General features: G+C 37.1%; 6 protein-coding genes and 1 pseudogene across 12 annotated transcripts; 5 read left to right on the forward strand and 2 right to left on the reverse strand.

Moving 5' to 3' along the window:
- Positions 1-27,938: 27,938 nt before the first annotated feature.
- LOC126710239 (7-deoxyloganetin glucosyltransferase-like) lies at positions 27,939-119,805 on the forward strand. 3 transcript variants are annotated; one of them, XM_050410618.1, is made up of 3 exons: positions 27,942-28,318; positions 117,941-118,142; positions 118,836-119,805. In XM_050410618.1, exons 1-3 carry the CDS (start codon positions 28,004-28,006, stop codon positions 119,762-119,764), a joined length of 1,446 nt encoding a protein of 481 aa, XP_050266575.1. In that variant the 5' UTR covers positions 27,942-28,003; the 3' UTR covers positions 119,765-119,805. The 3 variants fall into 3 exon arrangements, with proteins under 3 accessions (XP_050266576.1, XP_050266575.1, XP_050266574.1); XM_050410619.1 differs by lacking the exon at positions 117,941-118,142 and having other exon boundaries at positions 27,939-28,520; XM_050410617.1 differs by lacking the exons at positions 117,941-118,142; positions 118,836-119,805 and adding an exon at positions 29,243-30,299 and having other exon boundaries at positions 27,945-28,520.
- Positions 89,404-94,336, forward strand: LOC126710237 (uncharacterized). Its single transcript, XM_050410613.1, has 3 exons — positions 89,404-89,576; positions 92,454-93,400; positions 93,473-94,336. The coding sequence occupies exons 1-3, from the start codon at positions 89,486-89,488 to the stop codon at positions 94,151-94,153; spliced, it is 1,719 nt and encodes a 572-aa protein (XP_050266570.1). The 5' UTR covers positions 89,404-89,485; the 3' UTR covers positions 94,154-94,336.
- A 4,066-nt stretch (positions 119,806-123,871) lies between the features above and the next one.
- Positions 123,872-128,879, forward strand: LOC126710238 (uncharacterized). Of its 3 annotated transcripts, none has more exons than XM_050410614.1 (2): positions 123,872-125,752; positions 128,297-128,879. In XM_050410614.1, the coding sequence occupies exons 1-2, from the start codon at positions 124,297-124,299 to the stop codon at positions 128,383-128,385; spliced, it is 1,545 nt and encodes a 514-aa protein (XP_050266571.1). In that variant the 5' UTR covers positions 123,872-124,296; the 3' UTR covers positions 128,386-128,879. The 3 variants fall into 3 exon arrangements, with proteins under 3 accessions (XP_050266571.1, XP_050266572.1, XP_050266573.1); XM_050410615.1 differs by lacking the exon at positions 128,297-128,879 and adding an exon at positions 126,109-126,481; XM_050410616.1 differs by lacking the exon at positions 128,297-128,879 and having other exon boundaries at positions 124,149-124,842; positions 125,470-126,481.
- An 11,212-nt stretch (positions 128,880-140,091) lies between these two features.
- LOC126708363 (7-deoxyloganetin glucosyltransferase-like) lies at positions 140,092-143,910 on the reverse strand (annotated as a pseudogene).
- A 37,292-nt stretch (positions 143,911-181,202) lies between these two features.
- On the forward strand, positions 181,203-182,868 carry LOC126709780 (7-deoxyloganetin glucosyltransferase-like). 2 transcript variants are annotated; one of them, XM_050410119.1, is made up of 3 exons: positions 181,203-181,779; positions 181,880-181,933; positions 182,024-182,868. In XM_050410119.1, the coding sequence occupies exons 1-3, from the start codon at positions 181,227-181,229 to the stop codon at positions 182,818-182,820; spliced, it is 1,404 nt and encodes a 467-aa protein (XP_050266076.1). In that variant the 5' UTR covers positions 181,203-181,226; the 3' UTR covers positions 182,821-182,868. The 2 variants fall into 2 exon arrangements, with proteins under 2 accessions (XP_050266076.1, XP_050266075.1); XM_050410118.1 differs by having other exon boundaries at positions 181,204-181,779; positions 181,880-182,868.
- Positions 182,869-254,407: 71,539 nt separating this feature from the next.
- Positions 254,408-257,645, forward strand: LOC126709486 (uncharacterized). 2 transcript variants are annotated; one of them, XR_007649404.1, is made up of 5 exons: positions 254,408-254,904; positions 255,479-255,557; positions 256,154-256,222; positions 257,026-257,183; positions 257,305-257,645. XR_007649404.1 is itself a non-coding variant. In XM_050409744.1 (4 exons), the coding sequence occupies exons 1-4, from the start codon at positions 254,570-254,572 to the stop codon at positions 257,131-257,133; spliced, it is 591 nt and encodes a 196-aa protein (XP_050265701.1). In that variant the 5' UTR covers positions 254,410-254,569; the 3' UTR covers positions 257,134-257,645. The 2 variants fall into 2 exon arrangements, 1 of the variants encoding a protein (XP_050265701.1); XM_050409744.1 differs by having other exon boundaries at positions 254,410-254,904; positions 257,026-257,645.
- Positions 257,646-258,786: 1,141 nt separating this feature from the next.
- Positions 258,787-259,762, reverse strand: LOC126709488 (protein LITTLE ZIPPER 2-like). Its single transcript, XM_050409745.1, has 2 exons — positions 259,306-259,762; positions 258,787-259,169 (listed from the first exon to the last, which is right to left on the reverse strand). Exons 1-2 carry the CDS (start codon positions 259,410-259,412, stop codon positions 258,938-258,940), a joined length of 339 nt encoding a protein of 112 aa, XP_050265702.1. The 5' UTR covers positions 259,413-259,762; the 3' UTR covers positions 258,787-258,937.
- Positions 259,763-288,358: the final 28,596 nt, after the last annotated feature.

Consider the following 288,358-nt stretch of genomic DNA (forward strand, 5'->3'; position numbering starts at 1 on the left):
AGTTGGAATCGAGTGTAAAGCAGAAAGCACTGTGGCTTTCGGCCTGGCTCGATCGATCGAAGCTTAGGCTCGACCGATCGAAGCTCAGGCAGATCGCTTTTATGCAGAATTTTCCAACTCAGCCCTATTTGTTTTAAAACATTTTTAGGGTTTCTTATTTGTCCTAAGTATAAAAGGCAAACCCTAGCCACGTTTTAGTGTTGCTCATATTGCGGTTTGTGTAAATCTCTTGTGAGATCTAGGTGAGCTTTTCTTTACACAAACTTAGGGTTTTCAAGGAGGATATATTTTCTACACCTTGATGATCAAAACAGTTGCTGCCATTAAAGCTTAAAGAATACACAAGCGGGGGTGCTTCTAGCTGGTGGGAATCTAAGAAAGAAGGAGTCCGTGGATTCGGAGCTTGCACGTGGTCGTGTCAGTAAGTTCTACTGGTTGGTAGCATTAGGAAGTCGAGTGGGGGTGCTTGTAAATCCTTTTGTATGAACTTCGATTCTTTCAAGATAGTGGATTCAAGTTTACCTTGAGGATAGCTAGGTCAAATCCTCCCCAGGTTTTTACCGGTTTGGTTTCCTGGGTGATCATATCGTGTGTTATTTATTTTCCGCTGCTTTGCATGATTTGATCTTTATTATTGTGATAACCTAGACTTGTTTAATTGGACTAAGTAACAACTTGGCTAATTACCTAGGTTTAATCAATTGTTTAAGAGGTCTAAAAACTGTCAACTTGTGTTAACCTAATTTTGAATAATTTACCTAAGTAATCACTTGGTTAAATATCTAGGTTAATCATCTTGTGTTTTAAGGGGGTCTAAAATCGTATAAAAACAAAGTCCCACTCACATACTAATAATAAAAGCTAAGCTGCATAGAACCCATACAAATCCTTGCGCCACTCATCCAAGAGAGCTAAGAACCAAACCAAATACTAATGGCCGCACTATATGTCTCTCCTGAATACACAATACATTGTGATTGGTGTAACTTTAAGTGAAACAAAAAAAAATACAAAAAATAGAACAAAGAATTTGCATTCCCACAATAACTGATTTGTGGCACACCGTTACTAAGCAATAATAATTAATTAAAAGGAAAAACTTTACAAACACCTTAAAAACGATGAGGTACATCTAGACTAAAATTCAAACCATACACAGTAAAACGATATGACCGAGCCTGTGGCATTATTCCAAGTGGCGTTATTTCAAGCCACATGTCTTCGAGTGGCCCATTCTTTGAAGAAGCAGCCGCTGGGTACATGCACTTGGCCTATGAAAGAGATATAGACATATGATGTGCCTTGAATAATGTTTGGGCTAAATATATCAAAAAGTGTCCGTTCAACTAGTCTAATATTTGGGCTAAATATATCTGCCGCTGTGTATGGTTTGAATTAGTTTAGATGTCCCTCATTGTTTTTAAGGTTTTTGTAATGTTTTGCCTTTTAATTAATTAATTATTATTGCTTAATGTGTGTTTGGCAAAAATTAAAAAATCAGTTTATTTTACTATTTAGCTTATTTTTGCTACTATTTATGAGTTTTACTGTACTTTTTGGTACTACTTATGAGTCACACTGTACTATTTCAGTTAACTTTTACTTTTATCTACAGTACTTTTAATAAAAAGTTTTCAGTTTTAGTAAAATAAGTGGATTCCAAATAGACCCTTAATAAGGGTGTGCCGCAAATTAGTTAGTGCGAGATGGGAATGCAAATTCTTTATTCTATTTTTTGTATTCCACTTAATGTTCTACCAAACACAATGATGTCACCATTAGTATTTGGTATGGTTCTTAGCTCTCTTGGATGTGTGGTTTCTATGCAGAGCTTGGCTTTTATCATTAGTCTGTGGGCCAAAATGGGCAAATGCCCTTTTTGTGCAAAAAAAACCAGCATTCTGCCTCATTTCCCAAACTAATTAGGGAAATTCCCATTTTTTGTAACTCAACAATATGAGGGTCGAGTTTTTATGAAAAACTCGATATCCCTATGATCGAGTTAGTTTGACCGTTGTGCCACATTGGCGTAGTAGACGTGGCTTTTTCCCAATAAAAAAATGCTCGTGTAGTTATTCATAACTCGGCAAGTGTAAAATCAAGTTTTCTTCAGTGAATTGAATCCCTAAGACCCTAACGTCTCACAACGCCTATTCACTCACTCTCTCCCCTGTACACTCTCCCTTGCTCTCTACCATCACTCTCCCTCTACACTCTCCCTCGCTCGCTCTATGATCAGGCTTCCCCACTCTCCCCCACTCTCCATTAGGCTCACTCTCCCTATCCAGTCTCCATCAATCTCACTCTCCATCAGTCGTCGTTGCTTCCCACCTCTGTTGATTGCAGGTACGTTGCTCTCCTCTAATATCTTTTTTGACTTTGGTTAATATTAGGTTGTGTTTTATGTGAGATTTTGATTATTTTGTTGAAACATATTAAAAGTGGTAAATTTACTAATCAAGATGAGAATTTTGTTGTCTTTTATATGCTACAATGATGATGATTTAAAGTATTTCTTGCTCTATGGTTATGTCTGTGTTATTTTCTCATTAATGAGAATTTTGTTGCCTTTTACATGTTGCAATGATTATTTTCTCATTAATGAGTTTAAATGTGCTTGGGGTTTTGATGGGGGGTTTTGGCAAATCGAGTGGTGGTGTTTCAGTGATGTCTCTGGGTTTGTGTAAAATGTGTCTTTTCCTATAGTAGGCATGATTTTTTATAGTTGTTGTAAATGGTGTCAAACTAATTACGTTTGAGTCTAAATAGTTGTTGTAAATGGTGTAAAATGTGTCTCATGCCTCTAGCAGCAATTGTTAGCTCTGAAGTAGAACCCATCTCGTAAATATGCCTTATTGTGTTGGACAAAGATTGGTTCTATTGGGTACATAGGTTAAGAAAAAAATGATGAAAACTTTGAGACTCTGGTTGTTTGAAGCAGTCTTCAATAAATCCAAGATGTTCTGCCCATAATGACATCCTATATCCATAAATCTATGAAATACACATTCACATGAAACAGAAAGTCAATTACTGTAAGTCCAGTTAAAAACTAGTAAGAGTGATGAAATAGTAGCATTTAGTACAGCAACAAACAAATTAAGTTCTTTCATATCCCTTAAAAAAGTTTTACTACTCATTGTTTTTGGTATATCTAGGTTTTTATAAATTTCATTATTTTTTGTGGCAGTACCACATTTCTTGGAATTGACACTACTTTTGTTTTGCATATTAGTCCAATCTAGAAAATTTTAAGTAATTTTACTGAAAAAAAAAAAAAAAAATCATTCCCTGGTACCCTCAGCTTTGGAGAAAATTCTTGGCTAGGAATTTCCTTATTGAAAGATGTATTATTTCATGGATTGGTCTTATATGTGCAAATGTATGGCTGGAGAAGTTGATATAGCAAGCATAGAAGTTCTTTTGCTTGCAATACAACTCCTCTTTGTTTAAAATTGACCATATGGAGGGAGAGGAATAATTGAACATTCAATGGTGTGGAGCTCTTTGTTATTGGGTTGAAGTCGGTGAATTTGAGATTGTTGTTCGAGTTGTCCTACATCCTTTGGTGAAAATGACACGCATTATGCTGCAAATTTTATTGATTTTCTCTCTTTACAATTATAATCTTTAGATTATGTAATTTTTTTTAGGAGAATCCTCTGTAATTTTTTACCCTCTGGTTAAACAAGAAATGATATTCATTGGAACATCAAACTGCTCAAGTAACTTCAAGAAAAAGATGAATGCATTTACTCTCGGATTCAGTATTCACTCCATCATTGTGGTTTAATAAGTTTGGTACATTTTGATTGAAATCACAATGTCACAACTGAAACTTTTTCAAGGTGTGCCAGTGTAGGTTCTCTAAAAGAGAAATTTTTTAAGAAATGTCTATGGTTAAATAAACCATTGATTATGTATCTAATTGGAAAATCATAACACACTGTTTAAAGATTGAAGCCTGATTAAATTTTTTGGATGTAGGCCTTCTTGCTTCCCCTAGATCTTATGTCCATGTGATCATGTGACTTAATAGTAACTGAACTACTAAATTATTTTTTTGATATTTTTACATTTTAAACAGCAAAAAATTATCTTTTACTTTCAAGAAATCTAAAATTTTAAGCTGTTCCCGGTTAATTCCAAAATATTTCCAGTTCCATGCAATTGAAAATGAAGAGACAAAAGGTTTCCAATTATTATTATTTTTTTTGAAGAGCCAAAATTATATCAGCTTAGGATACGACAATAAAATAAACGATTCTGTTGAGTGCTCAATTACGCTTAAAGATGGTCCTAAAGTTTGAGATCCCATGCTGACATGAAATTGTTGTATTTCAATGTTTCTGTTACCATGAATACTTTTCTGGTATTGCAATTTTTGTAGAAAGTTAATAAAGGGTTTAAAAGTTATTCATAACATCTAGGAACTACGTAAACTACTACATGTAAAAGAAGCAGTTCTTTTTATCAACACGAATAGCAAATCAGAAGCTGCTGAATAAGCTTGTCTCCGATATCTTTCTATTTCAACCAAACAACATTCCAGTGGAAAACATAATCAGTTTATATCTATATCTAAACTTTCAGACAAAAAGATATACCCTTCCCCTGCAAAACCTTGGAAATGAATCTTCCTAACCTTTTTATGGCAAAGAGGAAAGATTTTATTTGCTTTTCCCAGAATTTGTTTAAAGTGAAATGCTCTTTCTTTTTTATTTTCCTTTTTTATTTTATTTTTTTTCTTTTGAGAAAGGGAGGGGGGGTGGCGACCCCATTTTTGTATTTTGAGAGGGAGAGTAAGGGGAGAGAGAGAGAGAGAGAGAGAGAGAGAGAGCTTCTCTTTTGCTGTCTTTTGTTAGGCAAAGCAAAAGGAGGGGTGTGAAAGAGCTCAAGGAAGAGGAGAGAATTTAAAGGGGAGGATTTGGGCGGTATAGTCAAACGCGTATAGTGTGTAGTGTTTGTGTGTGTGTGAGCGTGGGGGTGTGTGTTGGATTTTCTTTTTGGCTCACCTTTTTGTGTTCCAAAGTTGATCAAATAAAAGTCACAAGAAAGTGAAAGATTTTACATATGGAGCTATGTTATTGCTATTTCAAGCTATTGTAGGACCAAAGGACTGTCTTCTTTGTCATGAAGATGACTGTATATATTGTATGAATGCACTCTTGTCAGAGTTTCTACGGTAGGTTCCATTTTTTGATCATAGAGTGAACATCGGGCTGGCCCCTAGTAAGTTTCTTTACTGTTAGAATGGGGTTCTTGGGAAGGGTATGTTTTGTGGTTTAGGTTTCTCTCTTGGAGCTACACTTCAATAATTTCAAGTGAACACTCAAAGCTTATTATGTTATAATTAAGCATATTAAAATAAGAAGAAAAGACTTACTATTTGAAGGCAGTTTCTTAGTTGATGAAGTAGATTAATCATGATTGCAACCCTTTAATAATGTCAAATTCTTTGGTAAGTTGGCAAAATAAGAAGTCAAACTTCCTAACAACAATACCATAATGGATGAGCATTTTATCAACCTAGATTAGTTTGGAAATGCTAAGGAAACAAAATCAGTTTCTCACCATTACCACTTCCTTTTTCCTTTTTCCTTGTCTTTCTTCCTAATATCAAAAAACACGACCTGGCTCTATTTTTAGATTTGGTGAAAGCTTGACATAGCTGTTAAGGACATATTTTGTGTAATTGGCTAATTTTTTGACAAAACGCACTTTACTTGTAATTAGGTAGTTCTAGGATGTGTTCAAATACTTCAAGAAACAAGGTTTCAAGATCAAGTGTTGAAGTCATCAAGTCTGTCTAAGAAACAAGCGAAGAAGTACTGAGTTTTTAAAGCTCGATAGCTGCTCGACACCTCTCGACAGCTAGGCTATCTATCGAGTCTCTTAAGGTGTTTCTTATCGCAATCTCGACACCTTCTTGATAGCTGGTCGATTGATCGAGAAAGTTCCTGTCCCCTCGATAGCTTCTCGACACTTGGTGGATTGATCGAGCCTCATCTCTTGTGTCTGATGTTTTAATCCTCGACACCTGGCTCGACACTTGCTCGACACCTTATTTGTCGAGCTTTACGAATTTCAGATTTTCAGATAAGATTTTCAGCTCATGTAGACATATAAGTGTAGGGTTTCTTTTCTCACAACCCTAGACCTATATAAGGCTTATTTTAGAGGCCGTCACATAAGAGAATATAAGGAGAACATATGCAAAAGGTGACCGATGCCTTATTCTCTCTGAAAGAAGCTACTGCATCTTTGCGTCGTAGGGTTTTGTAACTAAGTGCTTATTGATCTTCATTATTGATGAAGTGAAGAACTTTGCAGCCAACGTCTTCTTCTAGTTGGTGATTTAAGTCGCGTACTAGGATCCGGACAATTGGTTAGTCACGTACTGGGATTCGTGCATCAAAGGGTGGCGTTCATATATTGAAGAGTTCAGAGGTTCTGAAGTGGTAGAAGATTTCTGCTGTAAGTTCATCTACGGGGATTGTAGAGTCTAGGGACAAAGGTTTTGTACTAGATCTGAAACTTCTCTTTACTATAGTGGATTACTTTTCGGGAAGGTTTCCCCCTAGGTTTTTTACTGTGAAACTGGTTGGTTTCAATGGTTTTCGTGGGTCATCATATCTTGTCTTATTTATTTTTCTGCTACATGATTTTGACATGATATTGATGTTTGTTTGTTTGTTTTAACAAGTTTTATTGATAATCAATCTAATTAACAACTTGAATTTAAAGCTTGTAAATTCTATCAACCAAGGTCTAAATTTCCCAACAATAGCATTAAACCCTTTATTTATTTATTTATTTATTTTTTTATAGATGATACAGCATCAAACTTGCACATAGTGTTTACTTCCATATGATAACTGCCTTAATTCACTCAATGATAAAAAAAAAAAATTAAAAAAAAAAAAACATAGACTACAATAAATTTTTACCTTTGGCAGGAGCTTATGTATTAGTCCCATGGCCACCTCAGAAATTTGGCACAAATCTTCATTTATTACCCATGGAGTTATGGTTATCTTCATATCATACAAACTTAGGAAATAAAAATATACCATTTTTATAAGATTAAGTAGTTCCTAGAGTCAATAGCACATGGTGTTCAAAACAAGGTTACAAAATTACAATAGAAGAAACTCCTGAACTGCTAAAAATTATAAAACAAATAAAAATAGTTCAGCTCCTAGAGATGAAAATGCAAGTTTTCCTGATGTGCTAGCAGAACTGCCAATATGTTGAAAGGTGTGAGAGTGTCTTTTTCGGGATACTCAGGCCCAAGGATCCCGAGCCTGAATGAAAAAGAAAGGATTTGGTGGACCGGGCCTTGACTCACCGCAGCTAACAAGCTGTTTAAGAATCAAGTAAATGCAGAGAATACTCCTGACAACATACAGAAAAAATGACAAACAAGGATATCGAAGAGTGCCAAAAATTAACAACGTAAGTTCAGAAGGAAAGAAAAACAGGATTAGCAAGACGATAAAAGAGTGCTGTGGGGATCCTGGGAATTATGAAACAGTATTTCATTAAGACATTATCTGTTTGATTACAGAAAGCTCACTAGGACGTGATACAAGGTCCAATCAAGCTCAAAAATTGCAGCCTTGAATGGCTATTTCAGCCTTGAATGGCTATTTCAGCCTTCAAAACTTGCGAAGTTTGATTCTCGTTGAATCCGAGTATGTACCATAGTGGCCTTTACAGGATATCGGGAAGCAGTATTTGTTTTCCCTTAGTATTTTCTTTCTGCACAGATTTTTCTGATAGTTTTTCCTAGAGAATTTCTTCTTTCTTGTGTTTCTTTCTTTTTTTCTCAATGCCTTCTTCACAACCCATCCCCTCCTTTTATAATGGAGTTTTCTGGGCGTCCCGGGGAACCATTGGTTCCTCTGTTTTGCTTTCTCACGAACAGAGCACGTCTTGTCCCTGTTGTCTTGGTAAGTCCCTTTTCCATTTCTTCTTATTCTTTCCTTCTCTCAGTTCTGATCCTTTTGAAAGCTTCTGGTTGGCTATCTTCTTTGGGAGTGCTGAGGTATGCCCTTCTCGGCATCCCCACTTCTGGCGCCTTCTGCTTTTCCTTTTCTTTCCTATTTGGGCGGAATCCCGTCTTGCCTTTTTAAAGATCGTTTGTTGTCATCCTTCTTCCCTGTCTTGATTCCCCGAGGACTCTTCTGTCTGTGCCGTGAGAAGTCGCTCGCGCTTTTTTTTTTTTTTTTTTTTTTTTTTTTTTTTTTTTTCTGTCTTCTTTCTATCGAGCTGTCCCAATCTTCCTTCTTCTTTGTGCCTAAAAGGATCCGCGCCTATTGATGGTGCCGGAGGATCCTTGCTTCTTTATATTTTGCCGTGATCTTTTTTTCTGGATGCTTTTCTTTTCTGGGCTTCGGGATCCTCTGGGCCTTTCGTATAATCCCTTTGGTCTTGGCTTGGGTTTTCCTTCTGGGCTTAACTCATTCTTTTTGGGCTTAGCTTATTCTTTCTTGGGCTTATTTTATTCTTTCTTGGGCTTATTTTACTATGATCTTTTTTTTTTAGACCTCAACATTTAGCCCCCCGAGCTCGTGGGTTGCCTGAAGCCCACGCGTGAGTGATTTAGGTTTCCTAAGATTTTGTGGTATCCTCCTTTTTTCCAACTTCTACTGGGTTCCCTTCCTCTTTACTTGGGATCCCGGCTCTTTTTTGCTGCTTTTAGTCACCTCCTTTTTGCGTGTTGTATTCCCTTACTTTTTTGCAGCTTCCTCTTTATACGGGACGTGGCAGTTGGGTATTTGAGGTAAAACTTCTCTACCCACTTTTCTCGTTTCCCGTTATTTCTCATTAATAACTGCTGCTTAATCCCTTCTTCAAATTAAATTTCTTGGCAACTGGCGCGTCTTTCCATAAACTGTTTTCCCCAACTGCTATTTGCGCCTTTATTGTAGCCGTTTCATCTTATCACTTTGCTTCTCTGAGTTTTTCACTCTTTGTGTTTCTCTTTCTTTTTTTCTTCTTCTCTGTTACTCTGGTCTTCCTCCTTTTCGCACTTTCAATCTCTTTTCTTCTCATAGTGTGTGTTGTTTCCATGGCTTCTTCTTCTTCTCGAAAGAGGAGAGAGCGTACTCCCAGTCCTTCTGAAGGTGAAGGTTCTTCTGGTTCTGCTCCGAGCGATTCTCACGAGGTTGCTGAACGTCCGGCCTTCCCTTTACGGGATCCTTGGTATTCTTTCAGTTTATTTTTTCCTCATATATCTCATGGTGAGGCTCCTCCATCTCCCCACGTTTGGCTATTTTCTGGCCAAGCGGGTTTCGCTGGTTCCGCCCAGGTTCCTGACCCTAGAGAGATTTTCGATCTCCAGATCAGACAAGGAATCCGAGAGGCGGTTCCTATTTTCTTTGATTTTGTTCCGGGAAAGATTCAGGGTTGGCCCATATGGGTAGACAAGGAACTGTCTGATGCTGAGTTTGTGAGTCGTTTGGAGCGCGCCGGCATCCTAAAGGCAGTGGCTATTTCCAGAAACCTCGAGGGTTTCAGAGACGCCAAAGGGCTCAGGCATCTGGTGCGTCGTTGGTGTCCTTCCCTTCATACTTTTTTCTTTTCTACTGGTGAATTGACGATCACCTTGGAGGATGTGGTTAATAACTTCCTCCTCGGGGTATTTGGTGAAGAGAATCCCTTTGATATTAACCTTTCTGGTGAGGATCTCATGGTAGAAGAGAAATTATTTGGTCATTTTGGTGGTCGCTCTGCCTCTCCTAGTGGTAAGCCGGCTAGGATGGGGAGATGGGTGATGACCCTCTCTCGTGAAAAGGATAAGGAAGTGAGGTGGGCCGGTTTCCTGGCCTTTTGGCTTAGTAAGTTTTTGTTTAGTGAGTTCCCTGGGTAAGGAGTTAAGTCTTCGTTTTTTCCGTTGGCAATCAAGTTGGCTCGAGGTACCCAGTATCCTTTGGCCCCTCTGTTTTTGGGTCATGTTTATTCTCAACTGGACCAGCTTCATGGAGATGAGGCTGAGGGTGATTCTTGTTATGTGATCACTTCATCTCTTCACTGTGCCATTCTTCAGATTTTCATGTGGGACCGTTCTGCAGCTACATTGGCTAAGTGCAGGAATTTGAAATTTGTGAAGGACAAGTTCCAAGGATCCCCCGACATAGTGAAGGGTCTTTGTGGCAATTCTACTGATGCCTTTCCCATTATTTTTCGTTGGATTAGCTTGAAAGGTAGTGGCCTCAATCTTGTGGAGTTGTTTGACCAAGCAGGGAGCTTATATTGGAGATCCCCTCGTGAGTTTGGTCCTGGCTTTGCATGTGACTCTGTGTTGTCTTCTTTTTTATCTTCTACAGGTAATACCTTTGACTTGTGCCGTGGTGATGAGGGCAGTCTGGCTTATCTTGCCTGCATTAGTCCCTCCTAGCTTCCTGTGCCTTCTTCAAGTGGCCCAAAATATACTCATTATTCAGCACACCTGGTGCTCCAACAGTTTGGTTTTGATCAGGACATTCCGCCAGTTTTTAAGGATGTGGTGCCATCCCTTCCTTCCTTGGATCCTTTCTTGAGGCTGCAGGCCTTTTCTTATTGGTCACGGAGGAGCCCCCAATTTGTAGTGCCTAACTCCCAGAGAGGAGTCTTTGCTTCTAGTGGCTATACCAGTTATTGGAAAAGAGTACAAAAATCTTTTGTTGACTATGTTGGCACTGGTACAGTTCGGGAAGTCCCGAATTCTAGCATTGTTTCTGCTCCGACAGCCAATAGACGTTTATCCCTTCCTACTGCTGGGATTGTTTCTGCTGCTGCAAGTAGCAAGACTGGGTTTGCAGAGTGGCATGCCTCCAGGGGAGGTTGGGTGGCTTATGGACAGGATTTTCCTGAGGCCTGGTTGGGTGATAGTCTCATCATTGGTGCTTCCTCTGGGGTGCCCATAAAAAAGGGTGCAACAGAGACAATAAGTGCTGCCACTGCTAAAGGTAAGGATGTCAAGTCGAAGAAAATGAAAGCTGCTGATGTTGGTGAAAGTACAGGGGGTGTGGAGATAGGCTCTGAGGCGAAAAGAAGGAAAACGGGGAAATCTCAAGCACACTTGGCATCTCAGGAAGGCAAGGATGTCAGGGAACCTTTAGTTTCAAGGACCCGGAAGAAGACCAAGGTAGAGTCTTCTTTTCCCCAGGTTCCTGTGACTGCTTGTGCATATGCTTTGGTCATTCTTTGCTGGTATCTTTGGCTCCTTTTCTTGGCCAGTTCTCTTTCTTCTTCTACTCCTTCCAGATCTACTAGCCTCTTTTCATTGCTTGCGTCCTCACTTTCTCCCTGATTTTCCTCGAGAACTACCCTTGGTGTAGGAATGATTAACTCCACAGGGCTGATGGCTTCTGTTCCATAAACCAGGGAGAATGGGGAGAATCCTGTGGCTGTCTTTACAGAGCTCCTACATGCCCAAGGCACATCTGCCAGATGGTCACTCCATTTTCTTCCATACTCATGCTTCATTTTCTTAAGGATTTTTAATATTACCCTATTAGTAGCTTCAGCTTGGCCGTTTCCTTGTGGGTAGTATGGGGTAGATCTTCCATGCTTGATGTGGTATGCTTCAGTTAATCCCTTCACATTTTTGTTTATGAATGGGGTTCCATTGTCGCTGATCAATTTTCTGGGGATCCCGAACCTTGTAATGATGTGGTCTCGAATGAAATTTGCTACAGCTGCTCCAGTAGCTTTCTTCAAAGGGATGGCCTCTACCCATTTTGTAAAGTACTCCGTGGCTGCCAGGATCCATATATAACCATTGGATGGAGGATTTATGGGCCCTATGAGATTAAGCCCCCAAGTATGAAAAGGCCATGGCATCGTCATATCCTGTAAGACATTTGGGTGAGTGTGAATTGCATCTCCTAGGACTTGGCAAGCATGACATGTTTTGATCAGCTCCTCAGAGTCTCTTTTCATCGTTGGCCAGTAATATCCCAACAACAGTAACTGCTTGTACAGCCTTCTCTTCCCTGGGTGACTTCCGCAATCTCCAGAGTGCACCTCTCTGACTACTTCTCTAGTTTCTTTTGGTCCCAGGCACCTGAGGGGATCCCCATGGTATCTTTTTTTGAACAAAATGTCGTTCTGCAGGAAATACCTGCACGCTAGTTTTTTGAGCTTGTGGGCCAGTTCCTTGTCGGTTGGCAGGATTCCCCGAGCCAGGTATCCTATGAAAGGAACCCGCCAATCTTCTGCAATAAACACCGCGTAGCTTTCTTCTTTATCGTTTGCCAAGTGACATTCCTTGCATTTCCCTTGTATGATGGCTGCTTCCTTGTCCATATCTGGCCAGTAATACCCCATGCGTTGCATCTTTCTGTATAGGCTGACTTTTTCTGCAACTCCACATGCTTGGGCGTGTAATTCTTCTAGTTTCAACTTTCCTTCCTTCTCGGTGATACATCTGGACAGTATCCCCCCTGGCAGTCTTCTATACAATTCTCCTTCTATCTGAGTGTAATCCATTAGTTTTTTGATGTTCCCTCTAGGGTTCGCCTCTTTCATCCTTTCTTTGACTTCGTCCCTCCAGTCCCACTGTTTGGATTCCCCGGGGTACATCCCTTGGAGGATCCTTACAATAGAATGTTCCTGCCTTCCTATTTTTATCAGCGTATCCCTCCCATTAAATGGTATTTGGGATCCCAGGGTGGCGAGAGCATCTGCAAACCTGTTTTCACTTCTTTGAGTGTATTCTATGCTGAAGGTTTGAAATTCCATCTCCAGCCTTTGTGCCCAAGTCCTGTAGGCTGCTAAGTTTTGTTCCCGTAATGCAAAGTCACCTTTCACTTGGGAGACTACAAGATTAGAATCTCCCAGCACTCTCATATGTTTTACTCCTATGCTGAGTGCTATAGTCAATCCAGTTAAGTATGCCTCATACTCAGCTGCATTATTAGAGCATGAGAAACCAAGCTTGAAAGACAGGGGCATGATATCCCCATTTTCACAGCTTAGTACAATTCCTACCCCATTTGAAGTTGCTGTAGCTGACCCGTCAAACCTCATGGTCCATTTCTTCCCTGGGATCTCCATCACTGCTACCTCACTAGGGATTTCTTCGCTCAGTGGGCCTTCTTCCTTTCCTGGGAATTGAGCTAGCAAATCTGCTATGGCCTGGCTCTTGACAGTCTTGGGAGTTCTTATACCTATATCATATTGTGAGAGCAACACTAGCCATTGTGCTATTCTTCCCGTGAGAAGGGGCTGGTGCAGGAGTGCTTTTATGGGATGGGACTTGGTTACCAAGAGGATTTGGTGAGCTGAGAAGTACCTCTTCAACCTTTGGGATGCATAAACGATTACTAGGCAGGCTTTCTCTATTCTGGGGTACCTGATCTCGGTATCCTTGAGTGTTCTGCTTACATAATATATGGGCTGCTCATTTCCTTGGTCATTTTCTTGTGCCAGCAAAGCTCCTATTGCCTGAGAGTTTGATGCTAAGTATAGCAACAGGGGTCGCCCACGTACTGGTGCCTGGAGGGTGGGCAGATGGTTCATAATGCCCTGAATTCTTCGAAAAGCTTCCTGCTGCTCTGTTCCCCAGGTAAATTCATTTCCCTTTTTCAATAGTTTGGATAGGCCTGCTGTAGCTGAGGCTAAACTAGGCACAAACCTCCTGATATAGGAGACCCTTCCCAGGAAGCTTTTGAACTCCCTAACAGTAGTTGGTCTTCTCATCGTGGCAATAGCTGTGGCCTTGGCTGGGTCCACGCTTATGCCTTTGTGATGTACTAGGAACCCAAGGAACTTTCCAGCAGACACTCCAAAGGCGCACTTCATGGGGTTCATACATAACTTGTATTTCCTACATCTTTCAAAGACTTGCTCAAGTACTTGGAAATGTCCTGTTCTGGTTTTTGACTTGACCACAATATCGTCTACATAATCTTCCATTTCCTCATGCATCATGTCATGGAAAATGGCTGTCATGGTCAGTTGATACGTAGCCCCCGCATTTTTGAGGCCAAAGGGCATTACAGTGTAGTAAAAGTTCCCAATCAGAGTTCTGAATGCCGTCTTCTCTGCATCTTTGGCTGCCATGCGGATTTGGTTGTATCCACTGTACCCATCCATAAACGAGAACATTGAGTTTCCTACAGCTGAATCTACAAGGAGGTCGATATTGGGCAAGGGGAACTCATCTTTAGGACATGCATTGTTCAGGTTGCGAAAGTCTACACAGCAACGGATTTGACCATTTTTCTTCTTCACAGGTACAATGTTGGAAAGCCATTTTGGGTGTTGGATGGGTTTGATAAAACCAGCTGTTAGTAATTTCTTGACCTCTTGGACTATTTGAGCTTCTACCTCAGTGTGGAAGACCCTAGCTGGTTGGACTACTGGCCTCATCCCCGGGTCCACATTAAGAGAATGGACTACCAGCTCTAGGTCTAGACCAGGCATCTCATCATAGGTCCATGCAAACACATCTCTGTATTTTTGAAGTAAAGTTACCAGTTGTTCTCTTTCTTGAACCACCAATTGACTGCTAATGAAAACAGGTTTTCGGGATCCTGGTTTTGTTCCCAAGTCTACTTCCTTTAGTTCTTTCTCAGGCTGAATCTGGGCCTCCTTAACTGGTTCTTCTGGGATTTCTTCTTGGGCCATCATGCAGCTTGGTGGTCTGGGACCTTTCTGCACAATGCATTCGGGTCCCGCGCACCTTCACAAACGATAAATTAGCCTTCTCCCAGGTTCCCGCACCACCACACATTCTCGGGATCCTGAAGAGCTGGGCTCCCTCTTTTGTCTTTTTCTTTCTAAAAGGTTTCTCAGGTCACGAGTGCCTATTCCTCCTCCTTCTTCTTCTAGGATAGGTGCCCCCGGGGTCCCCGGGGTGGGGTTCTCATCATCTGGCTCCAACTCATCATAAAACATCGTTTCTGCAAAGTTCACTTCTCCCTGGCTGAAAGGATTATGATTGGCAGGGATCCTTATGGGCCTCCCATTCAGTCTCCCTTTAATGCATTGATGGAATGTGGATGGAATAAGGCGATGTTTATGAAGCCACGGGCGTCCCAGCAACACGTGATAAGAAACTTCTGCATTGATCACATGAAACCTTGTCAAAGCTACTATTGGCCCTACCCTTAAGGCTAGCTGCACGTATCCTTCTGTTGATTCCACTGATCCTCCAAATCCTGTTATTTCCATGGGGGTCCCCAGGATCCTTCTGTCAGCTAAGCCAACAACTTCCAGGGTACTTAAGGCAATGAGGTTGAGTGATGCCCCCGTATCCACCAGTGCTCTTCTGACTTGAACACCATTTATGGTGGCCATGAGATAAAGGGGTCTACGGTGGTCTGGGTGCTCAATCTCCATGTCTTCATCAGTGAAGGTTATTGCATTGGTTGTTTCCAGGAAAGCTCGACTAGCATGTGACTCAGCTGTAAAGCATTCCATCCCTGAATCTGCTGCTATGCTCATGAGAGACTCTGTGGCCACCCTTCTTGCTTCTGGTCCGAATCCTAATTGATTGAATAGTGACCTGAACTTAGGATTCTTCTGGAGGGTTCTGATTGTGCTCGGGTGGAAGGATCCTTTAGATTCTCCTGCTTCTGCCGGGTTCCCGTGTATTACTACTGCTACCACCCCTTTTCCTTTGTGGTTAGGCAAGGGGTTCCTCTGCACTTCTGGCTCCTTCTGAGTGAGTTCCAAGGTTCCTTCTTTCAACTTTTTGTGGAAGAGCCTGCGAAGGGTCCAGCAGTCCTTAGTGGAGTGCTTCACATAATTATGGATTCTGCAAAATAAAGGATTCTTCCTTTCTTCTTCGGTTGGTGGCCTGGACATAGTGAATGGCCTGACAACCCCATCTCCAATCCATTTATCTAGGACATGGCTTAACTCCTCAGCTGTGCATGGGATTACCGGTGGTTCCTCGAACACCTTCCCATCTGGCCTCTTCCTTTTCTCTCCTGCTGATGCTGTCATAGCTTGGGACACGGGTAGCCTTTTTGTTTTCATGGTTTGCGCCATCCTTTTGGTTCTCTGTAGCAGGTCAGCAAACTGTGTGATACATAAATTTTCAAGGTTGAGCCTGTAATCAAAAAGCATGTTGGCTATACAGGTTTCCACGAGCTCCTTTTCTTCATGGTCTCCATAGCAGTCTAGGGACACATCTTCGAATCTTTTAATAAATTGAACAGGATCTTCTCCAGGTCTCTTCCTCACCATTTGCAGGTTCTGGAAAGTGATTTTGTCTTCACCAGGGTAATATTTGGCGCAGAATTTTTCCATCATCTCATCCCAGGTCTTGATGGATCCGGGTCTCAGCGTGGTGTACCAAGTGTATGCCCTATCCACTAAGGATTTGGCAAATTCCCTTAGACATAATTCTTTGTCTCCTACATAGGGGCCCATAGTGTGGACAAACCTGTTCACATGTTCCACGACACTTCCATTCCTCCCATCGAAAGGATGGAAATTTGGGGGTTCGTATCCCTTAGGATATGGTTTGCCAAGGAGTTCTGGAGGGAACGGGGGATCCCAAGAGAATTGCTTGGGGATCCCTAAGAGTTTTTCCCTTTCTTGCTCCAGGAGGGCATTGACGTCTGCCAGTGTCAAGTACTGAGGGTTGGCTATTCCTCCCACTGCTGACCTTCCTTCCGGCTGTGTCCCCATCTTGGTGGCCAATAGGGGGAATATTGTCTCTGATTTCCTGTGTCCTGCCTTCTTTGAGAAGATAAACTTCTTGCTCCAGATCCTTTAGCATTGCTGTCATCCTGGCCATTAGGTCTGGTTCCTGTCTTGCGTGTCTTTGTTCCGACACAACCTCCTGTTCCACCAAGGGTATCCCACCTCCTTGCCTGGAGACTTCCTCGTTTTCTCCTACAGGCTCAGAGGCCGTAGGTGGCACATTAGTTCCTTTGCTGTTTCTTTGTCTTGGAGGCATTCTCTGTGAAGGGATTGTTTCTTCCTTCTTCTTTGCCCAGTCCCCAGTGAAGTCGCCAAAATGTGAGAGTGTCTTTTTCGGGATACTCAGGCCCAAGGATCCCGAGCCTGAATGAAAAAGAAAGGATTTGGTGGACCGGGCCTTGACTCACCGCAGCTAACAAGCTGTTTAAGAATCAAGTAAATGCAGAGAATACTCCTGACAACATACAGAAAAAATGACAAACAAGGATATCGAAGAGTGCCAAAAATTAACAACGTAAGTTCAGAAGGAAAGAAAAACAGGATTAGCAAGACGATAAAAGAGTGCTGTGGGGATCCTGGGAATTATGAAACAGTATTTCATTAAGACATTATCTGTTTGATTACAGAAAGCTCACTAGGACGTGATACAAGGTCCAATCAAGCTCAAAAATTGCAGCCTTGAATGGCTATTTCAGCCTTCAAAACTTGCGAAGTTTGATTCTCGTTGAATCCGAGTATGTACCATAGTGGCCTTTACAGGATATCGGGAAGCAGTATTTGTTTTCCCTTAGTATTTTCTTTCTGCACAGATTTTTCTGATAGTTTTTCCTAGAGAATTTCTTCTTTCTTGTGTTTCTTTCTTTTTTTCTCGATGCCTTCTTCACAACCCATCCCCTCCTTTTATAATGGAGTTTTCTGGGCGTCCCGGGGAACCATTGGTTCCCCTGTTTTGCTTTCTCACGAACAGAGCACGTCTTGTCCCTGTTGTCTTGGTAAGTCCCTTTTCCGTTTCTTCTTATTCTTTCCTTCTCTCAGTTCTGATCCTTTTGAAAGCTTCTGGTTGGCTATCTTCTTTGGGAGTGCTGAGGTATGCCCTTCTCGGCATCCCTACTTCTGGCGCCTTTTGCTTTTCCTTTTCTTTCCTATTTGGGCGGAATCCCGTCCTGCCTTTTTAAAGATCGTTTGTTGTCATCCTTCTTCCCTGTCTTGATTCCCCGAGGACTCTTCTGTCTGTGCCGTGAGAAGTCGCTCGCGCTTTTTGTTTTTGTTTTTGTTTTGTTTTTTTTTTTTTTTTTCCTGTCTTCTTTCTATCGAGCTGTCCCAATCTTCCTTCTTCTTTGTGCCTGAAAGGATCCGCGCCTATTGATGGTGCCTGAGGATCCTTGCTTCTTTATATTTTGCCGTGATCTTTTTTTCTGGATGCTTTTCTTTTCTGGGCTTCGGGATCCTCTGGGCCTTTCGTATAATCCCTTTGGTCTTGGCTTGGGTTTTCCTTCTGGGCTTAACTCATTCTTTTTGGGCTTAGCTTATTCTTTCTTGGGCTTATTTTGTTCTTTCTTGGGCTTATTTTACTATGATCTTTTTTTTTTTAGACCTCAACAAAGGGTAGCTCATCTCTTGCTTAAGGGAGTAATTTCATGAACTAGTGTTAATGCTATACGTCTCTTAAAATTGAATTTTACATTGGGAACTAAGAATAGGCTTCAACATAGATTTAAAATGGACAAAACTTAGGTACAGTTCCTTAAGTGACGCACCTTACATTCCCTAATTAAAGTCAACTATGTGATTGCATTGGTCATAAGCCATAGAGTTGAATTTAAATGTCCTTGGGGGGGAAGATCACATATTGTGTGTTGCAGGGTTAAATTTAATTGGAAACCTACTATATAGCTCCTAATAATTGTAATCGATATTTTCCCTGTTAAAATCACTCTCAAAGATATCATAAACCAAAAGTACTATCACATTTAACTATTGCTCAGATGTTGAACATCTAGGTATCAATCAAGTTTCTAGCACATTAATTACTCATTTAGCTCATAGAATCCCATAACTTTTCATGAATTTATCTCTATATGTTTTGACTGTGACTTGGTCAATGCTATCCTGATGGATTTTTTGTTTGTTTTTTTACTTCAATTATAGATAATAGAAAAAAAAGTGTTTTTATTAAAATTATGACAAGTTCTTATTTACTTAAGCTTTAATTTGATTGCTTTTAGGTTGCATGTTAAGTGGGGGTAAGAAGTGATGTTGACAATCTTGTTGGGATCATAATATGTTTTACTGTATCCATGCTTTTATTTTATATTAATTGTGGTTTATTTGTCATAGAGTGAATCCTTAATAATTGCGAACAATCTATTTGCTTCCATGTCAGATATGCAGACACTAAATAGAGTGGAGCCTGGACTCGTCGATGGTACCCAGTTGACCCGACAGTCGGATCATCGATCAACTCCGCTTTGGATGCGCGCCGCAGCCAAGGTATGTAGTTTTATTATTAATATATCTTCGTTTTATAATTACCTCGTGTGCACTACCTAACACAATGCTCGTTCGTTTGCAGGAGGTGCTTGGTATTGTAAAGGTTCGACACCGTAAATGTGTACTGCCATAGGGTGGGCTAGACCCATGTATCATGCAATAAATAGATGTGGCAGGTTTGATCGGATTATTCAAGGTTCTTGATATGGAGGTCGACCATGTCTTGATCACAGCCTTGGTCAAGCGGTGGCGTCTGGAGACTCATACGTTCCACTTACTCCATGGAAAAATGGGTATCACCTTGCAAGATATAGAGGTGATGCTGGGGATTCCGGTGGATGGGTTGCCTGTCACTGGGAAGATAGACCTGAAATGGAATGTGATGTGCCGAGATTTGTTGGGTCATGAACCTCTGCCCATGATACTGAACTTAAACAGGTCTATCCTTGCTGGGGCGAGGATAAGATACAAGTGGCTAAATGCATGGTTTGCTACTCCCCCAACTGCGGACACCGGTGACGAAGTCGTGTAGCAACATGCCCACTACCACCTACTTGTTTAGATGGGGGCCCTATTGTTCATGGACAAGCTGGCGGACCGGGTCTTACTATTGTCTCTGCAGTTCCTCAACCCAATTAGCAATGCGAGACAGTATAGCTAGGGTAGTGTAGCATTGGCCTGGCTCTATAGGCATCTTTGTAGTGCATCAAAGAAGGATGAGATGCAGATTGGAGGTGCATTGTTGTTGGTGTAGCTGTGGGTCTATTCAAGGTTCCCACGAATATGCCTAATTGCGAGGCCGCCTTTACTGCTAGTGCACTCAGGGCCCCTTGCCATTAGGTACGTTCATTGAGTTCTCGTTATTCAAGCCAAGTGTTTGTTAGGAATAATTATTTATGTGTACCGTTATTATATTTTATTTTTGTCTTTAATATAATGAAAAATATGCCAAACTAACAAACAAACAAAACTTATCAACGCTTAGATACTGAAGTATATGGATGTGAAGTACACTTGTATCTTTTGATTATTTTCCATTAAATTTAGCCAAAAAAATTATATTGGCACAAATTAACTGCATTTGCAAAGCATAATATCATGATATTCCAAAACGGTGGATTTTTTTTTTTAAAAGTAATACAGTTGAATTCAAAAATCTTGTTTGCAAGTCAAACTCTCTTTATTGGGTACTTAACTTTAAAATCCATGGTCAAAGTGCGAAACCAAAAACTAGTCTTTATCAAGACTTTTGGGTCACTTGAAACCCAAATAATGGAAAAACCTTCACCCCAATTCTTAACTTAAATTTATTCTCCAATTCCCACATTGTACTTTCTTCTCTTTTATGTGTGTGTATATTTGTTAATAAGCTATAAATGAATCTAAATGGTCCAAAGCAGTTTGGTAGTTCTATTTCATTGCAGGATTATCCTACATTGTTGACAATTCATCACATGAAAGTTCACTAACCTGCATTTGTCGAAATCCCATGTTTGCTAGGTGGAGCGGGCTAAAGAGCACTGTTGAGCATGCCATACACGTCCTTATTGCGTACTAGACGTCGCTGTCTACACTACAGGAAGAGTAGGTATTTGGTTGATTTACGTCCTCAATTGCATGCCCACATTCTATTACATGACCACATTTATTTCGCCATAATTTGAGGTTTTTATTTTTGTTTCCCTCAATTGCATGACCACGTTTTTATTTTTATTTTTGTTTCAATTCTTGGATTGTCGTAGGAATGAAGGCAAGAGGTTTAAATTTTTAGCAGATGATGTAAGTATAGTCTTTAGTGGATGAAAAAGACCAAACTATATGCAGTGTTTAGAGTGTTTGAAATATGTCTAGAATTTCTAAACATAGAGCAATAGATGAAATAATTATAAACAAAAGGTTTAGCAGCACCTTATACCAGTTTATCTACTATTTTTGCTAGTATTAGTATATTGTAATAATTCTAATAATTCTATGCTTTTGTCAATGGTCTCCAAGAAAAAGGACTACTAATTATTTTTTGTATCTTATATATCACATTTATAATTTCCTAATATTGAGGTCTCCTTAGTGATTGGTTCTGCATAACTTCATCTCTGATATGTCTACTTGCTATGCTTGAAAAGCATGTATTGAGTGTGCAAATTTATATGCAACTTGAACATGACTCGGTTAACTAGTTGCATGGTAGTATTTTTCTAGTGTACTTAGCTGGGGGGAAGGTTGGAGTTGTCATAAACCTGCTTGTGTTTAAATATTCTTAACTCCCATGGCAAATGACAACCATCCATCTTCACATAATCACTAAACTAACAATCCACTTATGCAGATTGTATGGGAGTCGTACACGCATGTGCTGGGCTCTTTGCTTGGGTATTGCACCGCTGGGCAGCATATTTGGAGGGCTGAGGTGCCATTGATCTACTTTTGGATAGTGGAGGGGCATCATCCCGAGCGGGTCTTCCGTCAGTTTGGGATGAAGCAACCGGTTCCACTTGTCGTGGATACGTCGATTGACCTTCACAGGATATCCCTCCACGGTAAATGGGAAAGGGGTTGGCCGGTAGAACATGTTGCCCATATTCAACAATGGGCCAACCGAGGGCAACTGGTTTGCGCTGCCCCTCTCCTGGATGGTGATATGACGTACCTCGTTGACTACATGAGGTGGTATGATCGTAGCATAAGGCGGTACATAACATTAAAGTTTGCATATTGGGAAATCATGGTGAGGCAACAATTCCTTCCCCTTTGTTGAAACCATTGTTTGATTAAATATCTTTAGCAGGTTTGTCATGCATGCAAAACTTCACAATAATTTGTAACATCATAATTTCTATGAGTTTATCTTTCATTATTTTTTAAAGTAAACAAATACTATGATTTAAGGTTTGGGAAAATAAGCGAATGTGTAGTATCCAAATTCCAAATCACCTTGATATCTGTAGTATCTGAAAATTACATTATGGGAAAAAGCTGTCAAGTACTATAATTTTCTAACAATTACCGTAAATGTATCTTGGATGATAGGCCAAAAACTAATTGACCCCTTGTAATGAATTAATTGATTAATTAGCTAAGTTTATTAATTAATCAAATTAACATGCAAATGCGTGGTAGCACAAACAAATCACCAATAATCTAAGCATGCAGCAGCAAATAAATTTGACACGGTGATTTGTTTACGAATGGGAAAAACCTAATGGCAAAAACCCCACCGGGTGATTTTCAGGTCACTACTCCCGAAATTCCACTATTATCAAAACAAGCAGTTATAAGTAAAAGAATCCCAGTACCTTATACCAACCTACAGTTGAATCCTTATCCCAATACTCAATTGGACTTGTTCTGTAGTGACAATTTCCCCTTTTGATGCACGGCTCCCAAGTACGTGACTAACCAATACGCGGATCCCAGTATGCGACTTCAATCACCAACTAGAGAAGGTTGCTGGCTGCAAAGTTCTTCAGTTCATCCCAATGATGAAGATCAAGAAAATGCTTAGTCACAAAACCCTACGGTACACAAACACAGCAACTTCTTCACAAGAATGATGAACTAGGGCAAACTCTGTCTCCGGTTACAAATTGCTTGAACAAACTTTGCTCAACACTTGTGCAACTTGTGTACACTTTGACGACCCTTAAAATTATCCTTTTATATGTCTAGGGTTAGAAGAAAAGAAAGCCCAAATATATAATCATGGATTAGAGTCAAAACAGAACTGGAATTTTATTTTTTATAAAGCTCGACAGATACCTGTCTGTTGAGATGCTGTCGAGTAGCTGTCGAGCCACGGGGCTGGAACAGCTTCTTAAGCTCGATGGATAGCTAGCTGTCGAGCTAGCTATCGAACTAGCTATCAAGCTTTAATGAACAACACTTCTTCAGCTTGAATCTTGGACAGACTTGTATGTCTTCAACATTTCATTTTGAAACACAGTTTCTTGAAGTATTAAACACATTCTAGATCTACCCAAATATAAGTAAAGTGCGTTTTGTCAAAGGATTAGCCAATTACATAAAATAGTGACATATGTTCCTAACAAGTGAATCACATATGTCCTAACATTGGATGTAATTCCTATCAAATATTTGTCTTGCCTTATATTAAAAAGTTGTAAGGATACATCCTTGCTTAGGATTTGAGGAAGACATTGGAAAGGATTTGGAATTACTTGACTCTTGAGAAAGCATATGAATTGTAAGGTTTAGCTATTTTGTTGCTCACTTGTATGTTTCGAATGTTGTTAACCATGATGCTTATACTCACCTGCAGTTTGATGTATTTATGGGTCTAAGGAGAGAATTAGATTGGGTAACTACAGTACTTTTGACATTATAAGTTTAGAGTTATTTCATTTTGGACCTTCTAATTTATTTTGGCTTAAACAAGTAGTTTTGTTATTTGTAACATCATCTGTGGAACCCATAATAGCTTAAAGTTGCGTCTAAGTAGCATTTACAATAAAGACAATTGCCATATGTTACAAAAGGCTGCAGTTGTAAGATTTTATTTTTTGAAAAATATTGTAAGATTTTATTTTTTGAAAAATATTGTTTCACATTCACTCACATTCATTATTTCCGGCACACATCCATAAGTGATATGAAAATATGCACATTTTCAAACATAAGGGGATATGTGAGTTTATGACACCCTTGTTTTGCAGGTTCAGACAATGCTTAGGTCTCTACAGAGGTGTGACGAAGGTTCTGACATGCACAATGACCTTAAGCTAACACTAGAGCTTATGGAGGACCTGGGTTGACTTAAATTGGAGGATGCGCTCGCGGAAGCATCCGACATTGGTACACAGGCCCAGAGTCGTGGTGGGCAATAGGTTCGTTGTTTTTTTTTTTTGAATCCTATATTCGTTATTTAAATGAGATTTACAACAAACCAAAAGCCAGCCACCACATCTCACCTGTAGCTTAATTTCCACATATAATCTTCAATCATTTTAATACCTCACTTGGTTATGAGCTCTAGAAGTTACAAGGTTCGTTTTCATTAATAATTTCAATAGTTCTTATTATAGGTAACTTTAATAGTTTTATTGCTTATATCAATTATTAACCAAAAAGCATCCACTGCTCTGGGCAGGGAATATCACACTGAATGATAGCTCTCAAATAATTAATTAATAGATAATTTGTGAACTTGTATACATTGACACAACAAACTCTATCGTATGTACTTAAGGATAATGCACAAAGTGTAGCCATCCCATAATGCAAGTGGATCTTTTTTTTAATGAAACTTTACGGAAAGTCGTTAGGGCATTTCCTCTATATCAATCATAGTCCTAGAGTTGGTGATCTACTTGTTTGTCGAATTCGGAAAAAAAAATTATGTAGTTATTAAAAACCTAAAACGTCAAATCTTGTATCATTGAGTGTTTTTTCTTGCTATTATTTTATATTTCCCTTACTAATTGAAATTGGAATGATAATCCTAGATGGCGATGGTTTTGTTATTTTGGCCACAGTCAAACATGGCACACAGTCATCTAACCTTTATTTATGTCCAAAAACAACTATTGTTTGTTTATTATTATAAGAACAGAACCGGGCAGGTTCAACCTGCAAGCAATATGGCGAGGAATCTAACATGGGGGAAAAAATACTGGTGTTTGGTAAATCATAGCTTTGTATGTGTTTGACACAAGAATATAAAAGTGGAGATAAAAATAAAACATATTGTATTTCTTATGATATTAATTCTTCTGTTGGATTAAATGTTTATCTTTCTTGCGAGGATTAATTCGCTCACATCTTCATGACTCCATTGATTTTTTTTTTTTTTTAATCGATTTCAGTTTCTACTCAACAAATTGGACTAGATGATAATAATAAACTTCAAACAAGAGCAAACCAAATCAAGATATCATAAAAATAATCAAGTGTATCTAGATACAAAAAATGATGAAACTCAACAATGCAACTTCAAACGTTCCTCCAGTGACTTGTATTATCTCAGACGGTTTCATGCAAGTCACCATCAACGCTGCTCAGGAACTCGGAATCCCAATTCTAATGTTTTTCACTATCTTTGCTTGTAGCTTAATGGGTTACGTGCAGATTCCTCCTTTCAAGGATAAAGGCATCATTCCACTTAAAGGTGTGTAACAAAAAATGCGAACTCCATTGAAATCTTGCATTAATTTATTAGAGCAATTACACTTTTGGATTATTAATTATTATTATTTTTTTGGAGAAGAATTATGAATTATGAATTATTATTATTATTATTATTATTGTTATTATTATAGTTACAAACTTACAATATCCATCTTTACTTCTTTAGTTTAAAATGTAGCAATATCGTATTTTATTTTATTGTACTGATTCTACCGAACAATTTACTCCTCTATTATCATTTTATATTAAAAACTCAATTTTTTTGTTAGTATAAAATGGGTCTGAACCAACATATTAATGACTTTTATACCCTCTTATAACAAACATATCACATGCGCGCAGTAATACCCAAAGGCACATAAAGGCAATGTTAAAGTTTTCAGAGCGTCTCCACCTTAAAGGTTTTCACATAACAAAGCCCACTCACAAACTAATAATAAAAGCTAAGCTTCATAGAACCCACACAAATCCTTACGCCACACATCCAAGAGAGCTAAGAACCAAACCAAATACTAATGGCCGCACCATATCTCTTCTGAATTCATAATACATTGTGATTGGTGTAACATTAAGTGGAGCACAAAAAATAGAATAAGAATTTGCATTCCCGTCTCGCACTAACTGATTTGCGGCACACCCTTACTAAGCAATAATAGTTAATTAAAAGGCGAAACATTACGAAAACCTTAAAAACGATGAGGGACATCTAGATTAATTATTCAAACCAATAACCATACACAGTAAAACGATATAACCGAGCCTGTGGCATTGTTTCAAGCGGCGTTATTTCAAGCCACATGTCTTCAAGTGGGCCTATTCTTTGAAGAAGCAGCCGCTGGGTACATGCACTTGGCCTATATATAAGAGATATATATAGACATATGAGGTGGCTTGAATAATGCCACAGGCTCGGTTATATCGTTTTACTGTGTATGGTTTGAATAATTAGTCTAGATGTCCCTCATCGTTCTTAAGGTTTTTGTAATGTTTCGCCTTTTAATTAACTATTATTGCTTAGTAAGGGTGTGCCGCAAATCAGTTAGTGCAACACAGGAATGCAAATTCTTTGTCCTATTTTTTGTGTTCCACTTAATGTTGCATCAAACACAATGTGCTATATGTGTTCAGGAGGAGAGACAAGTGGTGCGGCCATTAATATTTGGTTTGGTTCTTACTCTTGGATGTGTGGCGTAAGGGTTTGTGTGGGTTCTATGCAGCTTGGCTTTTATCATTAGTTTGTGAGTAGGGCTCTAGAGCCATGCGTTCACCGTCAATCTTTTTAATTTGACGGTGCATTTAAGATACAATGAAAGTGCATTTAATTAATTAATTACCTACACCCAAATTAAGGTCACAAGTTATGTAGCAATATTGGTTTTCACCTCTTAATGTTTTTGACATTAGGCAAAGCCATCTAGCAGGTTATATTTGGTAACAGTTTTTGTTTTTTATTTTCAAAAACTTGTTTTTGGGAATATAAAGAAAAACAATTTTCTTGTATATTTGAAATCAAAAACATGTTTGGTTAGTTGAAATTAAAAAAAAAAATAGTTTTTTGAAAAAAAAATGGAAAATACTAAAACATGTTATTACAAGGATTTGAACTCTAATACTAACTCATTAAATGAGACAGAATTCATTAAATTAAATTAAATGCGTGTTTTCATTAACTTTTGAAAATTAGAAACTGAAAACAGTCTTTTGTATGTTTTCAGTTTCCTTTACAAATTAAGTTTTGAGAACAGTTTTTGTTTTCTGTTCATTTTGAGTTGCCAAACAAGTTTTTTAGTCTCAAAAATAAAAATTGTTTTTGGAAACAGAAAATGTGGAGGAAAAATTAGCAGTTACCAAACATACCCCCTGGTGTTTGAACTCCTCTTCAACTATTGAATTATTAGAAATATTTTATACACCTTGCTTTGTAGTTTTAGTAAAAATAGAATGCCATTTCCAAGTGAAAAACTACGTACAAATGGATATTGCTACTGAAAGTATATCAGACAGTTTTGCTCTAAATTAGTTTAGCAAAATCTCTTCCAATTTACTATGTGATAATTTAAGAAACCATTAACACGTTGTTTTAGTCATTTAAGCTATTTAACTATTGAAGGGAATGTTTTTCACAAAAAATGGTGATGTTATATATACTAGAATTTCCAAGTGAAAAAAAGTAGCATTCACAGTCTAGGGATGATTCATTAACATCGGATATATAGATGCTATTTGGAGTGGGCGTCTGCATTTTCAGTTTTTTTTTTTCCTGCACGTGAACAGTAACATTACATGAGTTTACTGCGCAAGGGACAAAAATTACTGTTCATGCACTGTTTATCACTGTTCATAATACTGTTTACGTACTAAAAAATATTAAAAATGGGTCCCACGGTACTATTTACACATTTAAAAATTATTTTACTATAGTATTTTCCGTTTTTAATTTTTAATTTTAACAAAAATAAGTTCAATCCAAACAAACTCATGAAAGCAAAACAAGAAGGAATTAATGGTCTCTTTCTTACAGGCAACCGTACGTCTCTTTCACGCTTTTGTCATGTGCCTACAATCTCGGGGAAGATAACTAAATTCCAGAGGCACAGTCTGTGGCCAAAATTGACGCGAAATTGCTAGACAAAAACAGTGGGTCATTAATCATTTTATAAGATACATTGAAACTTGGAAAGTGCACATGTGCACACACAAAACATAATAGAAAGAAGTAAAAATGGGTTCCAAGACGCTAAAGGCTGATAAGCCTCATGCAGTTTGTATTCCATTTCCAGTTCAAAGCCACATAAAAGCAATGCTCAAGTTTTCAAAGCTTCTCCACCATAAAGGCTTTCACATAACCTTTGTTAACACTGAGTTCAACCACCAGCGTTTTCTGAAACTTAGAGGTCCCAACTCCTTAGATGGTTTGTCTGACTTTCGATTCGAAACCATTCCAGATAACCTCCCTCCATCGGATCCAAATGCCAGTCAAGACGTCCGTTCTCTTTGCAATTCCATTATGAAAAACTTCTTGGCCTCATTTTCTAACCTTCTTGTGAAACTCAACAGTGCACCTTCAAACGTTCCTCCAGTGACTTGTATTATCTCAGATGGTTTCATGCAATTCACCATCAACGCTGCACAGGAACTCGGAATCCCAATTCTAATGTTCTTCACTGTCTCCGCTTGTAGCTTAATGGGTTACATGCAGATTCCTCCTCTCAAGGATAAAGGCATCATTCCACTTAAAGGTGTGTAACAAAAAAAGCGAAACTCCATTGAAATCTTGCATTAATTTATTAGAGCAATTGCATGTTTGGATTATTAATTATTATTATTTTTTTTGGAGAAGAATTATGAATTATGAATTATTATTATTATTAATATTAATATTATTATTGTTATTATTATAGTTACAAACTCACAATATCCATCTTTACTTCTTTAATTTAAAATGTAGCAATATCGTATTTTATTTTATTGTACTGATTCTACTGAACAATTTACTCCTCTATTATCATTTTATATTAAAAACTCAATTCTTTTGTTAGTTGAAAATGGGTTTGAATCAACATGTTAATGACTTTTATACCCTCTTATAACAAACATATCACATGCGCGCAGTTATACACAATTGACAATTTGAAGGATTATAGTTGTGCATATGTGACGTGTTTGTTATGGGAGTGTATTAAGACCATCATCGTGTTTGTTATTGGATGGTAAATATTAATACCATTAAAGTGTGGGTTTGGCCATGTATTTTTTTAAAAATTGAATTATTTTTTTTATTTGACAAAAACACTAACCTATGGAAAAAAAAAAATGTTCATTACAACATTGCTATGTTTAAACTAAAATGAGAACATTGCAATTTTCTTATAGTATTAAGGGGATAAAGTGTAATTTTTCTTTTTTATTTTGGTTAAAAATAAATTTAATTTTAAGCTGAAAATATTCAGTCTTTTTGCAGAGAAGAGCTATTTAACCAATGGGTATTTGGATATAGTTATAGATTGGATTCCAGGTATGAGAGGCATTCGTCTCAAGGATCTCCCAAGTGAGGTTCGAACTATAGATCCAAATGATGCTGCCTTTAAATTGGTGATCGAAACAGCAGAGAGAACTCATATGGCTTCAGGAATTGTTATTCAAACATTTGATGCATTAGAACAAGAAGTTTTGGATGCTCTCTTGACCATGTTTCCTCATGTATATGCCATTGGCCCTCTCCAACCATTGCTCAATCACTTACCCAATGACCCTTTAAAATCAATTCGATATAGTTTATTGGAGGAAGAAACTGAGTGCCTCCAATGGCTTAACTCTAAGGCGCCCAACTCTGTAATATATGTGAATTTTGGCAGCATAGTTGTCATGACACCAACACAGTTGGTTGAGTTTGGTTGGGGACTTGCAAATAGTAAATATTTATTTTTGTGGATAATTAGACCTGATTTAGTTGTTGGTGAATCAGCAATATTGCCACCTGAGTTCAAGTTAGAAATTAAAGAAAGGGGTTTGATAGCTAGTTGGTGCCCTCAAGAAGAAGTGTTGAACCACCCCTCAATTGGAGGGTTCTTAACACATTGTGGGTGGAATTCAACTATTGAAAGTGTGTGTGCAGGAATACCAATGCTTTGTTGGCCATTCTTGGCAGATCAACAAACAAATTGTAAGTATACTTGCAATGAATGGGGCATTGGCATGGAGATTGATAATGATGTCAAGAGAGAGGAAGTGGAAAAGATTGTGAAAGAGTTGATGGAAGGAGAAAAGGGTAAGAAAATGAAGAAAAAGGCCATGGAGTGGAAAAAGTTAGCTGAAGAGGCCACTGAGCCACTTGGTTCTTCATCCATTAACTTGAACAATTTGGTGAATGAAGTGCTTTTATCGAAATGATAGATATTATAGAAATAAAAGTGATAAAAAATTTGTTATAATTCGTGAAGATTTATTATAATAGCATGAATGTACCAATAACGCATTAATTATGTTAAGTGAATTTTACTAATCATGTTTCAAATTTATTATAGCCTTTTGTAAATCCAATTAAAATTAATGCCACTTCAGATTCTAATTACTATTATACTCTCTTATATAAAATGTATATATTCATTCCTGCTATTCATCAATCTCTTATTTTAGGCTTAAAAAAATCTCTTAATTTTATATTCAATTTAGAAACTAATATTTGATTATTGTATTTTGATTAATCTATACTTTATTTATGTTTTTTTTTTAAAAAAAAAAACCATTTTTTTTAATTTGCATCAAATATCTCAAATTTATTTGCTTATTGTGATAAATATATTGAGATCCTATCAATCATGCTTTGTCCAAACTTTTTCTTTTAATAAATCTTCCTCTTTGATAAATATATTGAGGTCCTACCATCACGGGGAAAAAATATTTCGATGGTCCAGAGTTCTAGCCCAAATTTTGACGAAACAGCTAGATTGAAAAAAATGGTTCATTTATAAGATACAATAAAGTGCATTTATAGGTCGGCTTCACAGCCCAAATTGTCCCCAATTAAATAGCTAGATTGAAACAGTGGGTCATTATAAAAATAATAATTTATAAAAAAAAAAAACAAAAAAAATAATGGGTCATTTTAGGCCAAAATGGCCCATTAGCATTAATTTTTGAAATATTTAGCAACAGAGCACTGTTTCGGAAATAATTAGGGAAATACCACTTTTTGTGGTACTCGAGCATGGTGAGCTCGAGTACCATCTTTTCATTAGTCAAACATCTTCTCAAAAAAAAAAAAACGCCGCTATAGGGCCCGAAAACGTCACTATAGGGCTTAAAAACGCCACTATAGGGCCCCTTGAACCTGTTATGGGGACTTATAAAAAAATTTTGCAGGAAAACGCCGCTATAGGGCCCAAAAACGTCACTATAGGGCTTAAAAACGCCACTATAGGGCCCCTTGAACCTGTTATGGGGACTTATAAAAAAATTTTTGCAGGAAAACGCCGCTATAGGGCCCGAAAACGTCACTATAGGGCTTTAAAACGCCACTATAGGGCTCCTTGAATATGGGGCGACGGTGGATTAAAAAAACATGGTACTCGAGCTCACCAAGCTCGAGTACCAGAAAAAGTGGTATTTCCCTAATTATTTCCGAAACTGTGCTCTGTTGCTAAATATTTCAAAAATTAATGCTAATGGGCCATTTTGGCCGGTCATTTTATATATAAGATAAATTGAGGGTGCGTATACCCTCGCAAACATAAATGAAAAAACCATTTTCACACAAAACACTAACTCTACATACCATAGGTTACTTCCTACTTGCGTATGCGGTATGCCTAATTATGTTTACATATATAGGTTGGTCCATGTGTGCGCATGAGGCCGCTAGAAGAACAATTTGTGGAAGTATTTTTCAAAAGAAAAGATGCAAAACCTAATCCTGACATTATTGAAGGACTGTTTTTGCACCTCAATTTTAAACTATAAAAAGGGCCTTCTAGACTATTGCAAAGCATTAACAAACACTTGGAGAAAAACACTCTAAAAGAGTGCTTAAAAGCACTCAAAGAGAGTCTTCAAAAGAAAGAAAAGAAATGGATTCCAGCACGTTAGTATCTGATAAGCCTCATGCAGTTTGTATTCATTCCCAATTCAAAGCCACATAAAGGCAATGCTAAAGTTTTCAAAGCTTCTCCACCATATGCATAAAGGTTTTCACATAACCTTTGTCAACATTTGTAGACATTGCATTTTGTATCCGTTAATAAATTTTGGTCCCCAGCCCCAATGATGAGCTTGACATGTCAACCAAGAGTAATTAAAGAGTTCACAATAGTTTGGAAGTAATCACAATTTAAAAGTGCTCAAATTGCTTTGAAATCGATATTGAAAAATAACCTTTGCTCTCTTTTTGACCATAACTTTTGATCCACAAAGAATTTTTTAGTGAAGTTTGTTTCATTGAAAAGTAGACATCTTGGGCTTCAATTTAAATATAACTTTTGCCTAATTGGGACTTACATCAAGTAAGTTATGACCATTTGAAATTGGGCCAACTAGGGAGTTCATTTTTCTGGGTTTTAAAACTTCGTTTTAAGAGCTCAAAACATCATGCTTTGATGTGGGTCAGCCCATAGACCCTTGGAACGTCCAAAGACAATTAAAAAGCTCCCGAAACCCTAATTTTAACTTATAAATACTCATCTTATGTCTCCAATCAAAACCTTAGCTAGGGTGAGTTATTTTTTAGCCTCCATCTTCTCTAAAACCCTAATTCTCTTTTCTAAAACACACACACAACCCTTTAGCATTTTTTTTTTTTTTTTTACAAATTAAAAACCACTCTTTAGTTAGTTCTATGGCAGAAACTATTTTCCAAAATTGATTTCTCAAAAACTTTTTTCAATTAATGTTTGTTCTTGAGTTGTGATTATCCAAACTATTGTGTTCTTTTGATTATTTTTTTCCTCAATCTAATCTTTGTGTTGTAGCCACTAAGGGGTTGGTTAAACAACTTCAAATCTGTGATTCTAAAGCGAGGTGAGCTTCTTTTCCATGGTTTCCCACTTTGTTTAATATGATTCACATGATTTTCTTGATATAGTTTCTCCATTCATTATATTTGTTTGTTTGATGTTTTTAATTATGTTTGATATGTTTTAATATGCATTTTTAGTTTAGGTTTATGTTGTTTTCCTTTTTTAAAGCATGTTAGGTTGTTTGTTTCCTTAGTTTTTGTTTTTGCTTTGTTTTTGTGTTTCTGAGTTTCTTCTGGGTTAGGGTTTCTGGGGGCATGCCTATGCACGCATAATTCTGTATGCGCACGTAGGCTTGAAGTATGCATACGCATACAACTAGCCCGTGTATGCAGGCTCATGTATGCGCATGCATACTTCTGGCTAGAAACCCTAATTTGAGTTTTTCTACCTCTTTTTCTTTATTTCCCTGTGCCATATACCTCTGTTTTGGCTCCCTTTTATGTTTTTGAGTATCTGTTCCTTTGTTTAATTATTTGTTTTCCTTTAACATTGTAGATTGGCGTTTTCTTTTCTTGCTTTAATACCATGAACATGCATTCATATGTCAATTCATTGATGCATAGGTGCTAAGATGTAGTAAGGTAAGTCATGCATCCACATGAACATGCATTGGATATACTTAATGATGAGTTGAACATGCTTGGTTGGATGATGTGTTCTTGATGTCTAGAATGCAATCACACGTTTCTTTGATGTTGCCATGTTTATGTTTCTGCCCTTGTGATATCTTGTTGTTTGTTGCCTTGGATGAGATGATATGATATGCATGATAGATGTATTTAAGGCTTGATGTGAGTTTCCATGATAGATGTATGTTAGGGTTTTGGGATGATTGATTGCTAGATGTATGCTAGTGTGTGTGTGAGTGTAGATAAAAATATTGAACGAGCCTTTAATGAGTTTTAGACATAAGACACAATGACTGGAAGTCAACCCACGGGTCGGGTGGGATTGGGTGCCTAACACCTTCCCATCCCCACATCTAAACTCCGAACCCATACGCTGGTAGTAAGTTCAGTCATTTCATGTAAGGGCGCTATATTTATGGTTTCTAAACCTAATCTAGGTGGCGAATCCGTCTTTTCTCCGCCCCGGTCCACTTAAACAAGGCGTTCTCCCCTTTCCTTAAGGAGAAAACCGCTGCGCCCACAACACTGAGTTCAATCACTAACGTTTTCTGGAATCTAGAGGTCCAAACTCCTTGGATGGCTTGCCTAACTTCCAATTCGAAACCATTCCAAATAGCCTCCCTCCATCGGATTGCAACACCACCCAAGACGTCGCTTCTCTTTGTGCTTCCATTATGAAAAACTTCTCGGCTCCTTTTTATGAACTCCTTTTAAAACTCAACAGTGCAACTTCAAACATTCCTATAGTGACTTGCATTATCTTAGATATTTTAATGCAATTCACCATTATTGCTGCTCAAGAACTCGGAACCCTAATTATAATGTTCTCCTTTATCTCTGGGTCTAACTGGCCATTTACCACTTTTTGCGGAAATTATTAGCAACATACCATTGTTTGCAAAATAAGTAGCGATATAACACTTTTTTGAAACTCGAGTTTGTTGTGTAAGAAGAGTTTTAAAATCTCGAGTTTCATAAAAAACTTGTGCTGACGTGGATTTTTTTATTGAAAAAATGCCACATGGAACTTGAGTTCCATGCAACACAATACTCGAGCTTACCAAGCTCGAGTTCTTTGTAAATACAAAAGTCGAGCGTAATGCTCTTTTTTTTCTTTCTTCTATGGTACTTGAGCTTACCAAGCTTGAGTTCCTTATACTTTTTTTTTTTTCGATAATCAACAAATAAACATAAACATAAAAATAAGTATTTTTTTTTTCATTTGAACGCACAAACATATGTTTTTATTTATTTAAATAGAAGAATTGTAAAATATAGAAATTTTAATTTCAAAATATTAATTTTTAGGCCACTCATACCCCTTGTTCATTCATTTTTAACACACTCATCAATTTCTAACTTCTCGGAAGTGTTATGGTCAAATTGGTTAAAATATTGGGGGTTAGAATGAGAAATTAAAACAACATGTAAAAGAAAAAAATCTCACTCCATTTTTAGCCATGGGCACACCGAAAGAAGTTTAAGCTACATATTATTACTTTATCAATCATCTTCTAAATTACTCTATGGTCAAATGATTGATAAGTAACCCCCAATATTTTAACCAATTTGACCATAACGCTTCTGAGAAGTTAGAAATTGACGAGTGTATTAAAAATGAATGAACAAGGGGTATGAGTGGCCTAAAAATTAAAATTTTGAAATTAAAATTTCTATATTTTATAATGCTTCTATTTAAATAAATAAAAACATATGTTTGTGTGTTCAAATGAAAAAAATTACTTATTTTTATGTTTATGTTTATGTTTATGTTTATTTATTGATTATCAAAAAAAAAAAAAAAAAGGTATAAGGAATTCAAGCTTACCAAACTTGAGTTCCATATTACAAGGAACTTGAGCTTGGTAAGCTTAAGTACCATAGAAGGGAAAAAAAAAAAAAAGAGCATTACACTTGAGTTTTGTATTTACAAATAAATCAAGCTTGGTAAGCTAGAGTATTGTGTTGCATGGAACTTGAGTTTACCAAGCTCGAGTTCCATGTGGCATTTTTTCAATGCAAAAATCCACGTTAGCACAAGTTTTTTTTTTTTATTTTTATTTTTATTTTTTTTTATATATATATATATATATATATATATGAAACTCGAGTGTTTAAAACTTGATTTACATAGCAAACTTGAGTTTCATGAACTCGAGTTTCAAAAAAGTTGTACATTACTACTTATTTTGTAAATAATGGTATGTTGCTAATAATTTCTGCAAAAAGTGGTAAATGGCCAATTTGGCCTCTGTAGAGCCTATAGGTTATTGGTTATCATGAATTTTCCTTCTCTTACGGATAAAGGCCTTATACAACTTAAAGGTATAACAAAAAATGCAAAAGCCCTGAAATCTATTGTCATTTATGATTAAAACAAGTCTTTAAGTTAATAACACTATTTTTTGTTTTTTGGTTTTGTAGATGAAAACTATTTAACTAATGGGTATTTGGACACATTTATAGATTGGATTCCAGGTATAAGAGGCATTCATTTGAAAGATCTCCCAAGCTTTATTTGAATTATAAATCCAAATAATATTTTCTATAAATATTTGATTGAAATGGCAAATAGAGCTCCTATGGCCTCAGGAATTGTTATTCACACATTTGGCTCGTTAGAGCAAGAGGTTTTGGATGCTCTTTCCACCATATTTCCTCATGTGTATGCCATTGGCCCTCTCCAACAACTACTCAATCGCTTACCCAATGATCCTTTGAAATCAATTGGGTATAGTTTATGGGAGGAAGAAATTGAGTGCCTTCATTGACTTAACTTTAAGGCACCCAACTCAATGATTTATGTGAATTTTGGCAGCATAGCTATCATGACACCACCGCAGTTGGTTGAGTTTGGTTGGGGACTTGCAAATAGTAAGCACATGTTTTTGTGGATTTTTAGGCCTGATTTAGTTGTCAGTGAATCAATGATATTGCCACTTGAGTTCAAGTTAGAAACTAAAGAAAGAGGTCTGATAGTTAGTTGGTGCCCTCAAGAGGAAGTGCTGAACCACCCCTTGATTGGATGCTTCTTAACACGTTGTGGGTGGAATTCAACCATTGAAAGTGTGTGTGCAGGAGTGCCTATGCTTTGTAGGCCATTCTTTGGGGATCAACAAACAAATTGCAAGTATACTCGCAACAAATGCGGCATTGGCATGGAGATTTATTACGATTTCAAGAGAGAGGAAGTAGAGAAGATTGTGAAATAGTTGATGGAAGGAGATATGGGAAAGAAAATGAAGAAAAAGGTTATGGAGTGGAAAAAATTAGCTGAAGTGGCCACTAGCCCATTTGGTTCTTCATCCATTAACTTGAATGATTTGGTTACTGAAGTGCTCTTGAAGAATAAATGTTAAAAAAAAAAAGTGACTTCAAAATTGAATCTTGCTTAATTTGACAGGTAGGATAAAATATATAAAAGGTGGAAAAGTAAAAAAATTGAAAAGTTATCAGTTGTTTATCAAGCGTATTTAGTAGAACGGATATAAAAACTATAACATAGGAAATGTTTTTACTATTTATTTATTTTTTGTTAAGAATAAAAATGAGATGATAGAAATTATAATTTTTGTCAATTTATATTATGACCTTGTTAAATAATTTTTTTTTTATCTTAGTTTTATATTTGTTGAAGATTTATGATTGTTAAATTACCAATTCTTCCAAAGGGATTCAATTTAACTCCCCACCCCACACCCCCCCACCACCCCCCCCCCCCCCCCCTTCACTCATGGCCATTCTAGGTTGACCATTCTAGGTTCTACATGTTATTATTCCTTTGTATTGGGGTAACCATTCTAGGTTCTACATGTTATTATTCCTTTGTATTGGGGTAACCATGCGAGGTAAGTAAGACTTTGTGGGAATTAAAATCCTTAAAAAAAAAAAAAAATTGGTAACTCAGTGGTGGAATTCTTAAAATTTTCAACAATAATTGATAATTAATGAATGGTTGATATTCTATCATATCATCAACATTTTAAATAAAAATTGATGAATTTATTAAAATCAGAACCATATTCATTGAAGCAGAAATGGTTAAGATTTTAAAAAAGTCAAGCTAAAGTTATCCTAAATTTCTAATGAGTCCCTAGTTATCCTAAAGTTACCCTAATTAACTAACTCCCCCATGTATATCAATTTATTGTGGATTAGACTATATGTTTAGAATGGGATAACTTTTGGATTACAAATTAATCATGATGTTTTGCGGTATGCAAATCCAACGGCTAGGATAAGAGTTTAAGCTACGACAAACAAAGACAGGTCGTTCTTGAGAAGGCCACGTATACTAGGACAATGAAATTATGAAAATTCACAATTAATTGCAATCTAGAAAGAAACAAATACTAATAGTCAAACTGTTGAAATAGAGGACCAACTCTCTTAATTCTAAAACGAACTATGAAGAGACACTTAGCCAATAAATTCAACCACAATGATAAAATCATTTTCAATACCACATTACGCTAAAATGATATCTTTAAAAAATTTTCAAAAAATCAAACACTAAATAATGACACATACACAAACAAAATCGAGGTACATAATTTGGAAAAAAAAAAAAAAATTATAGCTTAAAGAAATCAAATCCTTACTTCAATCTAACTCAATTGAACAGTACGTAGTAACCATCATCAGAAAGCAAGTAAAAAATTTGAATCAGTACGGTAATTTTTTCTGCAATAATGTAGTGTTATTCAATTGTAGTACGTAGTAACCATCATCATAAAGAAAGTAAAAAATTTGAAGCAATATAGTAAATGAAAGTAGTGAGATTTAAGACTTTTCAATTAAATGTACTATAGCTTTCAATGGCTCACTACAACAAACTTGAGTTTTTTCAACATTTTTTTATCTACGGTCACTAAAAAATGTTAATAAAAACCTTAAACTTCTACAGTTATACACAACTGTTGATTAAAGCAAAGAAATTCATATATTTATTTCTACAGTTGGTATAACTGTTGAAACATGTGTTAAAAAAAAATCCATAGTTACCATAACTGTTGAAATAGGTGTTAAAAAAAAAAAAAATAGAGAAAAGTTATATCAACAACCATATAAATGTGGAAATAAATTAAATATTTTATCAAAAATATCAACAATCATATAAATGTGGAAAAAAATAAATTAAATATTTTATCAAAAATATCAACAGTCATATAAATGTGGAAAAAAATTAAATATTTTATCAACTGTTATAAAACGTTGAAAATAAAAACACAGATCTTATATAGAGATTCTACAGTGTTTTTTACGATTAAATTTTTTTTCTCTTCTCTCTCACTCTATCGCTCTCTCACTCTCTCTCATTCATTGTGTGTGAAATCTTAGGGTTTCTAATCAACTCGCAAATCAGACTCGTTAGCTTGATCGGTACGCTTTTTTTTTTCCTTTTGATTTTCTTTTCTATTACGCTCTTTTTGGATCCCGAGAAATATAGGGAATCAGATAGAAAAGTTGATAGTTTTTAATTTCATATATTCTCTTCTTAGCTTTTTTGCAATTGAAATTTTAAATAATTATGTCGAAGCGTTGATAAGAGGATATTAAATTTCCGATAAATTATTTGCAAAGGTTAATTTCATGGTTTTTTTTAATATATTTTTTTGGAAATTTCTTAGGAACCAAACAGTATAATTTTTACAATTTAATTTCAAAACCTTTATATTTTTCTATTATTTTCTAGGGAACCAAACAGAGTTCTTGACTAGGTATTTTTTTTTTCCTGTTTTTTATGATTTTCGTTTTGATTTCCTCATCAAGATCATCACCACTGAATTGATTTCACCAAGCCGATACTATTACATTCAGATATTCACACTTTTCCCTATCCAAACCCTTCGCTTAGGTATTTTTTCTATTTCTCTCGATTTTGTAGTTTTAAAAACTTATTTCTGATCAGTTTGTTTTTGCTTGGATTTGAATTTCTTCCATATTCTGTTATTCGCTTTGAGTATTTTGAACTTTTGTGGTTTTTGTTCTTGAATTTGAAATGCTATGTCAAAATTGAATTTGTGGTTTTGCGTATTGCGTGCTTTCAATGTGATTGCAGGTGCATTTGCATTGGTATTTCAGTTCAGTGAATGGTCAAGGAGAGTTCAAATTTCACTATTTGTGGGATTGAAAGCAAGAACGTCAGTTGGTGAGTAAGTGAGTGAGGGTTTCTGAGAATTATATGATTATATGTAGTTGTAATTGATTAGATGTGCTTAATTGTAAATTTTAGTATGCACATTGTGATAAAGATGGTTGCTAATTTCCAATTTTTTGGTTCTGTTTTGGTTGTAAATTTTAGTATGTGTAGTTGGTCATGCCAGATGTGGGTTTCCAAAACAGGCTCTTTACCTCTATGCTGAAATGCTTCAAGAAGGAATAAGAGAAAGCCCATCCACATTTTCCTCTATTTTGGGTTTTTGTAGTTTTTATGTATTTTTTTATGTGCTTTTAGCAAATGTAGTATAAAATTATAAATGTTCTTGTAATGTAGATGAAATTTAAGAGACTTACTACTGAAGTGGCTGAAGGGTCTTTGTAAATGTCCAGCAATGAAATGTTTGTAGAGGTATTTGGACTTGAACATCATGGTCGTGTTCGTGGTTATGGTGATGGTATTAGTCCTACAGAGTTATGGGGTTCCTCTTCATCTACTATTCATGACCTCCAAATGCAATTGAAAGAATCTGAGGAAAGACGTAAGGAGAATGATGCAAACCTTTTGAGGCAATTGAAAGAATCTGAGGAAAGAAGCAAGGAGAATGATGCTAACCTTCTAAGAAAATTGAAAGAATCTGAGGAACACCGCAAGGAGAGTGACGCTAATGTAAAACTCTTGAAGGCACAAGTTAATCGGGTTGAGAGTTTGCTAGCACAAGTACTCAAAAACATGGTCCCATTTGAGCTAGCTCAATCTGATTATTCTTCTTAACTTTACCAATCAGGTTAGTTTGTTAACTTTACTTGTTCTTTTAAGTAAAGGGTTTGTTACCCTTTTTTTTTTTTTTGTGTAATCTTTGGATGGTTGGGTTTGTTTGACACTTTTCTGTTTACATTTCAAGTTGCCATTTTTTTGTTAAGAAAGGGTAAAGAGAAATGGTTTTGGGGATATGTGATGGTTCTATATCTGTCAGTTTAGTGTATTTTATTGCATTTACTTGTTTATTTTGGTGAATTTGATATACTAATAGTTTATGGAACATAGTAATTAAGCAGAATGTGCTACTTTTGAATCTCCACTTGGCAGTTGAGTACAAGGTTTTAATAGCAAAATTTCTTATGTATTAACTGCCAGGGCTCAAATCCCCCTTTTCCCAATTATCAAATTATAAATATATAAAACTATGTTCTTGTCATGATGTTTAGTTATGTATCAAAAAAAAAAAAAAAACACATTAGAGTTTATGATTAGTGGCAGGGATTAAGTGAGTTGGGTGTTGTATCTTGTTTACATTGTTTGTTCAAATTTCATTTTTAATGTAATTCTATTGACGAAATCTTACAAATTAGAAAATTTTGTTTCCTACATTACTATCTAAGAACCCAAAATTGAATTTCTTTGTGCATGTGAGTGTGATTCAAGCAAATAAGCGCTATATTATTATAAATGGAAAAATGTGATTCATGTGGACATTGTTGTATTCAGGTACTTCAATTGACCAAGGGATTGCATACGTGCTGATGCTTCTGGCACTGGTGCTCACCTACCTCATCCTTCCACTTGATGCCTCTTCCTATGGCTTCTAGGAAGGAAATATAAGATTTTTAGATGATAGGTTAAAACAGGAAATTGCTTTGTGCATAACATAGATATATGATATTGGGGATAATTTTCCTCTCTCTTCAATTGATTGTTGGTGGCGTTCATTAATTTTGGAAAATTAATTGAATGGCATTATTATTTTGGTGAATGATATTTTTGTCATGGGCTTGGCCTTCTTGTTGGGAAGTGGCACTTCTCCATAAATCTGTTACTTGAGGATAATTGATGGAGCACAGTGGTTTTTAATTTTTTTTTTCCTTTTAATTAGCCATTTTGAAAACTTGGAACTATTTGAATGGAGTTTAATTTGGAATTGCACAATGTTTATGTTTATATTTTGAATAGGTTATTAAATTTGAATCAAGTGAAGGACTACATCCAAATTAGGTTTTTTTTTTTAATATATATTTTTTTAAATACTTATTTCGACGGTTACAAACTGTTGAAATTTATCTCAAAACAACATATATTTCAACAGTTTTCAATAATATTTCGACATTTAATAATTGTTGATAAAGGTGAATCACATTTTTCGACGGTCACATAGGATGTAGAAAAAAAAGTTTCGACATATTTTTTAGTGGCGGTTCTCAACGGTCACTTAAACCGTTGAAAATGCTTTTTTCGACGGTTTCTAATACTTTTTTTGACGGTTTCAACCGTTGAAAATAGCAAACTTTCTTGTAGTGGCTTTCTCTGACTTTTGAACAAACAAAACAAAATTTTTACGATAACTTAGAAAAAGACTTAAATTTTTCTATAGTTGATTTGATTGTATATTGGAGTTGGACAACTCACACTGCGTCAAACTAAGGCCAAAATATGTAAATTTGCAAATCCCAAAAGCCCACCTTTTCACGAAATCAAACCCAAATTTCCGATCCATGACCGACAATGTGCCCGGTGAGACCTTCTTAACCACATGCAGGGACAGACCCACGTTGAGCCCAAAGGGGGCCCGGGCCCCCCCTGGGCCCAAAATAAATTTTTTTAAGCAAGTAAAATTTTCAGAAAACAAAAAAAAAGGGCTTGGGCCCCCCTCCCAAAAATCATGAACCCCCCCAGCCCATCATCCGGCCAGTCCAGCAGCTCCCTGGTAAATCTATTAAAAAAATAAAAAATAACAAAACTCAGCTCTAAAAAAAAAGGGCTTGGGCCCCCTCCCAAAATCATGAACCCCCAACCCATCATCCGGCCAGTCCAGCAGCCAATGACCCAGGTAAATCTATTAAAAAAAAAAAAAAAAAAAAAACTCAGCTCTCAGACTCAGTAGTCCAACACCGAACGGAGAAAGCCAAAAAAACCAAGGAAAAAAAAAGAAAAAAAAGAAAAGAAAGGAAAGTAAGAGTGAGAGGTGAGACAGAGGATAGAGAGGCGAGATAGAGAGTGAGAGACCGTGACGATGACGACGCTGCCGCCCACGCCCACACCGTGTCGCCGTGAGTCCGTGACGCTGTGACGCTTGCGAGCCCAGCTTGTGATCCTGATCTTGCTAGTTGCTACCTAGTACCCACGCCGGCGAGAGTGCAAGACCCACTTGCCGCCGCCCACACGAGACCCACTTGCTGTCGCCGTCGCCGCCGATTGCTCGATCTGCCCAGCCCAGCTTCATTGCTCGATTTGCCGCCACCGCCGGTATTTACTCTGATATTTTCCTTCAAAACCTAATAAAATGTTTGTGACTTTGTGATCTGAGAATCATAGAAAGTAGAAACTATGCTTGTGTTGTGTCTTGTGAATTGCTTGTGTTGTGTCTTGTGGTTGTGGACAGCGGACTTGTGTTGTGCCTTGTGAATTGACTGAGAATTTGACTCTGTGCTACTGCTGCTGCCTGGGGTGTTTTTTTTTTTTTTTTTTTTGGCTTTTTGGCTTTGTGACTCTGTCACTCTGTGTTTGTTTATATAGATAAGAGAGATAGAGAGAGACAGAGAGTAGAGTTTGTAAAGATTAATTTTTTTTTTGTTGACTGGTAGTTGGGCATAATGGGGACAAGAGGAGTTGGGCAACGGGCAAGTGACAGAAAAAACAAAGGGTAAAGTTAAAAGAAAAGTTTTTGTTAGCAGTGCAGGGAATAAATTTATAGTGTCGGTAGTGGGATTTATTAGGTTAGTGGGTCAGTGTCAAAAAGATGAGACAATCCAAAGACATAAATAAAGGCAAACCAAACACAAAGACATAAATAAAGGCAGATCAAACACAAAAAGAAAAAAAAAATCATATATTATAGAAAATTGTCACACAAATTTAAGAAAATAACAGTGATTCTTATTTTATTTGTAGATCATGAAAAAATCAACTACAATGCTTGATTTTTTCAAAAGAAAATGTTCAAATTCTTCCGAAGTCAACGTGGGATTGCCAACAACTAATGTTGCTATTCCAATTCTAGAAAATGTGGATGCTCCAATTCTAGAAAATGTGGAGGATGCTCCAAATCTAGAAAATGTGGATGCTCCAATTCTAGAAAATGTGCATTTCCCAATTCCGGAAAATGTTGATGTTCCAATTTCTTAAACACAATTTCAAAGAGTCGATCTTGATTCTTTGGATTATGATCCTGGAACACGCAAACAAATATGGGAATATCATGTTAATCAACGTGATGAAATTCGACGGGCTTATATTAAAAAAGGTCCGCACCAGCTTCCTCTAAAGACATACAAAAAAAGTGGAAAGCACAATCGTAGCTTTCAAGCTTCTTGGTATGGATATCATTCAACATGGCTTGAATATTCTCCTACGACAGATGCAGCTTATTGTCTACCCTGCTTTGTCTTTAATAATCCTGGGGTTGTGGGACAAAATACATTCACTGTTGGTGGATTTAGAAATTGGAAAAAGGTTGGGGGCAAAGATTGTTGTTTTCAAAGTCATATAGGAAAAGATCCTAACTCAACTCATAGAGTTGCTGAGCAAAAGTGTAAGGATTTGATGAACCAATGGCAGCATTTACAAAGGGTAGTTAATCATTTCACTACTGAACAAATTGCAAATAATCGGTTGCAATTGAAGACCATAGTTTTTATTGTTCGATATCTTGCCTTTCAAGCTATAACTTTTAGAGGTCGAGATGAAAGTTGTAGTTCATTAAATCGTGGAAATTTTTTTGAATCATTGGGTATTGTGACTTTGGAATGAGAAGTTTGCTGAAATAATAGAAAAAGCTCCTAAAAATGCAACCTACACATCACCAAGGATTCAAAAGGAAATTCTACATGTTTTCTCAACCAAAGTGAAGAAGGCCATTTGGGAAGAAATTGGTGATGCAAAGTTTTGCATAATGGTTGATGAAGCTCGTGATGAGTCCATGAAAGAGCAAATGGCTGTGGTTTTTAGATATGTTGATGTAGAAGATTTTGTCAAAGAACGGTTTTTTGGGCTTATTCATGTTGCTGACACTGTAGCTTTGACTCTAAAGAAAGGGATATATTCTTTGTTATCTCAACATTGCTTAGATATACAAAATATTCGAGGGCAAGGATATGATGGAGCAAGCAACATGCGAGGTATGTGGAATGTATTACAAGCTTTGATTTTGAATGATTGCCCTTATGCTTACTATATCCATTGTTTTGCACATCGCTTACAATTGGCATTAGTAAAAGCATCAAAACAAGTTAATGCCATTAGTCATTTTTTTCTTGCATTGCTTTTTCTGATCAAAACTGTTAATGCTTCATGCAAGCGCAATGATCAATTGAAAGTTGCCAATGCTAAAGAAATAGCACGTTTGGTTGATCTTGAAGAGCTTGAGACTGGAAGTGGACTTAATCAAATTGGCACTTTACAACGACTTGTAGAAACACGTTGGAGTTCACATTTTAGATCAGTTTCTAGCTTATTAAGGATGTTTAGTTCAACTGTTGAAGTTTTACAAAATATAATTGATGATGCAGTTGATGGAGAACATCGGGCAGAAGCAGAGTCAGCTTATGAGGGTTTAACTTCATTTGAATTTGTCTTCATCTTGCATCTTGAGAAGGAAACTATGGAGATCACTGATAAACTTTGTCAAGCTTTGCAAAGCCAATCTCAAGACATTTTAAATGCCATGCATTTAGTTTCATCTACTAAAACACTTATCCAAAAATTTAGAGATGATGGATGGGAAGATTTACTGACCACTGTGATATCATTTTGTGAGAAGCATTGCATTGATGTCCTGGATATGAATGCTCGTTATGTTCCGAGGTGAGGTCGAGCTCGTAATTAGCAAGATAACGTTACAATTGAGCATCATTATCGAGTAAATATTTTTTATGCTACAATTGATTCTCAACTACAGGAACTAAACTATCGGTTTAATGAAGATGCAATGGAGTTACTTAGGCTTAGCTCAGCTTTAGAACCTCGAGAGGCATTAAAATCTTTCAAAAGTAGTGATCTTTGTTTGTTGGTAGAGAATTTCTATCCACAAGATTTCACAGATTATGACAAACAAGTGTTAAAGAAGGAGCTTTATCATTTTGAGCATAATGTAGTCCAGGATCCAGAGTTCAAAGAATTGAAAAGTTTATCTGAGTTGTCTCAATGGTTAGTGAGAACTAGAAATTCAGAACACTACAAACTTGTTTATAGAATGGTGAGACTTGTGCTTACTCTTCCAGTTTCTACTGCTACTACAGAGCGAGCATTTTCAGCTATGAAAGTTGTCAAAACTAACCTTCGAAACAAAATGGAAAATGAATTTTTGACGGACTCTTTGATGTTATACATTGAAAAGGATATAGCTTCGACATTTAGTTTGGATTCAATTGTAGATGATTTTGAAGATTTGAAAGAGTGTCGAGTTCCCTTTTCATAGATGATTGTATAAAGAAACAATAGTGTTTCATGTCTTTTGTTTTTGTTAGTAGATGATTGTATCTTAATATATTAAGAAACAATGATTTTTGGGTATTTGTCTTGGTTGATAGTTTATTAATACTATATGGATGCGCATTTGAATTTTTTTTTTTCACTTATCTCCGCCCCCCCCCCCCCCCCCCAACTTAAAATCCTGGGTTCGTCCCTGACCACATGAGTACTGAAAACATATCTAAACTTAAGCACTTCTAATCCATATGACATTCTAGTGGGTATCACTTTGTCTTCTATTTAGATATGCATTTTTAGAAACATGAATAAATGCATCGGCCAGCACCATATAACAATACTTTTAATTGCTAACCCAACACTATATATTTCAAAAACAATTGTAACATCTCTAAAAGGCCATGGAGATGCATACAGTTGTTAGAGTCAATTCATAGAAATCTTGACTTCACAGCATTCAGAAAAAGTTAGTAAATCATTTACAGACCACCTTGCAATTGAACATAAAAACTCTAGCAGATTGAAAAGCACACACATTTCAATCTTAGTTATTTTCTATGAAATCTATGGCAAAAAACAACCACTACAAGCCCCAACAACTTAAATCAAATCAAACCCATATTACTACAGTTTCAACCAAATTCACTCTAATCTCAGAATTCTATTCCTTTGTTTTTGAATCAATAATCTCAGAAATCTTAAACTTCGAAGGGGAAAAAAAACTCACGCATCCAATGATTCAATATTAATTATTTTTTTTAACAAACACTAGAAAGTATTAAATAAAACCCAGAAAGAAAAGAACAACTAAACAAGCGTAGATTCATAAAATTATGGAAGTGAAATGAAAGTTCCAATCAGCAATCACTATGAACCAACAAAGTTTCAGACTTTGAAATGACCCCTAAAAAAAACAAAACAAATAACTTTAAGCTATTTTCTTGAGGTTTCTCGGGAACCAAACAGAACAGAGGAGAAAAAGAGAAAGAGAGAGAGAGAGAGTACCTCCGCCATGAGTGGTCCGATCAAAGGAGAGCAATTCTCACCACAACCTATCCAAAAATAGAAATAAATATAAATTTTAAAAATAAAAATAAAAATCAGAAAATTTATTTACAAACACAAACCCTAACTCAGAAAATTTAAAGCTAAGCTCAAAAATCATGTACCTTCACTGGTGGATTTGGAGGAAAGGGACGTTGGGATTGGAGGGCGGAGTGTTCTCAGCGTTGAAGAAGAGAAAGCCTATGAGAAACAAAAAACAGGAGAAATTTAGCAAGTTTAGCAAAAATTGGGTTTAAATTTACCAGTGGGGAGTGAGAGTGACAGATGAATGATCTGCAATGGGTAAGGGCTTGAGATCGGAGAGATGGAGGGTGAGGGTTGAGATCTGATAGGTCAAAAACGAATTGACCCCTTGTGATGAATTAATTGATTAATTAACCAAGTTTATTAATTAATCAAATTAACATGCAATTGTACGTGGCAGCACAAAGAAATCACCAATTAACTAAAGTATGTAGTGGAAAATAAATTGACACGGTAATTTGTTTACGAATGGGGAAAACCTACATGGCAAAAACCCCACCAGATGATTTTAAGGTTACCACTCTCGAGAATCCACTATTATCAAAACAAGCGGTTACAAGTAAAGGAATCCCAGTACCTTATACCAACCTATAGTTGAACCCTTACCCCAATACCCAATTGGACTTGTTCTGTAGTGACAATCTCTCCTTTCAATGCACGGCTCCCAGTACGTGACTAACCAATTGCGCAGATCCCAGTACGCGACTTCAATCACCAACTAGAGAAGGATGTTGGCTGCAAAGTTCTTCAGTTCATCTAGATGATGAAGATCATGAAGTTGCTTGGGCACAAAACCCTATGGTGTACAAACACAGCAGCTTCTTCAAGAACTAGGGCAAACTAGGTTTCTAGTCACACTCTTCTTCACATTATGGAATTGTGCTCTTGTGCAACTTTTGTCACCTTTTACGGCTCTTAAAATAATTCTTATATAGGTTTAGGGTTGTGAGAAAAGAAAACCCAAATATACATTCACAGATTGGATGAAAAACAGTCTTGAAAAACTGAACTTCATAAACCTTGACAGATACCTATTTGTCGAGAAGCTGTCAAACCACAGGATTCAGATAGCTCTCTAAGCCTCGATAGATGCTAGCTGTCGAGCTTTAATGAGCAGCACTTTCACACTTGATTCTTGGATAGACTTGCATGGCTTTAACACTTGAACTTGAAACCTTATTTTTTGAAGGATTAAACACATCCTAGATCTACCTAAATACAAGTAAAGTGCATTTTGTCAAAGAATTAGCCAATTACATAAAATAGTGACATATGTTCCTAACATATGAAACACATATGTCCTAACAAGATCAGAGATGGAGGGTGAGGGCTTGAGAGATGCAGGCTTGGAGGGTGAGGGTTGAGATCGGGCTTGAGAGATAGAGGTTGATGTGCAATGGGAGAGGCTAGGGTTGAAAATGTTTTTAGTATACTTTTATACAAAGCCTAAAGCCACGTTTTTAACCTGCGGCTATAGGCAAATTTGAAGCCGCGTTTAATAAACGCGGCCACTTCCTAAACTAAAGCCGCATTTTAAACACGTAGCTATAGACTAAATTTAAAGCTACGTCTATAAAACGCGGCTTTAGGCAAGCTAGAGCCACTTTTTTTAAACTCGGCCATAGCTAAGATTAAAAAAAAAATGAAATAGGAAGGTCCTATAGCCGCGTGTTTTAAATGCAACAATAGCTCCACCCCTAAAAATGCGGCTATAAACACTAAAAACGTGGCTGTAGACATATTATATGGCCGCATGTTTAAAATGTGGCTTCTTTTGCCTACTTTAAGCCGCGTTTTTGCAAACACGGCTTAAAAAAATACGGACTAAGACCTGTGTGTTTTGTAGTGTGGGCCACTTGAAGTGCCATTAAGTGAGAGCCCAATAAGTGAAAATTTAAATGAGAAGTGAGGTGGTAACATGGATTACTTTGATACAATGTTAAATTATTGATTCTCTTAAAAACTTAAATTGTTAAGAAATGATGAATTTATTCATTTAATCTAACAATTACAATAAAATGAATATGCAAATATTGCATTACATAATTACATTGAGTCTTAATAAGCTAAGATTTATTATGGCTTATTTAATGAATCAAATTGAAGTTTTACTTCTTCCCAATGAAACAAAGAGTGTTGTGTGCAATGATGTTGGACATAAAATTTCCAAATTGATCTTTTCAGGTTGGCGCTGCAGAACCAAAAAGGAGCTGAACTCTTTATCACCTACTGTTGGTTTCTTTGGAATCGGTGAAACAAGATACGAGTTAAAGAAGCAGTAATGCCTTTGGAGAAGATTGCAGATCAAGCTCAACAATACCTCTTGGAATTCCAGCAAACTCGAAGCAAACCTACCAGCAAGAAGTTTCCGAAAAAAAATCATTTGGAAACCACCTGATCCTGGTACACTGAAAACAAATTTTGATGGTGTTGTTTTTGAAGATTTGGGAGCAGTGGGCATTGGCGTTGGTGGTCCGAAATTCCTCTAGTATAGTCATGGCAGCCTTATCTGAGATAATTCCTTGTCCATCATCAGTATTGGCACTGGAAAGTGTTGCAGCTCGAAGGGCAATCCACTTCCTCCTAGAACTCAATCTACGTGGTTCAATTTTGGAAGGTGATTCAGAAATCTTGATCTCGGCAATCAAAAACCAATGTTTCCTTCACCCAAACGTGGGTCACTTGATCAAGGACATTATGTCTTTAATTGGTTCCTTTCAATATTTCTCTTTCTCTCATACACGACGGCAAGGCAATGCTCTAGCCCAGAGAGCGAGACTTTCTTCTCCTATTTCAGTTTGGAAGGAGTCTGTTCCTCCTGACATTTACAAGGTGTATGTTTCGGATTTCCTAGCAATAAAATAACGGTCCTACTTTTTGACCGGTTTCTCAAAAAAAAAAAAAAAATTTCCAAATTGAAAATGTCAAAAGGCCGGCTTCATAGCCAAAAGTGTCACAAAAGAGTTGGATTTTGGAAATGACAGTTTTAGTCAACTCTTCTCAATATTTTAAACGCTTTTTAATATTTCAAATCGCGATGTTTAGGTTTCAATACTCCATTCTTAAAAAAATCTCCCTTCTAATGAAAATGATTGGATTCTGTCACTTTACCTCCAAAAAAAAAGAAAATAATTGGATTAAAAAAATATATTTATAAGATGTAAAGAAAATGAGTAATGATGTGGCATATTAATTTAAGAATGTTACGAAAATTTTATGATTTTTTTTTTGTTTCTAGCATTGCTCAATGAAAATGCATATGCACACATACACAATGTCAGGGGAAGAGAATTTTATGTTGCCTTAAATGTGATATTACCACTACAAAGTTCCATTTGTTTGCCGCCCTCACTGGAAGACTGAATCCAATTATTGGAATCTAATTTTGTGATCCAAAAACTATGCCAAATGCTAAATGGGCTGGCCCTCAATCTTTGTTTCTTACTCGTCTCATTTACCATTTAAACATTGACTTTTTAGCCAAAATTGTCACGACATAGCAAGATTGAAAAACTGGGTCACATTATAAGAAATAATCAAAGTGCAAACGCACATACACACAGTGGCGTGGCGGAGCTAGGAATCTTGAGTTGGGGGAGCCGAACTATATATTTTGTCAAGATAAGCTCAAATAAAAAATAGACACTCCCCTAGAAAATCCACATAATATATGTGTATGTGTGTGTGTAAATATAAAATATATAAATTGTTTGCAAAACTTCATCCATGTTTGACAAATCAATATCATAATTGAAGTATCAAATGAGCTTTTTTATTTCTTGATAAAATCTTGAGAATAGGAAATTTCAACCAAATTGCATATATTATCAATGTTGAATGATTTGAACGTATTAATTGGAATTGAAATTGAGCTAAAAATTAGGGGTTCCATGCTTCCACTATTTACTCACAAAACTTACTACCTAACTATTTCATTTTATTGCAATTGTATATCAACTCTAAACTCTCTCTTTTTTAGGAAAAATTACTAAATTATTTGATCAATGCTTTCTTTTGGGGGGGCCAACTCCTATGTTCTTTCATATAACCTTTAAATATTTATAAAATATACATAAATTGTATAAAAAAATTAAAAATTTTGGAGGGGTCAAGGCCCTCGCAAGGATACATGTGGCTCTGCCACTGCATACACACAGAAGTAGCAGAAAGGAAGAAATGGATTCTGAGAAGTTTGTAGTTGATAAGCCTCATGCCGTTTGTATTCCATATCCAATTCAAAGCCACGTAAAGGCAATGCTAAAGTTTTCAAAACTTCTCCACCATAAAGGTTTTCGCATAACCTTTGTGTTCAAATTGAAGAAGGAAAGAATAGTGGTGATTGTTCAAATAGTGTATAAAACACCTATGAACGTTTAGACCCCCAATTTACAAATTACCAACACAAGCTTATAATCAAACAATGTATGTACGAAATATGATAATAAGCTAGAACAGAATTGGTAAAACAATCTAAATTGAAATTAATCACAACTACAGCAGTAATTAAAAGGCAAAGATTAAGGGAAGAGATATGCAAACACAAAGACAACACAGCGATGTGTTATCGAAGAGGAAACTGAAATCCTCGGCGTAAAACCTCTCTGCCGCCCTCCAAGCGGTTAATAATCCACTAGAGAATAAAGTTGGGATACATGAATAGCAGAAGACCCTCCAAGTCTAATCTATCCAGTGCACCTAAGCCCTCCAAGCTTCTTGCTCCAACAGGGTTATGCTGAACCTTGTCTTCTCTAGCTTACCGGATCTCGCGATAGCCCATTGCATCAACCAAAATGAATTGGTCCCTTCTGAACTGCTTCCCAAGCACCAAAATACTTTCTCACAAATATGGGTATGGTGAGATAAGGATTTGACTAAATGTATCTCTCAAGGATATATCAATGGAGAGGGTGAGAGTAGAGGAATTTGGAAAATCAAAGGCTGAAGATTGTGGATGAGTCAATCTTGTTTTTTTTTAGGGTTTCTCTTTCAAAATTCTCTCTAGAAGCTCTCTATATTTCATGAGTATAAGGGTATTTATAGTAGGGTGTGTATGGAATGCGAAGAGTCAGTTACAACCAAACAGGGTGTTCTGGCGACTCAAGCTTGCGACTTGAACGAGTCGCGAGCTAACTGCCTTGCCAGACTGGAAGTTTTGTCATATAGTGAAACAGCAGGCGTGACCCTTCAGATCCCCCTGTAAGCTTCACACGTGTGCCATTCTGGTGACTTGCTAGTCACGAGATCCAGTCGTGAGGCTTTTCTTGATTGCACACTCTTAAGCTTTTCTTCACACTCTCTCACATATTACCCTTACATAATTCCCACCTTAATACAGAGTTTCTAAATGCTGAATTACAAGCAAATTTGGCACGGAATAAAGCCAACAAAATGATTGAATAAATTCAACCTTACAAGTGGCACGTGCTAGGTAAAGAAGAAAGTAATAGAAAAGGGTCGAGAGTTCATGTAAATAGAAGTCGTGAGATTTATTATTCATTTGACAGTCATTAGGAGAATAATAAATCTCACAGCGGTCTAGTTCAATATGTCTTAACTCTTAAAACATATCAACATATCAACTAGAAGTCTCCATTTCCATGATCAAGACAAATCATCTTAGTTGATATGTTATAGTCATCGTAGATGAAATGCCCAATTTCATCACCAACTACGAACTAAAATTCTAAGTTTATAAAGAACTTGTGATTTATATTTTCTGTGACTAAATTACATAAATCACAGACTATGCATCTCATAGGCTATATAATAATGTCCAAATATTCATGTTACCATTATTTTAGATAATAATAAAACAACTCTATTAATCACAACATTAAGTGATACATAATTTCATTCATAATGTCATATATAGCATCATATAATAGGATATAAGGGCACTAATCCTAACAGTGATACTATCAACAGTAGAGTAGAGACGAGTAGGTGGGCATATAAAGAGAGGAAAGGAGTTGCGTAGATAGATTTGCCTACACCATAAGTGGTAAAGAGTAGAGAAAATGTGGGTATACAATTTTAACATCATGTTCTACCAGCTACTTTGAGAGTGGAGTGTACATTGATGGTAGAGAGTAATTATGGTCTCACACAACTTATTTGAACCTTTCAAATGTGAACAATTATGGCATCTGTCTTTTATATCCAATTTTTATATTTAAATGTGGATATCGTATTTTTGCTCTTTAAAATGTGTAAATTAATGTGTACAATTATAGATATTATGTAAAAAATGGTGTAAAATGAGTACAAGAGAATAACCACCATGACCTTTTTTTTTTTTTTTTTTTAATCTAGAGCACGCTCTTTCCAACACATGCTAAAAGGAGTACTTAACGAAAATAATTTACATATTTTTTTTTTATTATAAAAAAAATGACATCTTTATAAGCGTCCTTTCTCTTTACCCACAATACTCTAAGGAGGAGTAGGGTATAGGGTAATATTTTAAGATTCTCAAGAATGTCGGAAGACTATATCATTCTTATATTTGGTTGCAAATTACACAAGGAAATCAATGTTTGGGGGAATCTAGATTCTCACTTAACCCCATTTTTATAGAAATGTGGATTGCCTTCAAAACATATAGATATTTGCATTCCCATGTAAGGAAAAAAAAAAGTTACATTAATTTTTTCTAAACTGACAATTTTACTCATTTTCCCTTACCCTTTAACCAATAGAAATAAAAGTAAAGAATAATAATTATAAAATTGACAATTTAAATAATTATTTTTGTATTGTACATGCTATTCAAACAATGTTATACTATAGTTTCATTGAATTTGCCATTATTTATAGTGTATATTTTACTTCTCATTATTTATTTGGAGGGAAAAAAAAAAATTTGATATTGTGTTTACAAACCATAGATATTTTGTGAAAAATAAATAATGTTAAGATTCTTAGGAATAAATCAAATATAAAATCTTAGATTTCTAATAAAACCAAACATATATAGAAAAAGTTACATTTCTAAGCATCCCAATTGTGGTATATATCACATTTCGAGAAATCTAGAGACTAAGAATAATATCGATTCCACCAAACCAAATGCACCTTAAGGTTTTTCATTTGCTAAGAGGATAATTTGAAAGGAAAAGAGGGAATGAATGACGCTCGCAAGCATAAGCCTCAAGTTCATTTCAATAGGATTGCTCTAATAACTTCCAAAGTTGCTTGGACACTTGTAATTCAATATCTTTGAGACTCATTCATAGCAGTTGAAGCTTTTATTTTTTTGTTTGTAAATTAATATTTGAGAAGGAGAAAAGGAAAGGATCTTTTTTTTTTTTTTTTTTGGTTTACTTTAACTATGTCCTTATTTTTTAAACCTAGATTCCCCCCCCCCCCTTTTTTTTGAGTAAATACTATCTCTGAGTAGAGAATTTTGAACTCTGATTTACAAAACAAATTATTTTGGTGAGATGATAAATTTGTTCTTAATTTTCTCTTGAAAAATGGACATATATATATATATATATATATTGCTTCCAAAAGGAAAAAAATACAAAATTGGAGATGCAACACACAAATATTGTTTGCAAAGATGTTGTACACATAATTTCCAAGTGAAACGTACAAATAGTCTCAGCTTGTTTCATTACCATCGGAAATATTAAAGCAAAACAAGAAGGGATTGATTCTTTCATTGGCCAAGTGGCCTATTCTTTGCAGAAGCATCTGTTGGTGACATGCATTTGTCTTCTGTCACGCATCAAGGGAAAGAGAAATGAGAATGTTTGAAGGTAAGGTCGGCCTTGTGCAGCCAAAATTGTCAAAAATGGCTAGATTCAAAACACGTTTCATTTTGTAATGAAAGTGCATTTACACATACCCAAATAAAACGTCGGATTTGTAGCCAAATCTAAAGCAATTTACAAGTGAAAAAGGACAGATAATTATTGCTTCCAAAAAGAAAAAAAAATGGGAGTAGGGGGAGGAAGATTTATGACAGATCAATATTGTTTGCAAATTGCAATGATGTGTGGAATGATGATTCACAAAAATGGGATAGTTTAAAAAGACTTCTAATAAGCGGTGAAAGAGGTAGTAGAATATTGGTGACTACATGTGAGGAGAAGATTGCAATGATTTCAAAAACTATTGAACCATGCTTTTTAAGGGGTTTAAATGAAGAGAAGTCGTGGTCTTTATTTAAGAAAAAGGCATTTCAAAAAGGACAAGAACCAGAAAATTTACGAATTAAGGAAATTGGAATGGAAATTGTTAGAAAGTGCAAAGGAATTCCACTCGCCATAAAGATTGTAGTAAGCCTATTGTACTTTAAAGACTCAGAACAAGAATGGTTGTCCTTCAAGAATAAGGATTTTTCAAATGTAAATAAAAAAGAAATAGATATCCTACCAACACTTAAGTTGAGTTAGGATCATCTCCCATCACATTTGAAACAATGCTTTTCTTATTGTAGTTTATTTCCAAAGGATTACCAGATTGAAAAGGAGATGTTGATTAAGCTATGGATGGCACAAGGGTTCATTAAGTTGTCAGGTCAAAATCAATGTTTAGAAGATGTTGGTCATGAGTATTTTATGGAATTACTTTGGAGATCATTCTTTCAAGAAATTGAAGAAAATTGGTGGGATGATGTACCTAAATTCAAAATACATGATCTCATGCATGATTTGGCAATATTAGTAGTTGGACTAGAGAACATCACTTTCGGTATAAATGGGGAAAACATTGGTGAAAAAAACCATCACATCTCATTTGGTTTTAATTTAGGGTCATCATTGAGAATTCCAATCTTGTTGTATAAAGAATTCCAACCCTGTTGTTTAAAGCAAATAGGATGAGAACATTTCTTTTGCCAAGTCAAGCTTGGCATCCACGTCAAGTGGTATGGAACCAATCAACTTGTGATACATTTGTTTCAAGTTTTAAGTTCTTGCGCTTGTTAGATTTGAATGGCATTGGCTTTAATAGTGTGCCACATTCTATTGGAAAGTTGAAGCTTTTAAGATATCTCAATCTTTTAGGGAAAAATTACATAAAAATGCTTCCTAATTCCATTACAAGGTTGCAAAATTTGGAGACATTAAATCTCTCTTGTTGTAGAGGACTAATAGAATTGCCAAGAAATTTTACTAAATTAGTCAATCTTAGGCATCTTAACATTGATGGGCGTTGGAGTTTGACTCATATGCCACGAGGACTGGGGCAATTGACTAATCTCCAGTCACTAGTTGAGTATGTGTTGAGTAGAGACTTTAGGTGTGGTGGTGAATTGAAGGAACTTCATGGATTAAACCATCAGAGAGAAAATCTTAGGATTAAAATTCTGAGACATGATAAAGATACTGAATTAGAATGTAAGGGTGCAAGTTTGAAGAGAAGCAACACCTTGAAGGCTTAGTGTTAGAGTGGATAAAAGGAGATGTCAATGAAGTGGATGTTAGGTACGATGAGAAGTCAATCGAAGCTTTGGAACCACCCCTAATCTTAAACATTTGGAATTAAAAGGCTACATGGGAGTGAGATATCCAAGTTGGCTTTCGTCACTAAAATACCTCATACACCTAATGTCAATTTCAATTAAGAAATGCCAAATTGTTCCGCCATTGCATTGATTTCCTTCTCTTAAAACTCTTGAATTGATCGACTTTCCTTCTCTTGAGTATGTATCACTAATATCTGAGAGTATTAACCTTCCATTCCTAGAGTTCCTTCAAATTAGGTATTGTCCTAATCTAACACTAAAAGAAATTTGTATTATTACGGCGGGTGCAAAAACCGTAGCTATATGTCGCATATTGTGGTGTTTTTTGGGACCGTTGCTGTACATAGGGTCTATTGTGGCGTTTTTTGGGACCGCCACAGTAGCTCTAGTCTTTTGCGGCATCCTACAGCGGTAGGACATAAAACCGCTAGTATATATATGTTTTAGCGGTGTTAACTTAGATATAGCAGCACTCCAAAATCCCACCGCAATAAATATATCCTTTTGTGCAGATACTATAGCGGCGGTATAGAAAACTGCCGCACTATGTAAGTTATAGCGGCGTTGGGATGACCGTCGCAATAGGTACTCCTTTTTGCGGCACTTTTTCTTAGTTATAGTGGTGGGTTGGACCGCTGCAATAGACCTTTAAATTTCCCTCTGTTTTTTTCGACTTCCCACTTATTAGGTTTTCACTTTTCCCACTTATCATTTTTCCTCTCCAAACTCTCATTCTCTCCAAACTCTCACTTCAGCCAAGCTTCCGCGATCAACTTCGTCTCTGCCGCCGTCACCTCGTGTCCTCGCCATCTCATTCTCTCTCCCACCGAAGGTTTTAATCCGAGCTAACCCATTCGTCGGAGACTAACCCACTTGCACGCGGTAAGTTTCATTCCGATCTGTAAGTTTTTTATATTTTATTTTTGTTGATTGATTGTCGGAGACTAACCCAGTCATTGTGCAAGGTTTTAATCCGAGCTAACCCACTTGCCAGAGACTAACCCACTCTGCCAAACAAAACCCTCTTCTCTCTTCTTCTTCTTTGAAGCACACAACTCTACTCTTCTCTTCTCAGGCCTCATGTGTCATTCACGAGACCTCCCTCAGGTAAGTCAAATAGTAATAGTAACTTGCAATTCTTATTCAGTTGTTTCTGCTTTCGAAACTTCTTGGGAATTTAAAAAAAAAAAATTGATTTCTGGGTTTGGATGTGGCGGAAAAATAGAGATGGTAAATTTTCATTTGGCTATTTTGAAGCTAAAAGAAAATTTAGCTAGAGAATGGTAGGCAAACGTTGACTTAGTAATATATATAATGCGTTTATGTACACACAAAGAGACGCACTGCCCGATTTTCTTATAATGTGTGTGTGTTTTATTTATTATTATTATTATTTTGTGTTTAGACTTTAAGATATGGGTCTTATGTTACATGTTTTTTTGTTTATAGTATCTGATTTTTAAATAATAAATCATGAACAATGCAAAATTAAGAATTTTGGCTTCCTGGGATGCTATTGGATTTAAGGTTTGTGAAGTCAGTTGGTGGAAGTTAGTGTGGTTTTTGAGTGCTATTTATTCCTAGATGTGCTTTCGTCTTGCATGGCTAACCATTAGAATAGGTTGGCAATTCGAGATAGGATACTGCCATGGGTCATAAAAGGGGGATATAGCTTGTGTCTTATATACAGAAGTGGTGGGGAAAGTGAGAACCACTTGTTTTTTGGAAGGAGCGCTGCTGCCTTTTAAAAAATCCGAAGGTATATTGGGATGACATTGTTGGCTGGGATGAGAAGAAGCTAAAAGGTTTGTAAATTAGCTTTTGGGACCTCTGTTTAGAGTTCGTATTTGGAACAAAAAAAAGTAACTTCAAGGGAACCAAATGGTGAAGCTGGGATCCAACAGTGCAAAGGAAAATCCGTAATTGATAGGCAGTTCACTTTGTATAGGAATATCATGGACTTGAGTTAGGCTTTTACAACTTGTGTTGAATTTTTGAAAGTTGGAATGTGGAATGTGTATTGAAATATATATATTGAGGAGAGTTAAAGTAGGAACATAATCTAGTATTCTATTTAAAAAGTTTTGTTCCTTCTTCAATAGGATCATCAAAACTACTTATTAATCAGTGTGGAGTTCGTGATAAAGTTCTGTTCATAATGACTATATATGTGCAGAGTAGCAATATAGATACAACTAATTGCTAGCAAAGTAAGTGAAGTTGGTGAAAGAATTAAGGTACTCTCTCTCTCTCTCTCTCTCTCTCTCTCTCTCTCTCTCTGGTTGTGGTGGATTGTTGAATTGGGGCAAGTAGGTGGCTTGCAATAAGGTGGTTTTAGCTGATATTGGGAGTGTTGACTGTTTTGTGTAATATTGGATGATTCTTGTTGAGTTGTTTTTATTTGATTAATTCATTTTAGGCTATTGCTAGTAATGATGTTGAATGCTCGAAAATGTGTTAAAACATAAGAGCTGTTTAGAACCCCAAATTAAAAATTACAGCTCGATAGATTTTACTCTAACTTATACTAAGTGCGGAATAGAGTAAATGCGAGCGGATAAACAAACAAACTACTCTAAGCCATATTTAATATAACACAACAGTAATATGAAAGCTAAAAGAGTAGGGAAGAAGAATGCAAACACAAGATAACACGTCGGTGTGTTATTAAAGAGGAAACTGAAGTACTCGGCGTAAAACCTCTCCGCTACCCTCCAAGCGATAATTGATTCACTAGACAATCAGTTAGGATACATGGGTTAGCAAGAGACCCTCCAAGCCTAATCTACCAGATGCACCTAAGCCCTCCAAGCTCTTACTCCAACAAGGCTTCTCGGAACAGTGTCTTGTGTAGATCTCCGGATCCTGCAATACGCTCGATTGCATCCGCCGAAACCTGGCTTCTTCCAATACTTCCCAGCAGTACCAAAACCTCACTGAACACTCTGAAAGGGTGTCGTAAGTGTTTAGGCTATCAACCTCTCAATGGTATGGAAATGGAGAGGTAGGAGTTGAGGAAAATCCACAAGCAATTGTGTAGAGACTTGTGGGTATAACAATCTCTAACTCTCAAGGTTTGTGGCTAGGGTTTTCCCTCAGAAGCACTCCTCAACATCTGTGGGTAATGTGGGTATAAATAGTGTAGGTACAGAAAGTGTGTATCAGAAATGACAGTCTGGCAAAACAGAATGTTTCGTGGGTGTCTCGCGGGAAGGCCTTACCCGCGAGATACTCGCGAAAACCAGCTGTCTCCATCCTGTCCTGACTCTTCGCATTCCAATCATGTGCAGGGGACATGCATCACTTCGCGGGATGCTTACTCGTGAGCTACTCGCGAAAACACTTCAGTCTTTAATGCCTTGAGTCTTCACACCTCTCTCTCTCACACACAACTTTTACAAATAAATCCCACATGAAATACAGGGTATAAAAGATTGAACATAATTACAATCAAATTTGGCATGGAATAAAAGCCAACAAAACACATAGTTGTAAATTACAACTCTACAATCTCCCCCTTTGTCTATTCCGTGACAAAACCCCTAAAACAGACTCTAGACTTTAACGTGAGTTTGGGAATAGTGGCAAAACTCACTCACACCTAATCTAGAAGTTGTGAAGCACTTGCACATATATACCTGTAACTTGAAACACTCGCACACAAACATAACTTTCATTAAGCTTATGACAAGTTGAATACATGGTATGTACATGAGCAAGTAAAGTGCGATCAAGTTTGTAAACACTATATAACATTTAAACATATCTTGATCAAACAAGGTCAGTCATTAAAGAATGACTACAATGAACATTTAGCAAGTAAATGCTCATCTGGACATGCAATGCAATAAAGACCAATCACAATTATCAATTGCATGTCCAACACACAACCAATGCAAAATACACAAAGTATTTGCATCTAGGATACAAGGTCCTACAAGGGTACAAGTGTGAGGTACTTAAGACATTTTAGCAATATCTTAAAAGTACAAAAAAAAAAAAAAAATGCTACGAAGCATTGAGATAAACACAAGTATTGAATATTAAACTGAAATTAAAAACAGAGTACTTAAGTTTTAAAGAAAAGCAATAAAAAAAAAACTATAAACCAAACAATTATAAACACTAAAACAGTTTAAACCAAATATAAATAATGCTAAACCACCTATAATGAACCAATGTATCTAAGTTTAAACTCTGTCTATGCTCTGCTCCCCCTCAAAATTTTCTCCCCCTTTTTGACCGGAATGGCCAAAGAGGCTAGAATTGATTGGACTCTAAATTTGATCCCTGCTCCACAAACAAATCATCAATCTGTGAGGATAAGGCAGTGATCTGACCTTGGATATAGGCAATCTGGTCCACGGTGTGCCGCACATGGGAGTCTAGCATAGTGTACATCTAGTCTACTCTAGCAAGAAGACGATAAAGTCTATCGGGTCCCCGTGCTGGTGCTGAAGATGATGGCTGAACTCAAATCTCTGGAGTAGTGGTGAATCGCTTAATCTCCTCCTCTGTATCTCCTCCCTCCTTCTCAGCATGATCCCGTGGTATTGAAGACACACCTGTTTTGGAGCCTTTGATGTGAGATGTGCTCCGAGTCACTGTGTGCACACCAATAGGATAGTCTCTTTGTACCGCAGTGAGACCACTCAGAAGTTTGAGCCTTGTCTTTGCAATGAGGCCCATAATAAGAGTAGGGAATGACATGATTGTCCTTGAGTTCCTTTTAGTGATGCTCTTGGTCAGGAGGTGGAAGATGTGTACACATATATCAATCTCCTTGTGAGTAAAGAGATCATACAGGAAGATTGTCCTTGGAGCGAACAATATCGTTAGGTTGGTGACTGGATACAAGTTGTGGATCATCACATAAGCAAGAGCCCTCATCTCCGGACTGAATGGAATTGTGTTTATGGACTTCTTGTTTAGTGTACCACCAAGAAGCCTTACCATTTCCTCAATAGATTCCAAACGATCATCATATTGCACGGTAATCGGCTAAGAAGGAGGACGAACTTCAAGGAAGTCTTGGATTGATTCCCTTGTAATCATGAATTCCTTGTGTCTCACCCAGCAGTTAATATGGTCTCTGTCCACACTAGCATTGGAAAAGAACTCTTTAATGATTTTCGACTACACATTTCCATTCGGAGTTAACAGCTTCGTCCATGTCCTTTCCTTGAACACATCTAGAATGAAAGTGTCTTCAAGAGTATCCAATTTGACAACTTTCCCCATAATTATTGTGGCTCGTTTGTACCAGTCATTGTAAGCCATGTTTGCATCAGTTGATATGAAGTTATCAGAATCTGTGCAAGCACGCTTGGAGGATTTCTTGGACACTGAATGTTTAGTTAGAGACATCTGCACATGTATGCAGAAGATAAAGAAAGGAAACAGGTGCAAAAACACAAGAACAGAACACAAAACTTGATTATATTCAATTTAGTCCAAAGCAAAAGTATAAATACTTAAAACAGAGCATAACAAACTTAAAACACAGTTAAAACAACATGCTAAAAGAGCTAAACAGTGTAAACATTAGCCAAATGTATGAATATAGGAACTATGCAAGTGTTGTGTATGTGCTGTGCATGTGTGTCCATGAGGTGATGCATGGTGTATGCCTAGTGGGTGCCTAGGTGGTGCATGGCATGGCATTGTGGCACAAAATGGGCAAAGTGTGTAAAACACACACCTATTGACCAAAACATGTCAAACATGTTCAATCAAGAGTAAACCCAAACATTGGAACTCATTTGAGTCCAATACAACACAAAATGCCACTTGAGCATTTTGTCAAGCACTTGGCATGCAACACTGCACTACACGAATGAACAATGCATGAACACATAGAAAAATCCTTAATACATGATTAAAATGCCACAAGGGTCCAACACAGATACACACAAACCAAATGGGATACAACCCAATCAAAATTTTGAAACAATTTTAACAAAATCAAGAACTCCAACCCTTTTTCGAAAAAATCCCCAATTTTAGAACCCTAAGAAAATTTCTGCATAATCTAAGTGGAAAAGATGAAAAGAATGTTAAGAGCATACCTTTGAGATTTGAAAGTTCAATTAGTGTATAAAACACTATGAACGTTTAGACCCCCAATAGCAAAATTACCAATTCAAGCTTTATGACAAACAATAAGTGTGCGGAAAATGAACACAAGCTATAAACAGAATTGGTAAACAATCTAAGCCAATTAAAATCACATTCGCAGCAAAAAATAAAAGGCAAAGATTAAGGGAAGAAAGATGCAAACACAAGGACAACACAACGATGTGTTATCGAAGAGGAAATCGAAGCCCTCGGCGTAAAACCTCTCCGCCGCCCTCCAAGCGGTAAGTAATCCACTAGAAAATATAGTTGGGATACATCAACAACAATAGACCCTCCAAGCCTAATCTACCCAGTGTAACTAAGCCTTCCAAGCTTCTTGCTCTAATGAGGTTGCGCCGAACCTATTTCTTTTCTAGCTTCCCGGACTTCGCTACTTGACCATAGTATCAACCAATGTCAAATTGGTTCCTTCCTAACTACTTCCTAAAACACCAAACAGCCCTCTTACAGTAATGGATATGGTGAGAAAAGGTTTTGGTAAAAAGCCTCTCAAGGATTTAACAATGGAGAGGAAGGGAGTAGAGGAATTTGAAGAGTCTCTTATGTGAAGATTGTGGATGAATCAATCTTATTTTTCTCTAGGGTTTCTCTCTTAAAATTCTCTCTAGAAGCTCTTTTTCTTTCATGGGTATAAGGGGTATTTATACTAGGGTGAGAATAGAATATGAAGAGTCAGGTTTTTCAAAACAGGGCTGGCTCGCGGCTTGGCCTCACGGCTTGACTGAGTCGCGAGTTCCAGCTGCGAGGTAACTGAATAGCTAGTTATCCTATTTTGTCCTGTAGTGCTCCAGCTAGTATGACGCTTCAACTTCTGGCATGCCTGGCACGTGTGCAGCTTCTGGCGGCTTGCAGCCGCGAGTCACCTGCGAGATCCAGTCGCGAGTCTTTGTTTTTCTTGCGCACTCTTGAGCATTTCTTCACACTATCTCACTCACTACCCTTACAAGAATCCTACCTAAATACAGGGTTACTAATTGCTGAAATACAAGACAATTTGGCACGGAATAAAGCCAACAAGATGGTTGATTAAATTCAACCTTACAAGATTATGTTGCAGAGATTTGCTTGAAAGTGATGGGGTTTTTAGTGAAAAAAAAATTTGGGTTGAGAGGGGTTTGAGAGAGGCAAGGTGAGGGAAATAGAGAGTGTTTGAAAAACTGTCACATCTGCCTTATAAAACTGAAAACACTCATTTTTCGCGGGTTAGGCAGTCGCGAAATTAGTCACGAAAAACACCACTGAAGCACAGAAGCTTTCGTCAGAAGCTTTTAGTCATGAAACAGTCGCAAGACAGTCATGATAACCTTTGTATGAAACTTGTGTTTTTCCAGTTTTTGCCTAAAAATCATTTCACGAGAAGAGTTAAGTCGTGAAATAGTCGCGAGGTAGTCGCGATACTCTCTATATGAAATTTGAAATTTTTAGAATTCCCTTAAACACTTTTCGTGGGAAGCTCTAAGTTGGAGCTACTCGCGAAACTACCTCTGAACCAGTTTTTGTAAATTAACACAAAAAACATTTTGAACAAAAACTAAAAGCAAGAAAGTATAAAATCACTTTCAAAAACATATAAAATACTCAAAAATATTTTTGGGTTTGATTAACAAGTAATTGAGCATATACATCACATTTGAACATGTACAATCAAGTCATACACAACTGGTACTAAATCAAGTGGTCTATCTCAATTATAGAAATGAAAATATGTGACCTCCCATAAGGAAATGATTACAAATTTTAGAAGCTTTTCATTTGGCTTCTGCACAAATCATAACATTTGATATTTTTGAACAATACATCTCATTTTTGAGATCGGTGCTTGAAATTTTTGATATTTCAACATTGAGAGTTAACCTTTGGCTTTTTGAGTACCATACATTTCAATTTAAAATGTCGCTTTCCCTTTTTCCTAGTCAAATACTAGTGTGTGCAACGGCTTTTGCAGCTCAGAATCTCTTTTTCTTTTTGAGATTTACATTTGGCGAGCTCTATTGCAAAAACATAAAAATAAAGGTGGGAAGATATATAGGCATAAGTCTATGAAAGTATCAAGACTATCAAGACTATTGACCAATCATTCATGACAAGCTTGAAGATCTATTTACAACAATCACACATAGTTTTCAAGATTTCTCCCACACAGAAAAATGTGCATACATAACAAGCTAAGCTCGCGAATGCACTACACCATTAGTACGAAGGTACTAGGCCAAACTCACATGTGATATACACAGCACAAGCGATCAAACTTTTTGGAGATTTTTCAATTTTTATGATTTTTTGAATTTTTGAACACACTAAAAAACAGAACAAGTAAAGTAAGATCAACAAATCAACAAGTACAAAACAAAACTTGTAAAAGAAACATGCTATAAACCGAAAGCAATGTCACAAAATGAATTATGCATGTCATGATGCATGAACCTATGACCCTAAACATTGGAAGTATTGATGCATGGGCATAGAGAGTGATCATGCATAAGTACCCTTCTTCACCCACTCTTTACAAGTATGTTGGGTGAGAGCCTTAGATGGTGAGGTATGACCAACATAACTTTCAAACCTCGGAGTGAAGCTAGCAAGTCATAGTGATATGTTTTTCAACATCTCCATAACGTGTCCTATGAGACATCCCTCACTATCTCCCTTAGCTTGTGCTCCCTTTGGTCTTTTCTTTGAACTTTCTTGACCACACATGTAATCAGCCTTCTTGAGTGCATGAAGCTTGAAACAGTTAGGCCTGGTATACCCTTGTGTGCCATAATGATGACATAGATGCTTTACTTGAGGCCCCCTTTGATTTCTGGGTAATGACTTCCCTTTTTCTGTTGGCTTTGCACCAATGGTTCTCTTTACTACAGTAGGGGTCTCAATCTCAGGCTTCACTTCTTTAAGTTTCTCAATATTCTTGGCTGAAACGAACTTCACTTCCTTCTTGGGTTCGCTGCTCGAACTTCCTTCTCCAATATAGCTCAAACCAGTCTTATCATGTGAAGATTTTTGAAAGGACAACACATTGTCAAGTTTCTTGGTGGAGATGCGCTCGACCTTGACATTAGCTTGGATAATTTCAAGTTCAATGAACTTGATCTTAGAGTAAGCTTCAACCAACTCTCCCTTGAGTCTTTCCACTTCACACTTTGCTTCCTTGTGTTGCATAAGTATACACCTATGCTCTTCTTCAACCTTTTTCATCTTTTTCAGAACATGATTCACAACTTTGGCATATTTGCCACAATCTTCCAGCAGAGAATCATATGCTTCTTGTAGGTTGATTTCCCCTTCATTTTGGCACACATCTTCATCTTTCGATTCTTCAATTTCCTCATCTTCGAAAAGATCACCAAGTTCATCAACCAAATTGCTCAAATCATTCTTAGAATCACCAGAGGCAATTGTCATGAATACTCTATAGTTTCCTTCACTATCATGTTCTCCTTCCATGTTTGAATTTGAGCTGTCAGAATCACTAAGGGTAGTAGCAAACACTTTGCCCTTCCCTCTCAAATAGTTGGGACACTCCTTCTTGAGATGTCCATGGCCATTGCATTCGTAACACACAATTCCTTGAGAGGATTGAAACTCATTCCCATCTATCTTCTTAAACTCCTTTCTATCACCCTTGGAGGATGAAAGCTTTCCTTTGTTGAATGGCTTCCCACTGTTTTTCATCTTCAAAATTTTTCAGAAGTTCTTTGCAAGGAATGCTACCTCCTTCTCCACATCATCTTCTTCGGAGGAGTCATCCATTCTCTTGGTGATGGTTTTGAGAGTAAGAGATTTGCTTGACTTATGAGAAGGTAGTCCCAGCTCATATGTTTGGAGAGATCCAATGAGCTCTTGGATTTTGATCTCATCCATATCTTTACTTTCCTCTATAGTTGTGACTTTTGCTTGGAAGCTCTCTGGTAAGGACCTCAAAATCTTTCTCACCACCTTAGCATCCTCAATCTTCTCTCCAAGATTGAGCTTAGCAATTATGATTTCATTGAGCTTCCTGTAGAATGAATCGAAAGACTCATCGTCACCCATCTTGAGCTCTTCAATTCTGATGGTAAGCATCTAGAGTTTTGTGTCCTTAACTTTCTTGGTACCCTTATAGGTAGTCTCAAGAATCGTCCAAGCTTCCTTGGCAGTCCCTACATGTGATATCCTATGAAATTCATCAATGGACACACCACAAAATATAGTGTTAATAGCTTTACTGTTTGCATTAGCCAAAGCAAGAGCTGCCTTGTCCCATTCGGATTTGGTTGTCGTGGGTTTAACATACCCATTCTCGACAGAATCCCATACGAACTCATCTATGGCACACAAGAAAGCCCTCATACGGACCTTCCAAAAGGAATAATTGCTCCCATTAAAGAATGGTGCGGCATTGAGTGAATGTGACCGGTCTATCACAAAAGGGTCAAGGATCACACTCAGGTAATAAAACCATAGTGAGTGTACCCGCTCTGATACCAATTGAATGCTCGAAAATGTGTTAAAACACAAGAGCTGTTTAGACCCCCAAATTAAAAATTACGGCTCGATAGATTTTACTATACTAAGTGCGGAATAGAGTAAATGTGAGCGGATAAACAAACAAACTACTCTAAGCCATATTCAATATAACACAGCAGTAATATGAAAGCTAAAAGAGTAGGGAAAAAGAATGCAAACACAAGATAACACGCCAATGTGTTATCGAAGAGGAAACTGAAGTACTCGGCATAAAACCTCTCCACCACCCTCTAAGCGGTAATTGATCCACTAGACAATCAGTTGGGATACATGGGTTAGCAAGAGACCCTCCAAGCCTAATCTACCCATTGCACCTAAGCCCTCCAAGCTCCTACTCCAACAAAGCTTCTCAGAATCATGTCTTGTCTAGCTCTCCGAATCCCGCAATATGCCCGATTGCATCCACCAAAGCCTGGCTTCTTCTAATACTTCCCAGTAGCACCAAAACCTCACTAAACACTCTGAAAGGGTGTGGTAAGTGTTTGGGCTATCAACCTCTCAATGGTATGGAAATGAAGAGGTAGGAGTTGAGGAAAATCCACAAGCAATTGTGTAAAGAATTGTGGGTATAACAATCTCTAACTCTTAATGTTTGTGGGTAGGGTTTTCTCTCAGAAGCACTCCTCAACATCTGTGGGTAATGTGGGTATAAATAGTGTAGGTACAGAAATGACAGTTTGACAAAACAGAATGTTTCGCGGGTGTCTCGTGGGAAGGCCATACTCGCAAGATACTCGTGAAAATCAATTGTCTCTATCTTGTCCTGACTCTTCGCATTCCAATTATGTGCAAGGCACATGCATCACTTTGCGGGATGCTTACTTGTGAGCTATCCGCGAAAACACTTCAGTCTTCAATGCCATGAGTCTTTACACCTCTCTCTCTCACACACAACCCTTACAAATAAATCCCACATGAAATACAGGGTATAAAAGATTGAACATAATTACAATCAAATTTGGCATGGAATAAAAGCCAACAAAACACATAATTGTAAATTACAACTTTACAGATGTTATAGTTACCAAATGTATTGATAACTTCTCTATGCGTTTAAATTCATTGATTTCTTAGGAACATAGCTGAAAGTGAATGATTAAAGATGATTTGTTTCTTAAATTAAAGTGAAATTGTATAAATGAAATGTGTGTTAACTCTTGCTTTGTGCTTTCATGAAATCACATTATAAGTATTTCTTGTAAACCACTTTATAGCAATGGATAGGAGTTGGATGAAAATTACGAATAGAAGGTCGCGAGAATATTTAGATGGAGTCCAATAGTTTCTGAATTTTGCATCTAACCATGTATACCCAGATGGAACGATTTCATGTCTGTGTAGAAAATGTGTGCATACAAATTCGTGGCCTATAGATGTCGTATAAACTCACTTAGTGTCAAAAGGAATTTGTAGAGGTTATAACCCTTGGGTTTTTAATGGGGAATCATCATTTACACAGACTTCTTCTGAAATTCCTAATAGTCATGTCCAAGAAAACCCGATAGAGTATGCCAATCTTCGTGACATGTTGCATGACATGTTCCCCATACAAGATATGACATCTAGGCCAATGGAAGAATTCCCTATTGTGCAACAACCCATAAAAGGTCCTACAGAAGGTCCTAATGAAGATGCACTTCGGTTTATGAAATTGCTTGAAGATGCTAATCAACCTTGTTATGAAGGTTGTAAGCATTTTAACAAATTGTTAGCCATTGTGCATTTGTATCACATGAAGTGTCTTAATGGTTGGACCAACAAATCATTTACCATATTGCTGCAATTTTTGCTTGATTTTCTTCCTTCAAATGCTAAGTTTCCAAAAGATTGTTTTAAGGCTAAGAAGATTATTAAGGATTTGGACTTGAGCTATGAGAGGATTCATGCTTTTCCTAAAGATTGTATTTTATATTGGAAGGAGAATGCCAACCTTGAAGCTTGTCCAAATTGTAACCATTCAAGATGGGAAAGTAATGAGTCTAATGGTCAACAAATTACTAATGCTTCCTCAAAGAAAAGAAAGAAGAAAGTTGCAAAGATCCTATGGTGGTTCCCCTTAAAGCCAAGATTGCAACGACTATTTATGTCTCCTGAAACAACCAATCATATGAAGCGGCATGCCAATGGTCGTGTAAGGACGGGTTACTGAGGCATCCTACTGATTCTGAAGCTTGGAAATCATTTGACTCTAAGTACATAGAGTTCTTATCCGAGCCTCGTAATTTGAGGCTTGGATTAGCAGCCGATGGATTCAACCCGTATGGAAATATGAGTAATACTCATAGTAAATGGGCTATCTTTTTTATCCCATACAATCTCCCTCCATGGATGTGCATGAAAAGGTCTTTTTTTCATGCTATCATTATTGATTCCTGGACTAACCTCACCTGGGAACGATATAGACATGTACTTACAACCCCTAGTAGAAGAACTGAAGGAGTTATGTGATGTTGGAGTAGAAACGTTTGATGTGTCTTTCAAAAAATCATTCCAAATGCATGTTGCATTATTGTGGACCATAAATGATTTTCTTGCATATAGTGATATCTTGGGTTAGAGTACCAAAAGTGCTCTTGCATGTCCCCTTTGTAACTATGATAATCAGTCTCATTGGTTAAGAAATGGAAGGAAATTTAGTTACATTGGACATAGGCGATTCTCGGATAGTGATCATAAATTCCGAAAGCAGAAAAATTCATTTGATGAGCATGTTGATACAAGATCAGCTCCTATTACAGTATCCGTAGGAGAAATCATGTTACAAACAGATGTTGTAGCCGATCATGTGTTTGGGAAGAAAACAATTAATTTGCCCAATAAAAGAAAAAGAGGGGAGGAATCCTTAACTGTGTGGAAGAAGAGAAGTATATTTTTCACCTTGCCTTATTGGGAGCACCATGTGTTGCGTCACAATCTTGACGTGATGCATATTGAAAAGAATGTTGTCGATAATATAATCGGCACATTGTTGAACTTGGATTGCAAGACAAAGGATAACTTGAAGGCACGTCAAGACTTAAAGGATATGGGTAAAAGAAGTGAACTTCACTTGGAAAAGGTTGGGAATGATCAAACACGTATGCTACATGCCTGCTACCATATGAATGTTAGTGAAAAGGATGGTTTTCTACAATTTTTGAAGGATGTAAGAGTGCCAGATGGATATTCTTCAAACATCTCACGTTGCGTTAAACTAAAAGAATGCAAGATTAGTGGGATGAAGAGCCATGATAATCACTTCTTAATGCAGCAACTTTTTCCGATAGCAATACGCAGATCTTTGCCCCCTGAAGTGAGTAGGCATTTAATTGACTTATCTTATTTCTTTAGCGAGATATGTTCCAAAGTACTGAATGTAGAGGAACTTGAGGCTCTTAAGAAGAGAATTTCATTGACATTGTGTGACTTGGAAATGATATTCCCCCCCCCCCCTCCCCCCCCCCTCTTTCTTTACAGTAATGGTACATCTAGTCGTGCATTTGACTAGCAAAACCAAAGCTGGTGGCCCAATTCATTATCGTTGGATGTATCCCATAGAGAGGTAACACATATGGTAATTTGGTCTATTTGGTTTTGTTTAACTCATCAATTTCCCGTTGTTGATCTTGGGTTTTCCAATAGGTACTTGTCAAGACTTAAGTCTTATGTGCATAATAAAACTTATCTAGAAGGCTCCATTGTAAAAGGGTATATAGTAGAGGAATGCTTAGCATTCTGCTCATGCTATTTTAAATTTGTTGAAATTGCATTCAATCAGCTTGTAAGGAATGGTGAGGAATCCATGGGTGTAATGGTGAGCATTACATTAGATTCAAATTCATGGATCCAAGTACATCGTTATGTACTATTCAATTGTGAAGAAATCATCCCATTTCATGAGTAAGTAATATGTCATTGTATATCTTTTCATGGCATTCAAGTACAATATTCTAACACAATGTACACATAGCGGAGATTAAGGCTGATTTCCCTTTTCATGTAACTGATGATGTTATTCAAAAACAGCACATGGAGAAATTTTGCAGCTGGTTTAGGAATTATGTAAGTAAAGCATATATATAAAACTTTATTGTTTATATATAAAACTTGGTTGTAACATTTTAGATAGCATACTTATAATAAACGTCATTGTCTATAATAGGTGATGTCAATGGATGCATCTGAGAAAAAGAAACTCTTCGATAAAGACATACGACTTGCTCGATATTCAGATAATGAAGCAAAACAGTTCTAGCATTATGTTATAAATGGTTTGAAGTTTCGCACCAAAGACTTTAAGGCAACTAGGAAAACTCAAAACAGTGGAGTTTGTGTTGTTACTGAAGGTGGTGCTACTTATTCTGATGTACTAATCGATATTATTGAGTTGAGCTACTCTGACAAGTATCGATATATACTATTCAAATGTTAATGGGTTGACGTTATTAGTGGGAGAGGATGCGAAAAAGATGAGTTTGGATTTCCCCTTGTCAATTTTTCATGATTGATACACACGGGTGATCGATTGATTGACAAGCCTTATGCATTAGCATCTCAAGCTTTACAAGTGTTTTATGTGGAAGATGTGTGACATAAAGATTAGGTGGTGGTGGTGGGAAAAACAAAACCTAGGGAGGTGTTTGATGTTGGTATTAATGCTTCACATGATGATGATGATGATGAAGCGGGTACCTATCTTGAGAATGTCCCTTATAATATAACTATTGATGATGCAAATGAAAACCATGCTTGGGCTCGAGTTAATGAAGAAGGAACCATTTATGATACACCATTGATTAGTGAGGATGAATTGCTTGAACAAGACTTTATCAATGATGAAGAGCTTAACAATGATGTTTATAATTCTAATGATGATGAGTCCAATGATGATGAGTCTAGTGATGATGAGTGTAGTTAATACTTTTGTTATCACTCATTATATTTTTCCTTAATGATTAGAGTTTCAAAACCTTTCTCTGGTTAGTTTCTTCTCTTTAAAATTATATTTCAATATTATAATCTAGCTTAAGTTTGTTTATAGAAACTTAAGATTGTTTGGAAGATTTGTTTGCAAGATTTAGTTATGCATATGTACATAGAAACATCTATTAGGCATACAACTTGTCATTACTGTTATAATTTTTTTTTGCTGTTGAGCCAACATGTTCAAGCTTCATGTTTCTTTTCCCTTTTAATTACTGAGCTTTTATTTGGACTATGTAGTTCTGCCAAAGGGTATAATTTTGATTTGCTATCTGGTTGATGGTTTCAGATGCTTATTGATGATATTGGAGATGTGACAATTACTAATGATTGTGCTACAATACTGAAAAGTTGCTATAATTTTCCAAAGACTTTTTGTGTACAAAGAACTACATTTGAACAACCACATTTTTTGGAAATGTTGAAGGATTTGTTTAAATACTTTGGAACTTTGATTGTAGTATTAGCTTGGAACTTTGATGATGGTTATAGACAATGTTATGTATTTGACAATATATTTCTATGTTAATATAATGTTAGTTTGGAGACATTTGTGGTGTTATCTAGTTACATTTATGGTATTGTCTTAGTGGAGCTAAAATTATTACAAATTATATATAATACAAATGTGGTTTAGAACCCAGGAGTGAAAAAAAAAATAAAAAAACCTATAGCAGCGGGCAAAAACCGCCGCTAAAGGACTAAAATTGTGAAATTATTGAAAACCTATAGTGGTGTTTATAGCCCGCTGCTAAAGCCTCACACATATAGTAGTGGGTGTAATCGCTGCTAAAAGGTGCGTAGAGTCTGTTGTTTAATAAGCCTTATAGCAGCGCTTACTGCCTGTCGCTAAAGCTTGTCACCTATAGCGGCGGGCCTATCCCACCGCTAAAAGGTCACTTGACCTAAATGGTAACCTCATATGGTGGCGATTTTCAGCTCGCTACCAAAAGCGTCGCTAAATGACCAATCAATTGCGGCGCTTTTTGTTACCGCCACAATAGATCTATAACGGCACCGCAACAGTGGCGGGTAGAACCGCCGCAACAGCATGCACCACTAAAGGTCAAATTGACCTTTAGCGGCGGTTTTTTGGACTTTTGAGGCAGTTTTGGCCCGCCGCAAAAGTACAATTTTTTTGTAGTGTAAAGGGATAGTGGAAGAGGAGGAGGGACTCCAACGAGGTGGATGATGATAATGATGATGATAATTATGGGGGAATATCAATGATAGCAATCTTGAAGGCAAAGAATTCTCTGCTTTCATTTACTCGTCTTTCTTCTCTAAGTATTTATCATTGCCATAAACTATATTCCATGACTTTATTTCTCTATCTTGAAGAACTATATTTGGGAAACTCTAATTTGAGGCCATTGGAGCAAACAATATCGTAGGGAATGGCAAGTATGGCATCTTCGAAAACCCCAACAACAACAACAAAAACAATAGCAGAGTCAATCTCTTCTGCTCGTAGTTGTTGTTGTTCTTCTTCTTCAACACTTACTGCCTCATTCACCCCTTTCTCCAAATTAAAATATTTGTGTATTAGTCTAATGGAAGGCAATGATGGTCTTCTCCTTCAAACTATAAAATATCTCATTGCACTTGAGGAACTTGTGTTATTTAATTATAATGGGGATAGGATGGAATTTGAATGGCAATGCCTAAGGAAGCTTCAAAATCTAAGATTGTATGATCATCCAAAATTGGCCCCTCTTCCAGTGGGACTTCAACAGGCCACCTCTTTGCGAAATCTCAAGATTTCAAATTGTTCAAGTTTGAAGACTTTGTTGAAGTGGATTTGCAATATCATAACTCTTTAATCACTTGAGATTTGGGATTGCCCCAATTTGACATCATTGTCTGGCATTACGTATTTGAAGACACTAACAATTTGGAATTGTCCCATCTTAGTGGAAAGTTGCAAGAGTGATGATTGGCTTGCCCACATCCAAAACTTGGTTGGTGATCTAGCTCGACCAAAAGAAGAAGATTCAAGTATTGAATTTCATTATGCGGGAAAAAAAAAAAAAAAACTTCTTCTGCACCCACTTTAAATTTATAGCAAATTTTTTCCTTGGTTATTGATTTTCATTTTGCAAAACAAACTAAAAAAAACTTTTTTAAAAAAGAAGAAGAAGGAATATGAACTTAAAAATCAATTCTTTACCAAAATATTTGGGCGTTGAAGTTGTTTAACAAGTCAATAAGTCAATGGTAATTAATTATTGAGCAGTGGTTTCTTGTTTTCTTTGTCAGCAAATAAAACTTTCATTCCTCTCATACTTTCTTCACATATTAGGAGAAAGAATATGGCAAATCATTCATATGTTTCTTCATTCAAATAAATAAATCCTTGTTTCTCAAACCAAGTTGATGTGGTGATGCATTTTGGATGTTTTACCTCTCATCTTGTCAGAGTGAAAATAAAAACTTGGTGGTATTGAGATAATATTTGTAGGAGAAGTATATCTGGTAACAGCACTGCAGAATTAGCTTATGCAGGTATGTTTTTTGTTTGAATTCTCTGTTACACATAAACTCAAATGTGTTTTTATATCCATAAAAGAAAAAAGTTTTTTTTTTTTCCTAATATAAGTGACAAATTTACTTATATTAGGTTGCCTTTTAGGTGATTCAAGATGGATGAATCATTTGTAAGTAACACTAGAAATAAATTGTAACCACATATTACATTATTTACAAAATATCTCGCCTTATATAATAATTGAATGCAAAATACTTTATGCTTCCTTAAAAAAAACTTATAAAATTTAAAACACTTTCAAATAACAAATATAAATAGTTTAATTTAAAAAATCTAATATATTTTATCAACTATAATTTTTCATATTTAAGAAGATCTTGGGGATTGACATTTATAGTCTCATCTATTATTTTTCACTTTCACTTAACAAAAAAAAAAAAAAAAGTCATTAAAGGATTTGCGACTAATGGATGTGAACTTACCACCTTTGATTAAATCATTCACACTTTGTTTTATTATTATTTCTCCTGTATTTTATTAAATCCAATGATTAGTACGTGTTTTATTTATTTATTATTATTATCAAATTGTGACGTGAGGAGTGTTGGGAATAATATCCATGCAATTTTAAATTTGTACCCAGTCAATGTTAACAATATGACTACGAATACGGTAACTTTTGCCTTTTGCGATATTTCTTGGACAGATTATATATACAGTGGGCTTAGGATGAATGGATACATAGAGAGGTTTCAGTATTGTCATGGGCCTTATGGAAGCTTGGGTTTTATAAATGGGCCTTCACGACATAGTTGCAAGCATTTTGAAAATGGTGCTAAGTAGGAAACACCGAAAGTAGGTCAACTTGAATAGGTTATTTGCATATGGTTGTTCAAGGCCTCCAAGCATAAGATTCATATTTCTGCAACACCCGGAAATCATAGGCCATTTTTAAAGCGATGAGTAGTATGAAATTGTAGACCATTTTCCAAGTAACCTAAAAAAGATACAAATAATTAATTGAAGGCTTTTGTCAATGGGTGTACTATTGTACTTATTAAGGAAGAATCGAACAAGTTCAACTATGTTGAAAAGTAATAAAAACTAATCAACAAATACTTTTTTTTGTTGAGATGATTACAATATATGGAATCCCGTAGCTTGAATCTTTTTTCCACTAGACTCTAAGCTCTTTGTGCATGAGAAGTTGCTAATTTAGCAACAAGGCTCATCTTTAACTAAAAGCCAGAACATCCACATAGAGGAGTATCTATATCATTCATGCTTCTCCACCGATCTTTAATTTGCTTAGAAAGAAGACCCTTTCTTTTTTTCTTTTTCTTTTTAATTAAAATGTTGTGCAACTCCTTAGAAAAACAAGTCAATAGCCACCCAAAAAATAAAAATAAAAAATACACTCAACCTTAACCAATACACTAACACTCATTAATTAGACCTTTAATTAAATTGAATGAGTCAAGCATGTACCTACCACCTAGGTTCGGTTTATTTTTATTTAAAAATCCTATATTCATTATTTAAATGAGATTTACACCAAACCAAAAGCCAGCCTCCACATCCCACCTGTAGCTTAATTTCCACATATAATCTTCAATCATTTTAATACCTCACTTGGTTATGAGCTCTAGAAGTTACAAGGTTCGTTTTCATTAATAATTTCAATAGTTCTTATTATAGGTAACTTTAATAGTTTTATTGCTTATATCAATTATTAACCAAAAAGCATCCACTACTCTAGGCAGGGAATATCACACTGAATGATAGTTCTCAAACAATTAATAGATAATTTGTGAACTTATATACCTCATATTGACACAATAAACTCTATCATATGTACTAAAGGATAATGCACAAAGTGTACCCATCCCATAATGCAAGTGGTACTTTTTTTTAATGAAAATTTACGGAAAGTCATTAGGGCATTTCCTCTATATCAATCATATTCCAAGAGTTGGTGATCTACTTGTTTGTCGAATTCGAAAAAAAAAAATGTAGTTATTAAAAATCTAAAATGTCAAATCTTGTATCTTTGAGTGTTTTTTCTTGCTATTATTTTATATTTCCCTTACTAATTGAAATTGAATGATAATCCTAGATAGCGATGCTTTTGTTATTTTGGCCACAGTCATACATGGTACACAGTCATCTAACCTTTAATTATGTCCAAAAAAAACTATTGTTTATTTATTATTATAAGAACAGAATCGGGCAGGTTCAACTTGAAAGCAATATGGCGAGGAGTCTAACATGGGGAAATAGAATACTGGTGTTTGGTAAATCATAGCTTTGTATGTGTTTGACATAAGGATATAAAAGTGGAGATAAAAATAAAACATATTGTATTTCTTATTATATTCTTCTATTGGATTACATATATATCTTTCTTGCAAGGATTAATTCACTCACATCTTCACGACTCCATTGATTTTTTATCGATTTCAGTTTCTACTCAACAAATTGGACCAGATGATAATAATAAACTTCAAACAAGAGCAAACCAAATCAATATATCATAAAAATAATCAAGTGTATCTAGGTACAAAATCAAGCTTATTTCTAGATTATCTTCATTTAACTACAAAATAGGAAGAGATATATAGCAACCCAAATGTTATCTTCATTGTATTCTTCAACTATACAACTTCCCTGTTCAATATTATGAGAGTGAGATCATTCATTAATCAAACACTTTGGCTGGAAACATTTTCTCCCTACTTTCCTCCAATTTTAGGAAGATAAAAGGTAGCAAGTCCAAATAGAATAAACATCCTTCCATTTTTGTTTTCCTTTCTTCCATCTTTTACTCTAGAAAATAAGAGAAAATAGCTATTCATCTTTCATTTTCTTTCCACCATCTTCTATTCTCTTACTTTTTCACCCTACAAAACATACACTAAATTTATTTAGTCTCACTACAAAAAAAACTGGACTATTGCGGCGGTAACAAAAAACGCCGCCATGAATGCACCTTTTAGTGGCGTTTTTGGTTTTTTGCGGCAGGCAGAAAACCGCTGCCATAGGAGGTCAGAATTCGTATCAATTAACTTTTAGTGGTAGGTTATGCCCGTCGCTATTGGTATCCACCTTTAGCAACGGGCAAAAGGCGCTGTTATAGGGAACCAATTATAATGGACTCATTGCACTTTTAGCGGCGGGGAGAAATGCCACTATATGTGCAAACCTTTTAGCAGTAGTTTTTTTTTTTTTTTTTTTTTTTTTTTTCAGCAGGTTTTAAAACCACTATTTTTTTTTAATAGACCTGTTACAAAGAACCTGTAATAGTTTTAGCTCCACTTACACAATACCACAAATGTAACTAATTAATAACACCACAAATGTCTCCAAACTAACATAATATTAACATCGAAATATATTATCAAATACATAACAAAAGAAAAGATGTGGTCCTTTGTACACAGAAAGTCCTTCAACACTTAAATTAAACTAATACCATAATCAAAGTTTCAAAATATTTTTTAACACTTGCAAAAAATGTGTTTGTTCAAATGTGGTTCTTTGTACACAAAATGTCCTCAAACATCAACATAAAATTTATAAGCTGCTTGGTTGATGGGATGCAGTTAATGATTTTTGGAGAGCTGGGGATTGTAGGATTGGAGGAACGTTCTTCATACACAAAAAAAAGAAAAAAAAAAGGCATTTATTAGGACACAACATTGAAACCAATGCCTATTATTATATCTTGAATGCACCTTTGATCCAGCATGCAATCAAAGTGATTACATAAAAAATAAAATAAAAACCAAGACAAAGAACTATGCCTGCACAAACACAAGGGTGCCAATTGTGTTTCTGCCACTCTTTCAATCCGTGTTTGCATGTTTAAGGAATCAAGGTCTATCTTCAAACTAGTATTATTTCCCCTCCCCCCTCCTTCCCAAAAGATAGTAGAATGAAGCAATGGCCATATGAATATGGAGATGAACATTGCCACCAAAATGATTACACAGTTGTGACTTAATCAATTGCTTGGATGCATATGAAACTTTCTGAATAATGATATGAAAGAACATGGTAGCCAAGAACATTGGCATGCTTAGAAGTTTTTTTTAAATGAAAAAAGAAAATATATATATATATATAAATAAATATATATATATATATATATTTATATATAATTTTACTTAAAAAGGCTAACCAGAGGTTGCAAATAATGATTGCAAAATGCATGTGATTGTGCCATTTTTGATGCGGATGTCAAATGCCTGTCAATAAAGATATGACATCAAAACATTACCTAGTCAAAGTAATAACGATTGACACTACTACTTTATGGAAATTTTAGTGAATGTACTAGGAACAAAGCTTGAGACAATTGATAGCGTTAAAAATAGTACCAATGACTTCAAACTTCATTCAATTCAACAAAGCCTAGATCTTAACTACTTAGATGTAACTTAGTATTGAAACATTTTGTATTCTCTACTTGTCAACTACAAATTATGCAGTTATAAAATGTTATAATCACAAGATATAATAAAAGGAGGGTGTCAATGGACACAAGCAATCCAATAAATTTTGACTTTCTAGTCAATACGCAAGATTGTTAGTAGACAAAAAATTCCCAAGCCCAAAGGATATCACATCTCAGATCCCACCAACATGAAACTGAGTGGCCATGCCACTATGAAGTGCCTTACAATCATGTTGACAAGAAAGAATATGCTACTACAAGTTTAAAGATGTGGAACCATAATTACAACATATTTGTTGCTATATCACATACAGACTTATCTTATAGAAATCCACTTTTCTAAAATCAAGGTGAACATTATAGAAACTAAAGTCTTCACTAATATACTATAATTTTAACACCATGACAAAAGCTTTGAGACTTGATTAAACCTTAAAGCGACATGTGTTAGCACATATAAACAACTAGGATTACAACCCATAACATCATATAACAATTGTTAGGAAAAATGTGATTCAATGTTAGGAACATATGTCAATATTTTATGTAATTGGCTAATCCTTTGACAAAACGCACTTTACTTGTAATTGGGTAGATCTAGGATGTGTTTAATACTTCAAGAAACAAGGTTTCAAGTTCAAGTGTAAAGCCATGCAAGTCTGTCCAAGAATCAAGTGACGAAGTGCAGGTTTTTAAAGCTCGACAGCTAGCATCTATCAAGGTTTAAAAAGCTGTGAAGCCCGAAGCTCAACAGCTAGCTCGATATATACCCTATCTGTCGAGATTTATGAAATTCAGTTTTTCAAAACTGATTTCACTCCAATCCGTGAGTATGTGTTTAGGCTTTCTTTTCTCACAACTCTAAACATATATAAGGATTGTTTTAAGGGAAGTCACAGCTGATGCAACTCAATGCAAAAGTTTTTCACAAGCATATTGTGAACCGGAGACATATGCCCTAGTTCATTTTTCTTTTGAAGAAGCTACTGTGTTTTTTTGTGCATCGTATGGTTTTGTGACCAAGCAACTTCATGATCTTCATCGTGTTATGAACTAAAGAACTTTGCAGCCAACATTCTTCTCAATTGGTTAGTCACGTATTGGGAGCCGTGCATTGAAAGGAGAGATTGTCACTGCAGAACAAGTCCAATTGGGTATTAGGGTAGGGGTTCAGCTGTAGGTTAGTATAAGGTATTAGGATTCCTTTACTTGTAACTGCTTGTTTTAATAATAGTGAATTCTTGGGAGTGGTAACCTTAAAATCACCCGATGGGGTTTTTGCCGTATAGGTTTTCCCCATTCGAAAACCAATCACCGTGTCAATTTATTTTCCGCTGCATAATTTAGTTATTTGGTGATTTGTTTTTGCTACCACGCATCTTGCATGTTAATTTGATTAATTAATAAACTTGACTAATTAATTAATTAATTTATCACAAGGGGTCAATACATTCTTGGCCTATCAACAATCATCACAATACAAGTCAAGAAATTCAATCCCATAACTCATATAGGCAATTTATCAAATACTTGGTAAGCAAAAGACACATGCTCACATTACTTGCACAAATTTATAGTTAACACCACAATCACAACCACATATGCCAAAGGCATTTCAAAATGCAAGGAAACCCTCTTTCAAAAATTAAACCCAATCTACCATATAAATCAAAAACCCAAATGATTTCTCAAGAAACCCAACTCATATGGTTGCCAAACAATAAATCACTTATCAAAGAAAGCACATATGAACTGACAAGATAAACCACACAACAAAAGCTTGTAATAAATTCCTTAAAGTCTCAAAATTCTAATCATACTTTCTGATTAAATTTGCAACAGGTAAGCTCTTTTTAAAAATTTGTTTGGTTCACTTAGTCTTATCCAAAAAACTTGAAATTAAATATGGAGGAGCCCTTATATGTCTAGTATGTACCATAAATAATTCAGTTCAAAATAATTTTTCTATAATTTATTAAAATCACGTAGTGCATCTAACTCAAATCTGTCCCAGACAAATTTAAAGTCACAAAAAGAAAAAAAAAAAAGAAAAAGAAAAACAAATACTATAATTTTAACACCATTCCAAAAGTTTTGAGACTTGATTAAACCTTAAAGTTACATGTGTTCGCACATATAAACAACTAGGATTACAACCCATAACCTCATATAACAATCATCACAACACAAGTCAAAAAATTCAATCCCATATAAAAATCAATTACCACAACATCAATTCACTTCAATGTACTATTCGTGAAGGATTCAAAAATCCATCTCAATCTTCATCATAGATTGAAACCCATATGGTTGTGTGTGTGTGTGTGTGTGTGTGTGTGTATTGCATAGTCCAACTTCAACTTTAATAAACAACTACAAGCAATTAAACCTAACCTCTTAACTCATTGAGGTAAAATATCAAACACTTGACATGCAACAAACACAAGCCCACAACTCAAGCAATTTTCGTAGTTAGCACTATTAACTTTTCACATATATCAAAATCATTCCAAAGACATAAAGAAACTCAATTTCAAAAATCCATCTCAATCTTCCTCATGGATTAAAACCCATATGGTTGTCCAAGAAATACAACCCTCAAACCCACTAAGTTATTACCATAAACATCATAAAACAACAAAGCAAACAAATAAAAATACATGATGGAAAAGAAAATAAGAAACAGGAGTAGCAGGTTTTAACCTGAAAAGGTAAGGGAGTCTGTGATATCTTCAGCAATGTGAGTCAAGAAAAGAGTTCCATATCTGAATCAAAAATAAAATAACTATATCAATTTATCAAATATCAGCAACATAGAAAATGGAAAGAAAACACACACAACATATCTTACTTCTTAATTTAATTTTTACTTATAAAAAAATTAATTTTTTCCTTTTTTGTAAACATTCCCATTAAATAAAAAAAAAAAATTATCATTCACTTTTATAGCAATAAAAATAAATACATACATATTCATAAAAAATTATATCCAAAAAATACATACATTCACATGAATATATTAGGGGTGTGCGCAGTTTGATCGGCTCGGTTTTTTTCAAATTTGTTACCGAACCGATAGGGATCGGTTTTGTAATAATTAAAACCGATGCATACCGATTAAGGTCGGTTTTCCAACCTATAGCGGTGCAGTTTGATCGGCTCGGTTTAATCTGTTTGGTCGGTTTGATTTGAAACATTAACAATCTGTTTTTATTTTTGTTTTTTTGTTTTTTTTTAATAAAAAAAATCTATTCAACAGAAATATTTTCGCGCCAAGTTTTCTTCAACCAAGGCAATGCCAAAAACCATTGCATGTATATAAATGGGTAGGTAGACTTAACTTAAAAAAAAAAAAAAAAAAACAAAAAAATGAAGAAGAGAAGGAAGAGACACTGATAAGGATCAATAAATGACATGCATAGATATTAGGTTTAAGAACTACTATGGACATTACATTCCAATAAAATTTTGAAGAATACAACACTTAGCTTAGTTGCAAAATCAGCCTTCATATTTAATCATAGTTGAACCCATGGAAAACGATGCCTGCAAAATTAGCCTTCATATTTAATTAAAGCTGTAACACATAACATATATCATATATGACATTTGTAATGAAATTCTCATATAATGCCAGATAAATATTGTGTAATCCAGTTAGTACACAATCATAGACTTCATAGTTACATAAATTCCAGAATTTTCACACATTACGCAATCATGACCAAATTTTCTTACTTACTAAACCCACACCATCCTTTTCTATTCAAATATTCAACTTGGTTCTTTTGCAAATATTTCACAATATTCCTTAAACTAATCCAACAATGACAAAAACCCATATCTCAAATTTGCAACTTTTTACATAAACATGTCACATTTCACATCATAATCAAAATATTAACCACTAACTGTACATTTCCCATATATCAAAACACCTTCAACAAAATGAGAGCTCAGAGGTGGCTTACCGTTGGCGAGGTGAGAGCGAGAGAGAGAGTTAAAGGGTTATGAGAGACAAAAGAGTGAATTTATACTAGGTAGAATATGAAAACCTAGCCTAAGTAGAACCGTTTTGTTTTGTTTTTTGTTTTAATAACACCCATACGAGTACGACAACGTTTTATAAAAAAAATAAAATAAAAAAATAAAAAAAACTTCAAATGAGATTCTGAGAAGAGAACCTGTCACTTGTACGCTTTCAAAAAAAAAAAAAAAAAAAAAAAAAAGAAAAAAAAAAAAGAGAAGAGAACCTGTACAACAAGTCAACAACACCGTATCTAAACAGAACTGAGAAGTGGAGATGTAGGTATCGGTTCGATTCGATAACTTCTCGGTTTTGGATTTCCAACTCCGGTGACTGCACCGCACCGGCATCAAAACTCCCTTTGCGCTCCGATTGCCGGCATTGACTTTGTCGGTTAGTTGCAATGGCAGTGCGGGACGATCGGCGCCGGTCGGTTGGATCGGTGCCAGTGACTTTCTGCTCACCCCTAGAATATATCCGTACACATATCTACGCACAGTCACAGCCAGAAGTTTGGGTTATACTTGTGTGCAATATAGAGTGAAACATAAAGTATTTGGCAGTGTGGTTTTCAATATATATATATATATATATCTATATCCAATTGAAGACAAACCCATCTTCACTTACATCGTGGTATAGATGGAGTAACAATATACTCCAACCCATCATTAGTGTCTGTCCTTTTAACTTCATTAGTATTCTAAAATAATTGCATTATCTTTCCACAATCTCCTAATTTAGTTTACTGAATGTGAAATGTAATGCACAATATTTTTGAAAGCATCAAATTGATAAAATTGCAATTTGGCTAAAATGTAAGGAACACATACAACTTATTTGGTCATAGTCAATTAGTCATGCTGTACTGAATTGTATGATTTAACAATAAAATTTTATTATTACGCCTAGAAAAAAGGACACATATTGAAACACTTGTAATGACACATCAAAAGGCCTACATTGACGTGGTCCAAGAACATTTTACATAACAAAAGAAGTAATCAATAGAGACAAACAAAACAAATGGAACTATACAAAGTGAGATAATTATCTCAATAAACATTATGGAACAAAGCACACATAATTATTCCCATCAAAGTGAGGAGGAATAACTAGAGAGTGTCCGTGTTCCATGACAACAGGGGTCAAGGATCAGCTCAGTGATCAAAGGATCAACAACAAAAGAGCTACCCGCTCTGATACTACTTGATAGTTTTTAGACCCCTTAAAAAAATTGATTTAACCTAGGTAATTAGCCAAGTTGTTACTTAGTCCAATTCAACAAGTCTAGGTTATCACAATAACAAAGATCAAATCATGCAAAGCAGCGAAAAATAAATAACACAAGATATGATCACCCAGGAAACCAAACCAGTAAAAAACCTGAGGAGGATTTGACCTAGCTATCCTCAAGGTAAACTTGAATCCATTATCTTGAAAGAATCGAAGTTCATACAATAAGACTTACAAGCCCCCATGCTCGACTTCTTATTACTACCAACCAGTAGAACTTACTGACACGACCATGTGCAAACTCTGAATCCACGTACTCCTTCTTTTTTGGATTCACCACCGATACAAGCACACCCGCTTGTGTTTTCTTTAAGCTTCAATGGCAGCAACTGAATTGATCATCAAGGCGTAGATAAATCTCCTCCTTGAAAACCCTAAGTTTGTGTAAAGGAAAGCTCATCTAGATCTCACAAGAGATTTACACAAACCGCAATTATGAGCAACACTAAAACGTGGCTAGGGTTTGTCTTTTATACTTAGGACAAATAAGAAACCCTAAAAACGTTTTAAAACACTTAGGGCTGAGTTGGAAAAATTTGCAGAAAATCATTCTGCCCGAGCTTCGATCGATCGAGCCAGGCCGAAAGGCACAATGCTTTCCTGCTTTAACTCGATTCCAACTTTATATAAAAGTACAACTTTGAGCTAGACTAAAACAAATCGACCTAGATTGAAACCCATATGGTTGTGTGTGTGTGTGTGTCTATATATATATATATATATATTGCATAGTCCCACTTCAACTTTAATAAACAACTACAAGCAATTAAACCTAACCTCATAACTCATTGAGGTAAAATATCAAACACTTGACATGCAACAAACACAAGCCCACAAGCCCACAACTCAAGCAATTTTCATAGTTAGCACTATCAACTTTTCACATATATCAAAATCATTCCAAAGACATAAAGAAACTCAATTTCAAAAATCCATCTCAATCTTCCTCATGAATTAAAACCTATATGATTGTCCAAGAAATACAACCCTCAAACCCACTAAGTTATTACCATAAACATCATAAAACAACAAAGCCCAAAGGATTTCATAGAAGAAAATGATAGAAAACTTAGATTTTTACCTTATCTATTGAATTAACCAAACTTAAAGGGATGGTCTTTCAAATGGGTATGACGAACTAACCACTAGAACTCTCGGTGTCGCCGTTGGAGTAGGCTGAACTTGGTGGCGCTGGGCTAGGTGTTGACGTCGGCGTTAGCAAGTGGCTAGGCTGGGTTGGCCAGTGGGCTGAGAGAGAGAGAGAGAAGGAGAGATAGAAAGGGTTTTGTGTGAGGGAAATGTGAGTGGCTGAAAAATTTTAAGTGGGTGAAGTTTTAACTTTTAAGAGAGTGGGAAAAGTGAAATTTTATGGGGGAAAGGAAAAAAAAAATTGCTGAAATTTGAGCTCTATTGCGGCGGTTATGGAAGCGTCACTAAAGGTTTGGGCTATTGCTATAGAGTTTAAAAACAGCACACTTCAACGTCACTATGCTGAAATTTATTTAAAATTTTTATTAAATTTTTTTTTTTAAGTTTTAACCCGGAAAAAAGGATATATTTTGTTGAAGTGTTTGGGGGGGGGGGGGGGGGGGAAGTGAAAAAAAAGTGTGGGAAGTGAAAATATATGCTAAAATTTATTTAAATTTTTTATTTTTAAAATGATTTTTTTAGTGATGAAAAAAATAATTAATATACCCCTAATATCGCTAAAATTGGCAAAAAAAAAAAAAATGCTCTCAAATCCTTTAGGAAAAAAAAAAAAAAAAAAAAAAAACAACAACAACAACAACAACTTTGAAACCTGCAAAATGACAAAAATACCTCAAAATCAATATAATGATGAAAATACCTTGAAACCTCTTAAATGACCAAAAATACTTAGAAACCTTTAAATTGACAAAAATACCTCGAAATCAATAAAATGACCAAAATACTCTAAAAATCTCTCAAATGACCAAAAATACTCTGAAACCTCTAAAATGACCCAAAAAAAAAAAAAAAAAACCCTAAAACCTCTAGAAAGACAAAAATACTCCCAAAACCTCAAAAATGAGCAAAAGTACCTTGAAACCTCTAAGATGATCAGAAATAGCTCGAAATTGGTAAAATGACCAAAATACCCCCCCCCCCCCCCCAAATCTCTATAATGACTATTTTAGAAGTTAAGGAGAATTTTGGTCATTTTAGATATTTCAAGGGTATTTGGGTCATTTTAGAGGTTTGGAGAACAAAGCCAATCAAAGTTTTTTTCCATGCGGGTACACTCCACATGTCCATCATGCATCATACTTAGATTTGAAATCTAATCGTTAGATTTGAAGAGTGTAATGAAAGGTTAATTTTGGTATATTATGGTCACAATCAAACGGTTGGATTTAGAGAAAGGAGCAGTCAAAGTTTAGTTAAAGTTGGTCAAACCCGGTCAAACTTAATAGATGGTCCTGAGACCACTGGACTTGGTGAAATTCATATTCAAATTTTGATCATTGGAATTGAAGAGTATAGTGACATATTGGTGTTTGTGAAATTTGAGACCAATTGGATGGTCAAATTGAGAGAACATAGCCATAAAGGTACACAACACATGTCCATCACGTGCCATACTTAGATTTGAAATCTAACCGTTGGATTTGAAGAGTGTAATGAAAGGTTAATTCTAGTAAATTATGATCACAATTAAACGGTTGGATTTAGAAAAAGGTGCAGTCAAAGTTTAGTTAAAGTTGTTCAAACCCGGTCAAACTTAATAGGTAGTCCCGAGACCACTAAACTTGGTGAAATTCATATTCAAATCTTGATCATTAGGATTGATGAGTATGGTGAAATATTGGTGTTGGTGAAATTTGAGACCAATTGGATGGTTAGATTGAGAGAACTTAGCCATACAGGTACACAACACATGTCCATCACATGCCATAATTAGATTTGAAATATAACCGTTGGATTTGAAGAATGTAATGAAAGGTTAATTCTAGTAAATTATGGTCACAATCAAACGGTGGGATTTACAGAAAGGTATAGTCAAAGTTTAGTTAAAGTTGATCAAACCCATTCAAACTTAATAGATGGTCTTGAGACCACTGGACTTGGTGAAATTAGGTTCAGTGAGAAGGTTTTCGGTGGATTATTGGGTATTGGAGTAATTGTTAGAAAATGTTAATGAAGAAATAATTTTGAAAGATGATGAGCATCATGTTAACAATGACTTGGATAAAGTTGATTAGGCAAAATGATGAAAAATTTTATTGTTTTGGCTCATATACCATGTATTATCACTTTTGATTTTAATTAATTTGAACATGTATGTTACAAATATATTTTAATTTGATTTATTTACTTACTTTTGGTAAATATTATTACATAATTGATGATTGAATTGGTGAAAAGAGAGAGAGAGAGAGAGAGAGAGAGAGAGTGTGTATGTGTGTTTTTTCTTAGAGGAAGACTAGGGAAAACATAAAGGCGCTAAAAATGAAAAGACAAATGACGCTTAGGAGAGGAAAGGACAAAAAAAAAAAAAAAAAAAAAAAAAAAAAAAAAGAACTAGATTCAAGCAATTAAAAGGTCTATTGCGGCGGTCAAAACCGCCGCTATAGCTAAGAAGCTATGCTGCAAAAAAGTATCTATTGTGGCAGTTTGATAATACTGCCACTATAGCAAAATAGAACGTCTTAAAAAGGTATATATTGCGGCAGTTTTATATACTGCCGCTATAGTATACCGCAAAAGGATATATCTATTGCAGCGGTTTGATGGAGCGTCGCTAAAACATATATATTGCGGCGGTTTTATGTCCCGTCACTAGAAGACGCTGCAAAAAACTATACCTATAGAGGTGGTCCCAAAAAACGCCGCAATAGGTGGCGGCGGTTTTTGCACCCGCCGCAATAGTACAAATTTCTTGTAGTGTCTTTTTTTAAACCAAATGTGTTAAAAATTTTTAAGAAAAACTCAAACATAATTTTTCTTTTTTAGGAAAATTTTGATAGACACTCTTTATAGCACCCTCCATATATTGAAATCTTTATTTTATTTTATTCTTAAACACGATTTTAATTAAAAACGTGAAATTTTGTTTTAAGATAAAACTTTAAAATCATGCTTTTATGGTTGCTCTTTTGTTTTTATATGGTTTGTTTGAACCACAAGAACAATCGTTATTTAGATTTCTATGAAAATATTATATTCTATTTTAATGAACAAAAGTAAAATATGAAGAACAAGTCTTGTATTTTACAAATTTATCAAACTAAGTAATTTTTTTTTTTTTTTTTTTAAGAAAAACTGTAAATTATTTACAGCAGCCTCAAATTTGTCGTAGTCGTTTGTCAAGAGAGAGCATCATGCTTTTATCATTGCTCTTTTATTTTTATATGGTTTGTTTGAACCACAAGAACATTCATTATTTAGATTTCTATGAAAATATTATATACTATTTTAATGAACAAAAATAAAATAGGAAGAACAAGTCTTGTATTTTACAAATTTGTCAAACTAAATAAATTTTTTATTTTAAAAAATACATAAATTATTTACAGCAGCCTCAAATTTGTCGTATTCGTTTGGCAAGAGCTTTCTTTCTCTCTATTATTATTATTATTATTTACGGAGTATTTGGACAAGTTGTCCAGCACTACCTCTTCAAGCAATTGAGCTTTAGTTGAGTAATTGAATATTAAGTAGGAAACACCGAAAGCAGATCAACTTGAATGGGTTATTTGTACATGGTTGTCCATTGCACAAACTTAACATTTTTGCAAGGTCCGGAAATCATAGACAATTTCTAAAGTGATGACTAGTATGAAATTATAGGCCATTTTCCAAGTAACCCCAAAAAAATAACTGATAGGCCAAGAATGTATTGATCCCTTGTGATAAATTAACAAACTGATTTAGCCAAGTTAATTAATCTATATATATATATATATATATATATAACTGAAGTCTCTAAAGTTCTCACAATTTTCCATGTCAGCAAAATATTTAAAAAATAAATCATTATCATTTACTCAAACTCATCATTATCATATATATATATATAAACCAAATGGTGAAAACAAACCCTCAGTCCAAACTCCAAACTGAACGGTGCCACTACAACCCCTCAACTTGCTGCCAAGCCAAGTCTGCCACCATGGGTATGTGTTTCTAATTTATGGCTTCAATTTTTTGGGTCTTTTGTTTAGGGGTTTTGGGAGTTCAGTATGCAGTGTTAACCAAGTGCTGCTCACACTACAGTAAAGAGGTCTAGTAGGAAAGAAGATTCTAGAACATGTCTCTCTAACAGTTAAACTCATGCTTTTGGAATTTCTTGCTTTTAATTTTCAAGCTATTACCCACTTTTGGGCCCACTAAAATTAGGAGCTATTCGTTGATAAATAATATTTAATAGGAAAAGAAACACATGCCATAGCTTTATGGTTGTTTGCAATGTGAGATGGATCTCCCTTACCGAACTGGTCTTCTATTTGATGTAAGAACCATGCTGATATATCTGCAATGTGGAGTTGTGAAGGTTAAGGGATCGTTTGGTCCTAATCAGAAAGCACCGATACATCTGCTACCCAAACTCAACAGAATTGCGATAGTATGAGCAAGCAAGAAGTTTTTTGTCATTAATGCATTGGTGACCAAGTGTTGACCATCCCATATCAACAGCATCATGACAAATTAACGGCTCCCATGAGTAAACCTACAATTTCTAAGCACGTATGTATGTGACATTTAGGTACCATCTTCATACACTTTCATTAAACTACATGACAGTGACATTCCAAATCTTCAAACTATCTTCCAACCAGAAAATAGGGTCCTTCCATAGGGATGAAAGGTGATTGCTTCTTTGATTAATGAATTTTATGTCGAATTTGTTTCTATTGTTATTATTAATGAATTTCAATTCAACATATATGAATATTTGTTTATATTGATATTAATAAATTTTATCTTTTATGTCGAATTTTTTATTTGCTTTCATATATGCCTGAGTTTTTCTTTCTATCTTATTCTTTTGTTATGTTTAGAATTGATTTTCTTTTGAGTATTTGGGTTAATCTCCATAATTATATTGACATTGTTTTCGTGGGTTTGGTTTTTGGGTTGAAATTTCTACAACCTTATTATAATTTGATGGTGGGCATGGTATAAAGGAATTTGTTCCACTTTATTGCTTCTTTAGGTACGATTTATCTATTTTGTCATGTCATTAAACACATTCCATGCCTTTTAGTTTTCATAATGAATAATATTCTAAAGTATTTATTTTATATTGTATATGGCATATGAAGCTGTAGGAACCAAGTACAAGACTTCTGGGCCTTAGATCACTTGGGCTCACAATTTATTTGTAGTGGGCTTAAGGATTTCCTACAATGGGTCGTTCTCGGTAGAGAGACTCAAAGCAACACTCAGTTTATACTCTCTCCTTGACTGTTTTCTCTCAATTTTTCTGAACCCTTTCTTCTCCCAACTTTCTTCTATTTATAGCCAAGGTTAGTGGGGAGATTATGATTACAGCCACCGTTAGTGCTATTGAAGGTCCAATATTATCTGATTAAAGTGGATGTTTAGGTGAGAGGGCAGTGCAGCATTTATGATCTTGGAACTTGGCTCCATCTTGACTGATTATGTTCGGCAACTCAGTTCCCTGTGAATATCACATTTTCCCGGGAACAGTTCATATATTTGACCGGGAACGTTTGACCGATCACCTCTTGGAATTCAATACTCTACGCTTGTTTGTACATTAAGGAAGCTCCAAGAAGGGCGTAGGATAATTGGACCTTTCTGTTGGGCCTGTGCCCAAGGCCGGTATGGGACTGGGCCCAGGGCCTGTGTGGGACTGGGCCCAGGGCCTGTATGGGACTGGGCCCAGGGCCAGTATGGGCCTAGGATCTCGGTGCCGTACAATAGCCCCCTCTTGATTCATACTCGGTCGCCGAGAAGAATCAAGGAGCTGTCTGGGCCTTTTGACCTCGGGAATCTTCTAGCCTGGGACTTATGACTGTTACTTCTTATTAATATTCATCTCAAAAGACGCGCCGTTTCGTGGTGCCAGGCGCAGTCGTCATTATTGCCTGACGGTTCGTGGACCGAAGCGGCGCGCGAATCAGTTACGTTTGGCATTCGCTGGGTCGCTCGTAAATTGTGCCCATTTATTGCTTGATTAAACGTTTCTTCTTCCCCCATTTCTTTTTGGCTTTATAAATAGTCCCTCTCTGAACACCCTTCCATTTTTCCTTCGCCTCTGATCTTTAGTGCTTACTTTCTGCCGACCACATTTCTATGCGCTTGCTTGCTCAGTGTTCTTTTCCTCCTTAGAACCCAAAGTAAGTTTTTCTTCCCCTTCCTGTTCCTTCAGCTTTATTTCTTTGAGTTCACTTTTGTAGTTTTAGGCTTTATAGATGGGTTACTCTTACCTTCTAGAATCCCCGGCTGCTTTGGCCACCTTTAGGAGTAAATTTAATATTCCCGATGACGTGGATGTGGCTTACTGCCATGAGAGTGATATGGAACTCCACCGAGGGCAGGGTACAGTCTTCTTTCCTTTGATGTCCATTTTAGAAGGTGGGGTCAGGTTCCCCGTAGATCCCCTCTTGATAAACACACTCACTTACTATGGGTTGTGCCCTGACCAGCTTCCCCCCAATTTTTACCGGGTAGTTAGTTGTGTCAGTAAGTTGAACCACACCTTTAACTTACAGTTAGACTACCATGACATTAACCAAATGTACAGCCTCTGTGGGAGCAAAGCCACCAATTATTACCTAAAGATAAGGGATGCTCGGGTACGGCTGATATCATGCCTACCTGATTCGAACAGGAACTCTGCCGGAGAGTTCGTCAGGGTGCGCGGTAATTGGTTTGCCGGGGAGATCCCTTGCCCCCTTACACGGCGTGAAGTGGGTTTGTACCATCCCCTTCATATAATTGCTTTCCTCTGCCTCTTCTTTTCTTCTTATTGGAGTAAAATTTTTTTATTGTTAGAGACTAACGTGCCTCCTGTTCTTTTGCAGACGGCAAAGTGTTTGTTCAAGACCTCAGAGCCGTCCACGCCAAGGATTTAAACTTCGTCCTCCGTACCGAGATATACGTGTATTGGGACGGACAACTCCGGGCCTCGCACTTGATCCTCGGAGTGGAGCCGGTTTATTCTACTTGGCAGCCTTTCAAGCAGGCACTGATAGTTGACAGCCCCCTGCTATCATACATAGACGTCCGGTACGTAAACTTTTTGCCGCCGAAGCTTACAACCGGGGAAGCGAGGGAATTTGGTCGGCGGTTTACTTGCGCGGACGAGCTAGCCCCTTTGCGAGACGAATCTGCAGAAAAAGCATCCCGGCGTCTCAGGGAGATAGCCCACGAAGCCATACAGCAAGGAGACCAAGCGCAAGGGCAGCCCATTCCCGAGAATCCAGCCGCCGTGCCTCAACAACAAGTGACAGAAGCGGCTGCCTTGCTAGCTAAAGCTATCCAACCTAGTGGAAGGATGGTATCAAGGAAGGTGATGTCAATAGAACGGTTCGTGCTAGGTGCCCGGCAACCTAATCAGCCCCCGCCTTCCCAGGGCCGGGGTCAAGTGCCTCAGCCCCCACCCTCCTCGCAGGCCGGACATGCCCGAAAGAAACAAAAAGTTACCGATCAACCTTCCACGGGCCCGGGAGATGCTACTGTCCAGACTCCTCCCCGACCAACAGGTGGAATCGTTATCCACGAGTCGCCAACCGAAGCTTGCACGGGGGACGCGTCCTCCTCCCAAGTGGCTCCAGTGTGGAAGCCAAAGTTCCTTTTGGACGGCAAGCCATTGCCCTCAACCGCCTGTGTTCGGATGTGGGAGAAGGGCGAGGGCGGCCGTATTGCCCAAACTTTGGCCGAAGCTCTCCTACTTCCCGAGGACGTGCATGCTTTTGAGGAGGGATCCGAGGAGTCTGTGGGGTGCCGGTTAGAGTGGCACGCCATTGCGGTAATTCTTTTGTCTATCTACTCCTTCATATAGATTTCCTTTTGCTTCTTTTCTAACCTTCGTGCTTGCTAGGCCGCTCAAATGGCTCACATTGTGGCTGCCCGGGCACGGGAGCTTGCCGAGGAAAACGAGCGCGAGAAGGGGGCGCGGGAGTCAGCAGTTAAAACGGCTAAGGAAAAGCTGAAAGCTGCTGAGTCTGCTGAGAAGAAGGCTGCTGCTGCGGAGAAGAACCGGGCATTGGCCGAAAAGAGGTATGCGGAGCTCCTGACCAAGCAGAATGAGACGGAAGTCAAATTAGCCGAAGCCATCAGCCTTAACACTTCCAACGCCGATGAGATAGCCGATCTCAGGGCAGGCTTGTCGGCCGCGGAACAAAAGTGGTATGACGTAGGTTTTGCTGATGCCGAAAATTCCGCAGAGCCGGTGGTGGCTCGGGCTCGGAATATGGGTTTCGAGGCCGGGTGGTTTGCCGCTCTCCAGGCAATGGGAGTTCCTGAAGATTCGCAGCTGAGAGACCCCGGCCAAATTCCATTTCCGAACCCTGTACCTGCCGTCCAGAACGCCCCGGCTGCTATTGACGAGGAGGAGACGGCCAGTATGAGGGAGCTGGTTGAGCAAATCGATTCTCACGCCGAGCCCGAGGAAATGGAGGCCACCAGCATCCCGACTGTGCAGGAGCTTCTCGGTGAGGACCCGCCTTTCCCTCTGACCGTTCAGCAGGAAGTGACTCCGCCGACCCAACCTCCCAGCTGATTTTACTTTTATTTACTAGCTTATTTTTAATTTTTTGGTTTTATTTGCCTATGTCACCGGGATGTGGTGACTGAACAATTGCCTTATTTTGCTGGTTTTATTTGCCTACGTCACCGGGATGTGGTGACTGAACAATTGCCTTTATTTGTTTAATTAGCAGACCGTTTTCTTTTCCCGTTTCAATTTATTGAATGAATTTATATCTATTTGTGTGTTTTGCTTGAATTATGCCAGTGCTATGGCCGCTTAATAGAATGGTACCCCCGAAAACCTGTTGTGCGGCGCTTTGGGTAATTTGAAAGCACTAATGGACTTAGTATTTGCAAAAGAGTTAGGTTTTCTTCAAGCTTTAGTATAACCGAGAATCGTGTTTTCGTCCTTAGAGTATTCGCTTGTAAGGTTTCCACCTGTTCGGAGATATGAGTTTAACCGAGAATCAGGTTTCTGTCCTTAGGGATTTGTTTGTAAGGTTTCCACCTGCTCGGCGATTTTGATTGAGCCGAAGGTCAGGTTTCTGCCCTTAGAGATTTATTTGTAAGGTTTTCACCCGCTCGGCGATTTTGATCGGGCCGAAGGTCAGGTTTCTGTCCTTAGAGATTTATTTGTAAGGTTTCCACCTGCTCGGCGATTTTGATCGAGCCGAGGGTCAGGTTTCTGTCCTTAGAGATTTATTTGTAAGGTTTCCACCTGCTCGGCGATTTTGATCGAGCCGAGGGTCAGGTTTCTGTCCTTAGAGATTTATTTGTAAGGTTTCCACCTGCTCGGCGATTTGGATCGAGCCAAGAGTCAGGTTTCTGTCCTTAGAGATTTATTTGTAAGGTTTCCACTTGCTCGGCAATTTGGATCGAGCCGAGAGTCAGGTTTTTGTCCTTGGAGATTTATTTGTAAGGTTTCCACCTGCTCGGCGATTTTGATCGAGTCGAGAGTCAGGTTTCTATCCTTAGAGATTTGTTTGCAATTCTCTGGGTGTGCGGTTACGGAATCAAAAATAGCATATAAAAAAAAACGTTCATCATGCTCTTAATTTCAATGAAATACAAGTTCTGGCTTACACGGATGATCATGCAAAGAATTTCTTCAAGTTGTTGGCGTTCCATGGTCGGGGGAGCGGCCTCTCGTCAAGGTCCTCCAAGTAGTAGGCCCCTGCACCCGCAATGGCTGTGACTCTGTATGGCCCCTCCCAGGTTTGAGCAAGCTTCCCTGCAGTCACGTCCCGCATGTTCCCCACTACCCTTCTTAACACTAGTTCCCCGGCACTGAATTCCCTCCCCCTTACATTTCGGTTGTATCTTTGGGCCAACTTCTGCTGATACTCGGCTAGCCGTACGGTCGCAGCCTCCCTGCATTCTTCTAGCCAATCCAAATGCTCCATCATCAGGTCGGCGTTCTGGACGGGGTCAAACCCGGCGACCCTTGCACTGCATAAGCTCACCTCGGTTGGTATCACTGCTTCTGCTCCGTATGTCAGAGAAAACGAGGTTTCCCCCGTGGATCTCCTAGGGGTCGTGCGGTAAGCCCACAATACACTGGGTAGCTCCTCCGCCCATCTTCCTTTCGCCCCATCCAACCTTCTCTTGAGCCCGTTCAAAATAGTCTTGTTTACTGCTTCAGCTTGGCCGTTGCTTTGTGGGTATGCCGGGGTTGAATACTTGTTCCTGATGCCGTGCTCGCTGCAGAAGGTCCGAAAAGAGTTGCTGTCGAACTGTAGCCCATTGTCTGTTACAAGCGAATTCGGCACCCCAAACCTTGTAACTATGTTTTTCCATACAAACTTCTTCACGTCCGTATCCCGGATATTAGCCAAGGCTTCGGCTTCAGCCCACTTCGTAAAGTAATCTACAGCTACTAATACAAAACGGCGGTTCCCCGTTGCTCGGGGGAATGGCCCGAGGATGTCAAGCCCCCATTGTGCGAACGGCCATGGGCTGCTGACAGGGTTTAGGTGTCCTGTAGGCTGATGGATCATTGGGGCGTGCTTTTGACACTGTTCGCAGCTCCGAGCGTATTCAGCGGCATCCTTCTGCATCTGTGGCCACCAAAACCCCTGTGTCATCGCTTTGTGCGCTAAAGATTGTCCCCCAGCATGCCCGCCACACATTCCCTCATGTAGCTCGGTCAGAAGCTCTTTTGACTTTTTTGGGATGTAGGCACAAGAGGTAAGGGCCTGTAAAGGATCTTCGGTACAACTTTCGATCCGTAGAGAGCCAGTATTGGGGAGCCATCCGGCGAATCTTGTTGGCCTCGGCCTCATCCTCTGGAACTTTATCTTCGGCAAGGAAGTCTATGATCGGGTTCATCCAACACGGACCAGCCACTGCTACCTGCGCAACTTCTACTCCGGCCTGGTTGGGAACACTCTTCACATAAATGCTTGGCTCCCTTATAAGTTCTATCGTGATAAGCCGCGGCGTGTCCTCGGTGGCCGATGAGGCTAACGTGGCAAGAGAGTCAGCGTGCTTGTTTTGTGACCGAGCCACCTGGGATATCTTTACCGTTCCAAACTGACCGATAATCTGCTTTGCCGTACTTAGGTAAGCTTTCATTCGGGGGTCCCGAGCCTCGAAGTCCCCCGTGATCTGATAAACGACCAGCCGAGAGTCCGAGTAAATCTCAACATCCTTCGCGCCCAGATGCAATACGGCCCTCAATCCGGCCAGTAGGGCCTCATACTCGGCTTCATTGTTCGAGGCTTTGAACCCCAATCTGAAGGAGTGTTCCATTCGTATACCCTCAGGGGTGATTATGACAACGCCAGCCCCGGCCCCCATAGCATTTGATGCGCCGTCCACAAATACCCTCCACGGGCGAATCTCCGCACTACAGATTACCTTGCCTTCGTTCTTGGGAGTGAATTCTGCGATGAAATCAGCGAGAACCTGTCCCTTCACCGAGCTTCTAGGTCGGTATCTTATGTCAAACGATCCCAACCGAGTCCCCCATTTTGCAATCCGACCTGTGAAGTCCGATCTCTTTAACAATGACTGCAAAGGATACTTGGTGAGGACGAACACCGTGTGTGCTTGGAAGTAATGTGGCAACTTCCTCGTGGCGTGCACCAGGGCTAAAACTAACTTCTCAAGGGGCAGGTACCTTGTCTCGGCGTCTACTAAGGTTTTGCTCACGTAATACACTGGCATTTGTACTCCCCGGTCCCTTAGTAACACAGCACTTACGGCATGTTCGGTGACTGCAAGGTACATAAACAGATCCTCCCCAGGCTCCGGGGCCGTCAACCTCGGCGCCTCTGCCATGTATTCCTTTAGCTCTCAAAAAGCCTCATCACAGCTCTCGTCCCATCGAAACCCCTTCCACTTTTTCAGAAGTTGATAAAACGGCCGACAATGATCGGCAAACTTGGAGATAAATTGGTTCAGGGCGACTAACATTCCGGTGAGCACTTGCACCTCTTTAGGATTGCTTGGTGGTTTGAGGCGGTTCACGGCCTTTATTTGGTCGGGGTTAGCTTCTATTCCCCGAGTAGAGATCAGATATCCCAGGAACTTACCAGCCTCTACTCCGAAAGTGCACTTCTCGGCATTCAGGCGCAATTTGTGCTGTCGTAGTATCTCGAATACTCCCCGGAGGTCTTCGGTGTGCTGTGACTCCATTCTGCTTTTTACCACCATGTCGTCGATATAAACTTCAACCGTGCATCCAATCTTTTCTCGGAACATTCTCGTCATCATTCGCTGATACGTGGCCTCGGCGTTCTTCAATCCAAACGGCATGACCTCGTAGTGATAGTTTGCATTCGGGGAGATAAATGCTGTCTTTTCTCGGTCTTCGGGCACCAAGGCAATCTGGTGGTAGCCCTGGAAGGCATCTAGGAAGCTCATCCTCGGGTGCCCGTATGTTGCATCTACTAACTGGTCAATCTTGGGCATCGGGAATGGGTCTTTGGGACATGCCTTGTTCAAGTCTGTGAAGTCCACACAAACTCTCCATTTGCCGTTCTTCTTCTTCACCACGACAGTGTTTGCCAACCACTTCGGGAAGAATATCTCCTTTATGACTCCGGCCTCCCTCAGCCGCTGTACCTCCAGGTTTACTGCATCGACGTGTTCTTTTGACGCTCTTCTTGGCTTCTGCTTCTTCGAGGGGAATAATGGATCCAAATTGAGTCTGTGGACAATGAATTCGGGATCTACGCCGGGCACTTCATACGGGTTCCATGCGAAGACATCTATGTTCTGCAACAGGAACAACAACATCTTTACCCTTTCCCGGTCATTCATGCTTGTGCCTATCTGGAAATATCTATCACTATCTGGAAGAATTCTTACCTTCAGCACATCCTCGGCAACGTCCGCCCCAGTTTCCCGGGGTTTCTGTAATTGCTATGCAGTCTCTTTCTCGGCGTGCTCAGCTTGACCGAGCTGTTCTTTTTCCCACCTGACCGCGGCTACAAGGCATTGCTTTGCCACCTGTTGGTTCCCTCTTACTTCTGCAACTCCATACTCAGTAGGAAATTTTACTTTCACGTGAAGGGTAGACGGAACAGCCCCCATGGCGTGAATCCACGGCCTCCCCAGGATTGCGGTGTAAGGTGCGAATGATCGGACTACTATGAATGTAACTATAACTCCCTTGCCTTTCATGTTCACTGGGAGAGAGATTTGCCCCCTCGGGAATCACAACTCTCCCGTCAAACGAGACCAATGGCGTGTCATACTTCGCCAAATCCTGGGTCTTTAACCCGAGCCCTTTGAAGAGGTCCGGGTACATGACGTCAGCCCCGCTACCTTGATCAATCATCACCCTCTTCACTAAGAATCCGCCTATCCGGGCTGTTACCACCAAAGCGTCGTCGTGAGGTTGGATCGTCCCTTCCAAATCATCTTCTCCGAACGAGATGGCCAGCTGTCCAACTTTCATTTTCTTCTTGGATGATTCTCCCTCCGCGCAAGCCACTGTCATTACCCTTTTTCCCGCTGCTGCTCTTCTTGGTGCGGCATGGATGACGTCGATTACCCCCAGGGGTGGTGGAAGGGGGTTCCTTTTCTGTTGGGCGCCCTGCCCGGATTCTCGGTCAATGGAATCTACTACAAACTCTTTCAGGTGCCCTGCCTTCACTAGCTGTCCGAGATGATCTTTTAATACCCTACACTGCTCGGTGGTGTGCCCCTTTTCTCTGTGATAGGTGCAGTATAGGTTTTGGTTCCTCCGAGATGGGTCACCCTCCATTTTGTTCGGCCATCTGAAGAATGGCTCGTTCCTGATCCGTTCCAAGATTTTGTGCACGGGCTCTTTAAACACCACACTAACCCCTTCGATTTGCACCTCTGGTTCCTGCATTCTAAAGTCTCTTTTCGGTTTTGGCGGCAAAATGCTTTGCCGAGATCTCCCCGCAAAAGGAGCTTTCCCCCTGCTTTGTAGCCGGTCATCCTCCAGGCGTTTGTACTTCTCTATGCGTCTCATCAGTTGCCTCATGTCCTCTGGGGGTCTTCTCGTCAGCGACTCCCGCAATTCAGAATCTTCGGGGAGCCCCATCCTGAAGGTGCTTGCCGCAATTTTCTCGTTTCCTCCACCAATCTCGTTGTAGAGTTCCCAGTATCGGCTGGCATAACTCCGAAGGGTTTCCCCGACCCTCATTTTCATGGAAAGCAATGTGTCGACCGGTTGTTGCACTCGGCTGCATGTCACGAACCTGCTGCCGAATTCCTGAATCAGCTCGGCGAAGCTGTGTATAGAACCTTTCCGCAACCCATTGAACCATCTCAGTGCGGTAGAGCCGAGACTAGAGGGGAATACTTTACACATCAATGCATCGTTGTGCGCATGCAAAGACATCATGTGGATGTAATGGCTGACATGTTCCACGGGGTCCGTCCTCCCCTCATACGAATTGAATGGCGGTCGCGTGAATCTGCTCGGCAGCGGGGCCCGTTCAATTTCATCGGAGAATGGAGACCGGGCCGCCATCCGCAAGGCTCGGCTCATGGCATCCACGGCAGCATTGTGGTGCAGTCGTTCCTCCGGCGATTCTGATCCTTGGTCATCGTAACCATGCGACCGTGAGCGGTTTCGTTGATGACGTAGTCCCCGTGGTTGCAGGTGTGACTCTTGGGAACGCGATCGGTCTCGGGATCGTTGCGTACCAGATCGGCTAGAGCCCTCGCCCTGATTTCTCCTTTGTTGGGGGTTGCGATTCCTTTCATGTCGCCGATCCCTCGCTTCCAGCTCTAAATCCATTACCAGTCTGCGCAACCGCTCCAACTCTCGATCTCTATCATCATGCTGCCGATGCGCCGAGACGCCGGAAACCGTCCGGTGTGTCTGAGCCGACCCTTCTCCCAATCCGGACCTTTCCTCCCCCCTTGGTTGCTCCCTATCTTCCCGCCGTTTCTGCCTTCTCTCCCTCCACGTTGACCCCCGAGAAGATCCTATGGAGCCGCTCGGTGCACGCTTTCCTGAACGTTCCTCAGACATTCCTTTCGTTTGAGTCTCAATCGAACCACGGCTTAGTAGGAGGGCCCCACTGTGGGCGCCAATTGTAGGAACCAAGTACAAGACTTCTGGGCCTTAGATCACTTGGGCTCACAATTTATTTGTAGTGGGCTTAAGGATTTCCTACAATGGGTCATTCTCGGCAGAGAGACTCAAAGCAACATTCAGTTTATACTCTCTCCTTGACTGTTTTCTCTTAATTTTTCTGAACCCTTTCTTCTCCCAACTTTCTTCTATTTATAGCCAAGGTTAGTGGGGAGATTATGATTACAGCCACCGTTAGTGCTATTGAAGGTCCAATATTATCTGATTAAAGTGGATGTTTAGGTGAGAGGGCAGTGCAGCATTTATGATCTTGGAACTTGGCTCCATCTTGACCGATTATGTTCGGCAACTCAGTTTCCTGTGAATATCACATTTTCCCGGGAACAGTTCATATATTTGACCGGGAACGTTTGACCGATCACCTCTTGGAATTCAATACTCTACGCTTGTTTATACATTAAGGAAGCTCCAAGAAGGGCGCAGGATAACTGGACCTTTCTGCTGGGCCTGTGCCCAAGGCCGGTATGGGACTGGGCCCAGGGCCTGTGTGGGACTGGGCCCAGGGCCTGTATGGGACTGGGCCCAGGGCCAGTATGGGCCTAGGATCTCGGTGCCGTACAGAAGCATATCTATTTTTTTGGAGAAAAATAAAAGCTACAACCTATGTCTTCCAGCCCAAGGATAAATTTTTATTTGGTATGTTATATACAATTTTTTTGAATTTGAAGGGTTTTATTTGGTTTTGAAGTAGAATTTGGGGATTCTATAAATTTGGAAGTTTTAAGCCTTGGGATTTTTGGTATTTGCGTCTCAGTAGGTTGATCTTAATTCTTTACCTTAAATGCTTTTTATTTGGGTTAATGTGATATTTTGTTTTCTAAATTAAAGCTATGATTTTTGGTTGATTGATTATTTGTTTCGATTCAACATAAAAGATAATGGAATTAGGTGTTATAATTTTAATATTGTTTCATATTTTGAATTGCCTATTTTGTTATTACTACGACTAAGTAGGATTGAGAAAAGCATAGAAGTTAAATATTTCTTCATTTTTTTTTTTAAATACTAACTAGCAAAATGTCTATAATATGCATATTATTAACCCAATTTTCTATTTCTAAATTTCTTAGATTTTATTATAAATAATTTTTCATGCATAAACAACATTCTCCCACTGCCATGTCAAAATTGTGGCAAAAAGTTGTAAAATAATATGGTCCTAAAACTACTCTTATGACTATGACGAGATAAATTTAAATTCTTTACTCATTGTTGAAGTTTTTTTTTTTCATAGTCAATAGCTTTCCCGTGCATCGCATGGGTTAGCAACTAGTTAATTCAATTAACATGCAAAACTCGTGGTAGAATAAACAAATCACCAATTAACTAAATATGTAGCGGAAAATAAATTGACACGGTGATTTGTTTACGAATGGGGAAAACCTACACGACAAAAACCCCACCGGGTGATTTTAAGGTCACCACTTCCTATAATCCACTATTATCAAAACAAGCGGTTACAAGTAAAGGAATCCCAGTACCTTATACCAACCTATAGTTGAACCTTTACCCCAATACCCAATTGGACTTGTTCTGTAGTGACAATATCTCCTTTTCAATGCACGGCTGCTCCCAATATGTGACTAACTAATAGATGCACGGATCCCAGTACACGACTAATCACCAACTTGAGAAAGATGTTAGCTACAAAGTTCTTCAGTTCATCACACGATGAGGATCACGAAGCTCCTTGGTCACAAAACCCTAAGGTGTACAAACACAGTAGCTTCTTCAAGAGAAAGATGAACTAGGACAAATTTTGTCTACGGTTCACAATTTGCATGAACACAACTTTGTTTCACACTTGCGCAACCTTTGACGGCCCTTAAAATAATCCTTATATATGTTTAGGGTTGTGAGAAAAGAAAGCCCAAACATATACCCATGGATTGAATTAAAATCAGCTCTGAAGAACTGAATTTCATAAACCTCGATAGATAGCTTATCTATCGAGATAACTGTCGAGCATCGGGCTTCAGCAGCTTTTAAACCTTGTAAGGTTGAATTTATTCAACCATCTAATTGGCTTTATTCCGTGTCAAATTTGCTTGTAATTCAGCATTTAGTAACCCTGTATTTAGGTGGGATTGTTGTAAGGGTAGTGAGTGAGATAGTGTGAAGATTGCTCAAGAGTGTGCAAGAAAACAGAGAGTCGCGGCTGGGACTCGCGACTGGACTCGCGGCTTCAACCCGCCAGAATCTGCACACGTGCCAAGCATGCTGGAAGATGAACAGTCATGCTAGCTGGAGCACTACAGGACAAAACAGGACAACTGGCCATACGGTTAACTCGCGACTGGAACTCGCGACTTAGTCAAGCCGCGAGGTCAAGCCGCGAGCCACCCCTGTTTTGGAAAAACCTGACGTTTCGCATTCCACTCCTCTTCAGTATAAATACCCTTTTAACCCACTTTTGAAAGAGAGCTTCCAGAGAGAATTTTGAGAGAGAAACCCTAAAGAAAAACCAGATTGTTTCACCCACAATCTCTACCTTAGAGTCTCATCAAATTCCCTCACTCTCTTCCTCTCCATTGTCAAATCCTTGAGAGGCCTTTATACCAAACCTGGTTCTCACCATTATCATCTCTGTGAGACAGACGTTTGGAGTTCTGGGAAGCAGTTAGGAAGGAGCCAATCTTTATTGGTTGATGTTACGGTGTAGTAGCGGAATCCGGAAAGCTAGAAAAGAAAAAGGTTCGGCGCAACCTCGTTGGAGCAAGAAGCTTGGAGGGCTTAGGTGCATTGGGTAGATTAGGCTTGGAGGGTCTATTGCTGTCTTTGTATCCCAACTGTATTTTCTAGTGGATTGATTACCGCTTGGAGGGCGGCGGAGAGGTTTTTCGCCGAGGTCTTCGGTTTCCTCTTCGATAACATATCTGGTGTTATCTCTGTGTTTGCATCTTCCTTCCTCTCTATCTCTGCCTTTACATTATCTGCTGTGGTTTATTTTGTTGTGGCTTAGATAGTTGTTTAATCAATTCCTTATTATAGCATATGTTAAGTTTCCGCACACTAGTTGTTTAACATATTGCGTGTGTTGATTAAATTGGTTTTTGGGGGTCTAAACGTTCAAAAGTGTTTTTGTACACGTTTTTGAACTTTCAGTTGGTATCAGAGCGGGTACACTTGTTGTGGTTAAAATACCTAAGTGTGATCCTTGACCCCTTGTGTTTATTTGCCATGGATTGTGCTTTGTATGACTCTTTGCATGATTTGGTTGGTGATGAATGTAACATGCCACGTGTTTGTGAAAATGCCTCTATGAGTGTTAATCCTCATAAGTGTGATGACATGTTATTTGAATCTATGGGTGTTGTTGACAAACTCTTCAAGAAAAATGCTAAGAAGTTTCAAAAGAATTTGAGCAAGTTATTTTGTGAAAAGGATGATTTGATTGCTAAGCTCAATGAATCCAACAAATTGGTTGAGAAATATAAAAAACTTGCTGAAATTTCTCTTGAAAAGCTGAAAGAGTTTGAATGTTTGAATATGGACTTGGATGCTAAACTTGTTTTGTCTAACAAACTTGTTGATGATCTTAAATGTGAAAATGAATCTCTTAAGATGCATGCCAAGTATTTGATTGCTGAACCTATTGTTAAAAAGGATGATAATATTTGTTGCAATCATGTTGTGGTACCCGATTTTGTGCCTAGTGTGTGTTCTACCTTAAAGGACAAATCGGTGTACATTCCTCCACATAAAAGAAATCAAAAGGTGGAGAGAAAGGCTGTTAAGTCAAAGTCTTCGTTTAGGTCTCAACCTAAGGCTTTGGATGGATCTAAGTTTGTTCCAACTTGCCACCATTGTGGTGTGATTGGTCATATAAGACCTCAATGTCATAAGTTGAAGAGGGAACAAAACCATGTTGCTAGATCCATTCCCAAAAAGCCTAGTGGACCTAAACACATTGTTTGTCACCATTGTGGTGCCTTTGGTCATCTAAGACCTCATTGCTCTAAGTTTCAAGCTCTTAAGAGAATCAAAAGAAAAGAGAAACTTGAGCTTTTTGGAAGTGCTAAAAAGAGTAAACTGGATTTGAGTGAAAATAGCATGTTGTTAAAGAAAATGTTTAATGCTCTTAACTCCTTGACTATGTGCATCTCCGGTTCTTATTCTTCCAACCCTCGTCTCGCTTCTCTTGGGACACTCATTCCAAACAATCGTTCCGTTTGGATGAGGAAGGGTTCCTATGGTTGAGCTTTTGCTCTTTTGGTCCTTGATCTAATTCTTTCGATCTTTGTAGGACCCTTCATGCATTAAATGTCATATCTTCATGCATTTTGTGCATCATGCATTTATTTGTATGCATTGTTTTGTTTTTGATCTTACTTTTATGTTTCTATTTTGTGTGAGTAAAAATCCAAAACCACATAAAAAGTGAAAAATTCAAAAAGTTTGATCGTATATGTTTGAGCACATATCACATGTGAGTTTGGCCTTGTACCTTTGTACAAATGGCTTTGTGCATTTTCGAGCTTAGCTTGTTATTTTTGCACTTATATCTTTGTGGGAAAAATCTTGACATCTTTGTGTGATTGTTGTAAATCGATCTTCAAACTTGTCATGAATGATTTGTCAATAGTCATGTTGGTTTTGATACATGCGTAGACTTGTGCTTATATCTCTTCCCACTCTTTTATCTTTATTGCTTAAAGAGCTCAATAAATGTAAATCTCAAAATGAAAAGAGATAATGAGCTGCAAAAGCCGTCGCACATACTAGTATTCGACTAGGAAAAAGGGAAAGCGACTTATATGAAAATGTTTGATGCCCAAAAAGCCAAAGGCTTGTTCATCAAATTGAAATATCAAAAATTTCAGGCATCAATCTCAAAAATGAGATGTATTGCTCAAAATGAGTTGTATTGATTCAAAATGATCAAATGTTATGAATTGTAAAGAAGCCAAATGAAAAGCTTCAATCTTATGTAATCATTTTCTTGTGGGAGGTCATATATGTTCATTTCTATAATTGAGATAGACCACTTGACTTAGCACTAGTTGTGTATGACTTGATTGAATTGATCATTGAAACTTCACTCTAGACTAAGGACTATTCCACATTTGATACACACACACAACACACATGCCTAATGTTCAATGAATGTCTCATTCATTTGTTAGATTGTACTTGTCTAAATGTGATGTGTGTATGCTCAATCATATATGGTTCAATCCAAAAAGATTTTTGATCATTTTATATGTTTTTGGAAGTGATTTTTATCACTCTTTGAGTTCTTGTTTAGTGTTTAATTTGTTTTTCATTGTTTAAACATGTTTTGTTTCGAAAAACAGGTGCCAGAGTTTTTCGCGGCTCAGCTGGCGACTCGCCAGTCGCGAAACCCCAGTCGCGAGCTCATCCAGAAGCTTTTGGCGACTCACTCGCGGCTTGCTCGCGGCTCACTCGCGACTCGCGAAGATTTTCGCGGCTGAAACTCGCGGCTCGCGGCTGAAACTCGCGGCTCGCGGCTTGCTCGCGACTGAACCTCGCGACTCGCCCAGTCGCGAAACGCCCAGAAACAGTTTTTTAAAGGGCTTTTTGTGGGAAACTTGTTTTAAACCTCTCCCATCCTCTCTAAAACCCCTCTTTCAATATTTTTACATCAAAATCCAACCAATTTGAATGGTTTTTCATTCCATTAACATTTCTAAGGTAATTATAAATTCTTTTCATTATTTTTGATCCTTAGATTATGTTTTGGAGAGTTTTGTGCTCTTGGTTGGGATTTTTATCATAGGGGTTGGGAAAACTTAATTTTTGTCAAATTTTTTTCATGGGTTTGGTTTATTTTGTTGATTTGCATTGGATGTTGGCTCCTTGTGGCAATTAGAACATGTATTAAGGGTGAATTTCATGATGTTCATGCATTGTTTCACATTATTGTTCATAGTGTGCATGCTAGGTGTTTGATAAAATGTCTCTTAGGCATTTTCTCGCTTGTTTGGACTCCGATGAGTACCAAACTTTGGGGTTTCTCATGTTTCCTCATTAGGAACATGTTTGGTTCATTAGTTGTGTATTTTGCACACTTTGCCCCACATGTGCATTTTTCATGCATTGGTCATGCATTGCACTTAGCCACCTCTTGCACACACCTTTGCTACCCTTGTCATGCATTGGTCTTTACCTTATTTCTTCATCCTAGCATGTCATGCTTACCTTATGCTTTGTAGCATGTTACTTTGTCTTAGGTTTGAGCTTCATTTTCTCATTCATCTTGCACCCCTCATGCATCTTTAGCATTGTTCATACCTTCATCTCTTGCCCTCTTTTCTCCTTGACCCTTTGTCTATTCCTGACAAAAAGGGGGAGAGTATACTCTAGAGAGTATTCCGGAGTATTTTGTCATTTCTATATGACTCTTGTTATGACTCTTGTGCACATCCTTAGGGGGAGAAATTCTATTTCTCGTGCACATTTGTAGGGGGAGAGATATTCCATAGGGGAGATGCATATACCAAGGGGGAGAAGACATTGTGTTAACAATAAAACTTTATTGTGTTTGATCAAGTTGCTCATATGTTTTACATCATGTTTACTTGATCGCAATTTGTCTGTTACATTATACTTGTCCTTTTATTACTTGCTTTACCTTGAGGGTCTAATGTGTTTTGTGCAAGTGTTTCAGGTTACAAGTATATATGTTCCAAGTGCATCACAGCTTCTCATCATTTTGAAGGGGAGAAACTTTAAGCACTTTTAGTTTATATTGTTTAAGTTTTTATTCAATATAATGTGGTTTGTACCCATATGCTTTTGTAAGCTTTGAGGGTTTATGTTTTATGCATAGTTTGTAGGCCTTGTGGTATGTACCATGCTTAAGTGCAGCCTTTATGCTATGTGAAATCAGTATTTTAAATCTAAATGTTCTGCATTGTGGTTTATGTACTGTCACTCTTGTGCCCTTGTAGGATTGTTCCTAGATGCATATGCCATGTGAGCTATGCATTGGTTGAGTGTTGAGCATACAAGTGTCTTGCCTTGTGCATGTTAACTTGTATGTCCTTGTGTTCATTCCAAGTGTGAATGAGCACTGTGATCACTACCTTGTGGTGTTCACTTGGTTGATCAAGCCATGGTTTGTTCATTAACTCCATCTTATGCTTGATCTCTTTTTGCCTGTTTCATATGCATTAATAATTTTCTGCTTACAATGATCATGGTGTATTGTTGTGTTTCAGGAGTTTATGTTCATATGATACAAGTGCTTCACAGCTTCTAGAGTTAGGTGTGAGTGAGTTTTGATCAACTGTTCCCAACTCACATGTTAAGTCTAGAGTCTGTTTTAGGGTTTTGTCACGGAATAGCCAAAGGGGGAGATTGTAAGGTTGAATTTATTCAACCATCTAATTGGCTTTATTCCGTGTCAAATTTGCTTGTAATTCAGCATTTAGTAACCCTGTATTTAGGTGGGATTGTTGTAAGGGTAGTGAGTGAGATAGTGTGAAGATTGCTCAAGAGTGTGCAAGAAAACAGAGAGTCGCGGCTGGGACTCGCGACTGGACTCGCGGCTTCAACCCGCCAGAATCTGCACACGTGCCAAGCATGCTGGAAGATGAACAGTCATGCTAGCTGGAGCACTACAGGACAAAACAGGACAACTGGCCATACGGTTAACTCGCGACTGGAACTCGCGACTTAGTCAAGCCGCGAGGTCAAGCCGCGAGCCACCCCTGTTTTGGAAAAACCTGACGTTTCGCATTCCACTCCTCTTCAGTATAAATACCCTTTTAACCCACGTTTGAAAGAGAGCTTCCAGAGAGAATTTTGAGAGAGAAACCCTAAAGAAAAACCAGATTGTTTCACCCACAATCTCTACCTTAGAGTCTCATCAAATTCCCTCACTCTCTTCCTCTCCATTGTCAAATCCTTGAGAGGCCTTTATACCAAACCTGGTTCTCACCATTATCATCTCTGTGAGACAGACGTTTGGAGTTCTGGGAAGCAGTTAGGAAGGAGCCAATCTTTATTGGTTGATGCTACGGTGTAGTAGCGGAATCCGGAAAGCTAGAAAAGAAAAAGGTTCGGCGCAACCTCGTTGGAGCAAGAAGCTTGGAGGGCTTAGGTGCATTGGGTAGATTAGGCTTGGAGGGTCTATTGCTGTCTTTGTATCCCAACTGTATTTTCTAGTGGATTGATTACCGCTTGGAGGGCGGCGGAGAGGTTTTTCGCCGAGGTCTTCGGTTTCCTCTTCGATAACATATCTGGTGTTATCTCTGTGTTTGCATCTTCCTTCCTCTCTATCTCTGCCTTTACATTATCTGCTGTGGTTTATTTTGTTGTGGCTTAGATAGTTGTTTAATCAATTCCTTATTATAGCATATGTTAAGTTTCCGCACACTAGTTGTTTAACATATTGCGTGTGTTGATTAAATTGGTTTTTGGGGGTCTAAACGTTCAAAAGTGTTTTTGTACACGTTTTTGAACTTTCAAACCTCGATAGATACTAGCTATCAAGCTAGTTGTCGAGCTTTAAAATCCAACACTTCTCCACTTGTTTCTTAGACAGACTTACATGACTTTAACACGAACTTGAAACCTTGTTCCTTGAAGTATTAAACACATCCTAGATCTACACAATTATAAGTAAAGTGCGTTTTGTCAAAGGATTAGCCAATTACATAAAATATTAACATATGTTTCTAACATGATTCACATATGTCCTAACAATCTCCCCCTTTGGCAATCTGTGACAAAACCACAATAAACAAATGAACATATGAGAGAAGTCATAAATCACTCAACTCATACTCACTTGTTGAATACAATAAAATCTATCCTAACACAAACTCCTGAAAAACTTTGCAAGAAGAGAGTTTATGGCAAGAAGACTTTGACAACCTGTATTTCTGAAACACTTTAATCAAAACTCATCAAGGCATCTTAGTGTGAAACAGAAATATAAGATTGCATACATTAAATAAGAAATGTATGTATAAAGAGAGAAAAGAAACAACACATGAAGAGATAGGTGAAATGTGATAACAACATCATCAAATATATATATATATATATATAAGATAAGTACAATGTCTGCTATCACTAAGTGGTCATAAGACCAATGTACAAGATATAATGTATCTAAAAAAAAGGAAGAAAAAAAATACAAAAATTCTCACTACATCCCTCTTATACACTCCCCCTATCACAAAATCTCCTATACTAACTCTCCCCCTATGAGTATGATTACTCTCATCTCAAAACTACTCCCACTTTTTGTCACAAGTGACAAAGGGTAAGTATATCAAGTACACATCTCATCATCATTGGGCGAGCTAGCACCATCGTCCTCATCAGCATCATCATTGCCGGAGCCATTGTCACTCTCGTCCTCAGACGTTGGTGGAGATGGAGAAGAAGCAATAGTGAAACCACCCATGATAGCCTATCGTCGTGCGATACGACCAACACGGGTGTTCACCTGACACAACTCATCACTGAAAGTGTCAAGGCGAGCATCCATGCACACAAGCTATGCCATGATGGCTTCAAGTGTCACTCCACCCATAAAAGACGAAGGAGAGGAGGTGGATGAAGCGGTGGAAGTTGGAGGAGTCATCGTCTCTGTTCGGGGCTACCTCGATCTGAGCTGTGCCTCGCTCCGTCGAATGGTAGCTGCATCTATGGCACACATCACCGGAAAATGAGGAGACTTAAGAAAAGAGACAAAAAGGTGGCGAAGAAGCCACGTGATAGCCGAGGGAAAAATGAGCTTATCACAGGTCGTCGTATCCCTATAGACATCTATAAGGGATAGAATAAGAGAAATGATATGTCTACAACATTTTTACAACAAATCCTAAGTGGCAAGTTGTTACTAGTTGTTATTGTTGGGGCAAAAAAGTAATCTTAGCATTAGTTTGAAATTTGAACCAATAACAACTAACCACCTGTGATTTGTTGTAAAAATGTTGTAGACGTAGCATTTCTCATAGAATAAAGTGAGAAGGGAAGTCGATAGAGATATCCTCTATGAGGGATAGCAAAAATCAAGCATGAGGCTCTGTAATAGTGTTATAATGAGACAAAAGATGAAGAATGAATGTCATCACCATGTTAAGGAATCTCAGACCTTTTGCAAAGGCCGAGCAAGGGGTGTTTTGACGGTTAGCCCAAGAAGAAGGTGTCTCACAGAAGAGAGACGAGAGTTCGTCTTTGGACATAGTCCTCAGACAATCACAACTAGGGTAGTCAGGATGCGCTACCCTAGGGACGTGTAGTACCTCGGAGACGGGACGTGTAGTACCTCGGAGACAATCTCCGGAGTAACTACGTTAAGCATACCTCAAATGTGAAAGAAGAAATGAGGTTCAAAAGTAACAAATCCATGCATATTGGAGTAAAACTCTTGTATGATCATGAAGGGATAAGTGACCGGGGCGCCACACAATGACTCCCAACCCCGACTGTAAATGACAGTGGGAAGGTCAGTATCGGAAAAATTCGATAGGATGACTTGGCATTCCGAATGAATGCCTCATCTACAAAAGTTCTCCGAAAAGTCCTTTCGGGCTTTATCATCACAGAATCGTACATGAGAAGGATTAATGTTAGAAGAAGAAGTAGATGCCCCAGAACGTAGAGGGTTCTGGGATGGAGTGGATTTGCGTTTTAATGCCATAGTGCAGACTAATGCAAGAAAGAGAGAAAGAGGGAGAAAGAGAGAAACAATTAGAAAAGCACCAACAACAAAATATAAGAATATAAATAATTGAAGGTATGTATGCATGAAAATTCATGAACATGTGACATGCAAACTTAAAAACATCATGGGCTCAGCCCAATCCAAACCTAACAACACATAATCATTGCAACAAAGGAAACACACATCTAAAATGCATGAAACATTGTTATAATGCAAATAAGATGCAATGCATGATGATTTAAAACAATTTTCACAAAAACCAACCCAAAAATTTTGTGAAAAAACCTAACAATTTTGAAAAACCCAAAATTTTCAACACAAACCCAAAAGTTATGTCAGAAAACGTGAAATGCATGATGAATGAGTGAAAAAGAGACATACCAGAAGTAGAAAATGCACATAAATGCCGAAGAACACATGGGTTGGAGGTTTGGAGTGAGAGAGAGGTTTTAGGAGGTGAAGAGACAGAATGCATCGAGAGAGATCGAGAAAAGTGAAGCTGAAATCGTGCTGACCCTTTAAATAGAAGTTCATAATTCTCGATGGATCAAGAGCTATCGAGAATTAAAGAGCGTGAAATAGCTATCAAGATAGCTAACTAAGATCTGTCGAGAGGTGTCCACCGCAAGAGGGGCTTGATGGATCGAGGTAGCTATTGAGCATCTAGAAGGTTTCTCGATCGATCGAAGTAGTTATTGAGAGCTATTAAGAATATGATAAAAGGCAGCTGAAGGGTCTTGATAGATAAGAGGTATCCAGAAGCTATCGAGATTGCTTAAAACAAATTTTCAAGAAGAGAAAAACATAAATATGAATGCAATCAAGCATGCTACTCAACCAAAGGTCCAAACAACAATTTAAGCTCTCAAAATAATCTCTCAACAAGAAAATGTCAAGCACAAAGATCCAAAACACACACACTAAACAAGTCTAACCAATTTTATATTTCAAAAACAAGTTAAGATATTTTAGTGAGCATATATTAATACATGTATTCCTTGTGATGGCCAAATCACATTGTACCTACATATGTATCAAAAGTAGCAAAGAATATTGTGTGTTGTGTGTGAAAAACATCCCAAGATTGCTTAAGTGTCTACATGTTATGGCGATTTGAGATATGAGAAAATTGCTTTAACTCACACACAATCATAACTGTTTGATGGGGACTATCATCTTCGAGGTACATCCTATAACTCCCACATCTCCTAGAATACACGCTTGCAATCATGTATAAAGCATTTTGATTCTTTTTTCTTTTTGTTGTTCTTTACATATTTTTATTTTAAGCAAACCATGCATGGGCATATAAGAGATAGAAAAGAAATACCCAATGATGTTAAGCATTTGACATTTCACTTTTACTATGCTGAAGCATACAAATGTCATTTCATGATTGACGGGCAATAGTAGTTAGATGGTTATTTATGCCTTTCTCTTAGGATTTTCTAGTCCTTCCTATCAAAAAGAGTGATACGAGTGTTAAGTACAAGAGATTATTTAATCTTACTCATCACAAACACGAGCCACAATGCTCACTTTCTTAGTTGTGCATAGAGATGCTCATCTAAGCTACAAATGATACAAAGTTTAGAAAACTTTGTTTCAATGGCCATCCAAGGTACACAAGTACCAATGTACACGAACACACACTGTTTTTGTATTTTTCTGATTTTCCAATTTTTTTTTTATTTCATATGAAAAATAAAGCAAAATTGAAAAGTAAACAAACAAAAGCATGTTAAATAAGGCAATGCATAAAACTAGACTGACTCAAAACACGAAAGCAAAACACACAAGTAATGCAAAAACAAAAATAAGAAGGGGAAAGAGAGATAAAAGTGACAGAATCACTTGGAGCCTTTTTTCCTTCCACACCTTGGAAGAACCTTTCCGTTTAGCAAACCCTTGATCCAATGGTGAGGGGAAAGAATTGAAACCGTTCAAGTTCAAAAAGAAAATGAGGGCTTTGAGAAGATCTCTAAGATGGGCAAAAGAGGATGGAGTTGATTCTGGGTTCTTGACGAGATCATGTTGTTGCTCTATTGAGTGGCTAACCACTTATAGTAATTAGGTCGAGTATGTCCAGCTGCTCCACAGTGATGACAGAAATGCTGCTTTTTCTGTTTGGGCTTTTAAGTACTTCCCTTCTTAGTCCTAGGTTCTTGATCTCTTTCTTATCAAGCTTAGGGGTGCTTCTAAGATATATTTACCCTTATCTATGTTCTCACATGATAATTCATTTTTAACATCATTGTTTTCAGTTTTGACATTATTAGTAGAAGGAATAAAAACAGTAGTACTAGAAGTAGCAATACTAGGAGAAGAGAAATCATACCCTAAATCAGTTCGATCGTAAGCAGATTTTTGAAGACTGAGCATCTCATCGAGCTTTACACTTGAAGTCTTTTCCAACCGGGCTCTGACTTGGAATAGTTTTGCCTAAAGCTTTTTGGTCTTCTTAGCCAAGAAATTATTCTCAAATCTCAGTGCTCCAATGGTCTGATTTGTTTCATCAAACTTTATGGAAATTTCTTCTCGTTCAAACTCCACTTCACTAAGCTTCTTGGTGGCCAACCTATAAAACTTCTCATGCTTTTCTAAGACCTTGTATAACTTTGCATAGGTTATGTGGATGTCATCTTGCTCATCCATCTTTTCAAACTTAGACTCCACCAATTCCTTTTCTTTATCCACATCTTCAACAATCCCTTCAGTAGGATTTACAGTGGTAGTGAAGGCATTTAGGATTCCATCATCCTTATTATTAGAATCATCCTTAAGCTCAGTATCGCTCAATGTAGTAGCAAGTGCCTTGCTCTTCCCAATAGTCTTGAGATATGTAGGGCACTCTTGTTTCATGTGACCGAAACCCTGACACCCAAAGCATTTTGGTCCTAAGGGAACAGTGTACTGACCGCCATCCCTAGAATCTTTCTTCCCTTTTTCTTGGCTTTGGAACTGCAAAGAATTGGATTGCTTTCGGTCCTTGTCAAATCCTTTTGCATTGGCATTCTTCATAAACTTCTTGAATAACCTCGAGATATAGGATTTCATCTTAGAATCTTCATCGTCTGAAGACTCATCAGTGTCACTGCTCTTGGCCTTCAATGCCATGCTTTTGCTCTTGCTTGATTTCCTGATCCTCGTCAAACCCAACTCATAGGTCTACAGATTGACAACCAACTTTGTCAAAGGAATTTAATCAATATCCTTTGATTCCTCAATCGCGGTGATCTTGGCATGAAATCTCTCGGGTATAGATCTAAGCACCTTTCTGACAATCTTGGGTTTAGGAATGGTTTTCCCAAGATTAAAGGCTGAGTTCACTATGTCCTTGAGCTTGGCATAGAACTCATCGAATGACTCATCCTCCTCCATCTTAATCTCTTCAAAGCTTGTAGTAAGCCTTTGAAGTTTTGAATCCTTGATAGCTTTGGTTCCTTCATAGGTTGTCTGGATAATGGTCCATGCTTCCTTAGCAGTTTTAGTAGAGGATATCTTCTTGAACTCCTCATTTGTGATTGCACTAAATAGAGCATTCAATGCCCTACTATTGAAGTTTGCTGCCTTGATCTTAGCATCGTCCCAGTCAGTCGATGCTTCCGTAGGCTTGGTCCAGCCCATCTCCACAGCTTGCCACACCTTTTCATCTAATGACTGCAAAAAAGCTCTTATGTGTACTTTCTAGTATGCATAGTTAGTACCATTAAATAAAGGAGGTATGACAAGAGATTGTCCTCTATTCATGACAAGTAGGGGTCAATGGATCACACAGCAAAAATTAAAACCTAATCAGAGTGTGCTTGCTTTGATACCACTTGATAGGCCAAGACTGTATTGACCATTTGTGATAAATTAACCAATTGATTTAGCCAAGTTAATTAATTAATTAAATTAACATGTAAAACGCGTGGTAGCACAAACAAATCACCAATTAACTAAATATGCAGCGGAAAATAAATTGACATGGTGATTTGTTTACGAATGGGGAAAACTTACACGGCAAAAACCCCACCGAGTGATTTTAAGGTCACCACTCCCGAGAATCCACTATTATCAAAACAAGCGGTTACAAGTAAAGGAATCCCAGTACCTTATACCAACCTATAGTTTAGCCCTTACCCCAATACCCAATTGGACTTGTTCTGTAGTGACAATCTCTCATTTTCAATACACAGCTCTTAGTACGTGACTAATCAATAGATGCGCAGATCCCAATATGTGACTTAATCACCAACTTGAGAAAGATGTTGGTTGCAAAGTTCTTCAGTTCATCACACGATGAAGATCACGAAGCTCCATGGTCACAAAACCCTAAGGTGTACAAACACAGTAGCTTCTTTAAGAGAAAGATGAACTAGGGAAAATTTTGTCTCCGATTCACAATTCGCATGAACACAACTTTGCTTTACACTTGCACAACCTTTGACGGCCTTTAAAATAATCCTTATATATATGTTTAGGGTTATGAGAAAAGAAAGCCCAAACATATACCCATGGATTGGATTAAATCAGCTCTGAAAAACGGAATTTCATAAACCTCGACAGATAGTTTATCTATCAAGATAGCTGTCGAGCATCAGATTTTGGCAGCTTTTAAACCTCGATAGATACCAGCTATTAAGCTAACTGTTGAGTTTTAAAATCCAGCACTTCTTCATTTGTTTCTTGGATAGACTTGCATGGTTTTAACACTTGAACTTGAAACCTTGTTCCTTGAAGCATTAAACACATCCTAGATCTACCCAATTACAAGTAAAGTGCGTTTTGTCAAAGGATTAGTCAATTACATAAAATATTGACATATTTTCCTAACATGATTCACATATGTCCTAACAATAACAAATAATTAATTGAAGGCTTTTGATTATAGATGTTTAATTGCACTCCTTAAAGGAAGAATCAAGTGAGTCCAACTATATTGGAAAGCAATAAAAGCTAATAAATAAATACATCCTTTAATTGAAAGCCAAAACATCCGTATAGATCAGAAGTATCTATATCAAACATGCTTCTCCGCATATCTTTAAACTGCTTTGAAAGAAGACCTTCCCTTTTTTTCTTTTTTCTTTTTTTTTTTCTTTATTTTAATGTTGTGCAACATCCTTAAAAAAAATTGATTGCCAAATAAAAATCTCAACTTTAACCACGTTTATTAACTGGACCTCTGATTAAATTGAATGAGTCAAGCATGCACATATCAGTATATACTAGTTCGGTTTTTTTTTTTTTTTTTTTTTGGGGGGTGAGAATCCTATATTCTTTATTTAAATGATATTTACACCAAACAAAGTTGGACAAACAAGCAGCCACCCCACCTCCCACCTGTAGCTTAATTCCCACATATAATCTTCAATCGTTTTAATACCTCACTTGGTTACGAGTTCAAGAAATTAAATAGGTACGTTTTCCTTAATTTCAATAGTTCTTAATTCTTATTATTTGTAACTTAAATAGTCTTTATTGGTTATATAAATTATGAACCAAAAAGTATCCACTGCTCCTGTCCGGCAAGGAATATCACATTGAGTAGCTCTCAAATAGATAATATGCGAACTTCTTATATATCTCATATCTCATATTGAATAAACTCTATCATATATTCATATGTACATAAGGATAATGGACAAAGTGTAACCATCCCATAATGCAAGTGGTCTTTTTTTTTTTTTTGATGAAATCTTACGGAAAGTGGTTAGGGCCTTCCACTTTATTAATCATATCCCTAGAGTTGGTGATCTATTTTTTTGTCGAATTCGGAAAAAAATTAATTAATTATGCTATTATTAAAAATATCTCTGAATAGGCCAAGTGCATGTACCCAGCGGCTGCTTCTTCAAAGAATAGGCCACTTGAAGACATGTGGCTTGAAATAACGTCACTTGGAATAATGCCACAGGCTCGGTTATATCGTTTTACTGTGTTTGGTTTGAATTAGTCTACATGTCCCTCATCGTTTTTAATGTTTTTGTAATGTTTCGCCTTTTAATTAATTAATTATTATTGCTTAGTGTTATATATATATATATACTAGAATTTCCAAGGGAAAAAAAGTAGTATACACAGTCTAGGGATGATTCACTAACATCGGATATATAAAAGCAAAACAAGAATTGTCTCTTTCTTAGACCAAGTGTGCGTTTGTGGCCAAATTTGACTCGAAATTGCTAGACTGAAACAGTGGGTCATTAATCATTTTATAAGATACATTGAAACTTGGAAAGTGCATATTCACACACACACACAACACATAATAGAAAGAAGTAAAAATGGATTCCAAGACACTAAAGGCGGATAAGCCTCATGCAGTTTGTATTCCATTTCCAATTCAAAGCCACATAAAAGCAATGCTCAAGTTTTCAAAGCTTCTCCACCATAAAGGCTTTCACATAACCTTTGTTAACACTGAGTTCAACCACCAGCGTTTTCTGAAATTTAGAGGTCCCAACTCCTTAGATGGTTTGTCTGACTTCCAATTCAAAACCATTCCAGATAACCTCCCTCCATCAGATCTAAATGCCACCCAAGACCTCTCTTCTCATGGCAACTCCATTATGAAAAACTTCTTGGCCTCATTTTCTAACCTTCTTGTGAAACTCAACAGTGCAACTTCAAACGTTCCTCCAGTGACTTGTATTATCTCAGACGGTTTCATGCAATTCACCATCAACGCTGCACAGGAACTCGGAATCCCAATTCTAATGTTCTTCACTGTCTCCGCTTGTAGCTTAATGGGTTACATGCAGATTCCTCCTCTCCAGGATAAAGGCATCATTCCACTTAAAGGTGTGTAACAAAAAAATGCGAAACTCCATTGAAATCTTGCATTAATTGCACTTTTGGATTATTGATTATTATTATCTTTTTGGAGAAGAATTATGAACTATGAATTATGAATTATTATTATTATCATAGTTACAAACTTACAATATCCATCTTTACTTCGTTAGTTTAAAATGTAGCAATATCCTATTTTATTTTATTGTACTGATTCTACTGAACACTTTATTCCTCTATTATCATTTGATATTAAAAACTCAATTTTTTTGTTAGTTGAAAATGGGTCGGAACCAACATATTAATGACTTTTATACCCTCTCATAACAAACATATCGCATGTGCGCACAGTAATACACAATTGACAATTTGAAGGATTATAGTTGTGCATATGTGACGTGTTTGTTATGGGAGCGTACTAAGACCATCATTGTGTTTGTTATTGGATGGTAAATATTAATACCATTAAAGTGTGGGTCTGGCCATGTATTTTTTTTTTTTAAATTGAATTAATTTTTTTATTTGACAAAAACACTAACCTATGGAAAAAAAAAATGTTCATTACAACATTGCTATGTTTAAACTAAAATGAGAACATTGCAATTTTCTTATATTATTAAGGGGATAAAGTGTAATTTTTCTATTTTATTATGGTTAAAAATAAATTTAATTTTAAGCTGAAAATATTCTGTCTCTTTGCAGATAAGAGCTATTTAACCAATGGGTATTTGGACACAGTTATAGATTGGATTCCAGGTATGAGAGGCATTCGACTCAAGGATCTCCCAAGTGAGGTTCGAACCATAGATCCAAATGATGTTGTCTTTAAATTTGTGATAGAAACAGCAGAGAGAGCTCCTACGGCTTCAGGAATTGTTATTCAAACATTTGATGCATTAGAGCAAGAAGTTTTGGATGCTCTCTTGACCATGTTTCCACATGTATATGCCATTGGCCCCCTCCAACCACTACTCAATCACTTAACCAATGACCCTTTAAAATCAATTGGATATAGTTTATGGGAGGAAGAAACTGAGTGCCTCCAATGGCTTAACTCTAAGGCGCCCAACTCTGTAATATATGTGAATTTTGGTAGCATAGTTGTCATGACACCAACACAGTTGGTTGAGTTTGGTTGGGGAATTGCAAATAGTAAATATTTATTTTTGTGGATAATTAGACCTGATTTAGTTGTTGGTGAATCAGCAATATTGCCACCTGAGTTCAAGTTAGTAACTAAAGAAAGGGGTTTGATAGCTAGTTGGTGCCCTCAAGAGGAAGTGTTGAACCACCCCTCAATTGGAGGGTTCATAACACATAGTGGATGGAATTCAACTATTGAAAGTGTGTGTGCAGGAGTACCAATGCTTTGTTGGCCATTCTTGGGAGATCAACAAACAAACTGTAAGTATACTTGCAATGAATGGGGCATTGGCATGGAGATTGATAATGATGTCAAGAGAGAGGAAGTGGAAAAGATTGTGAAAGAGTTGATGGAAGGAGAAAAGGGTAAGAAAATGAAGAAAAAGGCCATGGAGTGGAAAAAGTTAGCTGAAGAGGCCACTGAGCCACTTGGTTCTTCATCCATTAATGTGAAGAATTTGGTGAATGAAGTGCTTTTATCGAAATGATAGATATTTTAGAAATAAAAGTGATAAAAAATTTATTATAATTCGCGAAGATTAATTATAATAGCATGAATGTACCAATAATGCATTACATAATTATGTTAAGTGAATTTTACTAATCATGATTCAAACTTATTATAGCCTTTTGTAAATCCAATTAAAATTAATACCACTTTAGATTCTAATTACTATTATACTCTCTTATATAAAATGTTTATATTCATTCCTGCTATTCAACCATCTCTTATTTTAGGCTTAAAAAAATCTCTTAATTTTATATTCAATTTAGAAACTCATATTTAATTATTGTATTTTGATTAATCTATACTTTATTTGTGTTTTTAAAAAAAAAATCATTTTTTTTATTTGCATCAAATATCTCAAATTTATTTGCTTATTGTGATAAATATATTGAGATCCTATCAATCATGCTTTGTCCAAACTTTTTCTTTTAATAAATCTTCCTCTTTGATAAATATATTGAGGTCCTATCATCACGGGGAAAAAATATTTCGATGGTCCAGAATTCAGCTTTCTGGCCCAAATTTTGACGAAATAGCTAGATTGAAAAAAATGGTTCATTTATAAGATACAATAAAGTGCATATATAGGTCGGCTTCACAGCCCAAATTGTCCCCAAGGGTAAATACAGGTGGTGGTTTGGCACTCTATTGGAAGGACGGACTTAACCTCAAAGTTATAGATTCAACACCAACATTCATTGATGCAGTAGTTAACCCAAGAATGGATGACGCCTGGCGGTTAACGGGTTTTTACGGAAACCCAATAACGGCCAACTGGGAACATTCTTGGGCACTACTAAGACACCTCTGTTTGAAGATGGACTTGCCTTGGCTTTGTGTGGGGGATTTCAACGAAATCACCAAAGTCGAGGAGAAGAAGGGGGGTGCTCCAAGACAGGAACGTCAGATGAGAGAATTTAGGAGTGCTTTGGACTTTTGTGGATTTTGGGATTTGGGTTTTGTTGGGCCACCTTTCACATGGTGTAATAATCATTTTGAAGGAGAGATGATATGGGTTCGGCTGGATAGAGGGGTAGCAACTCCATCTTGGTTTGAATTGTTTCCAATAGTTCGACTCCCACATTGAAGGTACACTATCTGACCATTGTCCATTGTGGTTATGTTCTGACGATGAAAATGTTAGATTTTATAAGTAATCCAGGCCTTTTCGCTTCGAGGCTGTATGGCTGAAAGATGAAAGATGTGAGGGGATCATCAAATCTGCATGGGAGGGAAAAAATGCAGGTGAACCGGTTGGGAGGTTAATGTGCAAGATGGATGCTTGTAGACCGAGTTTGCAAAAATGGAGCAGGCTTTCTTTTGGCAATATTTGCCATCTGTTAGCTCAAAAAAAGAAACAATTAGCACAAGCAGAACTCATGTCCATGGCGGGGATGAATCATGATCAGGTCCAGTTGCTAAGAGGTGAGGTTTATGATCTTATGGTGAATGAAGAATGTTTGTGGCATCAAAGATCAAGGGTAGATTGGCTGAAGAGTGGGGATTTGAACACCAGCTATTTTCACAGCCAAGCTACTCACCAAAACAAAAGAAATTTTATTTCCAAATTAATTTTGGAGGATGGGTCTATGGTGGATGGTGATAGGCAGATTGGAGAGGCATTGGTGGATTATTTCAAGCAAATTTTTACCTCCACTTCCCCTTCAAGTTTTGAACAGATTCTTTGAGGCATTGACACAAAGGTTACCCCAATGATGAATGCTAAATTGGCTCGAGATTACATAGCAGAGGAGGTGGAATGTCCCTTGAAACAAATGAAGCCACTAACAGCACCAAGACCAGATGGTATGTCTCCAATTTTTTTCAAGTCTTGTTGGAACTTTATTGGCAAGGATGTAATTGATGCTTCTCTAAAAATTTTAAATTCGGGGTCCATGCCTAATAGCCTAAATCACACATTCATCTCCCTAATCCCAAAAATTAAATCACTTGAAAAAGCTAAGGACTTTCGACCTATAAGCCTTTGCAACGTCCTATATAAAATTATATCCAAAACCATAGCCAACCGTCTGAAAAAATTACTTCCCAAGCTAGTCTTGGAATCACAAAGTGCCTTCCTATCAAACAAATTGATCTCTGATAACATCCTTGTTGCATTTGAAACCTTTCACCACCTAAAATCTAAGAGAAAAGGAAAAACGGGGCTAATGGCCCTAAAGCTCAACATGAACAAAGCTTATGATAGAGTGGAATGGATCTTCCTTGAAAAAATAATGGAAAATTTGGGTTTTGATAGGAGGCGTATTTCACTTATCAGCTCATGTATCAGATCTGTGTCTTTTTCGGTTTTGGTTAACAGTGAACCACATAGTAATTTTACTCCTAACAGAGGCCTCCGTCAAGGGGACCCCGTTATCTCCCTACCTATTCCTATTGTGTGCAGAAAGGTTACACTCTCTCATACAACAAGCTGAAAATGCAGGTTCAATCAAAGGAGTTTCTCTTTGTAGTGCAGGGCCAAAGGTTTCCCATTTGTTCTTTGCAGATGACAGCTTGCTTTTTTGTTGAGCAAATACCCAAGAGTGTGCCACTATTTTAGAGGTTCTGCAACAATATGAAGAAGCTTCAGGCCAACAAATCAACTCAGACAATACACAACTTTTTTTCAGCCCCAATACAGATCCATACATGCAGGAAAATATCAAAACCCTTCTTGGCGTGGCGATTACTTCCAATTATGAAAAATACCTCGGTCTGCCATCATTTGTGGGGAGAGCTAAAAGGCAAAGCTTCAATTATATTCGGGAAAGGATTTGACACAAAATGCAAGGTTGGAAAGAAAGATTATTGTCGCAAGGTGGTAGAGAAGTTTTGATAAAAGCGGTCCTCCAAGCAATGCCTACTTTCACCATGGGATGTTTCAAAATCTCAAAGAGTTTATGCAAAGATATCGAAGCTCTTATCAGGAAATTTTGGTGGGGGTACAAGGGAGATAAAAGGAAAACTCATTGGGTGGGATGGAAGAAACTATGCCAAATGAAAGACCAAGGGGGGCTAGGATTCAAAGACATTGAAAATTTCAACCTTGCGATGTTAGGCAAACAGGTATGGCAATTGCTCCACAATAAAGACTCCCTTTTCTATAAAGTCTTCATATCAAAATATTTCCCGGATTGCACTATTCTGGATGAGGGGGTAAAGTTGAACGGGTCATATGCTTGGTTAAGTATACTAAAAGCAAGGAGGGTTGTGTGGTTAGGGTCGAAGTGGAGGATAGGAGATGGGAAATGTGTGAGGATCCGTGGGGATAAATGGCTGCCGGATTCACAAGCAAGCAGGGTGGTATCACCCCAAAAAAACTTTCCCAACAACACAAAGGTCTGTGCTCTCATCGATGAGGAAAGGGGCAAGTGGCTAGAAGACAGAGAGAGAGGAATTTCTCCCCCACGAAGCAGAGGCAATAATCAGTTTACCTCTAAGTAACTTGGGCACCGAGGACAAGCTCATCTGGTCTGCCACAAACAATGGCTGTTACTCTACCAAATCTACGTATCACCTTCTCTCAATGGAGGCAGTAGTTTCAGTACCTGGTCCATCTAACCCGAATGCACACAATTAGTTTTGGAGGCAGTTGTGGTCACTGAAGGTGCCGAATAAAATACGGCATTTCCTGTGGCGGGCTTCCAACGATTCTCAGCCTACAAAGAGAAACTTGCAGAAACGGAATATCTTGCCGGAGTCGACTTGTGAGCGCTGTGGTGACAACACTGAGGACACAATACATGCACTATGGGGCTGTCCGATGGTTAAAGGCACTTGGTGGGAGCTGGAACAATGCAGAGCATTCTTGGGGGAGAAATTCAAGTGCTTCCGTGATTTGCTCCAAGGAGTCTTTGCACAAAACAATTCGCGAATGGCAGAGTTATTTGCGTACATTGGATGGAGTATATGGCACAATCAGAATGCAAGGAAGTTTGGGATGGTGACAGTGCCTATGGAAATGATCTATACTGATGCAGTTCTGCTGAAACTGAAGCAAAACATCAGCAGAAGCAATTAAAGAAAACGACATCGTTTTCTGTCAAAGGAAAGAAGCAGCTACAGAGGAAAAGCGACGTCGTATTGTTAAATGAAACTTTAGTTGCTGGCACGTGATTCAGGCAATTAGAAGAACACATATTGTAATTTTATTTGTTTTCCCTTTAAGCTGTTAGATTACTTTCTGTTTTAGTTAGTTAATTTTGCTTAATTCTTGCCTAATTTTCTGGGCTTGTGTAACTGATTGCTATGATGTATAAATAGCAAATCAGTGTGTAAGATTAAGTCAGTTTTTCATTTTCTTCGTGAATACAAGTTTTCCTTTCAGAGAATATCTCTTTCCTTCTAGAAATTTCTTTCTTAATATGGTATCAGAGCAACGAGTTAGCTCAGTGACTCGCTGATTTCCTAACTCACTCTTTTCCTCCATTGTTGTTCTCCTTCAAGCTTTGATTGTTGATCCTTTTTCTTTCATTGTTGATCTTTGATTGAAGTTTTTTTTTTTTTTTTTCGATGTTCTTGGAATTTTCTTACGAAGTATCTTCTTTGATTCTTTGCTCTGAAGCTTCAATCATGGCTTCGACTTCAGATCCTACCACTCTTCCGCAAACTATTCCACAAACAGAATCATTCTCACAGAATATTTCAAGTTCTTCAATGGCAAATGAATCAGCCAATAATCCATATTTTCTCCCTGTTGCAAAGAATCCAGGGATCATTCTTTCTTCGCAACCTCTGATTGGTCCAGAGAACTATGCTGATTGGACCAGATTTGTGTTCTTAGCCTTGAGTGCAAGGAACAAATTTGCTTTTGTTAATGGGACAATTTCCAAACCAGAGGTTACTTCACCTCTGTACAATTCTTGGTGTAGATGTAACACCATGGTTCTTTCATGGCTGGTGAATTCCCTTTGCAAAGACCTTCAGGCAAGTGTGAGGTATATCAACACTGCTCGAGAACTATGGATTGATCTACGAGATCGTTTCTCTCAAGGAAGTTCACCTAGGCTCTATGAGTTGCAAAAGGAAATTTCGCATCTTACACAAGGTCAACTATCGGTGAGTTCTTATTTCACAAAGTTCAAAACACTCTGGGATGAATTTGCTAGTTATCAATCTTATGCTGCTTGCACCTGTGTTTGTACTTGTGGATTCGATAAAACTCAAGTTGAAACTCAACAGAAAGAGCATGTTTTTCGTTTTCTTATGGGATTGAATGATAGTTTTGATCATCTTACTAGTCAAATCTTGATTGCTGAGCCTCTTCCTTCAATCAACAAAGTTTGCTCTTTGATTTTACAAGAAGAAAAACGAAGAAATGTAGGTCATGGAGTTAATGTGATGGCTGAACCTACGGCTTTGTATGCTAATAATAGCTACAACCCTAGCTTTAATCCCAATTTTAGGCCTAATCAAGGTCAAGGCTTTCATGGAGGGAAAGGGGGAAATTCGAAGAAGCAGAGGCCAGTTTGTACCTATTGTGGTCTAACTGGTCATATAGCAGACAAATGCTATAAACTTCATGGTTATCCACCAGGGTACAAATCAAAGGTGAACAGACCTATGGCAAATCAGGTTTCTGTTGGCTTTCAATCAGATGGTTCAATTGTTCAAGGGCGAAATTTCTTTCCCAATGGCAATGCCTATGGTGGTCCACAATATGCTACTAATGCTTCTGGTGTGCAGCTAGATGCAATGAGTTTCTCTCCACAGAACTTTGCTCCACAGAATTTCTCTCCACAAAATTTCACTCCACAAAATTTTTCTCCACAATTCATGGCTCCATCACCACAGGCCTCTCAGTGTCCTATTTCACAGTCTCAGTGTGAACAGCTGCTATCATATCTGTCTGTTCTTAAGGACAATTCTGCTTCAGGTTCTAGAGTACCATCTGCCCATCAAGCTGCAACTGTGATGGCTGCTCCTAGTGATAATCCTTTATCCAGTAACTCTGCACTCAATTTTTCAGGTAATCCCTTTTGGATTCCCCCAAATATGTCTCATTCTATTTTTTCTACTCATCTTGTAGATAGGAAAGCATTCAAATCCAGTGATTGGATCATTGATACAGGAGCCACTAATCACATGGTTCATTCAGTGACTCAATTAACTACCACAAGTTCTATCTCTCAAACCTATGTCTTTTTGCCAAATGGGGAACAAGCTATGGTTACACATATAGGGACAGTCAAAGTTTCCACTACACTCACTCTCACCAATGTGCTTTGTGTGCCATCCTTTAGTTTTAACTTGATTTCAGTTAGTCAACTCACAAAAGCTTATTTTTGTTGCTTGATTTTCCTTGGAAATTGCTGTTTCATCCAGGACCTGGCTCATTGGAGCACGATTGGTCTGGGTAGAGAAAGCAAAGCGTAGTACTTGCTGCAGCAAAACTTTACTCAAACTTCTCCTTTTTCAACCTTTGCTGCAAAATCTGCATCTTCCACCTCTTCAGATTTATGGCACACTCGTTTAGGTCACCCTTCATTTTCAAAAATGTCATTGTTGAATAAGTTTGTACCTTTTGTTTCTACAAATAAATCACAGTGTTGTGATATCTGTCATTTTGCTAAACAAAAGAAACTTTCATTTCCAACTAGTGAACATGTTTCTATTTCACCATTTGATCTTGTACATTGTGACCTTTGGGGACCTTTCTTTAAGGCAACTAATGAAGGTTACAAGTATTTTTTGACTATTGTTGATGATTTTTCTAGATGTACTTAGGTGTTTCTTCTTAAACATAAATCTGAAACTGGATCCTTGATTCCTCAATTTGCTGCTACGGTTGAAACTCAATTTGGTAAGAAATTGAAATGTATAAGGAGTGATAATGGAACTGAATTTTACTTGAAGGATTTTTTCAAAAGCAATGGTATTTTGCATCAGCTATCATGTGTTGATACCCCACAGCAAAATGCCATTGCTGAAAGAAAGCACCAACATATTCTTAATGTTGCTAGAGCCTTGCACCTTCAATCTCAAGTTCCTTTATCCTATTGGGGTGATTGCATTTTGACTGCTGTGTATTTAATTAATAGAACCCCTTCCAAACTTTTACATAACAAAACTCCTTATGAAATGCTTTTTAACAAACCACCTCCTTCTGAACACTTAAGATGTTTTGGTTGTCTATGTTTTGTTTCTACTTTACCCCACAACAGACACAAATTTGCATCTAGAGCTCGAAAGTGTGTTTTCTTAGGTTATCCTCATGGCATTAAAGGCTACAAGGTTTTAGATTTGGATTCTAATTCCATACATATTTCTAGGGACATAGTTTTCTATGAAAACATATACCCTTTTGCTCAAGCTTCTTCCTCTCTTCCTTTAACTCTTAAGAGTTTTGATTTCCCTCACTCTAGTTATGATAATGGACTCCTTTGTTCATCTCCACCTTCTTATGTACCTCCAAATTCCTTTGCTGATATTTCAATTCCTTCAGCACCTTCTTTGCAACCTGTTTTAGAAAATTCAGCTCCTTTACAACTTGTTTTAGATAATTTTCCTCCTCTATCCCCTATTTTAGATCCTATTACTTCTATTGATTCAACCCCATCTGGATCATCTGATCTTGTCCTTGCTCCCACATCATCTCCATCCTTTTGTCCTAGGAGGTCTACTAGACCACATAATCCCCCAGCCTACCTCATAGATTACTCTTGCAAGGCAGTGGTTTCTAAACCTGCTTCAGGGTTACCTTATAACATTTCAGATCATCTTAGCTATGAGAACCTTGGCAGCACCTTTTACTCTTTTGTTATGTCAGTCACTACCACACCTACCGAACCTGCTTTCTTTCATCAAGCAGTGAAGTCTACTGAGTGGAGAGCAGCTATGGACAAAGAAATTACTGCTCTTGAACAAAATAACACTTGGACACTCACTCCATTGCCCCATGGTAAGATTCCAATTGGTTGCAAATGGGTGTATAGGATTAAGTACAATTCTGATGGCACCATTGAAAGATACAAAGCTAGACTAGTTGCCAAGGGGTACACACAAACGGAGGGTTTAGACTACTCAGAAACCTTTTCTCCTGTTGCAAAATCTGTTTCTGTTCGTATGGTTTTGGCCTTGGCTGCTGTGAAAGGCTGGTTTTTGCATCAAATGGATGTAAACAATGCCTTCCTTCATGGTGACTTAGCTGAAGAAGTTTACATGTCCTTACCACCTGGATTTCACAGCAAGGGGGAGAATCTAGTCTGCAAGTTGAATAAAAGCTTGTATGGTTTGAAACAAGCTTTCTAAGAAATGGTTTGAGAAGTTTTCTACAACTATTTTAAGCATTGGTTTTGTGCAATCAAAGGCTGATTATTCCCTTTATTTAATTCAATTATTCCCTTTAACATATCTTCTGGGCTTGTGTAACAGATTGCTATGATGTATAAATAGCAAATCAGTGTGTAAGATTAAGTCAGTTTTTCATTTTCTTCGTGAATACAAGTTTTCCTTTCAGAGAATATCTCTTTCCTTCTAGAAATTTCTTTCTTAATAAGTTCAACGTCTTCAGGAATTCCACTCAGCGCAGGACCCACCACTGACGCAGGAAGCAGCCACTCATCCGACCCATTGGTTGCCACCCCCACCGGGTTTCTATAAAATAAACTATGATGGAGCAACGTTCCAGGATGTGGCAGCGGCGGGGTTGGGTGTAGTGGCACGTGATTCAGATAGTCGAGTTATCGCTGCACTTTCAGAACGTATTTCCCTCCCCCCAACCGTTGAAGCCTTGGAAGCTTTAGCTTGTAGGAAGGCAGTAGTTTTTGCCACTGATCTGGACATTCAGAACGCCGTGTTTGAAGGCGACTCAGAGACTATCTACAAGCATCTCAGCTCTGATCAGCCAAGCATGGCTGCCATTGGCCAATTAGTTGATGAGGCACGCAAGTTAGCAGCGACTTTGAGGAGTTATCAGTTCTCACATGTCAAGCGCAACGGTAATATAGTAGCAGCTGATAAATTAGCGAAGTTAGCTAAGACCCTGTATGAACCAACAATTTGGGTTGAGGATATCCATAGAGATGTAGCTACTCTTGTAGTTTCTGACAGAAGTTTTCTGTCCTATTAATGAAGTTTCACGATTGGTTTCTCAAAAAAAAAAAAAAAAAGCTAGCTAGATTGAAATAGTGGGTCATTATAAAAATAATAATTTATAAAAATAAATAAATAAAAACAAAGAAAATACTGGGTCATTTTACATATAAGATAAATTGGGGGTGCGTATACCCTTGCAAACATAAATGACAAAACTATTTTCATACAAAACCCTAACTCTACTACCATAGGTTACTTCCTACTTGCGTATGCGGTATGCCTAATTATGTTTACATATATAGGTTGGTCCATGAGTGCGCATGAGGCCGCTAGAAGAACAATTTGTGGAAGTATTTTTCAAAAGAAAAGACGCAAAACCTAATCCTACATTATTGAGGGACTGTTTTTGCACCCCAATTTTAAACTATAAAAAGGGCATTCTAGACTGTTGCAAAGCATTGACAAACAATCGGAGAAAAACACTCTAAAAGAGTGCATACAAGCACTCAAAGAGTGTCTTCAAAAGAAAGAAAAGAAATGGATTCCAGCACGTTAGTAGCTGATAAGCCTCATGCAGTTTGTATTCTGTTCCCAATTCAAAGCCACATAAAGGCAATGCTAAAGTTTTCAAAGCTTCTCCACTGTATGCATAAAGGTTTTCACATAACCTTTTTCAACATTTGTAGACACCGTATTTTGTACCCATTAATAAATTTTAGTCCCCGGTCCCAATGATGAGCTTGACATATGTCAACCAAGGGTAATTAAAGAGTTCACAATAGTTTGGAAGTAATCACAACTCAAAAGTACTCAAGTCACTTTGAAATCGATACTAAAAAATGACCTTTGCTCACTCTTTTGACCATAACTTTTGATCCACAAAGAATTTTGTGTGAAGTTTCTTTCATTGGAAATTAAACATCCTAGGCTTCAATTTAAACATAAATTTTGCCTAATTTGAACTTATATCAAGTAAGTTATGACCATTTGAAATTGGACCAACTAGTCAGTCCGATTTTTTGGGTTTTAAAATTTCATTTTAAGAGCCCAAAACATCATGCTTTGATGTGAGCCGGCCCATAGACCCTTAGAACGTCCAAAGACAATTAAAGAGCCTCAAAAACCCTATTTTTAACTTATAAATACTCATTTTATATCTCCAATTAAAACCCTAGCTAGGGAGAGTTTTGTTTTAGCCTCCATCTTCTTTAAAACCCTAATTCTCTTTGGCGTAAATGCACTTTTAGTCCCTACATTTTGACCCGATTTCTATTTTGGTCCCTATATTTTATTTTTACCACTTTTAGTCCCTAAACCAATTAACGCGTGACATTTAAGTCCTTATCGTCACACAACTAACAGAAAATGCTGACGTAGCTGATGGCACAGTAAAATAATAATTAAAAAATCTATTTTGGCATTAAAAAATTTCCACATCAGCTACTAAATTTAATAAAAAAAATTAATTTATTAATTTTAACTAAATGAAATTTTTTTTAAAAAAAAAAAAACTTGGGAAGAACATGATGAAAACAAGAACTCCAACCCAGATCAAAGAACTCAAGAACACAAACCTAAACACATAATTTTCTTTCCTGACCCGTGATTGCCCTCAAATCACAACCACAAATCCACTGTAATCTGCCACAAAACCATCAACTATCCACAACAAATCCAAAACAATAAATCCATCCACTACCCACACAAACCCATCAGAGCAAACTACCCCACCCAAATCTGATTTAAAAAAAAAAAAAAAAAAAAAAAAACTCAACTAGTCTAGGCGCCATTCCTCTTCGATCTGAGAACGAAACCCATCACCAAACTCCAATTTGTGAACGAATCCCACCACCAAAATTCGATCTGTGCCATCACCGAAACCCACCACCAAACTCCAATCTCAATCACTAAAACCCACCACCAAACTTCAATCCAGCCATTGAAACCCACCACCAAACTTCAATCCAACCACCAACCATTACCGATCCAGCCACCGAACAATCATGCAACCCATCACCGACCAACCCAAACTCTGATCTGTGCCATCACCAAAACTCCACCACAAAGGCCGATCACCACAAACCCACACCCTTCACCATGCTGATCCACAAACTCAGACCTCCTCCACGCCAATCCCCACAAACCCACACCCTCCACCTCACCACGGCAAGTCGGCAACACCATATGCACAGAAACCCATAAAAAAAATGCCAAAGAGAGAGACCCATTGATTTGAGAGAGGAGCTTGAGGCATATGGGTTTGGGTTTGGGTTTGTGTTTGAGCAAAATCAAGAGATAAAGAGAGTTCAAGAAGGCTAAGCACCAAGATAGAGGGAGAAAGAAGAAAAAGAAGAAGAAAGAAAGAAGAAAAGGAAAGAATGGAGGCAGAGAAACTGAGAGACCGATCTGGGGAAGAAAAAGAAAAAGAAAGAAGAAAACAAAAAAGGAAAAGAAACCCACAAGCACCATTGAGACAGGAGAGTTTCAGAGAGTTGTGATCTGGGATTGTGGTGTTTTGATCTGTATTGGGCTTGATTTTTTGTTTTTAAATTTTTTCATTTAGTTAAAATTAATAAATTAATTTTTTTAATTTAAATTCTAACGTGGCAATTTTTTAATGCTAAAATAGATTTTTTTTTTAATTATTATTTTACTGTGCCATCAGCCACGTTAGCATTTTCTGTTAGTTGGGTGACGATAAGGACTTAAATGTCACGCGTTAATTGGTTTAGGAACTAAAAGTGGTAAAAATAAAATGTAGGGACCAAAATAGAAATCGGGTCAAAATGTAGGGACTAAAAGTGCATTTACGCCATTCTATTTTCTAAAACACAAATAGAGCCCCTTAGCATGTTTTTTTACAAATTAAAAACCTCTCTTTAATTAGTTCTAAGGCAGAAACTATTTTCCAAAATTGATTTCTCAAAAACCTTTTACAATTAAAGTTTTTTTTTTTTTTAGTTGTGATCATCTAAACAATTGTATTCTTTTGATTATTCTTGTCCGCAATCTAATCTTTGTGTTGTAGCCACTAAGTGGTTAGTTAAACAACTTCAAATCTGTGATTTTAAAGCAAGGTGAACTTCTTTTCCATATTTTCCCACTTTGTTTAATATGATTCACATGTTTTTCTTGATATAGTTTCTCCATTCATTATATTTTTCTGTTTGATGTTTTTAATTATGTTTGATATGTTTTAATATGCTTTTTTAGTTTAGGTTTATGTAGTTTTCACGTTTTAAAGCATGTTAGGTTGTTAGTTTCCTTGGTTTTTGTTTTTGCTTTGTTTTTGTGTTTATGAGTTTCTTCTGGGTTAGGGTTTCTGGGGGCATGTCTACGCACGCATAATTATGTATGCACATGTAGGCTTGAAGTATGTGTACGCATACAACTAGCTTGCGTACGCAGGCTTATGTATGCGCATGCATACTTCAGCTCAGAAACCCTAATCCGAGTTTTTTTGCCTCTTTTTCTTTATTTCCCTATGTCATATGCCTCTGTTTCGGCTCCTTTTTATGTTTTTAGGTCTCTATTCCTCTGTTTAATTGTTTGTTTGCCTTTAACATGCTAGATTAGGGTTTTCTTTTCTTTTCTGGCCTAAATACCATGAACATGCATTTATATGTTCAATTATTGATGCATAGGTGCTAAGATTCAATAAGGTAAGTCATGCATTCACATGAACATGCATTGGATATACTTAATGATGAGTTGAACATGCTTGGTTGGATGTTGTGTTCTTGATGTCGAGAATGCAATCACATGTTTTTTTGATGTTGCCATGTTTATGTTTCTGCCTTTGTGATATCTTGTTATTTGCTGCCTTGGATAAGATAATATGATATGCATGATAGATGTATGCTAGGCTTGATGTGAGTTGCCATGATAGATGTATGTTAGGGTTTTGGGATGATTGATTGCTAGATGTATGCTAATGTGTGTATAAGTATAGATAAAAATATTGAATGAGCCTTTAATTAGATTAAGACATAAGACGCAATGACTGGAAGTCAACCTATGGGTTAGGTGGGGTTGATTGTCTAACACCTTCCCATCCCCATACCTAAACTCCGAACCCATACTCTGGTAGTAAGATCAGTCATTCCACCTATGGGCACTATATTTATGGTTCTTAGACCTAATCTAGGGGGCAAATCCATCTTTTCTTTACCTTGGTCCACTTGGTCGAGGCGTACTCCCCTTTCCTTAAGGAGAAAACCGCTGCGCCCACAACACTGAGTTCAACCACCAATATTTTCTGGAATCTAGAGGTACAAACTCCTTGGATGGCTTACCTGACTTTCGATTTGAAACCATTCCAAATAGCCTCCCTCCATCGAATTCCAATGCCACCCAAGACGTTGCTTCTCTTTGTGCTTCCATTATGAAAAACTTCTTGGCTCCCTTTTTTGAACTCCTTTTAAAACTCAATAGTGTTACTTCAAACATTCCTCTAGTGACTTGCATTATCTCAGATATTTTAATGCAATTCACCATTATTGCTGCTCAAGACCTCGGAACCCTAATTATAATTGATGATACACGAAAATCAGTAGGCTAAATGTTTCGAGCTACAACGACAGTTTGATGAGTTGAAGAGAAAGAAAAAGACTGTCAAGGGTGACCGGGGTGAACCAGCTAAGGGTGTAATCGGTTTGGTTCGGTCGGTGTTGTAGGCAATTTTTGCACTGAACCGAGAATTTCAGTTTTAACATATTCAACACCAAAACTGATTTGTAAGGGATGAACACTGAACCAACCAATTGCAATCGGTTTCGATTTAGCTCAGTCGGGTTTTAATGTTTAGTATGTGAGAAACAAAAGCAAGAAAAGAAGAAGAAGAAGAAGAAGATGGGTGGTTTAGGATAAAAATAGAAGACAAACTCATAGCAAAAATTCCAGAAGATGATAGGGTCGTTTTTCCAGAACTACAAAGACCCATAAAAAAAAAATAAAAAAAAAAAAAAAAAAAACTTCAATAAATGATTAAAAACTAAAACTTGGGAAATAGTTGTGGTGTTGTGATGGAAATTTTTTGACTCACTGTTATTGGTGAAAAGCGTGTTTTCTCATCTTCATGCCCTTTGGGTCCTAAAAATTAAAACAAAAACAAAAACAAAAGAAATCATTATCAGTTACCAACTATAAGAACAAAGCAATTCTTCTTTATGTTTTTGGGATATTGAGACTTACAAGGCCTTGGACTCTAACCATGACAGCGAAATTGCAAGCGAATTCAAAGACGTCTGGCAAAGCCATGTGTTGGGTTGAATTAGCTTTTTTTGAAGCTTAGGATTTGGACTTCAAAGAAAGGAAAAGAAAAGAGTGAGGGTGAGGGCGTGAGGCACTGAGGCGGCTGAAGTGAAATGTAGAGAGTAGGTTTTTATTTTTATTTTTATTTTTTTAAGTTGATGTATAAAACGACGTAGTTTTGTGTTATGAGAGAAAAAATTAAAATGTTTTTAGCAAGGTTCGAACTTGGGCCAAGTATAATCACATGTGTGTCTTACCACTAAACTAGTGGTTCTCACCTTGAAATATTTTGTACATAGTTATATTTAATACATATCAGTTGGTTTTGGTTTGGTTCGAACTTTTATTTTTTGAACCCGAAACCAAAACTGAAAATTTCGGTTTTCATTTCTGCAAATCGAAATTGAATCGCATCGAAACTGAAATGAAATTTTGGACACGGTTAGATCGGTTTCTATCGGTTTTTTCGATTTCTCGATTTTTTGCACACCCCTAGAACCAACTAGGGACCCTCCGACGGTTAAGTCAGTTTTCTCTCTAGAACACAAGGATAGTGAGTAGATGAATAGTGAAAACATACCTTGAGCTGATGGAAGTAGATCCCTTTTATGGAGAGTTTTTAGTGGGTCTACTTGTTCGGATCCACTACCATCATGGGAGATGTGTGGGATTAGTGGAGAGAATGGAGCAGATTTTGGGGAATCCTCCCCACATTCTAGAATGATAGATCGTGGTCCAATTGTTTGGTGTTTGTAGAAAAATCCTCTGAAATTTACTAAGTGTCATTTGGTCGTCCATGCCCTTATGTGACATGGACCACTAGACTACTTTGGAAAGTCATAAAGTTTGTGGACAGATCCAATTCATTATTCGTGGTACTTTTTATTGGACTCCCTTTATTGTGAGTTGGTCTAGGCCCAGTTTGGTCATGGACGACCAAGATGGACAAATTGGACTTAATTTAGCCCACCATCAATAACATATTTCTTTTTTTGGTGGAAGGTTGGTCATTCTTCCATTGGATGTTCTCCATTAGTTTTCACATTGTCACCATATCATATGTCTCTATATATTATGGTTTTTTTTTAGAGAGTTTCAATCTATGGCGTCCGTTCCTAATAATAGCTCTTTATTATCAGGTTAAGACACCAATTGGTTTTTGGTGTAGGCAGAAATTAAACTCCAAATCTCTTATTCAACCATCAGTGACTTTACCAGTTGAGCTAATTGGAACCTACCTATATATTATGGTTGATTGATGTGCAATTGGTGATGCTATATGCATTAAGCCCATATTATTTTAAATGATTAGAAGCTAATTGATAAATTTGATATAATTGGACTTAATCAGTACAAGCCATTTGTATAATACAACAGGAGTCTAAATTATCCAAACATGATGTTAACCATAATGAATGAACACTTAAAGCTAATTTTGGCATTTTGTTAAACATTTGGTGTTCATTATCATAGGTGGGTATGAATGGGTCTGGCTCCTCTCCTGTTAGAAACCCTCCCATTCTCTCTCTTTTTTGTATAGATAAAGGACACATGGTAATTAAATGATCTAATAGTTCAAAAAAAGCCACTTCAAGCTATCCTATTTCTTGCAACCTCCTAGTCTTCTCCTCTTTCTTGTCTTCAGTGGCACAACAATGAGTGGGTAGGAAGGCTTCTGGCGGGATCTCTGTAGTAGCATGATACTTTGTGGAATGGCTTGATAGGATTGAGGGTAAGGGTTCACTTTATCTAGGTTTCTCTACTGAAGATGGCATAAATAAAGATTTTGGATTGAGGAATGGGTAAGTGGTAACTAAGGATGGCAATTGTTACTCAACCCATAGGTACTCGACCCGACCCAATAAACAGAAGGGTCGGGTCTGGGTTTTTAAAATAAAACCAAAAGCGGGTCTGGGTCAGGCTTAGGTTTTCGCAATACCAGCCCCGAACTCAAACCTAAACCCGACTTGTTTAGAATAAAAGTAAAATTACAAAAAAACCTATATATATATATATAAAACTTATAACCCTAACCTCTCACTTTCTCTCAATTCTCTCTCACCTCTCACACTCAGTTGCTGCCTCTCACCTCTCTCACTCTCATTTTCTCTTAGCCGCCCCTTACCTCTCTCACTATCACTCTCAATTTCTCTCAGTCACCTCTCACCCAGTCACCTTCACCCTCACTATCATTCACTCACCAACCCACCCTCACCCTCACTCTCATCATGTGGTGGTTGCTGTTTGTCATAGAGGAGCATGGATCTCGTGGTGGTTGCTGTTTGTCACGGAGGAGCATAGGATTGTTAGAGCGGAGCACGGGATTGTTAGAGCGGAGCACGGGATTGTTAGATTGGAGAGAGATGTGATGATTGGAGGAGCTTTTGGTGGTGTTGACGTAAGGCAAAGCCTAGAGGTGGGATTGATGGCTGAAAGCATCGCCAATGGAGCCTTGGTGGTCTGAGTTCTCCAATTTTTTTTTTTTTTTTTTTTTGGGTTCATTTCCTCTCTCAAAGCTATGAATCTCAAGGTTTTACCTTTTTTTTTTTTTTTCTTTTTTAATTTCATTAATGAATGTTTGTGTTGGTGACTTTTGTGTTTGTGATAGGATATGTGTTGCTATTTGTGTTTGTGTTTGTGTTTGGGTTTTTAATTTTTAAACTTTTTTAAAGATTGGGTTGGATTGGGCCATGGATTTGGGGCTTTAGATTAGGCCCAAAAGTGGCTGGACGAGGCTCTTAGGGCCCGTAGGGCCTGACAGAGTGGGTTTGGGGTTTAAAAAAATTGTTTATTAACCAGGCTGGGTTCGAGCATAAAAAAACCTGCCCTGAATTCGACCCGTTGCCATTTCTAGTAGTAACCTGTGTGTTATGATTTTTCCAATGTGAGTAATTTCTTTGTGGTGCCAATGGTAATAGAAAGGTATGGCAATGGTTATGAAGATGGGATTACAACAGAGAAGTAATTTTTCTGTTGTTGTTTTATGGATTTCTGATGGGTAGAAGTGTTAAGAATATGAATCCTAGTAAATCACCATTTGTTTAAGCTATTGATGATAAAGTTAGGGAAAAAGATAAAGTCGCACGTAACATCAAATAACTAGAGTTTATCCCTTTTTGTTGTAATCTTTTTATTTTTCAAATGCTTGTAATTATCCTTATAAATGAAATCCATACGGAAACCTGGAGATTGATTTGGCTAGCTTTTTTTACACTCTGTTTTTCAAACTAGAAGAACACTATGACAGATTTTATTTTATTTTTTATTTTTTGAACCCAATTTATTGCTGCTTGGGTATTTTTGCTTCTTATTAGGATGAAAAATGGTGAAAAGATTAAAGATTCCATCATTCATTTTCATATTTTGACAATAAAAGTTAGCCAAATGGGTTGAATTTCTGTAAAATTTTCTGGCTGTGATTATAACAAGTAAGTTTTCAGTTTTTTTAAGTGGTATTAAACCTTTATCCCTGCATTCTTATAGTAAAAAAAAAAGGTTCTTTTTGTTGATTCCTTTGAAAAGCTCACGTTCATAAGTGGTGATGAGTTTGTAAAAAAACAAGGAGAGAATGGATCTGGCAGTAATGATGTTTCAGATTGCAGAAACAAAGATGGTTTGAGTTGGCTTTTTTTGAACCATTAGATTATTTTAATTGCCACATGTCCTTTATCTATACAAAAAAAAGGGAGAGGAGCCTGACACAGTTTGAATAGGGCGAGGCTTAGGTCCAGTGCATGTAGTACACTGAACCCATTAAGATGGTGACATGTGTTCAAAAGTGGACACGTGTTATAATCTCAACGGATTCAGTGCAACTAGACATTGGACTCAAACCTCACCCATTTGAATAAATGATGATATCCATCAAATGCAACCCCGTAATCACATACAACACTTTTAAAAAAGAAAAATTTATTGAAAATTTCAAAAACTAAGCCCAATCATGAAAGATTGATGTTAAATTCTAAGACTTTAGGTTTAAATGTATTAGAACTTCAATTTGTATTATGTTGGCAAACCATGATCAAAACATAGAGTCTAGGTTTAGGCTTGCTCAAAGTTTGTTTATTTGTATAATTGAAATCGAGTGATTTCAGAATTTATTGGATTAAATCTGCAAGGCTCGATCAATTGAAAATTAGACTCGATCGATCGAACCACGGGCAAATTTATTTTTTTGCAGAACTCCAGTTCAGCCTAAACTCTACTTAAACGTATTAGGGTTCAAGTAAAACACTTCTATATATAAGGGAAACCCTAAAACGTTTTTGAGTGCCGTTTAGAGAGATTAGAGTGCATATTGTGCATCTTTTATAGATCTAGGGTTTTGTATCCAAGAGTTCTCTAAGGTTGCTCATACTGCTGTTTGTGTAAATCTTTTGTGAGATCTATGAGGAACTTTCCTTTACACAAGCTTAGGATTATCAAGAGGAGATTCGTTCAAGAACTTGATGATCATTCAGTTACTTCCATAAGAACTTAAAGAAACACAAGCGAGTATGCTTGTACTTGCTGAAGAATCCAAGAAAGAAGGAGTCTGTGGTCTCGGATCTTGCACGTGGTCGTGTCAGTAAGTTTCTACTGGTGGGTAGCAATAGGATGTTAGTGGTCTAAGTCCTATTATAAAACTTTGATTCTTTCATAGTGGATTCAGGTTTACCTTGATGATAGCTAGGTTAAATCCTCCCCAGGTTTTTACCGGTTTGGTTTCCTGAGTGATCATATCATTGTGTTATTTATCTTTCCGCTGCTTTGCATGATATGATTGTTTGATTGTGATAACCTAGATTTGGAATTTGGACTAAGTAATAACTTGGCTAATTACCTAGGTTAATCCAATTGTGTTTTTAAGGGGTCTAAAAACCATCAATTGAAAAGATGCCCAAAAATTTGGAACCTTATAATAGGAAAATTGCATAAAACTGGAACAAAGAGAGGAGTTGGATAATGAAAATTCCGCACACGATTTGATGAACTTTTTCTTAGAAATACTCAAATGAGATTAAGAGAGGAGTTGCAAAAAAGAAAGTGCTCGATCGAAGTGAAAATAAATGGTAAAAATAATGAATTTAAAATTACTTATGAGACGTTTGATATATTAAGTGTGCGTTTGGCATGGATGAAATTTGCCAGCTTATTTTACTATTCAGCTTTTTTTACTACTATTTATGGAACCCACTGCACTTTTTGGTACTATTCATGGGTCTCACTATACTATTTCAGCTAACTTTTACTTTTATCTACAGTACTTTCAGCAATTAATTTTTTCAGTTTCAAGAAAATAAGCGGATCCCAAACGGACTTTAAATGAAAATTATGTTAAGAATAATCATCCATATTAATGAGAATAAATGGGATATAATGGAATAACTATTCCTCTTAATACAATTGGTTGTGAAGTAGGAAAACCACAAAATATGTATATTTGGAACATAATAATTATGGACATAGAGATAGTTTGTATTTTTGGAAATATAACAATTTCTAAAATTATTATATGTATTAAGAAATAACTATCACATCCATTTAGAAAACAAAATAGCTATTTTTCAATTTAAGAAATTAAAGAATAGCTATATATTCATAAGGAATAATTAACACTTGCAATAAAAATACAACCAAATGATTAAATAGCTATTCCACATGAATAATCATTCCATTACAGAACCTATTATAGCATACTGAACATATCCAGGACCTATTATTAGTTTTAAAATTGCTCAACTCCATTGAGCGAGACTTGAGTGTAGGTTGTACGAAATCACTGTTAAGAGGTTTCACTTGAGCGACACTCCAGCAAGTGTCTAGCAAACTTCAGTGTTGAAGTCTGCTCAAGTAGTATAAGCAGGGGTCTTCTGAGATGATGTTTGATTTTCACTTGTGCGAGTAACTTGCAACTGTTTGAGCGAACTTTTTATGTGAGGTCTGCTCGGGCAAGTGACTCACTAGGTAACTCTCTCTTGATGCACTCTATTTCCCTAAATGGCATAACCAACCAGGAAGCATAGTGCCAGACTCCTACGCATGTGAATGAGTATATATGATCCACGCCAAAACACAATTTACAAGTATTTCATTAGTTTGAACTTTGACTCTACTTAAAAATCAACTTTGGCTAGACACAGAAAATGGAAAATGGATCCGTCACTAGTGAACAAGATGCAGACATAAAATTATGTGTACCATGTGATCTTTTGTTCATGAGTAATTTAAGGCCTTAAAATTTTTGAGGGGGTAACTTCACATATTAACATATGAGTGAACCACAACCAGACAGGACTGAGATTCTTTTTTATTGGGTAAAAAAAAAAAAATCCCATAGCAGCACCTCAAAATGTAGATATAAACTTTGGGTATAATCCCCCTAACCTGAGGAATTCACATGGAGTTACCACTGAATTTAGCTGTAGAAAAATTTAATAAAACGCTCAAAATCAATTTCTTTTCATTAACAAATATTAAAAATTACATGGAATGTCAAAGAAAATCAAATTATATGGCTCCGATCCTTTTGTAGTGATCCTTGAAGTGACAAAGGATAAAAAATCAATCTTTAAATCTCCACCAAATCGACTAAATTTATTCATTCTAAAAAATATATAAATATATATATATATATATATATAAACATATATATATATATAAAAATATAAATATATATATATATATATATATTTGACTAAATTTATTCATTGTTCTTATTAACAAAAACATCACACCTTTATTTTATTTTTTATAAAATATATCACCATTTGATAAAACCCTTCACTCACTAAATTATTCTAGTTAATGGATGAAGAACCAATAAGATTAGCAGCCTCTTCAGCCAATTTTTTTCCATTCCATAGCCTTTGTCTTCATTTTCTTGCCCTTGCTTCCTTCCATCAACTCTCTCACAAGGTTCTCCACTTTCTCTTTCTAGACATCATTGTCAATCTCTATGCCAATGCTCCATTCATTACAAGTATACTTGTAGTTTATTTGTTGATTTGCAAAGAATGGCCAACAAAGCATTGGCACTTCAGCACACAAACTTTCAAGGGTTGAATTCCACCCACAATGTGTTAAAAAACCTCCAATCGAGGGGTGGTTAAGAACTTCCTCTTGAGGATACCAACTAACTATTAAACCTCTTTCTTTAGTTTCTAACTCGAACTCAGGTGGCAAAATCATTGGTTCACCGAAAACTAAATCAGGCCTAATTACCCACAAAAACCGGTGCTTACTATTTGCAAGTCCCCATGCAAACTCAACCATTTGTGATGGCATCATGACAGTTAGAGCACTAGCATTGGGGGGGTGTTACACCCCCCAGTTGCTATTTTACATCCAAAACCTCAAAAATGCTGCTCCATTCGGGTATGGGTTCTTAAAAAAAAAAAATACTATTATTTTAATTGAGAAAGGTGAAGAGAGAAAAAAGAAATGAAAGAGAAGAGAGAGAAACATGATTTTTTATATTATTTGATGTTGTAATTTATATTATTTTAATGAGTTGTATATAAAAATAGAAACTGGGAGTTGGGTGAGTTGTAATTAAAATGGTAAAATAGATAAAGTAGGTTTTGAGGTTGTAAAATATAACTTTTTTGGAATCCCGAATGGGAATGCTCTTACGCTACCAAAATTCACATATATCACAGAGTTGGGTGCCTTAGAGTTAAGCCAGTGGAGGCGCTCAACTTCTTCTTTCCATAAACTATAGCCACTTGATTTCAAAGGGTCATTGGGTGAGTGATTGACTAGTGGTTAGAGAGGGCCAATGGCATATACCTGAGGAAACATGGTAGAGAAAGCATCCAAAACTTCTTGCTCTAACACGTTGAATGTTTGAATAACAAGTCCTGAAGCTTTAGTAGCTCTTTCGAGTACTTCAAGCAAAAAATTAAAGATAACATCATTTGGATTTGTGGTTTGAAGAAAGGTCGGGAGATCCCTTAGGCGGATGCTTCTCATACCTGGAATCCAATCTATAACAGTGTACAAATACTCATTTGTTAAATAACTCTCATTTGCAAAGATCAAAAAAAAAAAAAAAACTTATAAAATTATGATTAATTAATGAGGAGAATAAAAATAATGCCAAAACTTCCATAGGATTTTGCATGATTTGTTATAGTACGTACCTTTAAGTGGTATGATGCCTTTGTCCTTGAGAATTGGAAGCTGCATAGTGCCCATTAAGCCATGGGCAGAGATAGTGAAGAACGTTACAATTGGGATTCCGAGTTCTTGAGCAGCGGTCACTACAACAAACTTGGCCTACGGTGAAACCATCTAAGATAATGCAAGTCACTGGAGGAATGTTTGAAGTTGCACTACTGTTGAGTTTTAAGAGGAGATCAGAAAATGGAGCCCAAAAGTTTTTCGAAATGGAAACACAAAGAGAAGTGAGGTCTTGAGAGATGTTAAGATTAGATGGAGGCTGTCGGGAATGGTTTCCAATCAAAAGTCAGACAAACCATCTAAAGAGTTGGGACCTCTAGATTTTAGAAAACGTTGGTACGTGGTTAAACTGAGTGTTCACAAAGGTTATGTGAAAACTTTTATGGTGGAGAAGCATTGAAAACTTTAGCATTGCCTTTATGTGGCTTTGAATTGGATATGGAATACAAACGGCATGAGGCTTACAGCTACAAACGTCTCAGAATCCATTTCTTCCTTTCTGCTACAAACTTTTTTTTTTTTTTTTTTTTTTTTTTTTTGGAGAGGAACTCCTTTTTGCTACTTGTTTTTGTATGTGCGTGGGCACTTTGATTGTACCTTATAATGTGACCCACTTCAAGAGAAAGGGACAGATTTAGCAATTTTTAAGCTTATCTAATAATAATTATATTTATATATAGTACTGTGATCCCGGCCAGCTATAATTATAATGTTAACATCAAAAAAATAATTATTATAATATATTATATTTAATTTGTCCAGTTGATGTATACGTTTAAGTTATACATTAATCATCAATTTTTTAAAAGTTTTTATGGGAAGTTGAAAAATCTATCAAAGAAATTAGTCATTTTTTTTTTTTCAGTAAATAGTTTTCTAAAATAGTTTATTGATGTATGCTCTAAGGGCATCTGTTAGTAAAAACCATATTTAATTACCACTAGGGCTTTTCGTATTGTATAAAAACATTGTAAATTTTATTAAACTACTTTAAAGATTGGGCTAATATCAATTAAATTAAAGACATTTCAAAGTTGACCAACTTGATCCCTAAACTCAACTTAGTTTCTAAACTCCATTAGCTTAGGCATTTTTTTGGAGAAAAGCAACCTCATGTTTATGATATGCATGTGCCCATCGTTTTTCCTTTCTTCCCATATAAGTTACAATTCTTGACTATACTTAATGTATCCTTATAACATACATTTGTTGACAAATTTTTTTTTTTTTTCCCATAAAAAATTTCCTAAAATAGTTTACTTAGTAAAACTCATATTTAATTACTAGTAAGAGCATTCACATCAGTGTTGTTATTTTAATATTTAACCAAATATATAGCTAAAAACTAAATAAAATAAATAAAACTCTCGCATAAGTCTCAATATTTTGTCCTACAATTTTAACATTTTGAGAGACACTCACCAAAGCTAGCAATGCCTTGGTCTCACTAGAATCTTTAAAAAAAAAAAAAAAAAAAAAAAAAAAAAAAACCTGACTCTAACTTTTTCTCTTAGTCATTGGTCACTATTTTCTCTTTTATGGAAAATTCTTGGGTACTCTTGGAGTACAAAGAAATGGTGTTCCCTCCTCTTAGATTCTTGGTGAAACTTACCATGAATTTAATGAGTAGACCCCACCATGAATGTGAGAGGAAGAAGCACTGTTCTCCATGCTTCGGGAGTACCTAAGAATTACTCCTCCCTCACGCTCTCTGCTCTCTTTGTCTCTCTCATGGCTTGGACCAACATGGATAAACTTTAAGCCATGCTACTCCTTCCTCAGACCATCGTTCACCATCTCTGGAGTTCAACATTGTGCACCACTGGTTTTATCTCTCTCTCCTTTTTTTTTTTTCTTTTTTTTTTCCCCTCACTGTGAGGCATCCAAGGCTAAAACTATAGCCTCAATTTGTTGTCGTGGGCCACCACCGCCACGAATGGTGTTGAATCTTAGTTTCTCCACTGCCGATTTCGAGTTTGAGAAAGAAATTGGGGTTTGTTATGAGTCTAGTTTATGGGTTTAGGATGGTGGTTTTTTTGTGAAATTTCTTTGTATTTTTGGGTCTTAACTTTATGGGTTTGGCCGGAGGTTGGTGGTGCAAGTGGGTTTGGCCGGTGATTGGTGGGTTCGAAGGTGTGAACGGGTTTGGCTAGTGGGGTTGGTGGTGCAAATGGATTTGGCTGGTGATTGGGTTTGGTGGTTGAAGGGTTTGGCTTTGGCAGTGCAAATGGGTTTCTCTGTGATTGGTGGTGGCCAGTGGGGTTGGTGGTACGAATGGGTTTGGCCAATGATTGAGTTTGGTGGCTGAAAGGTTTGGCTTTGGCGGTGCGAATGGGTTTTGCCTATAATTGGTAGTGATATTTAGTGGTGGCCGGTGGGGTTGGTTGTATGAGTTGCCTAGGATTGTGATTTTGTTTGTTAGGGTCAGTGGTATGGTGTTTATTATGTCTACTTGTTAAAATAGTTAAAAGATGAGCTTTTGAAATTAGTTTAGCTAAAATTCTAGGGAGATTGATGCGAATGCTTTAAGAGTTTTTCATATTTATATAAAAAGGGTAACTTTATTAAACTGCTTGGAAATTTAGGTTAATGTCAATCACGTTAATAACATTCTAAAACTAACCAATATGATTCTTAAACGCAACTTATGGCCTGTTTGGATGGAGGGGAGGAAGAGGGAGAGTGGAGGAGAGTAAAGTAGAGTTGGCTAAAAATAAGCTAATTTTATACTAAATCTACTCTACTCCTCCTCCCTTTCCCTCAATCCAAACGAATCATTAGTCCTTAAACTTAGTTAGCTCCCATTTTTTTCAAAGAAAAGCAACCTCACATGTATGATGTGCATTTGCCCATAGTTTTTCCTTTCTTCCCATATATGTTAAAATTCTTCACTATACTTAGGGCTGTAAATGAGCCAAACTTTGTCGAGTAGTGTGTGTTTGAGCTTGGCTTGTCATTAAAAATAAAAAATGCTCAAGCTTGGCTTAAGCTTGAGACAAGCCTAAAAACAATGTTTGAACTCGAGCATGTGAGAATGCCAAAAAGTTTGAGCTCAGTTTGGCTTGACTTGATTAATTAGTCAAGCCAAGCTCGTGCTTAATACTAAGCTCAAACTTGAGCTCAAGTTAAGCTTTTCAGCTTGGGATCCAAAAAAATTGCATCATCAAATGCTTATATCACCAAAAATCAAGTAAACAAATATATATATATATATATATATATATATATATATATATAATATACTCATTTTATCATGCTTCTAACACCTGTGATTAGAATTTGTTCAAATTACAAATTTAAATAATTAAATCCATCCATCATCATTTATTGTCTATAGCTTGAGTAATTGTTCAAAATACAATTTTTACATCCACATTTGTTATTCGTACAACTATAATCTTCACAAATCTAAATAAATTAACATTCCAAAAAAAAAATTATATATATATATATATATATATGAATAAACAAGCTATAAATTAACATTCCAAAACATGTGTGTAATGTCATAATAATAAGTTTATTTAGTAAATATATATCAAGCTATAAATGAGCTTAATCTCGGCATGTTTTGTATTAAGCCCTATTGATCACGAGCTTGTTCACGAACAATTTTTTTGCTTGAGCTCAGCTTGTTTATCAAACAAGCCTAAAACTAAGGCTCAAGCTTAACTTATTTGAAAACAAACGAACATAAACAAGCTTTTCATCAAGCCGAGCCCAAGTTGTTCATAAACGGCTTGGTTCGTTTACCGCCCTAACTATACTTTTATATACTTGTATCCTTAGTGTCGACAAAAACTTTCTTTTTATTTACACTACTGCTGCCATCTGTCGATCATGCAAACAACTTGGTGTATTTTATTCTTATCTATATATATATATATATATATATATATATAACCGAAGCTTTTGAAGCTCCCACATTTTTCCACCTCAGCATTATTTTTTTTTTCCACATCAGCATTATTTAAAAAATAAAACTATTAAAAAAAATAAAAACCCTAAATACCGTAATTATTTCTATCCCACCAATAACTATTTCTCACTCAAAACAAACCCGGTAAAATTTACTCTCTTCAACCCCTAAACAAAACCCGATACAAAAACTTATTTCTTAGTCTCTGTCTCTCCTTCAAATGCAAACTTAGCCCAACAAACTCTGCTCTCTTCCCCTGCGACGGTAAGTGAATTCAACTAAGCCACAAACGTTTCGCCTCACAACCAACCTAACATCAGACTGCTGGAACGGCTATAGGTAAAATCTTTTATATTAATTTTGGGTGTCTAATAGGATTTAGGTTCGGTTATTTTGTTTGGTTTTGATTTAAGAAATTGGTTCAGATTTTGTTTTGATTTAGAAATTGGTTTTCGAAACCCTAATATAGGTTCTCCCTCAAATTTGGTTCCTTTCAATATATCAAATTTTAGCAAGAGCAAGCCGAAGAAGAGGACCTGTGATTTCTGTGATTCTAGGTTCATGATTTGAGATTTAAGTAGAGATTTTTGAATGACAATGGTGAAAGATGATATCTGTGTATGGGCAAAGTTCATTCTTCGCTTGATTCAGTTATAGTCTAATCTAGTCATGGGTAATTTCTTCAAACTCTTCTTCTGCTTCGTCTTCTTTTTTTATTATAACTAAATATCGATTAATTATCCTACTTATCTCTCAAATTTTTAATGGTACTTATCTCAATTTTTGCTTTATTTGACAAAGTGATAAAAAGAGTCTTTATAATAGTGCCTATGAGGTGTTTGATGCTAGGTCTTAGTGGGATTCTGCATATGGAGAGCAATGATAAATTTGACAGAATTACAACAATTTTTTTTATTTATTTTCTATTATCTGGAACAAAATTGAGCAATTTAGGTTTGAAACAGTGAACCCTGGAGTTGAGGAAGTTTAATTGCTGTTTGTTTCATTATGTGTTGATTTATGCAAAAGGGCTATGCTGATTTTTAGAAAATTGTTTTCTTTTAATGATGTTGAATTCATACCTGCCTTTTTCTATGCACAGCTTAAGCTTCCCCCTTTGATCCTTGATTATGATACAACAATATTGTGGAACAACTTGGTAGCCTTTGAATTGAGTCTTCTGCTTGAGGTAGAGATTGTTATTAAATCTTACATCAATTTCCTAAATGCACTCATTGCCAATCCTGATGATGTCAGAGAGCTGCGCTCAAAGCGTATACTTCTCAATGATGCAGGCAGTGATGAAGAGATTTTTAAATTTTTCAAAGAGATATCCACAGGCTCAATTCAAGATGCCTCAATTTACAGAAAAGTTAGACAAGAGATTGAAGAGCACTGTAGGAGCAACATAAGGACCTGGGTTTCTAAAATATTTACAAATATTTTAGAAACCCATGGTCTGCTCTTGGTTTATTTGCTGCTGTTGTTGTTTTAAGTTTTGTGCAGACTTACTTCACTATCTATCCGGTAAAAGATTAGTGCATGGAATCAATTTGCAGCTACCTCAAAAGACAGCAGATCAAAAATGATTAGCATATACGGCTGCCTCAAAATGGAAAGATGATATCTACCTATGCCTCCAGTTACTTGTGATATTAATAAAAGATGAATTCATTTATTTATTTATTATTTTATTTTATTTGTTGGGCTTCTAAAGATGCTTTGAATTTTATGGGGGAATCTAGGTAACTAATTTAATTTTTCCAACTATCTAGTTAGTAGTTAAGGTTTCAAAACTATATTTTTTACTAGCATCTCGAGTCTAAAAGACTCGATTTAGGGCCTATAAATCAAGTTTTTGGGACTCGATTTTTATGGATTGATCACGTCCGATGTGGTTTTTTTTTTTCATGTGGCACCTACCTGGAAATCGAGTCTCTAAGACTCGATTTCTAACCCAAAAAAAATTTTAAAAATTTTAAGTCTCATGGACAAGCCCAAATGCCCAAAAACAAATTTAAGAAATCTCAAACACATCAATCCCAATCCTAATCCCAATCCCAAACCTAAAGACTCAGATTAGAGGGAGATAAAAAGCTCAGAGGCAAAGAAAGACTCAGATCAAAGGGAGAGAAAGAGCTGGCTCGCGCAGCCTGGTTGCGTGCGGCCTAGGCTCGCGCGACCTGGGCTCACGTGGCCTGGGCTCGCGCGGCCGGGGTCGCGTGCTGCCTGGGCTCGCACGGCCTAGGTCGTCGGGCCTGGGTTGCGCGCGGCCTAGGTCTGCCTGGGTCGCGCACGGTGGTCTGAAGCCGATCTGAAGCCACCCACTTCGATCTCGATCTCAATCTCTCTTTCTGTTTCTGGTTTTTTTTTTTCTCTGCTTTCTTCTCTGATTTTTTGGTGTTCCTCTCTGTTTTTTTATTTATTTATAAAGATTAGAAAGTGAGTCTTAAAGACTCGATTTCCATGTAGTCACCACGTGGAAAAATATGCCACATTGGAAGTAATTAGAGCATAGAAATCGAGGCTTTGATGCTCGATTTATGGGCCAAAATCGAGTCTAAAAGATTTGAGATGCTAGTAAATAATATAGTTTAGTAACTAGAACTACTAACTAAATGGTTGGGAAATTATGGCTAATTACCCATTTCGTCCAATTTTACGCACTACTTCAATTTAAATTGTCATTGGTTTCTCAATTAATTGGGCACATTTACTTTGTGTTGTAATTTGTAATAGTGTATTGGTGTTATTAAGTTGCCAATGCCTAATTTCCCAAGTTGAGAGGCACCAAAATGAGGCCCCTAGGCGCTAAAAGCGAGTTCCTCACTGAAGGTGCTTTGCTCAAAGCCTTATATCAACATCCTAACCACCATCATATCAATTGAAAATAGGGCAGCTGAGTAGGTGAATTTACAGGACAAGTTTGGAACTTTGGTAGAAGAAAGGGTGGTGAAAATGGACAAATATAGCCAAGGCTTTGTGGATGAGTTTCTATTTCCTTTGATAATTTTGAGAAGCTGCCAAGGCTTTGTGAGTATTTGTTACCTATGTAATTGATTTTTAAAAAAGTTTGTTTAATGATTTATATTTGCTTCATAATTGTTCATGTTGACGAAGTACTTGGCAGATACAGCTGCCACGTGCATAGACAATCCATTTGACTTAGAGGAGGCTACAAGGTCCTTTCCTTATCACATGGCCATTGGTCATAAGTTCATTGGTGGACTGATAGATATTCTAAGATCTAATAAGGTTGGTGATTGCTTTCAATCTTCTGTCTATTTTGGTTCAAATGCTTTATGCCCCTCCACTCTAGCATTGTTTTAATGTTGAACAAACATAATCATTGATGTGGTATGCTTTGAATTGTGTTGGCCACCATTTAAGTGTAATAACTTCTGCATAATTTTTTAATTGGGAATAACTTATGTTTAATGTCTACTTAACTTCTAAGAACTATTTCAAGGCAAAGCAAAAGGGTTTAACATGGAGAAGGCTTTAACATGGAGAAGGCTTTATTGGCAGAGTCTGTTCATGATTTTGAAAAAGCTATATCTATGGTATCTTAGCACAAGAGACGTGGTTAGGAATGTGAAGATTCCTGTTCTCTTTATATAGGTCAAACTTATCAAACTTTAATGCCATCAGGGTCATTATTATTTTTGTTCAAGATTAGATTAGTCATGTCCTGCATCTGTTTACTGTTTATAAATCTTCTTGTAAATACTCTGTTTATTTCAACAATTCTTGGCCTTTTTTGGTTAAAAAAAATCAGTTAAAAGAGATGGTTTATTAAAACTTATTTTGGAGTTGTGCTAAAATTTCCCATGATAACACTAATACGCAAGAAACCCCCAAATCAAAAACCATAGCCCCTTCCAAAAAAAAAAAAAAAAAAAAAAAAAAAGAAGAAGAAGAAGAAGAAGAAGAAGAAGAAGGAAAACCATAGCTTCTCATCTGTTTCTCTGTCCAGTCTCTATGCTTCGCCTTTAGTGCACCTTCTCCTTTGTCTCCGCTCCTAATGATGGTAAGCAATTAAAAGTGAATGGAGAGATTTGTTTTCTCTTTTTTTAACCTTCAGTTCAACTGACAACCGATTTCCTATTGGTTTTTTGTGAGCTTTGCAGAATTGGGATTGAAGGAGCAAAATCAAGATGCCGTGGACGTCCTCTTTTGATTCAAATTTGTAAAAGCTTCCTTACTCTCTTTCTCTCTCCATGTGGCGTGAGGTCAAATATTTGTTTTCTCTGTTCTAAATAACAATTTATAGAACTCAAAGTTTTATGTTAAATAAATATATGATGTACTCTTCTATATAATGCAGATTTGTTGTATTATGTTCTTTCTCTACTCTTTTTGAGTCAAAGTAAAAGAATTTGACATTAGTAACTATATTCTATTTATTCATTATGAAAATGAGATTGCGATCATTATTGCAATTTGTTTATTTGTTTATTCACAGAATATATGCAACTGTGAAAATATCTTCATTGCCAATGGACCTATGGTAGTGGTATTAATCTTTTCGGCATGTATGTATTTTTATGGAGTTGATATACATGATTTCTTTTATTGGGCACAAGCATATTGTGTACTAGGTTTGACAATGTTTAATATTTGAATTAGTGAAGATTTTATGTTATGCTTGGGTCTTCTCCATTTAGTTGTATTATTTGATTAGTGAGTCTTGAGACATTCTGATTTAGTCCAGCAAATGATAATTGCAATATTATTTTTTTCTTTTTAAAGAATCCCGTGCATCGCACGGATTAGCGACTAGTATTAAATTATTGTCCTTCCCATCTGACTAGCATGGAAACAATTTGAAATTACTTTTTATATATATTATTATTAAGTACATCAATTCTAATTTTATTAACAATAAATTTAGGCACACACAATAGTATATAAAATTAGTATTGTTTACTATGAGCTGACAATTCGCTCGAAGTTAGCATATCAAATGAGATGTGGACTTATAATTTTATTTATTTATTTTTTTAAATCTATAGGTTTTGACTAATGAAGATATAAATAAATAAATATCTATATCCATATACCTATATATAAAATTATATAAAATTAACTTGTTTCGCTGTAGTATTGACTTCCTTCATGTTCCATATATATATATATATATATATATATATATATATATATGATAGTTTAATGGAAGGATCTAATGGCATTAAGGTTGAGGGGATTTTACTAAAATGACCGTACTTTTATGGAGAACGGAGAAAAGCAACCTCACGTATATGATGTGCGTCGGGCGGACACAGAAAAGAGCAAGGATAAAAAATCTATAAGAATATTACACACATAGAATTAGTGGTGAAGCCCAAAAAATATTTTTCAGGGAAATTTAGATGAATATGTCAATATTTTTAAATCCATATATATATATATATATATGCATTCTCATTGACATACATGAATGTTAAAATATGTTGCATCGTTTATTTTTATTTCTTGTTTAATTTGCTTAATGTTTCATTGATGACTAAATCTCATGTGTCTCTTGTTTATTATTTGTCACGTTTGATTACGAAAATCTAATGTGGGCGGAAAGCCCTTAGGTGTATATACTAGATGGAATGCACTTCACCAGCTCAACCCAGTTCACGAGCTTCCTCTTCTCCCACTAGCAAATATTTAGGATTCTATTGTCAAGGAAGAGCTCCTTTTATTTGGGGCATTTGTTATGGAGCAGCTTTGATTTGCCATAATTAAACCAAGTTATTCATGATGGAAAAGAATTCTATCCGGTCAAATCTCTACAGTTGGTCAGGAATAAATTTCAAAAATATATTTTTTACATCCTCCTCTGTAACTTCCCTCTCCAATAAGCAAAGGCCGTGGCAATTAACTGGGTGGCTTAAGTGGCAACTAGCCATGGTCCTTGAAAGTATATGGCTCGAGTAGAAACAATATATTTTCTTCTCTTTAAGATTGTATTTAGGAACAAAATCTTGTACTTATATAGAGTTTCCTTCTACGTGTTATGAAAGTTCATTTTTCTCAATTGTATAGTAATTTTTAAGATTTCTATAACTTCTTTGCTTTAAATTAATTAAGTGGTGACTCTTTGTAAGCTCATAGATTAGGAGAAACCATCAACCTTGAGATTCACTATTAGGGGGTTCATTCTCTTTACTCATTAAAGAGGAGATACTAGTAGTCTCCTCGGGTAGCTATTCCTACACTTAGCTAGGGATATTAATAGTGTCGGTTTCAAGATTTTTTATAAATAAATAATATACTATGTGCTCTTTTTTATCAAATTAAAATATTAATCGGTTTTTGGTGTAAACAGAAATTGAACCCCAGATCTTTTATTCAATCAAGAAAAATTTTACTAATTGAGCTAACTAGAATCCACGTCTACTTAACCAATTAAAGTACTAACTTTACTTTTTTTTTTTTTTTTTAATCACTAACTAATAAAAAATATTTTATACTGTATATATATATTTTTTTATCAAGTCAGCCTGGGTATATTTGAAACCCTGAAGCATCTCTCAAAAAAAAAAAAACCCTGAAGCCAAAGGCCGCCCCTGGATATTAAGGGATAATAACTAATAAGTTCACTTTGGATGTATACATCTGTTTGTTAGTCTTGATAATTGTCATCTTTGTATTACACGTTTCCTATATGTGGATCACCATAAACACATTAAAATTACTAACACAGTTTATTCTAAGTAAAATTATTATAATTAAAATTGAAATAGCAAAATTTTATAGAAATTTAAACACATTTCAATTATTTATTATAAATTGATATGACGCTATAAGCTTTGTCTCTTCCATAATTTGGCACCTAAAAATTGCTCTATGTGCCAATTGGTTCTTTATTAATCATTTATTTTAGGAAAATTTTCATGAAAGTTAAAAAAAAGTTGTCAAAAAATTCAATCACATTTTCATTTTTCAATTAAAAAATTCTCAAAATGATATATTAACGAATGCCTTAAAAGCATCTGTTAAAAAACTTTATAATAAATAGTACTCTAATAGGTCTTGACTAGCCTTCAATCGTCCTTTGACCTTATGAGTACTAAATTTTAATTTTATAGGTACAACATGTCAGACAATATGTAGCAATTTCGGGATCGTGTACCAGGTAGTTTTGCATAAGGTAATTAAATTGCAAACTACACCCCTTAAGTTTAGTAGTATTTATTTCTCAAAAAAAAAAAAAAAAAAGTTTAGGAGTATTTTGATTTTGCATTCTAAAGTTTCAAAATTTAAATTTCACTTCCTAAAGTTACATATCATTTTGATAGTTAGCCCTTCTATTACTATTTGTATTGATGTGTCTGTTAAATGACAAATCAACTTGCTACATGTGTAGTATTGGTCCAATGAAATAATAGCACGTGTGTTTATAATGTTTAGGAGTATTTTGATTTTGTATTCTAAAGTTTCAAAATTTAAATTTCACTTCCTAAAGTTACATATTATTTTGATAGTTAGCCCTTCTATTACTGTTTGTATTGATGTGTCTGTTAAATGACAAATCAACTTGCTACATGTGTAGTATTGGTCCAATGAAATAATAGCACGTGTGTTTATAATGTCACATCATTAAATAGCTTTAAAAATATTATAAAAATTAAAACAGTTACTAATATTTAATTAATAAAAAAATTTCTGTTCACAAAAATTAATTTAATAATTTTTTTTCTTCCTCACCTTTTTTTCCTTTTGATTAAGAACAGGGAATATAGATTTTTTTTTCCCCGATGAAAAGCCTTTGCAATCTCTCTCTCTCTCTCTCTCTCTCCTCCCAAATTGATCCAACCATGGTCGACTCTCACTAGCTAAACCACCCATTGTTGCTCTCCACTCATTGCCACCACCTCTTGGTGGCGAGTTCTCATCAACCGTCTCAAACCAAATTGGTCTCACTCTCTCTCTAATTCGTTCTCTCTCTAAACCCATGGTAGAACTCCAAATCGCAGCTCCGCCTCTCACCTCTCATTGCCACCGGCCCACCACCACAACCTTCGAACCAAACCCTAACCTCAAAGCCTCTCCCTCTAATCGATTCTCTCTAAAATCCCAAACCCTATGCTCTCATTTTCTCTCTTCGCTCTAAGCTTAACGAGACTCTAAAGGGTGCATGGAAGGTGGATTTATGAAGTGGAGGTCCTAATGGTCATAGATTAGGGATTGTTAGGGTTATATTTTTATGTAGTTGGCATATCCTTTGATAAAATATACTTTACTTGTATTTGGATAGTTCTAAGTGGATTCTTGGATATCATGAAGTATGTCTCTTATCTATAACAAGTAGTATTATTGAAGACATGAAGACTGTACAAAGAAACAAGTAAGAAAAGTTGGAAATCGACACATGCTCGATACAAGACTTCTATCGAGACTTAATGAAGAACCTCGATACAAGCTCGATACCTCTCGATCTATTGAGCTTCGTAAATCTAGAATTTTCATATCTTTTTTGCGGCCCATGATGACTTGGACTTATAGGGTTTCACTCACTAAACTTCTAGGGGATGTAAAAGGTTTATTTTAAAGTCATCATAATATATAGAGACTCAATTAGAGAATCTATACTCTTATTGTGAAGCTAATGCGTTCTTATGTGCCTTAGGGTTTTGTAACCAATTGCTTCCTTCTCTACAAGTGTATTGAAGAACTTTTCATTCAATATTAAGTTTCAATGCTGGGAGTTAGTCACGTATTGGGATCCGTGCAAAGGAAAGAAGTTTCTAGAAAATCAAAACCAATTGAGTATTGGCATAAGGATTTAATTGTAGGTTAATACTTTGGGATAGGCCATGTTTGGGGTAAGATTCCTTGTAATTGTAATCTCTTGACTTTGATTAATGATTCTTGGGATTTTTGTTTTGTGAGAGGTTTTCCGCATTAGTCAACAAATGACTATGTCAATTCACTTTCCATTGCACTTTAGATTATTTGGTGATTTGTTCGTGCCTTCACGATATTGCATGTAATTTGACCTAATTAATTAATTTGGGTAATTGAATTAATTAACTGAGGTCAATCTTTAACCCAACAGGGATGATTGAAATTGTTATAGTAGCACGTGAAAAAGATGGTGGTTAGGTTGTTTGAAGTTTGGGTCTGGGTTTGATGATTGGAACAATGGTTCTTGTGGTTGGCAGGCTTTTTTGCGCGTATGTTTGTTTCTAAAGAAAATTTATGGGTTTGTTAGATTTGGGCATCTATTTAGGTGGCAAGAAAATTTCCAAGAAAGTGTGGAAGAAAAGTTTAAATTAAAATAATTTTTTAATTAGATTTTAGTATCTGTTTTAATTTTTATAAGATGTTTTTAAAAGTTATTTAATGATGTGGCATTATAAATACATGTGTCATTATTTCATTGACCAACAACACATTACTTAATAGACACATCCATACAACATAATAGAGAGGCCAACTAACCCCAAAGAGGTTGGCTAAATGATTTCTAAGTCCTCATGATATCTATGAGATCCTAAATTTAAAACCTTTGGACTCTATACACCCAAGAGAATAGTCAGATATTTGATCAAGTCTAGATACTCTTACTTATATTATTAAAAAAAAAAAAAAAAAAAAAAGGGCGGGGGGTGGGGGGCAACTATCAAAATGATATGTAACTTTAGGAGGTAAAATTCAAATTTTGAAACTTCAGAGTGTAAAATCAAAATACCCCAATTTTCAGGGGTGGTGTTTGCAATTTACCCTTTTGCATAAATATCAATGTTTCATCCCATCTTTTTTTTTATTTTATTCTCTCTAGTACCCTTGGCTCGTATATATGGACAAATAGAAATACTGTCTTAAGTCCCATTAAGGTTATACAACGAGGTTTAAAGCTAAAAGACCTGTTTATTGTAGCAAAGTCATCACAGGTTGGAGACCTCTTCTTAGTTTTGCTAAAATCATAAGATGCTATATTCTAGTTTTTATCTGTGATACAGAGCATGGTAATTGGGTTGATCCCCCATCAAGTTACCCAACTTATACCTTGTATATTCGATGTCTTCATTAACAAAAATCTGTCGCTTTTTTCTAAACCCAAAAAAAAAAAAAAAAAATCAATTTTTTTCCAGTTTTATTTTTTATTTCTTTCTAAATCTTTATTACAACTTAAAAAAATTTTAATTTAAAAAACTTGAAATAGATCTCATAGAGGGAAAATTATTGTATACTCTGGGAGTACACAATAACAACCCCTCGTAGAGATTGGCCGATTAAGCTTTCTCATTTTTTAAATAAGAAAAAAAATCATTTCAATAAACTCATTTATTTATTTATACATATATTAATGTTAGCCATCTTGAATCAAATTAATCAATCTTAATGAGACCAATTCAGATTTTCTTTTTCCTTGAAACCAGTTATTTAAGTTACGGTAAATTTGTTTATTTGAATTTTGAAATCTGCAGTTATAGTAAAGACGATTTCAACACCTCTTTTTTATTTAATTTTATTTTTTTGAGAAACAAACACACACACACAAGGGAGAGGGAAAGGGGTTATAACACAAATGCACACCACAACTCCACTCAAAAGCCAATTTTATTAAATGATCTCCTTTTTTTTTTTTTTTTTTTGAGAAGAAGGTAAGCATAGTATATTATTAAAAACTAGCATGTACCCCGTGTGGAAACATTTGAACATTATTGATAAAAAGGGAAAAAAAAAACATTAAAGAATTTTATCAATTATCTCTATGTCATCATCAACTTCAAAAATTCTTGAAAAAAATGTTCACTGAGTGATTTCATGATAACACATCTTTGTCTTTTTACACATTTATCTCTATATCCTCATCAACTTCAATATGGAAATTTTCACACCTCAGCATAATTGCCTAAATGTACAACTTGCGCTCAATATGAAAGATTTAAATATTAATAAATAAAAAACAACGACAAACAAACAAAAAATAGTGTCAAGGTTTTCTTGAGAGAGAGAGAGAGAGAGAGAGAGAGAGAGAGAGAGAGAGAGAGAGAGAGAGAGATTATGATGGTTTTATTGTTCTAAAATGCTTTGAAACTTGTATGAAATAAAATATATTTGCGATGCAATCCTCCACTCTATTTAGCATTCTAGCTATCGAAAACAATTCCATTAAAATTTTATGAATAGGAATAAAATGGATAGTCCATCAATTAATCCAATTCAAAACGCACGCTAATATCTCACTGACTCAGTGTCCCCTATTTCTGGTAGTTTCAATATTATGACACCAATAATTTGAGTCACCGACCACCCTTTTACCACTGCAGTACCAAATCCCACACAAAAATATTATATTACCTCAATATAAATAAAACTAAAGCATTGAAGTTGCAAAGATCATTAATTGACACAAACCCATCACTATTTCAAATAAGGGAATGAAAACTAAATGAGAAATTGAGAGAGATATGAACCTTAGTGACAAAAATATTGAAAAAAATCCACCCATGCTTTTGAACCTCCAATCGCTGTTGGTGCCTAGAATTTTCATTAGGAAAAAAAAAAAACTAGTTTGTAATTGTATGGCAGGTCAATGGGTAAGATGATGGACCATTTGAGTGAGGAAAAGAAAAAACCTCCTTTTGAGTATGTATTGTATGGCCAATCAACAAACTCTATCTATCTCTATTTTTAAAGTCCCTAATAAGGGTAACAAAGAGTTGAGAGAGGGGAGTTACACTTACATGATGGACTACTAAAGTTTGTCTAAGGATGTATCTCTCTATTCTTTGAATAGAATGTTGTTAGGATGGTTAGTCAAGTCATTCCTAGCGTCTTTGGAAGTGAAATTTGGTGTTTGAGAGACTTGGAATAAACAAATATTGCATAAGAGATTTAGTTTGAAATCAAAATTGAGAGAGAGAGAGAGAGAGAGGAGTACCAGTGGAGTTACTATGGAAGCCATAGAGGCCTAGTGAGATCTTTGTTATCTTCCTTTCACAAATCACATGGTTGAGCCTATAACACCAGAAAATCAACTATCAACAATAAAATACAAATTCAACGAAGCCCACAAAACAAAGAGACAAAGATTGAGATTGTGTGAGAGAACTGATAAAGGGGAGGAAACGTTTAAGAGTGCAAAGAGCATGAGACTCTATTTTGAGTCCACCAATAAAAGTGTGCATAGAAGTGTGCAAGTGAGATGTTCTTGCCTAGGTGAATGAACTTGATTATTGATGTCTTTTTGGCTTTCGTGTTTGGTTTTAATGCATCATTATAACCACTTAGATTTAGACAAATGGAGCAAAATTGGACTCCAATTTTAGATTTGAATTGAACAATTGGAAGGATAATTATGATTTGATCCCCACATAAATCTAGACACATGGCACAAAATTGGAACTCTAATTTGAAACTAATTTGAGTTTCTCTCTACTTCACCTATTATTATATATATATATATTAGGATAAATCAGACTAGAATACATCATCCAAATCCCCAGGCAGATCTTCTACCCATACATCCGTGTCTGTAGATAAAACTGCTCTCCTAGATTCAGAGCTTGTAAAACACGGAGATAGTCACCCTCAAATTTTCCAAATTTTCCAAACATATTTTCCAAATTTTCCAAATATTTTCCAAATTTTCCAAATTTTCTTCCAAGCTAGCCCTAAATCAGCTAGAGAAGAGGAGCTCGGCATGGTAACGTTTTCCTCAACAACTAACATATGATAGGCATTTCAAACACTATGTTCCCCATCTGGAGTTAACAGCCAAATTAGAATATCTTCATCCCAATCTTCACAAACATGAATCTCTCCACCACCTCTGCTTCCTATGGGAGAAAGTAGCTCGTCAGCCTACCTGGGTCCCATATCCTCATGTTGTTGTAGAACAAATCACAAACCCGATTCACTGAGGAGTTGGTTCTTGGAGAAATAAACTTACTATGATTTGGTTCAAGCAGTCACTGGTGTTTCCACACATCTATCAATTGTTTGCTTCTGACCTTCCATATTGCCCCTTATTAATAGTATCTTGAGCTTGCAAATTACTTCTCCATGCATAAGAGCACTTTGGATGGATTGGAGCATCAAGAATGCTATCATTTGGAAAATACTTAGCAATAAAAACTTTAAAAAGCAGTGTATCTCTTTGATGAATAAGGCGTCAAACCTGTTTAGCCAGCAAAGCATTATTGAACTTTTGGAAATCCCGAAATCCTATACCTTCAATTAATTTTGAAGAACAAAGAGAACTCCATTTGACCCAATGGATTTTCTTCAAATCTCCATGACCCCATCGAAATTTTCGAATCATTGCTTCAATATCTTTACAAAGACCAACCGGTAACTTGAATATGCTCATTGAGTAAACTGGGATAGATTGAGCCACTGCCTTAATCATAATCTCCTTCCTAGTTTGTGACAGGAGCTTTTCCTTTCAACCTTGCATATGGGCCTATATCCTCTCTTTGATTTGAGTAAAACACACTGTCTTGTTTCGACCAACAAAAGAAGGCAGCCCCAAGTACTTCTCATAATGCTGAATGGTAGGGACATTGAAGGCCAATTTTATAGCTTCCTGTGTTTGCTCATCTGTATCCCTACTAAAGAAAAGAGTTGTTTTCTCCTTATTTATCATTTGGCCTGAAGTAATCTCATAAAAAGCCAATAACTCTTGAATGTTATTACACTCAGCTAATGTAGATCTAAAAAAGATAAGACAATCATCTACAAAAAGTAGATGAGTTAGTTTAGGCCCATTTCTACAAATAGAGAAACCTTGTATATCTCCCCCTGTTGCAGCGTTTCTCAATAAAGCACTCAAACCCTCTGCACAAAAAAGGAACAAATAAGGGGAAAGAGGGTCCCCTTGTCTTAGTCCTCGTGAAAGGGTAATCATACCCTTTGATTCTTCATTCAATAGTATAGAATACGACACAGTGGTAATACACTCCATAATCAAAGCCACCCATGACTCCCAAAAGCCCAATTTAAGGAGGATTTTTTCAAGAAAACTCCACTCCACCCTGTCATAGGCCTTGCTCATATTCAGTTTCATAGCCATAAATCATTTCTTCCCAGTACAATTAGTCTTCATATGATGCAAAGATTCAAATGTTATTAGAATATTATCAGTAATCAGTCTATCAGCAATGAAAGCGAGATTCTAAAATAATAGAATGAAGCAAAGGCTTGAGGCGATTAGAAATCACTTTGCTAATAATTTTGTAAATCACATTGTAGAGACTTATAGGTCTAAAATCAAATACCCTTTCCAGATTATGAATTTAGGAATCAAAGTAATAAAGGTATGATTATAGATTTTAGAATAGACCCTAAATTTAAACTAGACAAGATAGCCTGGGTAACATCCATACCTACATCAGTCCAATAAGTCTGAAAAAATAAAGGTGGCATACCATTCGAGCCAGGGGCTTTAAGCAGAGCCATCTCCCTAATTGCTTCTCCCACCTCTACAATAGTAAATGGTCTATTAAGTTCCGCTCTTATCTCCTCAGTTACCACAACTTCAACTCCATCTAAAATACGGTCCAAATCCTGTGGGATCGAGGAAATGAAAAGTCAAGAATAAAAATCAATCAATAGGGCCGAAAAAACCTCCTCATTCTCTTGCCATACTCCATTCCCATCACGCAACCCTTGTATAAAATTCTTCCTCTTCCTTTGGGTTGCACAACCATGAAAGAACTTTGTATTTTGATCACCCCTTTTCAACTACTAAACCCTGGACCGCTGCTACCACATCTTCTCTTCCTTGTCATATAAGGCATACAATTTTTTTTTAATTGAGCCACTTCCTCATAATTCCCAAATTTGGCCGAAACTTCCTCTACCCTCCGAAGCCGATCCTTAGTTTTCTTTACATTTTGTTGCACATTACCAAAGTGATCATGGCTCCAAGCTTTCAACCGTTTCTTGCATCGCTTCAATTTCTTAGTAGCAGCAAATATAGGTGTACCCTCAGGAGTACAATCCCAAGCTCTAGTAATAACCTCTTTACATTCAAAATCCAAAATCCACATGGCTTCGAAGCGAAAGGGCTTCCGACGCCATTTTTGCTACTCCCCATTCCCATCTAGTGATAGAAGAATTGGTCGACGATTTGATGTAAAGCAATTAAGATGCTTCACCCTATTAGTAGGGAATCTAGTTAACCATTCATATATAATTTACAGCACCCTTATCCATTCCTTCCCATATCACCTCTTCCCGTCGACTACCATGCCAAGTATTAAATGATCTTTTTATTATTCCGTTTAGTTTTTTAATATGGATAAGCGATCTAAAAGTTATTGAAATTGTATTATTTCCCCAAAATGCTTGGCTTTGTCATTCGTTTTGTTTGTCATTGTGCAATACTTTGTTTCTTTGAATATTTCATTTTAGAAGATCCAAAGTCCAAACTTTTTTTAAAGAGAAGCTCATAATGTTTGGGAGGCAAAGCATAGAAAAAAAAATTGAATGCTCGAAAATGTATTAAAACACAAGAGCTTGTTTAGACCCCCAATTAAAATTTACAGCTAGATTGCTTTTACTCTAACTTATCTAAGTGCAAAAACAAGAGCAAATGAAGCACAATCAACCGATACTACTCTAGTGCATAAACAAGAATAACAAACAATAAAAGTAAAGCACAAGAGTAAGAGAAGAGAAATGCAAACACAAAATAACACACCAATGTGTTATCGAAGAGGAAACCGAAGAACAAGGCGAAAAACCTCTCCGCCGCCCTCTAAGCGGTAAATCGATCCACTAGACAATAAGTTGGGATACACGAATAACAAGAGATCCTCCAAGCCTAATCTACCCAATGTACCTAAGTCCTCCAAGCTCCTACTCCTACAAGGCTTCTCGGAACCGTGCCTTGTCTAGCTTTCTGGATCCCACAATACGCCTGATTGCATCCCCCAAGCCTCACCAGCTTTTTTTGGCAAATCCCCAATGCTTCCCAAGCTCCAAAACACTCTTTACACTCTGAATGGTTGTGGGTTATGTTTGGGTACAAATCTCCTCTCAAGGTATGACAATGGGAGAGGGAAGGAAAAAAGGCTAGAATGGTTTCTCACTAAGGATAAGTAGCTCTCTCTCTAAAAGATGGGTGTGTGTGTTGTTGAAAACCTATTTAGGGTCTTTCTCTCTGAATGGTCTCGTTAACATTTGTGGGTAATGAGGGTATATATAGTATGGGTGAAGGATAAGAAAGTCACACTTAAAAATCCTCTAGGCAAAATGTTTCGCGACCACCTCATGAGAAGGCCTTACGCACGAGGCACTCACGAAAACGACAGCTTGGCACGACTTTTCAGCTTCCAGTCATGTGCTCCTCACATGCCCTTTTCGAGGGAACCCTTCTCGCGAACTTCTTGCGAGCTAGTCGCAAAATGCACTGATCTTCATTTAAGCTTAAGTCTTCACCAACTTAATACTAAACCTAGTACAATAAAATCCCACAAAATACAAGGAACAAAATTAAAACAAATACAACACTTTTTGTCATGGAATAAAGCCAACATAAAATATAGTTATAAATCATAACTTTACAATCTCCCCCTTTGGCTATTCCATAACAAAACCCCTAAAACAAATTCTAGACTTAATCATGATTTTGGGAATAGTGGCAAAACTCATTCACACCTAATCTAGAAGCTGTGAAGCACTTGCACATAAATACCTGAAACACTCGCACACAAACAAAACTTTCATTAAGCTTATGACAAGTTGAATACATGGTACGTATATGAGCAAGTAAAGTGCGATCAAGTTTGTAAACACTATATAACATTTAAGCATATCTTGATTAAATAAGGTCAGTCATTAAAGAATAACTACGATGAACATTTAGCAAGTAAATGTTCATCCGGACATGCAATGCAATAAAGACCAATCACAACAATGCGATGAGAGCAGCAAAGCATAGATACTAAACATAACTCAAAGCACCATAAAACAACGAGAAAACAAACATAAAGTAAAACAAAGACAAAATCTCAAAAAAAAAATGTCTTCTCCCCTTTGGTATATGCATCTCCCTTATCTCTTTCTCCCCCTATGAATGTGTACGAGGTAGAATTTCCCCTTAAGAATGTGCACATGAGTCATATAGAAATAACGAAACATACTCGTATACTCTCCAGTATACTCTCTCCCTTTTTGTCACGAATATACAAATGAATCAAAAGGAATGACTAAATCATATAAAATGAACATACATGTGCCAAAAGCTTTTAGACAAACAATCGCAAGAAAATGCTACAAAGCATAAAGAACATGATATGCTAAGGATGATGGAACAAGGTGTAGACCAATGGCATGGCAAGGACACAAAAACATGTTATATGTGCTAAAAGGTCTAAAGAGACTTAACTAGTATGAGTGAATGTAAAAACATGTCAAGTGATCAAGTGTGTGCAGTAAAAGTGCAACTAGTGTGCATTTAATGTGCATGTGAGATGCATGACCAATGCATGAGCAAGCACTCAAGGGGCAAAGTGTATAAAACACACAACCAATGATCAAAACATGAATAATCATGGTAATCCCCAAAGTTTGGTACTCATCGGAGTCCAAAACAACAACAAATGTCATTTAGGCATTTTATCAAACACATAGAGTGCACACACTTCACATGTATGTTAAACAATGCATGAACATATGAAAATCTTGCCTAAATACATGTTATTTTTGCCACAAGGGGCCAACATCCAAAGCAAATCATCATTTAAAATAGAGCCCAATAAAAAAGATTGACAAAAATTAAGTTTTCCAACTCCCATTTGAAAAAATCTCAACTATGAACCTAAAACTCCCAAAAACATAATCTAAGGATAAAAAACAATGAAAAGAGTTAAAGATTACCTTAGAGATGTTAATGGAATGAAAAACAATTGCATTTAGTTGGGTTTTGATGTAGAAACATTAAAATAGGGGTTTGGGAGAGGATGTGAGAAGTTTAAAACAAATGACCCACGAAATGCCCTTTAATAGCTGACCTGGAAATCTTCGCTGGTAATTTGCTAGTTAGAATCCCACGAAATTTCGCTGGTAAGCCTTACTCGCAAAACAGTCGCGAAACTCTCTGTTCAAAGCTGAAAAACTTGAGAATTGGACCCTTTAACTTGTGATTGAACATACACATGAAATAAGTCAGGAAAACACCCAGATAACATGTTTTTCACACACAAACAATTTGAAAAACATGGGTGATACAAATCACTTCCAAAAGCAAACAAAAAGAACAAAAATCTTTTTGATTTGATCCACATATGTTGAGCACACACACATCACATTTGAACATGTACAATCACACAAATGAAATAGATATTCATTAAACATTAGACTTGTGTGTTGTGTGTGAGTATCAAATGTGGAATAGTCCTTAGTCTAGAGTGAAGCTTCAATAATCAATTCAATCAAGTCATACACAACTAGTACTAAGTCAGGTGGTCTATCTCAATTATAGAAATGAACATATATGACCTCCCACAAAAATGATTACAAAATCTTAGAAGCTTTTTATTTGGCTTCTGCACAAATCATAACATTTGATCTTTTTGAACAATACATCTCATTTTTTAGATCAATGCTTGAAATTTTTTATATTTCAACATTGAGAATTAGCCTTTGGCTTTTTGAGCATCATACATTTCAATTTTATAATGTCGCTTTCCTTTTTTCCTAGTCAAATACTAGTATGTACGACGGCTTTCGCAGCTTAGAATCTCTTTTTCATTTTGAGATTTACATTTGGTGAGCTATATTGCAAAAACATAAAAATAAAGGTGGGAAGATATATAGGCATAAGTCTATGCAAGTATCAAGACCATCATGACCAGTGACCAACCATTCATGACAAGCTTAAAGATCTATCTACAACAATCACACATACTTTTCAAGATTTCTCCCACACAGAAAAATGTGTATACATAACAAGCTAAACTTGTAAATGCACTACGCCATTAGTATGAAGGTACTAGGCCAAACTCACATGTAACATATGCTCAAACATATACGATAAAACTTTTTGAATTTTTCACTTTTTATGTGGTTTTGGATTTTTAGTCACATAAAACAAAAGCAATAAAGTAAGATCAAAAACAAAAACAATGCATACAAGTAAATGCAAGATATACAAATGCATGATAATGAAGCATATAATGCATGAAGGGTCCTACAAAGATCGAAAGTATTAGATCAAGTTTCAAAAGAGCAAAAGCTCAACCATAAGAACTCGTCCTCTTCCAAACGAAACAATTGTTTGGAATGAGTGTCTTATGAGAAGTGAGATGAGGGTTGGAAGAATGAGAATTGGAGATGCACATAGACAAGGAGGTAAGAACATTAAAAATTTTCTTCAACAACTTACCATTTTCCATCAAATCTGGTTTATCTTGCACAACACAACTTCCAAAAAGCTCAAGTTTCTTTTTTTTTTTTTTTTTTTTTTTTAATTCTTTTAAGAGTTTGAAACTTGGAGCAATGAGGTCTAAGATGACCAAAGGCACCACAATGGTGACAAACAATGGGTTTAGGTCCACTAGGTTTATTAGGGAGGGATCTAGCATTATAGTTTTGTTCTTTCTTCAACATAGGGCATTGAGGTCTTATGTGACCGATCACACCGCAATAGTGGCAAATAGAAACAAACTTAGATCCACTCAACTCCCTAGAATGGGACCTAAATAGAGGCTTAGGCTTAAGAGCCTTTCTCTCCACTTTTTGGTTTCTTTTGTGTGGAGGAATATACACCGATTTGTCTTTAGAGGTAGAACTCACATTAGGCACAAAATCGGGCACCACAACATGATTGCAACATATATTATCTTCCTTTTTAGCAACAGATTTAGTAATCAAACACTTGGCATGTATCTTAAGAGATTCATTTTCACATTTAAGATCATCAACAAGTTTGTTAGACAAAACAAGTTTAGCATCCAAGTCCATATTCAAACATTCAAACTCTTTCAACTTTTCAAGAGAAATTTCAGCAAGTTTTTTATATTTCTCGACCAATTTGTTGGATTCATTGAGTTTAGTAATCAAATCATTCTTTTCACAATGAAACTTCTCGACCAATTTGTTGGATTCATTGAGTTTAGTAATCAAATCATTCTTTTCACAATGAAACTTGCTCAAATTCTTATGAAACTTCTTAGCTCCTTTCTTCAAGAGTTTGTCAACAACACCCATAGATTCAAGTAACATGTCATCACAATTATGAGGATTAACACTCATAGAGGCATTTTCACAAACACGTTACACTCACAAACATCCATAGAAGAATACAAAACACTATCCATGGCAAAACACAAAAGGGGTCAAGGATCATACTTAGGTAGTGAAACCAAAACAAGTGCACCCGCTCTAATACAAATTGAATGCTCGAAAATGTGTTGAAACACAAGAGCTAGTTTGGACCTCCAATTAAAAATTACGGCTAGATTACTTTTACTCTAACTTATCTAAGTACGAAAACAAGAGTAAATGAAGCGCAATCAACCAATACTACTCTACTGCATAAACAAGAACAACAAACAATAAAAGTAAAGCACAAGAGTAAGGGAAGAGAGATGCAAACACAAGATAACACATCGATGTGTTATCGAAGAGGAAATCGAAGAACTCGGCAAAAAACCTCTCCGCCACCTTCCAAGCGGTAAATCGATCCACTAGACAATAAGTTGGGATACACAAATAGCAAGAGACCCTCTAAGCCTAATCTACCCAATGTACCTAAACCCTCTAAGCTCCTAATCCAACAAGGCTTCTCGGAACTGTGTCTTGTCTAACTTTCAGGATCCTGTAATATGCCTGATTGCATCCGCCAAGCCTCACCGGCTTCTTTTGGCAAATCCCCAAAACTTCCCTAACTCCAAAACACTCTCTACACTTTGAATGTGTGTGGGTTGTGTTTGGGTACAAATCTCCTCTCAAGGTTTGACAATAGGAGAGGGAAGGAGAAGAGGCTAGAATGATTTCTCACTAAGGTTGAGTAGCTCTCTCTCTAAAAGATGGGTGTGTGTGTTGTTGAAAACCTATCTAGGGTTTTTCTTTTTGAATGATCTTATTAAAATTTGCGGGTAATGAGGGTATATATAGTATGGGTGAAGGGTAAGAAAGTCACACTTAAAAATCCTCCAGGAAAAATGTTTTACGACTACCTTGCGGGAAGGCCTTACTTGCGAGACACTCGCGAAAACGACAGCCTAACACAACTCTTCAACTTCTAGTCATATGCTTCTCACATGCCCTTTTTGCGGGAACCTTTCTCGCGAACTTCTTGCGAGCTAGTCGCAAAATGCACTGATCTTCATTTAAGCTTGAGTCTTCACCAACTTAATACTAAACCCAGTATAATAAAATCCCACAAAATACAAGAAACAAAATTAAAGCAAATACAACACTTTTTGTCATGGAATAAAGTTAACATAAAATATAGTTGTAAATTACAACTTTACAAAAATTATATTTATTTATTCAGAAATTTTATCTTAAAAAAAAAAAAAAAAAAAAAAAAAAAAAAAAAAAAACACTATGGTCCAAAAGCTATCATTCTAAGAAAAGGAAAGAAGCAGGAATAAAAAATTTCTAAAGCTAAGGACAAAGAGGATACGAATAATCTGAGGGCAAAGAGGATACGAATAATAGAATACAAGTAAGGTGGATGAAATGGAAATGTACCTCAAGAGTATTGTGAGACATTGAGTTTCAATTGTTATGAGAAGACTTGTATAGTTTAGGCTGAAAAAGTGCCATTATATGTGATATAGGACGCTAAGGGTTCGTTTGGTTTAGGGCTCACTCAGTTTTCATAACTCAAACTCAAAACCCATAACTCATAACCCAAACCCCACTATCACTCAAAAAATCCAACACTTTTGTTTGGTCACAAAACTTAGTCATATATCTCAATTTTTAACTCCACTTTTTGCCAAAATGATGGACCCACCCACTAACACTACACAGAAGATTATGGTGCTACCCATGTCCAATTTCTTTTCTACTCTACAAACCCAGTTACATCGAAACCCAGCTCCACCACCACCAACGGCAAACCCAAAATCAACTACCATCAACCAAGCTCCACCACCACCAACGGCAAACCTAGAAATCCACAACCACAACCTCCACCACCAACAGCCCTCAACACAACCACAACCTCCACCAAAAAATCCGAATGAATCAAAAATCCAAACCCACCAACAACCCTCAACCAAAACCACAACCTTCACCAAAAAATCCAAGCGAACAAGCTCTACCATTGCCCAAGCCTTAAACCACCACAACCACAACAAAAAAACCTAAACCCAAATCCGTAGATCGGAGACCCAAATCACGAAAATACAAAATTAAAAAGAGAGATGAACCGATCTGGCAAAGGGGAGGAAAAAGGGAGAGAGAAATTGCTCAGCCCGACATGTTGTGAAAAACTGCAGGTGATAGAGCCCAGTTCAACGCGGTGAAGATTCTGCCATGTCTCAGTTGTTTGTCTTCAACCACGGAGTTCATCATTGTTTCATCATCTGATGATTACAGCGTCGGTTTATCTTCTACCCAGTCCGACGATTACAGCGTCAGTTGACTTGATGCGGCTGGGAATGGAGTGTAGATGAAATAAGAGGGAGGCAAAGAGAGGGACATGAGAAAGAGGGATTCTAAAATATTTGGGGAAGAAAAATGAAGTGAACAGAAGCCTTCCAATGGTAATATCACATGGTATCTGAATTGATTTGACAACACACAAGTTATGGGCCTCACAAAGTCCTTATATTTATGTTGGTGCCACTAAGAATCAATTCTTAGTTTTTGAAAACACCTAATTGTTGTTTCCTGTTTCCATCACTCTAACTCAAAATTTTGAATTTTGAGTGATGGAAACAAGTGTTGAAAACCAAGCCAAACACAAAATTTTTGTGGGACCCATGTGCTTTGAGAACTCAATTATGAAAACTGAAAAAACCCACAGATCCAAATAGGCTCTAAGTTTCAACTGCACTAAAACATTATTAATTTTCTATTTTCCAAGGCAAACCAATATTATTATTAATATATAAGACGACTTGTATGAAGGAATTGTAGAATGGGCTGATTAGTCATGATTAAGGAAATTTGTTGACTAAACCTGGTTGACTGAGCTTTCTGAACTAAATCGGCACCTAGGGAAGCTGTTAAAATGTGACAAATCTAGTTAGAAGTCGATAAATGCAGCAACTCAATTACTTTTATTGGCCTACTTAGCAAAATCTATGCTTTGGGTCAATGAACAAACTAAATAGGTCTAATCTTACTTTCCAAACCACACTCTCACAAATTTCCATTTAGGTTACATGGGCTTAGGCCATACATAAAAGAATAAAAAATGTCACCTTATATGTGCTTCGGGCCCAAAGAGAACAACTTGTTTGCATTAGGCCTGAATTTATGAACATCAAGACCCATTAAGAGATTCCTTAGTAAAATTAGACTATAAAGAAATGTAAATGATTAAGATGTAATATTAGAATGATTTTTAAAAGATGTAAATGATACAAAAAATTAGAAGGTGCAAATGTTCCAATCTAATGAATATTTGAAGTTAGAAGATGCATTTTTTTTAAAGAGGGATTCATAATTTTGGGATCTCAATGCTTGGGAAACATAATTTTAATTATACTTACTCAATAGAAAAATAAATTTATAAATTGAAGCCATGGGAGAAATCATGTGGACGGGTAGGAGGGAGATGGTTAGTTGAAAATGTAAAGTAGAGGGAGGGTGAAAATAATGTATTAAAGGACTTGTATTATTTAAGAGTTGGGCAATAAAAATAACGAATTATCATAATATTTTCATAAAAATTAAAGTACCAGTCTGATCATAAGTCAAAAGAAATTAATAAAATATTAGACTCCGATCTACTATAACAAAAAATAATTATATTTTGAAAATGTTATGACATTTTTCAAGGGCTGTGCAGTCCTCTGTCCCTAAAGTACAAAATCTGACACCTGGTGATATTATATTATTTTTTTGGGACTAGCCAATATAAAATTCTGGGTCATGCTGAAGGTAGACCGAGCAAGCTGCTTGTTTGACGATTAGCAAAAAGTCAAATCTTAATAGATAAAGAACTAGCAACAACCAAAATATATATAGCTTCACCTTCTTCCTTTTTGCTGAATAAACATAGCTGGGGCCTGGGGGCAAGAGATGGAAACTGCCCCAAAAGGCTCCCCGTTGTGCCAAAAGTATAGCTTCAGCTATTGTGAGAGCTTACTTTAATTTTATAAAGAAATAGTGGCGTTAGGTGAAGCAGTAAGTAGATCAAGTGTTTGTTTGGGATTTGTTTATTTGGTTGAAAGTACAATACATAAAAGTAAAAATTAATTGAAATAATACCGTAGAACCCATAAATAGTATCAAAAAATATAAACAACATCCAAATCTCAAAATCAAAAACACCCAAAGCATATATAGCTTCAACTATTGAGGGAGCTTACGTTAATTTCTTAGAAAATACTTAGTGATAGGTGAAGCTAAAAAAAACCGTTCAAGTAAGATGCTGTTGCTCTTTAGTATTACAATAAGTCTACATGCACGTTAAAATTGACAACAAATTTAATTCATAAATGTCTGAGATGACAAGTTGTTAATGGTAAATAATAAAATAGCGTTAATTTTTTTTTTAATTTATGAAGATGAAATATTGTAAATAGTGGACTCATTTGTGAATCATTAATAACCTACTAATTCACAAGTCTAAAATCTGTTGTGAAAATTATAGTGTTTGTATTTATAGCATTGCTTTATGCCTACGGTATATAGTTATTGAAGCTAATCGAGCTATTTCTATTTTACAAGGACCGATACTACAATTATACATATCTATGACTCGTATTATTTGCACTATATATGTTCTCCTTTTCTGAGTTTTCTAGCTCTTTGTTTCTCTCATTGACTGTTGTGTGAAAAGTACTTATGAAGATTTGGTAGCAAGAATAATAGAGGTGGACAGTAGACTGATAGGTGAAGTAGGCTGAGAGGTGGTGAATTTGAGAGTTAGCCAAGGTTAGACCTAAGAAAATTGGAATCAGATATGTTAAACCTCTTTGATAATATGTGGTATGGATAATAAGAATAAAAACCTGTTTCATTTATTTCATATAATATTTTACTAGCTAAGTAAATTATAGCAATGTTTTATTTATTTATTTATTTTTCTATTAAGGGCACGGTGCTTAGAGCTTGTCGGACATATAACTATTCCTTTAGGTGTATTTAGTCACTCATATCACACACACTAAATAATTATAAGAAGAAATCCATTCGAAATAACTCCAAAATACTAATTAGAGGTTTTAAAAGCAAAATTTCAAAAATCTCATGAGACCTTAAGAAGCATGAGATCAACTCATTGAATTTATTCTAATAGGACCAAAATTTTACAAGAAACTTGCAAATCACATGGACTACAGTCGCACCAACTTTTTTTCTTAAAATAATGGACCTTCTTTTCTCTTATGTTTGGTTCTAGGAATACAAACTATTTCACAACTTATTTGCTACAATTCTAACATGGCCAACCTAAGTTGTTATCTAGTTGTTACTTACATGTAAATTTACTATTTTTTCTCCATTACTCACACTCTACCATATCATAAGCAAAAAAGTTGTAAAATTGTTTGTGGTATTAAAATTTTTTGTAAATAAATTCTTTTGTTTTGTTGTAGGTACAGTTTATAGCTATTATTTCGTCCAAGTGGCCATTTCTCTAACCAGGGACGGAGCCAGAACTTGATATTAGGGGAGAAAGTATAACACAAAAAAAAAAAAAAAAAAAAATTCATTATGAACCTCTAAATAAATTTTCCATTTAGTGTGTGTATATATATATATATATATACACACATAATATTAATGAATTTATTGCTTCAGTAATACCTTCAGCTCTTATATATATATACACACACACATATAAAAGGACAAATCAAAATCACAAATAGGCAAACAAAATAAACAAGTGAACATAGAAATAAAGGCACAAACAGAAAAAATAAAAAAAGTTGTCGCACTATGTACACAACACAACATTACAATTCATTGATTTTATTATATCTCAAGTCCCAATTAATTTTAAAGTTTCAAACAAACTAACTTTTACTTTTAAAGAAGACACGGACACTAACAGAAAAGCATAACTATTAACTATTAAAAGAAAATCAATTTAGGGATAATTACAAGTTACCCACCTATGGTTTAGCCCGAATTTAACTTACCCACCTGTGGTTTCATTTTTGATACTTTACCCACATATGCTTCCCTCTGTTACTACTCCATAACGCACTTCCCTTTCAGATGTTACTCTAACACATTTTTTATCAAAAACAAAACCCAAAATAGATCAAACACTCCTCTCTCTCCCAAACAAACTTCCATCCTTGCATACAACTTTTCAGGATTTTAAGCTTGGAGAGAGAGATCTCACAGATCACAGTAAACACAAAACAAATGTTCCACCATGGGTATGGATTTGGTTTAGAATGAAGAGTGAGGGGGAAATGGGGTGAAGCTTGAGGTCATGGGCTCGATGTAGATCAGAGAAAGCAGAGAGGGTTTAAGAGAGAAATCGTTGGCCATGGAGATCGGTGGACGAGAATGGCTGCTCCAAAAGTGCCATGACTAATCTGCTCCATGATCGAATTGTTGGCCATGCGAGACTCCACCTGAAATCGAATCTATTCCTTCAAAAAAGCGATCTTATATTTCATCAGCTTTCACACCATTTTCACAAAAACAAAAATGGAGAACCTTTTGGGAAATGGGGCCTATGGTTGGATTAACTTGGTTTTGTATTGAAATGGTGGCCATGTCAATGAAGTAGTAGATTAGGAGTTTGGGAAACAGATCTTGGGAAACATATCGGCATGTGGTCTGGAGTTTGGGTACTGGAGGTCCGAGATCTCGCTTTTGGTGGGTTGCATTGTGGTGGATCTGGTGATTCCGTGGGTTCTAGGTTGTTGTTTAACTTTGAAATTTTCACTTTGCTTATTTTCATGTTTTGTGAGTATACAAATGTGTGTTTTGTTACTACTTTTTTTTTTTTTTTTGGCTTTTGTTTTGAGAAGTTCCACATGCTTACTAAATGGGTTTTTCTTAGAACTTAACACGCACACCCAAATGGGTTTTTGAAAGCACAATCTTGACTGGTCAGAGAAGGAAGTGTTATTTGAAGCTAATACGAAGTAAGAATCATTAATTTATTTTACAATTACACCGCCCACATGTGTTTAAGATTTCATGTTTTCTGTCTTTATGAATAAAAGTAATGTAGATTTTTCCCTTTCTTTCTTTCAAATTTTGTTGTTATTTTGTTTGTTGATGACATTGTTGTTGTTGGAAACTAGAAAGTTATAATATGTTTTGTTCTTTGGTCAATAAATAATGAAATTAAGCTTGGAGTAATTGCAACATGGCTCAATGTTCTTGAGTTTCTACTCAGTAGTGAGTAAGGACTATACTAGGCAATCTGGATTAAAGTTATATTAGGAGGAGCGATTTCTAGGTTATTGTTGTGGTTCAAGAATCACAATATTGCTCAAATGTAACCAATTGGGTTCCATTTGCTTGATTTTATTTGTATTAGTTTTTTGGGTGTATGTTCTTCATGTTTGTGAATTGTGAGAAACCAATACCATATAAATATATATATATATATTTCTTGTTTTGGAAGGAGAGAGACATAAAATGGGTGTAAAAAGACTTATTTACCTCTCTTTTTTAGTAGATGTGGGTAATAGAGACTAAACAGAAGTGATCTCAGATGGGTAAAGTGTCAAAAATGAAACCACAGGTGTGTAAGTTAAATTTGGGCTAAACCACAAGTGGGTAATCTGTAATTATCCCATTGTCAGGGGCGGTTTTTTGCGCGTAGCCACGTGCCTTTTGGAGGTGTGACTTTGTTAGGCCCGGATTTGTTTTGGGGAGGTCAACCCAAAACTCGACATTAGGCCGCATAGACCAATGGCTACCGGTGTATTTTTTAAGCCTACAAAATAGATAAAACCCAAAGTCTTAGAATTATGATAATGGTTGAAATAAATAAATAATATGTTTAGCATGATAGCTTTGATTAAATGGTGAGTTGATACATTATTATTATGTTTGTTAAGTGATGTCCAATATTAGAAAATGTTTAATTAGGTGTCCAATGTACAATAATGGGATGAGTCTGATAGTCTATGTCTAGTTGCGGTTCATGGTTCATGTTCAATATGATAAGGTATGTCCGGCAATGGTCCATGTCCAAATAATATATGTGGGATGATGGTAGATTGATTTATTAATATGTATGTTCATTAATGAAGTATTAGTGAGATGATATTAAAATAACTTGCATCCAACAGTAAAATAATAATGAATTAACATGTACTTAATAATGTAATCTTGAAAATAAAGAAAGATTGACTTATCTTGTGTGTTTCTGACTCCAGCCGTATAGCATCACTTTATTCTTTATGTGATTTCTGGCCCTAGCCATGTAACAATAATGGGCTAATGACATTCCAGCAGTATAATAACATTAGTTGAGTGGTATAATGATAGTGAATAAAATATACTTAATAATATAAGTTTGAAGGTAATATATAATGACTTATTTTCATAATTTGGGGCTTTAGCTGTAACATCAGTGGACTTAGTCATTTCAGCAACTTTCAGAGTTTGCAGCTCTAGCCGTACAACACTAGTGGGCTTAACATTTCAACAGCATGATGAAGTGAATCCTTTCATGGTGACTTCATGTTTGAAAAGGGAAAAATGGGCGCAACTAGAGAGAGAGAGAGCATATCTAGCCATGTGCATCAGTTGGTTAAGTTTGTCCCCTTAATCATGTACTTAAATGATTTTCCTCATGTAATGCTCTTTTAGTTTTTTAATCAAGCATGAGTGATATTGCCTTCCATAAGAAGGGCTTTTAATTTTTATAATTTTTTTCCTTCCATAAGAAGGGCTTTTAGCATTATAGATATATGTCTTCCATGAGAAAGGGCTTTTGTGATGTGTTCTTGGAATAATATTTTGATACGTTTTAAGATGTGTAGAGATGGTAAGAAATATATATATATTGTGAGATATGGTGTTTGTAATATGTATAGGAATTGTATGTAGATACTTTGTTGGACATGGATCTTGTATGCTATGTGAGGCAGAGAGTTTAAAGATTTATGATGAGTATGTATGGGTATTTTGTGAGGAAGGTGCTTATAAAATATATGGAATTGTGAGATAGATAATATGAAGGTTGAATATAGTAAATACATGAGATTATTCGTGCTATGGGTTATGTTGCTTTCTAAGAAGGGAGATTTTGTATGAGAAATAAAGAATGAGATGGAAATGTGTTTTGGGCAATAAAAATGAGTGAAATTTCAGAGTATTGAAGTGTGGGAGAGATGGATAGTGTGTAATGGTGCTGTCTAGGAAGATATATTTTTGTAAGGGAGATAGAGAAGTATAGAAGAGTTTAGAGATCTTTAGAGATATGACAGCAAAATGAATAGAGTTTTAGAAAATGGAAGATGAGAGAGGGATGAAGAAAGACATAGAGATCTTTTAGAGATATGGCAGTAAGATGAATGGAGTTTCAAAATTATTGAAGATCAGAGAGAGGGTTTAGACAGAGGGGGGGATGGATGATGTCTTTAGTATGTAGCTTGGTCCTCTTTATATAGAGCCAAGCTATGTAACTAAATTAGAATTTAGTTGAAGGAAAATTAGCAAGTAAGGGAAAATCTTTGACAAAGTGGTCTTTTTTTTTATTAACCAAAAGAAGAAATTTTGAGACTTAAATGTTGCTAACAAAGTTGGATGATGTCATGTGGATGACATCCTTTGCTTGGAGAAAAATTACTTGGCATTAAATTCATGATTTAACTAAAGATGGTGAGATGATCTTTAAAGGATCCTCTTGTTTCTGGTACCACAACTGTTGGGATTGGGCATTTATGGGCGAATGATATCATTTTAGAACATGTGTCAACCTGCTAGAGCTACTACAGATCTGTTGGAGCTGTTATAGCTTTTGCTGGAGCTATTTCAGCTTCTGCAGAAGCTGTTGCAGCTTCCGCTGGAGCTGTTATAGCTTGTGCAGAAGCTGTTGCAGCTTCCGCTGGAGTCGTTTTTGGTGTTTTCGGCTAAGTTTCTTCTCTTGGAAAAATTATATGTTTAGTCCATACATAATTTTGGTAAGTAATAGACTAGTTGGTTGATATTTGATGAAGTTTTAGAGATATAAATATGATCTTTTTGTATTTTAATCAAATCTTGGAGAGTAAAGAGAGCATTTAATGCTAGATATGAGATGTTAATATATATTTAGTCATGTAGTTGGAATTGATTTATATGAAAATAATAAAATAATTAATATGGAATGATATGATTATATTTTAAAACTTATATTATATGATGGACAATAATTTTTATGTAAAGAGCATGGGGAGTTTTATCATTTTAAGTGCTTATGAGATATGAGAGGTTTACCCAAATGTTACCTTTTACACACTGACCCGTCAGATTTCAAGGAATTGGGGAAGACATGCCAAGCAACATGCTTTCTTTTATCAACTTTAAACCACTGGAGCTTTACTGAACATACTTCTTGGCCTTCCAAACCACGACTCCCAAAATTCCCCCGATGAGACTCATGAGCTTGGATCATGAGCCAAAAATGAGATGATGTGCCATGAGCTTGAACCATTGGCTTTGACGCCTTTTTTGTGAATAAGGACTCTTTTGGGCTTTAAAATAGATTCTCCCAAAATCTATGATAATATTGATGTGGTGCGGGTCGCCAATGAAATGAAGCAATGTGGTGTGAAAAATTTGTCCTTAACACCCATCAATTTATATAAGCACAAAAAGAAAAAATTCAACTCACAATGCACAGCACGTGGGTGGATATCAATGATCAATCCATTACCGGTCACTTCTACTATTATTTTAAGAGATTTACTAACGCGTGCCCTTAAGGCATATATTAGTAAACTATTTTAAGAAACTTTTTATGAAAATACAAAAAAGTAATTAACTGTTTTGACAACTTTTTCAATTCCTCTTAAGGCACACATTAACCAGACCCTTATTTTAAAGTCATTATTTAAGTTTCTTAAAAAGAGAAATAGCTCTCTCTGTCTCCTGTTTCAAATAGTAACAAAGAGACTTTTATTTCTTTTTACTAGTTGCTCTTGCTCAAATGAGAGAGAGAGAGAGAGAGAGAGAGAGAGAGAGAGAGAGATACCAAATCTGCTGAGTCAAGGCTGGGGGTGAGTCCGGCGACTCTTCTGCTGCCGTACTGATGCTACTACCTCTCCCATCATTGCTTCAATTCAGCCATTCAACCTCTATGTCTCTAGCTTAGGCTTAGGGTTTTGTTTATTTGTTTGTGGGTTGAAAGTTCAAATATGTGTATAAACACCCTTGAACGTTTAGACCCCCAAATTACAACTTAACCAATTCAAGCATTATGTCAAACAACTAGTGTGCAGAAAATTAACATAAGCTATAATATGGAATTGGTAAAACTATCTAAGCCAAATTAAAATCACAACCCACAGCAGATAATAATAAAAAGGCAAAGATAGAGAGGAAGGAAGATACAAACACAAAGGCAACACGCGATGTGTTATTGAAGAGGAAACCGAAGCCCTCGGCGTAAAACCTCTCCGCCGCCCTCCAAGCGGTAAACAATCCACTCGAAAATGTAGTTAGGATACATGGACAACAATAGACCCTCCAAGCCTAATCTACCCAGTACACCTAAGCCCTCCAAGCTTCTTGCTCCAATGAGGTTGCGTCAAACCTTTTTCTTTTCTAACTTCCCGGATTCTGCTACTAGACTGTAGCATCAACCAATGAAGATTGGTTCCTTCCTAACTACTTTCCAGAAATCCAAACAGCTCTCTCACAGTGATGATAATGGTGAGAACAAAGTTTGGTAAAATGCCTCTCAAGGATTTGACAATGGAGAGGAAGAGAGTTGAGGAATTTGAAGAGACTCTAATGTATAGATTATTGGTGAATCAATCTTGTTTTTCTTTAGGGTTTCTCTCTCAAAAATCTCTCTGGAAGCTCTCTTACAATCATGGGTAAAAGGAGTATTTATACTGGAGTGGGAGAGGAATGTGAAACGTCAGGTTTTACAAAACAGGGGTGGCTCGTGGCTTGACCTTGCGGCTTGACTAAGTCGCGAGATCCAGTCGCGAGATAACCGTATGGCCAGTTGTCCTGTTTTGTCCTGTAGTGCTCCAGCTAACATGACTGTTCACCTTCCGGCATGCTTGGCACGTGTGCTGCGTCTGGCGGCTCGCAGCCGCGAGTCACCCGCGAGGCCAAATCGCGAGTCTCTGTTTTCTTGCACACTCTTAAGCAAATTTCACTCTATCTCACTCACTACCCTTACAGCAAACCCACCTATATACAGGGTTACTAAATGCTGAAATACAAACAAATTTTGGCACGGAATAAAGCCAATTAGATGGTTGAATAAATTCAACCTTACATGAGTTTTTTTTTTTTTTTTTTTTGGTCTTTATCTTTGATGGAATGATAGTTTAGTTTTGTTTTATATTTTTGAAAGGCCGGACTATTTGTTTTTGGTAAAATTTAGTTGATTGGGTTATATTTTTTTTAGCTTTGTTTTTTTTTTTTTTTAGTAAACAGTAATACTTATTAGAACACACACGAAAGTAGTAATATTAGTGTTTTAAACCGGGTTTATAATACATTATTTAACTAGAGTACAATTACAAAAGGGTCTAACCTTTATAGTTGTAGACTGGATTATAAATAGCGAACACTAGGCACATACAACCAATGTAAGATAAACAATTTTTTTTTATTAGTTAATATTAATACTTATTAGAATACACACGAAAATAGTAATATGAATGTTTTAAACCGGGTTTATAATACATTATTTGTGATTTTTGTTGTTGTGCTAAATTTTATTCTAGATGAGATCCATAAATTTTTTTTATGGCCTTCTAGAGTGCCAATAATATTGTTAAAGAGGGGATAAGTATAATTTTATTAAACCAAATTGCTAAAACTTATATATATATATATATATATATATATATATATATATATATATATATATATTTATATAAGTTGTGGGGCCCACGTCCATCAATAGCTCCTTCCCTGTCTCTAACCAATCTGATCTTAGACTAGGTGAAGTATTTGGACCATACGTGGCCAAGTGGCGTTCCCTAATAATCAAATTGGAACCTAATGAAAGGTATATATATATATATATATATATATATATATATATATATATATATATATATATATTTATATAAGTTGGGGGGCCCACGTCCATCAATAGCTCCGTCCCTGTCTCTAACCAATCTGATCTTAGACTAGGTGAAGTATTTGGACCATACGTGGCCAAGTGGCGTTCCCTAATAATCAAATTGGAACCTAATGAAAGGTACTACATTTATTACTTTTTAGAAGTAGATACTACAATTATTACTTTATATTTGATAGATGTGCACGTGGTAACAAAATGAGTAGCTCTATGGAATTCAAAAAAAAAATAAAAATGAGTAGCTCTGTACTTTTCCATTTTGTATTGAACCCACAGGCTATATATATTAATTACTAATTAGTTATCCCATCCTTGAATTTCCTTGTCTTACTGTGATAGGCTGATAGTCATTTTATTTCACAACAATTGGCAATCAATGATTTAGTCTGACAATTAATATTACTAGCATGTAACTTATGCAAATGCATAGATGCATTAAAAAGTTAAACACAATTTTTATTATAGAAATATAAATAATTAGTCAAATTATTATTAAAAAAAATAGCATGTAACACATTCATAACACATACATATAGATACATTCAATATTAAACACAATTTTTATCATAAAAATAGAAATAATTATTCAAATTATTTTTTTTTAAAGTAAACGTAACTATTCACATATTAAAATTCTTACCTAAATTTAATATTACTTCTGATAATTTTTTTTTCTAATTTTTAATAAGATATAACGTGTGGTGATATTTGTTGTGTGATGATTTTTATTGAGTATATGTAATTGGTTTTTTTATTTTATTTTTATAGTTCATTAATATTAGATTCTTAGTATTTTTCATTCATTAACTCATTTGGCATAAAAATTAAAAAACTTAAGTGGACACCTAGCACAAATTTAAGTGGATAATCATTCTAAAAATAAAATAAAAAAACTAAAGTAGATCATTATAGTGTGATCTTCACATAAATTCAGACACGTAGCGCAAAATTAGATTATAATTTCAAATTCTAATTGAACTTTCTCTAAATTTTGCCAATTAATATATATATATATATATATATATATATATATATATATATATATATATATTACCTACACTCGCAGAAAAAAATAATAAATAAATAACTAAACATACAGATATGAAATAAATAAATATTTTTTTAGAGCAATGTTTATTACACACTTTTTTACACAATAGTACACATACGCAAAATTTGAACTAAAATCATAGTTTCAAGTCACAATTTTCAACTAGTCTTAATAGGAGTTTCAAACAATCTTGCTATTTGAGACTTGCACGAGAAAGGAAATTTAAAGCAAGTTTAGCCTATGCTAGATAACCATTGCTAGCATAACCTCTAGTAAATCATTTAACGTTGAATCCCATCCCAATCTTATTGGACATACTCAAAACAAGTCCAATCCACTGGCAGCCAGACTCAGCCAAGCATGCCCATGCCCAACGACAAGGATAATAATGGTGATTGTGATTAACCAAGAGAGAGGAATAAATTTTATGTTAGTTGGGATGGTTAGAAATACCGAATAAATATATTGTATTTTTCAAATAATAAAATATATATGAGTGTCTTTATATAGTGACAAAGTTTGATTAGATCATACACCTAATCGTCAAGGAAATTGAAGAGAATGATAGTTGGACTCCAGAGGTCGTCTTTGCTTGTAGCCATAATTGTACCCAAATGGCTACTATATTAAAGAAGTGGGCCAGTGGATCACTATTCAAATTTAAAAGTTGACATATTCAGTATTTCCTATTTAAGATGAAACTGGGTCAGTTAAGATACACATATACAAAAATGGATATGAAGACAGTTGTAGCAGATAAGCCTCATGCAGTTTGTATTCCATTCCCAGCTCAAAGCCAAATAAAGGCAATGCTAAAGTTTTCAAAGCTTCTCCACCATAGAGGTTTTCACGTAACCTTTGTGAACACTGAGTTTAATCACCAACGTTTTCTGAAAACTAATGGTCCTAACTCCTTAGATGGCTTGTCTGACTTTCGATTCAAAACTATTCCAGACAGCCTCCCTCCCATGGATCCCGATGCCACCCAAGACCTTCATTCTCTCTGTGATTCCATTATGAAGAACTTTTTAGCTCCATTTTCTCACCTCCTTTCAAAACTCAACAATGCAACATCAAACATTCCTCCAGTGACTTGTATTATCTCAGATGGTTTCATGCCCTTCACCGTTACGGCTGCTCAGGAACTCAAAGTCCCTATTGTAATGTGCTTCTCTATGGCTGCTTGCAGTGTAATGAGTTTTATGTGTTTTCCTGTCCTCAAGGACAAAGGTGTCATACCACTTAAAGGTAAAAAAGAATGCAAAACCCTATAAATTTTTTGCATTATTTTATTAATATTGATCACATATTTTTGAGCTAAATACATTCTTTAATCTTTATCATGTAGATGAAAGCTATTTAACAAATGGGTATCTAGACACTGTTATAGATTGGATTCCAGGTATGAGAGACATTTGTCTAAAGGATCTTCCAAGCTATGTTCGAACCATAGATCCAAATGATTTTATCCTTAATCTTTTGATTGAAACAGCGAAGAGAGATCTTGAAGCTTCAAAAGTTATTGTTCAAACATTCAACATGTTAGAGCAAGAAGTTTTGGATGCTCTCTCAACCATGTTTTCTCATGTATATGCCATTGGTCCTCTCCAACCACTACTCAATCAATTGCCCAATGACCCTTTGGAATCAATTGGGTATAGTTTATGGAAGGAAGAAACTCATTGCCTCAATTGGCTTAATTCTAAGGCACCTAACTCAGTGATATATGTGAATTTTGGCAGCGTAACTGTTATGACACCACTACAGTTAATTGAGTTTGGTTGGGGACTTGCAAATAGTAAACAACCATTTTTGTGGGTAATTAGGCCTGATTTAGTTGTTGGAGAATCAGAGACTTTGCCATTTGAATTCGAGATAGAAACTAAAGAAAGATCTCTAATAATTAGTTGGTGCCCCCAAGAAGAAGTGCTAAGCCACCCTTCGATTGGAGGGTTCTTAACACATTGTGGGTGGAATTCAATTATTGAAAGTTTGTGTGCTGGAGTGCCAATGCTTTGTTGTCCATTCATTGCAGATCAACAAACAAACTGCAAGTATACTTGCAATGAATGGGGCATTGGCATGGAGATCAATAATGATGTCAAGAGAGAAGAAGTGGAGAAGAACGTGAGAGAGTTGATGGTAGGAGACAAGGGTAAAAAAATGAAGAAAAAGGCCTTGGAGTGGAAAAAATTGGCCGAAGATGCAACTGATCCACTTGGTTCTTCATCCATCAATTTAAATAATCTTGTGAGTGAAGTGCTTTTATCAAAAGGCCAAATGTTCTAGGGAAATAATGACAATAATAATAAAATGTCTTGTGTTGTATTTGTTCAATTTGTTTGTCTTCTCTTTGTTCTTCCCCCTTTCTTCTTTTCTTCTTCTTTTCATCTCCAGCATGAGACACCCATGATGATGATGGCTTATTTTCACGTCCACTGTAATCCATAGTTGATACAACCATGCCTGAATTTCCATCACACCGACGCCAAGCACACATTAAAAAAATCCAACTACGTAGCTAGCCAAATCACCCAAGTTAAAACACATCGACCCCACCACCAACGGCCCTCCAAAACACCCATAAAAACTTAGCTAATTGAAGCTTCGGGTTGTTGTGTTGTAATTAAGATGCTAATTATACCATTTCGTTTCAATATTGTTTTGGGTTTAAGTTCAGATATAATCTTAGAATCGAAGTTATAGAAATTAACTGGATTCTTTGTTAGGTTGCTTTTAGAAATTGGACAATAAGAATATTTATATATATATATATATATATATATTGTGAATTTATAATGCAAACTTTTAGAAGAAAAAAAACACTTTTTTAATTCCTATATTTTGGGTGTTTTTATTTTAGTTTATATATTTTGAAAATTTTAATTTAATTCTTAAGTTTTTCAATAAATTTTCATTTTGGATCTTATTGTAATCTCTGTGAAAAAAAAAAAAAAAAACAAAAACAAAAACCACGTTACCATTTTAATGAATAAAAAAATTCCACATAAGAAAATTAAAACAAAAAACAATAACAACAATGGACACAACTTTTTTTTCAAATTAAAAAAAAAAAAAAAAACTTATTTACAATTTATTGAAATATCAAATTGGTAGCACAAAACTTTGTGAGAAAAAAGAGAAAGAGAAAGAAATGATGTTTAATGGTGTCACTTCAACTAAAGAATGGTATATTAGTTCATATAAGATGTTGCATCAGCAGTTCATTTATCATGTTGTTAGTAAAAAAAAAAAATTAACGAATTGACTAAATTATTACCTTTTAAATCTTTTTAAGACCAATCTTTTTAAAGGCTAATATTGAATTTATCATATATTTTAAGAAGTAAAACTATTATTTCACAAAAAACACAATTAAAATAAAATGAATTATGACACCCTTTTTAAAAATATATAGATACAATAGAGTTTTAATATATGATGTTTGCTACATGATAGTTGTATTTTATTATCAAGGCAAGACATTAATAAATTTTTTGGGCAAGCAAGGTTTTGAACTCCATATTTATTTATTCAACAACAAAAAATTTTACTAGTTGAACTATCTAAAACCCACAATTAGAACACTTATTATACATCCAAAGTTATGGTTTAGCATGAGACAATGTTGGAATTAAGAATTTACTCAAATTTGTCCTATAAGAGCACAAAATTGAATTGATCAAGTTTCTAGTTTCTTAAAATAATTAAAGAAAATTTTCTAAAATCATTTAAAGGTACAAATAAAATAATTTTAAAAATGTGGTTAGAGATATCTCTAAAATATGTGGCCTTGCTTTATCATGGAATCGGTGCTTGAAAGTTGAAACCATGTCAAATACATAACCTAGAATTTGAAATTCACTTACAACCACTAGATTTCAAATTGGGTATCTCTAAATACCAATGAATATAAACTTTATGGTTAGTTTGGATTGAGAGTAGGGTAGAATTGAGTTGCCCTTAATCCAAAATTGACATTAGAGTCTTTGGTTGATTTTAAGTGAATTAATTAATTTGATCCAATTAATCAATTATTATTCAATATAATCATGGGTTAATTATCACAAGCATGTCACAACATAAAAAGCAATAAACCATATAGTAATTAACACAGAATATAGTGATGAAGTGGAAAACTGATAGACAATATCCAAAAGAAAAACCATTGTTAGTGCAATCTCTTACGTTTAGTAGGATATGTTTAATACTCTTAACGAAGATTATAGACAAGTAAATGTTTATGAAAAATAGAGACATAAAGAAGGGACTTCAACTTTATCAACCATTATAACTCTTCTCCTTTTGAATGCGATTCTCTCCCGTGGCGGCTAGGGTTTCCTTGCTTCACGTAGGAGACTTCTCTTTCGCTTTCTAAGCGAGTATTCCTCCCTTAGGCGCAGCCTTAAGGGTCTAAGTTTTTTCTCTTCTTTTCTTATTCTTTTTTCGTTGAAGGTTTTTCCAGTCAACTATTATGGCAGAGGATGTTATTGAGAGCTTGGGGAGTATGAAACTTACTATAGAGGAGGAAGAAACTATTACGATACCTGAGAAGGCTAGGCTGCCTAAGATCGAAAGTTGTACTCTGAGTTTAGTTGGCAAATTTTTGACTTGCAAAACCTTTAATAAACGGGCTGCATTGGCTACAATAAAGAGAGTATGGGGGCTGCAGTCCAGTTTGTAGACTATAGAGGAGGAACGAATTTATTCCAGTTCAAGTTTTAGATTGAATTTGATCTGAACCAAGTCTTAAAAGGGGGTCCATGGTGCTTTGATAATCAACTACTGATGCTTCAGAGATGGAAAAAGGGGATGACTGCCAGTAATGTGCAATTTCAATATGCCTCTCTATGGGTTCAGATTTGGGGGGCTCCATTTGACATGTTCTCTTCTCAAGTAGCGACTGAAAATAGGAAGTAGGTTGGGTACTGTGGAAGATGTAGCAAGGTGTTGAAGACAAGACATGCAAAATTTATTCATGAGGGTTTGGGTTGCATTGCCTATTTCGAAGCCTTTGAGGCGTGGAGGGTTTATTGCAAATTCAGGGAGTGTGCGCACATGGGTGAAATTTAAGTATGAGTGGTTACCTATTTTTTGTCACTACTGTGGGTTGCTTGGCCATGATTTACGACATTGTGCTAGTCACTATGCTGTGGAGAAAAATGGAGGGGAAATAGAGTATCAATATGGAGATTGGTTAAAGGTTGTTGGTGGACGTTTGAGATCGCCACCACGAAAGGAAGCTGCAGAGGAGGAGACGGGTGCATGGAAGCCCAAGAATCTGGGAGACAATTTCTCTCATCATGATGATCAAGTCAAGAATCAAGGGATTGACCCAAAGTTTTAGATGATGCGTTTCGAGAAAAATGATGTGGAGGAAGTTGATGACAATTTAATTTCTAGAGAGGTTGTGGATAAACATGATTCTACTCCTACTGTTGTGAACATGGCAGTGAGCAATTCAAAACCTATATTGGATAAGATACAAGCTAAACATGTAGATGGGCTGCATGGGATGCAGGGACAGCATAGGCAGAAGCAGAGGTCTACTTGGACTAGAATTATACGTATGGATTATGGGCTAGGAATTATTACTAAAGCAATAGAGGGTCTAATATCAAGGAAAAGAGTTATTGAGCAGAATTCTAATCTTTCCCTTTCACATACAGAAGAGGAAGTTCAGAAAGCTAAGTGTGAGAAGTTAATTCCAAATGATGTAGATGTATTGGTGAGGGTGGACGGTCACCCTTGTCGGGAGCAATGAAACTCTTAAGTTGGAATTGCCAAGGGCTTGGGAACCCTTGGACAAGTCGAAACCTTCACATGATTGTGAGGGGACAAGCTCCCAATGTGTGCTTTTTGATGGGAACAAGATTAGATAAGGGTTTAATAGGTTGTATGGTGAGTTGCCATATCCGCATAAGATCTTTGTTAAAAATCCTGATATCGATGGCGAGTTGGCTTTGATTTGGAAGGACGGTATAGATCTGGATTAAATAAATTTCACAGCTAATCATATCCTAGTGAAAGTAAAGGAAGAAGATGGTTTTGAGTGGTGGCTAACATGTTTCTATGGTTGGCCAGAAGTTAATCTATGGTATAAGTCCTAGGAATTGTTACAACACCTTAAAACTTTTGTGGAGGGACCTTGGATGTGCATTGGTGACTTTAATGCAATATCTCAATCTACAAAAAAGCTTAGTAAGAGACCACCTCAAATGAGCCAAATAGATGCATTCCCAGCTGCATTGGAATATTGTCACTTGGAGGATTTAAAGGCTATCCTTTTACTTGGAATAATAATAGACCGGGGGATGCAAACACAAAACTCAGGTTTGATAGAGCTGTTGCAACGAAGGATTGGCGAGACAAGTTTTAGTTGTGTTTTGCAACTCATCTTCCCCCTCATGAATCCAACCACCTACCTATTGTTCTCCAAACACAGCAGCTGAAGCTGAGAAGGGGTAAAAAAGGTTTTAAGTTTAAGGAAAATTGGATGCTTTGGGAGGAGTGTGAAGAAGTAGTCTTAGATGCATGGATGCTTAGTGAGGTTGATGGCCACGGGTTGGAGCAGGTGCAACATAAAATAAAGAATTGTAGTGAAGTCTTAAGGGCTTGGGGCTCAGCTAAAACAAACCCGAAAACTAAGGAGATAAAACAGCTTCAGAGAAGATTGGAAGTGTTAAATATGGTAGAGACTACTAAAGTTTCAAGGGCTGAATTTCTGGAGATAAGCAAGACATTGGATGATTTACTACTAAAACAGGAAGTTTTTTGGGCTTAGAGATCTAGAGTGGCTTGGCTTAAACATGGTGACAAGAACAAAAAAATTTTCCATTTGAAGGCCTCACAACGTAGAAGGAGAAATCACATCCAGAGAATAAAAAATCTAGATGATGTCTGGATGGAGGAAGAAGAAGAAATAGCTGTGGTGGCGGCTGATTACTTTGACAGCTTGTTTCATGCAGGTACATGCCCCCAAATTGATGATTGCCTTAGTGTTGTGCCCCACAAGCTGACCCCAGAAATGCAACAGACTCTTACTACTGAATTTATAGCTGAAGACATCAAGGTTGCATTGTTTCAAATGGGACCAACTAAGGCACCTAGCCCTGATGGTATGAATGCATTTTTTTTCCAAAATTTTTGGCATGTAGTGGGTACTACTATAGTTAATGTTGTGCTGGATTATTTTAATTTTGGTATCATGGTTCCTGCTATAAATCATACCCATATTGTGTTGATCCCAGAAATAAAGTCTCCTGAGAAAATGTCTAACTTCCGACCCATTAGTTTATGTAATGTTATTTATAAGATTATCTCTAAAGTTTTGGCTAACAGGTTGAAACAAGTCCTCCCAAGTATTATATCCCCTACACAAAGTGCTTTTGTTCCAGGAAGGCTCATCACAGACAATGTATTGGTGGCGTATGAAACTTTACACACTATGCATTCTCGAAAATAGGTAAAAAAGGTGCTCTGGCTTTGAAGCTTGACATCAGCAAGGCATATGACCGTGTTGAGTGGCAGTTCTTGCAAGGTATAATGGATAAGTTGGGTTTTCTAGTGACATGGATTAATTGGGTGATGGGGTGTATTACCACTCCTTCTTTTTCCACTCTCATAGATGGGAAGTCTTATGGCAATATCAACCCATCCAAGGGGCTCCGTCAAGGTGATCCATTACCACCATACCTGTTTTTTATTGTGTGCTGAGGAGTTCACTTCATTACTAGTTAAGGCTGAGATGGATAGGCGGATCAAGGGTATTTCTATATATAGAAGGGTGCCAACAATCTCCAATCTAATGTTTGCAGATGATTCCATTCTTTTTTGTCAAGCTACTACTAGAGAGGTTGGTGTGATAAATGAAGTGCTCTAGACTTATGCTAATGCTTCTAGCCAATGTATTAATATGGAGAAATCATTAGTATACTTTAGTAGTAATACCTGTGGCAGCCAAAGGGATGAGATTGTATCACTTTTGGGAGTGAAAGAAGTGGAGCGTTTTGAGTCTTATTTGGGTCTTCCTATGTTGGTGGGTCGAGCAAAATACCAAACTTTTTCCTTTTTTAAAGGATAGAGTTTGGAAAAAGTTGCAGGGTTGGAAAGGGACAATATTATCCAAGGCGAGAAGGAAGTACTTATCAAGGCAATTGCCCGAACTATTCCTACTTATACCATGGGAGTATTTCAATTACTGGTGAAGTTATGTGATGAACTAAATTCCTTGTGCACTAAATTTTGGTGAGGGCAAGTCGAAAATGATAAGAAAATTCATTGGAAGAGTTGGGATAGCTTAACTCAACCAAAGAAGGAAGGGGGAATGGGTTTTTCGAGATTTGAGGTATTTTAATCTTGCTATGTTAGCAAAGCAAGGTTGGAGGTTGCTAAAAGATCAAGAGTCTCTACTCTTTAAATGTTTCAAAGCTAGATATTTCCCTAGATGCAATTTTCTTCATGCGCATGATTCACTTAACAGCCTTTTTGTTTGGAAGAGCATGATGGCTGCCTTTCCAATTTTGAGGAGTGGGTGCTGTTGGAGAGTGGGAAATGGTGAGTCCATTGATGCCACAAATGATAAATGGATCCCAAATTACCCTTCTAATAAATTGTTACACCCGGTGAATGATATGGAGGAGGGCTGGAAAGTGTTAGACCTTATTGATTGGGATTTGCACTGATGGAGGAGAGATCTCTTGATGGCCAAGTTTAATAGAGATGAAGTCGAGGCAATCTGCAGAATTCCCTTGAGTAGACGGGTTGTGGAGGATAGTATGGTATGGTTGCATAATAGGAGGGGTGAGTACAATGTTCAGTCTAGATACCATGTAGCATGGGTGGGGTGCTTTGTGGAAGTTAAAGATACCAGGGAAAATAAAAATCTTTGGCTGGAGAGCTTGCCATGACATCCTTCCAACTCGGGTGAATCTTGCAAAGCACAAAATTATTTCAGATTCTTTATGCCACTGTTGTAAGAGGCTACCCGAGGATGCCTTACATGCAATATGGGGTTGTGGTGCAGCCCAAGATGTTTGGGCAGGGAGTCTCCACGTGCTACAGAAGTTTCAGACTAACCATTTTGATTTTTTGCAACTATTTAAAGCTTTCTGGACAGATTATCAACAACTTGTTGGGCTTTGTGGAGCCTAGTTTTTTGTTTGATTCGGTTTGATGACCCGAATAATATTGCGTGGTTTTTAATTGAAGATTTACTGAGGCTTAGACTTGGTGATTAGGGTTTTAATTTTGGGGTGGTGTTGCCGTGTTTTATATAGAGAGAAAATTGTAGCCGCACTCTTGTATTGTATTTTTCTTTTTCCCTGATAATAGTGAAATCCCTGCAACTCCGTGGACGTAGGCAAATTGCCGAACAATGTAAATACTATCTTGTGCATGTGGTTGTTTTTTTTTCTTTGGCGTTTGTTTTTCTCTATTTTTTTGTTTCTCACAGGTTGGAATTCGGTTAAATTCCCTACACAACCGATATGGAGCTCTTCCTTGTTCAAGCTTGGCTCATATGGAATCAACGCAATGTGGTGGTGCATGGAGGACAAATGAAGAACCCGCGGTGGTTGACAAATCGTGCGGCTGAACTGCTAGAAGAATAAGAAAAAGCTCAAACGAATTTGGGGATTTCAAGTGCAGCAACAAGCAGCAACTTCTGGAAGCCTCCGCAACAAGATGTCTATATGCTGAACTTCGATGTAGCGGTATTCTCAGACTTGAATTGTTTTGGAGTTGGCATGATCATTTGAAACTCTGATGGTGAGGTGATGGCTAGAATGGTAGCAAGGGGGGAATACGTGCACAATAGCGATGACGCAAAAGCTTTGGCATGTCGAAAGGCCGTGAAATTTGCTATAGAGGCCAGGTTCCAAAATCTGGTGATTGAGGGTGATAACTCAAATGTGATGAGAGCAATTTCGAGTACTGTATCTAATAATTCTTTCTTTGGCCATATTGTGGATGACATTAGACATTTTATTTTAGGTAGACAATCTGTTGGTTTTAGTTGTGTTAAAAGGGAAGGAAATATGGTGACTCATTCTTTAGCTAGATTTGCTAGGAACATTGTGGAGGATAGGTATTGGATGGAAGATGATAGATGCTTTGCATCATGATCTTTTACATATTAATGAATGAGTGATGGATCTATTCCAAAAAAAAAAAAAAAAACCATAGGAGTGGTTCCCCGTAAAAGAGTAGTTTTCTCTTTTGAATATTACTAAACCAAGAAAATCACATGGGGATGATGGTGCTAACAACAATGTATTTCATAAATAGTTGTGGACGTTCTTATGTGTATGTTGAAGCAAGCCACCATTAATTCTTTTGGAGTCTTGAAGCAATTATACCAAAGGGAGGTTTAAGTTGACAAACACCTTCCTTTAATTATGCATGATAGAGTTTCAATTAACTTTGTAAATGAGAGTGTGTATTACAAGTAACCTAGTGGGGGATTGTTGAAATATTTTGTATATCCAAGTAAGTTGTAATATCTTATCAAAGAAAAAAAAAAAAAAATATATATATATATATATATATATATATATTAAGTTGTAATGTAAGTTTGATCCCACTTTGGTAGTGGAAGAATGTTTTTTAATCCCATTTTGGAAGTGGACGAGTGTTATTATCTCTTTAGAAGAGAGGGGGAGAAACAATAGAAAAATCAAGTGGAAAATGTATTTGTGACTTCATTGGATTTTACCCTGACATTGGGTCATCTGAATGTTAAGCAAATGTAGTTAATGTTTTTGTTTGATAGTTTTATTGTTTTGCTTGAAATTAGGTCGACCAAATTTCAAGGGATATTATGTGAAATTGTGGTTTCTGCTGAATTTATGGCCAAGAGTTGCATCACTTGATATTCACATGTTTGTAAACGTTGGGAAATTGTTGCTAATAGTTTTCCAACAATTATAACACTTTATTTTTTACCTTTCATGGTTTATACGTATTGTTTAAACTCCAACTATTAACATATTGATTTATCAAAAAATATAAGATATTCTGTGAGATTTTACTAAAATTGCTATTTGTAGAACCTAATTGTATCTTGAGACAAATTTGTAGTAATCCCTTAGTAACTCAAATGTATGGACAAATATTATATAAGGAAAACGATTTCACCATATCTCCAAGCCATTAATTTTTTTTTTTTTTTTTTGGGTTAATTGTAGTTAACATTGTAGTTTGGCCGGTTTTAACTAAGCCTACTGGTAGTTTGAAATTTATCAATGGTTCTCATGTAGTCAACCTATCTCTCATACTCCTAAAGAAACATGGGACATAAGACAACAATTATATCAAGTATCTACTGAGACAACATCCATTTTTGTATCATTTGCTTTTCTTATGACATTAACATGAAGCTTTGGATATATTTTGCAATCTGAAACTGATAGAGCTCCAAAACAGGTACTAAGGGCCAATGAAGTGTTCCTAACTGGAAGCGGTGGATTAAGGCCTCACACAGAAGGTGCGATATTCTCAACTTGAGGCAATGTCAAGGGCAGGGGTAAGGGTAAGGTCCAGGGCAAGGGCAAAGTCATTGAAAAATGAAACATTTGATTTTGTTTTTTGTATTGTTTTTTGTCAATGTGCATGATTGCTAGTGGCAGTGCACATGTTGGTCTTTTAATAGAAAAAAGTTGTACAATTATTATGTTGTGTGTTTATGTGTCTTAGTGGGGACAAAACCAATTGTTATTATTAGGTTGGTTTGGATAAGTGGCATACATAAACAATTATGTGTTGGTTAGTTTGGAGAAGTGACAATACTTGTTTTTTGTATTTGGCATTATGGGAGGAAGAATTTAGCTATGGCAAACGAGCTTGGGCCAATAGGCCTAAAGGGCCAAAATAAGGGGAAAACCTTGGGCCTGCCAAATTGGGCCTAACCAAAAGCAGGCCCTAATGGCCTTCTCCAATGGAGGAGATTCTAAAAGGGAAAAAATAGTCATCATGAATTTTGAGAAGAGCCATCCAATGAGGATATGTTCCTCTGAAGGTATTCGAGGAGTATCCCATCCTTGGAGGCATGCATGAAATCTACAAAATCCACCCAACGCCCATAACACAAACAAGGATTCAGGCAAGCTAGAAGGTAGATAAGACTAAACGTTTGGAAGAATGAAGCTTCTAGAGGAAGCAACCATGCCCTCCAAATTTAATCCACCTCACATGTCAACAGTGCCACATTTATGGCTGAATAACACACAAGAACAGTGCTAGACAACCTAATTTCCACCATCTCTACCTCAAAAGAAAGGGAAATAGAGGATGGGACAAGTATCGCCCCACTTCCATATCTGCCCTACAGGTGGATGGTGGGAAGAATGCCTCCATAAGTATAAATAGGGATGGATCCCACCCCCACCCCCCCCCCCCCCCAAAAGAGAGAGAGAGAGAGAGAGAGAGAGAGAGAAGATAAAGGTTGTTAAGTGTGAGCTCTAAACATACAAAAAGAGACTCTATATCTTTGTAACTCCTCCTTGGACTTCCCGAGATTGGTTCTATGATTTTTTCATTAAGAGTTCAGTTGCATTTCTTTTCGAGTTCTCTACCTTTATTGTTCAAGTTCTTGTCCCATATCCAAACAAAATAATTGTTACGATCATTTGACTAATTTAGTCCCTAAGCTCTCTCTTTCTTTTTTTTCTTTTTTTTCTTTTTTTGGACTCATACAAGCATTATTTGTCACTATTATTAAGTGGTCTCCACTTTTGTCAAACATACTGTGTGATGTTGCTATTATCTATATGAATGAAAGGATAATTTTGATGTAGATATAGTTATGTATATTGATATACTTTTGTTGCTAGTATCTGTTAGGGTCACATTTTTTATGTAATTGGTTAATTCTTAGACAAAATGCACTTTACTTGTAGTTGGGTAGATCTAAGTTGGGTTTAATATATCAAGAAGTATGTTGTTCAAACATATCAAGTGGTATCATTAAAGACATGAAGGTTGATCCAAAAAATAAGTGAAGAAAAGTCGTTTTTATTAAGTCTCGACAGAAGCTCGACAAATGCTGCTATCGAAGTTTAATGGAGAAGCTTAACACAAGCTCGATCTATCGAGATCTACGATTTCAGAATTTCCAAATCTGAAATTTGGCTCGTGATGACTTTGGATGATTAGGGTTTCTTTTGTCACGGCCCTAGCTATATATAAGGCTTATTTTAAAAGTCATCAAACACAAAAACAAAGACCTAGAACTCATATACTTTGTGTGAAACTACTATATTTGTATGCCTTAGGGTTTTGTAACCAAATGTTTCCTGATCTTCGTCGTTTATGAAGTGAAGAACTTTGCAGCCAACAACAATCAATCAAGTTGCTGGAGTTAGTCACGTACTAGCATCCATGCAAAGGAGTTAGTCACAGATTGGAGATTTGTGCAACAAAGGAAAGAAGGCTACTACAATATCATATTCAATTAGGTATTGAAGTAAAGATTCAACTATAGGTTGGTATTTTGGGATAGGCTAGGGTAGTGATAAGACTCCTCATACTTGTAACCGCTTAATTATTAATAAGTGAATTCTTGGGAGTGGCGACCTTAAATTCACCCAGTAGGGTTTTTGCCTTGCGAAAGGTTTTCCCCTTTTGTCAACAAATCACTATGTCAATTTAATTTCCGCTGCATTTAGTTTATTTGGTGATTTGTTGACACCTCCACGATTTGCATGTAATTTGACCTAATTAATCAACTTGGGTAATTGAATTAATCAACTAGGGTCAATCTATCTTAATCCAACAGTATCTATATGAATGAAATGATACTTTGGATATTGATATACTTTGTTTGTTTCAATGTGCATAAACAAATGTTCTTTTCAAGTTGGATATTGCATAATCTAATCAATTTGCAAAGTTGTGATTCACATCTATCTTGTGTTGGCTTTAATTCCGTACCAAATCTGATTGTAATTATGTTCAATCTTTTGTACCATGTATTTTATGTGGGTTTTTATTGTAAGGGTTGTGTGTGAGAGAAAGTGTGAAGACTCAACGCAATTAAAGACCAAAGAAGTTTTTGTGGGTAGCTCGCGAGTAGCCTTCCCATGAAGTGAAGCATGTGCTCAGAACATGACTGGAATGCGAAGAGTCATGACAGATGGTTTTCGTGAGTGTCTTGTGGGTAAGGCCTTCTCGTGAGATATCCGTGAAACATTCTGTTTTGTTATTTTGTCATATCTTATACACCCTGTCTCTAATCACACTATATATACACACACTACCCACATATGTTGAGGAGTGCTTTTCAGAGAGAAAACCCTAGCCACTACTTTTGAGAGTAAGAGCTTGTTATACTCACAATTCTCTACACAATCCATTGTGGTTTTTCTTAACTCCTACCTCTCCATTTCCAAATCCTTGAGAGGTTGATAGCCCATGCACTTACCACACCCATCCTAAGTGTAAAGTGAGGTTTTGGTGCTGCTAGGAAGCATTGGAAGAAGCCATTTGTTTGGTGGATGCAATCGGACTGAATTGTGTGATCCAGAGAGCTAGAGAAGACAAGGCTTGGTGAAGTCAGTTGGTAGCAAGAGCTTGGAGGGCTGGAGTACATGGGGTAGACTAGGCTTGGAGAGTCTTTTGTTATTCGTGTACTCCAACTTTATTCTCTAGTGGATCAATTTACTGCTTGGAGGGCGGCGAAGAGGTTTTTCGCCGAGTTCTTCAGTTTCCTCTTCGATAACACATCGATGTGTTATCTTGTGTTTGCATTCTTCTTCCCTACTCTTTTAGCTTTCATTTTATTGCTGTGATTTGATGAATATGGCTTAGAGTAGTTATATTGTTTATCCGCTCGCATTTACTCTATTTCGCACTTAGTTTAAGTTAGAGTAAAATCAACCGAGCTGTAATTTTTAATTTAAGGGTCTAAACAGCTCTTGTGTTTTCACGTAAATTTGAGCTTTCAATTGATATGAGAGTGGGTACACTTGCTTTGGTTTCATTACCTAAGTGTGATCCTAGACCCTTTTGAGATAGATTGATCATAATCGCTTAATGCCCCTCCATACTTTGATGGGAGCAATTACGCTTTTTGGAAAGTCCGTATGAGGGCATTTCTATGTTCTATTGATGATAATGTTTGGGACGCTATTAAGATAGGATGGACTAGGCTAGAGGCCGCTAAATCTACATGGGATAAGGCAGCTCTTACGGCGGCTAATGCTAATAGCAAGGTTTTAAATGCTATTTTCAGTGGTGTTTCTCCTGATGAATTTCACAGGTCTCTTATGTCACAATGGCCAAGGAGGCATGGCAAATTTTGGAGACAACCTATGAAGGCACCAAAAAGGTGAAGGACACCAAGTTTTAAATGCTTACCACATGCTTCAAGGAGTTGAAGATGAGTGAAGACAAGTCATTCGACTCATTTTATGGGAAGCTAAATGAGGTGGTGATTGGGAAATTCAACTTGGGGGAAAAGACGGAGGACTCCAAGACTGTGAGGAAGATTCTATGATCATTACCGGAGAGTTTCCATGCAAAAGTCACTGCCATCAAAGAGAGCAAAAACCTTGATAAGATTAAAATTCAAGAACTCATCAGTTCTCTTCAAGAGATTAGAAGCTCAAGAATCCTCGGATGAGGATGAGGTTGAAAAGGATGTGACATATCTTGCTAAGAACTTTCGTAAGTTCCTAAAGTTCAAGAGAGATGGAAAGTCTTTTGAGAAGGGCAAATTCTCAAAGTTCAAGAAGGACAAGAAAGACTTCAAGAAGAAGGATTCAAGAGACTCCTCACCATCTGAAATGGTCATGTGCTTTAAGTGCAAAGGACATGGGCATGTGAAGAAAGAATGCCCCACATATTTGAAAGCGAAGGGTAAAGTCTTTGCAACTACCCTTAATGACTCAGATGGTTCAAATTCTGATTCGAAAGAAAGCTGTGACGAAGAAGGAAATTACTCTGCATTTATGACCATTGCACCCGTGGACTCATCTGAAGATTCGAGCCTTCTAGTGGAAGAACTTGAACAGCACACCGAAGTAAAGCCTATGGGAATTGGGGAAAATCCAATGATGAAGATGAAGGAACCAAGGAACTGCAAGAATCTTATAATTCTCTTCTTGAGAAAACCGGAGAGCATGCTAGAGTGCTAAGGCAACCATCAAAAAATGAAGAAAGCTGAACAAGACTACAAGAGCATACTTGTAAGGTACAAGGCAACGACGTGTGAAGTTGAGGCGCTGAATGGAGAACTAATCAAGGCCTACTCCAAGATCAATTTTCTTGAGCTTGAAGTGATTCAAGCTAATGCCAAAGTGTAGCGTGTTGCCTCCAAGAAACTTGATGAGGTGCTTGCACATCAAAAGCCTTTTTCTAACAAAAGTGGCTTAGGATATTCCGGAGAGAGTAGTTCAAGTGCCAATGTGTCCAAGGAGATGAAGTTTGTTAAAGCTAAGGAACCAATGGTAGCAACTCCAAGTGTTGAGAATGCAAAAGTGGGGAAGAAGTCAAATGGAATTGGTCAAAAGGTTTTGACAAAACCTTAAAATCCATTTGTGGTCAAACCCAAGGCTAAAAGGAAGTCTCTCCCAAAGTCTCAAGGAGGTCCTCAAGTTCAACACTTCTGCCACCATTGTGGAGTTATAGGACACACAATACCTAACTGCTATAAACTTCATGCATTGAAGAAAGCGGATTCTCAAAGGCTAAGGGGACAAGGAAAGGGAAATTGGAATGCCAAGCAATCTAAAGGGCGAGAAGCTGATTCCGGTTTTGGTCATGTGATAAAGATAATAGATACCATCACTTCTTGTTTGGCAAGCTTCAGTTAAAGGTTTGAGAATCACAACTCTCGTACCCAATCCTTTAAGGATATCACCTCAAATGCACGTGCCGTGTGGGTGAAGAAGGGGACACATGCATAAGCTTTTGACCATGTCCATGCATCAATTCTTCCTATATGTTGTGATTTTGATTTAGTGGTCTGCTTATGTTTTATGTTCTAGCGTGTTTCTTTTCAAGTTTGTTTGTACTTGTTGTTTTTGTTGATCTTACTTTACATGATCTATTTTTTAGTGTGTTGAAAAATTAAAAAACTCATAAAAATTGAAAAATCTCTAAAAAGTTTGATCGCTTGTGTTGTGTATATCACATGTGAGTTTGGCCTAGTACCTTCGTACTAATGGCGTAGTGCATTTACAAGCTTAGCTTGTTATGTATGCACATCTATCTTTGTGGGAAAAATCTTGAAATCTATGTGTGATTGTTGTAAATCGATCTTCAAGCTTGTCATGAATGATTGGTCAATAGTCTTGATGGTTTTAATACATGCATAGACTTGTGCCTATATATCTTCCCACACTTTTTATGTTTTTTTTTTTTTTTTTTTGCTTAAAGAGCTCAACCAATGTAAATCTCAAAATGAAAAGAGATAATGAGTTACAAAAGCCATCGCACATACTAATATTTAACTAGGAAAAAGGGAAAGCGACTTGTATTGAAATGTATGATGCCCATAAAGCCAAAGGCTTATTCACAAATTTGAAATATCAAAATTTTAGGCACCGATCTCAAAATGAAATGTTTTGTTCAAAAATGATTAAATGTTATGAATTGTAAATAAGCCAAATGAAAAGGCTTCAAAGATATGTAATCATTTTTGTGGGAGGTCATATATGTTCATTTCAATAATTGAGATAGACCTCTTGACCTTGTATCAGTTGTGTATGACTTGATTGAATTGATCATTGAAGTTTCACTCTGGACTAAGGACTATTCCACATTTGATACTCACACACAACACACAAGAATTTTTGTTCAATGAATGCTTATTTTATTTGTATGATTGTACATAATCAAATGTGATATGTATACTCAAATGCGTGTCGATCAAACCCAAAAAGATTTTTGAGTATTTTATATGTTTTTGAAAGTTTTTTTATGCTTTCATGTTTTGAGTTCTTGTTAAAATTACATTTCTCATGTTTTTCATTAAAAACTTCTTTAGAGTCATTTTCGCGAGAAGCTCGTGACTAAGCTCTTCCCACAAAAATGAGTTAAGGCAAAATATTGAAAACACAAAATTTTAGACAGAGACTTTCATGACTGTCTCACGACTGTTTCGCGAGTAAAGTCTTCCCGTGAAATGTTTTGTGCTTTAGAGGCATTTTTCGTGAGTAACTTAGCAGGAAGCTAACCCGCAAAAAATGCATGTTTTCAGTTTTAAAGGGCTGATGTAGAAATTTTTTCAAACATATCATTTTCCCCTCACTTTGCCTCCCTCGTGCCTCTCTCAACCCAAAACCTTATTTCACTCAAAAACCCAATCAAATCTCAAAAGAAAACCTCTTCAAATCTTTTCTAAGGTATGTCTATACAATCTTTTCTCTTTATTTCCTTAGACTATGCAGAAAATTTCTTGATTTTGCTTGAATTGGGGTATTTTTGAAAAAGGGTTGGGAACTTTAAATTTTGTGAAAATTCTTTCAATTTTTCTATTGGGCTTTGTCCCATTTGGTTTGTTTGTGATTGTGTTGGCCAATTATGGCATTTTATCATGTATTTAGGCAAGATTCAATCATGTTCATGCATTGCCCACATGTTAATTTTATAGGTGCATACCAAGTGTTGATAAAATGCCCAAATGGCATTTTGGTGTTGTTTTGGACTCCAATGAGTTCCAAACTTTGGGAATTACCATGATTATACATGTTTATCATATTTTGATCATTGGTTGTGTGTTTTACACACTTTGACCCAAATGTGCTTAGCCATGCCTTGCACATGCATCACATAGGCACACCACCTGCCCACTTGATGCACAAACTTGCTCACTTATCATGTTTTGCATATTGCTCATGCTAGATATTTGTTGCTTCCATGTTTGGTACTTATAACATGATTTTGTGAACTTGAATATGTTCTTTTTAGGACTTTGTGCTTATTGTTTTGGACTAACTTGGATCTAATCAAGTTTGTGTTTATGTTTTGTGTTTTTGCACTTATTCCTTTTTGTTGTGTGTCTATTTTTGCAGATGTATCATCGTTCCTCTCATGGTAAAGACCCCGTGATTGACCTTACGTCATCACCTGTATCAAAAAGGACCCGACATTCGTCAAATGGCTCCAACAGCGAGAGATTCAAGACTCCCCTAGATTCTCAGACCTTCTCCAGCATTTTTAAGGATGCCCCTACTGTGGTGGAACGGATTGTACGGTTTGATACCCTGAGATTTTTTAGAATAAAGATTGGGCAAATCTATTTGGGAACTTCAAGGATCCGATTGATGAATTAGTTAAGGAATTCTACTCAAATATTGAAGTGTTAGGTGTGAGGAAAGGAATTTATTATCACTCCGGATTACCTTGCAAAGGTCCTTCAAATAAATTGACTAGAAAATGTGGACATCTCTCCATATAATGATAGAATTCCTCCAGTGACAGATATTCTTCAAATTCTTAGACCTGATCATGAGATTTCAGCTAAAGGCACGTCCATTGAAACTGTGAATTTTGAACCTGAATTAAAAACTCTCACATTGAACATGTTCTCCAATCTTTATCCACTGTCTAACACTGGGTTCATCAATCTTAAAAGAGTACAGTTCTTGTGTAATCTCATCACGGGAACTCTGATTGATATTTACGCTCACATTTTCCAAACAATAGAGAAAACAGCAACAAGAATAGTAGCACGCATGTGTCTTCCTTTCTGCAATCTCATCATGAAAATCATGGTACTTAAAGGTGTTCGTCCACCAAGAGATGGAACGATCCTAGTTAGTCAACGCCCAATATCCATGATGTCTCTTCAAAAGATAAAAAGTCACTCTTCTGCTGAGTAGGAAAAGCAAAATCTGTCCAAAACACCAAAGAGTGAATCTTTCCCACATGCCATTCCTTCCGGTCATGGCTCAGCTACTCACACTGCCCCTGGGCATACCGAGACTGCATCTTTTCATACTCTTGAGCCACATACTACTAGCACTCAGCCACAATCTAGCTCTCATGTTGACAAATTGACTATTTTGGTTGAAGGTTTGCATAAGCGTATTTTAGGACTTGCAATGTCATCTACTCCACCAACAGCCAAGTTCAAATGCATTTCACAACCATTGAGACTCAGTTAGATGTGATTCAATGCAAACTAGAGGAGAGCCTTTAGCTATTCATGGCAAAAAGGGGGAGAGTAACTCACTATATAGATTGGACAATAGAATATAGTAAGGGGGAGAGCATCACAAGAAGGGAAGTGTGCACAATGAAAGGGGGAGTTTTGTGAGCTCAAAAGGAGACAGTTGACACATACACACATACTTTTGTATAGTCTAACCATTGTTTGGCTAGTCTAGTTTATAGCTTATTAGTTTTTGAGGACTAGTCATGTTTATAGTTCATTTCATGTTTACTTTTATAGTCTTTATAACTCTTGGTTATTTACATTGCTTTCTTGTATCCTTGATGCAAAAACTTCTTGTATTTTGCATTGGTTGTGTGTTGGACATGTAATTGATTTCTGCATTGCTCTTAATTGCTTTGCGTGTCCGAATGATCATTTACTAGATAAATGTTCATTGTAGTCATTCTTTAATGACTGTTCCTATTTGATCAAGATATGCTTAACTATTTATATAGTGTTTATTACCTTGATCGCATTTTACTTGCTTATATACATACCGTGTACTCAACTTGTCATAAGCTTAATGAAAGTTTTATTTGTGTGCGAGTGTTTCAGGTTACAGGCATATACAAGCAAGTGCTTCACAGCTTCTAGATTAGGTGTGAGTGAGTTTTACCACTGTTCTCAAACTTATGTTTAAGTCTAAAGTCTGTTTTAGGGGTTTTGTCACAGAATAGCCAAAGGGGGAGATTGTAAAGTTGTGATTTACAACTAGTTTGTGTTGGCTTTAATTTCGTGCCAAATTTGATTGTAATTATGTTCAATCTTTTGTACCCTGTATTTTATGTGGGATTTTATTGTAAGGGTTGTGTGTGAGAGAGAGTATGAAGACTCAAGGCAATTAAAGACGAAATGAGTTTTCACGGGTAGCTCACGAGTAGCCTTCCCGCAAAGTGAAGCATGTGCTCAGCACATGACTAGAATTCGAAGAGTCATGATAGATGGTGACAGCTGGTTTTTACGAGTGTCTCGCAGGTAAGGCCTTTCCGCGAGATACCCGCGAAACATTTTGTTTTGCTATTTTATCATATTTGAGACACCTTGTCCCTACCCACACTATATATATCCACATTACCCACATATGTTGAGGAGTGCTTTCAGAGAGAAAACCTAGCCACTACCCTTGAAAGTGAGAGATTGTTATACCCAAAATTCTCTACACATTCCATTGTGGTTGTCCTCAACTCCTACCTATCCATTTCCAAATCCTTGAAAGGTTGATAGCCCAAACACTTAAGACACCCATCCTGAGTGTAAAGTGAGGTTTTGATGCTGCTGGGAAGCATTGGAAGAAGCCATTTTTTTGGTGGATGCAATCGGGCTAAATTGCATGATCTGGAGAGCTAAAGAAGACAAGGCTTGGTGAAGTCAGTTGGTAGTAGGAGCTTGGAGGGCTCGAGTACATGGGGTAGACTAGGCTTTGAGGGTCTTTTGTGATTCTTGTACTCCAACTTTATTCTCTTATGGATCGATTTACTATTTGGAGGGTGGTGGAGAGGTTTTTTGCTGAGTTCTTCGGTTTTTTCTTCAATAACACATCGGGGTGTTATCTTGTGTTTGCATTCTTCTTCCCTACTCTTTTAGCTTTCATTTTACTACTATGATTTGATAAATATGGCTTAGAGTAGTTATATTGTTTATCCACTTGCATTTACTCTATTCCGCACTTAGTTTAAGTTAGAGTAAAATCAACCGAGCTGTAATTTTTAATTTGGGTGTCTAAATAGCTCTTATGTTTTCACACATTTTCAAGCTTTCAATTTCAAACATACTATGATTTTTAAAATCAAGATCAATTTAAACAAACCTAATTGTTACTCACCATATTGTAATAGCAACAACCATAAAACCTCCTCCTAAAATTTCTCAATGTCAAAGCTGTCTGTAGCTGACAATGCTCACTAAAACATAAACAATGAGTGGAACTCGAGTAAAAACTTGATGAAGATATGGTGAGATATCTAGCAACCTAAAACCCTAAGTACAAAAATCAAACATTACCCATGGACACTTAAATATTAGAAATAATTGGACAACATCAAGAACTATTCAAGTAAACCCTAGAAAAAGTACTGTACTTGTTAGATTTACGAGATTGGCAACTTGTGTATATCTTTTTGCTCGCAATTAGTAGAGGAATCCTATTTTATTGTCAATCGAATGAGATAAAGAGTAAAGGGATTTGGGTTTTAAGATTTAGGGAGTCTAAAATAAGAGAGAGAGAGAGAGAGAGAGAGAGAGAGAGAGAGAGAGAGAATTTGTTCTTCGAATTTGTTGTTCTAATTGTGTTTCTATTTTTGGGTTATATAGTAAGGGTGATTTTGTGATGGAAAGGGGAGAGGTGGGTTAGGGTTGTCTAATGGAGGGCACCTTGGTTGGGTTAAGTGATAAATTTCAAATCATGGGTAGTTAAAACCAGCCAAACCACATGTGGGTTAGCTACAATTAAAGCTTCTTGTTTGGTCATTAAAATTTTCTTATTTCTTCATTGTTTACCGTTTTGTTCTCCAACAATAGTTAGACATCACATTGTGAGAGACCGGAAAAGTGCCTCTTAAAAAAACAAAAAAAGAGATTTTTGAGTGCTTTTAAGGGCACCTCTCTTTTTGAGTAAGTGGTATGGAGTCGCCACTTATAATTTATTAATTAAAAAAATACATGTTTGAAAAATTGAAAATTACATGGCTTTGGGTCCTAATTACAAACTACCAAATAAGTACATGACTTTTTTGTCCTAGTTACAATCTACCAAAAATAAAAGCAAAGATAAGACCTAGGTCTACCTATCCAAAGAAACTAAATTTGGAGGCTAGGTTACGGAATGGAAAGGTGTTAAGCACCCATTCCGCCCAAATAGAGTCTGGTCTTCTAGAATCTTCTAACCAATGTACCCCTTTGTTATGCATGAGGTGATTGATATGTTGCACATGTGAAATAAACTAAATCACACAAATTTATTTATGAACATTTCCTCTCCTTTGTTGAAAAATTTAGATCTGTTGTTGTGAGTGAAAAAAAATAAAAATAAAAATTGAATTTGGTTTTAAAAAAAAAAAAAATCAGATCTGTTTTTGTTGTATAAAAAGAAGGTGGTTTTTAGAGAGAAAATTCAGATCTGTTTTTATTTAATAAAACAAAGTCTTCTAGTTTAAAAAAAAATATCAGATCCATTTTTTGAGAACTAAAGAAAATGGTTTTTAGTTTACAAAAGATCAGATATGTTTTTAAGAACTTAAAGAAAATGATTTTTTGATGACAGAAAAATCAGATCTGTTTTTATATGTTCAAAAAGTATGAAAAAGATTGCTTAAGAAGAGGATTTCATTCATGAAGTAAATTTATGCTACATATATTGAATAAAACAAACACAACCATTCATGATCTTTTTCTTTATTTCAAAATCTGCCATGTTAAAAAAAATCAGATCTTTATCTAAGGAAGATACAAATCAGTTTTTAATCTAATGTTAGGACATATGTGTGTGAGAGTGCCTTTTTTGTGACACTCAGGCCCAAGGATCCCGGGCCTAAATAAAAAAGTTTGGTGAACCGGGCCTTGACTCACCGCAGCTAACGAGCTATTTAAGAATCAAGTGGTATACAGAGGATGCTCCTGACAATATAAAAAAATGATAAGCAAGGATATCGAAGAGTGCCAAAAATTAACAAGGTAAATTCAGAAGGAAAGAAATAGGATTAGCAAAGATATAAAAAATTAATGCTGAGGGGATCCTGGGAAATATGAAGTAATGTTTCATTAATACATTGTCTGTTTGATTACAGAAAGCTCACTAGGACGTGATACAAGGTTCAATCAAGCTCAAAAATTACAGTCTTGAATGGCTATTTCAGCCTTCAAAACTTGCAAAGTTTGATTCTCGTTGAATCCAAATATGTGCAATAGTGGCTTTTACAGGATAATGGGAAGCAATGTTTGTTTTTCCCTTAGTATTTTTTCTTCACCACAGATTTTTCTGATAGTTTTTCTAGAAAATCTCTTCTTTCTTGTGTTTTTCTCTTTTTTCGCTCCCTTTTCTTCGCAACCCATCCCCTCCTTTTATAATGGAGTTTTTGGTCTTCCCAGGGAACCGTTGGTTCCCCTGTTTTACCCTTTTGCAAATAGAGCACGTCCTGTATCCATCATCTTGGTAAGTCCCATTTCCGTTTTTTTCTCATTCTTTCCTTCGTTCAGCTCTGATTCTTTTGAAAGTTCTTGGTTGGCCATCTTCTTTGGGATGTGCTGAGGTATGCCCTTCGCGACATCCCCGTTTCTGGTGTTTTCCACTTTTCCCTTTTCTTTCCCATTTGGGCAGAATCCTGTTCTGCCATTTTGAAAGCCGCTTGTTATCATTCTTTCTTTTATGCTTCTCTGTTCTGGTTCCCTGAGGCTTTTTCTGTCTGTGCCATGAGAGGTCGCTAGGTTCTACTAGCGTTTGCATTCTTTTTTGCTTTTGTTTCTTGTTTTTTCTTCTTCTGTCTTTTTTCTTTCGAGCTGTCCTAGTCTTCCTTTGTCTTTGTGCCTGAAGGGATCCGCGCCTCTTGATGGTTCCTGAGGATCCTTGCTTTTTGTCCCTTGTCGTGGCTCTCTCTTTTGGATGCTTCTTTGTCTGGGCTTCAGGATCCTCTGGGCCTTTCCTTTATTCCCTCATGGGTCTCCTATATCTTCTACTTTGGGCTTTAGCTTGATTTTTCCTTTTGGGCTTGACTCATTCTTTTTGGGCTTCCTTCACTATGATCCCTTTTAGACCTCAACAATGTGATTTGATGTTAGGAACATATGTCAATTTATAATTGGCTAATCCTTTGACAAAACGCTCTTTACTTGTAATTGGGTAGATCTAGGATGTGCTTAATGCTTCAAGGAACAAGGTTTCAAGTTCAAGTGTTAAAGCCATGCAAGTCTGCCCAAGAAACAAGTGAAGAAGTGCTAGATTTTAAAGCTTGATAGCCAGCTCGACAGCTAGCATCTATCGAGATTTAAAAAGCTGCTAAAGCTAGAAACTCGACAGCTAGCTCAATAGATACCCTATCTGTCGAGGTTTATAAAAAACAGATTTTCAGTTCTGTTTTGCATCCAATCTGTGTGTATATATTTGGGCTTTCTTTTCTCACTACCTTAAACATATATAAGGATTATTTTAAGGGCCATCAAAGGTTGCGTAAGTGTGAAGCAAAGTTGTGTTCATGCAAATTGTGACCGGAGACAGAATTGGCCTTAGTTCATCTTTCTTTATAAGAAGTTGCTACGTTTGTACACCTTAAGGTTTTATGACCAAGGAGCTTCGTGATCTTCATCGTGTGATGAACTGAAGAACTTTGTAGCCAACATCCTTCTCAAGTTGGTGATCAAGTTGCACACTAGGATCTGTGCATCTATTGGTTAGTCACGTATTAGGAGTCGTGCATTGAAAATGAGATATTGTCACTACAGAACAAGTCCAATTGGGTATTGGGGTAAGGGTTCAACTATAGGTTCATATAAGGTTTTGGGATTCATTTACTTGTAACCGCTTGTTTTGATAATAGTGGATTATCGGGAGTGATGACCTTAAAATCACTCGGTGGGGTTTTCACCATATAGGTTTTCCCCATTTATAAACAAATCACCATGTGAATTTAATTTCCATAGCACTGTAGTTAATTGGTGATTTGTTTGTGCTACCATGCATTTTACATTTTAATTGAATTAATTAATTAACTTGGCTAAATCAATTAGTTAATTTATCATAAGAGGTCAATACATTCTTGGCTTATCATTTAAGAAAAATTTAGATTTGCATCTAAGGAAGATAATAGATCCATTTTTATTTTAAGAAAAATTCAGATCTACATCTAAGGAAGATGCATATCATTTTTATTTTAAGAAAAATTTATGCATCTAAGGAAGATGCAGATCCATTTTTATTTTAAGAAAAATTCAGATCTACATCTATGGAAGATGCAAATACATTTTTATTTTAAGAAAAAATCAGATCTACATCTAAGGAAGATGCATATCCATTTTCTATTTGAGAAAAAGAATTGATTATATGCAAATCTTTGAAATCAAGGAAGAGATCATAACCGTAATAAAAGAATCAAGAACATGCTTTAACAATATAAATTAACAATTCATGTTATGGATAACTACACTAAAAAAAAATACAAACATGCATCTTTACTACAAGAAAAGCATAAAGAAAAGAAAAGGGTAATCGGAACCTCCTGCATGGAGCACTTCTTCTTCTTGAGAGGAAGTTTTAGGGTTCAAAGAAATTTATGCAATTATCTTTGAAACCTAAAAACCCTAGTTTAGGTTAGAATACCAGAAAGCAGGTGAGAAATTTGAGAGTGTGAAAAGGTGTCTCTCTTAGAGCGTGTTGAGGTCTAAAAAAAGGTCATAATAAAATAAGCCCAAAAACAGAAGAACAAGTCAAGCCCAAAAGGAAAAAATTCAGGCTAAGCCCAAAGCAATAGATACGGATGACTTATGGGGGAATAAAAGGAAGGCCCAAAGGATCCTGAAGCCCAGAAAAGAAAGAAGCATCCAAAAAAAGAGACCACGGCAAAGTATAGAGAAGCAAGGATCCTCAATAAGCGCAAATCCCTTCAAGCACAAATAAAAAAGAAGACCGGGACAAATCGATAGAAAGAAGGCAGAAAAAAGAAAACAAGAAAACAAAAGAACGCAAGCGACCCTTCATGGCACAGACAGAAGAGGCGTCGGGGAACCAAGACAGGGAAGAAGAATGATAACAAAACGATTTTAAAAAGGCAGAACAGGATTCCGCCCAAATAGGAAAGAAACGGAAAAGTAGAAGGCGCTAGAAGTGGGGATGCCGAGAAGGGCATACCTCAGCACGTCCCAAAGAGGATGGCCAACCAGAAGCTTTCGAAGGAATCAGAACCAAGAGAAGGAAAGAATGAGAGAAAACAGAAAAGGGACTTTCCGAGACGATGGGGACAGAACATGCTTTGTTTGCAAAAGAACAAAACAGGGGAACCAACGGTTCCCCGGGACGCCCAGAAAACTCCACTATAAAAGGAGGGGATGGGTTGTGAAGAAGGCAGCGAGAAAAAAAAGAAAGAAACACAAGAAAGAAGAAATTCTCTAGGAAAAACTATCAGAAAAATCTGTGTAGAAAGAAAATACTAAGGGAAAAACAAATACTGCTTCCCGATATCCTGTAAAGGCCACTATTGCACATACTCGGATTCAACGAGAATCAAACTTTGCAAGTTTTGAAGGCTGAAATAGCCATTCAAGACTGCAATTTTGAGCTTGATTGGACCTTGTATCACGTCCTAGTGAGCTTTCTGTAATCAAACAGATAATGTATTAATGAAATACTGTTTCATAATTCCCAGGATCCCCACAACACTTTTTTTTTATCGTCTTGCTAATCCTGTTTTTCTTTCTTTCTGAACTTACGTTGTTAATTTTTGGCACTCTTCGATATCCTTGTTTGTCATTTTTTCTGTATATTGTCAGGAGTATTCTCTGCATTCACTTGATTCTTAAACAGCTTGTTAGTTGCGGTGAGTCAAGGCTCGGTCCACCAAATCCTTTCCTTTTCATTCAGGCCTGGGATCCTTGGGCCTGAGTATCCCGAAAAAGGCACTCTCACATTTTGGCGACTCCACTGGGGACTGGGCAAAGAAGAAGGAAGAAACAACCCCTTCACAGAGAATGCCTCCAAGACAAAGAAACAGCAAAGGAACTAATGTGCCACCTACGGCCTCTGAGCCTGTAGGAGAAAACGAGGAAGTCTCCAGGCAAGGAGGTGGGATACCCTTGGTAGAACAGGAGGTTGTGTCAGAACAAAGACACGCAAGACAGGAACCAGACCTAATGGCCAGGATGACAACAATGTTAAAGGATTTGGAGCAAGAAGTTCGTCTTCTCAAAGAAGGCAGGACACAGGAAATCAGAGACAATATTCCCCCTACTGGCCACCAAGATGGGACACAGCCAGAAGGAGGGTCAGCAGTGGGAGGAAGAGCCAACCCTTAGTACTTGACACTGGCAGACGTCAATGCCCTCCTGGAGCAAGAAAGGGAAAAACTCTCAGGGATCCCCAAGCAATTCTCTCGGGATCCCCCGTTCCTTCCAGAACTTCTTGGCAAACCATATCCTAAGGGATACGAACCCCCAAAGTTCCATCCTTTCGATGGGAGGAATGGAAGTACTGTGGAACATGTGTGCAGGTTTGTCCACACTATGGGCCCCTATGCAGGAGATAAAGAATTATGTCTAAGGGAATTTGCCAAATCCTTAGTGGATAGGGCATACACTTGGTACACCACGCTGAGACCCACGTCCATCAAGACCTGGGATGAGATGATAGAAAAATTATGTGCCAAATATTACCCTGGTGAAGACAAAATCACTTTCCAGAACCTGCAAATGGTGAGGCAGAGACCTGGAGAAGATCCTGTTCAATTCATTAAGAGATTCGAAGATGTGTCCCTAGACTGCTATAGAGACCATGAAGAAAAGGAGCTCGTGGAAACCTGTATAGCCAACATGCTTTTTGATTACAGGCTCAACCTTGAAAATTTATGTATCACACAGTTTGCTGACCTGCTACAGAGAACCAGAAGGACGGCGCAAACCATGAGAACAAAAAGGCTGCCCGCATCCCAAGCTATGACAGCATCAGCAGGAGAAAAAAGGAAGAGACCAGATGGGAAGGTGTTTGAGGAACCACCAGTGATCCCATGTACAGCTGAGGAGTTAAGCCATGTCCTAGACAAATGGATTGGAGATGGGGTTGTCAGGCCATTCACTGTGTCCAGGCCACCAACCGAAGAAGAAAGGAAGAATCCTTTATTTTGCAGAATCCATAATTATGTGAAGCACTCCACTAAGGACTGCTGGACCCTTCGCAGACTCTTCCACAAAAAGTTGAGAGAAGGAACCTTGGAACTCACTCAAAAGGAGCCAGAAGTGCAGAGAAACCCCTTGCCTAACCACAAAGGAAAAGGGGTGGTAGCAGTAGTAATATACGGGAACCCGGCAGAAGCAAGAGAATCTGAAGGATCCTTCCACCCGAGCACAGTCAGAATCCTCCAGAAGAATCCTAAGTTCAGGTCACTATTCAATCAATTAGGATTCGGACCAGAAGCAAGAAGGGTGGCCACAGAGTCTCTCATGAGCATAGCAGTAGATTCAGGGATGGAATGCTTTACAGCCGAGTCGCATGCTAGTCGAGCTTTCCTGGAAACAACCAATGCAATAACCTTCACTGATGAAGACATGGAGATTGAGCACCCAGACCACCGTAGACCCCTTTATCTCATGGCCACCATAAACGGTGTTCAAGTCAGAAGAGCACTGGTGGATACGGGGGCATCACTCAACCTCATAGCCTTAAGTACCCTGGAAGCTGTTGGCTTAGTTGACAGAAGGATCCTGGGGGCTCCCATGGAGATAACAGGATTTGGAGGATCAGTAGAATCAACAGAAGGATAAGTGCAGCTAGCCTTAAGGGTGGGGCCAATAGTAGCTCTGACAAGGTTTCATGTGATTGATGCAGAAGTTTCTTATCACGTGTTGCTGGGACGCCCGTGGCTTCATAAACATCGCCTTATTCCATCCACGTTCCATCAATGCATTAAAGGGAGACTGAATGGGAGGCCCATAAGGATCCTTGCCAATCATAATCCTTTCAGCCAGGGAGAAGTGAACTTTGCAGAAACGATGTTTTATGATGAGTTGGAGCCAGATGATGAGAACCCCGCCCCGGGGACCCCAGGGGCACCTATCCTAGAAGAAGAAGAAGGAGGAAAGGGCACCCGTGACCTGAGAAACCTTCTAGAAAGAAAAAGACAAAAGAGGGAGCCCAGCTCTTCAGGATCCCGAGAATGTGTGGTGGTGCGGGAACCTGGGGGAAGGCTAATTTATCGTTTGTGAAGGTGCGCGGGACCCGAATGCATTGTGCAGGAAGGTCCCGGACCACCAAGCTGCATGATGGCCCAAGAAGAAATCCCAGAAGAACCAGTTAAGGAGGCCCAGATTCAGCCTGAGGAAGAACTAAAGGAAATAGACTTGGGAATAGAACCAGGATCCTGAAAACCTGTTTTCATTAGCAGTCAATTGGTGGCTCAAGAAAGAGAACAACTGGTAACCTTGCTTCAAAAATACAGAGATGTGTTTGCATGGACCTATAATGAGATGCCTGGTCTAGACCCGGAGTTGGTAGTCCATTCTCTTAATGTGGACCTAGGGATGAGGCTAGTAGTCCAACCAGCTAGGGTCTTCCACACTGAGGTAGAAGCTCAAATAGTCCAAGAGGTCAAGAAATTACCAACAGCTGGTTTTATCAAACCCATCCAACACCCAAAATGGCTTTCCAACATTGTACCTGTGAAGAAGAAAAATGGTTAAATCCGTTGTTGTGTAGACTTTCGCAACTTGAACAAGGCATGTCCTAAAGATGAGTTCCCCTTGCCCAATATCGACCTCCTTGTAGATTCAGCTGCAGGAAACTCAATGTTCTCGTTTATGGATGGGTACAGTGGATACAACCAAATCCGCATGGCAGCCAAAGATGCAGAGAAGACGGCATTCAGAACTCTGATTGGGAACTTTTACTACACTGTAATGCCCTTTGGCCTCAAAAATGCGGGGGCTACGTATCAACGGACCATGACAGCCATTTTCCATGACATGATGCATGAGGAGATGGAAGATTATGTAGACGATATTGTGGTCAAGTCAAAAACCAGAACAGGACATTTCCAAGTACTTGAGCAAGTCTTTGAAAGATGCAAGAAATACAAGTTACGTATGAACCCCATGAAGTGCGCCTTTGGAGTGTCTGCTGGAAAGTTCCTTGGGTTCCTAGTACATCACAAAGGCATAAGCGTGGACCCAGCCAAGGCCACAGCTATTGCCACGATGAGAAGACCAACTACTGTTAGGGAACTCAAAAGCTTCCTGGGAAGGGTCTCCTATATCAGGAGGTTTGTGCCTGGTTTAGCCTCAGCTATAGCAGGCCTATCCAAACTATTGAAAAAGGGAAATGAATTTACCTGGGGAACAGAGCAGCAGGAAGCTTTTCAAAGAATTCAGGGCATTATGAATCATCTGCCCACCCTCCAGGCACCAGTACGTGGGCGACCTCTGTTGCTATACTTAGCATCAAACTCTCAGGCAATAGGAGCTTTGCTGGCACAAGAAGATGACCAAGGAAATGAGCAGCCCATATATTATGTAAGCAGAACACTCAAGGATACCGAGACCAGGTACCCCAGAATAGAGAAAGCCTGCCTAGTAATCGTCTATGCATCCCAAAGGTTGAAGAGGTACTTCTCAGCTCACCAAATCCTCTTGGTAACCAAGTCCCACCCCATAAAAGCACTTCTGCACCAGCCCCTTCTCACGGGAAGGATAGCACAATGGCTAGTGTTGCTCTCACAATATGATATAGGTATAAGAACTCCCAAGGCTGTCAAGAGCCAGGCCATAGCAGATTTGCTAGCTCAATTCCCAGGAAAGGAAAAAGGCCCACTGAGCGAAGAAATCCCTGGTGAGGTAGCAGTGATGGAGATCCCAGGGAAGAAATGGACCATGAGGTTTGACGGGTCAGCTACAGCAACTTCAAATGGGGTAGGAATTGTACTAAGCTGTGAAAATGGGGATATCATGCCCCTGTCTTTCAAGCTTGGTTTCTCATGCTCTAATAATGCAGCTGAGTATGAGGCATACTTAACTGGGTTGACTATAGCACTCAGCATAGGAATGAAACATATGAGAGTGCTGGGAGATTCTAATCTTGTAGTCTCCCAAGTGAAAGGTGACTTTGCATTACGGGAACAAAGCTTAGCAGCCTACAGGACTTGGGCACAAAGGCTGGAGATGGAATTTCAAACCTTTAGCATAGAATACACTCAAAGAAGTGAAAACAGGTTTGCAGATGCTCTCGCCACCCTGGGATCCCAAATACCATTTAATGGGAGGGATACGCTGATAAAAATAGGAAGGCAGGAACAGTTTATTGTAAGGATCCTCCAAGGGATGTACCCCGGGGAATCCAAACAGTGGGACTGGAGGGACGAAGTCAAAGAAATGATGAAAGAGGCGAGCCCTAGAGGGAACATCAAAGAACTAATGGATTACACTCAGATAGAAGGAGAATTGTATAGAAGACTGCCAGGAGGAATATTGTCCAGATGTATCACTGAGAAGGAAGGAAAGTCGAAACTAGAAGAATTACACGCCCAAGCATGTGGAGTTGCAGAAAAAGTCAGCCTATACAGAAGGATGCAACGCATGGGGTATTACTGGCCAGATATGGACAAGGAAGCAGCAATCATACAGGGGAAATGCCAGGAATGTCGTTTGGCAATCGATAAAGAAGAAAGCTACGCGGTGTTTATTGCAGAAGATTGGCGGGTTCCTTTCATAGGATACCTGGCTCGGGGGATCCTGCCAACCGGCAGGGAACTGGCCCACAAGCTCAAAAAACTAGCGTGCAGGTATTTCTTGCAGAACGACATTTTCTTCAAAAAAGGATACCATGGGGATCCCCTCAGGTGCCTGGGACCAAAGGAAGCTAGAGAAGTAGTCAGAGAGGTGTACTCTAGAGATTGCGGAAGTCACCCAGGGAAGAGAAGGTTGTACAAGCAGTTACTGTTGTTGGGATATTACTGGCCAACGATGAAAAGAGACTCTGAGGAGCTGGTCAAAACATGTCATGCTTGTCAAGTCCTAGGAGATGCAATTCACACTCACCCAAATGTCCTACAGGATATGACGACGCCATGGCCTTTTCATACTTGGGGGCTCGATCTCATAGGGCCCATAAATCCTCCATCCAATGGTTATATATGGATCCTGGCAGCCACGGAGTACTTTACAAAATGGGTAGAGGCCATCCCTTTGAAAAAAGCTACTAGAACAGCTGTAGCAAATTTCATTCGAGACCACATCATTACAAGGTTCGGGATCCCCAGAAGATTGATCAGTGACAATGGAACCCCATTCATAAACAAAGATATGAAGGGATTAACTGAAGCATACCACATCAAGCATGGAAGATCTACCCCATACTACCCACAAGGAAACGGCCAAGCTGAAACTACTAATAGGGTAATATTAAAAATCCTTAAGAAAATGAAGCATGAGTATGAAGGAAAATGGAGTGACCATCTGGCAGATGTGCTTTGGGCATGTAGAAGCTCTGTAAAGACAGCCACAGGATTCTCCCCATTCTCCCTGGTTTATGGAACAGAAGCCATCAGCCCTGTGGAGTTAATCATTCCTACACCAAGGGTAGTTCTCGAGGAAAATCAGGGAGAAAGTGAGGACGCAAGCAATGAAAAGAGGCTAGTAGATCTGGAAGGAGTAGAAGAAGAAAGAGAGCTGGCCAAGAGAAGGAGCCAGAGATACCAGCAAAGAATGACCAGAGCATATGCACAAGCAGTACGCCCAAGAGTGTTCACCAAAGGGCAATTAGTGCTAAGGATGGCGGAGCACGTGAGGAGGAACCTGCCAGGGCCTTCCAAGTTCACCCCAAAATGGGAAGGACCCTACATCATCAATGCAGCTCATGAAAGTGGGTATTATTACCTTGCCAAAGAAGATGGAACAGTCCTGACAGAGCCCATAAACGGGAAATGGCTGAAGCAATACTATGCATAAGGACAAGGGGATCCCGGTGCCTCAGGGTCCTTTCACCAGCTTCACTATCTGCTAAGTTCTTTTTATTTTTGTCTTTTTATTTTTCAGCCTCTATCATGAATTCTGGTCTAAGATAATTTTGTTCAGGAACATGTGATAGATTGACACTTTGTGGTCAATGCTGCACCAAAAGACTTTTTCTTTGTTCCTTAAAAATGACCATGTTTTAATGAAATTCCTGTTTCTTCAACATTTAAGTTTTTCTTTAAATACTGCAAAGACCAAATGTGGATAAATTTAAGGAAGGATACCTGAGTCAAAAAAAAAAAGGGGAGAATATGTAATACCCTTTTACATATGGCCCAGGATCCACCTCACAAATAATTTCAGATATCCCACAAACAGTCCCAAGTGCATAGGTCTAGGATCACAGAATAAAAGTAAAATATCTAGGATACCTAGCCTAGCACTTGGCAAAAGGGGAACCTGTCAAAGTTCATGAACTGGGACCGTATCTCAAAAAAAATATATACATAGGGAAGGATACCAGTGTACTCAGTTCAGTACTTGCATAATAGATTACCGGGTACCTGGACCAGAATTTACAGTGAAGCCTGTGGAAACCATGGTCCAGGACTCAGGAAAGAAAAGGCAATATACCAAAGAAAAAGGCAGATTCACATACTAAGAAATAAGAAGCAGTTTTGAAACACAAAAGAGAAAGCAAAGAGCAGAGCAATGTTCAAAAAAAAAACTTATACAACCCCAAATTGTTCATATAAATCTGAAAAAAAAAAAAAAAAAAAAAGTAAATAAGCTAAGGAATGAGGCCGGCCAACAGGGAGGCATCCGGAGAAATAACAGGCATAGCCAAAGTAGAAAGGATCCTCTGCTGCTTGACCTTCAAGTCTTGTAAAACCTTGTGAGCATGAGCCAAAGCTTCCTCAGCAGCAGCTATCTCAGTGTCTATACTCTTGAATGATTGCCTCTGAAACAGCATATGAGCCAGCAGACACAAGTGATCCAGGAGAAAAGACAAATTGAACTTGGCCTCTAGAAGGTCTTGCACCACCCCTCTCCACTCCAGGAGCTTTTCTTCAGACAAGGAATCTACAGAGGAATTCCTTAGGGAAATCAGCACAGCACACAACAACTACATCAAAATATTGCCTAGAAAAACGCCTCCCCTGAAGCCGCTGGTAAAATCCCCGTGACTCTTAAGTAGGCTCTCTAACAGCGGCAGGCCTTCCACAGGAACAGAGAAGTGCAGAAAGCTGCCATAAGAAGACCCAAAAACATGGAAGTGGCTGGCAGGAAGACTGTTGAATTCCAAGAGATCAAAGCGAGCCAGGAAAGAAGAAAGCCTTGAATCAAGATCTGAAGCAGCCATCTTCGAGGCATCCCCCATCGCCGTGTCACCACTTGCAGAGACAGGAGGACTTGCAGCCTTTTGCTCTGAATGAAGGTCAGCAACTTGAACAGGTCTCACAATTCCTTCAGGGATAACAGGCTCAGAACCTGCAAAGCCTGTATCAATATTCGAAAAAAAAAGAAGAAAAGAAAAGGAAGAACAGATTTAGTTTTTTTTTTAAAAAGGGAGAAAAAGAAGAACAAACCGGTTCCAGTTTCTTGGGGCAGAGCCTCTTCTTCCTGATCTCCTGACTTCCCCGAAGATTCTGGGAAGGAACATAAAGCAAGTTGAAGAAAAGGTGAAGGACCAATGGCAAAGTGGCTAAAGGAAGGGATAGATGCAGGGGGCTTCGCCATATAAAAGAAAAAAAAAAGAGGGGGAAGAAAAAGGAAACACGATGGGAGCAGCTTGCACTCACCTTCTGAGCTCTCTGATTCTAAAGAAGAGGCAACACTGGGAGCGGATTTCTCACTGGTTTGACCTAAAAGGAAAAGGAAAAGGAGGAACTCAAGAAAAACTGGAAAAGAAAGTAAAATATAACGCTATTTCAAAGAAACAAGGTTTACCTGTTTGTTTGGATAAAGGAGTGTCTCCCAAAGCACCTTTATCTGACAAGGATTAAGGAAACACAGTCCTGATAGGACTAGGAGTGCATTCAAGATGGGGACTTTGAGATGACGGGATCCTAGAAGCTTTGGGATCCTGAGAATCCTGGGAACCTTGCATCGGTTGCCCGGTTTCCTCAGCTGGATCATCAGTAGGGGGCTCCTCCCCCATAACAGGAAAAACGATAGAAAGAGCTGTGATAGTTTCCTCCCCTAGAGCCTTGTCAGTCATAGGAGGGGATACCTCCACCTAAAGGAAAAAGAAGCGGAGAAGGCAATACCAAGTGAAAAAAAAAAAAAAAAAAAAAAAACACAACAGCAGGAAATGCTAACAACACAACGTCAGAACAAAAGGGAAAGAACAAAAGAAGGGGGGAACACACGTACCACGTCGTCTCCAGAAGATTGGCTCTTACCCTTCTTGTGATCAGACTTGCGCTTGGACTGCAAAGGAAATCACCACTCGTCAGCAAAATAGAAATAAGTGCAACAAGGTGAACAGGTAAAAAAAAAAAAGAGAGAAGAAGGAAAGAAGTCTTGCCCTTCTCTCTCTCTCTACAGATTCTCTGGAAGTCTTTTGCTTACTACGAGTACGCCCAGAGGGTCCTAAAGGAGGCTGGGATACCAAACCAGAGGATCCTAAAGAACCATGGACTGAAGCAGTCACAGGAACCTGGGGAAAAGAAGACTCTACCTTGGTCTTCTTCCGGGTCCTTGAAACTAAAGGTTCCTTGACATCCTTGCCTTCCTGAGATGCCAAGTGTGCTTGAGATTTCCCCGTTTTCCTTCTTTTCGCCTCAGAGCCTATCTCCACACCCCCTGTACTTTCGCCAACATCAGCAGCTTTCATTTTCTTCGACTTGACATCCTTACCTTTACTCGGAGCAGTGGCAGCACTTATTGTCTCTGTTGCACCCTTTTTGATGGGCACCATAGAGGAAGCACCAATGATGAGACTATCACCCAGCCAGGTCTCAGGAAAATCCTGTCCATAAGCCACCCAACCTCCCCTGGAGGCATGCCACTCTGCAAACCCAGTCTTGCTGCTTGCAGCAGCAGAAACAATCCCAGCAGTAGGAAGGGATAAACGTCTATTGGCTGTCAGAGCAGAAACAATGCTAGGATTCGGGGCTTCCCGAACTGTACCAGTGCCAACATAATCAAGAAAAGATTTTTGTACTCTTCTCCAATAACTGGTATAGCCACTAGAAGTAAAGACTCCTCTCTGGTAGTTAGGCACAGCAAATTGGGGGCTCCTCTGTGACCAATAAGAAAAGGCCTGAAACCTCAAGAAAGGATCCAAGGAAGGAAGGGATGGCACCACATCCTTAAAAACTGGCCGAATGTCCTGATCAAAACCAAATTGTCGGAGCACCCAGTGTGCTGAATAATGAGTATATTTTGGGCCACTTGAAGAAGGCACAGGAAGCCAGGAGGGGCTAATGCAAGCAAGATAAGCCAGACTGCTCTCATCACCACGGCGCAAGTCAAAGGTATTACCTGTAGAAGATAAAAAAGAAGACAACACAGAATCACACGCAAAGCCAGGACCAAACTCACGAGGGGATCTCCAATATAAGCTCCCTGCTTGGTCAAACAACTCCACAAGATTGAGGCCACCACCTTTCAAGCTAATCCAACGAAAAATAATGGGAAAGGCATCGGTAGAATTGCCACAAAGACCCTTCACTATGTCGGGGGATCCTTGGAACTTGTCCTTCACAAATTTCAAATTCCTGCACTTAGCCAAAGTAGCTGCAGAACGGTCCCACATGAAAATCTGAAGAATAGCACAGTGAAGAGATGAAGTGATCACATAACAAGAATCACCCTCAGCCTCATCTCCATGAAGCTGGTCCAGTTGAGAATAAACATGACCCAAAAACAGAGGGGCCAAAGGATACTGGGTACCTCGAGCGAACTTGATTGCCAACGGAAAAAACGAAGACTTAACTCCGTACCCAGGGAACTCACTAAACAAAAACTTACTAAGCCAAAAAGCCAGGAAACCGGCCCACCTCACTTCCTTATCCTTTTCACGAGAGAGGGTCATCACCCATCTCCCCATCCTAGCCGGCTTACCACCAGAAGAGGCGGAGCGACCACCAAAATGACCAAATAATTTTTCTTCTACCACGAGGTCCTCACCAGAAAGGTTAATATCAAAGGGATTCTCTTCACCAAACACCGGGAGGAGGAAGTTATTAACCACATCCTCCAAGGTGATCGTCAATTCACCAGTAGAAAAGAAAAAAGTATGAAGGGAAGGACACCAACGACGTACCAGATGCCTGAGCCCTTTGGCGTCTCTGAAACCCTCAAGGTTTCTGGAAATAGCCACTGCCTTTAGGATACCGGCGCGCTCCAAACGACCCACAAACTCAGCATCAGACAGTTCCTTGTCTACCCATATAGGCCAACCCTGAATCTTTCCCGGAACAAAATCAAAGAAAATAGGAACCGCCTCTCGGATTCCTTGTCTGATCTGGAGATCGAAAATCTCTCTAGGGTCAAGAACCTGGGCGGAACCAGCGAAACCCGCTTGGCCAGAAAACATCCAAACGTGAGGGGATGGAGGAGCCTCACCATGAGATATATGAGGAAAAAATAAACTGAGAGAATACCAAGGATCCCGTAAAGGGAAGGCCGGACGTTCAGTAACCTCGTGAGAATCGCTCGGAGCAGAACCAGAAGAACCTTCACCCTCAGAAGGGCTGGGAGTACGCTCTCTCCTCTTTCGAGAAGAAGAAGAAGCCATCGAAACAACACACACTATGAGAAGAAAAGAGATTGAAAGTACGAAAGGGAGGAAGACCAGAGTAACAGAGAAGAAGAGAAAAAGAAAGAGAAACACAAAGAGTGAAAAAACTCAGAGAAGCAAAGTGATAAGATGAAACGGCTACAATAAAGGCGCAAATAGCAGTTGGGGAAAACAGTTTATGGAAAGACGCGCCAGTTGCCAAGAAATTTAATTTGAAGTAGGGATTAATCAGCAGTTATTAATGAGAAATAACGGGAAACGAGAAAAGTGGGTAGAGGAGTTTTACCTCAAATACCCAACTACCACGTCCCGTATAAAGAGGAAGCTGCAAAAAGTAATAATTGTAAGGGAATGCAACACGTAAAAAGGAGGTGACCAAAAGCAGCAGAAAAGGGCCGCGATCCCAAGTAAAAAGGAAGGGAACCCAGTAGAAGTTGAAAAAAGGGGGATACCACGAAAATCTTAGGAAACCTAAATCACTCACGCGTGGGTTTCAGGCAACCCACGAGCTCAGGGGGCTAAATGTTGAGGTCTAAAAAAAGGTCATAATAAAATAAGCCCAAAAACAGAAGAACAAGTCAAGCCCAAAAGGAAAAAATTCAGGCTAAGCCCAAAGCAATAGATACGGATGACTCATGGGGGAATAAAAGGAAGGCCCAGAGGATCCTGAAGCCCAGAAAAGAAAGAAGCATCCAAAAAAAGAGACCACGGCAAAGTATAGAGAAGCAAGGATCCTCAATAAGCGCAGATCCCTTCAAGCACAAATAAAAAAGAAGACCGGGACAGATCGATAGAAAGAAGACAGAAAAAAGAAAACAAGAAAACAAAAGAACGCAAGTGACCCTTCATGGCACAGACAGAAGAGGCGTCGGGGAACCAAGACAGGGAAGAAGAATGATAACAGAACGATTTTAAAAAAGCAGAACAGGATTCCGCCCAAATAGGAAAGAAACGGAAAAGTAGAAGGCGCCAGAAGTGGGGATGCCAAGAAGGGCATACCTCAGCACGTCCCAAAGAGGATGGCCAACCAAAAGCTTTCGAAGGAATCAGAACCAAGAGAAGGAAAGAATGAGAGAAAACGGAAAAGGGACTTACCAAGACGATGGGGACAGAACATGCTCTGTTTGCAAAAGAACAAAACAGGGGAACCAACGGTTCCCCGGGACGCCCAGAAAACTCCACTATAAAAGGAGGGGATGGGTTGTGAAGAAGGCAGCGAGAAAAAAAAAAAAGAAACACAAGAAAGAAGAAATTCTCTAGGAAAAACTATCAGAAAAATCTGAGCAGAAAGAAAATACTAAGGGAAAAACAAATACTGCTTCCCGATATCCTGTAAAGGCCACTATTGCACATACTCGGATTCAACGAGAATCAAACTTTGCAAGTTTTGAAGGCTGAAATAGCCATTCAAGACTGCAATTTTTGAGCTTGATTGGACCTTGTATCACGTCCTAGTGAGCTTTCTGTAATCAAACAGATAATGTATTAATGAAATACTGTTTCATAATTCCCAGGATCCCCACAGCACTTTTTTTTTATCGTCTTGCTAATCCTGTTTTTCTTTCTTTCTGAACTTACGTTGTTAATTTTTGGCACTCTTCGATATCCTTGTTTGTCATTTTTTCTGTATATTGTCAGGAGTATTCTCTGCATTCACTTGATTCTTAAACAGCTTGTTAGCTGGGTGAGTCAAGGCCCGGTCCACCAAATCCTTTCCTTTTCATTCAGGCCCGGGATCCTTGGGCCTGAGTATCCCGAAAAAGGCACTCTCACATATTGGCGACTCCACTGGGGACTGGGCAAAGAAGAAGGAAGAAACAACCCCTTCACAGAGAATACCTCCAAGACAAAGAAACAGCAAAGGAACTAATGTGCCACCTACGGCCTCTAAGCCTGTAGGAGAAAACGAGGAAGTCTCCAGGCAAGGAGGTGGGATACCCTTGGTAGAACAGGAGGTTGTGTCAGAACAAAGACACGCAAGACAGGAACCAGACCTAATGGCCAGGATGACAACAATGTTAAAGGATCTGGAGCAAGAAGTTCGTCTTCTCAAAGAAGGCAGGACACAGGAAATCAGAGACAATATTCCCCCTACTGGCCACCAAGATGGGACACAGCCAGAAGGAGGTATTGGTTATGCTATCCTTTTGCATTTCATAACTCAACTTTCTAGGCAGAACCTTTCAAGCTTAGGTGGGCTGCATTTGTATGGTAGGTGAGGTTTGGAATTTTTGGCTATGTGTGGGTTTTGGAAAATTATTTTGGCTATGTTGTAATGGTGTTGTGATTTTTTTTTTTTAGGTTTGGATGTATGAATACTTTGGAGTTGGTCTTGAATTCAGGAGGAAGTTAATGGCATTTTTCCTAGATTTCTTCGTTGGTTGTCCCCAACACCATTTGTCTTCACCTTCTAGGCGTTCCTTGGAAATTTGGTGCTTGGTGATTGACAATTTGACTGCTAACAATGTGAGTCATTCCCTCTCTTTTCTTTTTTCTTTTTTCTTTTTTTCTTTTTTGGAATCTTTGGTACTTGGTTATGGTTTGGTCTTTTCTCATTCTAGGTTTGTTTGTGATTTTTCAGATGTCTTTAAATCCTTGGGCTGGATGTGAGGGGTCTGCAGAGTGTGAGCAAGCTTTAGAGCTGAATGGCCGTCAGGTATTGTTTGAATGTGGGCATGGAAGGTATTGGTATCTTGGTGATCGGGTGTTGCCCAAAGTTCAACATGTGTATCTTCCTACAACAATTCCAATTCCTCCTTATCCCTCTGTCTGGTTGGCTGACCTTCTGATTGATGAAGAGATTGCTCAAGCCCGTGGTGGCTATGCTGTTGTAGGAGTAGCAAGGGATTATTCTGAATTCATCCGAACTCATCTGCAAGGTTGCTTGGCTAGCATAACGGTACTCCTCTTCCCTTCTAAAGTCAAACTTTCATTTTGCATGTTCCTTTTCCATATTTCTGCTTGGTAACAACATTTGCATGTTGGATTTCAACCTCCATCTTCTAAAGGAGAGGAAGGGGGAGAGGAAAAGGAAGAGATTCCCTCTCCTCACCATGCTAGTAGCTCTTCTAGTTCTTTCATGGAGACTTACCCTCATTTACCGGCATGGCAATATGATGTGATGAATCCTGATAGAATGTATAGTTCCATGCCTTTGAATAGGCTAGAGCACTCACCGAACGTTCCTTGGCCTAATCCGATATGTTCTTGCATGTTTAGTTCTTTGTCCTTATTTCTTCTTGGCTTTTTGAATGGCTCATGATCTAGTAGATTTGTGCTTTAGGTAGATGTGGATCTTGTGGAGGAAAGTATGCGAATGATTGGAGACTTGCAATCATTGGCTCGTACTCAGTCTTCTCAATATGTGCTCAATGAGACGAGCTAGGCATGCAATGATGCTTTCTGAGTGTCTTTTGCTTGGACTTTTCTTGATGATGGAATTAACACTTGATTTTGCTAACATTTTAGGTGCATCGAATGGATGTTGTTGATTCCACCAGAAGGACTTTGGAGGAAAGGATCAGGAACCTTGAACTTGAGAACCATCAATATGATCCTCGATTCTTCACAAGTCAATAGGGAAATACTAAAGACAGCTCCTCTAGAGGTGGGTCAAGGAGATCCTCATGTAGGCGAACCCAGAGTCCTAATGATGTTTGACTTGTATTTTTAAATTTTTCCTACAAAACAAAAGGAAGTGTTCCTTAGAAAATCTTGTACTACATTCCATGTTTAGCTCTTTGTCCTTGGAATCGCCTATGTAGAAACTTTAACTGAGACAAGTTTAGAATTCACCTAATGAGGTCTTGTAGTACAAATTTAAACGTATCTTGATTGGCTCTGTTGGAATCTGCATTTACTTGAATGAGGCGGAGCCGAATGCCCCTAGTTTAAAATGAATGCATGATTTTTTGGAAATCTTGATGATGATGATTTAAAAAAAAAAAAAAAAATTTGATGATGGTGGTCTCTTTTGAAAATGAATAAGATATGGGCGAATGCCCCTAGTTTGGAACATGAATTCATGAGTCTTGGAAAAAAACTTGATTTGATCAGTTTTTTAAAACAATAATGCAAGTGATATTTTCTGAAAACAAATGAGTTAGGCACATCGGAATGCCCTAGTTTGACCTAAAAAAATCTTTTTGAGTGTTAAATGGTCCTAAAAAAATGTCCGAGAACACAAAGTTGGATGGAATTGCATGAGTGTACGATGGCCGAGCTGGGCGCCACTTGGCAAATGAGGAGTGCTATTTGGCACTTTTAGAGTGTTGTTTGGTCACACCATGATGCTTAGGTCGTGGTGGGCCGACTCCTCACGCTTTTCCAATGTATGTTTCGCATTTTCATGTTTTTTGAAAAATACTTTCTTCTTTGTGATCATGAAACACTCTCCTACACAACGATAAACTCTCTGAAACATATTTCAAACCTGATTAAGAACTGATGTAGCTAATATAAATGATTTCTCCTGTGACAAATCTCTGCATGAAGGTTAGCAAGACACAATAATCACATGCAAAAGTCATCTATGGCTAACAATCATAATTTTTTTTATTCAACAATTCATGATATTAACAAATGGGTTCATAGCTTTGATTTTAGTACCAAGACCAATTTTACAACCTACCAACTAGAGGGATTTAAGGCTCTAAGGAATGTCAAAGTCAAGTGGGATTTTCTTCATGTTGTTGTGAAATTTTGGGATCCCAAAGATCATGTGTTTTGGTTTTAAACTGCTGAACTCTGTCTAACAATTGAAGAATTTTCCGCAATCCTAGGCTATGATCCTTGCAAAAAATCTGTGGCGGTTTTTATGATCCTAGGTATAGGGAATCTTTGTCTGATGCTCTTAGTCTTCCTACTTCCATCATAGTAGTATGGTTGAAGGACATATGGTGAGTCTTCGTGCAATTATTTTGAGGCTAATTAACAAACACACCTATGGAGTGATCGACAATATGTAGAAGAATTTTGGCTTGGCCTTATGCTTTGTGGGAGAATTTTTGCTTTGCTCTGGAAGACATGGTTTTGTGGATGCTTGAGCCATAAGTGTTGTGAGTCAAATTAAGGATGGTGATAATCTTGTTTCTTTGATCTTGGCATAAACTCTTCTAGGACTAGATGTTGTATTTCATGGTGGAGAGTCTCAAAACTTTCTTGAGAGCCACTTAACTTTGCAGATATGGCTAATGGAATGACTAGATATGATTGCTAGGCCTACAACTGGTAATTATGGGCCTAGCAGTTTTCTTAGAAGGATTGTAATTAAAATTGAGTGCCAAACTGAGAGTGAATGGGTGAAGTTCTTGAATGAGAAATCTAGTACCTCAATTCGATGGAATTGTTATTAGTGGAAGTGCCCACCGCCTCTACTGCGGTCTCTAGGATCAGATCACATCTTCATTGTCGAGTTGTGAAGGGCAAATTTCTACAAGGCAGATAGACTCTTGAGGCAGTTTCAATATGAGCAAGCAATGCTCGGTGGAAAAAGAAGAAGACCTTTCACTTCTGTGGACACAAATCCTACTTCTATAAGGAACATGTTGTTGGGCTTGGAGATGGCTGACTAAGTGGACCAGTCTTTTGTCAAGGTTCACTTTCACAGGATGACTATAGAATACTCTAACTAGTTGGTGGACAAGATTGTTGACAAGGAAGTTGAGATGGTTGCTATGAGAAAGCAGTTTCTTAGAGATAACCGGGAAAAACACAATGAAGACAACTATGAATTCAAAAGAAGGGAGGAAGGTGACAAAGTACCTAGCATAGAAGAAATCAATGATCAACCAAAAGAGAAAATACTAAAGACAAAGTGACCTTATTTTTGGTTTTGAACATGTTTATTTTAAATTTGATGTAAAAACTCTTTGTAAGGTTGAATTTATTCAACCATCTAATTGGCTTTATTCCGTGCCAAATTTGCTTGTAATTCAGCATTTAGTAACCCTGTATTTAGGTGGGATTGTTGTAAGGGTAGTGAGTGAGATAGTGTGAAGATTGCTCAAGAGTGTGCAAGAAAACAGAGTGTCGCGGCTGGGACTCGCGGCTGGACTCGCGGCTTCAACCCTCCAGAAGATGCACACGTGCCAAGCATGCTGGAAGATGAACAGTCATGCTAGCTGGAGCACTACAGGACAAAACAGGACAACTGGCCATACGGTTAACTCGCGACTGGAACTCGCGACTTATTCAAGCCGCGAGGTCAAGCCGCGAGCCACCCCTGTTTTGGAAAAACCTGACGTTTCGTATTCCACTCCACTTCAGTATAAATACCCTTTTAACCCACGATTGAAAGAGAGCTTCGAGAGAGAATTTTGAGAGAGAAACCCTAAAGAAAAACCAGATTGTTTCACCCACAATCTCTACCTTAGAGTCTCATCAAATTCCCTCACTCTCTTCCTCTCCATTGTCAAATCCTTGAGAGGCCATTATACCAAACCTGGTTCTCACCATTATCATCCCTGTGAGACAGACGTTTGGAGTTCTGGGAAGCAGTTAGGAAGGAGCCAATATTCATTGGTTGATGCTACGGTGTAGTAGTGGAATCCGGAAAGCTAGAAAAGAAAAAGGTTCGGCACAACCTCGTTGGAGCAAGAAGCTTGGAGGGCTTAGGTGCATTGGGTAGATTAGGCTTGGAGGGTCTATTGTTGTCCTTGTATCCCAACTGTATTTTCTAGTGGATTGATTACCGCTTGGAGGGCGGCGGAGAGGTTTTTCGCCGAGGTCTTCGGTTTCCTCTTCGATAACATATCTGGTGTTATCGCTGTGTTTGCATCTTCCTTCCTCTCTATCTCTGCCTTTACATTAATCTGCTGTGGTTTATTTTGTTGTGGCTTAGATAGTTGTTTAATCAATTCCATGTTATAGCATATGTTAAGTTTCCGCACACTAGTTGTTTAACATATTGCGTGTGTTGATTAAATTGGTTTTTGGGGGTCTAAACGTTCAAAAGTGTTTTTGTACACGTTTTTGAACTTTCAATTGGTATCAGAGCGGGTACACATCTGTTTGGTTTCATTACCATTGTGTGATCCTTGACTCCCTTTCTTTTTGAGATGGATAGGTCTCAATCCCTTAATACACCTCCATATTTTGATGGAAGTAATTATGCATTTTGGAAGGTTCGTATGAGAGCCTTTTTATGCTCTATTGATGAATCCGTGTGGGATGCTGTTGAGATTGGTTGGGTCAAACCTGAGGCAGCCAAATCCACATGGGATAAGGCAGCACTTGCTTCATCTAATGCTAACAGTAAAGCACTAAATGCTATTTTCTGTGGTGTGTCTCCAGATGAATTTCACAGGATCTCTCACATTACTATTGCCAAAGATGCATGGGAGATTCTGGAAACAACTTATGAAGGCACGAAGAAGGTGAAAGATACCAAGTTACAAATGCTGACCACTCGGTTTGAGGAGCTCAAGATGAGTGAGGATGAGACGTTCGACTCGTTCTATGGGAAGTTAAATGAAGTGGTTGTCAGCAAGTTTAACTTGGGGGAGAAGATGGAGGACTCCAAGGTTGTAAGGAAGATCCTTCGATCATTGCCGGAAAGTTTCCGTGCTAAGGTGACAGCCATTGAAGAGAGCAAGGATCTTGACGACATCAAGGTACAGGAGCTGGTTGGATCTCTACAAACCTATGAGATGTCGCTGCCAAATCAACGGAAGGGAAAATCCCTTGCTCTAAAGACCACTAATGAGAAGGTGGAAGATCAAGGCTCGTCGGGAGAAGATATGGTGGACAAGGATGTAGCCTATCTTGTTAAAAATTTCAAGAAGTTTTTGAAATTCAAAAACAATGGGAAATTTGATGATAAGAGAAATTTCCAAAATTCTGGAAGGGAGAAGAGGGATTTCAAAAGGAAAGATGGAAAAGAATCCCAATCCACACAAGGTGTTACTTGTTTTGAATGCAACGGGCATGGACACTTCAAGAACGAATGTCCTAATTATTTGAAATCAAAAGGCAAGGTGTATGCCACGACCTTGAGTGATTCAGACTCGTCCGACTCAGAATCTGAAGAGAGTTGTGATGGAGAAGGGAACTATTCAGCTTTCATGACTATTGCTCATGTTGAGTCTTCGGATGAATTGAATTTGCTTGTTCAAGACCTTGGAGAACATAGTGAGGATGACTCACTAGGAATTGTTGAAGAATCGGAAGCTGAAGAAGAAGAAAGCACAGCTACTCTTCAAGAAAATTACAACTCACTTTTGGAGAAATCTGGTGAATACACAAGGGTGGCCAAGGCTGCTGTGAGAAAGATGAAGAAGGCTGAGGAGGACTACAAAAGTCTCCTAATCCGGTATAGGGAGGCCAAATGCGAGATTGAAACTTTGAATGGTGAGCTCTCCGAAGCTTACACTAAAGTGAGATTTCTTGAAAGTGAGGTTGTTCAAGCAAATGCAAAAATAGAGAGGGTCACCACCAAGAAGCTTGACGATGTTATATCTTCTCAAAAGAGCTTCTCAGACAAATCCGGACTGGGATATAGCGGAGGAAGTAGTTCAACTGGAAATGTCACCAAAGAAGTGAAGTTTGTCAAAGCCAAAGATCCAGTTGCAGCTGACCCTATTGGTGTGAAGCTCGAGGTGGAGGAGAAGAAGAATGTGGTGGACCAACAGATGCTAAATCATCGTAATCAGTATGTGGGCAGGTCTGAGTCTCGTGCCAAGTCACGTCCTCGACCACAAAAAGGTCCTAGAGGAATGTATGTGTGCCATTATTGCGGGCTTCAAGGGCACACTCGACCAATTGCCAAAAGCTGAGAGCAAAGAACAGTGCTACTCCTCAAAGGTCAGGAGGACCAAGATTTGATAGAAGAACTTGGGCAGGGGATCAACCTAGAGAGCAAAATGGAGATCCCGGAATGATGAACGTGATGAAGATGATTGGTGCATTCACCAACTGCTTGGAAAGCTTCTCACGAAGGTTTGAAAGCCCTAACTCCCGTACCCAATCCTTTAAGGAAATCACCCCAAACGCAAGTGACGTGTGGGTGAAAAGGGGTACTCATGCATAAGCATTACAACATGTCCATGCATTAATACTTCCTATGCTTTGTGACTATGTTTGTTTGGTATGCTTGTTGTGTTTGTTCTTGGTTGTTTGACTATTCTTCTTGTGAATATCTCTTAATTGTGTTTTATCAATCTTTTTGTTTCTTGAGTCAAAAATCCAAAAATTACATAAAAATTTGAAAATCAAAAAGCTTGATCGACTTTGTTGAGTTTTGTCTTAAGACTCGTTTTGCCTTGTACCTTTGTGCTAATGGCTTTGTGCATTTTCGAGCATTGCTTGTCTTCATGCACTCATATCACTATGGAAAAAATCTTGAAATCTATGTGATTGTTGTAAATAGATCTTCAAACTTGTCATGAATGATTAGTGAATGGTTATGTTGATCTTGAAACATGCATAGACTTGTGTCTATATCTCTTCCCATTTTTTTTGCTAAAAAGAGCTCACTAAATGTAAATCTCCAAATGAAAAGAGATATTGAGCTGCAAAAGCCTGTCGCACATTCTAGTATTTGACTAGGAAAAAGGGTAAGCGACTTTATATTAAAAGTGAAATTTCTTTCAAAAAGGCCAAAGGCCTATTCTTCAAAGAAAAGTGTTGTCTATCCCTCTCACAATGAGAGATGATTGCCTCAAAAGATCAATTGTTATGGCTGAAAGTGGAGTCAAATGAAAGGCTCCAAGTTATGTTATCAAGTTGTGTGGGAAGTCATATATTCATATTTCTATAATTGAGATTGGTCACATGATCTAGTGCTAATTGTGTATGCCTTGGTTGAATTGATCATTGAAGCTTTACATTAGACAAAGGACTATCCCATTATTGATATCCACACACAACACACAAGTTTATGTTCGATAAATGTCATATTCATTTGTGTGATTGTACTTGATAAAATGTGTTTTCACATGCTCTATCTCTGTTAATTCAAGCACAAAAATATTTTTGAGTGTTTTAGGTGTTTTTGGAAAGTGTTTTGCTGGAAAAATCTGAAAATTTCAAAAATACAGTTTTGCCCTGTTTTGGCGGCTCAGTCGCGGGTGTGTCAAGTCGCGAGACTCAGTCGCATCTTCGCTGGTCAGTTTTGGCGACTTGTTCGCGAGTGGAAGGTCCAGTCGCGAGATTCACTCAGAGATTTTCGCGGCTTAGCTCGCGACTCACTCGCGGGTAGTCCTTCCAGTCGCGAAAAACACTTAGAAAAATTTTTCAAAATTTTCCTCTTGAGTGCTTTGGCGGCTTGAGCTGGCGACTATGTGGCGACTTGATCCAGTCGCGAAAATCGCGTGTTTTGCAGAAACAAGAGCAATTTTTAAACCTCTTTCAGTTTTCCCTCGAACTTTTGTAACTGTTCATCTTCTCTTAAAACTGTTGTTTTTCTCCCAAAACTCTTCGTGAATCCATTTTTTTCAAACCCTTTTGGTGCTTCGTTTCTTCTCCAAATCATCAAGAAAAGGTATGGGTTTTGCTTTCTCAATCTCAGTTTCTTTTTCCTGCATATTTCTGTTACTGTTTGGACTGGTATTGTGTTCGTTATTCTTATCTCTATGTGTATTGGGTATGGAGTGTCCTGTTTTGATATTGTTCTCACCTGTTTTCATGCTGAGCAGTCACAATGTGTATTTCATTGTTCTGTTTTTTGCCTCTTATTGAATCTGAGAATCTTTATTGAAATGGGTTTGGTGTTTATCTGTCTTACTCATTACACTTGCCTGATGATTGATGTGGATGTTTGATTTCTTTATGATTGAAAATTTTCCCCATGTTCATGTCTCTGTTGGAGTGACTTATGTTATTTGCTCAAAATGTTCTAATGCTGTTTCTTATTGCATATCATGGTCATGTTAACCTGACTCAATGACAGTTGTGGTGTCTTTCTTTGTCTTGGTGCACTTTTACCAAGTTTGATGCACGTACTAGTTTGTGCCTCTGTGTTTTGTTGGAAGGATTGGTTGGGTCTGCATTTTTTTCTGGGTTTATATATTGTAATATTGGTTTTACTGAATCTTGTTGACAATCTTTTGTGGGGTATTGTTGCTTGGTTCTTTTCTGTTGGTCTGTTCTCTTGCAGATGTCTCGTCGATCTTCCAGGGGTAAAGACATTGTTGCTGACGAATCAGCATCCCCAGTTGCTAAAAGGACTCGTCTATCATCTCAAGCATCTCAAGATCCCAATGAGGATAGATTCAGAGTTCCCCTGAACTCACACGCCTACTCAAATGTGTTTGACAAGTCAACAACTATAGTGGAGCGGGTAGTAGAGTTCAACACCTTAGGGACTACATTCATCCCTCGAATCTTTGAGAAACGAGACTGGGCAAACTTGTTCGGAAGCTTTGATGATCCAATGGATGAGCTGGTCAAAGAATGCTTCTCCAATGCATCTGATCTTGGACCTGTCCTCGTTTTCTGGGTCAGAGGAATAGAGTTTAGTGTTACCCCAGACTCCATCGCAGATCTTCTCAGCATCACCAGACCTCAGAATGTGAATTTAACTCCCTATGATGAACGAAATCCAGAGGTTGGGGAAATTCTACAAATCCTAGGACACGATCATGAGGTGTCTAGTGCAGGAACTTCCATCAGCACCGCAAAGTTTGCACCTGAGTTGACCACACTGAAGTTGATCATGTTCACCAATCTCTACCCACTGTCCAACACTACATTCATCAATCTTGGGAGAGCTATATTTCTGTGTGATCTCATTACCGGAGCCCCCATTGATATATGTGCTCACATCTACTACAACTTGAGGAAGACCGCTTGTCGATCTACAGCTCGAGGAATCATTCCATTTTGCAGTCTCGTCATGAAACTCATCCTTAGTGCTGGCATTACTCCTCCTGCAGATGGTAAAATGTTGACTCGTCAACGTCCCATTTCTTTGTTCACTCTTCAAGCGAGCAGAAGTCACTCCTCCAAATCACCAAGAAGTGCTCACATCTCTCCGGTTCCTTCATTTGCTCCTGACTCAGAGACACCTGCACATACCACATCTGCATCTCGTGATGTTCCTGAAGCTTCACCGGCTGGTATTCCGCAAGCACAAACTGCTTCTCATACTGACAGAGTTGGCAGTGTTCTTGAGCATATTCAGAAACGCGTTGATGAGCTTGTGGCACTTCTCTACTCCACAAACAACCATGTCCAAATGCGCCTCGAGACTATGGAGAATCAGCTAGATGAGATTCAACGAAAGTTGGACGAGAGTCTTTAGCTATTCGTGACAAAAAGGGGGAGAGCATTCAGTAAGGGGGAGAAAAGTTCAAAGGGAAGTGTGCATAGTGATAGGGGGAGTACACACACACACATACTTTTGTTTTGTTTTTCGTCTTATCTCCTAAACTTATGGTTCTTTTGGTTTTGATACACTGTGTTTTGGTGTATAACTGTTTCTAACTCTCTTCATATACTCTTGGATAAACTTTTATATATGTTTGATGATGTTATTCAGGTATTTGTTTGTTTGTACCCATATGCTTTTGTAAGCTTTTAGGGTTTATGTTTTATGCATAGTTTGTAGGCCTTGTGGTTTGTACCATGCTTAAGTGCAGCCTTTATGCTATGTTGAAATCAGTACTTTAATCTAAATGTTCTGCATTTTGGTTTATGTACTGTCACTCTTGTGCCCTTGTAGGATTGTTCCTAGATGCATATGCCTTGTGTGCTATGCATTGGTTGAGTGTTGTACATACAAGTGTCTTGCCTTGTGCTTGTTAACTTGTATGTCTTTGTGTTCATTCCAAGTGTGAATGAACACTGTGATCACTACCTTGTGGTGTTCACTTGGTTGATCAAGCCATGGTTTGTTTATTAACTCCATCTTTGCTTGATCTCATATTGCCTGTTTCGTATGCATTTATAATTTTCTGCTTACAATGATCATGGTGTATTGTTGTGTTTCAGGAGTTTATGTTCATATGATTCAAGTGCTTCACAGCTTCTAGAGTTAGGTGTGAGTGAGTTTTGATCAACTGTTCCCAACTCACATGTTAAGTCTAGAGTCTGTTTTAGGGTTTTGTCACGGAATAGCCAAAGGGGGAGATTGTAAGGTTGAATTTATTCAACCATCTAATTGGCTTTATTCCGTGCCAAATTTGCTTGTAATTCAGCATTTAGTAACCCTGTATTTAGGTGGGATTGTTGTAAGGGTAGTGAGTGAGATAGTGTGAAGATTGCTCAAGAGTGTGCAAGAAAACAGAGTGTCGCGGCTGGGACTCGCGGCTTCAACCCGCCAGAAGATGCACACGTGCCAAGCATGCTGGAAGATGAACAGTCATGCTAGCTGGAGCACTACAGGACAAAACAGGACAACTGGCCATACGGTTAACTCGCGACTGGAACTCACGACTTATTCAAGCCGCGAGGTCAAGCCGCGAGCCACCCCTGTTTTGGAAAAACCTGACGTTTCGCATTCCACTCCACTTCAGTATAAATACCCTTTTAACCCACGATTGAAAGAGAGCTTCGAGAGAGAATTTTGAGAGAGAAACCCTAAAGAAAAACCAGATTGTTTCACCCACAATCTCTACCTTAGAGTCTCATCAAATTCCCTCACTCTCTTCCTCTCCATTGTCAAATCCTTGAGAGGCCATTATACCAAACCTGGTTCTCACCATTATCATCCCTGTGAGACAGACGTTTGGAGTTCTGGAAAGCAGTTAGGAAGGAGCCAATATTCATTGGTTGATGCTACGGTGTAGTAGCGGAATCCGGAAAGCTAGAAAAGAAAAAGGTTCGGCGCAACCTCGTTGGAGCAAGAAGCTTGGAGGGCTTAGGTGCATTGGGTAGATTAGGCTTGGAGGGTCTATTGCTGTCCTTGTATCCCAACTGTATTTTCTAGTGGATTGATTACCGCTTGGAGGGCGGCGGAGAGGTTTTTCGCCGAGGTCTTCGGTTTCCTCTTCGATAACATATCTGGTGTTATCGCTGTGTTTGCATCTTCCTTCCTCTCTATCTCTGCCTTTACATTAATCTGCTGTGGTTTATTTTGTTGTGGCTTAGATAGTTGTTTAATCAATTCCATGTTATAGCATATGTTAAGTTTCCGCACACTAGTTGTTTAACATATTGCGTGTGTTGATTAAATTGGTTTTTGGGGGTCTAAACGTTCAAAAGTGTTTTTGTACACGTTTTTGAACTTTCACTCTTATGTTTAGGAATTATTTAGGATTTGCAAGTTAAGGGTATTGTTTAAGGTGTAGGCTTTTAGGTGGATTTTTTTTTTTTTTTTTTTTTTTTTTTTTTTTTTTTTTTTTTTTTACAATGACATGGTTTAATGAAATGGTTGAGTTTTGAAAATTTTGTTTAATGAGAAAATAGTGGTTTTGGGAAGTTGTGACCGGGCCAATGCATGGCTGCCTACGTAACCCCTTGGTAGAAGGATCAAGTCATCACGTAGTTCATTGATTTTTTTTTTTTTTTTTTTTGCCTTAACTTTTGCCTAGGCCGCCCTTTCAGGTTTTCAACCTAGCAGGCTCTCTCACTCTCTTCCCTTTTACTCTCCTTTTGCATAGATTACCCTTTTAGGTTTTCAGCCTAACGAGCTCTTTTTTTTTTTTTTCTTTTTTTTGAAAGGGTTTGCATCTAAGTCCATCAACCTTACTGCTCCCCTAGAATATATTTGCTTGATAATGTATGGGCTTGCCTAATTTTGCTTGAACTTCCCATTTGCATCTTGAATTGTGGCTTGGATTTCTTTCACTACTAAATCCCCCAACTTCAAATCTATGGTTCTTACTTTCTTGTCAAAAGCTTTCTTAAGCCTCCTTTGGTAACCTTGAATATGATACATGGCCCTAAGTCTCTTTTCATCCAGCATGCATAACTGGTCATATTTGCTTTGCAACCAATCTACTTCAAGGATTTCACTTTCCAATATTGTCCTTAGTGAACGGACACCCATTTCAATGGGAAGAACTGCTTCGATCCCATACACCAATGAATAAGGAGTGACTCCTGTGGAAGATCAAATTGATGTTTAGTACCCCCAGAGTGCATAGGGCAATTGTAGGTGCCAGTCTTTGTAGCTCTTTGTGCTCTTCTTCAAGATTCGTCCTATATTTTTATTAGAAGCCTCAACTGCTCCATTAGTTTGAGGATGGTAAGGTGAAGACTTGTGGTGCTGAATGTTGAACTATCGTAGCAGCTTCTCTATTTCTCCCTTGAAATGCTGCCCATTGCTAGAGATAATTTCATGTGATACCCCATATCTGCAGATGATATTGGTCTGAATGAATTGAGTAACTTTCTTTGAATTCAAAACCTTATATGAGGCAGCTTCTTCCCATTTAGTGAAGTAATCAATGGCTATGAGTATGAATTCAGGATGCTATTGGGTGAATTTTCCCAATAATGTCTATTCCCCATGAAGAGAATGGCTAGGGTGATGTCATGGTATGCAGTGGCATGTGAGGCATATGCTTCAAATCTCCATGGACTTCGCATTAATGGCATTTTTGAACATGAGCCACACAGTCGGCTTCCATAGTAGTCCAGTAATAGCCTTGTCTCATTATCTTCCTTGACAGCATGTGTGCATTCATATGTGGCCCATAATTGGATTCATGAACCTTTTCAATTATTTGTTGTGCTTCCTTGGCGGTTACACAAAGGAAATGAATTCCATCATATGATCTTTTGTAAAGCCTTCCACCACAAATAACATAATTAGTAGACAACCTCCGGATGGTTAATTGATCATTCTTGACCGTAGGCTTCGAGTATGTCCCATCCTTGAGGTATTGTAGGATGTCTAAATACCATTTGTCTTCCCCATTCTTCTCCCCATCCTCTTCTATTGTCATTCAGTAGGCTAGTTCTTTTTTTTGTTCCAACAATATTGGTCTAGCTTCATCTTCTTTTGGCCCATCCATCATGGATGCCATGGTTTCTAAAGCATCGTCAATCATATTCTACATCCTTGGCACATATTGGTATTGGATCTTGCTGAATTTTGATGCCCATTTCTGAAGACATTCTTGGTAAGGCATTAGTCTTTCTTCTTTGATCTTCCATTTATTCTGAATCTGGGAAATTATCAATGCTGAGTCACAGTACACCTCCAACTCTTTTACTCCAAGGCCTAATGCTGCTCGTAGGCCTATGATGTAAGCTTCATATTTAGTGGCATTGTTGGTGGCAGGAAAGTTGAGTTTGCTAGAAAAAAAGATGTGTGTCCCTTTTGGAGAAATTAAAAGAACTCCAATTCCACTTCTATTTTGATTTGTTGCTCCGTTGAAGTACATCTTCCATGATTCTACTTCAATCCCATGATATCTTCATCCGAAAAGTCTCATTGGATTTCTTCGGCTTTTTCTTGTGAATAATGGGCTAAATGATCAGCAATTACTCTCCCCTTCACAAATTCCTGAGTCACATATTTAATATCAAATTCTGACAAAAGCAATACCCATTTAGCTATCTTCCCATCTTGCACAAATTTTTCCATTAAGTACTTCAAAGGATTCTTGCAATCAACAAAACCTTGTAGGCAAGCATATAATGTTTGAGTTTGCGAGTTGTCCATACAAGTGCTACGCATGTCTTCTCAAGTGGCAAATACTTCTCTTTATAAGGCAACATCTTCTTGCTGATGTAGTAAATTGCATTCTCCTTCCTAATCTCTTCTATGTATTGAGCAAGTAAAGCTCCCATTGCTATATTTGTAGTGGTGAGATATAACAACAATGGCTTTCGGATACCAGTGGGACAAGTATTGGTGGCTTCATCAGATGATTCTTGATCTTTTCAAAGGCTTCTTGGTATTGTTCATTCCACACTATAGGAACTTCCTTCTTAAGTAGTCAGAAGATTGGTTCACATGTCATGGTGAGTTGAGCTATGAACCTGTTGATGTACTGTATCCTCCCTAGAAATCCTCGAATCTCCTTCTCAGTTCTTGGAGGCTTCATCTCTACAATTGCCTTGATTTTGTTAGGATCAACTTCTATTCCCCTCTGGCTTACCATAAATCCTAACACCTTTCCGGATGTAACTCCGAAAGTGCATTTCTTTGGATTCAATTGTAACTTGTAGAATCGAATTCTTTCAAAGAACTTCCTCAAAGCCAGTATATGCCCTTCATGGTCCTTGGACTTCACTATCATATCATCAACATAAACTTCTACTTCTTTGTGGATCAAATCATGTAGCAAAGTAGTGGCTGCACGTTGGAAAGTAGCACCAACATTTTTAAGGCCAAATTTCATGACCTTGTAGAAATATGTCCCCCATGGTGTAATAAATGAGGTTTTCTCCATATTTTCTGGAGCCATCTTAATCTGATTGTACCCTGAAAACCCATCCATAAATGATTGCAAAGCATGACCTACTGTATTGTCAACTAGGATGTCAATGTGAGGCAAAGGAAAGTTGTCTTTTGGGCTGGCCTTATTCAAATCTTAAAAATATACACACATTATAACCTTCCCATCCTTCTTTGGCACCAGAACCATATTAGCTAACCATTCTAGATAGTTAACCACCCTCATGAATTCTGCATTATATTGTTTCTCAACTTCTTCCTTGATCTTGAGAGTCCATTCTAGCTTCATTCTTCTTAGGTTCTGCTTGACTTGCTTCATGGTTGGATCTGTTGGAATGCAACGCTATACCATATCTATATCAATCCCAAGCATGTCTTCATATGACCACGCAAAGACCTCTTTGAATTTTGTCAAGAGTGCCACTAATACATCTTTCTTAGAAGTGGTTAAGGTATTGCCCACTTGTATCATCTTAGGTTCATCATCAGTTCCCGGGTTAATGGATTCAGTTTCATCTTTTATGGGTTAAGGTATTGCCCACTTGTATCATCTTAGGTTCATCATCAGTTCCCGGGTTAATGGATTCAGTTTCATCTTTTATGGGTTCTAGGTGTCCATGTTTTAATTCCTTATTATTAAGAGTTTCTTTACCAATTTTAGATATAGAGACATTCAAAGCCAACAAAAAAGCAAAATCAGAAATCATATTAAGAGGAAAAAAGTTCTCAACAGACTCAATAGACTTAACTACATCAAACTCAATTGAAGAACTATCACAAACAGACTTAACAAGAATAGAAATACTAGCAGAAATAGACTCAATAGGGATAGAGACAATGTTCTTGGCAAGGATGACTAGCTTGACAGTCTTGATCTTTTTGGTAAGAGTGATTAACTTGACAATCTTGATCTTCTTCACAGAGTCCTCCATGGGGTGGGCGGCTCCCTCCCATGCCCAGTTCTTCGACTCAATAATGGCTTCAATGATGGCAGGTGGCTCCCAGTACGTTCCTTTTTCCTTCAGCACTAGTACTGTGGGATCTTCATCCAAATAATCCATGGCTTCTCTATCAATCTCTATGTCTGTAAGCTTGTCGGTCACAAAAGCATCAAGGTGTTCTATGCTATCCATCCACTTGTCAGACAAATCTTACTTCCTTTTGTTGCCCAAGTAGGTGTGTTGAGGGAGATGCTCTGACTCGCCTCCTTCCATCCTCTCATTGCTACATTTAGCATTTTCAAGTGTCATGATTCTGAGACTGTGGACCATCAATTTTTGGTCTAGAGCGACCAACCTAGCATCTATGTCATCCTCCTCTTTGGTATGTGGGGTAGGTGAGCTTGGTTTATAATCATAATATAACCCCAATTCTAGAATCTCTTTTCCATGCTTGTCACATCAAGGACCAGACCTTAAGCTAACATTAGTGATACAACTCCAAGCTAAGAGACGACCATAGGGGTAATCATCATAGTCCACATCATTAAGTTGTCCAACCTCCCCTTTTGCATCTTCTAATACATTTATCAGCCTGTATTGGTCATTATCAGTGTCACTCCACCTGTTAGCTTCGGCGTCATCTTCAATATCTTCATCATAGTAGTCCACATCATTATCATATTCTTCATAAAAAAGATCTACGTCTTCATCTTCTCTATCACTAAGGGGTTCACCCCAATCATTGCTACTGTATGGGCTATCATAATCCTTGTTGCTATTACTCTTACTATCGGTGCTGTTGTCATCATCATCATGTCTAGTGTCACTGCTACTGCTATCACTACTACTATCATTCTTGTCATCACTTCCATGCTCATCATCACTAGGGGCTGCTCCCCTTCCTCGTCTTCATCATTGGCTCTTAGTTCATATGGGCTTTTTAATGCATGCTAGCAAGCCTCCCAGTACTCTTCTTCTTCTTCTATATTGCAAATAGGATCTCCAAGAAGTGTAGTCATGGCATCAGGGTCCATGTAATTAGCCCAATCAGTAGGGACCCAAGTTGTATCTTCTTCAATCTTGGAACCTTGTTGTTGCAATCAAGTAGTATTTCAAACCCAGGCACCATTGTCCTTGTCACAGGATCAAATCTCGGTTCAGGGAATCCCCAATAGTGTTGACCTTCTCTAGCTTTTACAAATTTCCCATTCAACATAGAAGTATAGGGCTTCAGAGGTTCTAGAGGACAAGAGAGTCCTTTTATTGGCTCAAGCCATCTTTCTCACTTCCATCTCTAACAAATCATCATCAATGGGCTTATAGCCTAGCCCAAAAGGTGGTGTGGTAGTAGGAATTATCGGGACCTGAACAGTAGGCTTCTTCACATTTCTCCCTAAGTTCATCCCCGGAAGGTAGTTCATTCTCCTCATCTTTGATACCACATTGTTGTTACAGTAGGGAGCAAAGTCCATCGGGATCTTCTCCACCTCTTCTTCTCTCCTTTCAAAGCTAGGCCTTTCAATCTCAAAGCCATCCAAGGTCAATGGCTCTTTCTTAGAATCTATACCGAAAATAGGCTTAGGCACTGTCAAAGTATCACCATATATGGTCATAATAGCTCCTTAATGTGGAAACCGAACTTTTGGTATAGAGAGGAAGGTACAACCTCTGTGTCTTGGATCCATGGTCGCCCAAGGAGCATATTGAAGCATGAGGCTATGTTAAGGACTTGAAACTCCACCTTTTTGAAAATTGGTCCTATAGTGAGTTCTAATGTTATGGTTCGTAAAACCTCTTTTCTACTGTTGTCGTATGCCCTTACATGCTAATCGGTAGGCACAAAGTCTTCAATGCTTAGACCCAAGCAACTTGTAGTCTTTAAAGGACACACATTCAAAGCACTTCCATCATTAATCAAGACCATTAGTATCCTTTTCCCTTTGGCATCTACAGTGATATGCAACAGGTCATTGTGGTGCTTCCCTTTCTTGGTTAGATCTTGTTCAGAATAGGAAGTAATGAGTTCCCTATTTATGGACCCAATCATAGCATTCAGATCTTGGGAAGTTGTGATTGTAGGGATGTGGATTTGGTTGAGAAGGTCTACTAGGTTTTAACCATGTTTGTATGAGGCCTTGAGTAAACCCCATAAGGATATGTTGGCTTATGTCTTCTGTAGTTGCTTGAGGACCTCATCTTCCTCGGCAGGTGTTTGTTAGGTGGATTTATTCAAGGCTTCTATCGGATTGTCTGTATCCAAATGTAGAGGTTTGAAGTGTCTCCCCCTTTATGATGTGGGCAATTTTTGTCGGTTCATTAAGATCGACATCTTGGGGTTTGAAGTGTCTCCCCCCATTTATGGGTGTTTGGCTATTTACTTGGGGTTTGAAGTGTCTCCCCCCGTTTGTGGGTTTTGCATAGCTTGATTGGGGTTTGAAGTGTCTCCCCCCATTTGTGAGTGTTTGGTTATTCTTGGGTTCTGATATTTCTTCATTCCATATATCATATCCTGTGGTGGTGGTAGATGTCTGTTGAAGGCCAAAATTTCACAAAAAGCCAATTCCATGAAAAATAAAGAAGGCCCAATTCAAGCAGCAAGAAGAATCAACATTAAGGCCAATTTATGTTTAGATTTACAGCAAAAAGGTCATCAAAAAGTCCAGCAAAATCCAATGAAAGAACTGGGCCGGGATACCCAGAGGCTGCCAGAGGCCCGGGATCCTCAGGTAATGCAGCACAGTTACTGTGGGATTGAAACAGCTCAAGAGTACCACGAAATACAAGAAAGGAAGAACAGAGATGTCCTTCTCAAGTACCCAGTGGTGCAGCAAAGAATCAGAAAGTATAAAGCAAACATTCATGAACAAAGGAGTTGTACCACAAGGAACCAAGAATGAGAAAATCATACGTAGAAGCAATTGGAAGAGAACTTTCAACCCAGCAGTAAAAGATTCCAACTATTTGGGAATAATGACAACAAGGAAATACAACCGCAGCTGAGTCTGGAAAGTGAGAAATCTTGAAGGAAGAGAGATTGAAGGCTAGGACGCCCCGGAATGGAAAGTCAGCAAGTGACTTTTAGAGAAACAGTATTAAAAGATGAAAACCATGAGAAAAAAGGGAAGAGACCAGCTCCTAAGAAAATGACACAGCACGAGCTCTGAGGGGCAAAAGAGAGAAATCACTAGTACCATGGAGCCCTAGAAAACACACTATAAAAGGAAGAGAAAACCCATGTTGAGAGAAGAGGATTTTCAGTAGGAAGAATATCAAAACAGAGTCATTAGAACTCTGTAAAATTTAAGAAAAACAGAGGAATGTCTCCCGGTATCCCAGAAACAGCCACTATAGCACATACTTGGATTCAAAAGGATTCAAACTTTGCAAGTCTTAGAGGCTTGAATAGCCATCAAAGTCTGTAATTTTTGAGCTTATTTGAACCTTGTATCACGTCTTAGTGAGCACACTTGTAATCCACAATCAAGAAAAATAATGAAATATCTCATATTGATTTGAGAATTTCTAACAATTACTTTGCATATTTCTTTACTGCTTCTTGCTGCTCAATACATATATATTCTTGCTTGTAAAGCTGAGTCCCTGCCCAAGCAAAGCCACTCAGACTTGAGTTCCAAATCCCACAAGTCTTGTGCAAAAGCATAAGTCTGTGAGAATTGGGGCCAGGATCCTCGTGGCTGAATCATCCTTATGAAATTCATTTACATATATGTATACGTATTAATACATATATATATATATATATATATATATATATATCCTTATCTAAGAAACTAACAATTATTTGAAGATATGTGCATTGTATAGTTGTTCTTATGTAGGACCTATAGAGGTAAAAGGAAAGGACAAAACTCCATTGCATAACAAGCATGGAGAAAGATTGTATAGTGTAGAGAACCAGACATTCTGGGTTCTTACAGGCCTAATACGCCCCGGGATCCCACGACAGTACGTCCCGGGATCCCACGACAGTACGCCCGGGGAGAAATCGCATTTTTGCCTTGAGGAGATTTATGTGACTTGCGCACAACTTGGTTCGTAATCAGCCCCCATTTAGCTGCGGTGAACCAAGCCCAGTCCACCAAAACACAACTATTTGGCCCAGGATCCTTGGGCCTGTGTGCTAAAGAAAAAAGCACTCTCACATTTTGGCGACTCCACTGGGGACTGGGAAAAAGGAGAGGGAAAAAGTAGTCCCTTCGCAAGCACGGCTCCAAAGCTAGGAAACACCTAGAGGAAGGAAAGTTCCTCTTAGTGCATTCAACATCAAGATCCCAAAAATGCGGGTTCCTCCAACAAATGTTCTACCGAGGGACTTTATATAGAATTTTGGGGAATTTCCCAACACAAGATAAGTTTTATGCGTTATTATTATTTTCTCTGCTTTACAGTTTGAACATAATGGATCGTTGCCCTGCTTTTTAAAAGAAAAACAGGGTTCATGTAGTAATATTTAAACAATCATAATTTTATCTCATTGCTTTAAAGAAAAATAGAGAAGTGAACAAATGAAATATATTGATGAAATGAAGATTCTATGAGCTACATAATAGAGAAATGGCCCCACATTTGGGGGCTAATGTATTCTTTCTTTAAAAAAAAAAAAAAAATTCATGATATTGTTTCATTTGTTTAAAAAGAAAAAGAAGAAAGAGAAATAAGTGAATCAAAGAGATTTGATGAAATGTAAATTACATAGCAAAGCAATTTCCTCACGTTGTGGGTCTAAATAATTTTGCAGCAACTTGATAATAATATCATATGGCGCAGGTTAACAAAATGGACAAGTTCCTTGACTCCAGGAAAGCAAAGCCAGGGAGATCCTTGATCCCAACAAAACTGAGGAGATCCTTTATTCCAGCAAGGCTGAGCACATCCTTAATTCCAGCAAAGTCTAGGAGATCATTGACTCCAGGAAAGCAAAGCCTAGGAGATCCTTGATCCCAACAAAGTTGAGGAGATCCTTTATTCCAGCAAGGCTGAGTACATTCTTAATTCCAGCAAAGTCTAAGAGATCCTTGACTCCAGGAAAGCAAAGCCTGGGAGATCCTTGATCCCAGCAAAGCCTAAGAAATTCTTGGTTCCAACAAATCTGAGGAGATCCTTTATTCCAGCAAGGCTGAGTACATCCTTAATTCTAGCAAAGTCTAGGAGATCCTTGACTCCAGGAAAGCAAAGCCAGGGAGATCCTTGATCCCAACAAAGCTGAGGAGATCCTTTATTCCAACAAGGCTGAGCACATCCTTAATTCCAGCAAAGTCTAGGAGATCCTTGACTCCATGAAAGCAAAGCTTGGGAGATCCTTGATTCCAACAAAGCTGAGGAGATCCTTTATTCTAGCAAGGCTGAGTACATTCTTAATACCAGCAAAGTCTAAGAGATCCTTGACTCCAGGAAAGCAAAGCCTGGGAGATCCTTGATCCCAACAAAGCCTAAGAAATCCTTGGTTCCAACAAAGCTGAGGAGATCCTTTATTCCAGCAAGGCTGAGTACATCCTTAATTCCAGCAAAGTCTAAGAGATCCTTAACTCCAGGAAAGTAAAGCCTGGGAAATCCTTGATCCCAACAAAGTTGAGGAGATCCTGAATTCCAGCAAGGCTAAGTACACCCTCAATTTCAGCAAAGCCTAAAAGATCGTTAGTTCCAGCAAAGGCAAAGTATTTCCACGAATCCAGCAAAGTAAAATGGTTGTGAAAAAAAAAATGGAGGCATTCGGAAAATGGATAGAAGTTCCATAATAGCATCAAGAGAAGGTGGATCAAGCATGATTCAACAACCACCTCATGTCTTGGGGGCTAAAGCCTATTATGCAGTGGACCTTAAATATATTTTGAAGAAAATCAATAGAAACACTATATTGCAAGTCAGCAGCAAAATCAACATTATTGAAAACTCAACAACTATACAGTGCATCTATCATCTCTTGCAGATCAATGATTGGGCTCACCCATGGAAATAACAAGATTTGGAGGAGATACAGAGACCACTGAAGAACACCTACAACTAGCTCTAAAGGCCAACCACAACATCACAAGTATTGTCTGATCCTCTCAATGTACCATTAGCACGTGAAAGAGGGATTGAATGGGAAGCCCATAAAAGTCGCTGCCAATCTTAGTCCTTTCATCCAGCACATAATAAACTTTGTGGAAAATATACTTTATGATGAATCGGCTCTAGCTGAAGAATATCTCATTGTTAGGATCTCGGGGGGCTCCCATATCTGGGATCCCGGGGGCTCCTATCGCAGAAGAAGAAGAAACCTGGAGGGAAAGCAGAATATTGCTTATGAAGGCACGCGGGACCTGAATGTAGCCTACAAGAGGATCTCGGACCACCATCTTACATGATAGCCCAAGAAGAGATCCTGGAGGAACCTGGGGATACGATGAGTTAGAATTTCCCATCTCTAGAATCCCGAGGGGTTCCCATCCTAGAAGAAGGAAGCAATGCCCATGGTTTGAGGGATCCCTTGGACAGAAAAAGAAAGAAGGAGGAAGGCTAATATACTGTTTACGAAGATCCTGGAGAAACTTACAAATATGGAAAGGAAGACATAAATCCTACCAAAGGAAAAACTAGAAGAGGTGAACTTGGGGGCTGACGCAAGGAACCCAGGGCCCATCCTAATCAGCAGTCAGTACAGAAAAAAGAGCAATTGGTGGAGCTATTGAAAAAATATGAAGATTTATTGGCGTGAACTCCTTCAAATTAAATAAGGCACGTCCAAAGGATAAATTTCCTTTGCCTAACATCGATCTCCTCATAGATCCAACTAAGGCAACAACAATATCAACCATGAAGAGGCATACCACGGTCAGGAAACTCAAGAGCTTCTTAGAAAGAGTTTGTTACATTAGGAAGTTCACACCAAGACCAACCTTGGTCATTAGTGGACTATCCAAACTGTTGAAAAAGGGGAATGTTTTCATATGGGGAGTTGAGCAACCAAATGTCTTTCATAAAACTTCAACAGATCATGAGTCATTTGCCTACCATATGAGTACTATCCATGGCAAAATCACTATTGTTGTACCTGGGATCTTGATCCCAAGCATACAAAGCATTGAAGAACACTGAAATGAGGTATCCCAACATAGAAAGGGCGTGTATGGCAGTTATGCATCTCAACAACTGAATCATTACTTTTCATCCCACCAAATCCTATTGGTGACAAGCTCTCATCCAATAAAAACCCTCCTCAATCAGCCCTTACAATCTGGAAGAATAGCCAGGTGGTTAATATTAATTTCCCAATACAACATAGGTCTGAAGGACCCCCAGAGCTATCAAGAGCCAAGCTGTAACAAACTCACTGACCCAGTTCCCCGAAGAAGAGAAATACCTATTAAGTGAGAAGATCTCTAAAAAAGTAGTAGCGGTAGAGATCCTTGTAAAGAAACAGACTATGAGGTTTGTGAAGAAAGCCTTCAACGAGCATGCCTAGAGGAAGTCATCCTCTTCCAGGATCCCCGTACGAAGATCCCCCACTTGAAGAAAACACCATGACAGAATCATCTTGGTGGAGCTCCTGGCCATCAGTCTACCATTGAGAGCAACCTTAGATGACTTATAAAAGAAGATTCTTTCCATAAAGAATTTGTTCACAGCCAAGAAAGGATATTTTAGAAAATCCTCGGAGAAGAAAACAAATCCTCATCCCTTTAAAGAAAAGAAAAGAAATCAGTTCAGTAAGCCCACTCGAAAATGAAGGGCTATGAAGGAGCTTTTTTCTGAAGATTGAAACAATTCAATGGTCATGAACAAATTTTCCAAGTGGCATGGCCTAGGACTTGGGAAAAGGAAAATTTTCCATGTACCTATCCCAGGACTTGAGCAAAACAGAAATTTTCCAAGTGGCATGGCCTAGGACTTGGGAAAAGGCAAATTTTCCATGTACCTAGCCCAGAACTTGAGCAAAGCACAAATTTTCCAAGTGGCATGGCCTAGGACTTGGGAAAAGGCAAATTTTCCATGTACCTAGCCCAAGACTTGATCAAAAAAAAGAAATTTTCCAAGTGGCATGGCCTAGGACTTGGGAAAAGGCAAATTTTCCATGTACCCAGCCCAGGACTTGAGCAAAACAGAAATTTTCCAAGTGACATGGCCTAGGACTTGGGAAAAGGCAAATTTTCCATGTACCTAGCCCAAGACTTGATCAAAACAGAAATTTTCCAAGTAGCATGGTCTAGGACTTGGGAAAGGGCAAATTTTCCATGTACCTAGCTCAGGAATTGATCAAAAAAAGAAATTGTCCAAGTGACATGGCCTAGGACTTGGGAAAGGGAAAATTTTCCATGTACCTAGCCCAAGACTTGACCAAAACAGATTTTTCCAAGTGGCATGGCCTAGAACTTGGGAAAGGGCAAATTTTCCATGTACCTATCCCAGGACTTGATCAAAAAAAAAAAAAAAATTTCCAAGTGGCATGGCCTAGGACTTGGGAAAGGGAAAATTTTCCATGTACCTAGCCCAGGACTTGACCAAAACAGATTTTTTCCAAATGACATGGCCTAGGACTTGGTAAGAGCAAACTTTCCATGTACCTGGTCCAAAACTTGGCCTATAACCATTTTTCTAAATACATTGGCCAAGAGCAAAAGTTTCCAACTACGACCAAGAAAATGGTCAAAAGCAAAAGTTTATGGGTACAAGCTGTAGCACGTACCAGCAATAGGTAAAAGTGCAGATTGTAAGCATATCCCAGTCATGGCTACAACTTTAGCATGTACCAGCAATGGGTACAAACTGTAACACGTACCAGCAATAGGTACAAGCCGTAGCACATCCTAGCAAAGGATGCAAATTGTAAGCAAGGCCCAACGAGGGGTACAAAGAGAAAGAGCCTCGAGTGGGTATGAAAACCCAAAAGTGGGTGTGTAAAGTGCACAAGATTGACCTCCTTGAAAGGAATTGGTTCAAGGGAGCCTAAGGAAGCAAGGAAGGCGTAACTTAAAAAAAAAAAAAAAAAAATCTAAGAGTACATCACTCGAAGCCACACAAGCATGGATACTTTTGCAAGTTTCTATACAAAGAGATTAGTCAATGACATTGCAAACCAGCTAGCGACATTTCCCTCCTCCTTCAAGGTGCAAACTCACCAAAGGCTTGGAGGTATTTCGACTTAACAAAAGAAAGGTACCCTTTTGGTAAGCCCACTCATTACTACCATGTTTGAATATATCAAAACATTGCAAAATGTTGTGCAAGAGGTATCACCCATGCACTAATATTTTATCCATATAGATTAAAACGAAAATTCTAAAAATTTTGGTCTTCTTACTTGACCAATTATCAAAAATCAAATTTGGAATTCTTGTGTGGTTGAGATCCTCACATGGTTTCATATACATGAAGTAATTTTTATTGCCATATCTTATTTGGCAATTGGCTTTTCCAATGCATACACTGGGGGCTAAAACAAGATTATAAATTTTCCTTAGATATATCTTTTACTTGATGAAAATTAAGAAGTCTAGTGCGAACCTTACTGTACATAAGTTCAGCCACTGTTATTTTCTTTGGCTTATGAACTATATGGAATATAGCAATTCAAACAAAAATATAATTGGTGGCATGGTATGTGAATAATCTGCTACAACCTGAAATATTATATAATCTCTCACAATTTGGAAAAAGAATGAGGCAAAGATCAAGAGCATCCACCAGAAGAGCAAGGTCTTTAGCTAAAGCAAGGCGTGGAGATGTTCCTAAGCCTTCTAAGTCATGTCCTCAGGGAAGTTTCTATCTCTTAATACATTTTAAGAAGAATAGCTAACCTTGATTAGACTTTAAATCAGTATTTTTTTATGATTCAATGATTTATGATATCATGGTCCCATTGGTAAGTCACTATTCATGGACTAAAAATCTCATGGGGCAAACATCTTGGTGTTATTCACCTTAGCCATAGCAAGCATGTACTACAATGCATAGAATATCTTTGGCAAAGTTCATGGGGGATCCCCTCATTCAACCTATTTTGTAAAACAAACAAAATCTTGTTGACAAAGCTGTGCTATCTTATATTAAGATTTAATATGCATTCAACATGATTTTTGTATGCTACTTTCAAAAAAAGGCATATCCTAGAATTGCTAGCAAAAAACGTTAATGCTAGAAATATACTCTTAGTATCAAATGCGATACCAATATAATTTGGTTATACATATATATCTGCATATATTATTGATAGTTTGACAAAGTTGATTTATTGAATACCAATCTACAGCCTAATACTAATATGAAGGTGAATTCTAACCTTTCGCAACATGTTAGTACATCCCATGAAGGAAGTGTAGCAATTCCTTTGGAGTTTCCCTCAAGAATTATTTGATCTACACATTAATTCTACAAACCAGAAAAGTGTCCAAAAACAATTTATTTTCTCGCGCGTGGGCTACAGGTAACCCACGAGCTCGGGGGGCTAATGTTGAAGGCCAAAATTTCACAAAAAGCCAATTCCATGAAAAATAAAGAAGGCTTAATTCAAGCAGCAAGAAGAATCAACATTAAGGCCCAATTTATGTTCAGATTTACAGCAAAAAGGTCATCAAAAAGTCCAGCAAAATCCAGTGAAAGAACTGGGCCGGGATACCCAGAGGCTGCCAAAGGCCCGGGATCCTCAGGTAATGCAGCACAGTTACTGTGGGATTGAAACAGCTCAAGAGAGGTACCACGAAATACAAGAAAGGAAGAACAGAGATGTCCTTCTCAAGTACCCAGTGGTGCAGCAAAGAATCAGAAAGTATAAAGCAAACATTCATGAACAAAGGAGTTGTACCACAAGGAACCAAGAATGAGAAAATCATACGTAGAAGCAATTGGAAGAGAACTTTCAACCCAGCAGTAAAAGATTCCAACTATTTGGGAATAATGACAACAAGGAAATACAACCGCAGCTGAGTCTGGAAAGTGAGAAATCTTGAAGGAAGAGAGATTGAAGGCTAGGACGCCCCGGAATGGAAAGTCAGCAAGTGACTTTTAGAGAAACAGTATTAAAAGATGAAAACCATGAGAAAAAAGGGAAGAGACCAGCTCCTAAGAAAATGACACAGCACGAGCTCTGAGGGGCAAAAGAGAGAAATCACTAGTACCATGGAGCCCTAGAAAACACACTATAAAAGGAAGAGAAAACCCATGTTGAGGGAAGAAGATTTTCAGTAGGAAGAATATCAAAACAGAGTCATTAGAACTCTGTAAAATTTAAGAAAAACAGAGGAATGTCTCCCGGTATCCCAGAAACAGCCACTATAGCACATACTTGGATTCAAAAGGATTCAAACTTTGCAAGTCTTAGAGGCTTGAATAGCCATCAAAGTCTGTAATTTTTGAGCTTATTTGAACCTTGTATCACGTTTTAGTGAGCACACTTGTAATCCACAATCAAGAAAAATAATGAAATATCTCATATTGATTTGAGAATTTCTAACAATTACTTTGCATATTTCTTTACTGCTTCTTGCTGCTCAATACATATATATTCTTGCTTGTAAAGCTGAGTCCCTGCCCAAGCAAAGCCACTCAGACTTGAGTTCCAAATCCCACAAGTCTTGTGCAAAAGCATAAGTCTGTGAGAATTGGGGCCAGGATCCTTGTGGCTGAATCATCCTTATGAAATTCATTTACATATATGTATACGTATTAATACATATATATATATATATATATCCTAATCTAAGAAACTAACAATTATTTGAAGATATGTGCATTGTATAGTTGTTCTTGTGTAGGACCTATAGAGGTAAAAGGAAAGGACAAAACTCCATTGCATAACAAGCATGGAGAAAGATTGTATAGTGCAGAGAACCAGAGATTCTGGGTTCTTACAGGCCTAATACGCCTCGGGATCCCACGACAGTACGTCCCGGGATCCCACGACAGTACGCCCGGGGAGGAATCACATTTTTGCCTTGAGGAGATTTATGTGACTTGCGCACAACTTGGTTCGTAATCAGCCTCCATTTAGCTGCGGTGAACCAAGCCCAGTCCACCAAAACACAACTATTTGGCCCAGGATCCTTGGGCCTGTGTGCTAAAGAAAAAAGCACTCTCACAATGTCCTATCCATTAATTCTTCCCATGTTATCATAAAGTATTCGAGTACATCATAGATTAGTTCAGATTGGTCTTCCTTACTTTCCTCTTTGGTCATCAAGCAATTAATCCTTGGTCTTTTCCCAAAATTGTGATTGGGTAAGGGATTATTAGTGATGCTAGTCCTTGTAGGCAGCATAACCACCTTGTTTTCTATTAGGTCCTAAGCATAATGAAGGTCAAAACAATTGTCAATATCATGGCTAGGGCCTTAGTGGTAAGCACATCTCTTATTCGCATCAAACCTTAAGGGCAAGGGGTTTGGAATTGGTCTTGGTGCTAAGGGTTTCAGTAACCCTTTTGCTTTTAGCTTGTCAAACACTTAGCTTATAGGCATATACAACTCATGAAACTCCTTCCTAGGTCTAGGTCCTTGTGGTACTTGCACAGGTGCAATAAGTGCAATCAGTTGATAAGGATCATTTTTATGTATATTAGAAATTTCTGCAGCCTTAGAATTAGATCCTACATTCTTTTCAAACCTTGGTGGGTCATCATTCTTTATAGTGCAATTGTTTATGCATCCTCAATTTGGGTTCCAATAGCAATCAAAGCTTTAAAATTAGGAAAGTATTGTGCAAACAAGTACTTATGGCATACAGGTAATAAATTCTTTACAACCATAGCTAACTGTTCCTCCTCACTTGGCCTATTCATCATCTGTGCTGCCTTGGCTCTCCACTTGATGATGAAAGTAAAGAAGGATTCTTTTGGCTCTTGCTTAGTGGTCTCGAGATCTCTCCTTGTTATGTCCACTTCTATAGTACTTGTATTGCTTGTGAAACTCACGGTAGATGTCTTCCTAACTTCTTGCCCTAGCATCATCTAGGTTGAGGAACCACTTAAGAACGGCTCTGGTCAATGTGTTTTTGAACATCTGAGCAAGTACTTCTTCGATTGCACTTAGGGGCTGCATAGCCCTCATGTACATCTTCAGATGGGACTTTGGGCAACCAGTCCTGACAAACTTGTTCAAGGTTGGCATCTTGAACTTGGGAGGCAGTCTCACATCAAGGAAAAGTGAGAGGGAATCGTAGTCCATAAGGTCTTCCATCTTACGAGCCCTTCTAATCATCTCCTCCATTTTGTTCATTCTCTCATTGATCTTCTTCTCACTCTCCATGGCTGGTGGATCATGATCATCCTTGTTCTCCTCTTAATTACTCTTTAGGTTCTGAAACTATTGCATCATACGGTTCATGTCCTCCCTTAGCTGGATTTAACTAGCTACCATGGTGTTAAGTAGCTCTTGAGTGTTCATAGGTTCCTTAGTGTTTGGGTGTTCTCCCTCTTCTACCATAGTGCTAGGAGCTTCAGACTTCTTGTGGCTTAAACTGTCTTGTAAGTAGAAGATGGGGTTGTGATGTTGCAGCAGCGGAGTTTCTTTTAAGCTTACGGGCTTCAGTACCGTAATGGGAGTGACAGGCTTGGAATTGGAGCAACTGGCTTGAGTGTTGGGCTTAGGTTCTCTTTGCAACCTTCCTTTAGATCTTGACCAAATTCTCCCCTAATGACAGGCTTGGTCGGGTTAATCAAAGTTAAGTCCCCATCCACATCAATCAATTAACCAAACAAATACACACAAAATGCAATGCAATTTTAACCGGGACCGGCCAAGGGTAGGTTCTAGGTTATTACGTTGTAGGGTGGGTTTGTTGTTTTATTGTTTCCCATAGCTAGGACGTTACACCTCCCAACTTGTAATGTAATGAACATTGCGTTAATCCAAATGGCATGGTTTGTCCTTTACAGTCAACAAGAAATGATCTAGTGACTTTAGGCTATAAGTTGATGAGTTCACCACTAGGTACCCGAATCTAATGAAGATCGATGATCCATGGTTACTACCACCATAAGTTGTTGAAAAGGGTGCATACATATTGTTTGGATGGCACACACTATGACAGTTAGGGAAAGCTTTTAACAAACAATACAAACAACAAGAAAATATCATACAACATCTCAACAAACATAAATAAACAAACAAACAACAAAATCATGCAAGACTACGTAAAAAACAAGGATACATAGTTGGTCACTTAAGTCTAACAAGAAACTTAGCCTTTGACATCCCCAGCGGAATTGCCACTATGAGAGACCAAAAAAGTGACTCTAAAAAAAAGAGAGAGAGATTTTTGAGTGCTTTTAAGGGAACCTCTCTTTTTGGGTAAGTGGTGTTGAGTCGCTACTTATTTTTATACAAAAAAATATAAAAAAAATACATAATTGAATTGTTTCCTTTCATTGATTAAATAAATACATGTTTGAAAATTTGAAAATTGCATGGCTTTGGGTCCTAGTTACAAACTACCAAATAAGTACATGCCTTTTTGTCCTAGTTACAATCTACCCAAAATAAAAGCAAAGATAAGATATAGGTCTACCTATCCAAAGAAACTAAATTCGAAGGCTAGGTTATGGAATGGGAAGGTGTTAGGCATCCATTCCACCCAAACAGAGTCTGGTTTTCTAGACTCTTATGACCAATGTACCCCTTTTTTATGCATGAGATGAATGGTATATTGCACATGTAAAATAAACTACATCACAAAAAATTTTTATGAACGTATCTTCTCCTTTGTTAAAAAATTCAAATCTGTTGTTGTGAGTGAAAAAAAAAATTTGAATTTGGTTTATAAAAAAAAAAAAAAAAAATAGATCTGTTTTTGTTGTGTAAAAAGAAGGTGGTTTTTAGAGAGAAAATTCAAATTTGTTTTTTTTTTTTAATAAAACAAAGTCTTTTGGTTTTTTTTTTTTAAAAAAATGGCAGATCTATTTTTTGACAACTAAAAAAAAAATGGTTTTTAGTTTATAAAAGATCAGATTTGTTTTTAAGAACTTAAAGAAAATGATTTTTTGATGACAAAAAAATCAGATCTGTTTTATATGTTCAAAAAGTATGAAATAGATTGCTTGAGAAGAGGATTTCATTCATGAAGTAAATTTATGCTACATATATTGAATAAAACAAACACAACCGCTCATGATCTTTTTCTTTACTTCAAAATTTGCCATTTAAAAAAAAAATAAATATGATCTATATCTAAGGAAGATGCAAATTACTTTTTAATTTAAGAAAAATTTAGATATGCATATTAGGAAGATACATATCTATTTTTATTTTAAGAAAATTCAAATCTACATCTAAGGAAGATGCATATCCATTTTTATTTTAAGAAAAATTCAGATCTGCATCTTTCTTAGATGTAGATCCATTTTTATTTTAAGAAAAATTCAGATCTACATTTAAGGAAGATGCATATCCATTTTTATTTTAAGAAAAATTCAGATCTACCTCTAGGGAAAATGCAGATCCGTTTTTTATTTGAGAAAAAGAATTGATTATATGCAGATCTTTGAAATCAAGGAAGAGATCATAACCATAATAAAAGAATCAAGAACACGCTTAACAATATAAATTAACAATTCATGTTATGGATAACTAAACTAAAAAAATATATACAAACATGCATCTTTACTACAAGAAAAGCATAAAGAAAAGAAAAGGGTAATTGAAACCTCTTGCATGGAGGACTTCTTCTTCTTGAGAGGATGTTTTAGGGTTCAATGAAATTTATGCAATTATCTTTGAAACCTAAAACCCTAGTTTAAGAGAGAATACCAGAAAGGGGGTGAGAAATTTGAGAGTGTGAAAAGGTGTCTCTCCTAGAGCGTAAAAGGAATGTGCTGAATTTTGAGATCCAGTTTCTAGAATACTTAAAAAATAAGCAACAATGAGTAGAATGCAAATCGGGACACGTCTTTTTGTGAAAAAGTCGAAAATGATGTGTTTTATTGGCACTCGAAGAGAGTTGGGCCAAAGCCGAAAAGAGTGCCATTCAGCACTTTGAAAGTGCTGATCGGCACTCCAAAAGTGTCGAATGGTACTTTTGGACACCAAACACACTTTCGTGCTCAAGTGCGTTTTGGACTCCCTTTTTAGGTTTTCTTGAGTTGGGCCTTGCACTTAGACATGTTTTCAATCTGTATTCTAAGATTTTTACCTCTTTTTTGGATAATTCAGGTCTCTTTAGCAACAATTATCTTGTAGATAAATACTCTAAAATAAATCTTGATAAAGTTTAGATTATCCACAATTCTATTGTTATCCAATTATCCCGTTTATTCCTATGCAAGCAATCCTATTTTAAACACAATTTATTAACCAATCACAAAATTATTTAATTAATTTTAATTTTTTAACCAATCAGAATTAATTTAAATTACTTATGCGTGGTCGACTCTACCTAGACACAATGCATGTTGACCGTGCAAACTTGATAATGTGATATCTTTCAATCTGACGGTTCGATTTGGAAACTGGACATACCGTCACGACTATTAAAATCCTAAGATTATTTTCATGATATGCAATGAATGAATTAATGCATGTAATGCAATCATGATTTTTGGGGTACTTGGCTAGTCACTTTAGTCATTCTCCTTAATTAAATCATTAGTACAAAATCGAGTGTCTACACACATGTTGACCAATAACGATTAATACTGTGCTAAGTTTTCTTATTCTCTCCAATTCATTCTTTTCTTTTCATATGGCTAATGTTTCCGCATGAGAAAAAACAAAAACAAAAACAAAAAAACAAAACAACACAAAATTCCCCCGTTTTTCAAAAATATCCAATGGACTCTCTAGCATGAAGGTCACTTAACTAGTTAACTTTGTTCAAAATTCCCCCGTTTTTCGTTCTTTCATCTCCATCCCTCGCTTTTACTTATCTATTATTTACTACCCAGACACTCTTTTATGCATATCACTGTCATTATGTAGTCATTACGAGACGTTTGTAGTCAAGACAAGATGCTGAAACAAAGTACAGGACTTGAACAAGCAAGAAACCTCCAAATGGATTAAATTTGATATTTTCAAAATCTTGACAGTAGCTTATATTAAGCCAAGCCTCAACGGTGGAATTTTGTATTTTATCTTAGTTCAAATAAATTTTTGGGAGGTCTTTGTAAATTGAAAAAAAAAAAAAAAAAAAAAAAAAACTTGGGTCTTATCCTAAAGTAATTTACCAATCTACCCCGTCTACGACCCTTTCTTCATAGCATCGGACTACAGTTACAGTTACAGTTACAGACCCAACTACCACAGTCTGCGACTGTCACTGATAAATCCTCAAAACTCAGTTATGGCTATCACCACCTTATTCTACCCTCCAAAACTCAGCTTTCCTCACAGACCCACAAGACAAGTTTCTTCTTCTACCCCACATTCAAAGACCCAAACCCAAGTTCAGACCCGTACCCGGAATTCCATCAATCACGGTACCATCCAGAACCCGAAGACCACCATGGCTGCTGCTCTGTTAGGAGCTGGTTTGACCTTGACCCTGGTGGGACCCACCTCAGCTGCGGAGTTACCGTCCTTGCTGCTGCTGGGTTCTACTTCTCTGCAACTCAGTGAGCCCACCAATGCTCTGTCCTTGCCCACCTGGGCTATACACGTGTCCAGTGTGGTTGAATGGTACTCTTTATTATTGGGTGTTGATGCTTTTAATTCTGTAGATTTTGTCTTAAGTTTGATTTCTATGAACTTGGTTGGTCAGAAAATGATCGAAAAGAAAAAGAAAGTCCATGTCAATGTATTGAGGTTTGTGTTTTTTGTGGTCTCATTTCTAAAGATGAATTAAATGTGAGTTAACTGAGTCAAATAGTTCTATTAGGCTTTTGTTTGAGAGACCTTTGTAATGAAAATTTTGATATTTTAAGATACTGAAGTAGTTCTATTTAGGCTTTTGTAGGAGGGAATTTTGATATGAAAATTCTGATATTTTAAGATATTGAATTCAAGAGCTATCTTTAAGTTACTTCAAGTTTTCTTGCTAAGAAAAAGAAAATACAGTATATTAAATGTGACTTTAAATACGATAGAAATAGAATGGAAGAAAATAATACATGTGGCTGACCCTTATAAGTCTGTTGAGGACTTCTAGTTGACCCCAAAATTTTGGGACTATGGGTTGGTTGTTGTTGGGAAAATTGTGTTTTATTTGGATGAGATTCACTGATGGTAGACTTTTTTTTTTGTTTGTTTAAAGGATTACAGCAATGGCTTTGGTGTGGCAATATGGGGAGCAATCTGAGTATGAGTCTTGGAAAGGACTCTCCTGGGGTATGGTGAGTTTTTTCTTCCGATTCTTGCAAATTCTTAGTAGTTACTTAGATTATCATAGACATTAAGTGATTTTGTATTCGTTGTATGAACAATTTGTCTTTGATGAAGTTTGACATTGTGATGATAATATCTATGATGTGCTTTTTTCAATCAGTTTATATTCCAAACATATATTGATGGCGTTTAATGAAAGGCCATGCTAATATTTTAGTGTCATGAAGGATATAACATTGAGTGTTTTGTTGTTATTTTTGCTGTTGCTGAAGATATGGTACTCAGCTCAACTCAACAATGTCTTAATCTAAACATGAGTAGAATTAAACTTAGAATAGTTTCTGTGAGGAACAAAGCAGATGGATTCCAATTCATATGCATATCACAGTTGGGATGATTTTACTCAGGGGACATCCAAATTGGCCCAATTTTAGCATAACTAATCAAATGTAGGGATTTGATCTGTGTGACTCCTTTATCCTTATGAAACATGCTTTGTGTTTTATTATCATCAAGCACGTTTTTCTTCTTTTTCCAAATTTTAACTCACACTTGTTTCTTTTATAGATTCATTAGTTATATGATTGACAATTGATTGATTCAGGTACCCCTTCTTGGTGGAGCATTTTGTGCATGCACTTGGCATTTCTTTTATAATTCTGAGTCTCTTGAGGTAAGAAAGGGTCACGTAATTTGACAATTATTAGGTACAAAAGGGTATAATTGAAACTGTGGAACATATTATTACTGTTGAATTAGTGTTATGCAATATTTAGTTTCTGATGATTGATAAAAAGGAATTGAACTCTTAGACATACATCAGCCTGATAGAAAAATATGTGAAACTTTTGTGGATATATATTGTGAGCTTAAGAATAGATGTTGATTCACTCTGTGGGTTTATTTCACTCCCTCTTCTACATCACCGATTCCTAACTTGCAGTGACTTACATAGATTGCGAGTATACGTGTTCTGGCACAAGTTGTTGCACCAGCAAGGTATTTACAACTTGTACCTGAAGTGAAGATAACCCTACTTAAAGTAATTTTGAAATAACCAACTTTGTTTAATGGCCACACTTGTAATTATGTTATAACCAAGCCTACCTAAGTAATTTACACATGGGTTTGAGTTTGGTGTGTTTGTGTATTTTGCAAGCTCACTCAGAAGATGCTTCCTCTTTGAATTAACACATGGGGCATGCATGCCACAAATAGGAATGAAATTCTTTTTAGTGTTTTTTGCATCTGCTTGAGCCATTCTCATTTTGGTTACTCTGACTATTTAGTCAAATAAGTTCATTATGCCAGGCAATATTTTTATTTAAGCATTCAATGACCATAATCACAAACTCCTGATGTCTCGGACCAATATATTAATTCCAAAATTCGTGCCTCCATCTTTTTTTCGAATATGATGTGAATGAGATGAGATGGAATTTGTAGAATGACTCAGGTGTTCTCCTTGATTTGCAGGTATTAGTGGCTGTTCAGGCGGCACTAACAGTAATAGGTAATGCCACGATGTGTATTGCTGCCTACCGCATATACAAATCATCAGAGAAAAGCTCCAAGAGTCTCTGATTTCTCTCTACCTGCACATAATAAATCTCTCACTGTGTTCTGCCTTCCGGGTTGGTAATATTACTCTTCTTCAAGGGCATTTATCTGGTAAATAGATGTGCTAAGAGAAAAGGACCAATCTATAGAACTAGTAATAGTAGTCTTCTTCTGGATGTGTTGCATGTGTGTCAGGAAACTGGACACGAAATGCTGGAAGCTTCCACATTCATGATGAGATCAGATTGACTTAAATAAAATTATGTATATAAGAGGTTTTTCCAAAGTTGGAATGAGTCTCACGGGACCAGCATATTTTCAGCCAATCTCTCATTTTTTGGAGCTGAATCTATGATCATGTAAGTTCTCCCTATTGTGCCTGGTGAGTTTTGTCAACCAAGTGGATTGACCTAAGCCTCTCTAGTTGGATTAACATGTATATGTACACAAAAAAATTTTCAAAGTCTAAACTAATCATTATTGAATCGCCGCATCTGTAGACTTTCAAAATTTTACTATATATGTTTTTTGGGTAAGCTGGTTTACTTTTATGATTGTCATGTCGATAATTGCTGCTTTGACTGATAAGTATTGCATCTTTTTTTGGGAGGGAACGGGGTTTTGATAAGTAAAGCATCTGATCAGCCTAAATTGGCATGAAATTTCCTTGGTACTTACAGGAATGTGAACTCTGTGATGTAGTTCTCACAGCATGCGGGATGCACACATGCAGTGAGAGAGAGGCGTCAGCCATCTCAAAAGATACTTTTTTATTTTTTTATTTATTTATTTTATTATGACATGAACTATTTAAAAATTGCAATCAAGGGCTCTTGCCATGGGAATATTCAAGGACAGAGGTGAGAAAAGAACTCCGGATTATAACTAAAACCATGTGGACTTTCATTAGCAATATTTCTCTTCTAAATAACAGATATAGAATTTAAACGTTGATCTTCCTTCGTTAATAATGGAAAATGCCATCCAAAAAAAAAAAAAAAAAAGGGAAGAAGAAGAAGAAGAAGGGAAGCCTCGTTAATGTCCCGTAACATGTGAACCTTCCTTGTTCAAAGAAAATCCTAGCTGTAATAATTTACTTAATAAACACTTCTCGGTTTTTGTTTTGTCTGTTCTTTGAATGGCATCAATTGAAACCTACTCCAATGCGTACAGAATTATGAACTCTTCCACAGCATTGTAGGTAGCTTTCTATTGCACAAAAAATTCAACCCTCTTTACTCATGTTGCTTAATTTCTAGTAGCTTTTCAAAAGGTTTGATTGTTTGGTTTGTTCTTACAACCCTATAAGCAGCCAAGGGCCAATTAATATCATCTTCTCCAAAAGGCCTAAAGTCCGCATAGGTGACATAACAAAGCATTCAAGGTTCAACCAAGCATCGCTACCTGAGTATTAACCAGGCATGGGAAAATGCTTGATGCTCCTCATTTACTATACATCGATGGCTAAAAAACTACGGGAAATCAAATAATGTATAATCCAAATTTCCCAAAACAAAAATATCAATTTTTAATTTTAATTTTTTTTAACAATATATTATTTAACACTACTGACTTTTGCCTTGAAAGGATATATTAAATCCTTTTTTGGTCTAAATAGAGACATTCATCAGAGCGCACCACTTGTGTCAATATTCTGTTTATAGCAACCCATTAACATAACACAGAAAGTACAGGTTTTCATCTTTGATCATGAATTTATAACAACAATTATCCCTAGCAATTTATTAATCCTTATTCTCCGATAAGGAAATAACATAATTCGAAAACAACTAAAGGGTAACACAAAAAGAGAGAGAGAGTGTGTGTATCACTTGTTTTCGTGTGATATCAGTGTTTGTGAAGAAGAAATAAGGGTGGAGGAGGAACGTTCCCAATGGGGGAATTTCTTCTGAAACTCATTCATTAAGGCTAAGTTCTCTTGGTGAAGAAGACAAGCCTTTCTCCTCAGCTTTTCATTCTCTTCAATTATACTTTTGTTCTCCAAATATAGCTTCAGGTTCTTTAGTTCCAAATCCTTCTCCTCCTCTTCTTCACATCTTCTGTAAGAGTTCACACATTAGGTTCATGTAAAATATGGACAATCATAATGGAAGGGAGACATCAAAACATTGAAAAGAGAAAGATTAATTGTTTCATAAGAGATACTGGGGTTCTATTCTATGCTATGAAACACACCTGGTATGCCTGTGAACTTCAACTCCAGATCGCTTTGATCTTTGCTTTCTTTCAAAAGAACGGACTAGACCAGATGGAATCTTCTTCTCAGTGTTGCCGGTACACATTTTGGTTAAAATTTTGTTGGAGTAGAAAATTATGAAGTTTGAGGTGTATGAGTGGAAATTGATAGAAGAGGGAGTTGCGAGCTCCTATAAATATTGATGGGTTTGCATTGTTAGTTTTATTTTACTTATTGTGGTTGGCATGTTAATGAGAGAGAGAGAGAGATTTCTCTTCTGGTAATGATGGCAGGTGGACTTGTGATCGTAGAGGTCAGAACCCGTTATCAAACGATGAGGAAGAAAAAGCCCTTAAGATGGAAGGATGTTGGCATTGTAAGGGCTGACTAAATGTCCATATAACCCAGAGGGTTTGAGTTTGTGTTGAAATTTCGATTGCTCTCATCATTTCATACAAGTTGCTACATTTACATGAATGAAGACATTTTTTCAACAAGTAATTCATTAATAGGAAAAACAGCTAGGAGAGTACGCAAATATAGTATAGAGGAAGTACACAATAGAAATACTCAAAGATTTTTTTTTTTTTTTTTTTTTAATCTAATCTCTATAGTAAAAATTTGAAGAACTCCTACAAATTTGGATAGGAAGAACAACTTGGGAGTCAGTGTCCAATCATAGTGTGTAAAATCAACTACTTTGATTTTAGCACGGGCAATTCACACTCCTAAAGTATTCATGTTTCTCTATCTGTAAAAACATTATACACCACATGATACACAAATAGATATATCTTGCAAATTTTGCCAATAGTATGTCTCTCCTTCTATCCCTTCCAACACGCCGGTAAACGAACAACCTTTTAGGTATAACTCACAAAATACCAAGCAGGCCAAACACTAATTACCTCAATTCTCTATGTCTATGTCGCTTCTTCTTTTTTGCTGAATATGTCTATTTCACTTTCAAAAATTAACTATAATTTGTTATTTTTCCACTTGATTTGCACAGACAGTACGAATTCACTCACTACTATAATAAGAAGTTTTCTCAAGTTATCAATTACAAAACCCTTTCTTGGTAAGTTGGCATTGTTTAAACCTCAAGCTGCTTTATTGTCTGTCACGTTGAAATTATGATTTGCTTGGTACGTTCTACATGTACTGCTATATCTCACTGGGCATTGTAACTTTCAGTTCTGCAATGTGGCACATAATTACCCCCACCATGTCATTATTCGTTTTATGCTATCTCAAACTCAAGCATGTCATCTAGCATTGTGATGATGCATTGGAATGACACCCTTGTTAAGGTTGGCATAAATGGTAATGGATAAGGCTTTCACAAATTGCTCAGTGGCATCACCTTAGCTTAGGGGCCCATAGAAGTGTGAGAATTGCAACTCTGTAGTAGATTGTCCATTCTCTCTCTCTCTCTCTCTAATGGATTTATAAGCTTTGTGTGGCTTGGTGGACCATTAGCAGGGGGGGCTGGCATCTCCAAATCCCACCCTACCCTTGTTTCACCTTTTATTTCTCTCATTATACTTAGTTTGAACACAAATATATAAGAGTCAAATGCTATATTGAGGACCTGGAAACCCCATCATCCTCTTTAATTATCTCCAAGTTTGAGAAGAGATGAACGATCATGATGATGATGGCGATGTGAATGTGAATGTGAATGTGTGACTTTGTATGCATCTAGATCTTCATGATGATCCTAGTTCTGAGCTAATGAGCTTTTTCTTAATTTTCTTATTTTTCAAACGGATGGGAAAATTGTCAAAGGTAATGTGTGAATTACTAGACTTATCTCATTCAATTTCCACCGATTAGATGTTAAATCATGTTTCTCTAGAAATCACATTCTTCCCTTTAGGAATCTTCAGTTCGTCACTGTTAAAATATTGATTAAAGTGAACAAATTCACCATGTTCCATTAGCTTGATTAAGGTTTAAGACAAGTGGTAGTCTATTATGTATTAGACTAGAAGGTCTTTGAGTTTAAACTCTTTCTTCATTCTACCATATATGTATTGTTTATGGTCTTGAGTTCATATTTTTTTTCTTCATTCTATTTCTACTGCCATATAAAGTTGAAAATTTCAGGTACTGGGCATCACTCATTGAGGGAAAGTCTAACCCACATCCACATATGAGGAGGTGTAGAATAAAAATCAATTGCTCTACTCTTTATATTCCATTTTATACTCCACCAATTGCAACCTGTCACATGTCTTTTTATCTTTTCTTATAAGTTAAAATTGGGGGGGTGGGGAGGTGGGTGGGGGTGGGGGTGTGGGGTGGGGGAGAGGGGGATGGAGTGTAAAGTGGAATATAAAAACTTAGACAAAAGATTTTTATTAATTTGCTTATAGCCTCAAATCCCTGTGACTTTTTGTATTGCTTATACATGATTAATGAATTCAAAATATCAGCAGCGTTGCCCCTATTTCATGTGCTATTAAGTCCATGTTCCAGGATCCCCTAATCCATGATTTGTTGCAGAAACTGCTTATTCATGGTTGACAAATTCAATAGTTACCTCTGTATACAAGTGCTACTGCTTCGCAACAGTTAGATCATGATCCACTAATCCAGCATTTATTTGGTGCAGAAATTGTTTTGATAGTAACAAAACATAAATATTTTTTCCATTTTATTCTTGGAGAATAATATAAACTTTTAAAGGTTTCACTTGTATGGCTTAGTATTATGTAATGGTTCTATATGGCCAATCAAATAAATATTTATGTCCTATAAATAAATAAAAAGTATTTATATGTACTTTTAGTCACATGACTATTAATAAGTATTGTTTAATAGTTATGTGACTTAGTTAGATGGTTTCATAAATCATGGAATTTAATACATGTAGACGGTCTTATCAACAATTACATAATAAGTTAGAAGAGATTTCTCCAATCCAATTGAGAGGAAAACTTTGAACTCATAAGGAAAGAAATTACATTGTCATGTTATACCACCAAAGACGGAGTATTTGAATAATAAAAAAGATATCAAGACTCGAACAAAGTTTGACACATATGCAAGTATGTGTGAGTGTAATAACACGAATATATGGCATATATATGAATGGACGAATATGTGACTATGGAAGTGCATATGCACTCGAAACCTAATGATTTTGTTTTGAATGTTGAAGAATGAGCCATTTCAAGAGGACTAGAACCAATCAAACCTTCACTTATATCTTCTTTTACTACTGCTGCTACTACTGAAAATGAGGGATGAGGTATAGGTGCACTAGTCAACATAGAAATGAAATTCTTTCTAGTTCTTCTCCTCCCTCTTCGAGTGTCCTGAATTGGTCTGTCCAAAAATACAAACCATTTGACATGGTTAACATGCATCAATCATTACGGCCATGCATTAATCCATTTATGGTCCAGGTCTGCATCAACCATCTCAGTTACGTATCTAATCCATCCAACTAGGTGCACTGCAATCAATTGCATTTCATATTGGTGCATCTTCATCTTTAAGCTGTATTGTTGTGTAGTCACAACATCATGGCAATTTTATTTTAAAAAATTAGGTAGTATTTTAATTTTGTCAACTTGTACATAATTATAGTTGTTGGATTGCGTTATGTATGCATATTTACAACATCATAATCATAAGGTGATACAGGAACATATATATTGGGATGAAATTCAAAGTTGACAAAATACTTAATGCTTCCACTGCCAATTAATGCATCTCAGCTTACAAAGATGGGCTAGGTGATGGCTGTGGTTTTTGGCTCCAAGGGAATCTTCAGTAGTGTTATAACTCGAGGTCTTGTGTTCGAGTCCAAGACTATATATATATATATATATATCTATGATTTATCATCCGTTAAAAATACTGAATGCAATAGTATTGTATTTCTCAAATGGAAGAATATACATGAATGCCTTTATATAGGAGGCATATGAGTGCAGTACAAGTAAGAGTGTAGTACAAGAATGTGTGTTATACAAGTAATCTAGTTGAGCTTAAAGCCCACAACACTATACACGTTAACAGTCCCCCTCAAACTCAAGGTGGATGTGAGATTGCAACAAGCAAAATGGATTCTGCTTTAAAAACAGAATAAACAGAGAGTTTTGTGGGTCACTTGCGACTTGGTCCAGTCGTGAACTAACTCACGAAATGCCTCCTAGCACTTGACTATTTAGCTTCCAGAATATGCTTCACATGTGGCCTTTCATGGGTTGTCCACTTGCGAGCCAGTCGCAAGCTAGTCGCAAACTTCACAAATCTTCACCAAACTCTCACACTCAACCCTTACATTAAATCCCACGAACATACAAGGAAAATATTGACAAAATATAATCAAATTTGACACAAAATTAAAGCCAACAAAACAAAGTTGAAAATCACAACTTTACAGATTTTATGGTGCAAAACTTTTAATATGTCTTCATATGGTTACTAACATACATAGATACACATTATGCACATGCACAACATAGAACACACACCCATGATATACTAGTCACAAACTTATGCAAAACAAAGAAAAATTAAAATATTTTGTGAAGGAGTATAATATATACTAGCCGCGAACCTGCGCATTGCGTGTAATAATTATTTTTATGGTGGTTTTATTAATTTTTTTTTACAATTTAAACTAATATAATAAAGAGTAATGTATTTCGTAATCATATCTTGTCAGCAGCTTCAAACTTATCTTTTAGAAGAACCACCCAAGTATATCATGTAAAATCATCCACCACAACAAGGATGTACTTCATTCCACCTAAGTTTTGAACTTTGGTAGGACACATAAGATCTATATGCAGCAACTCCAAGGGTCTCGATGTCTGAACTTCACTGATTGATGGATGCCTAGCTTTCACTTGTTTACCAATCTGACATGGTCCACAAATACTTTTCTCTATCTTTTCAAACTTTGGTAGCCCAAGAACTGCCTCACACTTGGAGATTTTTTCTATTTGCTTATGACTAGCATATCCTAGCCTTTGATGCCATAAATCCACCTGATTAATTTTTACGCTATAACACTTATGATTTATGCTTGGTGTTATATCGTAACAATTATCTGTTGTTCTTATTCCAACACATACACAGTCACCTCCATTATCAAGTATCTCACATTCATACTTGGTGAACAACACATTTAGCCCATGTCACAAATTTGACTGATGCTCAGTAGGTTCGCCTTCAACCCATCCACGAACCACACATCTTCAAACATAGGCAACCCTGGAATGTCTATTGTTCCAATACCTCGGATGACTGGTTTACTTCCATCTCCAAAGGTGACAATACCTATCTTTCCTTCAAAAAGAGTCTTGAACAAAGCTTTATTACCTATCATATGCCTGGAACAACCACTATCCAAATACCAAAGACAAGTATCACATGCTTTTAAGGCAATTAAAGCAATATAACAAACATAATTATTGTAAGAAGTAGTTATACATAAATATTCAAGGATAGGATTAGCACATTTAAAAAGCCATATAGTCCAAGAAGAAATAGCTTCAATTCTCATCCTAGTTGCTTTCAAGAAACAAGACAAAGAATCCATGACAACAGGGGTCAAGGATCAACTCTAAGTTAAGAAACCTATAAACAAGAGCTAACCCGCTCTGATACCACTTGTTTGTTCGTTTAAACCCCTTAAAACAGATTGTTTAACCTAATATATTATCCAACTGATTACTTAGGTTAATTCTTCTGATCTAGGTTAAACAAAAATAAATCATATCATGCACAACAGTAAAAAAGTAAATAACACCACGATATGATGATCCTAAAAAACCGATGAAACGAACCATTTCAAGGTAAAAACCTGGAGATGATTTAACCTAGCTATCCTCAAAGTAAAGTAAATCCATTATAGAGAATTGAAGTTTTTACAATAAAATTTAATCCTAAATCTATTGCTACCTCCAGTAGTAACTTACTGACACGACCACGTGTAAGCTCCGAATCCATGGACTCCTTCTCTCCTTGGATTTACAGCAACACAAGCAGCCTTGCTTATGACTTTGAGATCCCACTCAAAGGTTTCAGATCACCATCAGTAATGATCTTAATGCAGCAACTATGTTCTACCTATGGTTGATTGTAGATCTTACTTCGGTAGATTCTTGTATAGTTAGAAGGTACAAAACCTCTCAGATTTCACAAAGAGTAACACACAAGTCTTCCAAAAGTCTCCAAAATATAGCTTGGGTTTCCCTTTTATATGTAGAGAAGTTGGAATGAAACCCTAAACATTTTTGTGAGCTTGGGCCTAATTTAAAAAATCCGCAGAATTCTGTTCCTGTGATTTTCAATCAATCGATAGAGAATTGAAGTTTTTACAATAAGATTTAATCCTAAATCTATTGCTACCTCCAGTAGTAACTTACTGACACAACGTGTAAGCTCCGAATCCATGGACTCCTTCTTTCCTTGGATTTACAACAACATGAGCAGCCTTGCTTGTGACTTTGAGATCCCACTCAAAGGTTTTAGATCACCATCAATAATGATCTTAATGCAGCAACTATGTTCTACCTATGGTTGATTGTAGATCTTGCACCAGTAGATTCTTGTGTAATTAGAAGGTACAAAACCTCTCAAATTTCACAAAGAATAACACACAAGTCTTCCAAAAGTCTCCAAAATGTAGCTTGGGTTTCCCTTTTATATGTAGAAAAGTTGGAATGAAACCCTAAACATTTTCGTGAGCTTGGGCCTAATTTAAAAAATCCGCAGAATTCTGTTCCTGTGATTTTCAATCAATCGATAGAGAATTGAAGTTTTTACAATAAGATTTAATCCTAAATCTATTGTTACCTCCAGTAGTAACTTACTGACACGACCACGTATAAGCTTCGAATCCATGGACTCCTTCTCTCCTTGGATTTACAGCAACACAAGCAGCCTTGCTTGTTATTTTGAGATCCCACTCAAAGGTTTCAGATCACCATCAGTAATGATCTTAATGCAGTAACTATATTCTACCTATGGTTGATTGTAGATCTTGCTCTGGTAGATTCTTGTGTAGTTAGAAGGTACAAAACCTCTCAAATTTCACAAAAAGTAACATAGAAGTCTTCCAAAAGTCTCCAAAATGTAGCTTGGGTTTCCCTTTTATATGTAGAGAAGTTGGAATGAAACCCTAAACATTTTCGTGAGCTTGGGCCTAATTTAAAAAGTCCGCAGAATTCTGTTCCTATGATTTTCAATTGATCGAGCTTGACAAAACTTTTCTTCCTTTTTTTGCAATCAACTGAACTTGAAACTTGAAACCAACACTTTTAAGCATTGCATAACACCTAGACTAGACATATTTTGTTCTCGGTTTGCCAACACGATAAAAACATGATTCTAAACATTTAAACCTAAATCTTTAGAACCTAACACATTTTCTTTAGTTTCATTTGAAGTGACCAAATAAAACAAAAATACATGAAAGTGTTATTAATAAATAAAGGAAACTAATCAAATTATGCAGTGGTTTTATATCAATTCTTTGTACTAAACCTAGAATCAGACGTTTTTATCTCAATTTTGCTAGTAAGAAACTGTGGGTATTGTTTTTTGGTTGCTTCTATCATGCATGTGACCAATTATTTGATATCATGTGTTTTTTTTTTTTTTAATAAATTGGTCTAATAATTAAAAAAAATCACACCATCACTCAGTTTGGTCACAATCAAAATAAGTAGAGATTGACATAAACACATAAATTGGAACGTATTAAAAATATTTAGAGACGAAAAACAAACTTATTTTTTAGAGGTTGTTTCAACATATGGCATCTGCTCATAATGATTTCTCTTTATCATCAAACAATATTTTAGCAATTTTTTTCTTTACTTTAGAACCATATTATATTTAACTTGGCCCCCAAGAAAAATTTTCTGGTTCTGCCACTAATTGTAGTGTGTTATATTTGCCTGATATACAACTAAACTTTATAAATTTCAAATTTATTATTCAAATTTCTCATCTCTTTAGGAATAAGGAAATTATAATAATTAATCTAAACTCATTACAATGTTATCTTAACCAAAATTAAAATGAAACAAAAGAAATAAAAAATAAACTTTATAATAATTTATTGCTCAAACAATTGGTAGACATATTCAAATTCATAGCCATGTAGATTGTGTTTTGATATAATCTCAAATTCCTATTTCCAAAAAAAAAAAAAAAAGACTAAATATTAACCCAAACCAAAATTCAATCAAAGTTATTAAAGGGGGAAAAAAATTCTAATAGGAAATTTAAAACACACACACACACACACAAAATACCAAAACACATTTAAAAAAAAAAAAAAAAAAAGAAAGGAACATCAACCTAAATTAGAGTTATAAGAAAAAACAAAAAACTACCAAAAGAAAGTAGAGAGAGAAAGAGAGAGTACTCAATTTTTTTGTGGGAAAAATATGGATTGAATGGAAAAAAAAATGATATCAAATTTATGTAGAATAAAATAGGGAAAAGAATGGTCAAAATATAAAAAAGAAGAAGAAGAGTCATAATATAAGAAAGATAAAAGGATGAAGGAAGTGTAACGGTAAAGCAGAAAGTAGTAGAGAGATAAAGAGGAAAAAAGGGAGGAGAAATGTTGGAAGAAGTGTAACAACATATGTGAACTAATAGAGAGAAGAAGAGTTTTTTCTTCTTTTTTTTTTTTTTTTTGGGAGAATAGGGAGAAGAAAATTTTAAAAAAGAAAAAAAAAATGGTGGATGATATGGCCGCTAAGGTGGTTCAACAGAAGCATAGAAACAATAAATGATACACTTTAACTTTTAGATGTATATAGATTATTCATTTCCATAAGGGGAAGGACATCCTTTATTGAGTAATTATAGGACCATAAATTATTCCACAACTTTTTTGCCACGACTCTAACGTGACAGATTGTAAGTGGTTAACTATCATTTATAAATGAATCCACTTTTTTTTCTTCACCAATCACACTCTACCACATCACAATTGTAGTAAGAAATTGTGAAAAATTATATGGATCTAAACTTTTCTTTCTTTATCCCAATAACTAGCTCTGTTTTCTATGCACTCTTGTTTGTTTGGCAAACATAATTTTTTTGGTTCCAAAAGTTGTATATTATGAGATTTGATAGTATTTTTGAATTACTTGTTTTCCATTTTGTTCATTAAGAATTGATAAAAGTGGTTGGCCTCCATCTGCATTCCATTTGCATTACAGAACAACTATGAGTCCATATTTCATGTTGATATTACCCTCTATTGGCTCCAAAAAGTAGGTTGTTTTCCAATTGTAGTGGGCTAAGTTCAAAGAAAAATTTGTAAGCTCCAATAACTAAATGTTCTTGATTGTTTCCTAGGCCAAAATGGGCATTTGTCCTTTTTGCCAAAACTTTCTAGCAAAATGTCCCATGTCTGAAACTATTTAGGGAAATGTTCCTGTTTTGAAACTCGATTTTCTCCCTTCTCACCTTTTTTTTCTTTTTCTTAGCAAACGCGAATATCACTGTATAAATATGTGTGATTCACATGCAATGTTCTCTGTCACTTGCAATTTCAATACCTTTTTTTGAGCTTTTCGTCATCCCCACAATATTTCGCAAATCTGTGAACTCACTTTTCAAGCACATCCATCTCTCTTTTTTTTCTTTCTTTTTTTAATTCTTTTTCTTGCTTCTTGAATTTAGAATATACATCAAATCTACTTTCTAGCCTTTCTTCTACCGTAATTTATTTTCCTTTAGATTCCAACTCGCCCCCCACCCACTTTTTCTTCAAAAAAAAAAAGAAAATTATTTCACAAACCGTAATTTATTTTCCTTTAGATTCCAACTCGCCCCCCACCCACTTTTTCTTCAAAAAAAAAAAAAAATTATTTCGCTTTGCGTGTTTTTAATTCTTCAAAGCTAATTATTTTCCAAAAAAAAAAAAAAAAAATTCTTCAAAGCTAATTGGATATTTAATTTTCCCTCAAAAAAAAAAAATTTAATAGCAGGATATATTGTCAAAACTCAAGATGGACATGCGTTGGCAAGCAACAAATCTTGGGCTGGTTCTGGCCCCGTTATTGCTAAAACTTGGGCTCGTGCTGGCCCCGTTATCGCTAAAATTATTTCATGGGAGGCAATGCTTTTGCATGCAAAGGATTCGGTTTGCTACCACACATTTATTTAGGCCCAACAGCAAACATGAACCTTTTTTTCTTTTTTTCTTTTTACCCTGATGAATAGAGAATCCACTATATCTAATCTATAACAAAAAAAATCAATTTGTGTTTTGGCATGAATCATTATGATAAAGGCGGAGATCTTAAGTTGAGATTATATATATATATATATATATGAAACAGTTTGACTTTTGGTACATTGACTTCATAATATTAAGTTACATAAGTTTTGGGTGTCTCGCAATTTTATACATTATTATTCTAAAATATGTATTTAATTTATTTTAAATTACATTCTAATTTAAAATCCTCCATTATAATCTTAGTATATCATATTTTCTTTAAATATTTAGTAAAATATCATATAACACAATTATAGTAATTAAATACCTAATCTTAGAATATGTGGCTCCATATACAAACATAATTATAATAAATTTCTATTAATAACTAGTATTATTATCAAACTCTATATTTAGAAAGAAAAAATAAAAGAAAAAAATCATATTATGTTGAAATTTCCTATATATTTCATGGATTATCGATTAGTTATTATAGTAACTAAATATTTAGGCAACAAAGAGCTAGGGCCATGAGATAGAGACAAAAGATCTCGGAGCTTCTAATGCTAAGGATCTAAGTGTTCGTTTGGCCTAGGTTATTTTAGGGGAAATGGAAAAGAAAGAAGGAAAAATATGGGAGATTTGAACAAGGAGGTTGTTCAGTCGGGGGGCGGGGGGGGGGGGGGGGGGGGGGGGGGTGTGGAGAGGGAGGGAGGGTATTTTGGTGGGGCTAATTTCTCTTCAGCTAACCAAAATCTTGCCCCCATCCCCAATTTGGGGAAAATGGGAGGGACGGGAGGGTTTGATGGGAAATTATCCATCTACCCCCTCTTGTCTCTCCACACTAATTGTGTTGGTTTCTTTTTTCTCTTTTAAACTTAATGGTAATTTATTTATTTTCAAATCTCAACAATAGGGTTTTTTAATTATAAACTTTTATTATTATTATATATGGGTTTAAGAGGAAATTTATATAAACTATATTTTCTATACTCTTATTTTTCTTCTCAATTAAACTAAATCTTTTTCATTCTCCCACTTTTTCATCCCAACTAAACAAAGCCTAAGGTTAACTATTTAAGAGAAGTGAAAAAATAAAATAGGACTGAGTTCATCTAATAATACTAATACATCCTTATAAGTTATTTCCATTCTCCAATATTGTCTTTTATATATGCTTCTCTCCAAATAATGTGGCTTCCTTGCTTAAGGTTAAAATGACCTTTATCATGAAAGTAAGAGAATCTTTAAAGGGCTTATCATGCAACCATGGTCCTTTGTTTTGTTTCCAGCTATAACATTCTTTTAAGTATGACCATTCCTTGATTAAGGTGCTATTGTTGGAATCGAAAACAAAGGACCATGGCAGTAGCTACTGCCACCGCAATGCCACCCACGCCCACCGCAATGCCACCCACGCCCACCACAACGCAACTCACCCAAGGCATCACCGAGAGAGAGAGAGAGAGAGAGAGAGAGAGAGAGAGAGAGAGAGAGAGAGAGAGAGAGAGAGAGAGAGAGAGAGAGAGAGAGAGAAGTAAAAGATTTACAATAGCTCTAGTAGTGATTAGTAAAAGATTTACAATAGCTCTAGTAGTGATTTATTTTTAGATAATACTATTCCTTTTAAGAAAATTTTAAATAGTGATGGACAATTTGTTGGAAAAAATGGCTAAAAAACAAGTTTTGATTCAATAATATGAATCCTAAAAAAATAAGCAATGATAGAAAATAAATATATAGAGTTATAAAGATCTCATAAACTATAGAATCACGTGAATGACGTTGTTCTTAAAAGTTGATTCATGCCACTTAGAGTAGAGCTCGGTGCAAATGGCTCTTTTGACCGAACAACCTCCTAGGATTAGACTATAGTAATTTCTTCAAGTTGGACACACACCCAAGCAAGAAGAACAAAGAACAACCTTATTTGTCTTTCTTTAAAATCAAAAAATGAAGCTGAAATTTTTGTTGACAAGAGCAAAAAATAAAAGCAGAGGGAGAGAGATATGCTTGTGGAGGTTGAAAAATAACTTAAGAGAAAAGAGTGAGATGAAGGGTTTAAAAAGCCAAAGATGAGAAGGACTTATAGGCTAATTTTTGGGCTCCAATGGTCACTGTGCATGTCCAGCTTATTAAATGCCCAATAGGCTACTTGGATAAGGACCAATGGGCTAAACCAAAAGGTTGGAAAGAAAAGAAAGGAAAATAGATAGAGCACAAGCCTAAGTCCAAGACCAACACCTAGCCCATTATTTTTCAAGTTGTTACCTAAGGAGGATAATAGCTTATAAACATATAACTTGATCGATCTCTAACCAATGTGGGGAACACAAAGCCAAATGCTATGTGTTTGAAACACAACCCACTCCAATAATCCCCCACATGTTACAAACACTAAACTAGGAAAGGCAGTAAATTCAAGAAAGCATGCATCAAGATGGTACCATAAGGTTTTAACCATACTTAGGATAAATAAGTAGGAACTACTAGATAATGGTAGAGTTTGACTCTTTTAACCAAGCTATTAGATAACCAAACTTACCATCCACATACCTTTATTTACCAAGGTTTTTCCATAAGCGGGTTGATGCCTTATACAGGCCATGCACCACTAGGTTTCATGAGGACTCTAGAGATCTATCTAAGTCTCATAGGAAGCGACACAACTTCCACTCACACATAGGTGGCATCCATCAAGAGCTTGTGTAGTACACCCTATTCCAACAAGTAGGAACTATGGATCCATTAAGAGCTAAAAGGTCAAAGCCTAACAATCTACAACTTAACACTGTCTCACACCATAGAGATGGACTCATCACTAATCTCCTCAATGAGATAGAGGAAAACACAATAACTAATAATACCCATATAGACCCCTAATGACTACTACCCATTTAACGCCTTGAGTGGAATCACCCATCATAGAGGTTGGGCATTGGCCATAGTGTCACAATTTGGGTATCAGTCCTATCCCCCTCAATGTCTTAGTCCTTCACCCTACTTTCTTTCTTTTTTTTTTCTTTTTTTTTTTTAAAATGTACACCCTACTTTCTTTAAATAGTCAATTTTATTTTATTTTTTTAATCATTTCACCTACCACATCAAAAAAATTTCTCTCTCTTTATATTTTCTGAACACACACACACACACACACACTCTCTCTCTCTCTCTCTCTCTCTCCCTCTCTCAGTGTCTTCCACTTCTGAAATTTCTTTCTCTTTCTATACCATCATTTTTTTCTTCTTCCTCCCTTCTTATTTCACTGAAAACTTCATAAACAAACCTCCAAAATTCACTTCGACACAAACCTGTGGACACAAGGGGTCTTTTTGGAGTCACCACCTAGTTTTTGCTATGGCCTAGGAACCATATACATAGCGTCCCTTCAAGGAAGGACCTTTTAATCTTACTACCAAAGTATGGGTTTGGAGTTTAGGTACGCTCTTAGGAAGGTGTTAGACACCCAAGATTGCCCAACCCTAAGGTTAGCTTCCCATCATTGTGTCTTATGTTTTAACCCTATTAAAAACTATTTAAATAATTGCATTATAAACTCACACACACACACTAACATGCATCTAACAAAAAACATGGCATCTTTAACCCTAAACAAGCATACTTATCTATCCACAAAGCAAAAGAGAGCTAAACACACAAAAGAAACTCTAGCAAACATCTAAATAGGGAAGCAGCCCCAAACATGGCAGCAAGCATATCATCAAACGATAAATATCAAAAATAAAGCATCAACACATTAGAAACCCTAATCATACATCTAAGCATGCTTCATCATATCAATAAAATAAAACCAAAACCCAAATGCGTAGACATTTCTAATGTATGACTTACCCTTTACTTACCTTGCAGTAACACAGCACCTATAACATTATACATGAGCATGTGAATGCATGTTCATGGCATTCAAAACTAAGACCAACCCTAATCTAAACACATGTGATAGCAAACAAGCATGTGAAAGATGTTAGTACATATGTCATTCACTTGTTAAGAACATATGTCACTATTTTATGTAATTGGCTAATCCTTTGACAAAACGCACTTTACTTGTATTTGGGTAGATCTAGAATGTGTTTAATACTTCAAGAAACCTTGTTTCAAGTTCAAGTGTTAAAACCATGCAAGTTTGTCCAAGATTCAAGCTGAGAAAGTGTCTGTCATTAAATGATATCAAATTTATGTAGAATAAAATAGGGAAAAGAATGGTCAAAATATAAAAAAGAAGAAGAAGAGTCATAATATAAGAAAGATAAAAGGATGAAGGAAGTGTAACGGTAAAGCAGAAAGTAGTAGAGAGATAAAGAGGAAAAAAGGGAGGAGAAATGTTGGAAGAAGTGTAACAACATATGTGAACTAATAGAGAGAAGAAGAGTTTTTTCTTCTTCTTTTTTTTTTTTTGGGAGAATAGGGAGAAGAAAATTTTAAAAAAGAAAAAAAAATGGTGGATGATATGGCCGCTAAGGTGGTTCAACAGGAGCATAGAAACAATAAATGCTACACTTTAACTTTTAGATGTATATAGATTATTCATTTCCATAAGGGGAAGGACATCCTTTATTGAGTAATTATAGGACCATAAATTATTCCACAACTTTTTTGCCACAACTCTAACGTGACAGATTGTAAGTGGTTAACTATCATTTATAAATGGATCCACTTTTTTTTCTTCACCAATCACACTCTACCACATCACAGTTGTAGTAAGAAATTGTGAAAAATTATATGGTTCTAAACTTTTCTTTCTTTATCCCAATAACTAGCTCTGTTTTCTATACACTCTTGTTTGTTTGGCAAACATAATTTTTTTGGTTCCAAAAGTTGTATATTATGAGATTTGATAGTATTTTTGAATTACTTGTTTTCCATTTTGTTCATTAAGAATTGATAAAAGCGGTTGGCCTCCATCTGCATTCCATTTGCATTACAGAACAACTATGAGTCCATATTTCATGCTGATATTACCCTCTATGGGCTCCAAAAAGTAGGTTGTTTTCCAATTGTAGTGGGCTAAGTTCAAAGAAAAATTTGTAAGCTCCAATAACTAAATGTTCTTGATTGTGTTAAAACCATGCAAGTTTGTCCAAGATTCAAGCTGAGAAAGTGTCTGTCATTAAAACTTGACAGCTAGCCATCTATTGAGCTTGAAGAGTTGTTCCAGCCCTATGGCTTGACAGCAGCTCGACAGATAGGGCATCTGTCGAGGTTTATGAAAAACAGAATTTCAGTTCTGTTTTGACTCCAATCCGTGATTATGTGTTTGGGCTTTCTTTTCTCACAACCCTAGACATATAAAAGGATTATTTTAAGGGCCGTCAAAGGTGACACAAGTTGCACAAGTATTGAGCAAAGTTTGTTCAAGCAAATTGTGACCGGAGACAGAATTTGCCTTAGTTCATCATTATTGTGAAGAAGTTGCTGTGTTTGTGCACCATTGGGTTTTATGACCAAGCATCTTCTTGATATTCATCGTTGGGATGAACTGAAGAACTTTGCAACCAACAACCTTCTCTAGTTGGTGATTGAAGTCGCGTACTAGGATCCGCGCAATTGGTTAGTCACGTACTGGGAGCTGTGCACTACAAGGAGAGATTGCCACTACAGAACAAGTCCAATTAGGTATTGGAGTAAAGATTCAACTGTAGGTTGGTATAAGGTATTGGGCTTCCTTTACTTGTAACCGCTTGTTTTGATAATAGTGGATTCTCGAGAGTGGTGACCTTAAAATCACCCGGTGGGGTTTTTGCTGTGTTGGTTTTCCCCATTCATAAACAAATCACCATGTTAATTTATTTTGCGCTGCATATTTAGTTTATTGGTGATTTGTTTTTGCTACCACGCGTTTGCATGTAAATGAATCTAATTAATTTCACTTGGCTAAATTAATTGGTTAATTTATCACAAGGGGTCAATACATTTTTGGCCTATCAAAAGAGGTAAACAAGAACCTATATAGCATAAAACATGTGAAAAAGAGGCTAAACAAAACAAACATGTGAAGGCAGAAACAAAACAAACAAAAAAAAAATTTAGGATTTCTAGACAATGGCATCACGCATACTAGAATAGGTCTGCGTATGCAAATCCTAGCCTAGAAAACCCCAAAAATGCAGAAACGTAGTAGAACTTCAAAACAACGATTCTAACACCCTAACATGCATTTTAAGCATACAAAAACTTAAACATAACCTAGGAAGGCATATTAGAACATATCTTAACAAACAAAACAAAGCAAACAGGAGGATTTGAAGGCAGAAAATAAAAGAGAGGGAAAAAGAAAAGTTTAGACTAGATACCTCATACAAAAACTTTCCAAACTTGATTTTGACCGTTCTCCTCAATCAAATCTATTCCCAAACCAATAAGAAAGTTATTAGCAACATTAAACTAAAAGGATTGGGGGCAGAAAAGGTCTCAATCAAATAAAATTGACTGAAGGGTATTTTGTGAAAAACTCCCTTTTGATTCACTATTTTCTAGTGAATCTTAGGTTTTTCCTGTGGGATTTTTGTGTATTTGAAAATGTACCATGTAAGGCTTTTTATAGTTGAAAATATGGGATTTGGAATGACTCCTAGACGATGTGGGATTCATTCCAAACCTTAGCCATTATTGCAGAAAACTTGTCTTTCTTATGCATCTAAAATCCTATCTGCATACACAAGAATGTGCCTACATACACATGCTTTAGCTTGCATACGCAGGCCACGACCCACGTATGCAGGCCGCAACCCACATGCACAAGCCGCAACCCACGTACATAGGACGCGACCCACGTACGTAGGCCGAGGGCCTCTTTGGTCATTTTATTTCCAAAAATAGATTTTTGCCCATTTAAAAGGTTATATTTTCTATTTTACCACTCCTCAAGTCAACTTAATATCTGATTGGACTCTAAACTGGTCTTAGGACTTAGAATTTTAGCATCATTGAGGAACGGGGCCCGAGTCGTAAGGGGTACAAAATGCGGTGTTTACAAAACCTATATCAATTTGAGCCAATTTTCAACTTTTGTAGATAGATTTAAGGCAAAGCTGACCCTTGAACCAACTGTCGCAAACCCGATTCAAGTCCTTTATAGTAAGGTCCAAATCTCATCTTTTTTCTTCTTTTCTCATCAAAATCCCAGCTTCCACACTCAATACATTCCACTTTCCTCTGTTGCTCAAATATGAAAACTCTCTCCACTCATTCTTCTTATTCTTTTTTTGGATCGAAGAGAGTCAGGGAAAAGAGAGAAAGGGTCAAGGGAAGAGAGAAAGGAGATTTTTTTTCTCTGTTTTTTTTAGGGTTTTCCTTTGGGTTTTGTTTTGGGTTGATTTAGAGTTGGATTTGTGATGAGTTTTTAGATGGATTTAATTTAGTTTGTTTGGGTTGATTTTTTTCTTCTTCCTCTTTCTTCTTATTCTTTTTTTGGGTTTTGTTTTGGGTTGATTTAGAGTTGGACTTGTGATGAGTTTTTAGATGGATTTAATTTAGTTTGTTTGGGTTGATTTTTTTTTCTTTTTCCTCATTCTTCTTATTCTTTTTTTTGGATTGAAGAGAGTCAGGGAAAAGAGAGAGAGGGTCAAGGGAAGAGAGAGAGGAGAGAGAGAAAAATATTTAAATAACAAAAAATAAAACTATAGTAACCATGTAAATATACACAATTACTGTAGCAATTTTGGACATATACAGTGTTATAGACCCATGGCCACTGATGTGGGTAGTTTTTGAGCAAAATGTGTAAAATTGATAATTTTTTCTATTTTACAATAACTAGTGCTAGTGCTTTAAGTATAAAAGAGAGTATAGTTTGGAAGGAGAAATGTGCATTCGCATAGTTTAGGGTAACTTAAAAAAAAAAATTATATTTAAAAAAAAAAAAAAAAAAAAAGGCTGAGGAGAGTCAAGTGAGTTTTGTTGATTAAATCTATGCGCGCATGTTTGATAACTTTGATTTGGCATCGTCCTAGTTTTGGAATGAAGTGCCTAGGTCCTTCCGTTAGATAGAGAGAAAGCCATCTTCCCATTTAGATATTCACATATGTTTACTTAAAAAGGTTTATGTATAAAAAGAAATATTTTTTAGGATGGGTTAAATAAATATATAGTGATACTTCTCACGTCAGATTTGTATTTTATCCGACGCTAATCTTATCTTTAAAAGAAAAATATAAATATATATATATATATTAATAGTATATATATGTCCTTTCTCATATAGCCATATCCTCAATTCGTAATTATCATATCAAGGAAAAAGTATAATCATTTAAAAAAAAAAAAAAATTTAAATAGTTTCAACTTATACCGTCTGTCCTGATGATAGTTCATTATCATCAGACCAAGATACCAGTCGATTTTTGGTGTAAGCAGGAATTGTACTTCATATCTCTTATTCAACCATCAAAGACAATATCGGTTGTCAGGGCTGGCCCTTCCACTAGGCCAATTAGGCCATTGCCTAAGGCCCCCAAGTGGAAGGCGCCTCAAAACAAAATTTTGAAATAGAAGGGGTAGTAGAAAAAAAAATTTAGTTTCCGATGAAACTCTAAAAAATCTAATACATCCTTGTGACCAAAGAACAAAAAATCTGGTACATCTTGGTAAACATTGGTACCCAAAAAAATTATTTGGTCTAAACAAAATTAATTATCCCAAAAATATCATCTTTAACCTATAGACAAATTAAAATTCAACCGGATAAAATACAAATCCAATATAAAAAATTAGCCACAAAACAATCTCAAATCCCTAAAATTTACTCATAGCTTTTCTCTCTCTCGCTCTTGCTCTCCGCCTCTCTCTCTCTGTATCTCTCTCTCAGCTCTTGCTCTCCGCCTCCCTCATTCTTTTCTCTCCACTAGTTCTACTCTTAAACCCTTTTATTGGTAGCTTATGCTTCCTCCGATTTGAGTAGTGATCCGTCTAAACTCAGTGCTGTCCAGGTATAGCTTTATTCTATCTCTTTCTTATATGACTTTTCTTCTATAGATGCCAAATGGTGTCGTAATTTTGTGGGTGGAGTCTTAAAGTCTTATCTAATAAGACTTGTGGGTGGACTAGAGTCTTAGGACTCTTATCTCTGGCTAAGGCCATGGGCCTTGGAGTTTTGTCTTTCATATTTGGCTTCTTTCTTCTTTCTTTTTCTTTTTTTGTTATAGGTGTGAGCGTAAGGGAAAAAGTGTCGAAGTCGCCACCTAGTTATATGGTCGAGGAACCATGAATATAGCGTCCTTTCGAAGAAGGACCTTTGGTCTTACTACCATAGTATGGGTTCAGAGTTTAGGTACGCTCTTGGAAAGGTGTTAGGCACATAAGATTGCCCAACCCTAAGGTTAGTCTCCCATCATTATGTCTTACATCCTAACCTTATTAAAAACATGTTTAACACTTGCATATATACTCACACACACACTAGCATACATCTAAGCATACAATCATGGCATCATTCATCCCAAAACACATACCTATCTACCTTTAAACAAAAGAGAACCAAACGTAGAACAAACCCTAGCATTCATCTAACATAAGAAAATCCTATCATACATCTAAAATAAGGCAGCAACTTAAACATGGTAGCAAGGCAATAACGTATTACAAACCCTAATCATACATCTAAGCATGTTCCATTATATCATCTAAGTAAAACCCTAACACAAATGCATGGACATTGCTAATGTATGACTTACCCTTTACTCACCTCTCAGCAACACAGCACCTATGGCATCAATGTATGAGCATGTGAAGGAATGACATTAAACTAAGAAAACCCTAATCTAAGCATGTGATAACAAACAAACATATTAAAAGGCAGACAAGCAAATATAGGCCTAAAATCATGTGAAAAAGAGGCTACACAGAACAAACATGTGAAAGCAAAAACAAAACAAACAAGAATTTAGGGTTTCTGGGTAACGGCATCACGCACGCTAGAACAAGTCTGTGTACGCATGAATTCAGCCTACATGCATAGGCTAGATCATGTGTACGTAGATCATTACCTAGAAAACCTAAAAACACAAAAACTTAACAAAACTTTAAAACAACAAACTAACAACCTACATACAAAGAAAAAAGGAAAAGAACTAAAGGGCTAAACTAGAGCAGAACTTTAAAACAACAAACTAACAACCTACGTACAAAAAAAAGGAAAAGAACTAAAGGGCTAAACTAAGCAAACATGTATACCAAACCAAAAACAAGATTAAAACAAGAGAAGAAAGATAGAAATAAAAAGAAAAGCTAGAAAGAATACCTTAAAGCAAAAAGCTCCTAGACTTGATTTTTGACCGTTCCCCTCAGTCAAATCTATCACAATTCAATAAAATAATGATTAGCAATCTTAAACTCAAAGAATTGAGGCCAGAAAATGTCCTAATCAAATAAAAAATTACTTAAGGGTGTTTTGTGAAAAACTCCCTTTTGATTCACTATTTTCTAGTGAATCTTAAGTTTTTCCCGTGGGATTTTTGTGTGTTTAGAAAATGTACCGTGTAAGGCTTTTTATAGTTGAAAGAATGTAGTTTGGAATGACTTTCAAATGATGTGGAATTCATTCTAAACCTCAGCCATTATTGCAGAAAATTTTTCTTTTTTATGCTTCTGAAACCTTAACTGCGTACGCATGCTTTAGCTCGCATATGCAGGCCACGACTCACGTACGTAGGCTGAGGGCCACTTTGGTCATTTAATTTTCAAAAATAGATTCCATTTTAATACTTCTCAAGCTACTTTAATATCTAATTGGGCTTTAAATTGACCTTGGGACTTAGAGTTCGAGCATTATTAGGGAACAGGGACCAAAGTCGTAAGGGGTACAAAATGCTGTGTCTACAATAAGTAATAGGATCATTTTTTTTTTTTTTTTTTTTTTTTGGGTGGGCAAAGTCTTATCAAATAAGTCAATAACACTTATGTGGCTGTGGGTGGAGTTGTACTTCTTGCTGGGCCTTGGTTTTTTTTTTTTTTTTTAAATCTTGTGTTTTTATATTTATGTAGGTTGAGAACTTAAGGAGTGTCAATTCGGGTTAGCATGTTGGGTTAGGTAGGGGTATTCAACTAAATGGCTCAACCTAAACTCAACTCATTTAATAATCGTGTCATGATCCTTTAATCCTAACCCGACCTGTAAATAAGGAGGGTTGACTGACCTGTAAATAAGGCGGGTTGACTTGACCTAGCCCACTTGACACGCTTAATAAACGGGTCATGTTGAATTAACATGAATATAACACAATCCATTTCAACTTGTATAATATTAAATATACCTTCCATCTAGAAATATTTTTTTTTAACATCCCAAACATAGTGCATACACTTCAAGTCTTCAACCTACATTCAAAATAATATAGTTCAACAAAAATATAACATCTATCTAGAAATAAGTTCTTAACACTCCAAAAGAAGTGCATACACTTCAACCTAAATTCAAACTAACATAGTTCAACAAAAATTTAATATCCTCAGGGTTTGTAAACTTTTAATTTCCAATTATATCCCTTGTAAATTTTTGTAATTACTCACTTTTCTTTTTAAATTTAAAATATAGGTAGAGGTATTTGACAAATCTAAAATAAAATGAATATTTATTTGTTATACTAATTAAACGGATTGTGTTAAATGGGTTATTTAGGGTTGACACAAATAAATTGACATGTCAATCGTGTCTATTATGGGTTACGCAAGTTGACCCCTTATAACATGTTTTTTATCGTGTCGCTTTCAAGTTGACCCATTTATGACCCAAACCCACTAAGGCCCAACTCTAACCCACAAAAACCTGTGTCGGGTTCGTGTTGTGTTTGTGTCATGTTCATGGGTTGGGTCGAACATTGACACCTCTACTTGAGATTGCTAGATACTTGTTATTATTAGGTGAAGCTAGAGCTACAATAGTACTCTTTTATATACACCAGGTTCTATTGCTTTACACTTGAAAATTATTTTTTTATTTCAATCATTATTAATATATTATAGGTAGTGTTTATTTTATTTGTAAATATTTTTTTATTAGAAATGTTTACTAGAAAATATGCATTTGGATACAAAAAACTTAAAAAAAAAAAAAAAAAAAAAAAGAAAAAAAAAAGAAAAGAACTTGAATACAAAAATTTAATTAGTCAATTTGCATCTAGGCAAGAAAAATAGATTTTAAATGAAATATATTATAATATAAAAATATTAAATAAATATTATTTTAATTAATACATAAATATAAAAAAGATCCAATTTTAATAGTTGTCTTAGGCCCCAAATTGTCTAGGGCTGGTCCTGTCAGTTGTTTAAATTAGAACCCACACAATCACTTAATTGTTTTTTTTTTTTTTTTTTGAAAAACAAGGCCATGACTTTTTGTTAAGAAAATCCAGCTAAATCAACTTGGATGATAGCAAAAATTTGTGGTAGAACATCCTTCATCCATACAAGAAAGTCTGAGATATGCGCAGTATACCTAGCAAGACTTTTTTTTTTTTTTGATACAATATACCTAGCAAGACTATGAGCAACGTTATTACCTTCTCTTTCAACATGAGAATAATGTAATTAATTAAAAATACTAGAAAGTCGACGTATATAGTCTAAAAATACTCCACAATAAGACAGCACCTCAGAATCATTGGACAACCATGTCATTAGTGTTTTTGAATCCCCCTCAAGGATTAAATTGGTGAAGCCAATATCCAAAGCAAACTAGAGAGCAAACCTTGTAGCTAAGGATTCAATCTCTTCTGGTTTGTACGCCTGCGGAATCTATTGTGACGTAGATGCCAAAATTAATCCATTACGGTCACGAGCAGCAACATCGACCCTAGATTTATTCACATTAGAGAAAACTGCACCGTCGAAATTTATTTTCACAAGACCCGTTGGTGGGGGCTTCCATTGAGCACGGGGCAGAGGTGGGCGAGGCTGAGGAAGGGAACTGATGTCTAGGAACTCTGCCGATCGACCTTTACTCTCCTGCACTAGATGTTGCAAAGAGCAACCAGGTTGTTGCACACGAGTTCTGTTTCTTTAGTCCAAATCCCCCAAACCGTGAAAGCAAAAAGTTCAAGCTGATTTTGCATCTGCAGAATCCACCTCAGTAGCTCCCTCAAGTCCAAAAACTATGTGGATGATCGGCATGTCCAGAAATCAGTAGCTACCCACACAGAATCAAGCATCAAGCACGACCAAAGTGCATGAATAGTATTTTCTACAGTAACGCAGCACCTGTTACAGTGTGGATCGGTGATCACTGTCCTACGCACTAAATTCTGCTTGGTTGGGAGTAGGGATGGCAATTTTTATCCATATCCATGAACCCGTCCATTACTCACTTTATTTGAATAAGTCTTAACCCAACCCATTTGAGTATTTGGGTTAAATGGATAAAGACTCATTTGGTTATTTAATTAGATGGGTCTAAATGGATAAATCCATTAATACCCACTAAACCCATCTAAAATTTAGAATTAAATAAACCCACTAATACCCAATAAACCTTTCTAAAATCTAAAACTTAAATAAACAGTCTCCCTCTTCATCAGATTTTCTCAGTAACCAAACGCTTTTCCAAACACTGCAACCTCTAGATTTCTAAGCCCTAACACTTTCCCTCAAATTTTCTCAATAGCCAAACAAAAGGAAATTTTAGAGAGAGAACAAGGATGGAATCGGAGTTCACCAGAGGTAGTGTATCAGCTTATTTACTAATAAAATAAAATAAAACACAAACCCAGTATAAAAACTAAGTAAAAATCACAAACCCAACTAATTTTTTTTTTTTTTTTTGATATAAAGTGAGATAGAAAGAGAGAAAGAGAGGCCAACAGAGATGGCGGTGTCGACGGCCTCCTTCTGCATTTCGAGAAGCACGCCAGCGATCTTGATGATGACGCGCTTGCCGGTGGGAGGGGTGGCTGCAGCCGCCTCAGACGACGGTTTCTGGTCATCGGAGCTCAGTGGTTTCATCACCAGTGCTCCTTGGATATTTCTCTTAGCATCTTCGCTCTTTTTTTTTTTTTTTTTTTTTTGGATTCTTTATATTTTTGGCTAGATCGGACAAGAACAATCCGAGCGTGATCAGACCCAGAAATCTTCAAGGTACTTGACCAGGATTTGAATTTCTTCTTTCCCCTATTGGGTTTGTGCCTTTTGTTTTTGCATTTTTAAATTTAGGATCAGAAACCCTAATCTGAAATTTACTTTTTCTCTTTCTTTCTCTGATGGTCTATTTGGTTGCTGAGTAGAACAGAGGGAACAGAAGGGAAAGAGGAAATGAAAGGAATTTTGAGACTCTATTTCGTTGCCGAGAAAAAAAAAAAAAAAAAAAAAAAAAAAAAACAGAGAAGAAAAAAGTCATTTTCTTTCTCTCTCTAGGGCTTTGTTTGGTTGCTGAGAAATGAATTTTGTGAAGGGAAAATGAAAGGAAAGACCAGGAAAAGTGATTTTTGAATTTTTGTTTTTAAAGTTTTTAACAAGTTATTTATTTATATGTGTCATATTGGGTTAAATGGGCGGGTTACTAATTAAATAGGTTGGGCGGGTAATGGATAATTAATTTATAAATAAACAGGTCATAAATGGATAATTACACACCCAATCCATTTATGACCCAACCCGTTTATGACCCAACCCGTTTATGACCCAACCCACCCATTTGCCACCCCTAGTTGGGAGGAAGTTTCGACAAGCTCGCCGCATAAAATTTTTCACCTTATTTGGTAAATGGAGCGACTATATTCCCTTCCAAAGGTGTTTTTCCTGTTCATCTTCAACCGAATGCCTCAGTTCATTCTCCTCCTTCAGGAAGCGATATCCAGATTTGCATGTGTAAAACCCATCAGTCGTCCAGGGCCAGAATAGTGTATCCTCAATTTCAGCTTGTGCAAGAGGGATAGCTTTTATTAACTCAGCCTCCAGTGGACAAAAAATAAGGTTTTGAATAATAAGGTTTTCAAATTTCAATAATCAGCATTTAATAAATACATTTCTACTTATCAAAAAAAAAAAAAAACATTTCTATATAGTTAATTAGATGCTTATTTAATTTTATTTAATATTAACATTAATTGCTGTCAAACGATAATGAATATAAAACTATATTTAAATGTTCAAGTTGCAAACTTGAAGCACATACAGTTTTTTAACCAGTAATCTTCTTGATTAATACAACGACCCAAGGAAAAGCGTTAGCTACATCTACGCTATACCTCAAAAGGACTAGTCACAATTGAAGCTCCTTGTAGTTGTTAATAAAGCCCAAATCTACCCAGTAAATACCTAATGTGGGACTCATCACACACCCACACACATCACACAATCAATCAAATTGGGGCATCACACATTATGTTACTAGTTTGGGCAAATTATGATGGTAAAGAAAGCTCCGAATAAGGGCATATTTAATCTAGGCGAACAAAAAAGGAAAACAACAATGTTTGGTACTATTGTTCATAATCATGAATAAAAGGATGGACTTTTACGGGGATAGATAACAAGAATTAATTGTATATAAAATCATATCATATTGTATCATCATATATTATTATATAATAAAATTTAACTCTAAAACTTATAGTTGAACTAAGTGGTTTTATCAAATTGTAGTAACTCATTGTATAAGAAACCTAATCCAGAGATCAAGAAAGCTTCATCACCAAACTTACTACAAGATAATGATAAGGCCTTGCAATTCAATGGATAATGATAAGCTCTTTGAGCCATGTTTATCTAAAAACTTATATTGATAAGTTTTAGATAAACACCGTGTAACAAAGGCAATCTGTGTTAAAAACAATTTCGTATAATAGTAATTCATATATAGATTGAATTATAGACTCTCGGTTAGGCAATCAAAATACTTCTCATTGATATTGTCGCTCCCTTAATTTCCAAGGCAAGGTATGTATTTCTCCTCCCCTTCATTTTTTTTTTTTTCTTTGATTTGCTTATTGGTCAGAAAAGAAATTTAATATATGTGAAATCCACGGTATAGTTATCTTTAGTAGAAATAGATCAATTTATTTGCGTGTTCCTAACAACGAATATCTTGAATGATTCATGTTTGATTAAAAAAATTATATGTTCTACTATGGGTGAGCCTAACATCAGATTTAAGCTTCAACTTTCAACTTTTAACTTTTATGTACAACTTTTTAAAACTTTATTTTTCCTGCTTTTTTTCACTTTTTCAATTTTTTTTTAAAGTACAAGTATACTTTAATACACTTTCATCAAAAAGTTTTTAGCAAAAAACTAGATAAGCTATATTTGAATCTCCTTAAGTTAATTAGAATCTTAAACTTAAATGCCTTGCAAATTTAGTATAGGTCAGCTATGATTTTTCTATTGATTCATAAATTGGCATTTTGGTGGGTATGGGTACCCTAATGAGTGGTTTGTAGGGGTTTTTTCCCCGAAAATTTTAACGCTAAAAATTTAGAATATTTGATAAAGATCCTGAAGTATATAAAATTTTTAATAAAGTAGAAAATTTGACAAAAAATTTATTTTTTAAATGCTTATTGTGGGGGCCCGAGGACCGAGTAAAGGTTTGATGAGCTGTTATCGTCATTATTAAGGCATCATAAGCTCGAAGAGGGGATCCACCCAAGGATGGGAAGGGAAGAGACAAGAGACTTCTGGGAAGTCTAGACGAGGAGGATGAGGTGTAGAGAGAGAATCATGGAAAGTAGGTGAAGTCTCCAGTGAGAGTTATCCTACTGCCTCCGCATTAAATGACTGGTAACAGCTTTATCAGCTGCATTGATGAGGAAGTGACCTGAACAGTAGAATCCACAGCTAAGCAGCTCCTTCTACCACCTTCAACAAAAGGTTAAAGGGACAAGTGTCATAGTGAGGACCTGGGTAGGTGGAGATAGAGGGCCAAGATGTAAAGGGCTGAGAAGTATACAGGGCAAAGGAACTTCCAGGTGAAGGGGATCGAGAGAAAAACAAGGGAAAGACAGAAACCAAAACAAGAGTATTGAGAGAAGAAAGTGAATAGTGTATCATTCTGTATAAGAATTGCCTCCTCGGGCAAGCTTGTGATAATCCTTATATATACATAAACTTTGATTTGTATTGATGCGCTCCCTATTTTTGGTCCTCGAGCTAAACCCCTTCCTTTTTTGTTTAACCCACTCTCTTACAAATATCTATTGGTTTGGGCCAAGTTGAGCTGCACAATCCTCACTATTTTGGGCTATTTGATTTTTTGTGTCTTTACAATTGGCGTTGTCTGTGGGGATAAAAGTGTTGTTGTGGGTTTATCTTAAGTAGTCATGGCTAACTTGGAGCAAGATAAAGAGGAGTCTGTTGGTTCACAGAGGGAAAATCAGTTTGTAAATTTGGGGCGAAGAAGAGACAGGCACCATACATCGAGTGTCATGGTAGTCTTATCACACTAAACATATAGAAAGGAGTCACTCAAGGACAAGAAGTCATATTTCGCATGATTAGGAGACTCGAAAGTTGCAGCTTGAGATAGATCGCTTGCGTAAGAAACTGCGGCGAAAGGAGTGTGATAGAAGGAGTTCTTCACCCCCATCAAGTGATGGATCAGGGGGAAGTAAGGATTGCTCATATCACAATAAGTTAAGAACTCCATCCAATGAGTCATTCTCAGCATCGTCACGCTAGGATAAATTGGAAAAGGGCAAGTACAGGAGTGGGCAAAGGTCATCTCACCACAACATGGGGAATGACGCAATGAGTAAAGCACTTCTGCAAATTTCTAAATCACCCTTTGTTAAAAGAATCAATAAGGACAAGCTTCCCCACCGGTTTTTAGAGTTAACCTTTACTATTTACAATGAAATGTCTGACCCTATGGAGCATGTGAGCCATTTCAATCAAAAGATGGCAGTTCATTCTGGCAATGAAGCCCTCATGTGCAAAATTTTCCCTTCTAACCTTAGGCCTATGGCTATACGGTGGTTTGATGCTTAGAGGATGGGTCAATAAGATCTTTTAAGAAGCTGACAAGGGCATTTGGAGCAAGATTTGCAACATGCAGTAAAGTCCTTAAGCCCCTGGACTCTCTTTTGTCCATGGCCATGAGGGAGGGTAAGACTCTTAGGACCTACTCGAATAGGTATTGGGAAACGTACAATGAAATAGATGGAAATTTTGAAGATGCAGCAGTGAGAACATTTAAAGTGGGGCTCCCGATGGAACATGAATTGCGGAAATCATTGACAATGAAGCCTGCCCTTAGTATGCACCAGCTTATAAATCGCATTGGTAAGTATAAGAGAGTAGAGGAAGATCAGACCCTAGGGAAGGGCAAAGCTAAGGTATTCCCAGAGAAAAGGGATCCTTAGCGAGGAGGATATCATAATAACCACCCTAGGAGAGACTTCTCCAATCAAACATCATCTGTGAGGGCTCAAGTGATTAATTCATTATTTAAAGAGTTAGTCTATCAGATACTGAAAAAGATAAAGAATGAACCATATTTCAGATGGCCCAATAAGATGGGTGGGGATCCTTCCAAGAGGAACCAGAGCCTTTATTGCCATTATCATCAAGAAAAAGGGCACACCACAGAGAACTGCAGAACTCTACGGGATCACTTAGGTCAATTAGTGAAGGCAAGGAAGCTAAGTCAGTTCTTACATCAGGCTGTAGGCTAGTTCAGGCATTCAGGAGCTAGGTATTAGAGGGATGGAGCTCCTCGGCCAGCATTGGGCACAATTAATGTGATTCTCACTAAGTCTAGGGGCGACGCTAGGACCTGTTCAGGGGTCATGTTTGTGGTTGTGGGCCCTAATTCAAGAGATAAGGATCGGACACTCAAAAAGGCCAAGGTGGTGGCCACACCCATTTTGGATTTTTTAAAGGAG

This window comes from Quercus robur, chromosome 12 (genome assembly GCF_932294415.1).
Source record: "Quercus robur chromosome 12, dhQueRobu3.1, whole genome shotgun sequence".
NCBI classification, from domain to species: Eukaryota; Viridiplantae; Streptophyta; class Magnoliopsida; order Fagales; family Fagaceae; genus Quercus; species Quercus robur.

What these genes read in the sequence shown, in the direction of transcription:
- LOC126710239 (XM_050410619.1), top strand. Translation starts at nt 28,004, where the DNA reads ATGGGTTCCAAGACGCTAAAGGCTGATAAGCCTCATGCAGTTTGTATT. An exon ending in AGGCATCATTCCACTTAAAG is followed by an intron (nt 28,521 to 118,835) that starts GTGTGTAACAAA and finishes GTCTCTTTGCAG; the next exon opens with ATAAGAGCTATTTAACCAAT.
- LOC126710237 (XM_050410613.1), top strand. Translation starts at nt 89,486, where the DNA reads ATGGTGAAAACAAACCCTCAGTCCAAACTCCAAACTGAACGGTGCCAC. An exon ending in AGCCAAGTCTGCCACCATGG is followed by an intron (nt 89,577 to 92,453) that starts GTATGTGTTTCT and finishes GTTCTTTTGCAG; the next exon opens with ACGGCAAAGTGTTTGTTCAA. An exon ending in TAGAGTGGCACGCCATTGCG is followed by an intron (nt 93,401 to 93,472) that starts GTAATTCTTTTG and finishes CGTGCTTGCTAG; the next exon opens with GCCGCTCAAATGGCTCACAT.
- LOC126710238 (XM_050410614.1), top strand. Translation starts at nt 124,297, where the DNA reads ATGTTCTTGGAATTTTCTTACGAAGTATCTTCTTTGATTCTTTGCTCT. An exon ending in CTCTGCACTCAATTTTTCAG is followed by an intron (nt 125,753 to 128,296) that starts GTAATCCCTTTT and finishes CAACGTCTTCAG; the next exon opens with GAATTCCACTCAGCGCAGGA.
- LOC126709780 (XM_050410118.1), top strand. Translation starts at nt 181,227, where the DNA reads ATGAAACTGGGTCAGTTAAGATACACATATACAAAAATGGATATGAAG. An exon ending in AGGTGTCATACCACTTAAAG is followed by an intron (nt 181,780 to 181,879) that starts GTAAAAAAGAAT and finishes TTTATCATGTAG; the next exon opens with ATGAAAGCTATTTAACAAAT.
- LOC126709486 (XM_050409744.1), top strand. Translation starts at nt 254,570, where the DNA reads ATGGCTATCACCACCTTATTCTACCCTCCAAAACTCAGCTTTCCTCAC. An exon ending in AAGGACTCTCCTGGGGTATG is followed by an intron (nt 255,558 to 256,153) that starts GTGAGTTTTTTC and finishes TGATTGATTCAG; the next exon opens with GTACCCCTTCTTGGTGGAGC. An exon ending in ATAATTCTGAGTCTCTTGAG is followed by an intron (nt 256,223 to 257,025) that starts GTAAGAAAGGGT and finishes CTTGATTTGCAG; the next exon opens with GTATTAGTGGCTGTTCAGGC.
- LOC126709488 (XM_050409745.1), bottom strand. Translation starts at nt 259,412, where the DNA reads ATGTGTACCGGCAACACTGAGAAGAAGATTCCATCTGGTCTAGTCCGT. An exon ending in GAAGTTCACAGGCATACCAG is followed by an intron (nt 259,170 to 259,305) that starts GTGTGTTTCATA and finishes GAACTCTTACAG; the next exon opens with AAGATGTGAAGAAGAGGAGG.